General features: G+C 43.1%; 1 protein-coding gene and 1 pseudogene across 1 annotated transcript; both read left to right on the plus strand.

The window, feature by feature from the left end:
- Nucleotides 1-14253: 14253 nt before the first annotated feature.
- LOC126101443 (lysosome membrane protein 2-like) lies at nucleotides 14254-239658 on the plus strand. The gene is made up of 10 exons (XM_049912098.1): nucleotides 14254-14424; nucleotides 131935-132026; nucleotides 150175-150338; nucleotides 173650-173794; nucleotides 191186-191380; nucleotides 208448-208696; nucleotides 217047-217197; nucleotides 217370-217488; nucleotides 224071-224199; nucleotides 238622-239658. Exons 1-10 carry the CDS (start codon nucleotides 14328-14330, stop codon nucleotides 238805-238807), a joined length of 1527 nt encoding a protein of 508 aa, XP_049768055.1. The 5' UTR covers nucleotides 14254-14327; the 3' UTR covers nucleotides 238808-239658.
- Nucleotides 115553-115670, plus strand: LOC126102455 (5S ribosomal RNA; annotated as a pseudogene).
- Nucleotides 239659-288358: the final 48700 nt, after the last annotated feature.

Below are 288358 nucleotides of genomic sequence, written 5' to 3' on the forward strand. Positions count from 1 at the left end.
ATTATCTTGTTGTGTAACATAATGCCCATGCCCAGAACTGGAGCAACCCAGGCGACTCATTTTTCTGTCTCGCTCTTGAAAGTATCCATTGTGTTTCCGTCTGTTACGCTTGTTTCCTGGAGGGCAAGTATCATTATCTTTTATTCATTGGACTCTAATGTTAAAAAGCACTCCGTCTTCAGGCCACAAGTAGCCCATCAGGACCATCCGACCGCTGTGTCATCCCCAATGAGGATGCAGATAGGAGGGGCGTGTGTTCAGCTCACCGCTCTCCCGGTCGTTATGATGGTTGTCTTTGACCGTAGCCGCTACTATTCGGTCGAGTAGCTCCTCAATTGGCAGCACGAGGCTCAGTTCACCCCGAAAAATGGCAACAGTGCATGGCGGCCTGGATGGTCACCCATCCAAGTGCCGACCACGCCCGACAGCGCATAACTTCGGTGATCTCACGGGAACCGGTGTATCCACTGAAGCAAGGCCGTTGCCCAACTGTAATGTTAGGTTGCGCATTTTTCCTGGTTGTATCAGTGTGTTTATGATGAAGGTTCCAAGAAATGTAAGAATTTTATGTGTAAGATTGCCAGAGATTTCCGAATTTCTCCTTGTTCGTGTAAGTCCAGGTTTCCCAGAACCGAATTCCTAGTTGCCATTTATTGACAAGTGGACTGGTTGCCACCCAGGGAATTGTTGTTAGTCCTCACACGACTTATGGTTGCTTGTAATCCTGTTAGACCAGTGCTTCCATTGGAAAATTAGAAACAGGGGTTGTTAGTTCTTGAAGCATTATTTTGCAGCCGCACCGCTGGGTAGACAGACGGACGCTGCCTAGGAAGCCTCCCGCTCTGGATCCCGTCGGGCCTGGTTTTGCTGTGCTAATTTTTGCTCCGAGAATTTTATTTCCTCGGTATCCTTCATATCTGATGAGCGTTCCCCTACCAGCCGCCCCCCTGTGGAAGGCGTGGAGGGAGACAGGGGGGAAGGTGGACGCCCAGAATAGGAATAGCAGCCCAAGTTATAAACATAACAACATTCACTGCTAACCGATCAGTCATTACATTGGTATACAATAACCATCGTCGCTGATGGTTCCTCAAGGCAGTTAGGCAGGCTGAATCTTTTGTTACATGTCAATTTGCGCTTGAGAAAGGCCACAAAGGTGAAATCGTGGTTGTGTGACATAAATTAATACACTCATGCTCATAAAATAAGAATAATTTGCAGAATTTGGTGCCACACAAAGTGGCACTACACAAAACTGGCGCTAATAGCATAGGCACATAGGAAACACACGCGACACAGATCTGTAAGTCCACAGTAGTGGTGATAGGTTGAGAAAACCGTGCCGAAACACATGTGCTACAAAACGCCACTGTTTTCTGCGCATGTACCCCGATATCAGTATCAGATATGATCACCATATACACGTACACAGGCCGCACAACGGGTTGGCATACTCTGGATCAGATGGTCGAGCAGCTGCTGGGGTATACCCTCCCATTATTGCACCAGTGCCTGTCGGAGCTCCTGAAGTGTCCTAGGAGTTTGAAGACGTGATACGTCGACCGAGAGCATCCCAGACGTGCTCGATCGGGTGTAGGTCTGGAGAACAGGCAGGCCACTCCATTCGCCTGATATCTTCTGTTTCAAGGTACTCCTCCACGATGGCAGCTCGGTGGGGCCGTGCATTATTATCGATCAGGAGGAAGGTGGCCCACTGAATCCCTGGTGCAAAATGACGTCCCGATACACCTGACCTGTTACAGTTCCTCTGTCAAAGACATGCAGGGGTGTACGTGCACCAATCATAGTCCCACCGCACACCATCAAACCATGACCTCCATACAGGGCTCTTTCAAAAACATGAAGGGGTTGGTATGTGGTTCCTGGTTCATCCAGATGAAAAGCCGGCCAGGGTGGCCGAGCGGTTCTAGGCGCTACAGTCTGGAACCGCGCGACCGCTACGGTCGCAGGTTCGAATCCTGCCTTGGGCATGGATGTGTGTGATGTCCTTAGGTTAGTTAGGTTTAAGTAGTTCTAAGTTATAGGGGACTGATGACCTCAGCAGTTGAGTCCCATAGTGCTCAGAGCCATTTCAACCATTTTGAACCAGATGAAAACCCGACGAAAATCACTGTTCAGATTATAGCTGGACTCGTCCTTGAACATAACCTGGGACCACTGTTCCAATGTACATGTACTGTGTTCTTGACACCTGGCTTTACGGGCTCTCCGGTGACCAGGGGTCAGTGGAATGCACCTTGCAGGTCTCTGGGCGAATAAACCATATCTGTTCAGTCGTCTGTAAACTGTGTGTCTGGAGAAAACTGTCCCAGTGGCTGCGGTAAGGTCCTGAGCAAGGCTACCAGCAGTACTCCGTGGCCGTGTGGGGACACTGATGGTGAGATAGCTGTCTTCTTGTGGTGTTGTACACTGTGGACGTCCCATACTGTAGTGCCTGGACACGTTTCCTGTCTGCTGGAATCGTTGCCATAATCTTGAGATTGCACTTTGTGGCACACGGAGGGCCCATGCTACAGCCTTCTGTGTTTGACTAGCCTCCAGTCGCCGTGGTATTCTACCTCTCATAAGGTCATCGATATGTGTTCCTTGAGCCATTTTCAACACACAGTCACCATTAGCACGTCTGAAAACGTCTGCTGATTACTCCCTGCACTGTACTCTGACATGCACCAACACACCTCTGCGTATGTGGACTGCTGCCAGCGCCATCGTGCGACGACCCCGAGGTGATTTAAACCCCCAATCCGCCCACCAGAGCGTTGTTTCACCATGTATCAGCATTATGCTTAATTTATGAGCATGAGTGTGGTAATTTACAGTCTAACGGCGGAAATGTCATTCAAAACGTTTTGTGTATGTAGAGGGAAAGCTGGGCATCCGTAGTTATACATGCGCACTTGTGTGCTCGCTCTTCGTTCTGAGCTAGTTAAGGTCCATTTGTACCCGACAACATACCGAAGTGACAAGTGGGCAGAGCCGGAGACTCCCGAGTCGAGCTTTCAGGCACACGGAGACGGCGAGTTTGTAGATGACGTCACAGGACTCGCTGGCGAGTTTAAAGTGAGAGAGCGGCGCTCATTTCTTATGTCTAGTATAAATGTCGTACTTGTGCGTGTCTGGCGCCCCTCTGACCTTGGCACTCCAACCGGCTGCTTGTGTCGCGAATGCCTTTAACTGTCGCTGTCTTGGTCAAAGTCACCGGATCTCCCCATTCACAGCCCCTATCGTCGCTTGACAGATTTCCCATTTGTCTCAGTCCCGCTTATACAGAGTGTAAACGATAACTGTTTACCACTTGTGGTCTGTCATACCGGCAAACAACCTCAAACTGGCCTACAAAAACTTTGTAAGACGTTGTGGTCTCCTGACCTTCATTGCTTACATATTCCGCCCTCACAATCATTTTCTGCACATCAAGACGCTTCATTCGAAACCAAACTCGATTAGATAAAGTCAATGTTGTATGAATTCATGTAAATGATATGCAAATAACTAGTAAATCGCAAATGCGCTCCAAGATTGAAATACTCGAGGCTGGCGTACACACATACATTCCAGACACGACGGTCACAGGAACTTTTAATTCAGGAGAGCAACCGCACGCCAGGAGGCCAATCCCAACCTGTCTATGTCGGCTGGCGACCGCCCGTAGAGCAGACAGCGTTTGCCCGACTGAAAGGACGACCCCGTGTTTGGCTTGAAAGCAAATTCCGCTACATTGTGTGGGAGCGCCCAGCCTATGCATTCTTTACAAACAGAGCACGCAGTTTCAGAGATTTTCACAGGGAGACAGCAAACGCCAAACGCCGATACTACAGATTTCCGGACTGGTCGCCTTAAACGAAACGTCATTCTCCCGTTTTAGAAGAGCAATGCTGATTGACAGACAATATTTCTGATGCCTTTAGCTGAAGGAGTAATGGGAGAGACCGAAAGATATACCCCTGCACGTCTGGCGTGGAGAGGGGCCGTTCCACTGTCGCTCTTGGAGCGGGAACACGTAACGAGAGCGTGCGCGCTCGTACATGTGCTCAAAGAGCGAGGAACAAGTCTCTCCTCAGTACTTCACTGGGAGAACACCCTCTGTCGAGAGTGAATCGGAGTGCAACTCTATCCTGAGTCCTTGCGATTAAGCGTTGTTCACTGTGTTGGCTGCCACACTTATTGTGCGGTGTGAATGGACAGAGTTATAGTTAAACGCCTGCGAGCGAATTTTTGAGTGGCATCACGGTGAACTGGTTATCTGACCGGTGTACCACGCCAATAGTTAGACTAGGGGCGAATAGGAGTCCTTGACTTCATCAAGGTGTAGGGAGAGTTTGATTGGCAAAGGTCAATCCAGATAGAACGAGAGTTATCTTATTTGTCAGCAGCGAGCGGTGCAGACAGCAGTCATCACAGCTTACTGTATTGTGCGCTACAGCTATTGTGAGCCCCATATTTCCTCCACAACAGTACACTTCACTGCATTTCACACCCAACAGCCTCGACCATACCTAGCAACATTCTAAAGGATAATTATTCAAGTTGAGTAGGCGCCCCTCTAAGCCATTCTGCCAAGCCAATGACAAACTTTGTATAGAAATTTCATTAGCGAATCCTATCCTTGAGAGGTAACTTCACATTCCGAAAGAACCAGAATATAACTTGTTCAATTCACAACTAAAAGTGCCATTGTGATTTCTCAGAATTTTTGCAAAATAAATAATAATTTTCGTTAGTTTCATGTTTTTCTTACACTAACTAGCACTACCCCAGTACCCAAGTATCCCACTAGTTACGTGACAGATAGTGTAAATTTTTGTGTCATTTCCTTACAGCGGACGACTCCAGAAGATATCTATTGCTGAAAGTTTTTCAGGCATTTCTCTTTAGAACGTTAGGAGCGTCTGTCTGACTTCTGTAGTAGTATGGGGGTGGAAATTGCATCTTGCAGGAGCCACAGGATAAAGGGTACATCTCAGATTAATCCGTTGCGCAGAATGACAGGATAGATAGCAACCCCACACGCTCACAATTTAAGCTCCAGCACATGCCCGCCGAGCGTTGTTGTGAAAGTCCATTCGCCCTATTGTACCACTTGTTTTCGTTAATATTAAGAGGACTTCAGTGCACCAAATTATTCCCCACTCTTCTGGCTAAAAATCCTTATTTTTCAACATAATCTCCGTTCAGTTCGATGGCAATAGGCCACCTTACTGGAAGGGATTGTATGCCTGCGTAGTACCACTCTATTGGTCGACGTCGGAGCGAAAGTCACGCTGCATCAAAAACCTCCCCGTCATCTACGTACAACTTCCTGCGGAGTGCTTCCTTCATTGGGAGATGGACGTTGGAAGGTGAGAGATTGGGGCTGTAGGTGATGAGGAAGATCAGTCAAATAAACTCTTGTGAGCTTTTCTCAGGTGCGCAGGATTGTTTGAGGCCTTACGTTGTCGGTAAGAAGGAGAAATTCGATTGCATTTCTGTGGCGACGAACACGCTGAAATCATATTACCTGAGGGTAGCACTGAGCCGTGGTAGAAATTGCTGTTTTGAAGGGCGCGCTGCAACACGTAGTGTGAAGCAGTCGCCCTCCGTTTCTGGCGGTGGCGCCGCTGTGGCAATCGCAGCTTTGGTGTCTCTCTCTGGTGGGAAAGGGAAAAGGTTGCCTGTTCACGTGCATTTAAGGGGCGCTATGAGCTCGCGAGTCGAGGAGTCTGGGTGAGTATCTCGTCCCCAGCTTGGTAGTCTGTCTCTTGTCTGCAGTTGTGAGGTAGTTAGTGTCAGTCTGTCGTCCGGAGTGCTAATATGTCTTTCGTTCGGATCAACCTTTAAAGCCGGCAAAATAAGAGTTTTTCCACTCCGCCAGTAAGAGAACTCAACGAGTGGTCGGTCGGACGGGGCTTAGTTTCTGCATCTGACTCTGCGCGCTAGGCCGCCAGTCTGCGAGTTTGCTTAGGCGGTTGGATCGATCGGTCGGTCGGTCGAGCACTGAGACACAAGATGACTTATCCGTCTTGAGCGTCGGCGCATGTGAGGTCGCCACGTGAGTCCAGTGGGCCGCGCCGTATAGTGAGGGGACAGTGGCTTCGCGGTCGACACGAGAGCAGCAGGAGTCAACCCACGACATCGGGCTGGCCGGCGCGAGCAGCGACGCCGTGAGACGGGAGATCGGCGCGCCTTGCTGCGTCCGTTGAAGCGGCTGGCAGCGGACGGTTCGGGAGAGCGATTTGGGGGTGCTGCGCCAGGTCTTCTCGAGAAATCGCACTTTATTAGAAGTTAAGTGATTGGTGATATGTTGTTTCTTTTACTCGTTATATTCTACTTGTTTTCTTGGTGAGGTCACCAGCCGTTTTGTTTTGGGGTCGTCCCACCATTCTTCTCCGTTTACCCACCCGCGGGAAGCTGGTTGTTTATGAATTGGGTGGTCCGTTTGTCCTTGAGGAGTAGGGGCGGGTTAGCGCAAAAAAAAAAGAGGGTCAAATAGCTCTGAGCACTATGGGACTTAATTTCTGAGGTCATCAGTCCCGTAGAACTTAGAACTACTTAAACCTAACTAACCTAAGGACATCACACACATCCATGCCCGAGGCAGGATTCGAACCTGCGACCGTAGCGGTCGCTCGGCTCCAGACTGTAGGGCCTAGAACCGCTCGGCCACTTCGGCCGGCGGGTTAGAGCAACCTGCGGTTCTGCTTGTTCGGTAATCTCCCCATCAATCTACCGTACGTTAGTAGCTGCCTCTGTCATGTTTGTCGGATTTGGTGTGTTAACGAATTTATTGCTTGGAGTGTAACGGCCTAATTCCTGAAATATGTTTTGATCTTGCCTATCATTTTGAGAGGCGGTATCTGTGTACTGTAGAGCATGTTAACTTGTTTGGCCAACCTTGTATAATTTTATATATGATTGCATTTCAGGGGCTTTTATTTAAATGGCCATTTTAGTATATAAAGTTGCCACACTTTGACCGTAAGACTTTGCTTAGAAGTTAAAATCAAGTTGCACCTTCGGTGGCAAAGTTAATATTTTAATTTTAGTGTTTTGCACCATTTCCATCCTTCCTACAGGGTGCATAGTTTGTGTGCTTGTGTGAATTGTTAAAACTTTTAGTTTAAAGTAATCTGGTGTGTTGCAGATTTGCACCAGTGTAGTCTTTCAGAGGTGGTTGTGAGCGGTCGTAACTATGGCCGTGTCAAAAGCGAGCGGCAAGGTTCTGAGCCCGAAAGCTTATACACTCAAAAATTTGTTTCTTGCTGCCTCTGAATAAATTGTAACTTGATATTTAGAGGGTGCTTTCCGATTATAATTTTAAATCTCTTTCTTTTAAAAAAGGCTTTAGGCACCATTAAAGTGAATAAATTACCATTTGTTAAAAAGGAATTTGCTTATGGTTTCATCAGTTACTCCCTGGCAACTTCTTCCATTCTTACATAGTGTGATTAAATGTGTTAATGTTCTTGATGAATCGCTAGTAAATAAAATAAATTCTTACGAATATTCTTTGAAAATAAATCACGGTTCAAGCACAATACACTTCAGAGTGAACTGTTGCACCATGAGGGAGGACATAAGTGAGAATGACCGTTTCACAGTCTCCGAAGACCGTCGCTTTGACTTTACCGGCTGAAGGCGTAGCTTTCAACCTTTTCTTGAAAGAAGAATTGGTGTAGCGCCACTCCATGAATTACAGTTTTGTTTCCGTTGCGAAGAGCTGAAGTTATGTTTCATCGTCTGTGACGATGTCAGACAAAAAATTGTCACGATCAGGCTCGTAATGCTCAAGCAATTTAGCACAGATGATCCGCCGTTGCTCTTTATGGTCTTCTCTTAGGCAGCGAGGAACCCAGCGGGCAGACACTTTTGAGTAGCCTAAATGGTGGACGAGTTTGTCAACACTATCGACAGCGACGTCCATTTGAGTAGCGAGGTGTTTGATTGTGACCCGTCGATCACCTCGGATAAGAGAGTCCGCACCGTCCAGCATCGCAGGTGTCACAGGTGTATGACGCCGGCCGTCACGCGGGAGGTAGGACCGGTTGGTACGAACTTCTTGCAGTGTTGACAGACGCCTCGGGCAACGGCTCACCGTGCTTTTGTTCACTGCCAGCTTTCCGCAGACATTCTGCGACCGCCTATCTGCGATGCTTTGACTTTCCACCAAAAGAAAATAAACGACAGCTATCTGCTTGGAGTGCACCTCCGTTACAGACGCCATTTTGAAGGGTACGTGTTGCGCCGTCACTTACCGGAACTTCATGAAGCTATAGGGGCTGAAGCGAGAATATTTCACGATATCCCACAACAAATTCGGCATTTTCTCTACCGAAATTGGCCGAGAAAAATAATGTGTTACGTTGCGTACTGAACGCCCCTCGTAGCAGGCTAACCTTTTCTGTAAGGTAAACTAAACGTAAAGACTTTTGAACAAGTAAAATTAACCTTTACAAGCACAGTTGTCTCGTGTAAGAAGGACAGAGAAGCAAAACGCTTTAACTGTTAATTTTACGCTTTTAAAGTGCACAAAACTGCTAAGTAAAATTTATATAGGCGTCAGTTTTAGATTATGTATGTACAAGATCTAGAAGTGTTTAAATATTCAAGGACAGTTTTAATCAAAATCTCACGTGGAGCTTCAGTGGCTTTTATAGGTAAGTTTGAGGCTCCTTCTCGGCTTGGTAGACCACAAGTGCCCTACATGAAACTGTTTGTCTTGACTTTACCTGGCCGGCCGCTGTGACCGAGCGGTTCTAGGCGCTTCCGTCCGGAATCGCGCTGCTGCTGCGGTCGCAGGTTCGAATCCTGCCTCCGGCATGGATATGTGTGATGTCCTTAGTTTAATTAGGTTTAAGTAGTTCTAAGTCTAGGGGACTGATGACCTCAGATGTTAAGTCCCATAGTGATTAGAGCCAATTGAACCATTGACTTTACCTACACCGCTGTCTTACGTTGTAAACAGTAACTCTTTGCTACCCTGCATAATTTTCGTAGTGCGTACGTGACCGAAACGCCAACAGGCAGCATTCCATCTTGCATTAGGTAGTGGTCATACTGATTGGACACTTTGCGAAATTATGCAGTTGGCAACTGAAAAGGTTCCTATGGAAGAAGAAGGAAGGTTTCACTACCAGAACACTCCCCACAGGTTAGATCACCTACTCATCCGCGCCTGCGACAAGATAGCTCGGGTAAAACTGTACTGCTGATCGCTATGAGGAAGGCGTACTTTTATTTATTTCTGTATTGTATGTTTAAAGGCCTGTTACCTCCTGTTTTAAAACAGGTCATACATATTACAGTTTTCGTTGATACCTTTGTTGTAGTTTTTTGTTTTGTTTTCCTCTACCAAGAACTGATACGGATTAATTCATTTTTAAAATAACAATATTCTGAGGCTGAAATATAATTAAAATTTTGTTTGTTTAAGAAGAGTGTAAAAAGATGATAGGCTAGAGGAGAGATTTCTTAGTGCCATCACTGATTGAGGCTGGTGGTGAATGAATCACTCGGGATGGTCTCTTCGAGCTCAGTCACAACAAAATAGTTCACAGTTAGGAGCAGAGAGATGGTATTGCTAACCCTATGCATTAACATTAGGTATTCATCTACGTACAATATTGGGTACTTTCTCGGTTAACTTGCCAGCATCTTACACTACATTTACTCTAGTATTCGCTATCCTCGACTATTATTTTTTTGATATGTGCATTCTGTCAGTGTATTTTGGCGTGTTATGTCCCCAATGTTATTCAATTTGTATATTAAGCAAGCAGTAAAGGAAACAAAAGAAAAATTTGGAGTAGGTATTAAAATCCATGGAGCAGAAATAAAAACTTCGAGGTTCGCCGATGACATTGTAATTCTGTCAGAGACAGCAAAGGACCTGGAAGAGCAGCTGAATGGAATGGACAGTGTCTTGAAAGGAGGATATAAGATGAACAACAAAAAAAGCAAAACGAGGAAAATGGAATGTAGTCGAATTAAGTCGGGCGATGCTGAGGGAATTAGATTAGGAAATGAAACGAAGTAGTAAATAAGTTTTGCTATTTGAGGAGCAAAATAACTGATGATGGTCGAAGTAGAGAGGATATATAATGTAGACTGGCAATGGCAAGGAAAGCGTTTCTGAAGAAGAGAAATTTGTTAACATCGAGTATAGATTTAAGTGTCAGGAAGTCGTTTCTGAAAGTATTTGTATGGAGTGTAGCCATGCACGGAAGTGAAACATGGACGATAAATAGTTTGGACAAGAAGAGAGTAGAAGCTTTCGAAATGTGGTGCTACAGAAGAATGCTGAAGATTAGTTATCTAATTCTTAGTTATCTAATTCTTAGTTATCTAATGAGGAGGTATTGAATAGAATTGGGAAGAAGAGGAGTTTGTGGCACAACTTGACTAGAAGAAGGGATCGGTTGGTAGGACATGTTCTCAGGCATCAAGGGATCACCAATTTAGCATTGTAGGGCAGCGTGGAGGGTAAAAATCGTAGAGGAAGACCTAGAGATGAATACACTAATCAGATTCAGAAGGACGTAGGCTGCAGTACGTACTGGGAGATGAAGCAGCTTGCACAGGATAGACTAGCATGGAGAACTGCATCAAACCAGTCTCAGCACTGAAGACCACAACATCAACAACGTCTCATTCATAATTGTAGGTGTCTTATTCATCTCATCTTCCTTCTGCACCTGTTCCTCTTCTGTGTCATTGTTGTCGCTGTCATTGTGAGTGTCGCTGTCCACCCTCCAGAGATTATTGTTATGTTGCAAACAGGCGTGTATGTTACGTCTTGTCAGCAAGTACTCTTCATGTGTTGTTTTTGAAATACTATCTGTTAAACGTTTAATTGTGCCCACTGTGCTGGTTTTTTACTGGTGTTTACATATGTATGTCTGTCTCTGTGCAATCAAAGTGTAGTGTCTGTCTGTTGCTAGCGTACTGCCCGCAGAAGAAGATATTGTGATCTGGGGAACATTCTTGCCCGCACTTGCGTGTATAGGATGGCGCACGATATGTGATACCAATTGTTTCTTTCACAATTTACGACGCACATTAGATATCCCACTGGAATCTCTGCAGCAGTACCAGCAGAGCTTGCAAAAACAAATAAGTTACGAAATGACGTGTAATTCACGGTTTCTCTGCCTCGTGATGACTGGGTGTTGTGTGCTGTCCTTAGGTTAGTTAGGTTTAAGTAGTTCTAAGTTCTAGGGGACTGATGACCATAGATGTTAAATCCCATAGTGCTCAGAGCCATTTGAACCATTTGTAATTCACGGTACTGCCGCTAGGAGACTAGTAAGCAGCAATGGCTGACAATGGAAGACTGACGACACAGCAACGATAGGCAGTTGTGTTCCTTTTTCATGAAACGAAAAGCCTTGTTGTGACTCAGAGGCGTTTTCGACAACAGTGTAACACACGATGGGTCCCTTGCAAGAAGACCATCCACAGGTTGTATGATAAATTTGAACAGGAAAGAACAGTATTGGAAGCGAAGCAACCTCGGCCTAAACCTGTTTGTTCGCCAGAGAATATTGAAGCGGTACTAGTTGCTGTACAGAGAAGTCCCAGGAAATCGTGTAGAAAGGGAGCAGTACAACTGGGAATATCCAGACGCTCCGTTTATCGCATTATTAAAAGTGACCTCCATATGTACCCATACAAGATGACCTGTGCACAGAAGCTCACTGAAGAACACAAGCAGCAGAGACTATTATTTGCTCAGTGGGCGGAGGATAGGGAAGAAACTCTCAACAACGTTTGGTTTTCAGACGAGGCGCATTTTCATTTAGACGGTGTGGTTAACAAACAATATGTACGCTTTTGGGCCACTGAAAACCCGCAAATGCTTCATGAACGACAACATTATGCTGCGCAGATTACAGCGTGGGCAGCAATTTCCAGTCATGGACTTACTGGACTCTTTCTCTTTGAAGAAACTGTGAACAGCGAGCGTTATTTGAGAACGTTTCGCAATTGCTTCATTCCACAGCTTCTTGCTACAGCCTTGCCCTTCAACACGCAGTGGTTCGTGCAAGATGGAGCAAGGCCACATACTGCAAACACTGTGTTGGGGTTTTTACACGAGCATTTCGACATGCGGATCATTTTACTCAGGTTTCCAGGTCGCTTCTATGACGGACAAAATTGGCCCCCCATTAGTCAAGACCTCAATCCATGTGGCTTTTTTCTTTGGGGGCACCTAAAGGTAAAAATTTTCCCGAAACGTCCACGTGATTTAATGGAGCTCAGAAGACTTATTCTTCAAGCTTGCAGTGAAATTACGGAAGACATGTGCCGTAGGCTGATTACTAACTTCATTGATCGTTTGAAGGAAGTTAGGAAAGGAAATGGTGGACATATTGAGCATGTGCTGAGTTAGAACAAATCTCCAAGGACGGCTCTTCATTGTACACTACTGGCCAATAAAATCGCTACACCAAGAGGAAATGCAAATAATAAACAGATATTCATTGGACAAATATATTATACTAGAACTGACATGTGATTACATTTTCACGCAATTTGGATGCATAGATCCTGAGAAATCAGCAGCCAGAACAACCACCTTTGGCCGTAATAACGGTCTTTATCCGCCTGGGCATTGAGTCAAACAGAGCTTCGATGGCGTGTACAGGTAGAGCTGCCCATGCCGCTTCAACACGATACCACAGTTCATCAAGAGTAGTGACTGGCGTATTGTGACGAGCCAGTTGCTCGGCCACCATTGACCAGACGTTTTCGATTGGTGAGAGATGTGGAGAATGTGCTGGCCAGGGCAGCAGTCGAACTTTTTCTGTATTCAGAAAGGCCCGTACAGTACCTTCAACATGCGGTCGTGCATTATCCTGCTGAAATGTAGGGTTTCGCAGGGATCTAATGAAGGGTAGAGCCACGGGTGGTAACACATCTGAAATGTAACGTCCACTGTTCAAAGTGCCGTCAATGCGAACAAGAGGTGACCGAGACGTGTAACCAATGGCACCCCATACCATCACGCCGGGTGATACGCCAGTATGGCGATGACGAATACACGCTTCCAATGTGCGTTCACTGCGATGACACCAAACACGGATGCGCCCATCATGCAGCCCAAACAGAACCTGGATTCATCCGAAAAAATGACGTTTTGCCATTCGTGCACCCAGGTTCGTCGTCCAGTGCACCATCGCTGGCGCTCCTGACTGTGATGCAGCGTCATGGGTGACCGCAGCCATGGTCTCCGAGCTGGTAGTCCATGCTGCTGCAAACGTTGTCGAACTGTTCATGCAGATGGTTGTTGTCTTGCAAACGCCCCTATCTGTTGACTCAGGGATCGAGACGTGGCTGCACGATCCGTTACAGCCATGCGGATAAGATGCCTGTCATCTCGACTGCTTGTGATAGGAGGCCGTTGGGATCGAGCACGGCGTTCCGTATTACCCTCCTGAACCCACCGATTCCATATTCTGCTAACAGTCACTGGATCTCGACGGAAGCGAGTAGGAATGTCGCGATACGATAAACCGCAATCGCGACAGGCGACAATCCGACCTTTATCAAAGTCGTAAACGTGATGGTACGCATTTCTCCCCCATACACAAGGCATCACAACAACGTTTCACCAGGCAACGCCGTTCAACTGCTGTTTGTGTAAGAGAAATCGGTTGGAAACTTTCATGTCAGCACGTTGTAGGTGTCGCCACCGGCGCCAACCTTGTGTGAATGCTCTGAAAAGCTAATCATTTGCAAATCACAGCATCTTCATCCTTTCGATTAAATTTCGCGTCTGTAGCACGTCATGTTCGTGGTGTAGCAATTTTAATGGCCAGTAGTATAGTATATGTTCTTTTCAGATTGTATTGACAATAGTGTTTATATTCAAAAACAAAATAGTAACACATTTCGTGCGCTACCCCGTAGGTATCTCGAACTCGCGCGGTTTTTGCGCGTGAGGTTAGGTCCGTGTACGCCATGAACAACAATTCGCCAGTGTTGAAGGCACCGCTGCGAACCAATCCGTGTCAAGGCCGAGCGCACGGCGCGACCTCTAGCACCCGCGATCCGCGGAGACCTGAAGGTTAGGGGCGCGCTGCAGAAATAGTGAGGTCCGGGGGTGGCGACCGAGTTGCCGGACGCCGCCGAATGGCAATAACAGGAGCGATAAACGGACGCTGCGGCAGCCAATAGTTCGACAACGATGTGGCGTGTTGGCGGCGGGAGGCGCGATAACCCCGGGACCGATACGCGAGGCGGGCGGAGCGGCGCGGAGCTGCGCCGAGTCTTCCCCCGGACGGAACGCACAGCGGCCGACTGCTCTGCTCCGCTGCGTTACCCGAGACATGTCGGCAGCGAGAGCCGACTCCGCCACTGCGGCTGCCAACTACTCCCACAGCCGCGTGCGCAAGAGGGCTCCTCCGGGCCGACCCCTCGTCTGCCGTGAGTACCGCAGCCTTCATACTCACCTGTACTCCCCAAAGCGAGTGGTCTGACAGCGGCGTGTAACTTGTGACCTACGTATGGACTCCTCGGTGCACGGCGTGCTCGCTGCATTTTCTATAATACTATACAGGGTGTTACAAAAAGGTACGGCCAAACTTTCAGGAAACATTCCTCACACACAAATAAAGAAAAGATGTTATGTGGACATGTGTCCGGAAACGCTTAATTTCCATGTTAGATCTCATTTTAGTTTCGTCAGTATGTACTGTACTTGCTCGATTCACCGCCAGTTGGCCCAATTGAAAGAAGGTAACGTTGACCACGTCACTGTATGGAGAGTGTTACGGGAGAACCAGTTGCTTCCGTACCATGTACAGCGTGTGCAGGCACTATCAGCAGCTGATTGTCCTCCACGGGTACACTTCTGCGAATGGTTCATCCAACAATGTGTGAATCCTCATTTCAGTGCAAATGTTCTCTTTACGGATGAGGCTTCATTCCAACGTGATCAAATTGTAAATTTTCACAATCAACATGTGTGGGCTGACGAGAATCCGCATGCAATTGTGCAATCACGTCATAAACACCGATTTTCTGTGAACGTTTGGGCACGCATTGTTGGTGATGTCTTGATTGGGCCCCACCTACGCTCAATGGAGCACGTTATCATGATTTCGTACGGGATACTCTACCTGTGCTGCTAGAACATGTGCCTTTACAAGTACGACACAACATGTGGTTCATGCACGATGGAGCTACTGCACATTTCAGTCGAAGTGTTCGTACACTTCTCAACAACAGATTCGGTGACCGGTGGATTCGTAGAGGCGGACCAATTCCATGGCCTCCACGCGCTCCTGACCTCAACCCTCTTGACTTTCATTTATGGGAGCATTTGAAAACTCTTGTCTACGCAACCCCGATACCAAATGTAGAGACTCTTCGTGCTCGTATTGTGGACGGCTGTGATACAATACGCCATTCTCCAGGGCTGCATCAGCGCATCAGGGATTCCATGCGACAGAGGGTGGATGCATGTATCCTCGCTAACGGAGGACATTTTGAACATTTCCTGTAACAAAGTGTTTGAAGTCACGCTGGTACGTTCTGTTGCTGTGTGTTTCCATTCCATGATTAATGTGATTTGAAGAGACGTAATAAAATGAGCTCTAACATGAAAAGTAAGCGTTTCCGGACATACGTCCACATAACATATTTTCTGTTTTTGTGTGCGAGGTATGTTTCCTGAAAGTTTAGCCGTACCTTTTTGTAACACCCTGTATACCAGTGTTGTTGACAGTAAGGTATCAAGATGGCGCCGACCGCCGTGACTTTACGCAGCGTCGCAGTTTCTCACGTCGAAGGTCACATGTCCGAATCTCACTTGGAGAATATTGAAGGAGGAGGAGGAGAGGAGTTTCACTGTGAATGTGATGTTTTTTCTGTATCCTGCAAATATACAGAATGCGAAATTAGTCAAAGCAAAGCAATAATTAAAATAAACAATACAATAGATGGTGAGTGTATTCAAAGATGACTCGATTATAAATCTGGAGTACCTGCCGTAAAGGCTTAGGAGTCAAACACCACATTAAATAGTAATCTAATATATAAAAATGATTTTGTTTCTTCGTCTTCTATGTGTCCCTGTACTATTCACCAGGTTACGATGAAACTGAGGTGAGTTGTTGCGCTCACGCCTGCGAAGGTTTCTGTGGGAGTAAGAATCACTTACCGCCCATAAAGGTGCGTGTCAAAAGGTGGTGGACTAGAAGCTTAACTAGGGCACTTCTGGGGCAATTTCAGTCAAATTTTGTGTGTAAATGATTCGTTATGTGTATAATTATTTATAAGAAACCATTGTGGCGGTAATATGCCACAGGGGAGTGTTATGGGACCATTGCTTTTCACCTGTAGATAGTGTCGGAGGTTCCATGCGGCTTTTCGCGGATGATGCTGTAGTATACAGAGGAGTTGCAGCATTAGAAAATTGCAGCGAAATGCAGGAAGCTCTGCAGCGGAGAGGAACTTGGTGCAGGGAGTGGCAACTGACCCTTAACATAGACAAATGTAACGTATTGCGAATACATAGGAAGAAGGATCCTTTATTGTATGATTATATGATAGCGGAACAAACACTGGTAGCAGTTACTTCTGTAAAATATCTGGGAGTATGCGTGCGGAACGATTTGAAGTGGAATGATCATATAAAATTAATTGTTGGTAAGGCGGATGCCAGGTTGAGATTCGTTAGGAGAGTCCATTATCAAAGGAGGTGGCTTACAAAACGCTCGTTCGATCTATACTTAAGTATTACTCATCAGTGTGGGATCCGTACCAGGTCGGGTTGACAGAGGAGATAGAGAAGATCCAAAGAAGAGCGGCCCGTTTCGTCACGGGGTTATTTGGTAAGCGTGATAGAGTTACAGAGATGTTTAGGAAACTCAAGTGGCAGACTCTGCAAGAGAGGCGCTCCGCATCGCGGTGTAGCTTGCTGTCCAGGTTTCGAGAGGGTGCGTTTCTGGATGAGGTATCGAATATATTGCTTCCCCCTACTTATACCTCCTGAGGAGATCACGAATGTAAAATATGGAGATTCGAGCGCGCACAGAGGCTTTCCGGCAGTCGTTCTTCCCGCGAACCATACGCCACTAGAACAGGAAAGGGAGGTAATGACAGTGGCACGTAAAGTGCCCTCCACTACACACCGTTGGGTGGCTTGCGGAGTATAAATGTAGATGTAGATGTAGTCACTCCTGAAGATGGGAGTGAGTGTGAGAAGACGTGACATGTAAAAGTATTCGATATCGACCGATATTAGTGTGAAGTCCATAGTTTCCTGTTTCGCTAGTCTTATCAGTGACAGTCTTGACGAATTTCCACCCCTAGAGTTGCAGATACAAAAAAAAAATGGCTCTGAGCACTACGGGACTTAACATCTATGGTCATCAGTCCCCTAGAACTTAGAACTACTTAAACCTAACTAATCTAAGGACATCACACACAACAACCAGTCATCACGAGGCAGAGAAAATCCGTGTCCCCGCCGGGAATCGAACCCGGGAACCCGGGCGCGGGAAGCGAGAACGAGTTGCAGGTAGAGCGGTTGCAAAGACAGGGAGCTACCGACATAGCCTATATCTGTAACTCCTGAAAGAATGTCTACCAGAATTGGCATACATACCAGTTGCTGTCGAAAAAAAGTATATTTCACTTCCATTAAACGTTTGTGTCATGGTTTCATCGGTAGAAGAATTAGTTAAGAAACTTTCCCCATAAATTGTCGCCAAGTACAGAAATCACGTACGGCTTTTCCAACGTACCATTTTGGAAACAATAAATACCAACGTCAATGCAACCAGTTGCGAAATCAAGAAAGAAATTGTGGGCGAGTCTGTCACCTAAAAACGATTGACAGCCCCACGAATGCCGATGAAATTTTAAATTATTCAGCTGAGCTCCACCAGCTTGTCACTGGAGATCGGCACACCAGTATTTCTTTTGCGCAACATTAATCCACCACAGCTGTGCAATGGAACCAGGCTCCCTTTCAAAAAACTGATATCAAACGTCATTGAAGCGACACTTCTGAATGGCGAGTCGAAAGCAGAAAATGTGCTGCTTCCCTATATCCACAGCATTTCCACCGACATGCCATTTGATTTCAAACGACTGCATTTCCCCGTTTCCTTTAGTTCTCAATTACCATAAAAAAGGCGCAAGGTCAATCCCTCCAAGTGTCTGCATTAAATCTTGAATATCCATGCATTTTTCATATCCGGTAAATTGATTCTTTTACGTTGCTTCGAAAAAAGAAATGGTCAAATGAGCTACGGAACGTGTTGCTAATTAACTAACTTGATTCATTATATGTTCCATTTTCACTAGAGCGAGAGCCGAAAAAATCGTTTTTGCAGAAGATGGAAAACTCAAAAATATTGTATATTCCAAAGCACTTGAATAATATTTTTCAGAGTTAATTAAATGCACAAAATATCACTTTCTTTCATTTATTTTGTACATGTAAATGTGTTTGCTTTGTAAATGTGTGCCTACACAGAAAGAAAAAGAAGCCCTGCTATGCATGCCGGGCTCAGATAGAAATAATCGTAATGATAACTATAAAACAAACTGGCTGCTGCCAGTCTCAGTTTCAGACAAGACCAGAGTTGATGATATTGGTTCAATACAGTCGGAACTTGACATTGGAAATTTGTTTTGGGAATGGTCTAGTTGCCTGTGGAAACAAGGTGTGAAGGTACAGCAGAGTTTCCAACATACCTTTGTGGATGTCAGAATGATCTACATCGCTTGGAATGGCCAACATATCGCTCGGGCTTACATACATTTAATAACAAAGATGTCACACAACGGAGAAGCAACAGGACAGCGGTGACACTAGCAAACATGAGACATGGGTGTTGTATTTCACAAAGGATAACAAACAGAGTGATCATCTAATTACGAAATGAATTAATCCCTGTTTATTATAATGTTCGCTGATGACACAAATGAATTACAGATTATTAAAGGACATGTTACATCACCAGAAATGGAGACAATAAGAAAATTGACAACCGTTGACATGGGATAGTGCTAATCTAGCACTTGAATATTCCGGTAAAGATGGATAGTTTAGGTGAATCAGACAAGACCTAATCTACGCATATATCATGGGTAGATAAATCTGTGTTGGGCAGGTAGTGATCACAAGAGTCCTCCAGAAGAATGAAAAAAACTACAAGCTATCAACATTTCTGACTGAGCCTTGAACGAGCCTTCATTCACTCGAGAAAAGTATTAAATTCGTGAAATGTGGTAACCCTAACAATACAGTTACAAATGCACGGCATTTCTCATACCCTGCTCGCTAAGATGCGTTTTCTCAACGACATTCAGCACTCAGCCGTATGAAGCGTAGCGAGTACGGTGACCTGTCACAGATGCGATACATCAACTCTCTATCAGGTCAGCGGACGATATTCCCTTCAAGGTCCTCAGGCAAAGTCTCCTCCACCGCATCCCAAACAGAAGTACCATCTCCTCCCTTCAAGTCGGAGAATCCCGTGTGCCAATAACAAAGGCTCTGCAGGGTGCGATTCTAGGCGCTACAGTCTGGAACCGCGCGACCGCTACGGTCGCAGGTTCGAATCCTGCCTCGGGCATGGATGTGTGTGATGTACTTAGTTAGGTTTAAGTAGTTCTAAGTTCTAGGGGACTGATGACCTCAGACGTTAAGTCCCATAGTGCTCAGAGACATTTGAACGATTTTCGGGGTGCTGGACAATGAAACTTTTGTGACAATTCTTTGCCCCCCTAGTAAAGATTTCACAATACTGACCAATCGTTACTCACCCATACATGCAGTTCTTAACCAGTTCTGTGTTTCTCTCCCACTCCTCAACTAAGTTTACTACTCGAGCCAATACAATCTCTGGTGGCCTGAACTGCTACTTTTCAGTTTATATATATTAACGAATGCTCTTCCAAGTCCTTTGCTGTCTCTGACAGAATTACAATGTCATCGGCGAACCTCAAAGTTTTTATTTCTTCTCCATGGATTGAATGGTATGGACAGTGTCTTGAAAGGAGGATATAAGATGAACATCAACAAAAGCAAAACGAGGATAATGGAATGTAGTCGAATTAAGTCGGGTGATGCTGAGCGAATTAGATTAGGAAATGAGACACTTAAAGTAGTAAACGAGTTTTGCTATTTGGGGAGCAAAATAACTGATGATGGTCGAAGTAGAGAGGATATAAAATGTAGACTGGCAATGGCAAGGAAAGCATTTCTGAAGAAGAGAAATTTGTTAACATCAAGTATAGATTTAAGTGTCAGGAAGTCATTTCTGAAAGTATTTGTATGGAGTGTAGCCATGTATGGAAGTGAAACATGGACGATAAATAGTTTGGACAAGAAGAGAATAGAAGCTTTCGAAATGTGATGCTACAGAAGAATGCTGAAGATTAGATGGGTAGATCACATAACTAATGAGGAAGTATTGAGTAGGGTTGGGGAGAAGAGAAGTTTGTGGCACAACTTGACCAGAAGAAGGGATCGGTTGGTAGGACATATTCTGAGGCATCAAGGGATCACTAATTTAGTATTGGAGGGCAGCGTGGAGGGTAAAAATCGTAGAGGGAGACCAAGAGATGAATACACTGAGCAGATTCAGAAGAATGTAGGGTGCAGTAGGTACTGGGAGATGAAGAAGCTTGCACAGGAGAGTAGATGGAGAGCTGCATCAAACCAGTCTCAGGACTGAAGACCATAACAACAACAACATTAACGAATGAGGAGCCTTCTTACAACTCTTCAGGCCAGGGGTTATTCAACCCATGGAAAACGGCGCCGAGAAATCGGCCCATCGCATTACAAAGAGAAAGGAATCGCTGTCTACAATGAAGGTCTCTCGCTTCTCACGGAATGCGATCTTTATCTAACTTCCCAGAAGACGACTTATCAGCGAAAAAAACAAGGGATCTTTGGAGTATGTTTTTTGCGTATGGCACAGCTTGTATACTGTCTAGTCTCATTAATGTGACCACCTGTGTCATACGTTGTATTGTGCTGCTGCTAAAAGGCTGAATAACCACCTGGTGCAGTGCGAGACGTGCGGGAAGGAAGGTACCGACACGAATGTGGAGCCGTGCCAACTCCTGTGCAGAGGCGAACTGCGCCAGGTCTCTCGGCTGAGAATCGATAACCTGAAAAGCCCGATCGAGGTGGTCCCACAGAGTCTAAATTGGGTTTGAATACGGAAAATTTGGTGGCCATGGGAGTACAGTAAACTCATTCTGGTGCTATTCGAACCATGCTCGAACAATGTGAAGTGTGTGACAAGCTGCACTTTCCTGCTGGAAAATGCCATTGTGCCGAGGAAAAACAAAACCACATGTGGGTGTGGTAATAGTCCCAAAGGACACGTGCATACTGTCGTTGATCCGTTGCACCTTCCAGAATGGCGAGATCTTCGAGGCAATGCCACAAAACGTTCCACGCAGTATTACGCTCCCTTCTGGTAGCAGGGTGTATTAAAATACACTATTATATACATTCTCTAATTAATAGTGTATTTTAATACGACAGTGTGCCATCTTAGGCAATTTATAACACTTGTAAGTAAGCATTGCAAATAGGGATTCTTATACGGTTATATCACTCGTTATGTATTTCACTGTTATTGTCTAAACTGCTTTCAGAAAACCCTTGATAATGCCACTTTGAAGCCGAAATCATGATTGTGTAAGTGTAAATGTAACGCTTTAAATAAACAATAGTCTAATGGTGGTACTGACTTTAAAGAAATATATTATGACTGTTGCCCCGCAGTATGCAAAAATCTTCCTCCACTGTACGTATTACACAATACTGTAATTCTGTTTCATATCCTACCCCACTTAGTGTTTCCTGAAGCCCAGTAAGGGTATCATCCGGCACCGTCGAAAAGCATCTACACCTCCTTACTTCTTGTATGCCACTACACATGATGGAATGTAACATTGTCCAGACGTTCGCCTAACCCAAACCATTCTATCGGATTTCCACATGGTATAGCGTTATTCATTACTCCAAATCACTCGCTTGCAGTCATCCACTGTCCAGGAGCGTTGCTCTTTTCACCAAATCGAGCGTCCCTTAGCATTGGCTGCATAAATGTATGGTTTATGAGCAGACGCTGGACAGCTGTACCCCATTCTTTTAACTACCTACGCGCAGTCGTTGTTCAACCTGGAATGCTGGTAGTACTTCGGAAATCATGCGTGGTTGCTTCCACTGATGTCATGCAATTTTTTGTAGAACCACCCTCCGCGATGCTCGACTGTCCCCGTCCGTCAACACATGCGATCTGCCTGGTCTTGGGGTAACTTTGGTTTTTCTTCGAGTTTCCACCTCACAGTCACAGCACCAACAATTGACTTGGGCATCCTTAGAAGGGCTGAAATGTTTTTGATGGATATGCTACTCAGGTGACGTCCAATGACCAGTATACGTCAATAAGCTGTCTTGACCGACGTATTCTGCTGTACTCTACTGAGAACACAATTCTCTCGCCTCATTTTATACTGGCGGGTCCGTCTCTGGTGACATCTAGTGGTCAATCCCGCAGTACATAGGGGTGCCCGGATACTTCTGATCAGATATTTTATTAATGTTTTTACCTTAGAACAGCCTCTATGCAGCTAATTAAGGACACTATTTGTTTTGCTAAACACGGCTCTCCTCCTTTAAGGCAGCACTACTGTCTGAGGGCGCTGATATCGCTCTGGTTCACAAGCAGTACAACAAAAACACATACAGAGCAATATCATCACATTCAGCCACTGAAGATATCTTAATAAATTGCCGCGAAACGCGTCTGAAAAAACAAATATTGTGATAATTTAGCTGTATACAGGCAGTCTTAACCTAAAAGCATTCATACAATCTTTTCTAAGCAACTTCATCAATACTTTGACCTCTGTTCCATCTGGGAACCGACCGGATAAATGTGAGATAATCTTGGCTTAAAAGAGTGTTAAATGGAGAAGCCAAAGACGTAATATTTTGCAAAGTAAATGAACGTGGGAAGGCTTAGTGGCAAGTAAATGATAAATTCACCAACTGCTTCGACCTCCAACCTGGAGGACCACTAAATTTTTTTTCAGTGGTTTCTTCCTTTAGAAGTAGTTCAAACCTGAAACTGCATGGTAGTAAATGTTAGTTTTGGTCTGCCTCAGATGTTTTATTTCCCCAGTACTCCCCGTATAACGGGGGATGTTCCCCTATCTGTCATCTGAGTTTGGCTCCAGATGGGAGACTAACAACGGGAGTTTATTTAATGGAATTCTCCGCTATTAGCACATTCGAACTGATGCTATATGTAGAATATTTAAAACAATAGTTAAGAGCACTAATACATATGGTTCAGAGTTTGTATGATGACATGGTAACCAAACTCAAAATTAGTAGCTACAAATATGGGTTTGTGCAGACAATCATCAGTGATAGAAGGAAAAGAAGAAAGAAACGTTGAAGTAATCAGAGACTAAATGAATGTCGAAAATTAGGTTATTGATTTCATGTCAACGGATCGTAGGAAGAAAAGCTGCCAAAGTGTGTAATGGACTGGATTCCAAATAGAAGTAGAAAAAGGGTCGACCGCCTAATAGTTGCGTCAAGGGGATTTTGTCATTAATATTGGAGAAGAATATTTCTGCACAGCTATAGGGGAATACAGAAGAACCGAGAAAAAAATTAGACACAATCTATATAGGGTGTTAGAAAAAATATTCCGTGTTTTGCAGGACCAAAACGAGGTAAAAAAGTCCAGCAAACAAAGGCCCTAAAATGTGTACCTTAATAAATATAAGTACCGTTATTTTAAATTAATGGATGGGCAGGAATAATTGGCGACAGACTAATAGAACCTTACATATTACCAAACAGGCTGACTGGTGCCTAGTAACCATCTTGCCTGTCCTGCTAGAGAAGGCGTCGTTCCGGCAACGGCTGGAGATTTCATTCACACACGATGGAGCACCATCCCAATTTCCCAGACATATGAGAGAACAAATTACACAGACATTAAATCGGCCATGAATTAATTTGTCGGTGATCTCCAGGATGTTGGCCATCTCGTTCCCCGATCTTAATCCCTTGGATTTTTCATTCTGGGGATACTTGGAATTTTGGGTGTAACCAAGTCCGTTTAATGAGCTACAAGAAAGTATCATCAAGGCCTTCCAGTACAGTAGCGAACAGCTCTTAAGGTATGCATTTTAGAGCCCATTTTTACTGGACATTTTTTTCATGTATTCGTGCGTGCTGTCACCTCTTAAAATATGGATTTTTTTTAATTACTCTGTATAGGTGTAAACGTTGTTAAATCAGAAATAATGTTTTTAAATTTCTCTTTTTGGGTGTTTATCACGTAACCTGTTGCTTAATGTCACTCACAAAATTGTGGGCAACATCACCTGTAGACAAAAGTAGGCACATTCATATCTTAAATCGTACTCACACTCAAAGTTCACTTCTTCATTTGTTTCATTACTTCAATACGTCGATAATTGTTTCAGCCGTTAAGGGCCCTAACATGACAAATTATCAGACGAAAAGACAGACATCGCCCACGTCATATCTCCAGGGTTCGTGCCGTATTGTTCAGACTGAAGAAGCTGATAAAACGTTTGCAGCGTCAAATTAAACTGTTCGAGCCTAGGAAAAACAAGGAAGGGGAAAAAGTACGAGCTGACAGTATATTTGTAAACAAGGAATGTTAATTAGTGCAGCGACATGAAAAACATGTTTTTATACATGGAACAGAATAAAGTAGATGGCTTCTCCACTACCTCCAAGGAGTAATCTTTCCTGTCGGTTTCTCAAAACAAACAACAGTACTGATCAATAGTATTTGGCTTGATCGTCCAAGAGGAAGCAAACGTCGTCAGTTAGGGCTTTCAAGATTTCAAATAACAAAACGTGATTTTTTCCCTGATCACTTTGAAGAGAAACTATGGTTCATAGGCTTTCATTAGGAGAAAAGGAAAATTCGGTACGATCGCACCGGCTTGCTAGCTGCATACCCTGTACCTTAATGTCGTGTATTTTCTAGCCGTTGAAACCTTAGAATTTTTTTTACGTACTCTTTTCTCACAATGTGACCTTGTTGCAAACTGCAAAATTAATTAAAGACATGGAATTAGAATGAATACTAATCTAAATTATGAGTGTGAACAAAGGTATTAATCTAGCACGTTATTGCACTGGAATTACGTGTCCATTCGGTTATATCTCTTTTTGTCTAGATGAAGAGACTAACAGTAGTCTCGCATCATATTTGTATTCCAGCGGCTCTGGTACCGCATTTCCATCATTTTGATAACTTAATGAAAGCTTTCGCCTTGTTCTCCACTAACACTGTCCAAATTTTTAAGAAAAATACGTGGTGAATGTTCAGAAATTCAATCTTACGCTCATCAAAAAACCTCACAGCTTGAACATTCAAGAATGTTGCTTACAACAGAAGTAAAGTATGGGACTTTTTGCTGCCTAAAAACTTACTACGACCTCCTTGAATAGTTCGTAAGCCTACCTGAAACTCACGATCATTTCCATTTCAAATTTGGCATTTTTCAGAGGTCCAACAGCCACGACTTCAATTTCATTTCTGACACTTGAAGAAACTTCTTACACAGATATTTCAAACATTCTCAAAAAATGATTAAGGCTTTCACAAAGTGTTTCATTAGGCCCATCTTGTACGTAAAGGGGCTAATATAATTTTTTGTACTAGTTATCCTGGAAGAAACGGTACTAAGTGATGCGTGACTGCTTTTCATGGTGAATCTTGCCCACTGTATTGTGTCTTTCGAAAGTAATAGATTGGAAACAAATATGAGATTGAACTTAATTTTCTGGACAATCTGCGAAATATTCACAGGCTTACGATTTCGTCTTCGTTGCCATCAACATACACTGCAGATATAACATTTAGTGCAGCCTTTTCCTGGCAAAAGATTGATAACAGCTCCAGTTAAATGGTAGAATTTTCCTCGAATGTTTTTTGGAGATACAGAGCCACCAAGTTGCACGTTGCAATGATGAGAAGGCCACACCACTCTTTATGACTCTGCGTATTGGATCATTCCGCAGGACGCCCGAGCCTCTTGTACACAGACTATCGGAATGCCACGAAATTGTGACGACAGACGCGTGTTAACATTCGCGAGAGTTTCATGGGCTTTCCATCATGAGAAATACGTCGAAAAGTTCTACACTGAAGTGCCGAAGAAACTGGTATAGGCAGAGATATGTAAACAGGCAGAATACCGCGCTGCGATCGGCAACGCTCATATAAGACAACAGTTGTTAGACCGGTTACTGCTGCTGCAATGGCAGGTTATGAAAAGTTAAGTGAGTTTGAACCTGGTGTTACAGTCGACGCACAAGCGATGGAACACAGCATGTCCATAGTAGCTTTGGAGTGATTTTCCGGTACGACCGTTTCAAGATTGTGCCGTGAATATCAGGAATCCGGTAAAACATCAAATCTCCAACATCACTGCGACAGGAACAAGATCCTGCAAGAACGGGACCAACGACAACTGAAGAGAATCGTTCAGCGTGACAGAAATGCAACCCTTCCGCAAATTGCTGCAGATTTCAAGGCTGAGCCGTCAAAACAAGTGTCAGCATGCGAAACATTCAACGAAACATCATCGATACGGGCTTTCGGAGCCGTAGGCCCACTCGTGTACCCTTGATGACTGCACGAGACAGAGCTTTACACCTCGCCTGGGTCCGTTAACACCACCATTGTACTGATGATGACTGGAAACATGTTAGCTGATCGGACGAGTTTCGTTTCAAATTGTATCGAGCGGATGGAGATGTACGGGCATGGAGACAACCTAATGAATCCATGGACCCTACATGTCAGCAGGGGAATGATCAACCTGGTAGAGGCTCTGTAATGGTGTGGGGTGCATGCAGTTAAAGTGATAAGGGACCCCTGATACGTCTAGATACGACTCTGTAAGGTGACACGTACGTAAGCATCCTGTCTGATCACCTGCATCCATTCATGTCCATTATGCATTACGGCGGACTTGGGCAATTCCAGCAGGACAATGCGACACCCCACAAGTCCACAACTGCTACAGAGTGGCTCCAGGAAAACTCTTTTGAGTTTAAACACTCCGCTGGACACATTATTGATTATTGAGCATATCTGGGATGCCTTGCGACTTGCTGTTTAGAAGAGAACTCCACCCCCTCGAAGTTTTACTGATTTATGGACAGCCCTGCAGGATTCATGGAGTCAATTCCCTTCAGCACTACTTCAGGCGTTAGTCGAATCCAAGCCAAGTCGTGTTGCTACACTTATTCGTGCTCGCGGGGCCCTACACGATATTAGGCAGGTGTACCAATTTCTTTGGTTCTTCAGAGTAATTTCCCATCCCTACCTTAGTGCCGACACGGAAACGCTGCATGAGCCGGCATTATGCAGGGGTCCTGATGTGGACAATAGAAGAGCCAGTGACGTGCCATGCTGCGAAAACCGTAGCGTGTGCAAGTAGCCAAAGGTGTGGGTATCTCCACTACATAAATCGATCGCAAAGTTGACAACTCTGCATCCTGAAAACCAGAATAATTCTCCTGTGACACACTGGTGAAGGAACGAGGTCAGATACGCGGCAGGGCTTGTCATGTCGAGTGCATTTAGTAAAAACCAAGTGCAATTATCGAAACAGAACAAACACGCCGCCTTGTGCTTGTGTATACTGCCTCCTAAGGTACATTCCGCGTTTTCGAACTGTGACCCTGCTATGTTTGTACTGGATAATTAAAGTGCAGCAGCTACTCATGGAGTCCCAGTGTGGGTTATAATTATTATGTCGTAGCGAAACTTGGTAGACATGCTAAAGCGAAAATGCGGAACCGATTTACGCTGGAAAAAATTAGTTGTAATTTTGGACACCAGTTGCAAATCTGGCACAGACAGCATCTTGTTGACGTCTCTGATGCTCGTATTAAACAAACTATGTAAAGGGCGGTTAATAATAGAATCAACATTACGCCTTTCTCCCTTGTCTGACTTTTTCTGCCCACGTCTCATTCTAACCCATTACGTATGGAAACATTTCTATACGTGTTTCTTGCTGTCACAACCAAAATCGGAACTAATTTTTTCCTGCGTAAATTTGTTTTGCATCAACGCATTAGAATATGTACCCCAAGCTTCGCTACCATACGACAATTACTGGACCTCTGTGACTAGCTGCACTTTGCTTATAACCACCATTATAACCATCCGGTACATCAAAGTTTTGAAGCGAAGCCCCTTCTGCGTCCATTGCTTCAGGTTGTCTGGTTCTGGGTGAAGTGTTACTTGTGTGGGAAGCTGTGGTGTGGGACCTCCCGAACTGCAGCGAGTGCGGAGTCAACAGTGGTTACTCAGCAGTAACATTCTGTATTACCTGGTGCCTTCAATGCTAGTGGCCCAAAAGCTGGTTGTGTCTAGTAGGTAGCCTGTGACATCCCCTGCTGAGACAGCGGTGGCTGGTGCCGGAAGTGGCCTTGTTGACACAAGTCATCTCTTCATCTACATCCACATCTACATCTCGCTGCCATAAGCCCAAGTCAGGTGACGGAATACCGCTGGCGTCGGTGATTCTGACGGAAAGTGTGCAGCACCCACCCCACTCCTCCCCCCCTTCCCGTCGAATCTAGGACTATCAGAGACTGACTGGAACTCAGATGCACTCACTGGGCAACTTCGCCTCGGCAGATCCAATTTGAAGCTCGGAACCATCAGAGCTATCTGACAGCTTATAAACCACGAGCTTCGCCTAGTTGTTGACGCTATTCTATGAGGCTGGAATAGCTTAGTCTCAAATCACGTCTATGAATAGTATGGTATCATTGACATCCTTTCACCTTGAATTTTAATTCCATTCGTGAATCTTTCTTTTATTTCCATCGTTGCCCTTTTCTACCTTGTGTACGTGGTACTACCGCCATCTTTACATGTGTTTATCTTTGTCACCTCAGTGTATATCAGACGATAACTGAGTGAGACGAAAGCCGGTTACTAACTTACGAGAGTTAAGTCAATTATTATCCGCAATTTAGATATATTTTTATTTATTTTGGTAGTACTGTCGTTTTATGTTCATGACGCATGCTTTGTTTATTTGTTGTTATATCTTTGCGATTTTCAAGCTGCTAGGTTAGTTTCGTTATCGCTGTCGTGCTGTTAATCATGGTTGCTCCGCTGTCTATTTGCACCAAAGAAGAGCAACGTTCAGTGATCCGTTTTTTGTGGTCAGAAGGTGTCTCAGAAGCTGAAATTCATAGACGACTTTCGGTACAGTACGAGAACACTGTTTAGCCACAACGGAGTTTCTACGAATGGATTGAAACATCCGAAATGGTCACACAAGTGTTACACGCGATGTAGGAGCCGGACGATCGTTTACCGCCACAAATGAAGAAACCATTGGGCGTTCACGTGAAATGATTCTCTTAGACAGACGATTTGGGTTTTATAAAGTTTGTGCAAGATGGGTTCCAAAACAATTCACTGAGTTGCATAAACAAACGTGCTTGGACATCTGCAAAAAACATTTGTATCGCTATGGTAACGAAGGGAAAAACTTCTTAGACAGGATCATTACTCGTAACGGAACATGCATCCATAATTACGAGCCGGAGAGTAAACGGCGGAGTATGGAATGGAAACATCCAAATTCGTCGCGCAAGAAAAAGTTCAAGACCCACCCGTCGGCAGGAAAACTGATGCATACGGTTTTTTGGGACGCACAATGTCCAGTACTGGAACATTATAGGGAAAGGGCCACAACAATAAACAGTGTACGTTACAGCGAAAGGTGTAGTGTTGTTGCACGACAATGCCCGTCCGCATACTGCTGCCCACACTGCTGAAACGCTCCAGAAAACTCAAATTTGAAGTACTGGATCATCCTTCATATAGTCCCGATCTTGCTTCTTCTGACTGTCACTTGTTAGGTCCACTCAAACAGGCATTAAGGGGCCGTCGATTTGGATCGGACGAAGCAGTGAAAGAAGCGGTGCATTCCTGGCTCGCAGCTCAACTGAGAACCTTCTTTTATGAGGGCATCAGGAAGCTTGTACAACAATGGACCAAGTGCGTTGAAACGCAAGGAGACTATGTCGAAAAATGAAGTTCTTGTAGTTTCCTATTTGATTATAACAAAATTTTATAGCTACTTTGCGGATAATAATTGACTTACCCTCGTACATCAGTAGAGTGTAACATTCGCATTTCGTTTTTCTTAAACACGAAATTTTTTCTACCCGAAAGACCGGCCGGAGTGGCCGAGCGGTTCTAGGCGCTACAGTCTGGAACCGCGCTATCGCTACGGTCGCAGGTTCGAACCCTGCCTCGGGAATGGATGTGTGTGATGTCCTTTGGTTAGTTACGTTTAAGTACTTCTAAGTTCTAGGGGACTGATGACCTCAGAAGTTAAGTCCCATAGTGCTCAGAGCCATTTTTTTTCTACCCGAAACAGTGGGAAATAATTTACGTTTGATGGTATCTGGTCAAACCGTTGCAAGTGTCAGATACACAGGAGTAGTACAAAAATATAGAAACAATGCGAGAAATACATGATGAATCATAAATGCAATAAAACGTGCATGGTGAGTTGTTGTATCAGAGCCGGCCGGGATGGCCGTGCGGTTCTAGGCGCTACAGTCTGGAACCGCGAGACCGCTACGGTCGCAGGTCCGAATCCTGCCTCGGGCATGGATGTGTGTGATGTCCTTAGGTTAGTTATGTTTAAGTAGTTCTAAGTTCTAGGGGACTGATGACCTTAGAAGTTAAGTCCCATAGTGTTCAGAGCCATTTTGTTGTATCAGACAACAAACGGCGCCTCTATAATGCCCTTGAAAAATTGTTAGTCGCGGTCATAACGGTGTTTCTGTATAGCTGTGCGACCATTATTTGGAACCAAGTGAATTCCAACGTGGACTAATTGTTTGTGTTCGTATGGTGGATGCTTCCGTAATCCAGGCAGTCAAAATGTTTGTGATTTAAGAGGAACCGTACCAAAGATTTATACCACGTACAGGGAAAACGGAGAAATATCATCCGCTAAGACACAACGCGGCGAAAATTTGTGCAGTGATCGTGACAGACGGGCATTGAGAAAGACTGTGACGAAACATAAGAGGGCAACAGTTGCAAAGATCATTGCAGACGTGAATGCCGTATTCGCAAACCCTCTCGGCAGCAAAACAACTCAAAAAGGGCTCCATAAGCAGGGAATCGCAGGCGAGATGGAATTCCAAAACTACACATCAGTGGTGTAAAAGCCTGAAACAGGAAAACGAAGCCGTAAAACCAAGACTATGCAGCAATGGAAGAAAATCATTTTGTGGGTGAGTCTTGGGTCTTGTTTCGTACTGTTTCCAACTTAAGGTCGAGTTTCCTTTCCAAAAGTGAAAAATGTCGTGGTTTCGGTGGCAATTTGGGCAGCCATATCGTGGTATTCCATGGGTCCCACGGTTACTCCGCAATGTTGCATTACGGCTGAGGTATACGTGACCATTTTGGCTGATCAGGCCCATCACTTGGAACGATGCTATGGTGGCGCTGTGTTCTAAGACGACAGGACGGCTGTACATGAAGTCTTCACGGGTTGTCAGCCGAGTACCGTCGTCGTCTCGTAGCAACGTTTCGATAGAATGCGTCTCCATCATCTTCAGGCGAAGACAACCCGTAAAGACTTTATATATGGAATTCGCCGAGAAAGCCTGCACTCACACCACTTCGCCTGAAGATGAAAGAGACGCATTCCATCGAAACGTTGCTACGAGACGACGACGCTACTCGGCTGACATCCCGTGAAGACTTCATATATGAAATTCGCCGAGAAAGCCTGCACTCACATATGACAGGACGGCTGCTCACACAGCTGGCTTTGTGACCATCACATCTCCCGCAACTGCCACAGTCGTCACATCTCAATATCATTGAGCTTTTATGGTCTACTTCGGAGAGAAGAGTCCGTAACCTCTGTCCACCTTCGTCAGCGTTACCTAAACTTACCACCCTTTTGCAGGGAAGGTGTTATAAGATTCCCTTGAAAACGGTAAAGGATCTGTATTTGTCCATTTCGATATGACTGGAAGTTGTTTTGAATCCCAAATGTTTTTCTGCACTTTATTTTTCTCCACTTCCTGTTCACCAATGTAACTAAGTAACTTTCCTTAAAATTAACTGGTAGTCAAGAAGACTACACTCTGCATATGCCTCATACTTATTTTAAGTAAATAACTAATAAAGTAATGTTGCCAAAGTTTTGTTTCGTTCAGTACAAAACCGGATCACTTATAAACAAATGAAGTTACAAGAAATAAAAATGTTCAAATGTGTGTGAAATCTCATGGGACTTATTTGCGAAGGTCATCAGTCCCTAAGCGTACATACTACTTAACCTAAATTATCCTAAGGACAAACACACACACCCATGCCCAAGGGAGGACTCGAACCTCCGCCGGGACCAGCCGACAATAAATAAAAATATCTCCTCTAATTGCGCTTACGACACCTTGTGTTCTTACGGTCAGTGCATACTGTGAGGCCACGCCTTGATAAGGTTTTCATTCGCCTCTCGCTGACTTCTAATTGGCGTCTTCTAAAAATTTTTGTGAACGTCTCGTAGGACATGTAACTAACATTTTGTTTATCTTAGTGCGCTGGCTTAGGACACGAGCTGAAGATTACGACAGCAAAAACAACTAACTTACATAACACATACACAGATAACCTCACTGCTTACAAATTGCATAATGCCCATTATTATATCAGATACAGCCATCTGTTTACAACAGCAAGTTACCCATTTCCCAGGAACAAGAGCAGACTGTGTGCTTAATAATTAAGACTTGCGATGCTTACGTATTCGAGAGGAACCCAGTTTTGCCATGTAAGATGTTTCATGCGAAAGACAGGCTCGAATACTTACAACATTTGTGACACATTTATTATATTTTTCATAACCCATTAGTAAAGGCAAACCATTGTACTTACTTGGGAGAAATATGCATATTACGAGTACTTCATTACTTCGAATTCTAAGGCTATTACTTTTCTTATTCTTGTTTATTAATTATTCAATTGAAGTCATCATCTTAGAGCGATTCAGCACTCTGGTTCCTTTCTCTATCACTGGTACTACAGTTTTCACGGTAACAAACACTCCTCAACAGAGTCTTCCCAAAGCATGTGCGAATGTTCGTAATGAATTTGGAAGGTAGGAGATGAAGTACTGACGGCACAAAAGCTGTGAGGGCGGGTAGTGGTTCGTGGTTGGATAACGCAGTCGTAATTGGCGCGGTAGCTCATCGTGTTCGGTTAGGGACTGGACACACTTTGTAATAAACTGAAGTTTGCACCGATGGATTCTGAGAGGTGTCGTGTGACATCCGCACAGAACTGCTGACGAAAAACGACGAAGAACTACGTAGTTACAACTAAAACAAAAGCCAGTAGAGCTGTTGCGCACGAAAGGTAGATGACCCATGTTCGAATCCCGGTCTGGCACACGGTTTCAATGCGCCAGGAGGTTCTAATATATCTAATATAATTCCTTAGTTGCTTTCCTCGATTTTCGTTTTTTTCCCTTGCAGCCTGACTTCCAACACGTCTTGAACAAGCCCTCTCGCCAGTGTATGTCCAGTCCAGGGGAGTCAGCTACATTTTAATTCCTTCACAGGCACTGGTTCTTCGTCTGAAATTGATATTCAGTTTATTAAGGCAACATGAGTAGTTGAAACAAATATACATTTCATTTGTATGCAGTGCTATTAATTTACATATTCTGCTACTGTATATGTAGAGGCTCTGACCTGGGCACCTTATGTTCAGTGTGTGTGTGTGTGTGTGTGTGTGTGTGTGTGTGTGTGTGTGTGTTGCTAACGACGTACACTTCAATAGTATTAACTTGTTTAGTGCTATGTAGTGTTGCCTACAGCGAGATGTATCTTGTGATATCTATACTTCAGTGTGTGTGTGTGTGTGTTGTCCGGCCATGATTATTAGTGAGTTTTTGTTTATATGCATCTGGTCATTTATCCATGATTCAAATGGCTCTGAGCACTATGGGACTTAACTTCTGAGGTCATCAGTCCCCTAGAACTTAGAACTACTTAAACCTAACCAACCTAAGAACATCACACACAGCCATGCCCGGGGCAGGATTCGAACCTGCGACCGTAGCGTTCGCGCGGTTCCAGACTGTAGCGCCTAGAACCGCTCGGCTACCCCGGCCGGTAGGTCATTTATCAGTCTTTGTTCTCTGTTAGGGCTTTTTGAATGTGACAGTTTTCTTGTATGGGGACAGGAATTTACTGTGGTTATTTATTCTGATAATTCTCAGGCGCTGCAGTCATGGACTGTGCGGCTGGTCCCGGCGGAGGTTCGAGTCCTCCCTCGTGCATGGGCGTGTGTGTTTGTCCTTAATATAATTCAGGTTAAGTAGTGTGTAAGCTTAGGGACTGATGACCTTAGCAGTTAAGTCCCATAAGATTTCACACACATTAGAACATTCAATTCTTAGGCCTTCCTCCGTATTAACAAGGCGATGGCAGTATTACTTTAAATATTCTGCAAATGTGTAGTGCTTAGTATAATTATTCTAATAACTAATATGGTATTTATATCTTGTGCTAATATTTCCGCTTGTCATCCCATGCATTGCAGCTTTGACATTTGAGTTGGTAGCCGGCCGAAGTGGCCGTGCGGTTCTAGGCGCTACAGTCTGGAGCCGAGCGGGCGCTACGGTCGCAGGTTCGAATCCTGCGTCGGGCATGGATGTGTGTGATGTCCTTAGGTTAGTTAGGTTTAATTAGTTCTAAGTTCTAGGCCACTGATGAACTCAGACGTTAAGTCGCATAGTGCTCAGAGCCATTTGAACCATTTTTTTTAGTTGGTATGTGCCTAACTCTTGGATCTGTTTCTCTTGTTGAAAGGAATGGAAAAGTTATGTACCCTTTTTAAGCAAATCAGTATTCACGAATTCTATCGTGACTGTACTGCAGCTCTCAAATGAGAAGTTGGAAGAACACGAAAGAAACCATTTCATACGTAAAATGACAAATTAAAGAGATATTACGCAGCTGCTACGACTAAAAGGTGCACGTTGTCGCGAAAGACGCGAAAGGTTGTAGTAATGGACCAAAAGATATATCGTCGTAATTTTGGAAACGCTGTTCTTCCTCCGGGATTGGACAGCGGAGGCTATTTGGAGAATGTCATCGAGCGAGTGTGGCCCGCTTCGCCTTGAACGTCTACACCGCTTACTGTCAACACAAAAAAAATCTTACACGCATGGCTGCCTGTTCCAGACGATAGGCGATATCCGTAACCCATTTCTATAAACACAAAAAATGATAGTAATTATTGACTACACTATTGGAACTGCCTTGTAAATTTCCGTCTCACATTTGTATGCACTTGCAACAGGTGAAATTTCAGTACTCATCCAAAAGTCACCATGTAAACAAGTCCAGTAAACCAATAATAATTTCAGCAAAATATTTTCCTCTCTCAATTTTATTGTGTTCGTACAACATTACTTTCTCCGCTCATGGACGTACCGTGATTTTCTGTTGACAGTGCCAATCGTTTGTTATTACTCGGTTAAGATGTTAACCACATGTTTCCCCTTCTAATGGTCCCCGGAAATCGATTTCTCATGTCTGTATGTGATTTTTGCAGCTACTATCACTCACAACATTGCTGTATCATTCACATTTTTCAGAAAGTATGTTTATTCCTTATAGCAGCTTATTCAGTGCGACAAAAAACTACTTACCAATCTCGATGCTACGTCTTCAAATTTCAGAGCACACATTTTCTTGTCTCCCACCTCCACAGACCAATCTCCGTCTCATTATATGCCATCCGTGTAAACGCTGCAAGAAGAATTCTGAAAACTAACCATAATGAGCTCCCTTACGACTTCAAAGTCAGACTACCCGACTGCGATCCTACAGACTACACATTAGCAATGAGTGTAATTTCCTTGTTTTGCCAACCGCACGTCATCATAAACGTAAATATAGAGTGAAAATACACTCCTGGAAATGGAAAAAAGAACACATTGACACCGGTGTGTCAGACCCACCATACTTGCTCCGGACACTGCGAGAGGGCTGTACAAGCAATGATCACACGCACGGCACAGCAGACACACCAGGAACCGCGGTGTTGGCCGTCGAATGGCGCTAGCTGCGCAGCATTTGTGCACCGCCGCCGTCAGTGTCAGCCAGTTTGCCGTGGCATACGGAGCTCCATCGCAGTCTTTAACACTGGTAGCATGCCACGACAGCGTGGACGTGAACCGTATGTGCAGTTGACGGACTTTGAGCGAGGGCGTATAGTGGGCATGCGGGAGGCCGGGTGGACGTACTGCCGAATTGCTCAACACGTGGGGCGTGAGGTCTCCACAGTACATCGATGTTGTCGCCAGTGGTCGGCGGAAGGTGCACGTGCCCGTCGACCTGGGACCGGACCGCAGCGACGCACGGATGCACGCCAAGACCGTAGGATCCTACGCAGTGCCGTAGGGGACCGCACCACCACTTCCCAGCAAATTAGGGACACTGTTGCTCCCGGGGTATCGGCGAGGACCATTCGCAACCGTCTCCATGAAGCTGGGCTACGGTCCCGCACACCGTTAGGCCGTCTTCCGCTCACGCCCCAACATCGTGCAGCCCGCCTTCAATGGTGTCGCGACAGGCGTGAATGGAGGGACGAATGGAGACGTGTCGCCTTCAGCGATGAGAGTCGCTTCTGCCTTGGTGCCAATGATGGTCGTATGCGTGTTTGGCGCCGTGCAGGTGAGCGCCACAATCAGGACTGCATACGACCGAGGCACACAGGGCCAACACCCGGCATCATGGTGAGGGGAGCGATCTCCTACACTGGCCGTACACCACTGGTGATCGTCGAGGGGACACTGAATAGTGCACGGTACATCCAAACCGTCATCGAACCCATCGTTCTACCATTCCTAGACCGGCAAGGGAACTTGCTGTTCCAACAAGACAATGCACGTCCGCATGTATCCCGTGCCACCCAACGTGCTCTAGAAGGTGTAAGTCAACTACCCTGGCCAGCAAGATCTCCGGATCTGTCCCCCATTGAGCATGTTTGGGACTGGATGAAGCGTCGTCTCACGCGGTCTGCACGTCCAGCACGAACGCTGGTCCAACTGAGGCGCCAGGTGGAAATGGCATGGCAAGCCGTTCCACAGGACTACATCCAGCATCTCTACGATCGTCTCCATGGGAGAATAGCAGCCTGCATTGCTGCGAAAGGTGAATATACACTGTACTAGTGCCGACATTGTGCATGCTCTGTTGCCTGTGTCTATGTGCCTGTGGTTCTGTCAGTGTGATCATGTGATGTATGTGACCCCAGGAATGTGTCAATAAAGTTTCCCCTTCCTTGGACAATGAATTCACGGTGTTCTTATTTCAATTTCCAGGAGTGTAGTTCAAATGGCTCTAAGCACCATGGGACTTCTGAGGTCATCAGTCCCCTAGACTTAGAACTACGTAAACCTAACTAACCTAAGGACATCACACACATACATGCCCGAGGCAGGATTCAAACCTGCGACCGTAGCAATCGCGTGGTTCCGGACTGAAGCTCCTAGAACTGCTCGCCCTTAATATAGAGTCACAAAGTACTTACACTTATAGTCAGTACAGCATGCGAGTAGTTTAGATCGGTTTACTCTTAAATTCCAGGACCTTACGAGAAGATGATTTAATTGTTCATAGAGCTGCTGTTTGAGTTTCAATAACAATTCTGCAAGCAAATACATATATAGGGAAAATTTCATGTTAATAACCAGTTAACGTAATCTAGAGTTACAAAATCGTTAACACTTTACATCAGTTTTTTAGCTGATACGTAGTGGATGGAAAAATTGATGTCATCACGAAATATATCAAAATTTTGTCTAATGACCAGTCTTCATATGGTGCACTAACAACGCATTCGGTGGCTTGCACTTGCAGTGTCCAGATGAACATTGAGAGGTTGATACAGGTCAAATGTTTGGATTCTCAATGTTCCAGTCGATTTCTTCCAGTGGGGCCACTAGAAGCACGCAACCGAAACCACCAGAGGCGTTCCATAAATAATACAACACATTTTTTCTGAAAGCAGGATGACTTCATTCATGATTCCAGTACATCATATTATTCCCCACTCTTTTGGCTAAAAGAATTGTTTTTCAACATAAACTCTCTTCAATGCGATTCAGTACGACAGCCTTAAACCACTTTCCTATGAAGGCCTGTATGCTCCATTGGTCGACGTCGGAGCCAATGTCTTGCTGCACCAATAACCTTCCCATCATCCACTTGGGGTGCATCCTTCATTGGGCGCAACAGATGGAAGTATCGACTTACTCCTTTCTGTGGAATGCATCCTTCATTGGGCGCAACAGATGGAAGACGGGAGGTACGAAATCCGGGCTGTAGGATGGATGAGCAAGGACAGAATCTTCGGCAACTCCTCTCGGGTACGCAGACTTATGCGAGGCCTTGCGTTATCAAGTTGTAGAAGAAGTTCGTTTGCATTTTTGTGGTGACGAGCAAGCTGAAGTCGTTTCTTCAAGTTCCTGAGGGTAGCACAACACACTTCAGCGTTGATTGTTGCACCATGAAGGAGGATACCAAACAGAATAACTCCTTCAGAGACCCAGAAGACCGTCGCATGACTTGAACGGCTGAGGGTGCGATTTTTAACTTTTTCTTCAGAGAAGAGGTGGTGGAGCGCCACTCAATGGATTACTGTTTTGTTTCCGTTGCGAAGTACTGAACCAGTGTTTCATCGTCTGTGTCTCTAAGTTGGTTGTAGGTTGTGTTCCAAAAATGAACAGCATAGAGACAGAAGTGATGACACTATCTGCAGGACCTGACCATCATTTTGCAGGACAATGCTCAAGCACGTACAGTGCAAGCTGTTACTGATTTGTTTGACCGTTGGGGCTGCTAAGTGCTGCACCACCTACTGCACTCCCCTAACTTAAGCCCTCGTGAGTTCAACCCGAATTCTAAACTGAAGGAAACACTTCATGGCATTCGCTTCAGAAGTGCTACAATAGACCGCGCCGCTCTATCAACACAACTGGCACTGCTAAGAGTATCCTACAACTTCCACATCTCTGGCAACTGGTTATACACAATCCTCGTCACTACTTTGAAGGTCAGTAAAACTTTGTAACACGTATATATTTTGTACGAGCTGTAAATAAATAGTTGCCACTATTAAAGTTCCAAAACTCGTGTAATCTCCGTTCAATGCGACGAACTTACGCCATCTTACTGGAAGGGCCTGTATGACTGCATGATACCACTCTACCTATCGCCGTCAGAGCCAATGTCTTGATGCATCAATAACCTCGCCATCACACGGATCCTTCATTGAGCCACACAGATGTAAGCCTTCTGTTAAGTGGCCAGGAACCAAGCAGGCACACGTCTCTGAGTACCTCGAATAGTGGAAGACTGTATCAGAACAATCAACAGAGACATTAAGTTGAGCAGCGAGGTATGTGACTGTGATCCGTAGATCACCTCGAGTAACAGTGTCCGCAAGCTCCAACATTTGCAGGAGTCAGCTGTGTGCGGCCTGCCAGCAAGCGAGAGATCGGACACGTCCGCGGGACATTGTTGCGTTGATGACCTGGCTTTTGTTCGCTGCAAGATTTCCGTAGGCATTCCGCAACCGCCTGTGAATATCTGCGATGTTCCGGTTTTCCGCCAAAAGAAACTCAATGACAGTCGTCTGTCTGGAACGCATCTTCGTTACGGACGCCATTTTGAGGGCTGTGTACAGCGTCGCCACCTGTCGGAACATCATGAAACTATAGGGGCTGAGGCGAAAATATTCCGCGACGTCCCACAGCAAATTCCGCATTTGTTCAGACGAAATTGGCCGAGAAAAAAATGTGTTGACCGCCCCTCGTTCTTATCTTTATTTACAGTAAACTCGAAAACATTCCTCACAGTAATCCACAGCTTACTGACACTTGACGTTTACTGACAAATCTGAGGAGGCAAAGGGCGAACCACCTCCGCAATAAACTTCTACAATTGTACAGAATTCCGCACGTCTCCTGCGTTCAGTACTCGACTTACGGTGACGGTTGTCATTCGTGACAACGATGCAGGCGGTGTGACAGCGAGATGAGTGAGTCGTTAGTTAGCGACACAAATTGCAAGGCAAGTGTCGGGAATCAGAGCACATCGAGAGGCGACCCGTGTCCGGTGTTTTCTCATAAGCTTCCCGCCCTTATCGCCCAGTAATAACACTGCAGATAAGCGCTCTGGACCCTGAGCTCTAGCCTGCAGTTTCGGGCCTGGCAGGTCGGAAGGATACTGTAGCGCCGGGGGTTCGCGGCTCGAGGCCCAGATTACATTTTAGAGCAGGTCTCAGCGCGTCGGTGTAAACGGATAGGCATTGCCAGAAGTAAAGGTAGCATCAGATGCAGCTCGAGGTAGCGTGATTGCATATCTGCTGTTCACTACACGCAAAGTATAGATGACGTGGAGTCGCAATGGACTCACATTCAGGATCCCCATCGTGCCATCTCTATGCGGATTTACAGTCACTCCCCTAAATCGCTTAAGGCCCATGCCATGCCAATACGTACCTTTGTAAATGGCCTGGGTGGCTTCTTTCCGCCATCCTACCCCTGTCCGAGCTTTGACAAAGGGCATGACTTGCGGTGACCAACTTATTACTCATGGCTGGCTGCGTAACATACATTGACCTTAACATGTAGATGTTATCAGCTATACACAGCAGCCGCACCGCGCTACAGTATACAATATGCCACAGCATATGGGGGGGTCTGAGGTGGGGGGGTCTCCCCCCCATGGATACTACACATTGATCTTGCCAAAAGCCAACAGGCTTAGTCTAATATATTATGGTACATATTAAGTCCCCATTAAGAGCAAGAGCTAAAACGACAAAATCATGCCACCCTTATATATATGTTTGAAGCATGAATTACTTCATCGTTTGTCAAGAATTAGACATTGATCTTGCCAGAAGCCGAGCAGAGCTCTGTCACGACCTCATCATAGCCGGGGCGTTACGAGAGCCGCCTTTCAAATTTTAACAAAAACAATGAAAGAAAAATTGTTTGGTACAAATGATTTTCTAGTTTCTCAAGTTACACTGTGTTATCAAAAGTATCCAGACACCGCCAAAAACATAAGTTTTTCATATTTGGTGCGTTGTGCTGCCACATACTACCAGGTACTCCACATCAGCGACCTCAGTAGTCATTATACATCGTGAGAGAGCAGAATGGTGCTCCACGGAACTCACGACCTTCGAACGTGGTCAGGTGATTGGGGGTCAATGGTGTCATACGTCTGTACGCGAGATTCACATACTCCTAAACATCCCTAGGTCCACTGTTTCCGATATTATAGTGAAGCGGAAACGTGAAGGGAAACGTAGAGGCCGGCATCGTCTGCTGACTGACAGAGACTGCCGACAGTTGAAGAGGGTCGTAATGTGTAGTAGGCAGTCATATATCCAGACCATCACACAGGGATTCCAAACTGCATCAGGATCCACTGCAAGTACTATGACAGTTGGGCGGGAGGTGAGAAAATTTCCATTCCATGGTCGAGCGCCTGTAAATGCCAAACGATGCCTCGCTTGGTGTAAGGGGCGTAAACACTGGACGATTGAACAGCGGAAAAATGATGTGGAGTGACGAATCACGGTACACATTGTGGCGATCCGATGTAAGGGTGTGGGTATGGCGAATGCCCAGTGAACGATATCTGTCAGCGTGTGTAGTGCCAACAGTAAAATTCGGAGGCGGTGGTGTATCACAGCACAGGCCTACATTGATGTTTTAAGCACCTTCCTGCTTCCCATTGTTGAAGAGCAATTCTGGGATGGCGATTGCATCGTTCAACACGATCGAGCACCTGTTCATAATGCATGGCCTGTGGCGGAGTGGTTACACGACAATAACATCCCTGTAATGGATTGGCCTGCACAGAGTTCTGACCTGAATCGTATAGAACACCTTTGTGATGTTTTGGAAGGTCGACTTTGTGTCAGGCCTCACCGACCGACATCGATACCTCTCTCACTGCAGCACTCCGTGAAGAATGGGCTGCCATTCCCCAAGAAACCTTCCAGTACCTCATTGAGCGTATGCCTGCGAGAGTGGAAGATGTCATCAAGGCTAAGGGTGGGCCAACATCATATTGAATTCCAGCATTACCGATGGAGGGCGCCACGAACTTGTAAGTCATTTTCAGCCAGGTGTCCGGATACTTTTGGTGTGTATTAAACATTAAAATTTAAATTTCCGAGCCCCCGAAGCACCTCTGAGACCATTTCCCGCATTCTAATAAGGGTAGCCCAAACAAATACTTTCGAAGAGATTCTACAGCTACTTTATCTACATGATTACTCCGCAGTGCGCAATTAAATGGCTGGCAGAGGGTTCATCGAACCACCTTCAAGCTGTTTTTTCACTGTTCCGCTCTCGAACAGCGCGCGGAACAACGGACTCTTAAATCTTTCTGTGCGAGCTCTAATTCCTCTTATTTTATAATGATAATCATTTCTCCCTATGCAGATGAGCGCCTACAAAATATTTTCGTATTTGAAGGAGAAAGTGGTGATTGAAATTTCATGAAGGGATCATGCTGCAACGAAAAACACCTTTGTTCTAATGATTCTCATCCCAATTCAAGTATCATATCCGTAGCATTCTCTCCCGTATTTCGAGATAATACAAAACGAGCTGCCCTTCTTTGAACTTTTTCGATGTCCTCCGTCAATCCTATCAGATGCGAATCTGGCGCGGACAAGCGTAGTGTAGGTAGTCTGTTTAGTAGATCTGTTGCATTTACTAAGTACTCTGCCAATAAATAACAGTCTTTGGTTCGCTTTCCCCACAACATTATCTATGTGATCGTTCCAATTTAAGTCATTCATAATTGTAATCCCTAAATACTTTGTTGAAATCACACCCTTTACATTTGTGTAATTTATCTTGTAACCACAATTTAGCGGATTCCTTTTTAATATAATGTTGTCGCAGTGAAGACTGACATGACCTTTTGGTTGTTTTTTTCTGTTTTCGTCGATTACTTGCGTCAGACAAATGTCTCTATGGCAAGGGTTGTTAGACCTACATATGTAAATTGTGTTAAGCAGCTCAGGTAAAGGAGAATACTTGTTCATAGGAACAAGAACTGCTCTCACAGACTTTCAGAGGCCACTATCACATTCGTCCCAGCTGGCAGTCTCACCAAAGACACCCTGTTAGCACAATCTGGTTGGAATTTGATTTCAGTATTTGTAAGTACAGGTGGAAGATGCAGTCTATTTGATATTTGGACGTCATTATGTCCTTACTTACGTGTGTGTATGTGTGTGTGTGTGTGTGTGTGTGTGTGTGTGTAAGTTGAGTGGGGGAGGGAGAAGGGCGAAATATCTTCTTTTTCTCCTATTTGACCTTGTTTCGACCTTACCGGAGATGTGTAGTTTAGACAAGCCATGAATGCTGATTTCGAATTTATCATCGACGTCTGCCGACCGATTTGGCCGAGTGATTCTAGGCGCTTCAGTTTGGAACCGCGCGACCGCTTCGGTAGCAGGTTCGAATCCTGCCTCGGGCATGGATGTGTGTGATGTCCTTAGGTTGGTTCTAAGTTCTAGGGACTGATGACCTCAGATGTTAAGTCCCATAGTGCTCAGAGCCATCTGAACCATTTTTATCATCGACGTCTAAATATCGATAGACGATAGCAATGGACCAGAAAACGCTGCTGTTTTTAAAGCCGATGTCAAAAGATGAATACATATAATGGCATAAAAACTAACATAGCTGATCGATGGATCTAGTATTTTTATTAATCAATAAATGAGAGTGTTTAACCAATATCAAAGATGTTATGAAGAGAAGGATGAACTTTGCGTTACGTCATGAGGCTGGAGGAAAATACGTTGACCAGGAATATATGGGTCGAAGCTTGCTTAACATGAAATAACTACTTGAAAGAAGTCAAGGGAAAGTTGGAGAAGAATTAAAATAAGAGAAAAAATAATTATTTGCCTCAGAGGGGGATAGCTCCAAAAATAGGAGTGATGTAGGTCACAGTTGGACTAATAGCAGAATCAAAATTAAAATTACGAAAGCAGAGAGAACCAGGAGAAACGAGAAACTGAAGAGGTTTGGGGAAGAAAGTAGATGTACTGAACAAATCACCCTTGATTCTAAAGCGCCGAAGGAACCAAGTAAATAAATAAATACAGCAATAATTATACATATCCCGCAATGTTTTTTCTGCAGACCGTAAAAACAAAATTTTTGAGAGAATTCCGCTTTCAGTCCATTACGTTGTTGACAGAGAACATATCCAGCTTTTAAGAATCGCTGTTCAGAAGCTCACAAAGTTCCCCTACAGCTGAAATATTTAAGCGAAATTTTTTGTAGCTTTGCGTAGGTTGCACCGATGATGTCATTTCTTATTTCTCATAGATCTTGTTTAAGACCTACAAGCTAATCTTTCAAATAATAACTGAACTGTGATAATAGGTCTGCTTCTATTCCGGTTTTCAAATTGTTATTCTATTCTGCTATTTTATAATGTTCACTGCTAGCAATGTACTTTTCTGCGCAAATTTCACGAGCAGTTAATCTTATAAACCCCAGGATGTCACAAAAATCTCCCATATCTACAATATCTCCGGCTGCTAGCACGGGTGGTTCACTAGAATGGCAAATAATAGCTTTTCGAATAATTGGCTGCAGCTTGATATAGAACGTTGAATTACATCTAGTGGGTACTGCTTGATTTACCTTACAGCCTAGAGTCTGTTAAGCAAGATTGTGGTCGGGTTAATCAGTAAAAAATGTATTTCACAGTAAACTAAAACATATACGTATATCATATAAGAAGAAAACAAAAATGCATTTACAATTAAGAATACGTCAAGTCACCCGCAGCGTCGATAATTGCTTGGTATTTCCGGGGCATGCTTGAAACCCAGCTTTCCGCGTACTCACATGGAGGAGGATTCCAAAAGCGTCGAATTTGCGTTGACAGCTGTTTAAAAGTGGATTTTGCTTCTGCTTGACGCAGTGTTAAGAATAAGTTTCCCAAAAAAAGTTTAGTAATCAATTTTTTCGACTTTTGGAGTTACTTTACTGATTCTTCAAAGGCATCCACATTTTTAACCAATTTATAGCGTGTTACCCACTTTTGCACAGATTACTTTGGTTTCCCCTTATATCTAGACGGCGCGGCATGACTCATTTTCGTACCTTTGGGGTGTCTACAAAGAAAAATAGCCTCAAAACGCGGTACAAGCTGCACTCATGTCTCCTTTAGTGGATCTCAATCAGGAACTCAAAGTAAATTAATGGTATGGACAAGGACAAAAGTTCCCTCTCATGACTGTGAAAGAACTAAGGCGATATATTTTTCCATCTTTGTGTAATGCCGACCACTCTTTTACTTAACAGACTGTAGTTCTTTTCGTAGCTCACCACTTTCTACTTTACAGACCACATTACAATCCTTTTCACATAGTCAACTTATTCAGTGAGACAGTCCTTTCTGTAGATTTTTTTGCTACCAAATTGAGCATTTGGGAAAAATATGATTCATGACTTTTTCTTCCATTTGTTATCTGCACTCCTTCAACCATACTTGCTCCTGCATCAATCATCACTACCAGTGTTTTGCTGATATTTATTACCCGTTCGTTACAAGTCTGCAACACACATGCTCGAAATACACTGCCTACCAAAAACGTTTAGCTGCGCTGTGGAGCCGCGCGATCTCAGACGCCTTGCCACGGTTCGCGCGGCTGCCCCCGTCGGAGGTTCGAGTCCTCCCTCGGGCGTGGGTGTGTGTGTTGTCCTTGGCGTAAGTTAGTTTAAGTTAGATTAAGTAGTGTGTAATCATAGGGACCGGTGACCTCAGCATTTTGGTCCCATAGGAACTTACCATAAAATTCCAAATTTTCCAAAAATGTCCGGCCGGGGTGGCCGAGCGGTTCTAGGCGCTACAGTCTGGAGCCGCGCAACCGCTACGGTCGCAGGTTTGAATCCTGCCTCGGGCATGGATGTGTGTGATATCCTTAGGTTAGTTAGGTTTAAGTAGGTCTAAGTTCTAGGGGACTGATGACCTCAGCAGTTAAGTCCCATAGTGCTCAGAGCCATTTGAACCATTTTTTTCCCAAAAATGTTAAAAGCACCCAGAAAACATGGCTGAATGACAACGTAACATCGTACACGTTCACAGCATCGCCGCCTGTACAAATTCTCAGACTTGTAATTCTCTGTGACAGGCAGAATGGCTACGGCTGCGTTGTTCTGTTTTGTCTTGTTACCGGGCTGGGTAGGACATATAAGAAGCGCGAGCAGCGTCAGATATTGCGTGATCGCTGTGAAGAACACGGAGATACTGCGTACCCGGGTGAGACAACGGTACCTGACTGTTTGAAAGCCTCGTTTTGAGCCTCCATTTGACCACCTGATCGAATCCTGAATATCCGGATTTGTGGACTTTCGGATGTGGCAGTGGCTCGACGGTGAACTGCGTGGGAGCCTAAGGGCAGGTAGAAATCTTCATCAGGGTTCCAATCGACCACGTGTGACCACCACAAGGGACGATCACCGTATTGTGCACAAAGCACATTATAGGCCCGTTTATGTCTACGCCTTCCTCCATAAACATTCTGTGTCATCGCGCACCATTGGTCGAAAAATGTTGTAATAGCAGACGTATTAAGGAATTGCCGTCCTGTGCATAGCCTGCTGTTAACACCGCCACACAAATGGCTGCGTTTGGAATGGTCCTCTCACCGGGAAGTATGAACTGCTGCAGAATGGCGTCGCGGGGGTGACCAAGCGAGTGGTTCCATTCTTCCAATATTCTGGAGGTACACAGCGATGCTACTTCACATCACGGCTTGTAGTGACTGAAGGGACTCTGACTATACAACGGTACGTCACGGACATTCCCCGTCCACAGTATCTTGGTGCCATTTTTCAACAGGGTAATGTTCGCGCACAAAGCGCACTTGTCTCTATGAACTGTCTATGTGATGCCTGAGGTGCGCCTGTTGCTAGCAATATCATCTGATCTGTCTCGACAAAACATGTGTGGACCACCTGGGACTTCATCTCTGTCCCGGTACAATTATTGAGAATACCGAGGAACAGTTACAACAGCTGTGGGCCAGCTTGCCTCAGAAGAGGATACAACGGCTTTATAACAGCCTTCCTGAAGGAATTTGTGCCTGCATCCAGGCCAGAGACGGGGCAACGTAATACTGATGAGTAGGTTCATACTGCTAATTGTTTTGTCTGATTAGTGAAGTAACATCACATACCCTCTCAACACGTGAAGTTTCATTTCGTTTCCTTTTCTTTTTTTTTTCTTTTTTTTTCCAGGCAGTGTATAGTCCCCTGCGTGACATCGTTTAAATGACTAAAACATTATTACCAATAGTAACAACATCGACACCTCTACATCTGACATACTATATAAATATCATAATTACAGCACATATTCAGAAAATATTCACCTGTTTCGACATACTTACATACATTCTCCGCATCTACGATATATCCACATACATCATAATCCTTAATGTTGTACTTACGCGTAAGCCACCATAGAGGTTTCTTTTTGCACCTCATTTCCATTTCTCCACCACACCCTCTGCGATAATAGAGTTCGACAATAATTTGAAGACCCTGACGTCGGCTATCCACAGAAATGTTGGGATCCTTTGACGTCCCCTGTGGATTCCAGGTTCAGCAACTGACGACGTAGGATGTTCCTTTTGTGTCTTGTCGGTGACAAGAAAGAAGAATGTAGTGAATTTTACGGACTATAAGGCATTACGGGGAATAAGACACGCCTTAATTTTAAGCAATTTTTTTAAAAAATTACATTTTTTCTATTTCTATTATCAGATTGCAAAGCCGACTACACAGAGGAGTTCTTAGGTTATAAAACCGAACTGACCTCTAAAATCCCTGAAACTCCTCATGTGAACTTTCTTCCTCTTCTACGTCCTGTTCCTCGACATTGTTTGTCCTCTTCATGTATCAGATGACCTACACTGACATCGAGAGCGTTTCTTATGCCGCGCTTCTTGAAAGCTTTAACAATAACGTCTCCCCCAATTCTAGACCACGACTGTTTTATTCACTGACACACTTGTTTGATTGTAGGTTGTTTTAAAGGTCTCTCCAGTGTTAATTCATGCTGGGTTTCATCCAACTTCCATTTGCTCCATTCTTCTCTCATATACACGTTAAATTGTTAATTTGTCGATACATCAAGAGATTGTAATTGGGAAGTAAGTCCTCCCGAATTAACAGCAAGCTCTGTATTTCTTTGTCTCAATTTCTCTTTGACACAATTTTTCAAATGACTACTAAACTGATGTAGCACGTGAAGAGAACTCTTCTTGAATAAAGCCCCTTTCCTTCTCTGCCATACCCTGTTAATCCATAATTATACCAATCTAGTCGATGCAGCCCTTTATGTGCGTCAACAACAAAGCCTGGTGGTATTTTAGAAGGATTTGGCATTGTTTTGTGCTTGAAAATGATCACTGGATTGAGTTTCGTACTATCAGTTCAGCTTGAAAGGGCAACAGTGCAGTGAATTTTTTCGTGTCCACTTGTTTTTATAGTTACAGTTTTATCACTTTTCATGGCAACATTTCTGTTACTCGGCACATCAGATGTCAGAGCAGTTTCATCCATACATCTACATCTACATTTATACTCCGCAAGCCACCCAACGGTGTGTGGCGGAGGGCACTTTACGTGCCACTGTCATTACCTCCCTTTCCTGTTCCAGTCGCGTATGGTTCGCGGGAAGAATGACTGTCTGAAAGCCTCTGTGCGCGCTCTAATCTCTCTAATTTTACATTCGTGATCTCCTCGGGAGGTATAAGTAGGGGGAAGCAATATATTCGATACCTCATCCAGAAACGCACCCTCTCGAAACCTGGCGAGCAAGCTACACCGCGATGCAGAGCGCCTCTCTTGCAGAGTCTGCCACTTGAGTTTGTTAAACATCTCCGTAACGCTATCACGGTTGCCAACTAACCCTGTGACGAAACGCGCGGCTCTTCTTTGGATCTTCTCTATCTCCTCCGTCAACCCGATCTGGTGCGGATCCCACACTGATGAGCAATACTCAAGTATAGGTCGAACGAGTGTTTTGTAAGCCACCTCCTTTGTTGATGGACTACATTTTCTAAGGACTCTCCCAATGAATCTCAACCTGGTACCCGCCTTACCAACAATTAATTTTATATGATCATTCCACTTCAAATCGTTCCGCACGCATACTCCCAGATATTTTACAGAAGTAACTGCTACCAGTGTTTGTTCCGCTATCATATAATCATACAATAAAGGATCCTTCTTTCTATGTATTCGCAATACATTACATTTGTCTATGTTAAGGGTCAGTTGCCACTCCTTGCACCAAGTGCCTATCCGCTGCAGATCTTCCTGCATTTCGCTACAATTTTCTAATGCTGCAACTTCTCTGTATACTACAGCATCATCCGCGAAAAGCCGCATGGAACTTCCGACACTATCTACTAGGTCATTTATATATATTGTGAAAAGCAATGGTCCCATAACACTCCCCTGTGGCACGCCAGAGGTTACTTTAACGTCTGTAGACGTCTCTCCGTTGAGAACAACATGCTGTGTTCTGTTTGCTAAAAACTCTTCAATCCAGCCACACAGCTGGTCTGATATTCCGTAGGCTCTTACTTTGTTTATCAGGCGACAGTGCGGAACTGTATCGAACGCCTTCCGGAAGTCAAGAAAAATAGCATCTACCTGGGAGCCTGTATCTAATATTTTCTGGGTCTCATGAACAAATAGAGCGAGTTGGGTCTCACACGATCACTGTTTCCGGAATCCATGTTGATTCCTACATAGTAGATTCTGAGTTTCCAAAAACGACATGATACTAGAGCAAAAAACATGTTCTAAAATTCTACAACAGATCGACGTCAGAGATATAGGTCTATAGTTTTGCGCATCTGCTCGACGACCCTTCTTGAAGACTGGGACTACCTGTGCTCTTTTCCAAACATTTGGAACCTTTCGTTCCTCTAGAGACTTGCGGTACACGGCTGTTAGAAGGGGGGCAAGTTCTTTCGCGTACTCTGTGTAGAATCGAATTGGTATCCCGTCAGGTCCAGTGGACTTTCATCTGTTGAGTGATTCCAGTTGCTTTTCTATTCCTTGGACACTTATTTCGATGTCAGCCATTTTTTCGTTTGTGCGAGGATTTAGAGAAGGAACTGCAGTGCGGTCTTCCTCTGTGAAACAGCTTTGGAAAAAGGTGTTTAGTATTTCAGCTTTACGCTTGTCATCCTCTGTTTCAATGCCATCATCATCCCGGAGTGTCTGGACATGCTGTTTCGAGCCACTTACTGATTTAACGTAAGACCAGAACTTCCTAGGATTTTCTGTCAAGTCGGTACCTAGTATTTTACTTTCGAATTCACTAAACGCTTCACGCATAGCCCTCCTTACGCTAACTTTGACATCGTTTAGCTTCTGTTTGTCTGAGAGGTTTTGGCTGCGTTTAAATTTGGAGTGAAGCTCTCTTTGCTTTCGCAGTAATTTCCTAACTTTGTTGTTGTACCACGGTGGGTTTTTCCCGTCCCTCACAGTTTTACTCGGCACGTACCTGCCTAAAACGCATTTTACGATTGCCTTGAACTTCTTCCATAAACACTCAGCATTGTCAGTGTCGGAACAGAAATTTTCGTTTTGATCTGTTAGGTAGCCTGAAATCTGCCTTCTATTACTCTTGCTAAACAGATAAACCTTCCTCCCTTTTTTTATATTCCTATTAACTTCCATATTCAGGGATGCTGCAACGGCCTTATGATCACTGATTCCCTGTTCTGCGCTAACAGAGTCGAAAAGTTCGGGTCTGTTTGTTATCAGTAGGTCCAAGATGTTATCTCCACGAGTCGGTTCTCTGTTTAATTGCTCGAGGTAATTTTCGGGTAGTGCACTCAGTATAATGTCACTCGATGCTCTGTCCCTACCACCCGTCCTAAACATCTGAGTGTCCCAGTCTATATCTGGTAAATTGAAATCTCCACCTAAGACTATAACATGCTGAGAAAAATTTATGTGAAGTGTATTCCAAATTTTCTCTCAGCTGTTCTGCCACTAATGCTGCTGAGTCGGGGGGTCGGTAAAAGGAACCAATTATTAACCTAGCTCGTTTGTTGAGTGTAACCTCCACCCATAATAATTCACAGGAACTATCCACTTCTACTTCACTAAAGGATAAACTACTACTAACAGCAACGAACACTCCACCACCGGTTGCATGCAATCTATCCTTTCTAAACACCGTCTGTACGTTTGTAAAAATTTCGGCAGAATTTATCTCTGGCTTCAGCCAGCTTTCTGTACCTATAACGATTTCAGCTTCGGTGCTTTCTATCAGCGCTTGAAGTTCCGGTACTTTACCAACGCAGCTTCGACAGTTTACAATTACAATACCGATTGCTGCTTGGTCCCCGCATGTCCTGACTTTGCCCCGCACCCGTTGAGGCTGTTGCCCTTTCTGTACTTGCCCGAGGCCATCTAACCTAAAAAACCGCCCAGCCCACGCCACACAACCCCTGCCACCCGTGTAGCCGCTTGTTGCGTGTAGTGGACTCCTGACCTATCCAGCGGAACCCGAAACCCCACCACCCTATGGCGCAAGTCGAGGAATCTGCAGCCCACACGGTCGCAGAACCGTCTCAGCCTCTGATTCAGACCCTCCACTCGGCTCTGTACCAAAGGCCCACAGTCAGTCCTGTCGACGATGCTGCAGATGGTGAGCTCTGCTTTCATCCCGCTAGCGAGACTGGCAGTCTTCACCAAATCAGATAGCCGCTGGAAGCCAGAGAGGATTTCCTCCGATCCATAGCGACACACATCATTGGTGCCGACATGAGCGACCACCTGCAGATGGGTGCACCCTGTACCCTTCATGGCATCCGGAAGGACCCTTTCCACATCTGGAATGACTCCCCCCGGTATGCACACGGAGTGCACTTTGGTTTTCTTCCCCTCAAATGGCTCTGAGCACTATGGGACTCAACATCTTAGGTCATAAGTCCCCTAGAACTTAGAACTACTTAAACCTAACTAACCTAAGGACATCACACACACCCATGCCCGAGGCAGGATTCGAACCTGCGACCGTAGCAGTCCCGCGGTTCCGGACTGCAGCGCCAGAACCGCTAGACCACCGCGGCCGGCTTTCTTCCCCTCCCTTGCTGCCATATCCCTAAGGGGCCCCATTACGCGCCTGACGTAGGAGCTCCCAACTACCAGTAAGCCCACCCTCTGCGACCGCCCGGATCTTGCAGACTGAGGGGCAACCTCTGGAACAGGACAAGCAGCCATGTCAGGCCGAAGATCAGCATCAGCCTGAGACAGAGCCTGAAACCGGTTCGTCAGACAAACTGGAGAGGCCTTCCGCTCAGCCCTCCAGAATGTCTTTCGCCCCCTGCCACACCTTGAGACGACCTCCCACTCTACCACAGGTGAGGGATCAGCCTCAATGCGGGCAGTATCCCGGGCAACCACAGTCGTAGTCCGATCGGGGGATGCGTGGGACGAGCTGGCTGTCCCCGACAAACCCCCATCCGGACCCCCACAGTGATGACCATTGGCAACAGCCTCAAGCTGTGTGACCGAAGCCAACACTGCCTGAAGCTGGGAGCGAAGGGATGCCAACTCAGCCTGCATCCGAACACAGCAGTTGCAGTCCCTATCCACGCTAAAAACTGTTGTGCAAAGAACGTCTGAACTAATCTACAGAGAGCGCAAACAAATCGACACAAAATTTAAACGGTTATTAAAATACAAGATTGCCTAGTAAATGCAGTAATGCTGCCACTTGTGCACTGCTGACACACTGCTCGGCGGCGGAAGAAGACTACGCGATTTTACACTATTCAGGTACTAAAACGCGATGCTACAACTCTCAAATACTATAATACGCCCGAAATTTATGAATTAAACAATGCAAGTACCAAAAACACGCAAAGAAATTAAGAATTAAACTATGTATCAAATGAGTGAGCTAGGAGTATACGACTTGCTGCTGCAGCTGCTTATCCAACGGCGGCAGGGAGCACACTGACTGACCAACCGACACTGGCCGTTCAAAACAAAAACAGAAGACAGACGACTACGCGATTTTACACTATTCAGGTACTAAAACGCGATGCTACAACTCTCAAATACTATAATACGCCCGAAATTTATGATTTAAACAATGCAAGTACCAAAAACACGCAAAGAAATTAAGAATTAAACTATGTAATAAATGAGTGAGCTAGGAGTATACGACTTGCTGCTGCAGCTGCTTATCCAACGGCGGCAGGGAGCACACTGACTGACCAACCGACACTGGCCGTTCAAAACAAAAACAGAAGACAGACGACTACGGCTGTTTACTTTAGTTCCACAATGGTTTACTTTCCATATCGAATAACAAAGCAATGGAAAGATAATACAGGGTGGTCCATTGATCGTGACCGGGCCAAATATCTCACGAAATAAGAGTCAAACGAAAAAATTACAAAGAACGAAACTTGTCTAGCTTGAAGGGGGAAACCAGATAGCGCTATGGTTGGCCCGCTAGATGGCGCTGCCATATGTCAAACGGATATCAACTCTATTTTTTAAAACTAGGAACCCCCATTTTTATTACATATTCATGTAGTACGTAAAGAAATATGAATGTTTTAGTTGGACCACTTTTTTCGCTTTGTGATATTTGGCCCGGTCACGATCAATGGACCACCCTGTATATTCCCTTCATACACTCGTGGCATTTTCTGAGATAATTTTGTTTTAGTTCACGTGCTAAGTCCAGGACGCCACCTACAAATCCTTAATCCGTCCCATCATCTGTTATGCCAGTCCTGCCTGGATATCTGCCCCCCCCCCCCCAAATTCTATAAGTCCCTCCAAATCCTTGAGCGTCATGCACTCCGCCTCACCTTCCGTATACGCCTACCGTCCCCCATGCGGATCCTCTATGATCTCATTCCTTTCCCCCATCTGCTCCTATTCCTCGAACATATCCGCATCCTCTACACCTCCCGCCGTCTTGAACCCCTTCACCCCCTGGTAGCTCCTCTCCTCTCCCATCCCCGCCCCCTGCCACGTCTTCACCGTTGTGTCCCCCCTACCCTCCATCTCTACACCCTACATCTCCTTTCCCAAGGTGGCTTCCATCAACTCCCCCTCCCGGATGATGCCCTCTCTCCCTCCATTTATCCCTCCTATCAACTCTGATCCTCACTCCCCCTCCTTTCCTCTATCCTTTTCCCAGGCTCCCTCGCCCCCCCCTTCCATCCTCTTTCTTCCCCACCTCCCCTCTCTTTGCCCCCTTCTCTCCCCAGCATCCTTTTACATTTCCCTCCTCTGCCTCCTCTCATTCCCTCTCGCGTCTGCCCTTCTCCCCCTTTATTAGTCCTCTCCCTCCTTGGTTTCCCCTCCCCTTTCGTTTTTTCCTCTCCTCCCTCCTTATTTTTCCCCCTACTCCAGGTCCCCCCCCCCCCATCTGCCTTGGGTCGGGAGTGCCATCTTTGTGCCGCCTTTTTCATGCAGTGTTTTACAGTGTGTTTTTCCAGTGCGTGCTCCGTGTTGTGTCTTTTGGGACGTGTAGCGAACAGCCGTCATACTGTCGCTGGGTGTGCTTTTATTACTTGCGAACAGAAACCAGACTGTCGCCATGTTTTTTTTAACTGTTTGTCTACTGTGTTACTTGTCTGATTCCTGTGTCTTTTATCTACATTGCCACCCCCTTTGCTTTCTGTTTTAACTTTCCGCAATTTTACGCCATTTTTCACTTTAAATCGCCATTTTATCGCCTGTTTTTTCTTGTTTCTTTCTCCTTCCTTTATTTCAAAAAAGTCTGTAGGCTGTAGAGCAGCGTAGTAAGCTGCTGCCGGCCCGCCCCCTTCGGGGGGAATTGAAAATCAATAAAGAAAAAAAAATCCAGGACGCTTCATAAACCTGCAGCACCAATCAGATCCACCCTTAAAGTCTGTTAAGTTCCACTGTAGTGGTAACTTACGACCGTGTATTTGAATCTTTTTTGTATTAATTCCATTGCCATTTTGACAGTGTCCTTGAATCCATTTCAATACGTCTTTTCTAGTTTTGGCCATTTTGCGTTTAGTCCTCTATTAGCACGTTTAGTCTTCCTTATTTTTTTCAGTTCTTCTTTACTAGCCCTCCAATCGCGAATGGTTTTTCCTGTTGGTGGAGGACCGAAATGCCGCTCAGCTGCTCTGTTTCCATGTTCTTTTGCATGTGCCAATACTTTCATTCCATTACGAAACTAGCTACTAACAAAAATATTGTACTGTTATCGATAACACAAGTGACTTTCGATTCAAGTCACTGGCACAGTAGAATGCAATGACGGATCATAGACCAGACGGCGTTCTACGTTTCTGATGGCGGGGCTGGATGCAGACAGTGTTAGCAAGCTAGTGAATCCCCGCAACTCATGTTCGTCGCATGGCTGCACTGCTGCTGCCAGTTGAATCCATTGTTGTCAGCTAGAGATAGGTTTCCCGCGGCATCGAATATATGGCAGTTTTTAAGACTTGTGGGAATTTTAAATCAAACGCTGGATATTTTTCCATTAATTTCGAGTATAAGACACATATGAATTTTAGCAGCAATTTTTCGAAGAAAAAAGTGTGTCTTACAATCCGCAAAAGGTGGTATAAGTTCCTTGTTCTCTGTACTCACAGCCCGCATCTCGTGGTCGTGCGGTAGAGTTCTCGCTTCCCACGCCCGGGTTCCCGGGTTCGATTCCCGGCGGGGTCAGGGATTTTCTCTGCCTCGTGATGGCTGGGTGTTGTGTGCTGTCCTTAGGTTAGTTAGGTTTAAGTAGTTCTAAGTTCTAGGGGACTGATGACCAAAGATGTTAAGTCCCATAGTGCTCAGAGCCATTTGAACCATTTGAATCTGTACTCACAAAACGGTGAATCTACCTTCAGAATTCAGTGCGGATGTTGTTTAAAACGGTCATGATGTAATTTTGAGTGTGTTATTGTTACGTAATATCTTCGTGGTGCTGACAGCATACCAACTTCTCCTTTAGAGGTAATGCTGCCATATGGGTACGACGTGAGAGGTCCGTTAGTTCTCTTGAGGCCTGGCCAGATAAATAACATCTGCCGCTGGCCGCCGGCCAGTATTGCTAACATCAGCGTCATTTGGCAGGCGGATAAACCACAGAGGAAAACTGCGTGTGGCCGAGCGGTTCTAGGCGCTTCAGTCTGGAACCGCGTGACCGCCACGGTCGCAGGTTCGAATCCTGCTTCGGGCATGGATGTGTGTGGTGTCCTTAGGATAGTTAGGTTTAAGTAGTTCTAAGTTCTAGGGAACTGATGACCTCAGAAGTTAAGTCCCATAGTGCTCAGAGCCATTTGAACCATTTTGAAAACTGCGTCTCCAATCGCGACACAGCATGGATCACTAGTAAACAGCAGTACTGAATTCCCAGTATCAGCAAGACACAACGCTTCCCTGCTTCTCCCTAACGGCCTTGATTACAGCACGATAGCAGGAATTTTCCTGCACACTGTTGTCGTGACCTAAAATTAAATGGAGCAGTGTGGTAATTCCCATCTCTGACATAGTAGTCAACATCATGCCATGCACCGTTTAACTAAGAACAAACAGGACAATAATTACGACAGTCGGACTTTTTTTTTTTTACTTGCTCCTAATCACATACAGCGCCCGATCCTATCACATGCTTCTATATCGCGCCCTGCCCTCAAGTAAAGTATTTCGAGTTGTCTTCCTTTATTTTTCACACCACTGTTTTCTATATGATATAAATTAGTCTGCAGTTAAAGTCGCTAACATTCATATAGTGCAAATGACTGAGTTGTACACAAAAGTTTCACTCATTTCCAGAGCTACAAACTTCTGCTGTTATGTTACGAGTTTCTTGAATTCTGAAAAGCCTTCGATACAGTTCTACTCCATCTCATAGGAAAAAATCAGTCATCACAGTTTTCTGCTGTACTGGTTTACATCTGTATTCGTATTTCTCCTTTAGACGACAGTTTTTGACGCAACAATTTGATTGGTTTTGTGAGCTTGGTTTTTAGAGAATTCGTATGTCTTAATTCATACCGAAAGGCCGGGCGCGGTGGCCGAGCGGTTCTAGGCACGTCAGTCCAGAACCGCGTGACTGCTACGGTCGCAGGTTCGAATCCTGCCTCGGGCATGGATGTGTGTGATGTCCTTAGGTTAGTTAGGTTTAATTAGTTCTAAGTTCTAGGGGACTGATGACCTCAGATGTTGAGTCCCATAGTGATCAGAGCCATTTCATACCGAAAATGTTATGGTTTTGTTTTAACCACACTTTCGGCATGAGAGATTTTAATATGAGACACCGTGGGCCCAAACAAACATTTCCTCATCAATCAAACACAATCCAAACAGGTACGCAGTTGGCGTGAATACTTCCTACTAAGAGAAAATGAAAATTTTTACGAAGGGGAAGACATCGTCATTAACGAAAGTAGCATCAGAGTGATCTTCTGCCGCCTCCCTAGGACGCATGATGGGACCATCGCTGTGTGAGTTATATACAAATGAGCCCTCAAATCATTTTTCACCTGTATAAGACTATTCGAAGACGATTTAACTGCGCGCAAGGAGGTCAACTACCATCGACAACACAGGCGAAGTGTTATACAAAAAAAAAAAAAAAAAAAGGTTCAAATGGCTCTGAGCAGTATGGGACTTAACATTTAAGGTCATCAGTCCCCTAGAACTTAGAACTACTTACACCTAATTAACCTAAGGACATCACACACATCCATGCCCGAGGCAGGATTCGAACCTGCGACCGTAGCGGTCGCGCGGCTCCGGACTGAAGCGCCTAGAACCGCTCGGCCACACGAAGTGTTATACAGGATGAGTCACTATTGCAACCAAGAATAACTCCGAAAGTATGATAGGAGCTGGAAAGTTTGTGGGACAAATGTTGCATGGGAAACGGGGGCCATAATATGACGTTGGTTTTTTATTTGTAAGTGGTGTCGCTTCAGAGATATGAAGATCAAATTTGTTTTTAAAATGGGATGCTATTGTTTGGTACTTATTTTGTGACAGCGATTATAGCGACGAATCCGGTGATGTGTAACAGTAAGGTCTTTGAAGGTCAACGAAGGTCACAAAGGTGGCATGAACGTCCATTTACAGAAGATGTTCGAAGTGATGACCATTGGTATCAATGCAGTACTGCAATCTTCTTATCATGGATTGAGTGGTGTTCCTTACCACTTCGGCACTTATCGAAGCACATTCTCTGACAATTCTCTCTCGTATATCGTGCAAATATCCATCTCACGTGCCAGTGTCATGTAAACACAATTCGACGTGTTCGCAGTACAGCACTAATAGGAACGGTAAGACTAGTATCGTCGAATCAAGCGAATGTGAATGATGTATTCCTTCGAAAAACAAGTCGATATGCTTCTCATTTACGCAGAATGCTAACGATGTTCAGTGAGAGCTAGAGACTTATATGCTGAAAGATATCCTCAACGTATTCACCCTGCACGTCGTACATTTAAATATCTGTATGATAAACTGAGAACAACTGTATCTTTAAGGCATCGGAAACATATCCGGCAAAGGAAAGTTACTAACGAGGAAACGGAAATTGATACTCTTGCCACTGTGGTCCGAGATCCTTCTGTTAGTTCGCGTCAAATCGCAAGGGAATCTGGCATGAGCCAGAGTAGTGTTGTTCGTGTTCTGCATCGCCATATTATCCTTAGCATATCAGTCTCCACCAAGAATTCGCTGGTACGGATTGTATGCGTCGCTTTGAATTCTGCCGATGGGCTCAACTTCAGATACAGTGGGGTGACACCTTTATTAATTTGATTTTATTTACTGACGAGGCTACACTGATGAACCACGGAAATGTTAATACGCATGACATGCATCACTGGAGAACTGAAAACCCATGTTGGCTGCCGCAAGTTGCACACCAAAAACCGTGGTCAGTGAATGAATGGTGTGGGATTCTGGAGGACAGAATTATAGTCCCCCATTTCATCGAAGGAAATCTTAATGGTAGGAAGTACACCACATTCGTGCAAGAAACATTAGGTCTGTTATTGGAAGAAATACCTTTAGGAACAAGGAACAGAATGTGGTACCATCACAATGGGTGTCCGGCATATTTTTCGCTGATGGCTAGAAATGAGTTGCAAGTCGTTGGATTGGATGCGGAGGAGCCGTGTCGTGGTCGGCTAGATCGCCAGACTTGACGCCTCTGGATTTTTTCTTGTGGGGATTCTTAAAAGACATTGTTTATGAAGTCGTTCCAACAACACTTGAAGATATTTTAAAAACAAATTTGATCTTCATATATCCGACGCGACACCACCTAGCAACAAAGAACCAACGTCATCTTACGGTCCCCGTTGTCCCAAGCAACATTTGTCCCACAAACTTTTCAGCTACTATCGTACTTTCGGAGTAGAAACCTTTGTAAATGGATGGAGGAACATCTGTGAATCGGGGCTGCTCGACATCTCCGAATATATTACCAATGCGTTGGCAAGGAATGGATACTCGTCCACTAAAAAAGAGCGTTAGGAGAGCCACGAAAATATCACAGCAGTGTAAGAGCTTCTGCAAAATCCAAGTTGTTCCTGCCGTTCATAAAAGACGTTACTAACTGAATAGGAAATATATTGACGAAACGGAATACCACTGTAATCTACAAATCCACCCGGAAGGTGTAGGAAAACCTTAAATCGGCCAAGGATGCTCGCAAACCGCTGGAACAAGCAGGAATGGACAGCATACCGTGTAGTCGTGCAGACGTGTACGTGGGTGCTACTAAACTAACCGCCGGAAAACGACTTGAAGACCACAAGGACATCTTTAGAATGGAGGAAACTGCAGCCAGGACAACGCCGGACTCTCTTTGATAAGGCTCAGGCACAAGCGGGTACTATGAAAAGCTAAACAGAGAGACCAAAGAAGTTAGTGAACGCCCCAACAACTGTGATCGGAAGGAGTTGCTGAAGAAGATGTGTACCAGTCTTATACCACGGAATGTTTAACGATAGCCGACGACAGCAACTGATATCAGCTACCTGCGCTGAAGTTTTCAAAGCATGTGACGTCGTGGCTGTGCACGGGAGTGCGTGGAAACAGAATTTTGCTTCAGCCTGTAGCTAGTCAGGTTCTACATCGGACCTTCGAAAGAGCTGCAACCGACCCTGAAGATGTCCCTTGCAGATGGGGATGATTCGTTGGGTTTCAACAACAAATTCATCCGACCCCGACATAATAGCCAGAAATATTTCAGTAAATGTAACTTTTTCGTCATGGAAGTTTACATTTCGCTGTCAGTAAACTGCCACGAAGTGCAGGAAGATCTGAGGATTATCAGCGCTTGGTGCTAAGACATCTTGGACTGTAATGGTAAGGCTATAATTGTGAGGAACAATACTGGAGGATCTATCGAACGAGGGTTTTGTAAGCTCCCTTCTTTACGTCAGGTCTTCACTTCGTCATGATTCTTCCACTGCATCTCAGTATGACACCTGTCTTTCCTACAGTTGGTTTTAAGTGGTCGTTAGACTGTAAGCCGCATAGTACTCGCGTATGTTGCATTTTGTGGCTGTTTACACTGATTGTCAAATAGTAATGGGTCTTATCTCCTGTTTGTGCGCACGAAAGCTAATGACAAGAACGATTTTTGCGAGACGGGAATTAATTGGTGAAATTCTCAGCAAATATAGTCCAGGATCGAAGGATCTAGCCTACTAAACGCCCCCCTTCCATCGATATTTGAGTATGACTCCTCAGTGTGGGACCTTTAACACGTAATACAGAACTTGGTTCCAAAGAACAGTTACGCGTTTCGATTAATAACTGGCAAAGCGTGACGGACACTTCCATCCATGTCTAGTGGCGGAGACACGTCGTCAATCATGGAGAAGTTTACTACTAAAATTCCGAGAGCATGCGCTCCTAGGAGGCCCAACCAGCACGTTGCTTTCTCCTACATATATATCTCGCGGAAAGACCATTGTGACAATATTAGAGAGACTCGAAGTCATACGAAGGCTCCCCAACAGCCATTATGCCGGTGCACCATTCGCGGCTGGAACAGGAAAGAGGGAGGTGACGTTCGCATAGAAAATACCACACACAGCTTAGGGCGAGTTGTGAAGTATGCCCGTAGATATAAATGCTGTATACTCGACAACCCGCGATGTCATTTTACTCGAAAGCGGAAATCACTCACTAAAATAATTGACAACCATCGCCTATCAGAATCTACCATGAAATACCTAACGACCTCGGGAATCCAGCCGTGTAGAATGCAAATGTCAACCTGAAAATTTTGGATGAGTTCCAAGGACGTATGATATCACCTACGCAGGAGTTCATTTATCGCGCCCCCTACTGACCAGTTCTTGAATATTGTTCCACGGGCTAGGACCCTTGCTAAGTACGACTAACAAAAGAGAGAGAGAGAGAGAGACAAAAGATTCTAAGAAGGGCTGCACGATTCTCGTAGGTTCATTTACCCAACAAGAGCGCGTTACAGACGTGCTGAATACACACCATTCAGACTTAGTACAAGTAAGGCATTGTGCATCGAGTAAAGCCGGTTAAAATACGAAGAGCTCACATTCAAAATCGCTACGTGACCAAAAATATCCGGATACCTATTGTGGACATTAATAAGGGGTGTCCACCCCGATAGCTGAGTGGTCGGCGTGACGGATTGCCGTCCTACGGGCCCGGGTTCGAGTCCCGGCTGGCTCGGGGATTTTCTCCGCTCAGAAACTGGGTGTTGTGCTGTGTTCATCATCATTTCATCCCCATCCGGCGCGCAGGTCGCCCAATGTGGCGTCGAATGTAATAAGACCTGCACCAAGGCGGCCGGATCTGCCCCGCAAGGGGCCTCCGGGCCAATGACGACAAACGCTCATTTCATTTCCGTAAGGAGTGAGTACCCATCGCCTTTATGACTGCTTGATATCTGCTTGGGACATTTTCAGTGAGCTGTCTGAATTACTTTCGAGGAATGGCAGCCCATTCTTCCTGAAGAGCCGGAAGAACAGACACCGTGGTGTATCGTGACAGCGGTGAAAAATGAAATTTCAATGAATTACACACATCAGCTGTGTATGAGACGTTGATAGAACCCAGGATCTCCTGCTTACTACGCAGGGGCTCTAATCCCTAAGCCACCGAGCGCATAACAATTAGTGTGGCTGCACGGACTTATCCCAAGCACGCCCCCAGCACATCCACATCACCCATTCTCAACTGACTCCACACACTACGAAAGTAGCGCTCCCTGCAAATTAATCTTAATGGTCGTGGCAAGTACTATTCCCGCATGAGTTCGAGCGTATGTGCGCATTCCCCCAGAAATGATTCTTGGCTTGTGATCGGTGTAATTATTTGTGTACGGTGTCTGTTCTTTTGAACATGTCCGAAAGAACAGACACCATCGTGGGTCGTGATAACGTGAAGAATGAAATTTCAATGAATTACAAACATCAGCTGTGTATGAGACGTTGATAGAAATCAACGGAGAGCGCCCTAATTCCTGTGTCCTTGGTGGCTTAGGGGTTAGAGCGCATGCCTAGAAAGCAGGGGATCCCGATGGCACACACGTTTTCAACTCTCCCCGTTGATTTCTATCAACGTCCCGTACACAGCTGACGTTCGTAATTCACTGAAATTTCCTAGTTCATTAGCCTTAGGACGTAATTCTGGACAGGGCAGTCCATTTCTGTCTCACAGATGGTACTTTGTTACACTTACTCCTCTGTAGTTTGAGCATACTTCCTGTCGTACTTTTTAAGGATTTTGGATATGTACGATGTCATGCGTCCCTCTGGTAATTCGCCCCCCCCCCCTCCCTTAAGAAAAGTAAATGAAAACATAAGCCGTTAAGAGCTTACCTGCTTCACTTTTCAAGAATTCGATTAGCAATCCATGTGGATCTGAAGCTTGTACATTATTCGTACTCGCAAGCACTTTTTTGACTTCTGCAGGCATAATAATTTCGTTCTCTTAATGAGATGCAACCGAGAAGAAACTTTTTTTTTAAGAACATATCAAATGCTCTTTTCATGCTGCACCTCTCTCTGCAGGAAGAATCCCATAAAATTTCTCTCTTTTGGCCCCCAAATAACTGAGAACACAGCACTGTCCTCTTATTGCGCTCCAAACTTCCTTAAAAGCGTAGCACGCTCTGTATTACAAACCTACACTACTGGCCATTAAAATTGCTACACCACGAAGATGATGAGGAGCTACAGACGCGAAATTTAACCGACAGGAAGAAGATGCTGTGATATGGAAATGATTAGTTTTTCAGAGCATTCACACAAGGTTGGCGCCGGTGGCGACACCTACAACGTGCTGACATGAGGAAAGTTTCCAACCGATTTCTCATATACAGACAGCAGTTGACCGGCGTTGCCTGGTGAAACGTTGTTGTGATGCCTCGTGTAAGGAGGAGAAATGCGTACCATCACGTTTCCGACTTTGATAAAGGTCGGATTGTAGCCTATAGCGATTGCGGTTTATCGTATCGCGACATTGCTGCTCGCGTTGGTCTACATCCAATGACTGTTAGCAGAATATGGAGTCGATGGGTTCTGGAGGGTCATACGGAACGCCGTGCTGGATCCCAGCGGCCTCGTATCACTAACAGTCGAGATGACTGGCATCTTATCCGCATGGCTGTAACGGAATGTGCAACCACGTCTCGATCCCTGAGTCAACAGATGGGGACGTTTGCAAGACAGCAACCATCTGCACGAACAGTTCGACGACGTTTGCAGCAGCATGGACTATCAGCTCTGAGACCGTGGCTGCGATTACCCTTGACACTGCATCACAGACAGGAGCGCTTGCGATGGTGTACTCAACGACGAACCTGGGTGCTCGAATGGCAAAACGTCATTTTTCAGATGAACCCAGGTTCTGTTTACAGCATCATGATGGTCACATCCGTGTTTGGCGACATCGCGGTGAACGCACATTGGAAGCGTGTATTCGTCATCACCATACTGGCGTATCAACCGGCGTGTTGATATGGGGTGCCATTGGTTACACGTGTCGGTCACCTTTTGTTCGCATTGACGGCACTTTTAACAGTGGACGTTACATTTACGATGTGTTACGACCCGCGGCTCTACCCTTCATTCGATCCCTGCGAAACCCTACATTTCAGCAGGATAATGCACGACCGCATGTTTCAGGAGCTGTACGGTCCTTTGTGGATACAGAAAATGTTCGACTGCTACCCTGGCCAGCACATTCTCCAGATCTTTCACCAATTGAAAACGTCTGGTCAATGTTATCCGAGCAACTGGCTCGTCACAATTTGCCAGTCACTAGTCTTGATGAACTGTGGTATCGTGTTGAAGCGGTATGGACATCCGTACCTGTACACGCCATCCAAGCTCTGTTTGACTCAATGCCTAGGCGTATCAAGGCCGTTATTGCGGCCATAGGTGGTTGTTCTGGGTACTGATTTCTCAGGATGTATACACCCAAATTGCGTGAAAATATAATCACATGTCAGTTCTAGTATAATATATTTGTCCAATGAATACCCGTTTATCATCTGAATTTCTTCTTGGTGTAGCAATTTTAATGGCTAGTAGTGTATAAAAATTGTTCATGCTGCACCTCTCTCTGCAGGAAGAATCCCATAAAATTTCTCTCTTTTGGCCTCCAAAAGGCATAACTGAGAACACAGCACTGTGGTCTTATTTCGCTCCAAACTTCCTTAAATGCGTAGCACGTTCTGTATTACAAACCTAAGAAGGTGGTCGCCATGGCCATACTTCAGCCAATCTTAAACTGTGCAAGGCCGCAAGCATAGTGCATACACAAACCTCTACTTGAACTGCAGATCGCCCACCGTCTTGTTATAGTATCAGAAATTTGCTTTCCTCGTCATGCAGGTGGCCCCACGCGTCATCACCGTGCGACATCTGCTAAGTTGCGTTCCGGCAGCACCGAGCAGCTGCGAAACGTCCGGTTTGCCCGCCGCTGACCCGTCTGGCCGCGATAACCCGGGGCACAGGCAGGCGCCTGCTGCCAACGTGTCTCGAGGCCGCGTCCGTCCATGTCATAACAGGACAGTACCGTTACGACTCACCGCACAGTCTGGCGACACTCCTCGCTCACCACTTTGACTCCGATGAACCAAAACGTTATGAGCATGTGCGTAACAGCGTCCACCTTTGTAACTCAAAACAGCAGAGATTCTGCGTGGCATGGACTCGACAAGTCCTTGGTAGTTTTCTGGTGGTATGTGACACCAGATGTCTACAAACGGCTTAAGTCTTCCCGTAAATTAAGGGCCGACGGTCTGTAGGAGCTGAGCTGGCCAACTATCTCGTCAAAGGTGTGTACCATCGGCCCCGGTCAGGCGAATTTGGTGGCCAAGAGACCATCGTGAGTACAGTATCACGGTTCTCAAATGACTATAGCATGGTTTTGGACTTGTGACAAGGCCATTATCCTGCTGGAAGATGCCGTCGCCACCAGGGAATAAACGGATGCAGCTGTTTCGCAATAATGTTCACGTAGTTCGTAGCTGTCATGGTGCTTCTATTACCACCACAGGTCCCATTGATACACTGGTGAATTCTCCATAGCAAAACGCTGCTCGTACCGGTCTGCGTCTGTGGCGCGGTGCATGCCTCCAGCAGCCATTCGTCTGGATAATGTATTCCAGGCACGACCGTTGACCTACTGTAAAAAGAAACTTGAATCTACCGACCTGGTGACACGTTTCCTTTGATTCACTGTCCAGTATCGATGATCCCGTTTTTACTGCATTCGTAATTGACGGTATCGCTGGGTCAATAGGGAAACAAGTAAGGAATCACCTGCTGGGAGGCCTAACTTTCAATGGGCGCTGAACGGTGTGCTCCGAAACAATTGCGCCTTCACCAGTACTGTAGCCTGTGGTCGGATATGCCACAGCTCGCCGCCTATTCTGCTCTACAGGGCGGGCAAGCCTCCGACCTCCACGTTCTCTGATGAAAAGGGCACGTCCAACAGCCTGCCGCCTACCCGTGATTTAACAATCCTTCGACACTTCGCACGGATGTTCACAACAGTAACACGCGTACAGGCCACCAGCTGAACCGCATGCGAGATAGTCGTTGCCAGTACCGGGCCACAACAACCTGCCATTTGTCAAAGTCGCTTACGTCAGTGAAATCCCCTTCGGGACTCGTACTGTCGCTAGAATATGTCCCCGTTCCTCTCTGCTCTGCTTATTAACTATCCTTACCGCCATGCCCAGCGGTTCATATTTTGCCTGAGTGGGTAGCTGCTAAAAATGGGACCCCACCACCGTCCTTAGAAATTGCAAATAGAAAAAATTCATATAAAGGAGACTTTTTATTGATAAAAATTGCAGAAAAATTCGAAATTACTCCTTATACATTATTTATTTAATTAAATGCTATTCATTATAAAAAAAAATATTTTGTACGATGCAAAAACTGAGGCGCGCCTTGCGTTTAGCGAAATAAATGTATTTCGCAATCGTATAAATCTAGTTTATTGATAATGTCGCAGGAAATATACAAAATAGCGATACGAATGAGTTGTTTCCAATCGACATAAGAAATAAAACCTTCATTCATTAGAATATATCCGGGAATCGTAATAGCGAGCGAACATAGCGCTAAACTCTGGAATTAGTCCTCTTGACCATTCATATTTTTAAAAACCCCACAACTTCCCTCAAGTTCTTTGTTTGCTCATTTTGTCTCTTTAAAAGTAGCAAAAATATACTTATCAATCTCTCTCCATCAAAAACCTGTTTTTGTAATATTTTGCCCGCATCTCGTGGTCGTGCGGTAGCGTTCTCGCTTCCCACGCCCGGGTTCCCGGGTTCGATTCCCGGCGGGGTCAGGGATTTTCTCTGCCTCGTGATGGCTGGGTGTTGTGTGGTGTCCTTAGGTTAGTTAGGTTTAAGTAGTTCTAAGTTCTAGGGGACTGATGACCATAGCTGTTAAGTCCCATAGTGCTCAGAGCCATTTGAACCATTTTTTTTTGTAATATTTTACAATTTCGTCGATGTCTATAGGTTGGCCAAGACTACATTTTAACAGCGATTTAAAAAAAATTCGCAGAATCTAATTTTTTTTATATATGTTATTCATTTTTAGCCCCATTTGCTCTTTTTTTACAGTATGGCTATTATCGATCTCTCTAAATCATAATGCAATATACGTAGTAGCATCAGCAATCTGTCGTGACTGTATGGGAACTACATGTCAAAATTTTGGTGCAACAGAAAATCGACTAGCCGGGCATAGAGACAAACACTGCTTGACGAAAGTTAGTGACACAAATTCTTTTTGTATTGTACAAATGGTGCACGACGTGTCGGTTAGTTTGAAAAATGGTTGTTACAACTCGTCTATAATAAGCGCTTGGAATAAGTATCCTATTGCCTTGAAATTTAAAAAAAAATACAAAAATAAAGTATATATAGCACTTCTCTGTGCCACCAACACTCGTTCCTACCTTTAGACTGGTTACCTTGTACATATCTAGGCAGCATCCAGTCTCGCGGTGGGTAGCTGTCACAATGATTCGCCTCATCGGCATATATCTGCACTTACATGCCATCGGTTACTAAGATGTGAACTACTGGAAGTACGTTTAATTTCGCAATTACGTGACAGATTAAAGATAGTATGAAAGTGTAAATACATGTTTGCCCAATTTTCTCTGTACCCATACAATGGCCTCCTTCTTTTTCCAAAATGTGTGTGTGTCATCTCTACAACCTATATGACGAATTCCACATGATTTCCGAAAGCCTTAAAGCCTTCTCACACGGAGCAAGATTCGCTGAAGTTTCTTCGCTGGCTCACGCGGCGGCTACCTTGCGGGCTCCGTCGTCTGCTAGCGGGCTACCTTGCTGGGAACCTTGTAAGATTTCCAGGATAGGTCCGGTGCTATTTTTCTTGCAAGTTTCCCTGCGTGCTACCTGCGTTGGCCAATCATGAGGCGTTTCGTTTGTGACGTCAGACGCGGAAAGCTTGGGCGGGGAGCCTTTGTTGATAGTCGCTTTTCTGCTGTTGTGAGGTGCGGTAGGAAGTTCTTATAATTATTAAATAATGGCACCGAAGTGGCCCAAGGAAGCGATTGAAGCATTGATATGTACTTACAGGGAATAACAGTGTCTGTACGTCGTGAAAAGCGCAAACTATTATAATAATAGTGCAGAGGGACTCGAAAGAGTTGCAAATACCAATACATCCATTCGTATAAAATTTGCGAAGAATTTACGATCTTCTATCCTATACAATAAAGTACCATATAACAGTCAGTATTGGTATATTTATAAAATCAAACAGAAATGAAATGGTGATACTTTTCAAACAAAAGTAGGTGTTATGCGAATTAACCTCAACTCTTCATGAAGCATGAAGAGCACACCTTTTCCAGCGTTTCTCCTTTTAATCCACTTTTTCGTCCATTCTTTCTTTCTTCTTCTCTCATTAGCATGCATTTCTGCATCCTTTAGCACCAAAACAGCTAATAACGCCAGTTTCCTCTGAACATCTGTACCTGAAGCAGCCATCTTCGTTCGATACAACATGCAGCCGATCACAACACAACTAGCTGCCGATCTTGCACCGTGGGAGAGCTGCGGCATGGAAGATAGCCGGCTCCTTTCCCTGCAAGCCGGCAGGCATGCACACGATCTCGCGAACTTGCGGCGAACCTTGCTCCGTGTGAGACGGGCTTTACTCTTGTTAAACGTAGCTTTCTATGTTCGGTCACAAGATACAGAAATGAGTAGGTGGGGGTACTCAGGCTGATGCCTCGCATATTGGGCTCATGCCTGTGAAATTTCCGAACAGATGTGCGACTGAATTGAATACTTCCTAGCGAACAGATCTGTATTTCGCTCTTAATGGAGTGCCGTCATCAGAGACAATGGTTGCTTCTGACGTTACGGCGTGTGAACAAATGGGAGGTCTAACACGATGGAGGTACGGGCACAACCTCTAAAATATGAGTATGGAATGGCTGATTTGGGAGACAGCTGTCTGCTGGATATTTGCAAGGAAGCCTTATCAGACGTGCCGGTCATGTTCTGCATTTAAAATGAAGCTCTTGTTTTGACCACAAAATCCTTATTTTACTTTTTCCTTACGCTTTTCAACATTTCACCATTGTCAGAGGAACAGACCTCTGTTGATCAAGCTATACTTTGTATGAACAATGGTCTGTTCCTCTGACAACGGCGAAATGTTGAAACACGTAAGGTAGAAATAAAGTAACTTCAAACGGTTCAAATGGCTCTGAGCACTATGGGACTTAACTTTTGAGGTCATCAGTCCCCTAGAACTCAGAACTACTTAAACCTAACTAACCTAAGGACATCACACACATCCATGCCCGAGGCAGGATTCGAACCTGCGACCGTAGCGGTCGCGCGGTTCCAGACTGTAGCGCCTAGAACCGCTCGGCCAAATAAAGTAACTCTTTTGCGGTCAAGGCGAGAGTGTCATTATAAGTACAGTTGTCTATGTCCGATAACAGCATCAAAATCAGGGGATTAACTGCATAGACAAGTACAACCAATAAGACATGGGACATGGAAGCTTACAACAGTGACTACTGACAGCCGCGCGGGATTAGACGAGCGGTCTGAGGCGTTGCAAATGGTTCAAATGGTTCAAATGGCTCTGAGCACTGTGGGACTTAACATCTATGGTCATCAGTCCCCTAGAACTTAGAACTACTTAAACCTAACTAACCTAAGGACATCACACAACACCCAGTCATCACTGAGGCGTTGCAGTCATGGACTGTGCGGCTGGTCCCGGCGGAGGTTCTAGTCCTCTCTCGGGCATGGGTGTGTGTGTTTGTCTTTATGTTAAGTAGTGTGTAAGCTTAGGGACTGATGACCTTAGCAGTTAAGTCCCACAAGATTTCACACACATTTGAACATTTTTTGACTACTGACCGTTCCTCACACTTGCAAAACGACCATTACCTCAATAACTGTTTGCTTGTGTACGCAGGTTCATAGGATATTTTTTTTCTAGTTTTTATCTGTGCCGTATGTTCTGTAAGAATATGGGACACATTTTTTGAATCCCTTGTTATACTCTCAGTCACACCTCATGCGCTGACTTACGGAATATTTGAGTAGAACCAGATATGGATTAGCGAGCTTTCCGCCGCCATGAAACAGATGGATCACTAACCTTATTAGGTACTTCCCACCATTGCGGAAGTCAAGATTTATTCCGTGATGTAGGTGCGTATTCTGGGTATCCGGAACTTTTTACGCTTACCTTCTGCTCTATTTTCTTCCCTGACGAGAGATGGAACCAGGACTCGGAACAGGAAATCACAGCGCCAGCAGAAAGCGAACGTTACGTTTTTTAAACTGTGTTCAAATGTCGTTGTAGGAACTGAGTGAGATTGTTTATGGGATTCTGTTTGCCGTAAGCCCACCCATAATGATACGAGTATATACACGTAGATTCCCAAGTGTGACAAGCTGACTCTGAGTATCTGTAGAGACCACGTTGTGTCTGACGCTTCCGGCCTCCAAGATGTAGAAACCGTGCTCTGATGGAAAGGGATATTCTTTTTATGGGCCTACATGACATCACTAGAGCAGAAATACTGTTTTCATAATGAATTTTCACTCCGCACCCAGTGTGTGCAGATTTGAAACCTCTTGGCTGTTTAAAACTGTGTGCAGGACCAGGACTCTAAGCTGAGACTTGTATTTCACAGACAACAGCTCGCCGAATAAGCTGTGTTCAAACACGACTCACGACCAGCCCTCGCAGCTTCATTTCCTCGATTACCTCGTATCCTAGTTTCCTAACTTTACTTCATTTCTCCTACATACTTTGCGGATCTAATAATCCTTGAAGAAAGAATTATGCCACGACCTAGCGCTAATGGAAAAAAAACGTCGTCAGAGGGAGAAAGGTGTCAGATGTCGCCATTAGGGTGACCACGCGCTATGAAGTAAGAAGACATATGGAGACTACAAGAGTACTCATTCAGTATGCCAACGCTGTGAAATACTGTCGCAACCACTCCTAAAAAGCGAAGTTTTGACGGCTTTCAGCTACGGCAGGGCGTCCAGAGCAGTTTACCAGACGAGAAAAACAAGCCGAGTGAAGTCTCTAGTGTTTCACGGTAGTAAGTGAGGTTTTGGTTTCCAGGTTAAATCAGTCACGAGAGAAAACGCTATTGGCCTGGTTCACATAAATACGTAGTAGGCCTACTTGAATCAGACCATCTCCAACAATGTACTAGGATGTTCTCGATGTTCTCAGACAGTGTCCTGGTGTGTACATGATGCTAAGCTACGTTGCCAGTGCCATCCTTGACGAAGCTCGTTTGCAGTACGTGGCGATGCCATCAGTCACTTCTCTGGACTTACGTTCCAGAAAATCAAGCTTGAGTGACAGATTGTGTGCGGACTACCTGGCGTCACCACCTACTGTGTGACTACCTCCTGAGGGTATCCATCTCCCTTGTGAAACGCGTGTTCAAATCTGGACTGGTTCCTGGCTACCCTGTCGCTGCACACTGGTCTTTCAGGACCAGCTTATTGCTGGTCGTCACGCCGAGTGGTCACACGTCTTCGACGTCGATTATACTGGGGACTACGGTCCTGCTCCGCGAAATATTTCGCGGCCCAAGGTCAGAAACAGCCTGGGTCTGGCTGCCATTCGTCGTCCTCGACCGCTAGATTCACCTCGGTCACACTTCTCCGTGATTTTACCGTGACGTCTACAAGCCCAGTTTCGGCTGCCAGGGATGTCTGTCGACTCTGAGATCGTATCGAATTCTGAGAAGTGAAAGAAGCCGCTCTAAATTTCGTCACTTAGTATTTTATACGTTTTAAATCACTACATATGTCCTATGAATATATGCTGCTTCATATACAGGGTGTTACAAAAAGGTACGGCCAAACTTTCAGGAAACATTCCCCACACACAAATAAAGAAAAGATGTTATGTGGACATGTGTCCGGAAACGCTTAATTTCCATGTTAGAGCTCATTTTAGTTTCGTCCACCTACGCTCAATGGAGCACGTTATCATGATTTTATACGGGATCCTCTACCTGTGCTGCTAGAACATGTGCCTATACAAGTACGACACAATATGTGGTTCATACACGATGGAGCTCCTGCACATTTCAGTCAAAGTGTTCGTGCGCTTCTCAACAACAGATTCGGTGACCGATGGATTGGTAGAGGCGGACCAATTCCGTGGCCTCCACGCTCTCCTGACCTCAACCCTCTTGACTTTCATTTGTGGGGGCATTTGAAAGCTCTTGTCTACGCAACCCCGGTACCAAATGTAGAGTCTCTTCGTGCTCGTATTGTGGACGGCTGTGATACGCCATTCTCCAGGGCAGCATCAGCGCATCAGGGACTCCATGCGACGGGGTGTGGATGCATGTATCCTCGCTAACGGAGGACATTTTGAACATTTCCTGTAACAAAGTGTTTGAAGTCCCGCTGGTACGTCCTATTGCTGTGTGTTTCCATTCCATGATTAATGTGATTTGAAGAGAAGTAATAAAATGAGCTCTAACATGGAAAGTAAGCGTTTCCGGACACATGTCCACATAACATATTTTCTTTCTTTGTGTGTGAGGAATGTTTCCTGAAAATTTGGCCGAACCTTTTTGTAACTCCCTGTATTAACTATCCCTCTAAAAATCGTCGTCATTTGTACGATTTGTTATAATTAAATATAAGGTAAAAACATATCAGCTGTTAAAATCTTTAGGAGGTGTAAGACAAAAACAGTCACATACTGTTAGTCACCACAATAGCGTGGTAGCTAAACATGTTGTATTGAGAAATAGAGTGTAATTTGTTTGCTGGTTCGAGTCGTGCTCATTTCTTACCTTCTCTTTCTAAAAAATTGTGGGACCTTCTCACTACTTTAACAGAAGTATCTTATGCAATGTTCGATGTCATGTATATATAGGAACGCTCTTTCCCAGGAGTGAGTTGTCACTGACAATAGCTTTCAAATCAAGAATGGAACACACAAATGTCAGTAAATATTCGAAACACATTGACCATCTGGTAAAACAAACTCTTCAGAATAAAAGGCATAGAAAATATGTAAGTTGACAGTGCTGCTGACGACGGTTCACTAAGATTCTGCGGTTTACTACGTCATCCAGGGACCAACGACCTGCACCTTCAGCTTACGTGTAATGTATCAAAGCTGCAGATATCCGAAAGAACAAACACCTCGGATTCTTACAAATAAGCATAGAAAATACATACATTTGAAAATTAATTAAAAGGTAACGTTGTTTCCGCCGACTTTAAAGTAATTATTTTAGGAGACTTGTTTTCCAGACAAGAAGACCTTCAATCGCAGTACATGCGCAGACGAAATATACGATTCTGGGCTACGGTCGCAGGTTCGAATCCTGCCTCGGGCATGAATGTGTGTGATGTCCTTAGGTTAGCTGGAAATTTTTATACACCACAAAAAGCAAGGAGAAAAAATTCTCTGTGGCAAACTAATTACAAAAACAAACTGTGCAAGTGCTGATTTGCGTTTATGTGATATTCTGTGCGACGGAGGAGCCACAATGCTTGCAAGTAGAAAACAAAAATATTGTCTCTAACATTATCACATAAAAAATTCTAGGATTTTTCCAGAATGAGATTTTCACTCTGCAGCGGAGTGTGCGCTGATTAATCTTCCAGGAAGTTTCATTCTAGGATTTATTCCTCCGATTTTTCCATTACAGCATAACCCCAGAAATACAAATGAGAGGCAGAAAATGACACATGCAACGTCACAGAAAATATTTATGTAAACAATCCAAGGGTTAGTCCCTCAGCCGTTAGGGGTAAAACCCAATGGGACTCGGGGCAAGTAAGGCTAGCAACCTGCTTCCCTGGTACTTTAAATATGATGCTGGCAACAATCAGAGCAAAATGCCTCGGACCTTTGGAGGTGACGGAGTCCCACCTCTAACTGACAAAAGATACGACTTGGCAAACAAATGGTAATGAGATGAGGAGCTATTGATATCAATGGGGGCTACTCTGGGAAGAAGGTAGAGCTGGCAGAGGCTGCAAGTAAGATGGGGCTGGACGTTTTAGCTGTTAGTGACGTTCGGGTAAGGGGTGAGAAAGAAGAGGAAGTGGGAGAATACAAGGTCTACCTGTCAGGAGTCAAAGCAGGAATAGCACAATGGGGTGTAGGGCTTTACATCAGGAAAGAAATGGAACCCAGCATAGTTGCAATAAGGTATGTAAACGAACGACTGATGTGGATAGATTTGACAGTGTCTAGCAAGAAAATTAGGATTGTGTCAGTATATTCGCATTGTGAAGGAACAGATCAAGATAAGATGGATAGTTTTTATGAGGCACTCAGTGATGTAGTTGTTAGAGTAAAGGACAAGGACAGTGTTCTGCTCATGGGTGATTTTAACGCCAGGATTGGAAATCGAAGAGAAGGGTATGAAAAGGTTATGGGTAAATTTGGAAAGGATATGGAGGCCAACAGGAACGGGAAACAACTCTTGGATTTCTGTGCCAGTATGGGCTTAGTAATCACAAACTCCTTTTTTAAACATAAGAACATTCACCGGTATGCTTGGGAAGGCAGGGGAACCAGATCTGTCATTGACTATATAATAACAGATCAGGAATTCAGGAAGGCTGTGAGGGACACGCGCGTATTCAGGGGATTCTTTGATGACACTCACCAGTTAGTTGAATGTAGTCAATTACAGTCATTGGAAAAGGAATGGACAAGGTACAGGGACACAGTACTAGAAGTGGCTAAAGAATGTCTTGGAACAGTAGTGTGTAAAAGTAGGATGAAGCAAACAGCTTGGTGGAATGATACAGTCAAGGCAGCCTGTAAAAGGAAAAAGAAGGCGTATCAAAAATGGCTACACACCAGAACCCAGGTAGACAGAGAAAGTTATGTTGAAGAAAGAAACAAAGCCAAACAGATAATTGCAGCATCCAAGAAGAAATCATGGGAAGACTTTGGAAACAGGTTGGAGACTTCGGGTCAAGCTGCTGGAAAACCATTCTGGAGTGTAATTAGCAGTCTTCGAAATGGAGGTAAGAAGGAAATGACAAGTATTTTGGACAGGTCAGGAAAACTGCTGGTGAATCCTGTGGATGCCTTGGGCAGATGGAGGGAATATTTTGAAGAGTTGCTCAATGTAGGTGAAAATGCGATCAGTAATGTTTCAGATTTCGAGGTAGAATGGGATAGGAATGATGATGGAAATAGGATCACATTTGAGGAAGTGGAAAAAATGGTCAATAGATTGCAGTGCAATAAAGCGGCTGGGGTGGATGAAATTAAGTCGGAACTCATCAAATACAGTGGAATGTCAGGTCTTAAATGGCTACACAGGATAATTGAAATGGCCTGGGAGTTGGGACAGGTTCCATCAGACTGGACAAAAGCAGTAATCACACCAATCTTTAAACATGGAAACAGAAAAGATTGTAACAACTACAGAGGTATCTCTTTAATCAGCGTTGTGGGTAAAATCTTCTCAGGTATTGTTGAAAGGAAAGTGCGAGTATTAGTTGAGGACCAATTGGATGAAAATCAGTGTGGGTTTAGGCCTCTTAGAGGTTGTCAGGACCAGATCTTTAGCTTACGGCTAATAATGGAGAAGTGTTATGAGTGGAACAGGGAATTGTATCTATGCTTTATAGATCTAGAAAAAGCATATGACTGGGTTCCTAGGAGGAAGTTATTGTCTGTTCTACAAGATTATGGATTAGGAGGCAAACTTTTGCAAGCAATTAAAGGTCTTTACATGGATAGTCAGGCAGCAGTTAGAGTTGACGGTAAATTGAGCATGGTTCAGAGTAGTTTCAGGGGTAAGACAAGGCTGCAACCTGTCTCCACTGATGTTCATATTATTTATGGGTCATATGTTGAAAACAATAGACTGGCTGGGTGAGATTAAGATATGTGAACACAAAATAAGCAGTCTTGCATATGCGGATGACTTAGTTGTGATGGCAGATTCCATTGAAAGTTTGCAAAGTAATATTTCAGAGCTAGATCAGAAATGTAAGGACTATGGTATGAAGATTAGCATCTCCAAAACGAAAGTAATGTCAATGGGAAAGAAATATAAACGGATTGAGTGCCAAATAGGAGGAACAAAGTTAGAACAGGTGGACGGTTTCAAGTACTTAGGATGCATATTCTCACAGGATGGCAACGTAGTGAAAGAACTGGAAGCGAGGTGTAGCAAAGCTAATGCAGTGAGCGCTCAGCTACGATCTACTCTCTTCTGCAAGAAGGAAGTCAGTACCAAGACTAAGTTATCTGTGCACCGTTCAATCTTTCGACCAACTTTGTTGTATGGGAGCGAAAGCTGGGTGGATTCAGGTTACCTTATCAACAAGGTTGAGGTTACGGATATGAAAGTAGCTAGGGTGATTGCAGGTACTAGTAGATGGGAACAATGGCAGGAGGGTGTCCACAATGAGGAAATCAAAGAAAAACTGGGAATGAACTCTATACATGTAGCAGTCAGGGCGAACAGGCTTAGATGGTGGGGTCATGTTACACGCATGGGAGAAGCAAGGATACCCAAGAGACTTATGGATTCAGCAGTAGAGGGTAGGAGGAGTCGGGGCAGACCGAGGAGAAGGTACCTGGATTCGGTTAAGAATGATTTTGAAGTAATAGGTTTAACATCAGAAGAGGCACCAATGTTAGCACTGAATAGGGGATCATGGAGGAACTGTATAAGGGGGGCTATGCTCCAGACTGAACGCTGAAAGGCATAATCAGTCTTAAATGATGATGATGATGATGATGATGATGATGATGATGATGATGATGATGATGATGACAAATGGACTTGAAAGCATGAATAAATTCTGGAAATTCGTTGGGCTACAGTGAAAAAATAAGTAACTGTTGCAGTTTTTCATTATTTACATCATCAATATCAATAAAGTGAAACCCGAGGAATTCTGTAATCTTTCACATCATAAAGTAGACTGAAGCGCCGAAGACACTGGTATAGGCATGCCTATCCAAATACAAATGTATGTAAACAGGCAGAATACGGCGCTACGTTCGGCAACGCCTACATAAAACAAGTGTCTGGCACAGTTCTTAGATCGATTACTGCTGCTACAATGGCTCGTTATCAAGATTTAAGTGAGTTTGAACGTGGTGTTACAGTCGGCCACGAGCGATGGGACACAGCCTCTCCGAGGTAGCCATGAAGTGGGGATTTTCCGTTACGACCATTTCACGAGTGTACCGTGAATATCAGGAATCTGATAAAACATCAAATCTCCAACATCACTGCGGCCGGAAAAAGGTCGTGCAAGAACGGGACCAACGACGACTGAAGAGAATCGTTCAACGTGACAGAAGTGCAACCCTTCCGCAAATTGCTGCAGACTTCATTGCTGGGCCATCAACAAGTGTCAGCGTGCGAATCATTCAAGGAAACATCATCGATGCGAGATTTCGAAGCCGAAGGCTTGCTCATGTACCATTGATGACTGCACGACACAAAGCTTTACACCTTACCTGGGCCCGTCAACGCCGACAGTGGATTGTTGATGTCCGGTAACATGTTGCCTGGTTGGACCAGTCTCGTTTCAGATTGTACTGCGCGGATGGGCGTGTAGGGATATGGAGACAACCTCATGAATCCATGGACTCTACCTGTCAGCAAGGACTGTTCAAGGTGGTGGAGGCTCTGTAATGGTGTGGGGACTGTGCAGTAGGAGTGATATGGGACTTCTGATACGTCAAGGTGTGACTCTGGAAGGTGACACGTAAGTAAGTATCCTGTCTGATCACCTGCATGCATTCATGTCCATTATGCGTTCTGACGGACCTGAGCAATTCCAGATGATCAATGCGACACTCCATACGTCTAGAATTGCTAGATAGTGGATCCAGGAACACTCTTCTGAGTTTAAACACTTCCGCTGGCCACCAAACTGCCCACATATGAACATTATTGAGCATATCATGGATGCCATGCAACATGCTATTCTGAAGACCTCCACCTCTCTCGTACTCTTACGGATTTATGGACAGCCTTGCAAGTTTCATGGTGTCAGTTCCCTCCAGCACTACTTTAGACGTTAGTCGAGTCCATGCCACGTCTTGTTGCGGCAGTTCTGCGTGCTCGGGAGGGCCCTACACGATATTAGGCAGGTGTACCAGTTTTTTTGGCTCGTCAGCGTACATTCTAGCTGCATGATTTCAAGATTAAAATTATATGAATATAATTATTAGTTTTCCTTCTAGGTAGCCTGGCAATGTAGGGTGTCATCATCATCATCATCATCAGCCAATTCAATCATTAGATGATGTGGCCTCTTCGAGTCGTGGATTCAGGTAGGATTTCAGAAGTCTTCTCCAAGTGGGACGGTCTTGGGCAGTTCTCTGCCAGGTGTTACCAGCGATCTTCTTGATGTCTTTGTCCCATCTGACTGGTGGTCTTCCTCTAGGCCTCCGGTGCTCTCTCGGACTCCACTCCAGTACTAGCTTCGTCCATCTGTTGTCTTTTCTTCTTGCGACGTGGCCAGCCCACTGCCATTTCAAGGAACCTACTCTCTCTAAGATGTCATTAACCTTCGTCACAGACCGGATGTCATCTGCCCTTTTCCTGTCCTTTCTTGTATAGCCCAGCATTGATCTCTCCATAGCTTTCTGTGCTGTCCTAAGTTTCCCTTTTGTGAATGAGTTCAGTGTCCATGTCTCGCATCCGTACGTCATCACAGGAAGAATGCATTGATCAAATACTGCTTTCTTCAGATTTACTGGCATTTTTGATCTGAATACTTTTGAATTCTTCCCAAATGCTTGCCAACCAAGCTTGATGCGTCGATAGATTTCTGGTCTTATGTCTCCCTTCATATTTATAATCTGGCCAAGGTAGACATATTCGCTGACCTCTTCTAGTAGACTGTCCTTGACTTTCACATCTCCAGCTGGGACCCATTTGTTGGATATTACTTTTGTTTTGGAAAGGTTCATGTTCAAGCCAACCAGCTGACATTCCGATGCAAGATCTGTAACTAAGTTTTGGAGCTCTGCGAAGTCTTTGGCCAGTATGGCAATATCATCAGCAAATCTCAAGTTGGTAAGCCTTCTTCCATTAATATAGGGAGTATCATTTGCTTTACTAGTTATTGAACCACAGTGTTGACTCAATATCTAATCTATTTTTTTTTCTTGTATAATACACTCCGAAAACGCAAAAACTACCCTTTTACGTGAAATTTAGGTGAAACTATCATTCTGTGGGAGGTATGCTGTGATGAAACTTCTAATAGATTAAAGTTGTGTGACTGGTAAAGATTCTAACCCTTATCTTTGCTTCTCTTCAGTAATGTCCTACCAGTGAGAATCACGTCCGTGGAGTATGTTAGCCACTGCATGCTCTTTCTATCTTCTTTTCTTTTATTTTAGTTTGGTCTTTCGATAACCTGTTAGCCAGATCGATCTTAGAAATCTTACGTCCAAAGTTTATTTATTGACTCATTTGTCGTGAATACTTGACCTTCACTATCTTTCCTACTTCACCTTTCTGATCTTCGGGACTGTCGTAATGTCGCTCATAAGCTGCGTTTTTTTCAAACGGTATCTTTGTGTGTCACCACTTAGGGTGACACTTACTGCGAATGTCGTTCTTCTTGTTATTCCGAATGACTACAGGCCATCTTCAAAGGTAACTTATCTGAACTATTATAATTCTTGCACAAGCTTAAGTAAACGTTTTGAATACTAATATTCACGCAACCTATTCAGGGACAACCTTTCCCAGGTGAACAGAATTCGTGGTATCTTCTATTTGTCTTTCGTTGTAAACTTAATACAATCTTCATTACTCACGTAACCATTACATGATTTCCATAGTAAACTGGTTCGGACATTTTTTACACAAAATTCTTTGAGAACTCTCTTTGAAATGTGTATCAGTAGACTGAGCGTCTTTCTTAAATTCACATTGTGCACTGTTCGTTTTAGGTCTTTTCGTTGCTTTATGTGTTCCTCCCAAATCTATTCAGTACCTAATCGAAATTTTCAGGAACCTTCTTGATATTTCTGTACTCCTCAAGTAGAGCTGTTGTTCAGGTCTAGTTCGCAGTGGTTCCAACAGAATTTTGTGTGAGTTTGTGATGAGTGATGTACTCTATACTTCGTCGCCCAAGTTGTTTCCTTTTTAGGGCTCGGAACCTTAATCGGTAAAAAATCCCTTATAGGATCGCTTAGTTGTCGTCTGTTTCTCTGTCCGATTGGCAAACACCCTTTTCCTCAGGAACATACTAAGGACTTGGCGCTGTAAGAAATTTAAGGTCCTAAGTCAATACATCTACATTTATACTCCACAAGCCACCCAACGGTGTGTGGCGGAGGGTACTTCACGTGCCACTGCATTACCTCCCTTTCCTGTTCCAGTCGCGTATGGTTCGCGGGAAGAACGACTGGCGGAAAGCCTCCGTTCGCGCTCTAATCTCTCTAATTTTACATTCGTGATCTCCTCGGGAGGTATAAATAGGGAGAAGCAGTATATTCGATACCTCATCCAGAAACGCACCCTCTCGACATCTGGACAGCAAGCTACACCGCGATGCAGAGCGCCTCTCTTGCAGAGTCTGCCACTTGAGTTTGCTAAACATCTCTGTAACGCTGTCACGCTTACCAAATAACCCTGTGACGAAACGCGCCGCTCTTCTTTGGATCTTCTCTACCTCCTCTGTCAACCCGACCTCGTACGGATCCCACACTGATGAGCAATACTTAAGTACCTGATTTTGGGATCCCTGCCTGACCATGATGTAATGTAACTGAAATCTCCCTCATCCTGCCTTTTCCAAGTATACCTCATCCTCTTGTGATTCCTGGGCAGAGTATTCGCTATTACTAGCTGAAGTTTATTACAGAACTCAATGTTTCTCCTTTCTCATTCCTTGTCTAAAGCCCATGTTCTCCTGTAAAATTTTCTTCTATTCCTCCCCCTACAACTGCATTTCAATCCCCCATGACTGTCAGATTTTCATCTCGATTTACATACTGTATTACCCTTTCAATATCCTCATACACTCTCTCTGTCTATTCATTTTCAGCTTGCGACGTCGGCATGTATACTTGAACTATCGTTGTCGGTGTTTGTTCGCTGTCGATTCTGATAAGAATAACCCTCTCACTGAACTGTTCACAGTAACACACTCTCTGCCCTCCCAATCTATTCATAACGAATCCTACTCTCGTTACACTATTTTCTGCCTATACTCATCTGACTAGTAATTCTTGTCTTCTTTCCACTTCACTGACCCCTACTATATATATATTGGGCCTTCGCATTTCCCTTTTCAGATTTTCTAGTTTCGCTACCACGTTCAAGCTTCTGCCATTCCACGCCCCGACTCGTAGAATGTTATTATTTCGTTGATTACTCAATCTTTTTCTCATGGTAACCTCTCCCTTGGCAGTCCGCTCCCGGAGATCCGCAAGGGGGACTATTCCGGAATCTTTTGCTAAAGGTCAGATCATCATGACACTTGTTCAATTACAGGCCACATGTCCTGTGGATATACGTTACGTGTCTTTAATGCAGTGGTTTCCATTGCATTCTGCATCCTCATGCCGTTGATCTTTGTTGATTCTTCTGCCTTTAGGGGCAGTTTCCAGTCCTAGGACAAGAAAGTGCCCTGAACTTCTGTCCGCACCTCCGCCCTCTTTGACAAGGCCTTTGGCAGAATGTGGGTGATTTCTTATGCCGGAAGTCTACGGCCGCTAATGCTGATTATTAATCAGAATTTAAGCAGCGGTGGGAATCGAACTCAGGACCGAAAACGTTTTGATTATGAGTCAAAGACGCTACCCCAAGATCACGGATGCATATCTATATACATAACTAAGTTCATACTCCACCTCGCACTTTACATATTCTGCATATGAAATATGTATAGACGTTGGTTACCATAAAATCTTGTGGAACGAATTCCCGAAGGCACTGAACGTATGTTACCTTTCATCATGAACTGTTTTGCTATGTCTGCACATTCCCCCATGTGTTTTGCATTTTTTTAGTAGAAAGGGATCCCTTCGACCTTACTGTTTTATGACTTCCTATAGTAACTCGATCCTTACATGTTATTAACTTTCTCTTCATTGCTGTCGATGTTTATGTAAATATCTTGCCCCATTTTCTTCTTCCTCCTATTCTTCTTTTTCTTTTTCTCGTTACGCGTACGTGGTCTTCATTCTTAGGTCACTCACCAGTCCTCGTTGTTAATCCACGAGGCGGATTCGATCGTGAATAGGTTCCCCACCCCTTATCCAGAAAGCGGCGCTTCAACGCGCTCAAATATTCCGACGGGTCATCTTGTAAAACGTTTAACGTGTACACCTAATTCAGTTTCCGCAACTTCCGCGTGTAAATAGTGCTTTGACACTGGTAACATGCTTTGTTCATTGTGCCAAAGTGCTAGATTTCTAACTGCAGCTGGTTCCAGCTATCTCCTTGCTTCGAACATATTTATGTTGCGACTCAAAAATGCAGTGTAAATGAATGAAATGAATTGGAGTGTCATTAAGGAAGTAGTGTAGCTCCATTTAGTTTTTAACGTTGCCGTTGTGCGTTATTTTCTGTGGATTTTAAAGATGTCACTGTTAAAATGAAGAACGTCTGCAGGACGGGACGTGACTGGTATGATTAATTTGTAAATTGAAAGTGAGGTGTATATATAACTGCACAGTACCAGTACGAGAATACCGTTAAAGTAATATTGAAAGTATATGTGCGTGAAGTTGACATATTATGTACTCATGTCACTTGCTATTTTTCACGTAGAATAACGTGTGTTCTCGAAGAAGATTTCACTCCGCTGTAGAGGACTTGGCGCTCGGTGTGCTGCAGTGTGGTGGTGGGGGGTGACAAACCAGAGGCGTACAAATTCTCCTTGTAGCCTGCCTGCCTCTATCTCCGCCGCAGCCATTTAAGCAGGGCATGTGGTGTACTGAAGGACAGTGGTTAAAGCAGGCCTACTTCGGTTTCCCCTAGGCTGGCGAGCTTCATGGGACTTGTTAAGCCTGCTGCATCTGACATCAGATTGCGCTATCAGCCCAACGAAATTAGACAGGTGTATGTTTGCGTAGATAGTTTCAGTGCAGTTCATTCATTATAACGGTGGAAGCAGCAAAATAAGCAAACCAAACTTAAAGAAGATTAAAGAAAAATTAACAGCTGGGGAGTACATACCAGCCACGAAACAGGGCGCAATTCCTGCAGGGGAAACGCTGTCGCGCATTGCATTTATGACGCCCTTCAAATAAATCGGTAGGTGTCCCGCAATCCAAATTGTGCAAAAAGTTACTAAACACATGTTCTGGAACCTCGAGTGTATTACGACGTGTTTGTAAATTTGACCCGCAATTTTCTCACTCCATAAATAATTTGAAAGAGGAAAAAGACTTAATGGGCGACAAGTGTGTGTAAATGTGTGCTACGAACTTGGGGCCATTTAGCAGTAGAAGGTGTGTAAAAAATCGTAACTATTATGTTATTTGAGATATGTTCGTGACCAACGTACTGTTGGAAAGAGCGAACTCTAGAGTTTCACATGGCTCCCGCTAGGTAACATCAGTGTGCGCCCACTTCATTTCTAGTAAAAGTAGTGTCGAGGCAACAGAAAGCATTTTGTGTTCTACGTTTTGCCCAGTGCGGGTCAGTAATAACTGTTCAGTGCGACTTTCAGCATGGTGTGGATCCTCCTACAGCACAGAGCATTAGACGATGGCATGAACAATTCCGACAAACAGATTGTTTTTGTGAAGGCATAATCGCCGGGCCGTCCCGGAGTGTCTGACACAGACGTCGAACGCATTCGCCATAGTTTCAAATGGAGTCCGCAGAAATCCGTTCTCTGGGCAGCTCGACAGCTCAACATGTCCCCGATTCCTGTCTACCGTGTGTTGCGTCGACGTTTAGACATGCAACCATACAAAATTCAGTTACTGTAAGCTCTTCGTGAAGGAGACAAACAACAACGTGTGAAGTTCTGTAATTTCGTTCTTGGTAAGATGGAAGATGACAGTTTCCTTCCACGCTTAGTGTTTAGTGACGGGGCAACATTCCATTTAAATGGAAAGGTGAACCGTCATAATGTGAGAATATGGGGTACGGAACAACCACATGAAGTTGTACAACATGGAGGGACTCTCAAAAATTTAATGCGTTTTGTACAGTTTCACGGGAAAAGGTGTATGGTTTATTTTTCTTTGCCGAGAACACTGTTTCAAGAAGCACATATCTCGATATGCTTGAGAACTTTCTTTTCCCATAGTTTGAGACTGACTCGAACGACTTCATTTACCAACAGATTGGGGCACCGCCACACTGGCATCTGGAAGTGCGGGAAATTTCAAGTCAAATGATTACTGAACGATAGATAGGTCGCATTGGACCAAGCGATTGAGCCTTACATTACTGGCCTCCAAGGTCACCGGACCTGACTGTGTGTGATTATTTCTTGTGGGCCTTTATAAAAGACTCTCTTTATGAGCCTCCAATACCAACAACAATGAATGGACTGAGACATCCCATAACAGCAGCTGTGGAAGCTGTAACTCAAGACATGCTCGCTGCAGTGTGAAAACAATTTCAATACTGCCTTGACACGGGTATATTGAACACCTATAAAAAGGTATGAAAAAGCTTTTTTAGTTTCCCGCTCCTCAAAAAACAAAATTCGTTGCATGTGTTTATTAGTTTCAGAAATAGAGACGTCGAAACCCGGATGATTGTTTTTGATACATCCTGTATACGGGTTTTCTGAATGTAGGGCAAACAATGATAGAAACGGCAAAAATATGGCTCAGGGGATATTAGAAACTGCGTTCTGGTGATACGTAAAGTAGAGCGAAGTGAGCTTAGTACGAAAGAAAAGCTTCTTCATTCAGACATGAACATTTTAAGTTAACATAGTACGAAAAATGAACTTCTTGTCTGCTAAAATTCGTTTGCGGTAATTTGGAATGAACTGTTTTGGTCACTTAAATAGAATGAAATCAGCGAACTTGCTATACTCACCCTTGTAAAAGTCATTAAAAGTGATGTAACTGGGGTCCTATTTCGCTGGAACACTCTAAGGCTAAAGAAAATAGACTTCCACAGTCTTACTTTAATTGTTGTTGCAGTACAATAGATATGTTCAGGTGCTTGGATGCAAAGAATCTCGACTTTCAGAAATGGTTCTGTAACGTTCCCTGGCAACACACACACTATTAATAAACTAAAATATAATTGTACTATATACGCCGCTATGAAGCAATTTGTATATACTGTAATTATTTAACAAAAAAATATTATTTAATTTTGTGTAAAGGACATTCGTTATTATTGTAATATTTTCTGTAGTAATATTCTCGATGTATTTATGATTGGAATATTTCTATACTCATAATGTAATTACGAAATGTGTCAATATCTGCGATAACAAAAATGTAAAATACAGCCGCAGATTGCAAAGAGACATTAACGGTTGAGAGTGGTATAAATAGGAATACATAGTGTGCATTCTTTGTCGTCTTCCTCGAGAGCTGAGAGAGAGAGGAACCTGTGACGTAGCATTTTATGAATGGGTAGACTTCATTTGTCTGTATCTAGATTTAGCCGCCATTAGAGGAGAAATTACAAACTAATGTAAGTTCAATTATTGTTGTGGTCTAAATACATTATAATTTATCATAAGTGTTTATTACTAATGTAAATTAGCTTGCCCATGTCATCTATAATATTTCTTTAAAGAATTTTCAGCATTTTTAGCAATTATCGCTGGTGTTGCTGGGCTGTGCCGCGACCGAACGATTTGCAGCGGTGGCACATTTAACAAAATTGTTCCGCTAAGAAAAATTAACCAAACCCGTAAATCGGGAGCAGATAAAAATTAGCAGTGAATTAAGAGAATGTTTTTCCTTTACAGCGATCCTGAGACTGACGGAATTTATTACTAGTTTCACATTTGTGCATTCATAGGCGGATAGTTAACGTTGAAATTTAACAATTTGTTGGTTCTTTCAAATAACTTAAATGTATAGTGAAGTGTGTTTTATCAATGATAATTAAACGTCGGCTTGGCAATATTTGACCATTTTCTGCTAATAGAGACAGTCTTGTGTTCCATAGCTAACGCCGGGAAAGAATTCAGTATCTATTAAAAAAAAAAACACTGCATTTAGAAAATGTGTGCCAAGGCCGAATTATGTAAAAGATTTAATTCTCAACTAAATGTTCTTAATCAGTTAATATGAATTTATCAGCATGAGAGGGTTGACTAAGTTCACGTAATTTTAAATGTACTTAATTCTGTCTAAATGGATTTTTATTACCACACGTAAATAAGAGGTTCTATAACAAAGTCCGTACTGAAAGAAAGAAAGAGCAAATAACAAAAACAATTTAAAAAAGTAACATTTACAATCGCCCCCCGTACATTAGAAATCAAAATCATTTCATTTTATATATATATATATATATATATATATATATATATATATATATATATATATATATATATATATATTTTTAATTTCATTAAAGTTCTCATTACTGCAGAGCACACGTATTAGAGGTGGTCTGATGAGGTTTGGAATTAAAATAGCCAGTACTAGTCGAAGGAGGGTGAAACTGCAGAGAAAACCATTCATTCCGAAATAAATAAATCAGCCATAAATACACCGAAAAGGAAAAAAAAAATACAAATAGAATCCACCGTTTTCTGGTCTACAATGAACCAAAATGTACATGTATATTTAATTGAGCCTCCTCTTGTGACACTCGGGTATTTTCATCAACTTCTGAGCCCTACTCAAAACATTAGACTGCTATGCTGGGCATAGTTTGATTTAGATGGGAGTAAAACAGCCGGCCCGTTCTGCTGATAACGCGCGGCAGCATGCCTCCCCGCCAACAGGTAGACATCGGCAGATTGAAAGCGAAATGCGTGCACCTTGTTTGACACAATTGGTGCGCGCGAAGATTAAAAGCTGCTCTTTCAGAAGGTCATAACTGCGTACTATCAGAATTATGACGTAAATTTTCGCGCGGAATCGATTGTTGGAGCGGACATCTTGCAGATATTCTATCTCCTTAAAGTACGAGGTCGAGTCCGTGATGTTTCCTTGTAGGTCAAGTCCTTGTCACGAACTGTGAGTTAGCTCTTGCGGTGCTTGGGCTTTGTAGTGAAGAGAATAATTGCTTGGCTGCTGTTACGACTGATTTCCAGCTTCCAGACAGTGCACTATTGAGTGATTTTGTCCAGATGTCTCTAGACGTGCCTAGCAATGAAGATGAGGTTGTGGCGTACCGGTGTTATCGACGAACCTGTCGATTTCCACTTTTGCCTGCTCAGGAACATCCTTCCTTTGTATGGACAGAGTACAGCACAGGACACAGAAACGAACACTGCGATACCTCAGCTAGCACCCGTTTTATGCTACTGCGATAACTGCCGTTTGGAACGTGACAGACCAGCTTAGGTAGGAAACTGAAAGATTCGATACTCAACCCTTAATTCATTTAGGACATGTAATCCCCAAGATTACAACTGACGGTGTAATTATAATGTAAATAAAATGGCATTATCAGTAATTCCTATCTTTTGATTGTTATGTGATGTATACAGTACGATCTTGAAACAGCAATGTGCTACATCTACAGAGCTCGGTCAGTTTGTAGGAACATCTGAAATTGGCGCTTTCAGTAGTAATTAGCAGATCGTGAACACGTGTTTTAACGAGATGCTCATTTTCAGTTGTCAGACAGATTTCCTTGACAGTAACATATCCTGTGTACAGCTACTGTTCATTTGTGTCATCTACATATGTAACGATATTCACTAATTTTCGGAATAATTATGGACATTCATGAGTTACTGTCAATTAGATACTATAAACAAACGATTAAAACCTACTTTCGGTTTAAATGTCAGAACTTCTGATAATATTGATAAAAGGTCTGTTCAATCAAGCTTCTAAAATATTGTAGGAATCCTGTACTTAATTTATTTATTATGTAATTAACAAAACGGTAAAAAGCGTTGTTTGTGTTGCATATTTTATGTAAATTCCTGTGCTAACTTCTTTTCCGGACTGAATTGTGTATATTGATCGAATGATAGCAATTTTAACATTTCCAACTGTATGTTAGATTAACAAGATGTGGTGATTTTTAACTGTAACTCGTAAAATTAACGCTATCAACAATGTTCCATTTGTAATGAAATGTATGTAAGCGGGTGAGGCTCTCTCTTGTTCCGACTTGCGCGGCGTAAGATCTGTGTCGCACTGTGAAATAAAATGTTATAAAATGTTTCTCGGCGTGTCCTGAGCTTATCTCACATTACACACTGTATAAACCTAAAATGTGAATCTAGCTCTCGGGCAAGATCTCAAGGAGTAGGAGCAGATCTGAAGCTAAATATTATCTGTTACTGAGTTACATCACCAACATTGTTTTATTTAATCGAGCACGTTACTTTGCAAAGTGTATGGAATATTTAAGTGCCTTCCAAAATCAAATAGAAATGTAACACGTTCCTAAAAGAGAATTTTAGTCTCGTTTAGAAGCGAATCAATCATCTTGGGCATATTTCCCGGACAACCTATGAAGTCGTCAGCACAAACGCGTTCAAATTCCTTTTCTGTGTCAAGGGAAAACGCCCACTGCTACGTGCTTGACTCTTTGCTGTAAAGAGGTACTCGACGAAGCGCGGAGCCTGATGGATTCTGGAGTGCTCGGTGCGGAAGCCAAACTCTTCTGGGCTATTCCCCATTCTTCTCTCCTCCTCTTGTACTGTGTGTTAACTAACATGTGAGTAGCCTTTTGGGTATGTATAGAGGACTTACAGAGAAGCTAAAAAGTTTTTCAGCTACATACTCTTTTTTGTGGTTACATGTTTGCTTCGTTTCTGTCTTTTTTTTTCAGATTTCCAGCTTGATTCTACTGGAACTTTTTTTTTAAGTTTTGCCTTGTGACGGCTAAATTAAATGTTCAAAATGCCTGTCATTAGCTCTAACACAAGCTGCTAAACGCCACATCATGGACTCGATGTCATAATGCAGGTGGCAGCTGTATCTGTTGAAATTCTTCTTGAACACTCTGGCGGAGGACGTCAACAATCGCAATAGGTCTTGAATACACTATGTCCTTAGAATACCTCCGAAAATAAAAAAAATCTAATGGACTGAGACCAGGAGATCGAGCAGGCCAACACGTTACTGTCTGACCACTTACCCATTTATTTGGGAAACACTTATTTAAAACTATTCTCGTTTCAAGAGCATAATTAGGTGCTGCTCCATCGTGCATGAAACACATGTTCTGACGTAAGTGTAGTGGAACGTCTGCCAGCAAAACACTTACATGTTCCATCAAAAAACTGAATGGTCCAATTGATCTATCTCCAGTTATGCCAGTCAATACACTAACGTTAAACTGCTGTTGACGTCTTGTCTTCAAAACTGTTAACGGCTACCCATCCGCCCACACATGAGTGTTGTGAAAATTCTGTAATACATCCTGGTAAACATTGCTACTTTAGTGAATAGCATGGTAGACAAAAAGCATTCTTCTTGAGTACACATCCCCAGCAACCAAGTACAAAAAATTTCTTTGAATTGAAAATCTGTTTCAAAAAGGCCTTGAAGTTTCTGAAAATGGTATGTTTTAATAAGCTGCTCTCAAAACACTTTCCACACAGTTACAAGACTCACATTCTCAGTTTTTGATATTTCTGGGGTACTGGTGCAATTACTGTTCTCAGTATGAGGAAGTACTTGATCTTCTAAAGTAGATGTCGTAACACTGTTTGGTATTGCACAATGAAATACCTTTTCTCAAAAGCGACTGTCTCCACAAGACACTCACACATTCTTTGAAAGGTGTGGTTAGTCCGTAAATGTCCGCTATGAACTCTTCCAGCAAACAAATGTCAAGCTTCAGGAGCTTCAGCATTACAAAAAATGGTTCAAATGGCTCTGAGCACTATGGGACTTAACATCTTAGGTCATCAGTCGCCTAGAACTTAGAACTACTTAAACCTAACTAACCTAAGGACATCACACACATCCATGCCCGAGGCAGGATTCGAACCTGCGACCGTAGCAGATCGCGGTTCCGGACTGGAGCGCCTAGAACCGCACGGCCACCGTGGACGGCTCAGCATTGCAGTTCGCATGTTCGTACATAAGGTGCATGCGTTCCTTGCGCTGAATAGAATACAGTTAAACCGTAAAATGCAACACACAGTAGTCCAGTAAGGATATGGCCGAAAAGGCATCACACCCATGACTCGAACTCAGACACAACACGTCCTCCGCAACTGAGATCGCTATGGTAACGCACGCTTCTTCGGTAGCCCCCCCCCCCCCCCTGTCGGAAACAGGCGATTCGGTTTCTGGTGGGAAAATAATGCTCAGTACACACAAAATCCTAGTCTAATAAGAAATGCAAAGTAAACTTCTACTGCTGGTAGTGCTCTTAAACTAAAAGAATTTCTTTATTTATTAGCAACTAAGATAAAAAGAAGGCTTTAACATAACATTTCCCAAAACAAGCAACATTTGAAAAGAAAAAAAAATACTTGTAGAACCAAGCTGTAAATATGAAAACAAAAAGACATGAAGAAACAAACACGCAAAACAAAAAAACGGACTGTAACCAAGAAAATACGAAGAACTTGACAATATGTATATACAACTTCTTTGCTTCCTTTTACGTCCTCTATGCATTCCCCAGACGTTCCCCACATACTAGTTAACGCCGTGTATACTTTCCTTACCACGTCACGTGCACGCAACGCCATTATTATCGCGATGGATAAGGGTCACACAACGGTAGCCACCTGCAATACTCAGTACATGATGCCTTCCTGGTCCTGGTTTAGCTGGTGACACTCTCCATAAACAGAATCCTAATCTCACCGAAAAACTTTCAAAATGCATCTACATTTCCATACACATTCGGCAAGCACCATACACCGCGTGTCTGAGATTTCCTTGTATTACTACTGGTCATTTCCTTTCCTGTTACACTCGCAAATAGAGTGAGGGAAAAAGGACTGTCTACATGCCTCCGTATGAGTCCTAATTTCTCGTATGTTATCTTCATGGTCCAAGCGTGAGACATATGTTGGCGGCAGTAGAATCGTTCTGGAGTCAGATTCAAATGCCGGTTCTCTAAATTTTCTCAACAGTGTGCCTCGAAAGGAGCATCACCTTTCCCTCCAGGAATTCCCATTTGAGTTCTCCGAGCATCTCCGTAACACTTGCGTGATGTTCGAACCTACCAGCAAGTATTCCACCAGCCCGCCCCTGAAGTGTTTCAATGTCTTCCTTTACCCCGACCTGGTGGGGATCCTAAACACTCGAGGGGTACTCAAGAATAGGTCGCAATAGCGTCCATTTCACATCGCTTTGCAACGTTACGCCTGGAGACTAGAAATCTACTCAGTAGGAATCAGCAAGGGTTTCGAAAGACGATCGTGTGAAACCCAACTTGCCTATTCGTCCACGAGACATAGAAGACGATAGACACGGGTTCCCAGGTAGATGCCGTGTTTCTTGACTTCCGCAAGGCGTTTGATACAGTTCCCCACAGTCGTTTAATGAACAAAGTAAGAGCATATGGACTATCAGACCAATTGAAGAGTTCCTAGATAACAGAACGCAGCATGTCATTCTCAATGGAGAGAAGTCTTCCGAAGTAAGAGTGATTTCAGGTGTGCCGCAGGGGAGTGTCGTAGGATCGTTGCTATTCACAGTATATATAAATGACCTTGTGGATAACGTCGGAAGCTCACTGAGGCTTTTTGCGAGTGATGCTGTAGTATATCGAGTGGTTGTAACAATGGAATATTCTTCTGAAATGCAGGAGGATCTGCCACGAATTGACGCATGATGCAGGGAATGGCAATTGAATCTCAATGTAGACAATCGCAATGTACTGCGAATACATAGAAAGAAAGATCCTTTATCATTTAGCTACAATATAGCAGGTCAGCAACTGGAAGCAGTTAATTCCATAAATTATCTGGGAGTAGGCATTAGGAGTTATTTAAAATGGGATGACCATATAAAATTAATCGTCGGTAAAGCAGATGCTAGACTCAGATTCATTGGAAGAACCCTAAGGAAATGCAGTCCGAAAACAAAGGAAGTAGGTTACAGTACACTTGTTCGCCCACTGCTTGAATACTGCTCACCGGTGCCGACTCCATATAAGATAGTGTTGATAGAAGAGATAGAGAAGATCCAATGGAGAACAGCGCGCTTCGTTACAGGATCATTTAGTAATCGCGAAAGCGTCACGGAGATGATAGATAAAATCCAGTGGAAGACTCTGCAAGAGAGACGCTCAGTAGTTCGGTACGGGCTTTTGTTGAAGTTTCGACAACATACCTTCACCGAGGAGTCAAGCAGTATATTGCTCCCTCCTACGAATATCTCGCGAAGAGACCGTGAGGATAAAATCAGAGAGATTAGAGCCCACACAGAACCATACCGACGATGTTTCTTTCCACGAACAATACGAGACTGGAATAGAAGGGAGAACCGTTAGAGGTACTCAAAGTACCCTCCGCCACACACCGTCAGGTGGCTTGCGGAGTATGGATGTAGATGTAGATGTAGATATTTAAACGAGGTGACTGTGTCATGCAGGACATTACTAACGCTGGGATCCGAACATTATGGGTTTGTTTTTCCTACTCACCCGCATTCACTTAGATGTTTCTACATTTAGAGGTCATCACACCAATTAGAGACCTCGTCTGAGTCACCTTGTGTCCTTGTGTCACTCAATGACGACCTCTTAGCGTACAGCACAGCATCATCAGCAAACAACAGCAGATTGATTCCCACCCTGTCTGCCAGGTTATTCGTGCACTCGTATACAGAAAGTAAAAGCCGTCCTATCACACTACCGTTACCTTATAACCTTGTCTCTGATGAACACTGGCCGTCGAGGACAACGTACTGGGTCTATTATTTACGAAGTCTTCGAGCCACTCACATATCTGGGAATCTACAAGTATTCCATATGCTCTTTTGTTCGTTAACAGACTACAGTGGATATAATATTTAAACTTCCGCTGTTTTAGAGTTCTTCCATGAATATAGGGGAGGTAAAGGTTCCACCTTGGTACAACAGACATATTAGGAAGCTACTGAGAAAGCAGAGAATTTGGTACAATCGTTTTAAAAGTAGTCACTGCCCCGCTGATAAGCAGAAATTATGCGAAATGAAAGCAGCTGTGAAAAGGTCAATGAGAGATTCTTTTAACGAATTTGAAAGCAATATTTTATCTGCAGATTATAAAAATAACCCCAAAAAATTTTGGTCGTACCTAAAACCTATGAACGCTACAAATAATTCGGCACCTTCTCTTGCTGACAGTACAGGTAATGTAACTGATGATGATAAGCAGAAGGCCGAAATTCTAAACCTAACTTTCAAAAACTCGTTTAAGGTAGAGGACTGCAGCACCATTTCCCTTTCTGTTACTGAACAAACGCAAGGATGGCTGACATAGTGTTTAGTGTATCTGGGATTGTAAAACAGTTAAGATCCTTAGACGCAAGGAAGGCATCTGGCCCAGACGGAATCCCCGTAAGATCATAAGTTGACTATGCTACAAATATAGCACCACTCTTATCCATCATCTGTCAGAGGTCGTTGGAACAGCGGAAACTTCCACGGGATTAGAAGAAGGCCCAGGTCATCGCAATCTATAAAAAGGGTAGAAAATCGGACACACATAATTATCGGCCAATTTCACTGACATCGATTTGTTGTAGAATCACGGAACATACTTTGTGTTCAGACATAATGACCTTTCTAGACTCTGAGAAGCTCATCTGCAGAAACCAGCACGGTTTTCGGAAACAGCGGTCATGCGTGACACAGCTGGCCCTCTTTGTACATGTTATACAACAGGGTCTAGATACCGGCTCCCAGGTTGATGCCATATTTATCGACTTTCGAAAGGCGTTCGACTCAGTTCCGCACTGTAGCTTGCTCCAAAAAGCGCGCGCTTACGGCCTACCCGATGACATATGCGGTTTTCTAACAGACGGGGAGCAGTATGTCGTCCTGAACGGGGTGACTTCAACAGAAACAAGCGTAACTTCAGGTGTGCCCCAGGACACCGTAATAGGTCCTCTGCTTTTTACGATTTACATAAACGATCTGGTTGCTAATGACAGCGGCATTAGACTGCTTGCCGATGATGCTGTAGTATACAGGAAAGTTGTATAAGACGAAAGTTTTGAGCAAATCAATGAGGATTTGCAGAAAATAAATGCGTGGTGTAATGACTGGCAGTTATCTCTCAATATTAGTAAGTGTAACCTACTGCGTATAACAAGGCGAAAATCCCCATTAATGTACGAGTACAAAATAAATACCCAGTCTTTGGAAGCGGTAACATCCGTCAAGTATCTGGATGTGACTATTCGAAATTATCTCAAATGGAATGATCAGATTACACAAGTAGCGGGCAAGGCGAACTCTAGTTTGCGGTTTATTGGTAGAATCCTGAAGCAAAGCAGTCCTTCAACAAAGGAAATAGCTTACAATACGTTAGTTCGTCCAGTCTTATAGAGTATTGTTCGTCTGTAAGGGACCCTTACCAGTTGGGTCTGATTCTAGAGATTGAGAAAGTCCAAAGAAGAGCGGTAAAATTCGTGACTGGTACATTTAGCCATCGCGAGAGCTTTACAAATCCCATAGAAAGTTTGAAGTGGAACACACTTGCTAAGCGGAAGGGGCAGCTCACTAAATTCCGAAAACCGATCTTCGCCGAGGATGTAGAGCATATATTATTACCACCAACTTTCAAATCGTCCAATGATCACCATTCAAATATAAGGGAAATTAGAGCTCCTACTGTGGCGTTCAGACAGTCGTTTTTCCCTCGCGCGATCTGCGAGTGGAACAGACGGAGGGAAATATGACTTTGGCGCGAATTGTGCCCTCCGTCACACACCGCTTGGTGGCTAGCGGAGTATATATATAGATGTAGATGTAGAAAAATGAGAGATCGTAAGACAATGAAACTTTGTGGAAGTATATGTAAGGGCATTCGGAAGAGAAATAACAAATAAACCATTGACAGAAACATATTTTAACTTCCACATGAGGGGGTAACATGCGTTAATTGTGTACCATTTTAACATCACATGTTACAAACGTTGTTCAGTGTGACGACCATCTGCATCCACGAGAACCTAGGATCGCTCTAGAGATCGTTCTACAACCGTCCGAAACAACAATGTTGAGTGTTTATGGGAAAAGTTCAAGGCAATCGTAAAATGCGTTTTAGACAGGTACGTGCCGAGTAAAACTGTGAGGGACGGGAAAAACCCACCGTGGTACAACAACAAAGTTAGGAAACTACTGCGAAAGCAAAGAGAGCTTCACTCCAAGTTTAAACGCAGCCAAAACCTCTCAGAAAAACAGAAGCTAAACGATGTCAAAGTTAGCGTAAAGAGGGCTATGCGTAGAAGCGTTCAGTGAATTCGAAAGTAAAATACTAGGTACCGACTTGACAGAAAATCCTAGGAAGTTCTGGTCTTACGTTAAATCAGTAAGTGGCTCGAAACAGCATGTCCAGACACTCCGGGATGATGATGGCATGGAAACAGAGGATGACAAGCGTAAAGCTGAAATACTAAACACCTTTTTCCAAAGCTGTTTCACAGAGGAAGACCGCACTGCAGTTCCTTCTCTAAATCCTCGCACAAACGAAAAAATGGCTGACATCGAAATAAGTGTCCAAGGAATAGAAAAGCAACTGGAATCACTCAACAGAGGAAAGTCCACTGGACCTGACGGGATACCAATTCGATTCTACACAGAAAGAACTTGCCCCCCTTCTAACAGCCGTGTACCGCAAGTCTCTAGAGGAACGGAAGGTTCCAAATTATTGGAAAAGATCACAGGTAGTCCCAGTCTTCAAGAAGGGTCGTCGAGCAGATGCGCAAAACTATAGACCTATATCTCTGACGTCGATCTGTTGTAGAATTTTAGAACATGTTTTTTGCTCGAGTATCATGTCGTTTTTGGAAACTCAGAATCTACTATGTAGGAATCAACATGGATTCCGGAAACAGCGATCGTGTGAGACCCAACTCGCTTTATTTGTTCATGAGACCCAGAAAATATTAGATACAGGCTCCCAGGTAGATGCTATTTTTCTTGACTTCCGGAAGGCGTTCGATACAGTTCAGCACTGTCGCCTGATAAACAAAGTAAGAGCCTACGGAATATCAGACCAGCTGTGTGGTTGGATTGAAGAGTTTTTAGCAAACAGAACACAGCATGTTGTTATCAATGGAGAGACGTCTACAGAAGTTAAAGTAACCTCTGGCGTGCCACAGGGGAGTGTTATGGGACCATTGCTTTTCACAATATATATAAATGACCTAGTAGGTAGTGTCGGAAGTTCCATGCGGCTTTTCGCGGATGATGCTGTAGTATACACAGAAGTTGCAGCATTAGAAAATTGTAGCGAAATGCAGGAAGATCTGCAGCGGATAGGCACTTGGTGCAGGGAGTGGCAACTGACCCTTAACATAGACAAATGTAATGTATTGCGAATACATAGAAAGAAGGATCCTTTATTGTATGATTATATGATAGCGGAACAAACACTGGTAGCAGTTACTTCTGTAAAATATCTGGGAGTATGCGTGCGGAACGATTTGAAGTGGAATGATCATATAAAATTAATTTTTGGTAAGGCGGGTACCAGGTTGAGATTCATTGGGAGAGTCCTTAGAAAATGTAGTCCATCAACAAAGGAGGTGGCATACAAAACACTCGTTCGACCTATACTTGAGTATTGCTCATCAGTGTGGGATCTGTACCAGATCGGATTGACGGAGGAGACAGAGAAGATCCAAAGAAGAGCGACGCGTTTCGTCACAGGGTTATTTGGTAACCGTGATAGCGTTACGGAGTTGTTTAACAAACTCAAGTAGCAGACTCTGCAAGAGAGGCGCTCTGCATCGCGGTGTAGTTTGCTCGCCAGGTTTCGAGAGGGTGCGTTTCTGGATGAGGTTCGAATATATTGCTTCCCCTTACTTATACCTCCCGAGGAGATCACGAATGTAAAATCAGAGAGATTAGAGCGCGCACGGAGGCTTTCAGACAGTCGTTCTTCCCGCGAACCATACGCGACTGGAACAGGAAAGGGAGGTAATGACAGTGGCACGTAAAGTGCCCTCCGCCACACACCGTTGGGTGGCTTGCGGAGTATAAAATAAAAATAAAAAATTAAAAAATTTCAGATAGGATTCTGGCTACCTCTCTCGCTGTGATGATCTTCAGCCTCCAGTGTGTGTTAGTGTTCCGTTGATAAACCGTGTCCTTCAGGTACGCCAACAGCAAGAAAACAGAGTTCGAATCCGGTGATCTTCGTGGCCACGAAGTTTGGAGCGATCGGTAATTCGAAATTCCGAATCATGTTCTTCAACCCCAGTGCGCAAAGAATATGTCTCCGTATTCTTTTAACGCGTAGACATTCTCGAAGAGGAGCATCACTATTGCTGTTCTATTGATAAGGCTGCTGTACGAGTAAAGCCCAGCACACCTTGTCCATGTTGACCGTCCGCAAGTACAATGCACATCGATGCTTCTGTTCCAACTCTACGACGCCACACTCGCACGGGAGCCTAACGGCAAGTCATGACACTAACACTACTGAAAAACGCAAATCCTGCAGGGCACAGTCTGAACATCATTCCTATAAGGTTGCGTCCCCATACACTAAAAACTTTCCCGTTTACACTTGTTCAAGTAACGCAAGTTTAATTATAACCACCTTACAGTATCACAACATGGATAGAAAATTCTATGTCCGTACCTTTCTTGACAATCGAAGAATCGAGCGTTATAGACTGCATAGTTTCGCTGCTCACTATCTTATGTGTTCAAATTCCCGTTGTTTATATACCAACTGACTGGAGAAAATCGCAACAAAAAAACTTAATGTACAGCAATGAACGTTCATGAATACATTTGTCTAAGTAACATATTTAAGTGATTGGCATTGCTTTTGATAGGCTAATGTAAGTGCGAGATAAGCCATTGTAAATGTGAAATGCTGGTAAATTAGCAACCGATGTAATCGTGAGAATAGTAATTGCAAGCATGCAGACGTGCATGCATGTGTTGTATAGGTGTCGGTTGTCAGTTCGTGGGATGGGGTTCCATGTCTGTTGCACTTGCTCGGTAAATGCAGAGATGGACAATGCTGTTTGTCGATGACGATGGAGATGTTGTCTGATGATGTCCCATATGTGCTCCTCTGCGGCCTGATCTGGTGCATACATCTGGGTGCATACATCCTGAGAAATCAGTACCCAGAACAACCACCTCTGGCCATAATAAAGGCCTTGATACGCCTGGACATTCAGTCAGAGCTTGGATGCCGTGTACAGGTACAGCTGCCCATGCAGCTTCAACACAATACCATAGTTCATCAAGAGTAGTGACTGGCGTATTGTGACGAGCCAGTTGCTCGGCCACCAAAAACCAGACGTTTTCAATTGGTGAAAGATCTGGAGAATGTGCTGACCAGGTCATCAGTCGAACATTTTCTGTATCCAGAAAGGCCCGTACGGCACCTGCAACATGCGGTCGTGCATTATCCTGCTGAAATGTAGGGTTTCGCAGGGATCGAATGACTAGAACCACGGGTCGTAACACATCTGATATGTAACGTCTACTGTTCAAAGTGCCGTCAGTGCGAACAAGAGGTGACCGAGACGTGTAACCAGTGGCACCCCATACCATCACGCCGGGTGATACGCCAGTATGGCGATGACGAATACACGCTTCCAATGTGCGTTCACCACGATGTCGCCAAACACGGATGCGAAAATCATGATGGTGTAAACAGAACCTGGATTCATCCGAAAAAATGACGTTTTGCCATTCGTGCACCCAGGTTCGACGTTGAGTACACCATCACAGGTGCTCCTCTCTGTGATGCAGCGTCAAGGGTAACCGCAGCCATGGTCTCTGAGCTGATAGCCCATGCTGCTGCAAACGCCGTCGAACTGTTCGTGCAGATGGTTGTTGTCTTGCAAACGTCCCCATCTGTTGACTCAAGGATCGAGACGTTGCTGCACGATCCGTTACAGCCATGCGGATAAGATGCCTGTCATCTCGACTGCTAGTGAGACGCGGCCGTTGGGATCCAGCACGGCGTTTCGTATTACCCTCCTCAACCCACCGATTCCATATTCTGCTAACAGTCATTGGATCTCGACCAACGCGAGCAGCAATGTCGAGATACGATAAACCGCAATCGCGATAGTCTACAATCCTACCTTTATCAGAGTCGGAAACGTGATGGTACGCATTTCTCCTCCTTACACGAGGCAGCACAACAACATTTCACCAGGCAACGCCGGTCAACTGCTGTCTGTGTATGAGAAATCGGTTGGGAACTTTCCTCATTTCAGCACGTTGTAGGTGTCTCCACTGGCGCCAACCTTGTGTGAATGCTCTGAAAAGCTAATCATTTCCATATCACAGCATCTTCTTCCTGTCAATTAAATGTCGCGTCTGTAGCACGTCATCTTCGTGGTGTAGCAATTTTAATGTCCAGTAGTGTACATCTAAATGGATACTCTGCAAATCACATTTAAATGCCTGGCAGAGGGTTCATCGAACCACCTTCACAGTTCTCTATTATTCCAATCTCATATAGCGTGCGGAAAGAACGAATACCTATATCTTTCCGTACGAGCTCTGATTTCTTTTATTTGATCTTGGTGATCGTTTCTCCCTATGTAGATCGGTTCAACAAAGTATTTTCGCATTTGGAGGAGAAATTTGGTGATTGGAATTTCGTGAGAAGTTTCCGTCGTAACGAAAAACACCTTTCTTTTAATCATGTCCAGCTCAAATCCTGTATAATTTCTGTGACACTCTCTCCCATATTTCGCGATAATACAAAACGTGCTCCCCTTCTTTGAACTTTTTCGATGTACTCCGTCAGTCCTATCTGGTAAGGATCCCACACCGTGCAGCAGTATTCTAAAAGAGGACGGACAAGCGTAGTGTCCTTAGTAGATCTGTTACATTTTCTAAGTGTCCTGCCAATAAAACGCAGTCTTTGGTTAGCCTTCCGCACAACATTTTCAATGTGTTCCTTCCAACTTAAGTTGTTCGTAACTGTAATACATAGGTATTTAGTTGAATTTATGACTTTTAGATTACACTGATTTATCGTGTAACCGAAGTTTAACGAATTCCTTTTAGCACTCATATGGATGACCTCACACTTTTCGTTATTTAGGGTCAACTGTCAATTTTGGCACCATTCAGATATCTTTTCTAAATCGTTTTGCAATTTGTTTTGATCTCCTGACGACTTTTCTAGTCAATAAACGACAGCGTCATCTGCAAACGACCTAAGACGGCTGCTCAGATTGTCTCCAAAATCGTTTATATAGATAAGGAACAGCAAAGGGCCTATAACAGCACGGTTCTAGGCGATTCAGTACGGATCCGCGCTGCTGCTACGGTCGCAGGTTCGAATCCTGCCTCGGGTATGGATGTGTGTGATGTCCTTAGGTTAGTTACGTTTAAGTAGTTCTAAGTCTAGGGGACTGATGACCTAAGATGTTAAGTCCCATAGTGCTTAGAACGATTTCAACCGTATAACACCGCCTTGTGGAACGCCAGAAATCACTTCTGTTTTACTCGATGACTTTCCGTCAGTTACTACGAACTGTGACTTCTCTGACAGGAAATCACAAACCCCGTCACATAATTGAGACGATATTCCATAAGCATGCAATTTTACTATAAGCAGCTTGCGTGGTAAAGTGTCAAAAGCCTTCCGGAAATACAGAAATACGGAATCGATCTGAAATCCCTTGTCAATAGCACTCAACACTTCACGTGAATAAAGAGCTAGTTGTGTTTCACAGGAACGATGTTTTCTAAACCCATGTTGACTGTGAGGCAATAGACCGTTTTCTTCGAGGTAATTCATAATGTTCGAACACAACATATGTTCCAAAATCCTGCTGCATATCGATGTTAACGATACGGGTCTGTAATTAAGTGGATTACTCCTACTACCTTTATTGAATATTGGTGTGACCTGTGCAACTTTCCAGTCTTTGGGACGGATCTTTCGCCGATCGAACGGTTGTATATGATTGCTAAGTATGGAGCTAATGCATCAGCATACTCCGAAAGGAACCTATTTAGTATACAGTCTGAATCAGAAGACTCGCTTTTATTAAGTGATTTAAGTTGCTTCACTACTCCGAGGATATTTACGTCTACGTCAGCCGGCCGGAGTGGCCGAGTGGTTCTAGGCGCTTCAGTCTGGAACCGCGTGACCGCTACGGTCGCTGGTTCGAATCCTGCCTCGGGCATGGATGCGTGTAATGTCCTTCAGTTAGTTAGGTTTAAGTAGTTCTTAAGTTCTAGGGGACTGATGACCTAAGATGTTAAGTCCCATAGTGCTCAGAGCCATTTGAACCATTTTTTGTCCTCGTCCCTACCGACACACGGCCATCACTGACACTGAGGCAGAACCAGCTTTCACCAGAAGTCACAACAGACCTCCACCCTACCCTCCAATGAGCTCTCGCTTGACACCACTGTAGCCGCATCTACATCTACATCTACATCTACATCTACATCCATACTCCGCAAGCCACCTGACGGTGTGTGGCGGAGGGTACCTTCAGTACCTCTATCGGTTCTCCCTTCTATTCCAGTCTCGTATTGTTCGTGGAAAGAAGGATTGTCGGTATGCCTCTGTGTGGGCTCTAATCTCTCTGATTTTATCCTCATGGTCTCTTCGCGAGATATACGTAGCAGGGAGCAATATACTGCTTGACTCCTCGGTGAAGGTACGTTCTCGAAAGTTCAACAAAAGCCCGTACCGAGCTACTGAGCGTCTCTCCTGCAGAGTCTTCCACTGGAGTTTATCTATCATCTCCGTAACGCTTTCGCGATAACTAAATGATCCTGTAACGAAGCGCGCTGCTCTCCGTTGGATCTTCTCTATGTCTTGTATCAACCCTATCTGGTACGGATCCCACACTGCTGAGCAGTATTCAAGCAGTGGGCGAACAAGCGTACTGTATCCTACTTCCTTTGTTTTCGGATTGCATTTCCTTAGGATTCTTCCAATGAATCTCAGTCTGGTATCTGCTTTACCGACGATCAACATTATATGATCATTCCAAATGGTTCAAATGGCTCTGAGCACTATGGGACTCAACTGCTGAGGTCATTAGTCCCCTAGAACTTAGAACTAGTTAAACCTAATTAACCTAAGGACATCACAAACATCCATGCCCGAGGCAGGATTCGAACCTGTGACCGTAGAGGACTTGCGGCTCCAGACTGGAGCGCCTTTAACCGCACGGCCACTTCGGCCGGCTGATCATTCCATTTTTAAATCACTCCTAATGCGTACTCCCAGATAATTTATGGTGTTAACTGCTTCCAGTTGCTGACCTGCTATTTTGTAGCTAAATGATAAAGGATCTATCTTTCTGTGTATTCGCAGCACATTACACTTGTCTACATTGAGATTCAATTGCCATTCCCTGCACCATGCGTCAATTCGCTGCAGATCCTCCTGCATTTCAGTACAATTTTCCATTGTTACAACCTCTTGATACACCACAGCATCATCCGCAAAAAGCCTCAGTGAACTTCCGATGTCATGCACCAGGTCATTTATGTATATTGTGAATAGCAACGGTCCTATGACACTCCCCTGCGGCACACCTGAAATCACTCTTACTTCGGAAGACTTCTCTCCATTGAGAATAACATTCTGCGTCCTGTTATCTAGGAACTCCTCAATCCAATCACACAATTGGTCTGATAGTCCATATGTTCTTACTTGCAAATGCCGGTCGTTTGGGGCCAGTGGAATGCACGCTGCAGAGTGTCTGGCTCGGAGCTGTCACAGTTTGTTGTGTCACTGTGGTCCCAACTGCTGCTCATATTGCTGCTGCAGATGAAGTACGATGCGCCAGCACCGTACGCCGAACACGTTGGTCTCCCCTCTGGGTATGTATGCTACGTGGCACTCTGGAGCCCGGTCTACTTGCGACAGCACATTCTCCTGACCACTGTCGCCAGAAATCGTGTACAGTGGCTACAATCCTGTCAAGTATTTCTGCAGTATCGCAGAAGGCACATCCAGCTTCTCGTACCTCTATTACACGACCTTCCTCAAACTTAGTGAGGTGTTGATAATGACGCCTTTGCCGCCTCAAAGGCTACAAGCGCCATTCTTATGTCACTGGCAACAGTTTTTAATAGACAACAGTTTTCGGAAGTAGAAACTGGCCTACCAGCTTCTGTTTATCTCGCACAACCCCTTATTGGTGTCCCGATTTTTTACTTCAATTTGTGACGGAAGCGGACAGCGTGCGAAAAGCACAGGTTGATTTTTACTCTTCCATGGATCTCGTAAACCATTCTATCTCTTCCCAGTACCCAAGTGGGCCATCTACTAACTCTCTTCCTTTTTTCCTTAAAAGGAGGTCATTTTCTTTCTTCTCGGTGCAAACCGTAAGCTCCTATCTACAAAGATGTGCACATAGGAATTTTTGTAACTGACGAAACCCTATTTGCGAAGTATGCGAGATGCTAGAAAAATTTCTAATCTCGGTGTTGTCGGTCTGAAGGATCTCGATCTTGGCATAACCTCTTTATTTGAACTACCTTACATAAAGACTCCCGATCAAAATCGATACAAGGTAAACTACAATGGTATGTTCAAAATCGGAAACAAACACGAATAACTCAAAAGCTATTGCACCGAGCAAACATCGGCACTAACCTCATGAACATAATATCTAACGAGGTCCTCATATCATATTTGGTATTCGTAGTTTTAATCCCGAGCTGATATCAATTTCAGTCAAATTGCGATAAAAGGCTAGTCACTATTGCTCACAAGGGCGAGAAACTCCGGCTCCTGAGATGTTTAGACATGCTGAACACAACCCGTAATCAAAATAATAGGTCGTCATAGGACGCAAAATAAAAAAATTAAAAAAAAAGTCGCATGACTTGGGCCTCCCGTCGGGTAGACCGTTCGCCGGGTGCAAGTCTTTCGATAGGACGCCGCTTCGGCGACTTGCGTGTCGATGGGGATGAAATGATGATGATGATTAGGACAACACCCAGTCCCTGAGCGGAGAAAATCTCCGACCCAGCCGGGAATCGAACCCGGGCCCTAAGGATTGACATTCTGTCGCGCTGACCACTCAGCTACCGGGGGCGGACATAGGACGCAATACGAATAGTTTCTTCAAGCGTGATCTCAGTAAGCGAAAAATATTTTAACACTGGTCTCATGAGTAACGGCTCGCTGCCCAGTTCATACTAATGGAGAGAGAAACCGGGCATCACCACAAACTAAGTCTGCTTTTGTACGACAGACAGATTTCATTTCTTTTCCTACGCGATATAAGATTGGAATAAGGAAGTAACAAGAGAATGCTAGGTAACAGGCTGGATGAGTCAGCGAAAGAAGGTCGCTGACAGTTGCAATGGGTTGGTCACAGCGGCTTCACGGGCCTATCTCAACCAGTAACGTAACGCGATTTTGTGAACCACTCTATAGTAACGCCTCAGTGTTGACACGGCTCTATATGCGGCTGTTGTTTTCGCCTGCAGCCGTTATCGCTTCACGCTTCAAAGTTGGCAACACCGTCTAGACTGTTGTCTAAGGTAACCGAGTGTCCATAGAGCGAGCATATTGAAGGAGTGACAGCTGGGCGTGAAAATGAATTTATTTTGTTTTAAATTAGGACTACTGCTGTGCTAAGAGCAGCCTCAAGAGATGAAAGTCTGTGCCAGCTTGCGAAACAGAAGAAACGGTGCATCATTATCACAGACGCGTGAAAGAGCGTGGTCTAGATTTGCGTATCCCGGTACAACGAACAACAAACAGGCGACTTCTAAGAACTGTAGCCATTCAGCAGCCGTGGACTTGAGAAGTACGTGATTAATGGCGCGGCGTTATCACCGCAGGCGATTAGTAAATAGCCATGCCAGCGACTTTTGTATCTCCGCCTCTCGCTGTAGATTCGTTTTAATTAATTAACGTCTAATGACTTGTTCTGGCAACGTTGTGATATAAGCACCCACGTGGAGCAATATGGCTGGATCTGGAAGTAGAAACCTACTGCTACACGAGGCTGTCAATGTGACGATCTGAGACACTGTGGGCGACCACGCTATTACTGTGTGAGCCAAGACAAGGCACCAAGGAAGCAGTTGGTACAAGCAGTCTTCCGCACTGTAGTGAATCGACAGCTAGTAAATGTTCGCGTGTTGTCCGCGTACTCCTCTGTCTGCATTAAAATGCGATATTCTGCCGTTTTCTCATTACGCCATTTGTAGGCACACACAAGAGGAGAACGACGTTTTTCTCAAGCGAAGCTGAACTTGAAACAGTTCAAAAGGTTCAAATGGCTCTGAGCACTATGGGACTTAACTTCTGATGTCATCAATCCCCTAGAACTTAGAACTACTTAAACCTAACTAACCTAAGGACATCACACACATCCATGCCCGAGGCAGGATTCGATCCTGCGACCGTAGCGGTCGCGCGATTCCAGACTGTAACGCCTAGAACCGCTCGGCCACCCCGGCCGGCGAACTTGAATCATTTGTGAAGACTACAGTGACAGATACGCCTACCAGCACAGTCAGTCAATAGACTCCCGAATTCGGTGGTCAATTTTCGTGGCGTTCGTGCGACTATAGTTTTTTCCTGCTGCTTTTCAGGTGTACTTTCTTCAGTTAGGAAATTGAAATTAAGTCTTTATTATTATACATGGTGTTCGGAAATTGCCGCTACACTTTCCTAGGACTTTTTAATAAGAACCCACGATTGGAAACGTACCGTTCCGTTCTACGACGGTTCAGTTCAGGTGTTTAACTCCTCCGATTCTGACTGGGAAATTGAATTAGCCGTGAATCAGTACAATCATTAGGTTGTTGTTGTTGTTGTTGTGGTCTTCAGTCCTGAGACTGGTTTGATGCAGCTCTCCATGCTACTCTATCCTGTGCAAGCTTCTTCATCTCCCAGTACCTACTGCAGCCTACATCCTTCTGAATCTGCTTAGTGTATTCATCTCTTGGTCTCCCTCTACGATTTTTACCCTCCACCCTGCTCTGCAGTACCAAATTGGTGATCCCTTGATGCCTCAGAACATGTCCTACCAACCGATCCCTTCTTCTTGTCAAGTTGTGCCACAAACTCTTCTCCCCAATTGTGTTCAATACCTCTATGCAATGGAATCTACTGTTGTCGCTGATAACACACGTTGTTGACGTACCTACCTTACCTCCAAGCAAATAGACTCGCCCGTCCTACGTCACCGGCGTGCGCACAATCGAGGGAAATACAGTCACTTGTGAGCGAGAGGTCTAACGTAACGCTGTGACTATGTTTTCGAAACAGGAACAACGGAATTGGATCAAGATTGAATTTGCCAGAGGTCGTGCAGCACGACAGTGTCATCAAGGTCTTCAAGAGGCGTGCGGGGAATCGGCATTGCCGTACAGAACAGTGGCACGTTGGGTACAACCCTTCAACGAAGGTCGGCAAACTGTGGCAGACATGCATCGGGCAGGTCGTCCTAGCGTTCCTGAAGAAGATGTGCATGCTGTTGCCGCGTTAGTGGACGGTGATCGACGGCATACTATTCGTGAGCTCTACCAACAAACGCATGCGACATTGCTTCCCATCCTGAAGGAACGTCTGAGCATGCGAAAAATTGCATCACGATGGGTTCTGTATGATTTGACGGAAATGCAGAAATGGATGCGTTACGATGCTACTCAGATGAACTTGGAGCGCTACGAGCGCGAAGGAGAGGCTTTCTTACGCCGTATCGTAACACTGGATGAGACATGGGCCACATCGTACGATCCAAAATCGAAACGGCAATCCAACGAATGGCGTCATTATGTGTCGCCCCGAAAGTCAAAGTGCGTCAGAGCCCCAGTATGGTGAAAGTTCTGATGATGATTCTCGTGTACGACTGTGATGGTGTTATCCTAACGCATTACGATCCTCCACGGCAGACCGTCAATGCACAGTGTTGCTGTTCGTTTTTGGAGCGTCACCTGCGACCAGCTTTGCGAAAGAAGCGGCGACACTTTCTGCTCTACCCACCCATCATTTTGCACGACAATGCGCGGGCGCATACAGCGCAAGCTGTGACTGCTCTGTTCGGTTGATGGGACTGGGAACTACCGTACCATCCACCATACTCCCTTGTGACTTTGATTTGATTCCGAAGATGAAGGAACCACTTCGTGGCATTCGCTTCAGAACTGTTCCAGAGATTCGACAGGCAACAGAGTGACCGATCCATTCGCACCATCAACAGAACAGGCTCTGCTAACGGTATACAATGCCTTTCACATCGCTGGCAACGGATTCTATTCATCGCTGGTGACTACTTAGAAAGACAGTAACAGATGCAAACACTCTTTTGTGTCGGTTGTGTTGTGTGATGTCCTTAGGTTAGTTAGGTTTAAGTAGTTCTAAGTTCTAGGGGACTGATGACCGTAGATGTTAAGTCCCATAGTGCTCAGAGTCATTTGAACCATTTTTGTATCGGTTGTGTATATACAATTGTCACTATTTATCTTCCAACCCTCATATATTACGTGTTTACACTATTCCAAAACAAAAAAGAACCCAGCACACTGTACGTTCAGAACTGTACCGATACACTACAACAGCGGCTCGATGTGGCGACCATCGACGTTGTTACAACATTGTACGTACGATACATGTTCTGGTACACGCTCTTCACCCCACTGGTGTCTTCAATTTCTAGTGAAACGGCCAGAACTCGTGCCAGCAGATCTTCCTCTGTCTCTACTGAAGTCTCGCAAATTAAACTTTGCATTTGTTGAGTGACGTCAGGTGACCGTCTGACGTAGTACACGTCATGTATATTGCATACCAGGACAAGCAATTAGACTTTTCTATTTCTCTCAGCAGATATGGACAAGTTACACATCTGAACTGAAACCGTCATAGAACGGAAACAATACGTTTTCGGACATCGGTTCCTTTTCAAAACATGTAATCCCTACCATCTACAAGTGTTCGAAGTTTGTAACAGGAATTTCCGAACACCCCGTAATTTCATAATGCTCGCAGAATGAATGTTAATGAATGTTAACAAAAGATTAACGAGAAAAGACATAATATCTGGCCAAAAACAAGAAAATCAGAAGTGATGCACCTTTGGCTGTACATGGATTCACTTTGAAGACAGTTGACCGCTTCAGGTACCTGTTGTTGTTGTTGTTGTTGTTGTTGTTGTTGTGGTCTTCAGTCCTGAGACTGGTTTGATTCAGCTCTCCATGCTACTCTATCCTGTGCAAGCTTCTTCATCTCCCAGTACCTACTGCATCCTACATCCTTCTGAATCTGCTTAGTGTATTCATATCTTGGTCTCCCCCTACGATTTTTACCCTCCACGCTGCCCTCCAATACTAAATTGCTGATACCTTGATGCCTCAGAACATGTCCTACCAACCGATCCCTTCTTCTGGTCAAGTTGTGCCACAAACTTCTCTTCTCCCCAATCCTATTCAATACTTCTTCATTAGTTACGTGATCTACCCATCTAATCTTCAGCATTCTTCTGTAGCACTACATTTCGAAAGCTTCTATTCTCTTCTTGTACAAACTATTTATCGTCCATGTTTCGCTTCCATACATGGCTACACTCCATACAAATACTTTCAGAAATGACTTCCTGACACTTAAATCTATACTCGATGTTAACAAATTTCTCTTCTTCAGAAACGATTTCCTTGCCATTGCCAGTCTACATTTTATATCCTCTCTACTTCGACCATCATCAGTTATTTTGCTCCCCAAATAGCAAAACTCCTTTACTACTTTAAGTGTCTCATTTCCTAATCTAATACCCTCAACATCACCCGACTTAACTCGACTACATTCCATTATCCTCGTTTTGCTTTTGTTGATGTTCATCTTATATCCTCCTTTCAAGACACTGTCCATTCCGTTCAACTGCTCTTCCAAGTCCTTTGCTGTCTCTGACAGAATTACAATGTCATCGGCGAACCTCAAAGTTTTTATTTCTTCTCCATGGATTTTAATACCTACTCCGAATTTTTCTTTTGTTTCCTTTACTGCTTGCTCAATATACAGATTGAATAACATCGGGGAGAGGCTACAACCCTGTCTTACTCCCTTCCCAACCACTGCTTCCCTTTCATGTCCCTCGACTCTTATAACTGCCATCTGGTTTCTGTACAAATTGTGAATAACCTTTCGCTCCCTGTATTTTACCCCTGCCACCTTTAGAATTTGAAAGAGAGTATTCCAGTCAACATTGTCAAAAGCTTTCTCTAAGTCTACAAATGCTAGAAACGTAGGTTTGCCTTTCCTTAATCTTTCTTCTAAGATAAGTTGTAAGGTCAGTATTGCCTCACGTGTTCCAGTATTTCTACGGAATCCAAACTGATCTTCCCCGAGGTCGGCTTCTACTAGTTTTTCCATTCGTCTGTAAAGAATTCGTGTTAGTATTTTGCAGCTGTGGCTTATTAAACTGATTGTTCGGTAATTTTCACATGTCAACACCTGCTTTCTTTGGGATTGGAATTATTATATTCTTCTTGAAGTCTGAGGGTATTTCGCCTGTTTCATACATCTTGCTCACCAGATGGTAGAGTTTTGTCAGGACTGGCTCTCCCAAGGCTGTCAGTAGTTCCAATGGAATGTTGTCTACTCCAGGGGCCTTGTTTCGACTCAGGTCTTTCAGTGCTCTGTCAAACTCTTCACGCAGTATCGTATCTCCCATTTCATCTTCATCTACATCCTCTTCCATTTCCATAATATTGTCCTCAAGTACATCGCCCTTGTATAGACCCTCTATATACTCCTTCCACCTTTCTGCCTTCCCTTCTTTGCTTAGAACTGGGTTTCCATCTGAGCTCTTGATGTTCATACAAGTGGTTCTCTTATCTCCAAAGGTCTCTTTAATTTTCCTGTAGGCAGTATCTATCTTACCCCTATTGATTTAAGCCTCTACATCCTTACATTTGTCCTCTAGCCATCCCTGCTTAGCCATTTTGCACTTCCTGTCGACCTCATTTTTGAGACGTTTGTAATCATTTTTGCCTGCTTCATTTACTGCATTTTTATATTTTCTCCTTTCATCAATTAAATTCAATATTTCTTCTGTTACCCAAGGATTTCTACTAGCCCTCGTCTTTTTACGTACTTGATCCTCTGCTGCCTTCACTACGTCATCCCTCAAAGCTACCCATTCTTCTTCTACTGTATTCCTTTCCCCCATTCTTGTCAATTGTTCCCTTATGCTCTCCCTGAAACTCTGTACAACCTCTGGTTCTTTCAGTTTATCCAGGTCCCATCTCCTTAAATTCCCACCTTTTTGCAGTTTCTTCAGTTTTAATCTACAGGTCATAACCAATAGATTGTGGTCAGAGTCCACATCTGCCCCTGGAAATGTCTTACAATTTAAAACCTGGTTCCTAAATCTCTGTCTTACCATTATATAATCTATCTGATACCTTTTAGTATCTCCAGGGTTCTTCCATGTATACAACCTTCTATCATGATTCTTAAACCAAGTGTTAGCTATGATTAAGTTGTGCTCTGTGCAAAATTCTACCAGGCGGCTTCCTCTTTCATTTCTTAGCCCCAATCCATATTCACCTAGTACGTTTCCTTCTCTCCCTTTTCCTACACTCGAATTCCAGTCACCCATGACTATTAAATTTTCGTCTCCCTTCACTATCTGAATAATTCCTTTTATTTCATCATACATTTCTTCAATTTCTTCGTCATCTGCAGAGCTAGTTGGCATATAAACTTGTACTACTGTAGTAGATGTGGGCTGCGTATCTATCTTGGCCACAATTATGCGTTCACTATGCTGTTTGTAGTAGCTTACCCGCATTCCTATTTTCCTATTCATTATTAAACCTACTCCTGCATTACCCCTATTTGACTTTGTGTTTATAACCCTGTAGTCACCTGACCAGAAGTCTTGTTCCTCCTGCCACCGAACTTCACTAATTCCCACTATATCTAACTTTAACCTATCCATTTCCCTTTTTAAATTTTCTAACCTGCCTGCCCGATTAAGTGATCTGACATTCCACGCTCCGATCCGTAGAACGCCAGTTTTCTTTCTCCTGATAACGACGTCCTCTTGAGTAGTCCCCGCCCGGAGATCCGAATGGGGGACTATTTTACCCAAGAGGACGCCATCATCATTTATTCATACAGTAAAGCTGCATGCCCTCGGGAAAAATTACGGCCGTAGTTTCCCCTTGCTTTCAGCCGTTCGCAGTACCAGCACAGCAAGGCCGTTTTGGTTATTGTTAAAAGGCCAGATCAGTCAATCATCCAGACTGTTGCCCTTGCAACTACTGAAAAGGCTGCTGCCCCTCTTCAGGAACCACACGTTTGTCTGGCCTCTCAACAGATACCCCTCCGTTGTGGTTGTACCTACGGTACGGCTATCTGTATCGCTGAGGCACGCAAGCCTCCCCACCAACGGCAAGGTCCATGGTTCATGGGGGGGGGGGGGGGGGGGGCTTCAGGTACCTAGGGAGTCTTTTTAGCAAGAGCAGTAGAGCGTATATAGAAACAGATGCTCGTCAAGCAACAGCGAACAAAACACTTTCCAGTTTTATTAAAATCTTAAAGAAAATGTAAACTTCAAAAACCGCTTGTATCAATCGATTGTTATACCCATAACATTATACGTATGTGAAGCATTAATAATTGTCCGGCACCGCGGGACTGCTACGGTCGCAGGTTCGAATCCTGCCTCGGGCATGGGTGTGTGTGGTGTCCTTAGGTTAGTTAGGTTTAAGTAGTTCTAAGTTCTAGGGGACTTATGACCTAAGATGTTGAGTCCCATAGTGCTCAGAGCCATTAATAATTAAAAAGAATGATGAAGAAAAACTGTTAATATTCGAAAGAAAAATACTAAGCCAATTTTTGGGCCAGTATTTCACGTAAATAGCATGGAATGTATGATAAGAAAAAATGAAGAATTAAGAGAGCTGTACAAACACCGTAATGTAATCGAAGTGTTAAAGAAGAGAAGGTAGAACTGTGCAGGCCATGTAGCAAGAATTACGGGAAACACATTACCTTAAACAGCATTCAAAAGAGAAGAACAGAAGACCCAGAATCATGTGGACAGATAACGTCCTGGAGGACATAGGTAGGGTGGACATATACATCGAATGGACAAACAATGCACTCGACAGAACAAATGGAAGGGGCTCGTAGAGCAGTCGTATCGTAGATAAGACCTTTGCCACTTCTGGAGTAGAGTAAAGTAAGTGGTCGGAAAATTCGAACAGTCTTTCACCTCTAGTGTTTTTGTTCCCCAACACAAATTTACTAGTCCGTATCGGATTTTGGTGGTTTCTTACGAATGCGTTAGACTCTCCTATTATCGTGATTTGACATTATTTTTTTCATACCATCAACTTCCTATGTTTGCTCGTAAATGTCTTCAGTATCCTCATCATAGCTATTTATAAATGGCAATAAAATAAGCTCGTATTATACAACATTCTGTTGGAGGAACTTCTACATAAATTATCAGCAGACCATCTGCGGCTCGTAGCCTGGTTGTTATGGTCACTGTTTCTAGATAGCGCGGTCCTGGATTCGATTCTCTGCCGGGTCGGAGATTTTATTCGTTCGGGGACTGGGGCTCTGTTGTTCCAATCATTTTATTTCGTCTTCATCGTAAGTCGCCCAAATGGCGCCAGATAGAAAGAGTTTCATTAGTTGGCCGAACAAACCGAGCCAATAATGCCGTCATTCGCAGACCATCGTTATTCTTCCATTTGTCCCCTCCAGCTACTACTACATCACTTGGATCCATTTTTCTTTTCCGACAAATTAATTCTGGAGTCTTCAGACGTGAAACGTCTAATGCCAGACCACCTTGTCTCCCCTAACCCTAAAACATATAATTCAGTGTTTTTCATTATTTATTTTAAATCTTCTAATACGCTAACCTTAAGTAACGGTCAAATTTTACACCATAGCTACGAGCTCGCAATTATTTAGTGTTGCTTTGCAAGAATTTTCCGAATGACGACCTGAGAAGCTTTGCTGTAATATCCTGACCACCAGTCCTCATGATCAGTGACCTAACTGATTTCCTTCCTTCCTTCATTTCCACCCAACTGGCTACTAAGCTTCAGGTATGTCTTCAGGACCTTTAATCTAGTAGCTCATTCTCTCCTTCCACACGCTCCCGCCATTCATCATCAATAAGATTACTTCTCCTCCAGTGCCAGTTGGTTAGTCACAGAGTAACAGTCATAAGCGACTAGACCACTTATGCCACCGTCAGTCGGCCTCAGTGTTGGCGGATGGCCTTGCCATGGTGACGCGCAAGTCGGAGATGCAACTTGATCACAAATGAAGGCCATCGGACAAAAAATTTATCGCACCCTGGAGATATCTCACTGATATACTTTAATCAAATGAAATTCCAGACACCTTTTCAAGTCTCATACAACTATGATGCATTCATGCAGACTGAGATGGCGAATAAAAGTTTGTATCAAGTCGGAATTCGAACAAAGGTCTCCTTCTCACTTTTTTTTATTCGCCAAATCATTAACTAAAATGACTAGCTTACCATTACATTACGTAAGTAAGGCGACAGCTAATTGCAGTCACCAATTAAAGCATTGTCCGCCCCGATAGCTGAGTGGTCAGCGTGACGAATTGCCGTCCTACGGGCCCCGGTTCGATTCCCGGCTGGTTCGGGGATTTTCTCAGCTCAGGGACTGGGTGTTGTGCTGTATTCATCATCATTTCATCCCCATCCCGCGCAGGTCGCCCAATGTGTCGTCGAATGTAATAAGACCTGCACCAAGGCGGCCGGACCTGCCCCGCAAGGGGCCTCCTGGCCAATGACGCCAAACGCTCATTTCCATTTCCAATAAAGCATTCATAGAATGAGGAACGGTATTCAGTCCTTAAACGTAGCATAAATTTAGCAACGTCCTCCATTTGAGAGACATCTTCGCTGTCACCTTCAACTGATGGCAGTTCAGCATGCAGATTTTCTTCTTCTGCAGCCTGAAGTTCATCAATTCAAGACCCCACTTCATCACTCATCCTTGCTCTATGCTAAGTCTCCTCCAGGGTAAATTATGTGGACAGATGAGCAGTCCTGAACAGAAACATCCCTTCTTTGTGCTAAAATTGCTTTTGCTATAATGCTTCTCGATTTTAAAAGCTTTTTGCTAAGGTAGCAAAAAAAACTCCCTAATTTGCTTTAGCTTAAAACTTATTTTTTGTATACTGATCGGCGATTCTACAGTTTCAGGTCTGTCAAGGTCGTGTAGTTTTCCTGTAATGCATTCTGGATTGTTACACATTATGCTCAATGATCGTTTGGCATACACCGCCATCGCTTTGGACTTGATGTCTGTTAGTCCAATTCCACCATTACTGTCTTCATAGGCACTCGAAACAACTCCCCTCTCCATAAGAACTTTGCTAAGGTGGACATAATCGTCTTCGCCACCAATTATGGGATGGGGAGAAACTGTGCTATGTAGTGGGCCTTGGGTAAAATGTACGTGTTGATAAACTGTGTTATCTAGAACTGGTCTATGGTCGTTGACAATTTTCAGTCAAATCTCCCTTGATTTTCCTTGGCAGCTCCCACCAATTCATTGGCATCATTTTGAAAAGGGAAGTTGTCAATGCTATTCTAAGAGCCTTGTGTTCACTAACTTGGTTCGCCCACTCAATGCGCAAATTAGCAAGCCCCTTTATATTCAGAAATTTACTTTTGTTTTCATTTACCTCTCATCTGACGGAGAAAAGTATTTTGCAGGTACCATCTCTAGTTGTAACATGTATGCGTGGTCTCTGATGATTACGCCTACATCGTCTGGGTAGGCACCTACCACTTCCTTTATCGGTAACGCCTGTCAGTCTATGCTGTCTCAGGAAAGGTTCCAGCGATATAACAAACAGAAGCATTGATAAGTGGCTTCCTTGGGTAACACCCATTTTTATTTCAATTTGTTTTGTCAGTTGACAATTAACGGAGATTTGTGCCATACCACCCATTTCCACATTCTTGATGATGTCGATGGTTTTTAGTAGGAAGCCCATCAGGCGCATTGCTACTATAAGATATTTGTGATTAATTTTATCAAATGCCTTGTGAAAGTCTATGAAAAGCGGTCCACATTTTATTTTACTTGTCTGTGTTAGCGCGCCTACGGTGTCGCCGCAGTAGTAACACCGGTTCCCGTCAGATCACCGAAGTTAAGCGCTGTTGGGCTGGGCTAGCACCTGGATGGGTGACCATCCGGTCTGCCGAGCGCTGTTGGCAAGGGGGGTGCACTCAGCACTTGTGCGGCAAACTGAGGAGTTACTTGATTGAGAAGTAGCGGCTCCGGTCTCGGAAACTGGCATATGGCCGGGAGAGCGATGTGCTGACCTCATGCCCCTCCATATCCGCATCCAGACACGCCTATGAGCTGAGGATGACACGGCGGCCGGTCGTACCATTGGGCTTTCAGGGCTTGTTCGGGAGGAGTTTAGTTTCGTAGTCTATGTTAGCGCAATGACATCGCGGTACAAAGACGCAGCTTGTAAAATTGTCCTTCTAAAAGTTGTAGGCTCGTGATGTCAGTGGTGCATGATATAAAGCGCTTGTAAGTTACTTGAGCTATAATTAAAAGCGAGATCAACCGTAGGTGCCGGCCAGGGTGGCCGTGCGGTTCTAGGCGCTACAGTCTGGAACTGCGCGACCGCTACGGTCGCATGTTCGAATCCTGCCTCAGGCATGGATGTGTGTGATGTCCTTAGGTTAGTTAGGTTACGTAGTTCTTTCTAGGGACTGATGACCTCAGCAGTTAAGTCTCATAGCGCTCAGAGCCATTTGAACCATCAACCGTAGGTTATTTACTTTTCTGCTGCCTCTGTTCGGAATCAACACAGTTTTGCATTTATTGAACTCTGCAGGCACTGGCTTTCCCGTAAAACTTCATTGACAATTAAGGCAATTTTCTCTCCTACTAGCGTCCAAAATCGTCAAAAATTCAATGGGCAGTCCATCAGGTCCTGGAGATTTACTAGCGGGAGAGCTGCTTACGATTTCCAATGCATCTTCCTTGGAGATATCCGAAGAAATGTTCTATCGTTGTCTCGCAGCATTCTTCAAAGATGTGTACCAAAGAGTGCATCATATTCTTCTTCGTTTGTTCCCCGCGATGCATATACAGGATGTTACAAAAAGGTACGGCCAAACTTTCAGGAAACATTCCTCAAACACAAAGAAAGAAAATATGTTACGTGGACATGTGTCCGGAAACGCTTACTTTCCATGTTAGAGCTCATTTTATTACTTCTCTTCAAATCACATTAATCATGGAATGGAAACACACAGCAACAGAACGTACCAGCGTGCCTTCAAACACTTTCTTACAGGAAATGTTCAAAATGTCCTCCGTTAGCGAGGATACATGCATCCACTCTCCGTTGCATGGAATCCCTGATGCGCTGATGCAGCCCTGAAGAATGGCGTATTGTATCACAGCCGTCCACAATACGAGCACGAAGAGTCTCTACATTTGGTACCGGGGTTGCGTAGACAAGAGCTTTCAAATGCCCCCATAAATGAAAATCAAGAGGGCTGAGGTCAGGAGAGCGTGGAGGCCATGGAATTGGTCCGCCTGTACCAATCCATCGGTCACCGAATCTGTTGTTGAGAAGCGTACGAACACTTCGACTGAAATGTGCAGGAGCTCCATCGTGCATGAACGACATTTTGTGTCGTACTTGTAAAGGCACATGTTCTAGCAGCACAGGTAGAGTATCCCGTATGAAATCATGATAACGTGCTCCATTGAGCGTAGGTGGAAGAACATACTGACGAAACTAAAATGAGCTCTAACATGGAAATTAAGCGTTTCCGGACACATGTCCACATAACATCTTTTCTTTATTTGTGTGTGAGGAATGTTTCCTGAAAGTTTGGCCGTACCTTTTTGTAACGACCTGTATGCGTTCATGGTACGTGGAGATTTCTTTAATCATTACCTTCTGGGTGGTGATTATGGTGCCATCATCGATTTGCAGTTCATCCATGAAAATTCTTCTTCTGTTCTTGGAATGTCTGACAAGATGGTACAACGCAGCAGTCAATGACTGACTTTGCTTTGGATTTTATCTTAAGTCCCTCCAGTTCCTTACGTTTCAAACTTATTAACTTTGATTTTATTTGTTTGATGTCTTTTAACCTTGTAGAAATTGCAGCTGTCTGATCGCAGAGGTCCCTTAGCACACTACGGTAGAATTCTAGTCTGTTTCCCTCCTCTAGCCTTATCTATATTAAAAGATACAAAACTTTCCTTAGCTTCGGTTTCGCCCGTCGGATCCACCATTCTAGCACATCTGGAAAGTTGTTCAGTGAACGTGTGGAACAACAACAGACTGATGTTGTTCCCTGGTGGACACACATGCCAAAAGCTAGAACATTTTATTTTACCTTTGACTTGAGCATAGCTGTCCCAAATTCTGGCCACTGATTTTTAACAATGTAATTTTACGATTTAGCAACATTTCATTCTGATGAAAATACCCATAGTAAGTGTCGAAATCTAGGTCAATGTACCTACCATTTATGTGCAACCGATTTACTGTTTAATCGAAAGCTTTCATTAGTTTGTCTTTCACTGATCACTTTCGAGCGCTGTAGACGGAGTGTAAATGGTATCAGACCACTGACGCAAGCCATAGGGGTGAAGTGGTGTACATGTGGCAGTCAGTAACACAGTGTGTCCAAAGAGTAATGGTCAGTATTCAGGGATATGGTAGGAAAGATTATTCGAAGCAAAAAAAGTTAAGTAAACTCTTAAATCCAAGCGTTAAGAGCCATGAGCACTTCTTCATCGTTGATACTTTGAAAAGAAATCTATGTTTTCCATATTTTGGAAAGAGGTAGCGTGGTCCAAAACAAGAAGAAAATTTCTAGTAATCATGGCTCCGAACTACGTACCTTCAGAGCTGAGCAACTGATCAGCAGAAGAGATTTCTTTCATTTTGTCGAAGATGAGGAAGTATTCACAGGTCTTAAGGTACACATTCTAGAGCCCATGTTTACTATACTTCTTTGCTTCGAATGATCGTTCCTGTCATATCCATGAATATTGGCCATTCTTCCTGGGAGACACTGCATGCAATAAGCGCCGTAAAATAAGTCGACACGCAGGCAGAATGGCAGTAAGAAGATATTGTTTCCGGACGTTCCCATGAACACACCATGAAGGAGGATATTAGTGTTTAACGTTCCGTCGACAACGAGGTCATTGGAGACGGAGCGCAAGCTCGGGTGAGGGAAGGATGGGGAAGGAAATCGGCCGTGCCCTTTCAAAGGAACCATCCCGGTGTTTGCCTGAAGCGATTTAGGGAAATCACGGAAAACCTAAATCAGGATGGCCGGAGACGGGATTGAACCGTCGTCCTCCCGAATGCGAGTCCAGTGTGCTAACCACTGCGCCACCTCGCTCGGTACTTGAACACACCATGAATGGAGTTATCCGAAGAGTACTTAGCGGCCAGAAAAAAAGCACAGGGGATTCCCAGGGGCTGTAGGACAGATGCACATAATTATATACCTATATCGTTGACGTTAATTTGTTGTAAAATTTCGGAACACATTTATGCTCAAGAATTAAGAAGATTTTGGAGAACGAAAATCTCCCCTAAAAAAATCAACATGTTTTCCGGAAACAGTGACTTGCGATACTCAGCTTGCCCTATTCCTCTATGAGATTCATAACGCTGTAGACAGCGGCGGTCTGGTTGATGCCGTGTTCCTTGACTTCAGAAAGGCATTTGACGCCGTCCTCCACTGCCATTTAGTGAAAAAAATGCGAACTTACCGAGTATCGGACCATATTTGCTACTGGATTCAAGACTCCCTTGCATTTGGAACTGAACACATCGCTCCTAACGCAATAAAATCGACAGACGTGAAGGTAATTTCCGTAGTATCTCAATAAAGTGTGGTAGCGTCGTTATTCTCTACAGCGCATATATATATGATTTAGTACAAAGCGTTGGGTGTTCTTTAAGACTGTTAGCGGATGATACGATTGTTCATAACGAAGTAGAATTGCCAGAGCACAGTATCGATTTGCAGAACGACCTGCAGAGGATTGATGAATTCTGCTGGCTCTGGCAGTTGACCCTGAACGTAAATAAATGTAATATACTACACACACTTAAGAAATGGAAGCCCCTACTGTACAACTACGCTATTGATGACAATTTTCTGGAAACGGTGTCCACCGTAAAATAGCTTAGAGTAACTATACAGAGTGACTTTAAGTAGAATCACTACATAAAACAAGTAGTACAAAGAGTAAGAAAAGCAAATGCTAGACTGATATTCTTGTTGTTGTGCTCTTCAGTCCTGAGACTGGTTTGATGCAGCTCTCCATGCTACTCTATCCTGTGCAAGCTTCTTCATCTCCCAGTACCTACTGCAACCTACATCCTTCTGTATCTGTTTAGTGTATTCATCTCTTGGTCTCCCTCTACGATTTTTACCCTCCACGCTGCCCTCCAATTCTAAATTTGTGATCCCTTGATACCTCAGAACATGTCCTACCAACCGGTCCCTTCTTTTTGTCAAGTTGTGCCACAAACTCCTCTTCTCCACAATTCTATTCAATACCTCCTCATTAGTTATGTGATCTACCCATCTAATCTTCAGCATTCTTCTGTAGCATCACATTTCAAAAGCTTCTATTCTCTTGTGATTCTTGAAGTTTTCCCGGCGTATTGAATGATCAATTAGGTTTCGGGATTGCAGCAGGATCATGTAGACTTCTTGCCACGATATTTCGGCTGGCAATCGGACACTCACCTGAAGATGGCTGGACGATTGCCAGCCGAAATATCGTGGCAAGAAGTCTACATGATACAGCTGCAATCCCGAAATCTCATCTATCGTTCTATTCTCTTCTTGTCCAAACTATTTATCGTCCATGTTTCACTTCCATACATGGCTACACTCCATACAAATACTTTCAGAAACGACTTCCTGACACTTAAATCTATACTCAATGTTAACAAATTTCTCTTCTTCAGAAACGATTTCCTTGCTATTGCCAGTCTACATTTTATATCTTCTCTACTTCGACCATCATCAGTTATTTCGCTCCCCAAATACCAAAACTTCTTTACTACTTTAAGTGTCTCATTTCCTAATCTAATTCCCTCAGCATCACCCGACTTAATTCGACTACATTCCATTATCCTCGTTTTGCTTTTGTTGATGTTCATCTTATATTCTCGTTTCAAGACACTGTCCATTCCGTTCAACTGCTCTTCCAAGTCCTTTGTTGTCTCAGAGACAGCAAATGATATTCATAATAAGAATATTAAGGAAATGTAAATCATCCATGAAGGAAGTGGCTTACAAGGCTCTTTTCCGATCGATTCTTGAGTATTTTTCATCGATCTGGGTTCCCTACCAGGCAGGGCTGACAGAAGAGATAGAGACAATCCAACAAAGAGCGGCGCATTTCCTCACGAGACTTTTTAGCTGGTGCGAGAACGTTACTAAGATGCTCAAAAAACCCTAGTGGCAGACGCTACAAGAGAGGCACCACGAAGAGGTTTATTATCGACATTTCGAAAGAACACTTTCAGGGAAGAGTCGTGCAACATATTACTTTCTTCCACATACTTCTTGCAGAATGACCGAGACAAGAAAATCTGAAAAGTTAGAGCTAATACTGGAGCTTACAGACTATCATTCTTCCCACGAGCCATTCGCGAGTGGAACAGGGGAGGTGGGACCAGTTAGTGGTCCCAGAAGCACCCACCGCCACACACCGTTAGGTGGCTTGAGGCGTATGATATAAATGTAGATGTAAATTTGTTGGTGTATCAACCTGAGCTGCTCAAAGTTATGGTGCCCCACTCTCAAACCAAGTGACACAGCATATGATCATAATTGACAGTGATTGGAACGCCACATCTTGTCAATGACAGTCGGTTTCAAACGCAAGAGAAATTGCTCCTGTCGATGAATGAAAGTCCATCTCAACCAATCTCCGAGCGAACTTCTTGCAATAGACATCTGAAGTCGGCTATATGGCAAAAGTCCATTACTCACAGCAGTACTTAAGGGAAGGTTTGGTAGAGAGGCGCGAAAAATGAGTGAAGTTTAGAATTTCCTTTCATACAAGGACTTCTTTATTAAAATGGTGGTTTTACCACTTTATTATACATGCATCCGTGTATGGAAATAGTTTTTATCTCATAACAGATTAAAAACTGCGTCTGCAGCCCCTATCAAAGTATGCACCTGGTTTGCGCGAAGATTCGTGGCTATTTCTGAGACACATAAAACACAAAAACACGGTGCAGTTTTGAAACATACGTGGAAACAAAAAAATGGCAGCAATCTGAAAAGCAAGTCAATTTCTTCGCGTTTTCTCAAGTTCAAATGTTTTTAAAAAAATATACTTAAAATTCGAATACAAAAAGGCTCTCGCTAAGGCGTCTTAAATTTAATTATCTTTCATTTTCTTTATATCAAATGAATCGATTTATCTGTCAGGGCTCCAGAGCGCTTCGCGCCCTGAAAAATGATGTTTCGAGAAAACAGGTTTAATACTTGGAGTAACAAAAAACCGTTGTTCCAAAACTTAACAGATAATATGGGATGCGAAGACCATAGATGTATTCTTCCTCTTCCTCAGACAAGCTCTGGTGCTGAATCTGGTACTTCATTTTCTTAATCCGGGCTCATTTGACAAATTGAGACATTCCTTGCAACGGGGCGGCCAGGCATTTCCTATCAGATAACTCCACGAAGTTTTTGCTTTTCGTCCCTGTGACGATTCCTAATATGTTCATGGTCTTCAGAATTGATGAATAATATTTCATGAATGTACCAGTAGCTATATATCCTTCTATTTCAGTAGTTTTTGCCTCACAATGAAGATGTTTCGTTACCAGTTTCCAAAGGTACGCGTTTATGCCCTCTTTGTCATTTTGCGTATTGGTAATGCTGCATTTTTAAGCAAAACTTCATTGGACAGAATTTCATATAGTGGTGGAATATTTTCGCGAACTAATGCATAGAGGGCTTATATTTCGGTTGGCGCACTGTTCCATTCAACATGCTGTAACTTCTAAAATGGTTTCACAACCAAAACCTCCTTTTCCAGACATAATCAATCTACATCAGGGATGCAAATTATGAAAAGAAATCCATGTTTTCATCGATCTCTACCAGAACCTTCCCTTAAGCCTGTGCGTCTTTCAGCGGAATAAACAACACACAAACTGACTGGGACGTGTCGCCCGTTGCCATATGATGCAAAGTGTCCAGTGTACCGAAAACCCAATGAGGCTTTCATCTCGCAGTATGTGGAGCGTGTAGTTCATGCTGCAGATGGTTCTGTTATGTTTCAGAGTGTTTTTCTACCATGACTTCCGCCCACTCGTTCGGGATGCCATGAACTGGAACCAGGGTGTTGATTTCTCAACATTCTCAGTGGCCAACTGTTATCTCTTCTTCTACAGTTTCAAAATGAATTCTGTATTGCGTCATTCCCGTCTTTCCAAGAGGAAAACAGCCGTATTCGAGGGGCTGTACGTCTGCCTTCATAGTTTTATGATCGCTGAGGCACTCAATTGCACCTCGACTCGTCAGCTAAATCAAATGTCTGTAATATGGGACTGTTTTGGAACAGAGGGTGAAACGTTGCAGTCAATTACGCGTAGATTACTAGCTCATCGACTGCCTTCAACTGGATATGGCATACATGAAGAAACTTAAGGGGTCTCTGCCACGATATGTGCGGGCTTTATCAAGATTAGAGGCAGTGCTATACTGCTCCTGAGTGCGTAAGTAATATTTTGTCTGGCGTGATTATATCCCTGACGGCTTCTACTTCATAACGATCCAAAACAGACAATGTGCGTTTCCCACTAATTTAATATACTTACAGCAATGTTCGCAGACAGCAGGTGCATACCAAATGTGGACGCACAGTAGTTCATGCTTAATCATAGTGGAGCGGGAGGGAAACAACATTTCCAACGGTGATCGCGCAATGATTGATCGACAGGACAAACACGCCGCTTATCGCTTGTTTTACCTGTCGCTCGGCTTAGCCGAGCTCCAGATAGACACAACGTATTAACTGCATGGATATGACGTCAACAACGCGTTCTAGCCGATGCGGAGTCATACCGGAAATACAAAACTGGAGACCTAGCACAGAGCAAAGTAACTACACGAAGAGTGATCACCGTATTGACAATAATGTTAAATTCGCGGTAACCAATTATGCCTTTCGTGGCCGGCCGGGGTGGCCGAGCGGTTCTAGGCGCTACAGTCTGTAACCGCGGGACCGCTACGGTCGCAGGTTCGGATCCTGTCTCGGGAACGGATGTGTGTGATGTCCCTAGGTTAGCCGGCCGCGGTGGTCTAGCGGTTCTAGGCGCTCAGTCCGGAACCGCGGGACTGCTACGGTCGCAGGTTCGAATCCTGCCTCGGGCATGGATGTGTGTGATGTCCTTAGGTTAGCTGGGTTTAATTAGTTCTAAGTTCTAGGCGACTGATGACCTCAGAAGTTAAGTTGCATAGTGCTCAGAGCCATTTGAACCATTTTTTTGCCCTTAGGTTAGTTAGGTTTAAGTAGTTCTAAGTTCTAGGGGACTGATGATCTCAGAAGTTAAATCCCATAGTGTTCAGAGCCATTTGAACCATTTTTTTGCCTTTCGTGGAACATCGTAAAACAATTCAGTAGGTGATATGATCAGAGAGAAATGAGGGTTGCAAGAAAATTGCTATATTTACCTTGATATATGATAATTACAATTAACAAATCAGAGATTATTATCACTGTGAATATTTTGTGACTTAGCTAACGATTTTGACTGTGTTAAACTTTATATCTTGATACGAAAATTAAAATACTGTGCGATAGCAGACACAGTTGTTCCATTGGTTTTAACTGACCTGTACAACAGAAAGCAAAGTGTGTCAGTTCCACGCCGACTACACAGCAATAACGCTCAGAATTTGTAGCAGTCAGTTACGTTTTACCACAGGATTCCAATTTAGATCCTTCTTCCATTTGCATGGTCAAGAAATGAAAATGTTGTCCTACTCTGCATTTGACTCAAGCACAAGAGCACAGAGTAATACCAGTCCTGTTACTGAAAAGGGGGCTAACGAAATATTTCTAGGTAAATTATTTTTTGACAAAACTTAGTGCATACTATTCATTAATTCTCATGGAACTAGAAAAGCTTTAAAAAATTGTCTGCTCAGACAACACAAGAAATAGACTACAGGTGGGTCACAACTCCAAAACCCACACTCTACAACCAATGAAACGCCTTAGTTTGGTTACGTTCATATTACGCATGATTTTTACAAATTATGATTGAAGAAACTAGTTTATTCTGCGAATTCCCACTCACTAATGACTTATGGAATCATTGTTTCGGCAAACTGAAGTTGTAGGAATAGAATTTTTCGAAAACAAAATGCTTGTTAGGAAAATTATATCAGGTGTTAGTTCTATAAAACCTACTGAGACCGTCTTAAAAAAGTTGCATGCAAGTATATACAGTGTGAACTGGAACTCCAACAACAAATTTTCAGACGTGGTAGTATGGACCACAACAATAAAGCCATGTCCACTCAACATAGGCTCTAAAATGTATACACTGAGAGCTATCAGCACTTGTTCGTCTTCGATAAAGTGAAACACATCTCTTCTACTGGAAGCTCCTATTTTACCACATTTCGTGAGGACATACTACGAACCAAAACAAGAAAATAAATGTTCAGTAAGCGTCGGCTCTGAAGTGCATACCTTAAAAGCTATGAGCACTTGTTCAGTGGAAGAGATGTTTTTCATAGTAGCGAAGCTCAAAGTATATCGACTCAGTTCTGGTTCATCCTGTATATAAGCTTCATCATAATTAACAACAAAAACTGACTCGGGCGAAACTTCCCATTAAACATGGTTTCGCAAACAAGCCGTCTGTGAGGTAACTGCGAGTGTGCGGTTAAGAGTCGCCATGAGTTCAGCATCAAATATTGTCCCAGTTAATACAAATGTATTGGAAATATATTTTCATTGAGTCCCCATCTAATAGACTTCAATTTTCACTCAAGACGTATCTTGACAAAAAGCATGATACTACTTCTGTACATACATGTTACTATTTGTGGTACACTGTTATACACTACTGGCCATTAAAATTGCTACACCACGAATATGACGTGCTACAGACGCGAAATTTAACCGACAGGAAGAAGACGCTGTGATATGCAAATGATTAGCTTTTCAGAGCATTCACACAAGGCTGGCGCCGGTGGCGACACCTACAACGTGCCGACACGAGGAAAGTTTCCAACTCATTTCTCATACACAAACAACAGTTGACCGGCGTTGCCTGGTGAAACGTTGTTGTGATGCCTCGTGTAAGGAGGAGAAATAGGTACCAACATGTTTCCGACTTTGATAAAGGTCGGATTGTAGCCTATCGCGATTGCTGTCTATCATATCGCGACATTGCTGACCGCGTTGGTCGACATCCAATGACTGTTAACAGAATATGGAATCAGTGGGTTCAGGAGGGTAATACGGAACGCCGCGCTGGATCCCCACGGCCTCGTATCACTAGCAGTCGAGATGACAGGCATCTTATCCGCATGGCTGTAGCGGATCGTGCAGCCACGTCTCGATCCTTGAGTCAACAGATGGCGACGTTTGCAAAACAACAACCATCTGTACGAACAGTTCGACAACGTTTACAGCAGTATGGACTATCAGCTCGGAGACCATGTCTGCTGTTACCCTTGACGCTGCATCACAGACAGGAGCGCCTGCGATGGTGTACTCAACGACGAACCTGGCTGCACGAATGGCAAAACGTCATTTTTTCGGATGAATCCAGGTTCTGTTTACAGCATCGTGATGGTCGCATCCGTGTTTGGCGACATCGCGGTGAACGCACATTGGAAACGTGTATTCGTCATCACCATACCCGGCGTGATGGTACGGGTTGCCATTGGTTACACGTCTCGGTCACCTCTTGTTCGCATTGACGGCACTTTGCAGTGGACGTTACATTTCAGATGTGTTACGACCCGTGGCTCTACCCTTCATTCGATCCCTGCGAAACCGTACATTTCTGCAGGATAATGCACGACCGCATGTTGCAGGTCCTGTAAGGGCCTTTATTCATACAGAAAATGTTCAACTGCTGCCCTGGCCAGCACATTCTGAAGATCTCCCACCAATTGAAAACGTCTGGTCAATGGTGGGCGAGCAACTGGCTCGTCGCAATATGCCAGTCACTACTCTTAATGAACTGTGGTATCGTGTTGAAGCTGTATGGGCAGCTGTACCTGTACACGCCATCCAAGCTCTGTTTGACTCAATGCCCATGCTTATCAAGGCCGTTGGCCAGAGGCGGTTGGTTGTTCTGGGTACTGATTTCTCATGATCTACGCACTCTAATTGCGTGAAAATGTAGTCAGTTCTAGTATAATATATTTGTCCAATGAATACCCGTTTATCATCTGCATTTCTTCTTGGTGTAGGAATTTTAATGGCCAGTAGTGCATGTTAAAGATGTTCCACGCATCGCCATCTCATGGGGATGCAATACAACACTCCTCTCTACAGTGTGTTCCGTATCATTTCCCAAAGTTTGATAAGACTGTACAATTCGCAGTTCTTCAGCTTTGTCGGCTGGAGTGCTGTGCACTTTTGAGACGACCCCGGATAGAAAATTCCAGGGACTGAGGTAAGGCAATATTGGTGGCCAAACTGTGAGTTTTCACGGATAATTTTAATACTTTTATCGTTACCAACATTTTCCTGTTCTGAAAACTCAGCGTAAAGCGTGTTTGTGACCGAAAAAGTCTGGATGTTTGGTTCATTCGTGATGGAGCAGCAGCCCACTTATTCCGAAATATCCGCGAACACCTCAAGCAGACGTTTAATGGACAGGGAAGTCCATTACGTTGGTCAGCTCATTCCACCAATATTAAGCCCTTGGTTTTTTGATAGATGGAACGCTTGAAATCTTTACTGTATGATATGCAAACAGTAGAGGAACGCTTCATCACTGCCTGCCATCGCACCCATGACCAACCTGAAGTTTTTCAGAGAGTTCGTGATTCCCTAATACGTCGCATTGCTACGAACGGACACTGTATCCAGCACCTCCTAAGCGATGGCTCACAAGAGTAAGTCGTGTGTAATAACAAGCAAATTACGTTACGAGCTCTGTTGTTTCACAGCAACAGAATAATTTGTTTCCCTTCGTTAACCCATTTGTTTAGGTCGTTCGTAACAGAAAAGAGCTTGCAGTAGAAGAGACAAGTTTGACAGTAGCGAACAAGTGCTCCTAGCACTTAAGGTATGAATTTTGGAGCCCGTGTTTATTGGAAAGTTTTCTCTTGTTTTGATCCCTATTACGACCTCTCGAAATCTGGAATACTTTGACACCATGTACAAGCTATATGATACCTTCCATTGTCTTCACGTCCCTTCCACATATACAACCACATTTCATGATTCTTAAACCAAGTTCACGAAGTATTTACAGACAAATAATAACTGTGTTGAAATCCGCGGCTCGTGATCTTGCGGTAGCGTTCTCGCTTTCCGCGCACGGGGTCCCGGGTTCGATTCCCGGTGGGGTCAAGGATTTTCTCTGCCTCTGGATGACTGGGTGTTGTGTGTCTTTCATCATCATTTCACCCTCATTCACTCGCAAGTCGCCGTTGTGGCCGAACCGCCCCGCGAGGGGTCTCCCGGCCACCAATGCCACACGCTCATTATTCATTATTATTATTAACTGTGTTGAATAATTTTTGACGTGTGTGTTGGGTTGAATGTAATCTCTAGTTCACTGTTTCTAGTGTAACTACAATGTCAGGAGCCATTAGCATTGCATACTTCACACTCTTGAACATATGTAGCGTTTATCTGGAATCCCACTAAACACAATCATTCCTGTAGCTCACTGTAGTTTTCGAGTCACAACCATCAGTAATGAGTCACATTAATGAAACACTTTTCAATAACAGTGCATCAGTCACTGAATAAAGCCGCTTACATGGAAACTCATCACTCTGTGCTGCACTGTAGTAACATATAAATAAGTAAAGCGATCGTCAGTACAAGGGTTGGCTTCAACACACACATGGAACGATCCTACTGCAACGAATACGTGCAGTAGGTACAGGGTGTTTCAAAAATGACCGGTATATTTGAAACGGCAATAAAAACTAAACGAGTAGCGATAGAAACACACCGTTTGTTGCAATATGCTTGGGACAACAGTACATTTTCAGGCGGACAAACTTTCGAAATTACAGTAGTTACAATTTTCAACAACAGATGGCGCTGCAAGTGATGTGAAAGATATAGAAGACAACGCAGTCTGTGGGTGCGCCATTCTGTACGTCGTCTTTCTGCTGTAAGCGTGTGCTGTTCACAACGTGCAAGTGTGCTGTAGACAACATGGTTTATTCCTTAGAACAGAGGATTTTTCTGGTGTTGGAATTCCACCGCCTAGAACACAGTGTTGTTGCAACAAGACGAAGTTTTCAACTGAGGTTTAATGTAACCAAAGGACCGAAAAGCGATACAATAAAGGATCTGTTTGAAAAATTTCAACGGACTGGGAACGTGACGGATGAACATGCTGGAAAGGTAGGGCGACCGCATATGGCAACCACAGAGGGCAACGCGCAGCTAGTGCAGCAGGTGATCCAACAGCGGCCTCGGGTTTCCGTTCGCCGTGTTGCAGCTGCGGTCCAAATGACGCCAACGTCCACATATCGTCTCATGCGCCAGAGTTTACACCTCTATCCATACAAAATTCAAACGCGGCAACCCCTCAGCGCCGCTATCATTGCTGCACGAGAGACATTCACTAACGATATAGTGCACAGGATTGGTGACGGCGATATGCATGTGGGCAGCATTTGGTTTACTGACGAAGCTTATTTTTACCTGGACGGCTTCGTCAATAAACAGAACTGGCGCATATGGGGAACCGAAAAGCCCCATGTTGCAGTCCCATCGTCCCTGCATCCTCAAAAAATACTGGTCTGGACCGCCATTTCTTCCAAAGGAATCATTGGTCCATTTTTCAGATCCGAAACGAATACTGCATCACGCTATCTGGACATTCTTCGTGAATTTGTGGCGGTACAAACTGCCTTAGACGACACTGCGAACACCTCGTGGTTTATGCAAGATGGTGCCCGGCCACATCGCACGGCCGACGTCTTTAATTTCCTGAATGAATATTTCGATGATCGTGTGATTGCTTTGGGCTATCCGAAACATACAGGAGGCGGCGTGGATTGGCCTCCCTATTCGCCAGACATGAACCCCTGTGACTTCTTTCTGTGGGGACACTTGAAAGACCAGGTGTACCGCCAGAATCCAGAAACAATTGAACACCTGAAGCAGTACATCTCATCTGCATGTGAAGCCATTCCGCCAGACACGTTGTCAAAGGGTTCGGGTAATTTCATTCAGAGACTACGCCATATTATTGCTACGCATGGTGGATATGTGGAAAATATCGTACTATAGAGTTTCCCAGACAGCAGCGCCATCTGTTGTTGAAAATTGTAACTACTGTAATTTCGAAAGTTTGTCTGCCTGAAAATGTACTGTTGTCCCAAGCATATTGCAACAAACGGTGTATTTCTATCGCTGCTCATTTAGTTTTTATTGCCGTTTCAAATATACCGGTCATTTTTGAAACACCCTGTATGATTTACGCGGGACCCTAAAGTGAGGAGTGGGGAGTTAGACAAGAAGCATCTCCGACTGCTCGGAGTACGTAAAATCTCTGGACGTATTTCATGTTATGTGAGTGGGAGAATGTTGGTGTTGCGATCGATATTTGCTGGTGTAAGGACTGTAGAGTACGAAGACTGAAGATGTTGTGGCGTAGTCTATAGGATATACACAACAGGTCATTAAAATTGCTACACCAAGAAGAAATGCAGATGATAAACGGGTATTCATTGGACAAATATATTATACTAGAACTCACATGTGATTACATTTTCAAGCAAATTGGGTGCATAGATTCTGAGAAATCAGTACCCAGAACAACCACCTCTGGCTGTAATAATGGCCTTGATACGCCTGGGCATTGACTCAAAAAGAGCTTAGATGGCGTGTACAGGTACATCTGCCCATGCAGCTTCAACACGATACCACAGTTCATCAAGAGTAGTGACTGGCGTGTTGTGACGAGCCAGTTGCTCGGTCACATTTGACTAGACGTTTTCAATTGGTGAGAGATCTGGAGAATGTGCTGGCCAGGGCAGCAGTCGAACATTTTCTGTATCCAGAAAGGCCCTTACAGGACTTGCACTATGCGGTCGTACATTATCCTGCTGAAATGTAGGGTTTCGCAGGGATCGAATGAAGAGTAGAGCCACGGGTCGTAACACATCTGAAATGTAACATCCACTGTTCAGAGTGCCGTCAATGCGAACAAGAGGTAACCGAGACGTGTAACCAATGGCACCCCATACCCTCAAGCCGGGTGATACGCCAGTATGGCGATGACGAATACACGCTTCCAGTGTGCGTTCACTGCGATGTCGCCAAACACGGATGTGACCGTCATGGTGCTGTAAACAGGGTCTGGATTCATCTGAAAAAATTACGTTTTGCCATTCGTGCACCCAGGTTCGTCGTTGAGTACACCAGCGCAGGCGCTCCTGTCTGTGATGGAGCGTCAAGGGTAGCCGCAGCCATGGTCTCCGAGCTGATTGTCCATGCTGCTGCAAACGTCGTCGAACTGTTCGTGCAAATGGTTGTTGTCTTGCAGATGTCCCCATCTGTTGACTCAGGGATCGAGACGTGGCTGCACGATTCGTTAGAGCCATGCGGATAAGATGCCTGTCATCTTGACTGCTAGTGATACGAGGCCGTTGGGATCCAGCACGGCGTTCCGTATTACCCTCCTGAACCCACCGATTCCATATTCTGCTAACAGTCATTGGATCTCGACCAACGCGAGCAGCAATGTCGCGATACGATAAACCGTAATCGCGATAGGCTACAATCGGAAACGTGATGGTACGCATTTCTCCTCCTTACACGAGGCTTCGTAACAACGTTTCACCAAGCAATGCCGGTCAACTGCTGTTTGTGTATGAGAAATCGGTTGGAAACTTTCCTCATGTCAAGCACGTTGTAGGTGTCGCCACCAGCGCCCTGAAATGCTAATATTTGCATATCACAGCATGTTCTTCCTGTCGGTTAAATTTCGCGGCTGCAGCACGTCATCTTCGTGGTGTAGCAATTTTAATGGCCAATAGTGTATATAGGACTGATAGGTAATGTTTACTTCGTGGGACTCTAACACTGAGAGACATTCTGCATAGGTCCCACGTCAAAGTTAATTTTGTTGCTTAATATACCGAGTAACATAGTGAACCAAAACGTTGGACTTTTCTTCAGGTGTATATCTTTTTTAGATTTTCAACGCTAACTGCAAATCTTAGTACTGAGCGTTTAAGCAAGACAGTTTCTTTGCTTTCACAGGCACGCTGCTCCTTAGTATTCTGCTGGCGGCCAGCCTGGGTGGTTCCGTCTTCATGTGGGCCCACGACGTCTACAAGAGGACTCTTCAGGACGTGAGTACTGCCCAAAGAACTACGTAGTGGTAGCTCATTGCTCTTTTCGACGTAAAGAATACGCAGACTACTTCCTCTTGTTGTTACTAGATTGAGTTCTTGAAGCAGAGTAGAATTTGACGCTATAGGCATCAGTACTACACTAAAAACTTACACCATCTTCAACATGAATCAACAACAGCTGCACGATTTCACAATGTAGTTCCAGTCCCGTACTTCAGCGCGCTTCTACCATGTGTGAAGCCGGACTCCGGAACTTTCTCCATCTCCTATCCAAACGAAACTCCAGCAGTCCACCACCCGACAACGGTATCCTCCCGTCAGAGACGGTTTGAGGCCCAAGCGACACAAGCCATCGCTTCTGACACCGAGTTGTAAGGAGCGCCAGAGGCGCCACAGCTGTATAAGATTTCTGTACAGGACGTATCACTATCATTACCGGCCGCTTCGGGCGCCAAGTTGAGAGGGACGCCGGAGTGCAAGATACGTATACATTGCGTAGCAGGGGAAACAGACACGGGTGAAAGTGGAGGAGGGGGAGGAGGGGGTGCCAAATGATAAGCTGCTTAGGAGGAAAAATGTTCTCGAACCGCTCTGCCGTCCTGATAACTATGTATTCCATAAGATAAAAACACTGTCCGTTTTTCGCACTGTGGGGCTCCTTTGTTTGGTTCGAGACAATATGTTTCGGCCGAATGCATGACAACAGGTGGCCAAAATTAATTTGAAGAAGGAAGAGAAGACAGCCACTTGGAATATGGAACGCAGTAGTTATCTGTGAGGCAACGGCGTCCAGAGATCTTCAGGAAGGAGATTGGCGGGACAGAAAGACGTGCAAAATGGGAACCGGGAACCAGCGGCAGCCGTAAATAACAAAAATGGTTCAAATGGCTCTAAGCACTATGGGACTTAACATCTGAGGTCATCAGTCCCCTAGACGTAGAACTACTTAAACCTAACATCACACACATACATGCCCGAGGCAGGATTCGAACCTGCGACCGTAGCAGCAGCGCAGTTCCGGACTGAAGCGCCTAGAACCGCTCGGTCACAACGGCCGGCCATAAATACCACTCGCCTTGTTATTGTGAGAAGACAGTACAGTATGAATTTATTCCTTGTTCCCCAATTAACCAGTATTACTATCCTTCAAGTTAGGTCCTAAAATGATTCCGCGAGGTACTGGATAGGAACAGCCTGCACTGTGATTATCACAATTCACAAACGCTTGGTGTTTGCACTAGTGTCAGATTTTATGCCTGTCTGCATATTTCTATTTGAGATTCGTAACTGCTGTTAACCAAAAATTTCTGGAATTTTGAATAGAACAAATGCTTCTTTTTGTGAACCACTGTATTCCATTCGTGTGCTGTATTTTCCCAGTACAACCCGAAATTTCTTTGTCAGGTACGAACCTAACGTATCGCTGAATTAGTTTAGCAGTCCCACTGTTGTTATTTACATCTCCTAGCTTACAATATACAGTGTAATATCAGTTGTGTATATAGATACAACAAAAATCTAATATTACTTATTGTATAAAAAACATTACCTAACAAAGAAAGCTCGTCCACAAAAAAAATCACTAGCAACAGATAACTTGTTGTCACTCCGAAACGCTCTCTTGTTTTGATTCAGAATCACGTAAGTAGGCCTGCTCCTCAGTAGTTCACACTGCAGTGGCAGAACGGATGCTGCTACTAGCGCCAAATGTCTTAAACAGCTCTTTGTCCGGCACAATCCGCAACTCGATACTACCTGACTTTCTCCCACACAAGTTGCACGTGCGTAACAAACTGTAATGTTACAATGTGCATTGCATCTACATCTACACACATACTCTGCAAGCCACCGTACGGTGCATGGTGGCTGTTATTCTATACAACTATTAGTCATTTCCTCACCTCTTCCATTCGCAAATAGAGCGAGGAAAAAACTACTGTTTTTATGCCTCCGTATGGGCCCTAATTTCTCATGTCGTATCTTCGTGGTCCTTAGGCGAAATGTGCGTTGTCGGCAGTAGCATCGTTTTGCAGTTAGCTTCAAATGCCAGTTCTCTAAATTTTCTCAGTAGTGTTCCTCGAAAAGAACATCACCTTTCCTACAGGGATTCCCATTTGAGTTGCCGAAGCATCTCCGTAATGCTCGCTTGTTGTTCGAACATGCCGGTAACAAATCTAGGAGTCAGCGTTTGAATGGCTTCGATGTCTTCCTTTAATCCGACCTGGTGGTGATCCCAGACACTCGAGTAATACTCTAGATTAGGTCGCACTAGCGTCCTATTTGCGGCCTCCTTTACAGATGACCAACACTTTCCTAAAATTCTCCCAATAAACCGAAGTCGACCATTCGCCTTTCCTACCAGAATCCTCACATGCTCTATCCATTTCATATTTCTTTGTAACGTTGATCCCAGATATTTAAACAACGTGACTGCATCAAGCAGGTCTCTACAGTCCTTGAAGAATCTTGCCCTGCTGCATCACCTACCTCCATTCTTCTCTGTCCATCGCCTTCCTTCTCTAATTTCTTACTCCCATCGCCTTTATATCTTCTTCCATATCGTCCAGCCACCTTTTCCTGGGCCTACCTCTTCTCCTTCTCCCGTCACGTTTCTCCGTGAAAACTGTCTTGACGCTCCGAGTTTCTGGCATACTCTGTACATGCCCTGCCCATCTTATTCTTCCCTGCTTAATTTTAACATCTGTCCGAAAAGTGTTTGTAGTTCTACATTTGTCCTTACTCTCCTGCCATTTTCCTCTCTCATTGCTCCAAAAATTCATCTCAGTATCTTTCTTTCCCATCTCAATAACCAGTTCTCCTCCTTTAATGTCAATACCCAGCCTTCTGATCCGTATACTACTATAGGTCTCAATATGGTCGTGTATATTTTGATTTTTGTATTCCTACTAACATTCCTGGAATTAAATACATTCTGCAAGGCAAAACAGCAACGATTTCCACCCGCTATCCTTTATTGAATTTCTACTAGTACTTTATTGTCCTCCGTTATTACTAATATTTAAACGTTTTCACTCTTTCATATTTTTTGCCGTTCATTACTACTGAATTCTTTTGTCCGTTTATATTGGGCTCCCCCATCACCATATACTTTGTTTTGTTTATGTTTACCTCTAAACCAACTTCTCTTGCTGCTTCCTCTAACGCATCGAAGTTCCCCTTTAGTGCCCTTACATTCTTTGCCATTAATGCTACATCATCCGCATATGCTACCATTTGAACTTGTCGATTAAGTATTGTTCCTCCTGGGTTTATCGGCATTTGCCGCATCACCTTTTCTTAAACTACATTAAATAGCATTGTGGAGATCACATCTCCCTGTCGTAACCCCCTCCATACTTAGAATTCACCAGACAGTTCTTGCTTTATTCTTACTTTACACACTGTTGTTTTCATAGGACGCTACTAATGCTGTATTCAAACATTACGGTTTTTGTGTACTCATCCGCATTAACTTACATTTTTCTATGTTTAAAGCTGGCTACCATTCGTCACACTAACTACCAATTTTGTCTAAATAATCTTGTATCCTCCTACAGTCACTCAACTTCGACACCTTACTGTTAACCACAGCATCATCAGTAAACAACCGCATATTGCTCCCCACCCTCTCTGCCAGATCATTTATGTATATTGAAAATAGCAACCGTCCTGTCACACTTCCCTGGGTTACTCCAGACAATACCCTTATTCCTGATGAACACTCGCCGCCGAAGACAACATACAGGGTTCTGTTACTTAAGAAGTCTTCGAGCCACTCACATATCTATAAACCTATTCCATATACTCGTACCTTCGTTAAGTCTGCAGTGGGGCAACGTGTCAAATGCTTCTCGTAAATCTAGAAGTGTGGAATCTGCCTGTTCGCAGTATATCATGTGAGCAAAGGGCAAGCTGAATTACGCGCAACCCATACTTTCTGAAACTGTGCTTATTCGTTGACATAAGCTTTTCGGTCTCTAGGAAATTAATTATAGTCGAACTCAAAATAAGTTCAAAAATTCTGCAGCATAGCGATGTTTAGGATATTGGTCTGTAATTTTGCGGGTCTGTTGTTTTACCCATCTTGTATACAGGAGTCACTTGCGCTTTTTCCCAGACTTTGCACTGGCCGAGAGATTCGCGATAAATGCAAGCTAAGTAAGGGGCCAATGCCGTAGAGTACTCTTTGAAAAACCGAATTGGGATTCCATCCGGACCTGGTGACTTATTTGTTTTCAATTCTCCGTTGTTCGTCTACGCCAGGGATGCTTATTACAGCATCGGGTATGTTTGCACGCTTCTCCAGCGTGGACAATTTCTTAAACGCAAAATTTAAAAGTTTGACTTTCATTTTGCTATATTCTACTGCCACACTTGACTGGTCAGCAAGTTACTCGCTGGAATTACATTGGAAAAGTTTAATAGTAACTAACCCTTATTATTTAGAAGGCTATAAGAAAGTCCTGTGGAGTTATGGAATGAAAACTGCCGCGTATGTCTCATAGGATGCATAGCAAACACATTGAACTATCAAGTTGACAGACGATGATTATGGTTTGTAGACGTGGATTCATACCTGTTTTCATCATCGATTTAGAAAAATATTAGTTCCTCCACGTTCGGAGGTTGGTGCTATTCGTCGGATGCATTCATTTAATGAAACGCCGCTTCAGTTGCTAACAGGTACGTTGTTAAGTCCACGATCGGTTTCGGCCATTACAGTCAGACCATTTTCAAGTGGGTCTGTAAACTGTGATGTTAAGAAGCAACGTCAAATTCTTAATAAAGTATTTATTAGCAACTGATGTGGCTTTCATTAATTTAGGTGAGTATTTTGGTGGTTGCCTCTCTCTTACTCAAGTTATCGGTACATAAACTCTCAACATGAAACATTGTTGGAACATATACTGCACAGCTTATGGTTTGATGAAACATGATCGTGTCTTTACTTCTCGCTGTAAGGGTACAGCAGTCTTGTAGTAAACGAGGAGGAGTGTGAAGCAATTCTCAAGTGGGAACGTTTCATCAACTCCGAACGGAACAGATGCCACAGAAAATAAATACGCGAGTGAACTGGCTACGTAATCTTTGGCGACGGGGCAGTTGAATAAATAGTTCCCCGTTAACTTGCCATGTGATATTTGGAATAGAATCCAAAGCTTTCGATGACTTCCTCCATCATCGTAGTCAGGGCCTAGGTCTGACTGTTGCGAAACTGACAAAGCTGCTACTTTTATGCCCAGAGGACGGTATTCGATTGGCTGGATTGCGACTTGATGACATCACGGAGATTCCGCATGTTGAGTTGGTGCCCTCTATGTCCGTAAACTGCGTTTGCAATTTCTGTCCAGCGTCGCTTGTGCTTGGGTATCGCAGGAACCACGCAAGAACTTTCGGGGATGATTATTCCAAGGAACGCTTGGATAAGGTTTAATAGAATAAGAACAGGCCGTGCTAGATGCACTTCCATGAGGCATAGGTGAAGTATACCGATATCTGCGTCTTCTGTGAGGAACGTGGACAAGCTGAAGACCTATTAGTGCAAGAGTGGAAAGAAACATCAAGGAGCTATGAGAAATCTGCAGTCGATCCTATCATTACCTGGATGACTACACTGATCATAAAAATTTAATATAAAATTGCATTACTTCCAGAGATAGTGTTTGAAAATGTGTCAAATATCCCTACAGGAGCTAGTATTGGTTAAAACTAGAATAAAAGTTCGTATAATGTTATGTCCGGGAACCAATATCTGTCGAGATACGGACAATTTCACTTGTGATGAGTGATGTGTAGGCTGTCTTACTGTTGCAGTTCATAGCTCATGTCTGAATGGATATAATTTCCTGGACACAGGCGTTGATACCAGTCATAGCAGCGCAACGATCTGCTACGTAAGACAGTTGAGGTTGTGCAGCCCGCACAATATGTTACCAGAACAAGAGCAGTGATTCCGCGCAGTGTGAACAAACTTTACTGTAAACAGGACAATGGGAGCCTACTATTCCACGAGGGAAATGGCAGACAGGACATTCTGTTAGGGCTTAGTCAATGGCAGAAACCGCTAGACTCGTGAACTGTATGCCGAACGATATCCACAACGCGCCATCCCATCTGCTAGAGTGTTCAATGGGCTGTTCCGGTGACCTGTAGACAACGATTTGCAACCGGATCAGCGGACTGCGACAGGGCTCACTCAGTTTGCACGCCAAAAATGGAGGAGCAGGTGTTGCGACATGTAGAAGATGGCAGTGCAACAGGTGTGCGAGGAACTCGAGTTCTGCAGGCAGCAATCATCTTCTTGCGTGGTAGTTCTATACGAACAGTTGCTTCCTCCCTTTAACATGCAACACGTGCAAGCTGTTCGTCACCAGACCACCCTGCCCGCTTACAGTTCCGCCATTAGCATCTACAACAGATTGCTGAAGATCCGCAGTTCACTGCCTGCATTTTATTTATAATGAGGCAGGATTCACAATAGATGACACAGTAAAGTACCACAACACGCACGAGTGCGCACATGAAAATCCTCGACGGGTCACTAAGGCGAGGTGTCAAGATCGCTTCAGTATGTATGGGCGCAAATTATCGGTGACAGACTCTTAGGACTACACACTTTATCAAACATTAGCAGGTGCTGCGTATCGCCGATTTCTGCGCGGTGAAAATGGTTCAAATGGCTCTGAGCACTATGGGACTGAACATCTGATCTGAGGTCATCAGTCCCCTAGAACTTAGAACTACTTAAACCTAACTAACCTAAGGACATGCCGGCCGCGGTGGTCTAACGGTTCAGGCGCTCAGTCCGGAACTGCGCGACTGCTACGGTCGCAGGTTCGAATCCTGCCTCGGGCATGGATGTGTGTGATGTCCTTAGGTTAGATAGGTTTAAGTAGTTCTAAGTTCTAGGGGACTGATGACCACAGATGTTAAGTCCCATAGTGCTCAGAGCCTAAGGACATCACACACATCCATACCCGAGGCAGGATTCGAACCTGCGACCGTAGCGGTCGCGCGGTCCCAGACTGAAGCGCCTAGAACCGCTCGGCCACAACGGCCGGCTCTGCGCGGTGAATTGGCGGCCCTGTTCGGGAGCGTTACCCTTGCAAGAAGATAATGGCTGACCCCGAACTGATTCGGAAACAGGCTTCTTGATTCCCATTAGCTGTTACCGCATTTATACGCCAAGGGGCCCGGGTTCGATTCCCGGCTGGGTCGGAGATTTTCTCCGCTCAGGGACAGGGTGTTGTGTTGTCTTCATTATCATTTCATCATCATCAGTGGAAGGCAACGGGAAACCACCACTGGAATCACTTCCCTAGACGCTCATGCGGGGGACCTTTCTGACGAGGCTTCCCCCATGACAAGACCTGCCGTAAAGCAGAACACAAAGGATTTACATGCAGTAGTAATGGTTAAAAATGTTTGATATTCGCATAATGTAAGTACCAGCAAATTTGCAATTTCCAAGCATAATTAATAAAATTATAGTGGTAGGAAAAACTTATAGCAGATGTTTTGAAGATATTCATACTGGATAATGGTTAAATTAGACAGTTTTCTGTTTGTTCTTTCCCGCATTTTTTTGGGAGTAGTTTTCTCCTCACTTCTCATTGTAACGTAAGTTTCAGTTTCAGCAACGTTTAATGTCTCTAACAGATGGAAAATGTTGGGATGGGAAGAGTAAAATTGAGCGCTCAGTTTATAATGGAATGCCTCACAGCAGTTAATAGTCCGTTCAGGACTTCGAGGGTTGCCCAGAAAGTAATGCATCGCATTTTTTTCTTCAACAATTCTTTATTGAACGTAATGAGAATTACACACACGAAGGAATGGTGTTTTATCTGTACATCATATTTTTTCACATAATCTCCATCCCTTTCTATGACCTTCTTCCAGCGCGAAACAAGGACGTGTATGCCCTGTCGGTACCAATCCTTGTCCTGGTGGCGGATCCAGTGCTTCGCTGTGTCAATCAACTCCTCATTGTCCTCAAAATGTCTTCCACGAATGGCATCCTTTAACGACCATAACAAGTGGAAGCTTGTTGCAACATGTGAGGTGTGACAGCTGTGGATGGTCTCCTCGAGCGCTGCAAATTGTGGAGCACCGCCGAACCGTCTTCTGATAACATCACCCTCCGTGCCCAGCAACTAACTGTACATTGGTCGACAGCAGATGCTCCATAGACTTTGCACAAGCATTTGTAAATGTTCCCCACAGTTTCTTTCTCTGCAGTGAGAAATCCAATGACGGCACGTTGCTTGTAACGTACATCCCCTACAGACGCCATTTTGAAACTGTCCTGCAGCTACGCTATCTGTCGGAAGTGACGGAAACTTGGCGCGCTCACTCAGGAGGCTTCAAATAATACATCACGTTTCACATTCGTAGCATTGTTTCCAGCTGAGGAAGAAAAAAAGCGGTGCATTACTTTCTGGGCAACCTTCGTACTACTAAAGTCGGCCCCCATAATCTGGGGGGAGGTCGCTGTCTGGAAGAATATCATCCAGATGTTGATTATTATGTTTGGGGGACGTTAGGTCTTCAACGAAGCAACTTCAATTTTTCTCGAGGACAGGAGGGGCAGTTCAATCAAAGTTTTCAGAAATCTTCCAATTTCAGATTCCTTTGAATTAAAATCATTTGGCAATCCCATTGACTGGATCTTTCTCCACCATGTCTGCCCAAGATGAAATCTGCAGCCCTGTATATTCGTTTGGGGTCAAATACAAGTAATTTCCTGGTGAACTGCCGTCTCAAAATAAATATATACAGGGTGTCCCAGCTATCTTGTCCACCCAAAATATCTCTGGAACAATAACAGCTATTGGAAAACGACTTTCACCGGTATCAATGTAGGGCTGGGGCCCATGAATGTACATATTTGGAAACATTCTAAAACGAAAGCATATGTGTTTTTAACACAAATTTATGTTTTTTTAAATGGACCTCCTGTATTTTTTCTTCAGCAATCCATAGCATGACAAAGCACATACACAATGACGTTTATTGCATCGCAATATTCCCATTACATCCCGAGATATTGAGACACGAAGTTGACGCTTGAAACACCCGACATTCGCTGCTAGCGCACGTTCTGAGGCTCAGGCGTGAACCCCATGCTGCCCGTAATCGCGATGGTCCGAAACGAATAATACGGTCTGCTGCCATCCTCTTGATAAGTATGGAGGTGTGATTACACATGTCAATCACATCGCGGTTACGGGCAGCATGGAGTTCACGCCTGAGCCTCAGGACGTGCGCTAGCAGCGCATGTCGGGTGTTTCAAGCGTCAACTTCGCGTCTCAATATCTCGGGATGTAATGGGAATATTGCGATGCAATCAACGCCATTGTGTATGTGCTTTGTCATGCTATGGATTGCTGAAGAAAAAATATAGGAGGTCCATTTAAAAAAAACATAAGTTGTGTTAAAAAACACATATGCTTTCGTTTTAGAATGTTTCCAAATATGTACATTCATGGGCCCCAGCCCTACATTGATACCGGTGAAAGTCGTTTTCCAATAGCTGTTATTGTTCCAGAGATATTTTGGGTGGACAAGATAGCTGGGACACCCTGTATAATGTGCGGGTTGGTGTTATATGCAATCAAGGATTCAAATGGTTCAAATGGCTCTGAGCACTATGGGACTTAACATCTGAGGTCATCAGTCCCCTAGAACTTAGAACTACTTAAACCTAACTAACCTAAGGACATCACACACATCCATGCCCGAGGCAGGATTCGAACCTGCGACCGTAGCGGTCGCGCGGTTCCAGACTGAAGCGCCTTTAACCACGTGGCCACACTGGCCGGCTGCAATCAAGGACAAGGCTTCCTTGCAAGTTTCATTTTTTAGGTTTCAAAGCAAAAAAAATACAAATGAGAAATAGTTTTTTTTTCATTTACCCTGTGAATTACAAATATTTGGTGGAACAGCTTAGGGCAACTCCTGAAGGTCCCATCTATAAATAAGTTCTCAACACTTTCAAAAAGTCCAAACTGCTTTGGCATGAGAAACCCACAATACTCTTTCCAGGGTCATTCACGGTAAGTTGTTGGGCAACTTTGAAAGATTGCGTAATCGAGTACCATTAATATTTTTCCTTATTCGAAACAAATCCTGAGTTGTGAGAGTGTCAGTATCACCGTTAGAGCTAACGCAAGGTGTATGTTTGGAGGGGCCTTCACACAAATTTTCTTCAGCCTCTTCTCTTCACAGAATTACTAACTCTCTGCCGGTTTAATATACAAGAGTCATGCTCTTCATGATTGTGGTCCAACTGAAAACCGACGATACAGCTTAAATAATTTAATTTTGCAAAACACTTACATGTTCTCCTCGTACACTTTATCTACCAACGTCATCGACGAGACACTTGTGGAAACAGAATTTATGACCGTCTGCCACCAGTACTTGCTATTATATCAAGCTCGCCGCTCACACACAGTGCACTGACTATGCACAGGCATGAGTGACCTGTCTGCGCGGCCGTGGAATGGAGTAGCGAAGCGCCGCCAACTGAAAATGAATGTTACTGTTCGGCGAACTTATCGAAAGCGGGAAACAGGTCTTTTACTATTCGACCGCAGGGGCCTCAATACGGCAGCAGCGAAGGCAACTTCCGTGGCTTCTGCAAGACGGGTCGCCACCCCATTTTCTACTGATCGAGCAACTGGATCATTCCATGTCAATTCAACTAATTTGAGACAATGTTCCAGCTGATAGTCTCAGATTTGGCTGAAATTTAGCACACCAATGCTACCAAGTGTGGAACACTCATGTACAAAATTTTAAGTTCCTCTGCCAATTAGTTTCAGAATTATGGCTTGTAAAAGAAGGTGGCGTGGCCCGAAAATTGTAACCCGCATCTGGCAATCTATCTTCAGACCTAATTTCAGGTCTTAATAGCTTTGGAACTACACTCCTGGAAATGGAAAAAAAAACACATTGACACCGGTGTGTCAGACCCACCATACTTGCTCCGGACACTGCGAGAGGGCTGTACAAGCAATGATCACACGCACGGCACAGCGGACACACCAGGAACCGCGGTGTTGGCCGTCGAATGGCGCTAGCTGCGCAGCATTTGTGCACCGCCGCCGTCAGTGTCAGCCAGTTTGCCGTGGCATACGGAGCTCCATCGCAGTCTTTAACACTGGTAGCATGCCGCGACAGCGTGGACGTGAACCGTATGTGCAGTTGACGGACTTTGAGCGAGGGCGTATAGTGGGCATGCGGGAGGCCGGGTGGACGTACCGCCGAATTGCTCAACACGTGGGGCGTGAGGTCTCCACAGTACATCGATGTTGTCGCCAGTGGTCGGCGGAAGGTGCACGTGCCCGTCGACCTGGGACCGGACCGCAGCGACGCACGGATGCACGCCAAGACCGTAGGATCCTACGCAATGCCGTAGGGGACCGCACCGCCACTTCCCAGAAAATTAGGGACACTGTTGCTCCTGGGGTATCGGCGAGGACCATTCGCAACCGTCTCCATGAAGCTGGGCTACGGTCCCGCACACCGTTAGGCCGTCTTCCGCTCACGCCCCAACATCGTGCAGCCCGCCTCCAGTGGTGTCGCGACAGGCGTGAATGGAGGGACGAATGGAGACGTGTCGTCTTCAGCGATGAGAGTCGCTTCTGCCTTGGTGCCAATGATGGTCGTATGCGTGTTTGGCGCCGTGCAGGTGAGCGCCACAATCAGGACTGCATACGACCGAGGCACACAGGGCCAACACCCGGCATCATGGTGTGGGGAGCGATCTCCTACACTGGCCGTACACCACTGGTGATCGTGGAGGGGACACTGAATAGTGCACGGTACATCCAAACCGTCATCGAACCCATCGTTCTACCATTCCTAGACCGGCAAGGGAACTTGCTGTTCCAACAGGACAATGCACGTCCGCATGTATCCCGTGCCACCCAACGTGCTCTAGAAGGTGTAAGTCAACTACCCTGGCCAGCAAGATCTCCGGATCTGTCCCCCATTGAGCATGTTTGGGACTGGATGAAGCGTCGTCTCACGCTGTCTGCACGTCCAGCACGAACGCTGGTCCAACTGAGGCGCCAGGTGGAAATGGCATGGCAAGCCGTTCCACAGGACTACATCCAGCATCTCTACGATCGTCTCCATGGGAGAATAGCAGCCTGCATTGCTGCGAAAGGTGGATATACACTGTACTAGTGCCGACATTGTGCATGCTCTGTTGCCTGTGTCTATGTTCCTGTGGTTCTGTCAGTGTGATCATGTGATGTATCTGACCCCAGGAATGCGTCAATAAAGTTTCCCCTTCCTGGGACAATGAATTCACGGTGTTCTTATTTCAATTTCCAGGAGTGTATTTCGCACAGTCCAGTGAAATTCTTACAATCCAGTAACATCCACTTAGAGAAAACACTCTATGAATCAAAACACCAACAACATATTTCTGAGCGAAAATAAAAAATTCCAAAATGTGATTAAAATATGTAATACGTTAAAAGGTACATATTGTAGGTCCCCTCTATGCCAAATATAATTCACTCAAAAAGGGTACAATTTTTAGTGGTAAACTAAATGTGGCTAAGGTGAAACCGTGGTCTAGGGGTAGCGTTTTTGATTCATAATCAAAACGTCTTCGGTCCTGGGTTAGATCCCCGCCACTGCCTAAATTTTGATAAATAATCAGCATTGGCGGCCGAAGACTTCCGGCCTTGTCAAAGAGGGCGGAGGAGCCCATAGAGGTTCAGGGCACTCTCTTGTCCTAGGGGTGGGAAATTGCCCCCAAAGGCGGAAGAATCAGCAATGATCAACGACATGAGGATGCAGAAGGCAATGGAAACCACTGCACTTAAGACACGTAACGTGTATCCACAGGACATGTGGCCTGTATTTGAAGAAGTGTCATGATGATCTCTCCATTGGCAAAAGATTCCGGAATAGTCCCCTATTCGGACCTCCGGGAGGGGACTGCCAAGGGGGAGGTTACCATGTGAAAAAGATTAAATAATCAACGAAAGGATAACGTTCTACGAGTCGGGACGTGGAATGTCAGAAGCTTGAACGTGGTAGGGAAACTAGAAAATCTGAAAAGGGAAATGCAAAGGCTCAATCTACATATAGTAGGGGTCAGTGAAGTGAAGTGGAAGGAAGACAAGGATTTCTGGTCAGATGAGTATCGGGTAATATCAACAGCAGCAGAAAATGGTATAACAGGTGTAGGATTCGTTATGAATAGGAAGGTAGGGCAGAGGGTGTGTTACTGTGAACAGTTCAGTGACCAGGTTGTTCTAATGAGAATCGACAGCAGACCAACGCCGAAAACAATAATTCAGGTATACATGCCGACGTCGCAAGCTGAAGATGAACAGATAGAGAAAGTGTATGAGGATGTTGGAAGGGTAATGCAGTATGTAAAGGGGGACGAAAATCTAATAGCCATGGGCGACTGGAATGCAGTTGTAGGGGAAGGAATAGAAGAAAAGGTTACAACAGAGTATGGGCTTGGGACAAGGAATGAAAGAGGAGAAAGACTAATTGAGTTCTGTAACAAGTTTCAGCTAGTAATAGCGAATACCCTGTTCAATAATCACAAGAGAAGGAGGTATACTTGGAAAAGGCCGGGAGATACGGGAAGATTTCAATTAGATTACATCATGGTCAGACACAGATTCCGAAATCAGATACTGGATTGTAAGGGGTACCCAGGAGCAGATATAGACTCAGATCAGAATATAGTAGTGATGAAGAGTAGGCTGAAGTTCAATACATTAGTCAGGAAGAATCAATACGCAAAGAAGTGGGATACGGAGGTACTAAGGAATGACGAGATACGTTTGAAGTTCTCTAACGCTATAGATACAGCAATAAGGAATAGCGCATTAGGCAGTACAGTTGAAGAGGAATGGACATCTCTAAAAAGGGCCATCACAGAAGTTGGGAAGGAAAACATAGGTACAAATAAGGTAGCTGCGAAGAAACCATGGGTAACAGAAGAAATACTTCAGCTGATTGATGAAAGGAGGAAGTACAAACATGTTTCGGGAAAATCAGGAATACAGAAATACAAGTCGCTGAGGAATGAAATAAAGAGGAAGTGCAGGGAAGCTAAGACGAAATGGCTGCAGGAAAAATGTGAAGACATCGAAAAAGATATGATTGTCGGAAGGACAGTCTCAGCATACAGGAAAGTCAAAACAACCTTTGGTGACATTAAAAGCAACGGTGGTAGCATTAAGAGTGCAACGGGAATTCCACTGTTAAATGCAGAGGAGAGAGCAGATAGGTGGAAAGAATACATTGAAAGCCTCTATGAGGGTGAAGATTTGTCTGATGTGATAGAAGAAGAAACAGGAGTCGATTTAGAAGAGATAGGGGATCCAGTATTAGAATCGGAATTTAAAAGAGCTTTGGAGGACTTACGGTCAAATAAGGCAGAAGGGATAGATAACATTCCATCAGAATTTCTAAAATCATTGGGGAAAGTGGCAACAAAACGACTATTTACGTTGGTGTGTAGAATATATGAGTCTAGCGATATACCATCTGACTTTCGGAAAAGCATCATCCACACAATTCCGAAGACGGAAAGAGCTGAAAAGTGCGAGAATTATCGCACAATCAGCTTAACAGCTCATGCATCGAAGCTGCTTACAAGCATAATATATAGAAGAATGGAAAAGAAAATTGAGAATGCGCTAGGTGACGATCAGTTTGGCTTTAGGAAAAGTAAAGGGACGAGAGAGGCAATTCTGACGTTACGGCTAATAATGGAAGCAAGGCTAAAGAAAAATCAAGACACTTTCATAGGATTTGTCGATCTGGAAAAAGCGTTCGACAATATAAAATGGTGCAAGCTGTTAGAGATTCTGAAAAAAGTAGGGGTAAGCTATAGGGAGAGACGGGTCATATTCAATATGTACAATAACCAAGAGGGAATAATAAGAGTGGACGATCAAGAACGAAGTGCTCGTATTAAGAAGGGTGTAAGACAAGGCTGTAGCCTTTCGCCCCTACTCTTCAATCTGTACATCGAGGAAGCAATGATGGAAATAAAAGAAATGTTCAGGAGTGGAATTAAAATACAAGGTGAAAGGATATCAATGATACGATTCGCTGATGACATTGCTATCCTGAGTGAAAGTGAAGATGAATTAAATGATCTGCTGAACGGAATGAACAGTCTAATGATTACACAGTATGGGTTGAGAGTAAATCGGAGAAAGACGAAGGTAATGAGAAGTAGTAGAAACGAGAACAGCGAGAAACTTAATATCAGGATTGATGGTCACGAAGTCAATGAAGTTAAGGAATTCTGCTACCTAGGCAGTAAAATAACCAATGACTGACGGAGCAAGGAGGACATCAAAAGCAGACTCGCTATGGCAGAAAATGCATTTCTGGCCAAGAGAAGTCTACTAATATCAAATACCGGCCTTAATTTGAGAAATAAATTTCTGAGGATGTACGTCTGGAGTACAGCATTGTATGGTAGTGAAACATGGACTGTGGGAAAAACCGGAATGGAGGGGAATCGAAGCATTTGAGATGTGGTGCTATAGACTAATGTTGAAAATTAGGTGGACTGGTAAGGTAAGGAATGAGGAGGTTCTACGCAGAATCGGAGATGAAAGGAATATGTGGAAAACACTGATAAGGAGAAGGGACAGGATGATAGGACATCTGCTAAGACATGAGGGAATGACTTCCATGGTACTAGAGGGAGCTGTAGAGGGCAAAAACTGTAGGGGAAGACAGAGATTGGAATACGTCAAGCAAATAATTGAGGACGTAGGTTGCAAGCGCTACTCTGAGATGAAGAGGTTAGCACAGGAAAGGAATTCGTGGCGGGCCGCATCAAACCAGTCAGTAGACTGCTGACCAAAAGAAAAAAAAAATGTGGCGTGAACACACACAGAACTCGTCTTGTCCGTATCAGTCATACAAACAGAGTTACATGCACACGAAAATACAAAAATTTGATAAATTATCTGAAAAACATGGATTTTCTAAGTGTGGTAGCACAAAAGGGACAAGTGATATCCAAGCCAAATTTCAAACACTGCATACGTAGACCGTAATATGATATGTGGCAAAATTTCAACTTGTTATTGCAAGGCATTTGTGTACAATAAAAGTTGACAGAGATGTATTTGGTTACGTTTCTTTTAATACGATTTAGCAAGTAATAGTGATGATACAGACAGCTTGTTTCAGATAAAGCTGCAGCAATTGTCAGGAACCATTAGGCTACAGAAAGTTAAACAATGGTAGTTTTCAGGGACAGAATGAGCCAATGTTAGGCAGTAACAACAAAGGAAACAAGCAACAATTACAGGTTACTCATGTTTTTAAGATTCTAGTTCAGACTGGTCAGTACTGTGCTCCATCGCAACGTTTCGTGGTCGATGGATTGGCCGAAGAGGTCCGGCAGCATGGTCTCCTCGGCTACCGGAGCCGAGTCCGTCGGATTTCTGGCTGTGGTAATTTTTAAAGGCATTAGCGCACGCCCAACCCATCGACGATATGCAGACGTTACAGGAGCGTTTTACCAATGTTTGTTTATTTATTTTGATCCAACATCTTCTGATTACAAAAAAGGTTTTTTTTGTTCCAGTCTTCTGGATAAGTCGGAGCCTTCTTACTAGGGCTACACATTGTTGGCTGGCGCTTTTATCTACACAACTTTTTCTAAATTTAGTTGAGAGAACACAATTACATATATGGACTATACATAAAAAAATTTGTTATTGCCATACTTAGATTAAGGAATCTACAGTTTGTGACACAGTATTCATATCTTACATTCAAGTATTTACAGTTTGTGAGACAGTCTGACATTGCATATATTTTTAGATAGATGGTCTTCCATCATACGAGTGTACTAAATCTAGAAACTCATCTATTGAATATACAGGATTGTTTAGGAGCCATAATTTTAATTTCGTTTTTAGTTTTGTAATGGGCAGTTTGGAGATATTAGGTTGCAAGCAATTCAGTAGTTTTATGCCTGCATAGTGAGGGCTTTTCTCATAAAGTGTTGTTCTATGGGAGATGATGTGGGGTCTCTCTCTACCTCTAGTGTTGTGATTGTGTATTTCTTTATTATGTGTTTTGTTACTGTTTACTGCCATAATGATTATCTTCAGCACATACAGTTAGTATTTTAAAGTCTTTAAACAAATTTCTGCAGGACTCCCTGGCACATTTCTTTCCCATAATTCTGAGTGCCTTCTTTCGTAAGATAAGTACACTTTTCATATTACCTTTACTGCTGGATCCCCATACCTCTATCCCATAGCTTATATGGGATTCAAATAGTGCAAAATATATTTGCCTCAGAGTGGTGATGTTACAAAAAGGTGTCAGTTTTCTTAGGACATATATGATAGTACATATATTTTTGCAAATATCATTCACATGATCAGACCAGTTTAACTCTGCATCAAGTGTCAGGCCAAGAAATTTGGTCGAGTATTGTTTTTTAATGTATTCATCACCCATTAAGATTTGGTTTTCAAGAGTTTTTTGCCTTCCAAGATCAAATTCAATATAGACAGATTTATTTGTGTTTAATTTTAGTTTGTTTTCATTAAAATATTGCAGAATTAAGCCTGCTGCAGTATTGGATTCCACTTCGAGGTGCGAATAGCTTGGATTGTAGCATATTAACGTGGTATCATCTGCATATAAGATAGCTGTTGTATGGTTTGTTATGGATTGAATATCATTAACATAAATAATCAATGTCTGAAGCACTGCTCGAATGGAGCCAGGTGTGTTTGAAAGAACTAGTGATTCACTGCGAATAAAGGCTGAAGGATGTTTCAGGATGCGTAAGTAACCACACGCAGTACTGCCTACAGTATGTAGTTTTACTTAACAGGCAGATGGGGATGAGAAGACACATTAGTCTATATCCAACAGGTAGTGATTTCCGGACACATCATTGTATGAAATTTTTATCTTGTTTTGACCGATAGTACCTCCTATAGAAAAATGAAACGCTATCTTAAAAGAACCTATGTTTATGTTATACAATTTTATATTTGCATGTTTTCAGGCTATGTGCACTGGCGTACGATAAATAAATTTGCGGCAGATGGTTGGGGATGACTCACGATTAAATCTTTGTGCGTGGTACGCACTGTTACAGAGCGTGGTGCTGGAAAACAACACGCAGGCGTTCATGTGGTGGCAGAAGCCGCCGGTGCAGCCGCTCATGAAGATCTACGTCTTAAACTACAGCAACCCCCAGCGGCTGTATGAGGGCAAGGACTTGAGGCCGCGTGTCAACGAGGTCGGGCCCTACACATACAGGTGAGGCGGTTACCACGTCAGTCTGACACATTTCCGTGCTGGCCTAAGGGATACTCGTTTCTCTTCAGTAAACTTTTTAATGCGATTCTGTCTGTTTTAATTATTCGGGAGTTGACCGTCTGGTTTTAATCTTTCGTTACTTTTTGCGTTTAATTTCATTGGGAAACCTTTGAGATTGAACTTAACATATACATGGATGGACATGAGAAATGAAAGACTGCAATAAATTTTTCATCTGTGATTATTACTTTACGTATGAAATATTCTGTTGCAGATTAATAAAAATGAATTTCTTTGAATATTCAAAAATAATGATTCAAATTTTACTTTTATTCAAGTACTATAGCTGTTTGTGCAAGAATAAAAATATTATTGTCCATCGAACTTAGCAAACACTTTCACGTTGCACTGGCTTTTTGTTTAACTGGATATACCACGACTGTCTTTGGAGTATAAGACTACCTTTACTATATGAAGCCGGCCGTGGTGGCCGAGCGGTCCTAAGCGCTTCAGTCTGGAACCGTGCGACCGCTACGGTCGCAGGTTCGAATCCTGCCTGGGGCATGGATGTGTGTATTCTCCTTAGGTTAGTTAGGTTTAAGTAGTTCTAAGTTCTAGGGCACTGATGACCTCAGCTGTTAAGTTATATATATATATATATATATATATATATATATATATATATTGCTAAGCTCTCATGAAAATTATCCACTTTTAAATACACTTTACGATATGTTCAGAATATATCACTTTTTTTGAATGAAAATTTACAGAAGCTGCATTTTGCTTCCACCCGTGAATGCACAAGATAAAATCCACTTCCATTCAGTCCGTGCAGAAGACAGGCGATTCTATTATAATATATTGCCTATTTATATCTTAACTAATTCTTGTAAGTCTTTGTCATTTTTAATTACATATCGTTTCTTCTGTGACGGTTTTCACATCCTCCGCCACAGATAGTATTTCACACTCTTTGAATAATCAATTATAATTGCAAAATTCATAATTATCGTATTCCTCACAAAATTAAGTGTCCTTTTGATATTCAATTAACAGAAATACATATGAATTATATGTTACAGTGAGCATTATACATCGAAATGTTCTTTTAACTTTCACTTTGGATGCGTGCTGCCAGAGAACGTTACAACTTTATTTTTAGACTGTCGGTGAGTGGCTCGTGGGGGAACGGAGAATTCGCTAGTCATTCCGTTACTTCCTTATCCTGTCATCGTATGGTATGGTTCACCATTATTAAGTTCCTAATGTATTAAAATTGCTTGCTGAACTGGGACAACTCAAGCCCGACACAGTGAACACACAATTATCTGCGTCAATACAAAAGAAGTATGGTGCTACATTGGACATAAAGTAGCAAACGTACTAAGAACTACAGCCAATGCAACAACTCTGGGTAAACTACTCAATCCTGGTGAAGTCCTATTCCCAAACGCTAAAAGAAATCCACTTAACTGGATAATGGGACAGACGGTGTTCTACATATTAACAAAAGAAAAAAAGCAAAGAAGATTTTTTCATACTCTTGACTGCACAACATCACCAGCTTGAACAGATAAAAAACTATCGACTGAAACATGCGACTTTTTCAAAGAGAATTTCGATGTAGACTTGAATGTTTCAAAGTCATTGTCTGAATTTAGAGTTTTATTCTCATTTATCTCTGCATTACATTTAAAATGTTATTTGAAGTTTTAAAGAAAACAAATGGTTTAGTTTACTGCATTGATAAACACTTAAGGGTTTGTGAGTTGACGTAGGCGAACTATGGCACTGTATCTCCAGATCTTCAGTTGTGTTGATTTTATTTGTATTTATTAGAAGCAGATTAATTAGTTACGAGGAGGGAAAATAATGAGACACTGGAACATGGAACCATTTTTGGTGTTGTTTGTAAATATATACGACAGAAGACGCCAGTTAATTTAATAGCTTTTCGTTATACAGAAAGAAGTTTACAGTAAAGTAGATCAGAAGTGCTTAGTGACTATGATATTATCAGACTTTCAGTTGTATTCATTTTGAGCCATATAACACAGCAGAAGACGTTTGTTACAGGGAAAGAAGAAAATATATGGAATAAAAACAGCCACCAGTTGCAGAAGGAAGAAGTCAAAAGCTCTGGAACTAAGTTTCAACCCATATAAAATGTCCTTCTTCAGAAGTCTTATCACGTTTTACATGCATGCCAATAGGTTTAGTCATAAAGAAAACTGACAATAGTAAAAACAGCCGTCTACCTTTGTTCAAAATGATTCAAATGGCTCTGAGCACTATGGGACTTAACATCTGAGGTCATCAGTCCCCACGAACTTAGAACTACTTAAACCTAACTAACCTAAGGACATCACACACATCCATGCCCGAGGCAGGATTCGAACCTGCGACCGTAGTGGTCGTGCGGTTCCAGACTGAAGCGCCTAGAACCGCTTGGCCGGCGTCATACATAAAATAACACACCTATTAGACGTGGCGTGTGTAACCAGGAACAGATAAATATGCAAATGCACATCAGATGTGGAGTGTGTGACCAGTAACGGATAAACATGCAACTGCAAGAGTTCTGAAGAAGGCTATTTATATGAGTTGAAATCTAGGTCCGGAGCTTTTGACTTCTACGTTCCGCAACTGGTGGCTGCTGCTGCAGCCATGCTTAAGATTCTAAAAAGGAAGAAAAATGTTTTGGTAGGGGAACACGTTGTACGTAGATGACAGTTTACCCAGGAGCACACTATGTTTCTTTGTCGTGCCTTGTCTAGTGACCGGTTTTAGAATCGCAAGAAGGAATACGCAGCAGAGACTGCCGTATACAGTTCCCGCCAATTTCTACAGTTTTGTTGTTGTTGTTAGACATACGGTTCTGTTTTGCGTAGCATCAGTAAATATTTCGCGTTCTCCTCATGTAAGTACCGTATGATATATGAAAGTTATTTGAAATATGTAGTTAATTCTTCAGGCACACAATTTTACGGTAAGTAAAATGCTATATATTTTTTATAATTATTTATGTAACATGTGGACAGTTAAACCATATTTGATCGGCCGTGTATCATCTTGTGGCTTGAAACAGAAGAAGATCTTCTGCTATGGAATGTGTGATACTTGCAGAGGAGCTGAGTTTGTTTAACGTCTTAACAATTTTACCTGTCTTGAAGGCAGTAATTTGTGTTAGTTTTCAACAGCTTCTATTTCAAGATGCGTTTAACTACTAAATTGTTTCTAACAATACTTACATTAAATTTGCTTTCACTTACTGATTATTGGTGTGTAGTAGAGTAATAATGTAACAGACAGAGAAATACATATTGACGAGATTTTGTGGGTTCCAAAGCTATTAAATTTCGATCTAATATTGGTACTAAGAACATGTCCACGTTGCACCTTGGAAAATGTTTTCACGTTTGGAAAAACCTTAGTTTTTCCAAAATAATTTTTGTAATTTTAGAAAAAGACTGTGGAACATAAAAGATGAATGCCATCTTTTAAAAATGGAATAGCAAAATATATTAAATTTCTATTACAGAGCTGGCTAGAAACGAAAGTCTAAAAAATATACCAAGGTACAACAGTCCGCCTTCAGAAGACTTTAGTGAATTTAGTAGCCGCTTCTTTTAGCAAATGGCAACTATCTACAGGAAAAGAGGGATGATATTCATTCTGGGCAAATCGCATTTTCTAATGGAGAACTGAAATTTAAAGGCAGTGAAGCCAGGCGAAGAAGGCAAGTCATGGAAGGAGAAAGTAAAAACGGTTGTGAGTTCAATCCCCACCTGAGGCATAGTTCTGCTTCACATCAGCCGGCCCTGGAAGTATCGTGGTTATAAAACTAACAAAAATAATTGCTCTGAACTTCACCCGTGAAAGGCAAGTTCCCATGTTCAAGTCACGGTCTAACACATAGCCTTCATTCACCACTCCACTGTGGAGTGTAAAATTCATTCTGGTCACATTAAGTTGGTAAAACTGAGCTATAGACGTCGAGCTATATCTCTTGGAGCTTTTACGGTTATCTGAAAATCTCACCGGAAAACCGAAAATTTTTTGGAGAGGTCGTCCACTAGTTCTCACGAAAGATTACTTACTGCTTGAACAACTATTCAATAAATGAAAAAGACTTGCCAGTACGTTCCAGGGATATCAGATTTCTATACCACTCAAAAAACTCCAAGTTTGAATATGTGTGTTCAACGGAATATCCCACTGAAATTCAGAAGTTATCTGGAATGAAATACAAGGAGCGAAAGCCTGTTTACATCTCGTAAAGAAAACAGACAGCAGTCACATGTCTCAAAGGACTTGAAAGGAAAGTCATAACTGATTAAGGATTGAGACAAGGTTGTAGCTACCATCCTTACTATTCAGTCTGTAAATACACTACTGGCCATTAAAATTGCTACACCAAGAAGAAATGTAGATGATAAACGGGTATTCATTGGACAAATATATTATACTAGAACTGACATGTCATTACATTTTCACGCAATTTGGGTGCATAGATCCTGAGAAATAAGTACACAGAACAACCACCTCTGGCCGTAATAACGGCCTTGATACGCCTGGGCATTGAGTCAACAGAACTCGGATGGCGTGTACAGATACAGCAGCCCATGCAACTTCAACACGATACCACAGTTCATCAAGAGTAGTGACTGGCGTATTGAGACGAGCCAGTTGCTCGGCCACCATTGACCAGACGTTTTCAATTGGTGAGAAATCTGGGTAATGTGCTGGCCAGGGCAGCAGTCGAACATTTTCTGTATCCAGAAAGGCCCGTACAGGACCTGCAACATGCGGTAGTGGATTATCCTGCTGAAATGTAGGGTTTCGCAGGGATCGAATGAAGGGTAGAGCCACTGGTCGTAACACATCTGAAATGTAACATCCACCGTTCAAAGTTCCGTCAATGCGAACAAGAGGTGACCGAGACGTGTAACCAATGGCACCCCATACCATCACGCCGGGTGATACGCCAGTATGGCGATGACTAATACTCGCTTACAACGTGCGTTCACCGCGATGTCGCCAAACACGGGTGCGACCATCATGATGCTGCAAACAGAACTTGGAGTCATCCGAAAAAATGACGTTTTGCCATTCGTGCACCCAGGTTCGTCGTTGAGTACACCATCGCAGGCGCTCCTGCCTGTGATGCAGCATCAAGTGTAACCGCAGCCATGGTCTCCGAGCCGATAGTCCATGCTGCTGCTCGTCCAGATGGTTGTTGTCTTGCAAACGTCCCCATCTGTTGACTCAGGGATCGAGACGTGGCTGCACGATCCGTTACAGCCATGCGGATAAGATGCCTGTCATCTCGACTGCTAGTGATACGAGGCCGTTGGGATCCAGCACGGCGTTCCGTATTACCCTGCTGAACCCACCGATTCCATATTCTGCTAACAGTCATTAGATCACGACCAACGCGAGCAGCAATGTCGCGATACGATAAACCGCCATCGCGATAGACTACAATCCGACCTTTATCAAAGTCGGAAACGTGATGGTACGCATTTCTCCTCCTTACACGAGGCATCACAACAACGTTTCACTAGGCAACGCCGGTCAGCTGCTGTTTGTGTATGGGAAATCGGTTTGAGACTTTCCTCATGTCAGCACATTGTAGGTGTCGCCACCGGCGCCAACCGTGTGTGAATGCTCTGTAAAGCTAATCATTAGCATACCACAGCATCTTCTTCCTGTCGATTAAATTTCGCCAGTAGTGTACTATGAGGTGTCAGAAGTTATGGGATACCTACAAATGTCGTGTCGGACCTCCTTTTACCCGGGGTAGTGTCTCAACAGGACGTGACATGGACTCAGCGAATCGTTGGAAGTCTCTTGCAGAATTATTGAGGCACGCTGCCTCTATATCCGTCCATAACCGCGAAAATGTTCTCGGTGAGTTTTTTGTGCATTAACTGACTTCCAGAATACGTTGCATAAATGTTCGATGGGGTTCATAATGAGCGATCCGGATGGACAAAGCTTTCGCCCGAATTGTCCAGTGTTTTCTTCAAAACAACCACGAACAAGTGAGGTCCGGTGACATGGCACACTATCATAGATAAAAATCCCATTGTTGTTTGGGAACATGAAGTCCATGAATGGCCGCAAATAGTGTGCACATAGCCGAAGATAACCATCTCCAGTCAATGATCAGTTCAGCTAGACATGTAAACATAGCCCACATTGTAACACACCAGCTTGCACCAGCTTCCACAGTGCCTTCTTGACAAATTAGGTCCATGGCTTTGTGAGGTCTCTACCACACTCGAAGCCTACCATCAGCTCTTACTAACTAGAATCGGGACTCAACTGACCAGGTCACAGTTTTCCAGTCGTCAAAAGTCCAGGAGAGGTGCCGCAGGCGATGTCGTGCTGTTCGCAATGGCACTCGCGTCGGTCGTCTGCTGCCACAGCCCGTTAACACCAAATTTCGCCGCACTGTACCAACGGGTACGTTGGTCGTACGTCCCACATTCATTTCTGCGATCATTTGACCAAATGTTGACTACACAAACTTCAGCAGCAATGACGACTCTATGCAAGCCTGCCGCCGTGGCCGAGCGGTTCTAGGCGCTTCAGTCCGGAATCGCGCGACTTCTACGGTCGCAGGTTCAAATCCTGCCTCGGGCATGGATGTGTGTGATGTCCTTAGGTTAGTTAGTTTTAAGTTCAAATGGCTCTGAGCACTATGGGACTTAACATCTGAGGTCATCAGTCCCCTAGACTTAGAACTACTTAAACCTAACTAATGTAAGGACATCACACACATCCATGCCCGAGGCAGGATTCGAACCTGCGACCGTAGCAGTAGCGCAGTTCCGGACTGAAGCGCCTAGATTTAAGTAGTTCTAAGTTCTAGGGGACTGATGACCTCATATGTTAAGTCCCATAGTGCTCAGAGCCATTTGATCCATTTTGAACTCTATTCAAACGGCGCTGCTCTCGGTCATTAAGTGAAAGTCGAAGACGTTGTCCGTGGTGAGAGGTAGTACCTGGAATGTGGTACTCTCGACACACTCTTGACACTGTGAATCGAGGAATACTGAATTCCCTAACGATTTCCGAATTGAAAAGTTTCATACGTCTAGCTCCGACTACCGTTCCGCGTTCAGAGCATGTTAATTCCTGTCGTACGGCCGTAATCGTGTCGGAAACCTTTTCACATGAATCACCTGAGTACAAATGACAGGTCCGCCAACGCATTGCTCTTTTGCACCCTGCGTGCACGATACTACCGTCATCCATATAAGAGTGTGTGCATATCGCTGTCCCATAATTTTCGTCACATCATTGTATAGCATACAGTAAAAGAAACCGAGGTGAAGTCTGGAAAGACAATTAAAGTTCATGGAGAAGAAATAAGAACTTTAAGCTTTGCGGATGACATGGTAAATCTGTCGGAGAAGCAGGTAAGCGGAGTGGATAGGTCTTGAAAAGAGTTCATAAAATGAACAAGTAAGACAAGGATAATGGAATTAGGAAAACCTGGTGTTCTACGGAAAGGAGAGTGTATTTTTATACCCTCAATTACACAGGAAAGTGAGAGAATTAAAAAAAGCGGATAGGTTAAAGCTACATATAATGGGATTTAGATCATTGGGGCGGCAGAAAGAAGAGGACTGTTAGCCAGGTAAGCATAGAGATGAAACAGGGATAATGAACAGGAGTGTGAATAACTCTTGGATACATCGTGGGAGCAAAATGGCTCTGAGCACTATGCGACTTAAGAACTTAGATCTAATTAAACCTAACTAACCTAAGGACATCACACACATCCATGCCCGAGGCAGGATTCGAACCTGCGGCCAGAGCGATCGCTCGGCTCCAGACTGTAGCGCCTAGAACCGCACGGCCACTCCGGCCGGCTCGTGGGGGCAGACAGTGATCAATGTAATTACTAATATTACTAATAGTTACTATTAAAATCTGTCAAATACAAAGTCTGATCAGAGGGGTACATACATTAAAGAAAATTATATAAAACTACAAATTTATAAAACGATGAATTATCAAAATGCTGTATGAGCAGGAGCCTCCTTCTGGTGGTAAATCACTGCTAGATAGAGCAGTGCAAGTCTTACTTATATACTGGAGGCTCCGCCCAGTTTTTACAGAATGATGTCATCGCTAACCAATGAGTTAAAAGTCAAATAACAACGTAAAATTTCGTAATTAAAGAACAATGACAAGAATGAAAAATAAAAAACATGGAACTTAGCTGGTTCAACAGCTATTGTCAGATAAAATATGTAAAAATATTAAAAATATGAGATAAATAAAAATCGTTTCGACAGTCCATGGGTTGCCTTCTCTGAGCCTGTCGGAGGACCATTTAGAAGCTACTAGTTACCATGGTAAGTATTGACGCCATTCCAAAGATGTGGCAGCAGGCAACTCTCCAGCGAAGGTGTTGTAATATCGATAGGCAAACACTGTCACGTCAGACGACGTACCATGAACAGCAGCATGTTGTTATGGAAATGATAGACGCTCTGCTAGGGCGCTTTCCATTAAGGAGACTGCAAACCGTTGACTGACGTGTTGCAGTAAATGCTGCACAGATACAAGTGCAAGGTGTAACAAGAGACATCCATTTGTATAGATTATTCGAGAGATAATAATTAGTTCTTGGAAATGAAAACTGAGGAAGAAAGTAATCGAGAGGGCACAGTACTTGTGCATAAAAATACTGCCTATGACGCTCCTATATATATATTGCAAATTTTACACGTGCCAGTATTAAACGGCACTGCTGTGTTTTATTTTACATGCCAGTCTTATAAACAAGAATATAGTTAAAGTATAACAAATAGTACTAGAAGACTAAGAATAAAACAATGATAGTGTAAGGTACGGAATTAACAGGTACCTGTGACTAACACTGAAGCAGGTGATATGCATTATTGCCCACTAAAATATATGCACAACATTATAATAACAGTTTATATTAACTTTTGTTTCTTAGTAAAATGTAAAGGAAAAGGAAAAACTGAAGAGTGGCTAAAACTTATGAGACAGGCTATGTTATTATAGAATATCACTTGCACATAAGTATATAAAAATGTTTATGAAACAAATATAGAAACATAAATCGTGTATATACCATTAGTCATAAAGTAGAGGGAATTTAAAATACAATGTTACAAGCCGTAATATCAGAATATTAAACGGATTAGAATTTGCACTACACAGTCTTAAAGGGAGACAGAGTAAACATTCTAAAAACAGATTGTCAGTAATAAAGTAATATGTGGTAAAATAATAAAGGTTAGAAAGTATAAAAAGTTTTATAGAGGTTTGAATAATTTTTAACAAATGAGAGACAGAAGAGTGAGCAACCAACTGCACGAACAGTTCGACGACGTTTGCAACAGCATGGATTATCATCTCGGAGACCATGGCTGCAGTTACCCTTGACGCTGCATCACAGACAGGAGCGCCTGCGATGGTGTACTCAAAGACAAACCTGGGTGCACGAATGGCAAAACTTTTTTTCGGATGAATCCAGGTTTTGCTTACAGCATCAAGATTTTTGTATCCGTGTTTGGCGACATCGCGGTCAGCGCACATTGGAAGCGTGTATACGTCATCGCCATACTGGCGTATCACCCGGCGTGATGGTATGGGGTGACATTGGTTACACGTCTCGGTCACCTCTTGTTCGCATTGACGGCACTTTGAACAGTGGACATTACATTTCAGATGTGTTACGACCCGTGGCTCTAACCTTCATGAGATCGCTGCGAAACCCTACATTTGAGCAGGATAATGCACGACTGCATGTTGCAGGTCCTGTAAGGGCTTTTCTGGATACAGAAAATGTTCGACTGCTGCCCTGGCCAGCACACTTTCAAGATCTCTCACCAATTGAAAACGTCTGGTCAATGGTGGCCGAGCAACTGGCTCGTCACAATACGCCAGTCACTACTCTTGACGAACTGTGGTATCGTGTTGAAGGTGCATGGGCAGCTGTACCTGTACACCCCATCCAAGCTCTGTTTGACTCAATGCCCAGGCGTATCGAGGCCGTTATTGCGGTCAGAGGCGGTTGTTCTGGGTACTGAATTCTCAGGATCTATGCACCCAAATTACGTGAAAATGTAATCACATGTCAGTTCTAGTATAATATATTTGTCCAATGAATAACCGTTTATCATCTGCATTTCTTCGTGGTGTAGCAATTTTAATGGCCAGTAGTGTAACAGCGCCGCGGCACTAACAACAGTTCATAGACTCCTTGGAGTCCAACAAACCGGTACGGATAATAATAACAAGATGTGGTCGATCGTCGTGGAATCAACAAATTGGCTGTACACCCGAAAGCACGACGTTCATCAGTGACGTCGATTAAACCTGAGAGATCACACCAAGTCATTGTGACCGAACTACATCCTTCCGCAACCAGTAGTGTGGGGAATAAATTATTTCACAGAGGCAGAGGTTGAAGCTTCCACTTATCACTGGTTAAAGCATGGATGGCGCCATCGAGTTGTGACACGCGGTCAGCTGAGTAACGACGTCAGCGCCAAGAGGACAGTCTCTGTGTTTTGCGTCACGATGGCTGCCTGGTGGTATTCACGTTGACGCAGCGATGACACGCTTCCAGATGTTGGCTGACCTACGTAAGCGACTTTCGTGCGCCTCCTTATCAAGGAAGAGAATTTCATCACAGCGACTCCAACGCTGCAGTTTCTTTCGCCGGCGAACTGAAGTCCATACTCGTGTCCGAGTGCGAGAATAAAGTGCATGAGGTATCGTCACGCTTGCGCGTGCGCTGTAGAAAACGTATGAAGATGTGTAAGAGACAAAACTCTGAGGGATTCCGAGAACTACAACTACACAACCACAACGGACAAAAAAATCTTCATCCCTCCATAACAGTCGAGGTGCATTACGAAGCCTGTGAATTCATCAGTCAGGAACGTATGCATGCAGCCTTGTAAACACAAACGTCGTCATCTTGCAGCACAGGAGCGTCAATAGCATACTCATAACAAAGTAGCAGAAAGAGCAGCTGCTCGTCATGAAACAAAAAAGCACCACCAAAATATGACAGAACTATCCACAGCCAGAACTACACCCTCCCCACACTGAGGTTAGAGACCTTATAGGGACGTTGTTGCACTTGAATCCTTAAATCATTTGAAGAGGCAAAATTGTCACGCGTGGGGCCACACGCCTGCAGCCAGCTGCTGGTCAGTTTCCCCGTTGTTTATCACGTTGAAGACTTGCAGCCTTTGGTTTCGATGCAGGTATCTTGATAAAATATAGATATATCCATATTCTTTCCCAAAAATATCGACATATATCGGTGACATTCTTCCCACTGATACATCAATATCGAAATAGCAATATCGAGTGCCATATTTTTATTTTATAATACATTTTTCACAATTTTCGGTAAGTATTTGAATTGTTCTTTTCTAATTGTAGTAGAACGTAATTTTACTTTATGAAGGAGTCTTACTAGCTTTTGAGCTTTCGTCACGTATAAGTAGCACAAACAAGTAGTCCGATAGCATTGTCGGGAGTCGGTGTGAATAGAATAAAAAGATTTCCGATGTAAAGAAATAGCACACCAGTTGCATTAAAAACCAATTTTTAACGCAACTAGTGTGCTATTTGTTCACACCGGCATTCTTCAAAAACAGTTGCTGAAAATGATGAACAAAAATCTAAATGACGAGACCAATCTTTGCGGTGTGCCGAGACGTGTGAGGGCAAATACTGACGTAGTGGGCACTAAGCGCTAACAACAGAAACTGCAACGTTTAATTTCACCGCGAAAATTTTGTCACTACAGCTGCAAGATCGCTGGCATCGGCAGAAATGAAAAAAAAGAAGAAAACACAGGAAAGTCGACATGAAGCGTTCCTGACAAATCCGCTATGTGACGAAACCGAATGACGGACCCGTCGGACACCTTTTACTGTGCCACTTACATGCAATTACCATTGTTGGCAAAGTGGTTATCACCAAGCGTGAACGCGCTCTAAGGAAGACGATGCGGCTGCTAGCTTGTTGGCGTACAGAATATCTAAATCAGTACTTAAATATACGACTCTAAAACCGTCCGTATATTTACAATTTACAGCTGACATTTTTATGGGCCGGAACGTCAATATTTTTTCCACCGATTTTTCGCCCTTCTTCGATATAAAGAGAACCAATAATGATACTTTTTTAAATATCGATATATCAGATTCCCGATATATTTAAAAATATCAACAGTCCTATCTTAGTGTAATCAATTCTCTTTTGCGAGGTACCAGACTGCACTTGTTCATTGCATGCAATGTTCACTCGGAAACTGGTTGAGATGAATCTTCATTCACTGATAGCAACAACTGTCACTGACAAGGTGTGACACTCATAGCAAATAGAGAGTCTAAAAAGAACCGGACAAGTGCGAGTAGGACTCGGACGTGTACAATAATAATAAAAATAATAGTAATAATAATTTCGTCTGTCCCAATCGCCGGCTGCAAGTCTTTCTATTGAATGTCACTTCGACGACTTGCGTGACCGTAACCTACCCCCAATTACCCAACCGGGAAAAGGAAAGATACAGGGAATCCGAACCACGTGTTTGTTTTTGGTGACTCCTCAAAAAGATGAGAGGCGACGGCTACGTGGAAACAAAGACTGAAAAATCCGTAATCCGAATGAAATTCGATCACCCGACCTCGCAGTTTCCAGGCATGCACTTTACCGCTAGATGAGCAGGCTTGACATGTGTATCCACAGTTCGTCTGTTATCTTTCGGTGAGCGAGTTTGCTAGAATCAAAATATTTAACACTTTTCTGAATATTTTGACTGAATTGACTTAGAAGCTTGAATGTTTTACACCGCCAAGGGACCGTTGACGTTAGTATTTGACACACATTTTAACTTGATACTTCTATTCGTTAATGAGAAAAAGGGTCTTAAGAGACAAACAGACAGAAAGACAAACGGCCGAGAAATGGCAAAATTATATTTTTATATGATATAATTACAAATTAACAATTTTCGTATTTCTTACAGGGTTATTACAAATGATTGAAGAGATTTCACAGCTCTACAATAACTTTATTATTTGAGATATTTTCACAATGCTTTGCACACACATACAAAAACTCAAAAAGTTTTTTTAGGCATTCACAAATGTTCGATATGTGCCCCTTTAGTGATTCGGCAGACATCAAGCCGATAATCAAGTTCCTCCCACACTCGGCGCAGCATGTCCCCATCAATGAGTTCGAAAGCATTGTTGATGCGAGCTCGCAGTTCTGGCACGTTTCTTGGTAGAGGAGGTTTAAACACTGAATCTTTCACATAACCTCACAGAAAGAAATCGCATGGGGTTAAGTCGGGAGAGCATGGAGGCCATAACATGAATTGCTGATCATGATCTCCACCACGACCGATCCATCGGTTTTCCAATCTCCTGTTTAAGAAATGCCGAACATCATGATGGAAGTGCGGTGGAACACCATCCTGTTGAAAGATGAAGTCGGCGCTGTCGGTCTTCAACATGTCCAGATACACGTGTCCTGTAACGTTTTTTTCGCAGAAGAAAAAAGGGCCGTAAACTTTAAACCGTGAGATTGCACAAAACACGTTAACTTTTGGTGAAATGCGAATTTGCTGCACGAATGCGTGAGGATTCTCTACTGCCCAGATTCGCACATTGTGTCTGTTCACTTCACCATTAAGAAAAAATGCTGCTTCATCACTGAAAACAAGTTTCGCACTGAACGCATCCTCTTCCATGAGCTGTTGCAACCGCGCCGAAAATTCAAAGCGTTTGACTTTGTCATCGGGTGTCAGGGCTTGTAGCAATTGTAAACGGTAAGGCTTCTGCTTTAGCCTATTCCGTAAGATTTTCCAAACCGTCGGCTGTGGTACGTTTAGCTCCCTGCTTGCTGTATTCGTCGACTTCCGCGGGCTACGCGTGAAACTTGCCCGCACGCGTTCAACCGTTTCTTCGCTCACTGCAGGCCGATCCGTTGATTTCCCCTTACAGAGGCATCCAGAAGCTTTAAACTACGCATACCATCGCCGAATGGAGTTAGCAGTTGGTGGATCTTTGTTGAACTTCGTCAGTTAGCAGTTGGTGGATCTTTGTTGAACTTCGTCCTGAAGTGTCGTTGCATTTCAAGCACGACATACACTTTCTCGGCTCCTGTCGCCATTTTGTCTCACTGCGCTCTCGAGCGCTCTGGCGGCAGAAACCTGAAGTGCGGCTTCAGCCGAACAAATCTTTATGAGTTTTTCTACCTATCTGTAGTGTGTCGTGACCATATGTCAATGAATGGAGCTACAGTGAATTTATGAAATCGCTTCAATCATTTGTAATAGCCCTGTACTTTACTTGTACTGTGAAACCTTATTTCTTGGCCTACAGAGTCCGCCAGAAAAATATACACCACTTTAAGGAACGGAAAGTATTACTTGTGTGTTTATTTTACATTTAATAATTGGCCACACATGTTGTACAACCTCCAGTTTAGCACGTGGTTACTTTAAATGTTCAAAATGTTCACCGTTGGCGGCCTTACACATAACAGACCGACGAGCGGTCGCAGCAACTACGTCAGTCAATGTTACAGTGGAGATCGCTGCACAGCTCGCTGTTATCTTCTGGCGAGATTCCTCCAGCGTGCGTGGCCTACGTCGATAGTCGCTATCTTGCACAGTTCACCACAAGTAAAACTCCATAGGTGTTACATCTGGTGACCGTGGAGGGAACTTTATGCGCCCGCTTCGTCTAATCCAATGCCCCAGAAAATTTTCATCCAGGAAAGGATGGTGGTAGTGTGGTGGCGCCCTGCCCTGTTGGTACAAGATCTCTTAATCAGCTCCATAAAGTGCAGGTATACCTGGCAAAATTTATGTGCGTAACATTTCCAGGTACACTTCTCCAGTGACAGTAGCATCAAGGAAACAGGGTTTTACTAAGCACCTAGATGATAGTTCACACCATACATGAACCCCTGGTAGAGCGACCGCTTTATCCACATAAAAATGTGGATTTTCCGGTGGCCAGTACACACTGTTATGCCGATTCATGGTTCCATTAAGTTTAAATTGTGCCTCGTCACTCCACACTACCTTCGACACAAATTGTTCGCCATCAGATACCATTTGCTGATACCATTCGCAAAATTGCATTCGGCGATCAGGATCGTCATTAATCGCTCGCAGCTTTCAGAAGTCTTCGTACGCTTGTACTGCTAACCCCCACTTCAAGTACACATTGCGTAGCAGACTTCTCTGGAGAAATAATAAACGTTTCCAACACGAGAGCCGACGAAGCAGGACTTTAGCTGTACGTTATCTTCCTGATCTTCCTCTATGAATATCACAAGTTGTCCCATGCAATTCCAACTGGTCAATGATGCGTTTAATTGTTAGGTTGGTTGGCGGTTCTGTTTAAAACTCCCGCCTCCACTGACGTTGCACTTCAACGGCATTATCAAACTTGAAAAACCACTTCACAATACATTTTCGTTGCTCGAATGACAAGCGTGCTCCAGCCACCTTGTTTTCTCAATATCGAGATGAAAGTACTAACATATGTTGAGCCAAATACCATACTACAACATGTCTGGGTAAATATAAAAATAAATTAATTGTGTTTGCATAAGGCACCTGTGTGTCACCTTCTGTGGCTCAGTTTTTATTTCTGTAAAGTACAATACAAAATTTGTAATAATATATCTATTTTAGGCCTAAGAATTGTAATATGTGCATTTTGCTTTGTTTTGTTAGACGCTCACCTTATAACTACATCGCTAAATGAAGCGCATTCTTAAATATCGGTTTTTGTGCCCTTTTTCGTCTTTTTTTTCAGCATGTCATCTGCAACCTAGTTTGCAGGTCATCTGCAACCTAGTCTGCAGATGATATGCTAAATTGTTATAAATTTGGTATTGTACTTTACAGAAATAAAAACTGATTCACAGAAGATGACACGTAGATGTCGAAACATGTCTGAGTAAATATAAAAATAAAAAATTAATTAATTAGTTAACTGTGTTTGCATAAGGCTGATTTTCAAAACAAACCAGTCTCCTCATCTGTTTATAACTACGACAACTTATAGTTATTTGAACCCGCTTACTGAATTCAAACTTTGATCTTCTTCTACAATTTTTACCCTCCATTCCTCACACTTTTTCATGTTTTTTCCATTAATGAATTGACGGTTCAGACTGTGTTCTATCAACCGACCCCTTCATTTAGTCAAAAAGTGCCATAAATTTCTTACTTCCCTCATTCGATTCAGTACCTCCTTATTTGTTGTTCGACCTACCAATCCAATCTTCAACATTCCTCTGTATTACAACATTTCGAAAACTTCTGTCTTCTTTTCGTCAGAACTGCCAATCGGCCACGTTTCACTTTCGTACAAGGCTATACTCCAGACGTATACCTTCAGAAAAGACTTGCTAACACACCTGGGTGTTCTGCGAGTTTTACTGTTGTGTGTAATCTCTGCCTGCTCTCCGACCAACCAACCAACAGTCTGGTTGGAGTCCACACAGCGAGTACACAGAAAAGCAAAACTCGCAGCACCTGAAGACGATGGCTGGGCCTACAGTGCAGAAAATGGAAACAATAGCTCGGCAGAACAGCCAGAAGCTCACCATTAATCAACAATGCCGAGAAAATCTGAGAGACACCTTCAGTTTATACTAGATGCTAACAAAGTTGTCTTTTTCAGTTATGTTTTTCTTCTTATTGCCTGTCTCCAGTGTTTCCAACCCTGGCCATCATCAGTTATTTTGCTACCCAAACAACAAAATTTATGTACTACTTTTAGTATGCCACTGTGCTGAGTGCGGAACACGTGGAACTACGATACTGTTTCTCTTCTGAATTTCTACAAAAGTGAAGTGAAACTAAGAACTGAGTTTAAAAGGGCGCAAAATTGTCAAAAGTGAATGTGCAAACAAAATTTTTTTTTCGACTTTTACTTATGCTAAAAAATGAAAAAGCGATGGTTTGCGGAATATGTAAACAAGACGCAAAAATACCAATGAATAAAAGCTAAATGCGTCTAGTAAATTATTCTTTAATTATAGTAAGTCTAAGACGGAAGAGTTAAGAGCAATTCATTGCAACAGTTGCTGTGGAAGAGGGCAACACTAACAAACCTGTTATGCGTTCATTTTTCCAACGCTTTATTCAAAAGTGGAACGCTTGAGACATATTCTGAAATTGGTTCCTGAACCCTCTGCCAGACAGTGAATTGTGATGTACGGAGTAATCATGTAACTTACATGTCGACGCAGATATATATTTATGACGATCAATATTTTCTTTATGAGCATTCTTGTTAAGACATTAAGAACGCATTATTCCCACAGCGCACATTTTTTAAATGCCTTTATTTCGCATTATTTGTCATTTTTGTTAGGAGATGAAGACCAACCAGACGAACGGTTCTAATTATCATCTATCCTAGTTCAGACTCAAGAGGTGTTCTTTTAGGAAAGGTTTAATATCGTTTCTAAAATTTGAATTTCAAAATACGATGTTGTTGTTGTTGTGGTCTTCAGTCCTGAGACTGGTTTGATGCAGCTCTCCATGCTACTCTATCCTGTGCAAGCTTCTTCATCTCCCAGTACCTACTGCAACCTACATCCTTCTGAATCTGCTTAGTGTATTCATCTCTTGGTCTCCCCCTACGATTTTTACCCTCCACGCTGCCCTCCAATACTAAATTGGTGATCCCTTGATGCCTCAGAACATGTCCTACCAACCGATCCCTTCTTCTGGTCAAGTTGTGCCACAAACTTCTCTTCTCCCCAATCCTATTCAATACTTCCTCATTAGTTACGATAAACACAGTAAAATAGTAGATAAAAGAGCTGAAGTTAATTCCGTGTCTGTTGATTCCCGTAAAACTTGTAATACAGTTCTGCACGGTCACGTTGTAAACAAAATACGTACATACGGATTACGCCAACAGATACGCAGTTCGAGCGAAGAACCATTATTTTAATCTAATTGTAGACATGATGAAAAGCGAAGGTACTGGCGTACTTCACGGTACTGCAGTAGTACAAGTCGTGTTCATATGACCTGGTGATAGTGTTGGCAGTTGCGGACAGCGAAGTGAAAGCTGTAGAAATTTGTTACGAAATGCAAAGAGACCCGTAGTTGCTGAGTATATAGTGAAAATTTTGACAGTTGACTCTAAATAGATGTAAATGTAACGTAGCGTGTGTAAATACACTATGTGATCAAAAGTATCCGGGCACCGGGCAGAAAGTGACTTGACAAGTTCGTGGCGTCCTGCATCGGTAATGCTGGAATTCAATATGTTGTTGGCCCACCCTTAGCCTTGATGACAGCTTCCACTCTCGCAGGCATACGTTCAATCAGGTGCTGGAAGATTTCTTGGGGAATGGCAGCCCATTCTTCACGCAGTGCTGCACTGACGAGAAGTATCAATGTCGGTCGGTGAGGCCTGGCACGAAGTCGGCGTTCCAAAACATCCCAAAGGTGTTCTATAGGATTCAGGTCAGGACTCTGTGCAGGTCAGTCCAATACAGGGATATTATTGTCGTGTAGCCACTCCGCCACAGGCTGTGCCTTATAAATAGGTGTTCGATCGTTTTGAAAGATACAATCGCCATCCCCGAATTGCTCTTCTACAATGGGAAGCAGGAAGGTGCTTAAAATATCACATTAGACCTGTGCTGTGATAGTGCCATCCAAACCAACAAGGGACGCAAGCCCCCTCCATGAAAAACACGACCACACCATAACACCACCGCCTCCGAATTTTACTGTTGGCACTACACACACTAGCAGATGACGTTCACCTGGCATTCGCCATACCCTCACCACGTATCGGAACCCCACATTGTGTACCGTGATTCGTCACTCCACACAACGTTTTTCCACTGTTCAATCGTCCAATGTGAAAGCTCTTTACACCAAGCGAGGCGTCTTTTGGCATTTACCGGTGTGATGTGTAGCTTGCGAACAGCCTGTCGACCATGAAATCCAAGTTTTCTCACCTCCCGCCTAACTTTCATAGTACTTGCAGTGGATCCTGATGCAGTTGGGAATTCCTGTGTGATGGTCTGGATAGATGTCTGCATATTACACATTACGACCCTCTTCAACTGTCGGCAGTCTCTGTCAGTCAACAGACGAGGTCGGCCTGTACGCTTTTGTGCTGTACGTGTCCCTTCACGTTTCCACTTCACTATCCTATCGGAAACAGTGGACGAAGAGAGGTTTAGGAGTGTGGAAATCTCGCGTACAGACGTATGACACAAGTGACACCCAATCGCCTGACCACGTTCGAAGTCCGTGAGTTCCGCACAGCGCCCCATTCTGCTCTATCACCATGTCTAATGACTACTGATGTCACTGATATGGAGTACCTGGCAGTAGGTGGCAGCACAACGCACTTAATACGAAAAACTATGTTTTTGGGGTGTCCGGATACTTTTGATCACATAGTGTGCACCTCATGCAGGGAAAGCGCCAGAACGTCACACAGTAAGTCAAAATGCGGACGAAGTTGAGTGTTGAGTGATCGTGACGGACTGTTACTGAGGAGAACTGTCATGAAAAATAAGAGGGCGACAGCTGTAAAAATCACTGCAGAACTGAACGTCGCACTCGCGAACCCTGTCAGCACCAAAACAAGACGAAGGGAACTCCGTAAGTTGTGAATTGTTGGGCGACCTGGAATTCTAAAACCACTTATCAGTGACCGAAATGCCTGAAACAGGAAAACGTGGTGCCGAACCCATAAAACCTCGACTGTGGAGCAAAGGAGAAAGTAATTTGGTTCAAAAATGGTTCAAATGGCTCTGAGCACTATGGGACTTAACAGCTGTGGTCATCAGTCCCCTAGAACTTAGAACTACTTAAACCTAACTAACCTAAGGACATCACACACATCCATGCCCGAGGCAGGATTCGAACCTGCGACCGTAGCAGTCGCGCGGTTCCGGACTGCGCGCCTAGAACCGCGAGACCACCGCGGCCGGCTAAAAGTAATTTGGTCTAATGAGTCTTGTTGCACACAGTTTCCAACTTCTGACCCAGTTTACTTCCCAAAAGTGAAACATGGTAGGGGTTCGGTGGTGGCCTGCGCAGACATATCGTGGTGTTCCTTGAGCCCCATGACTTCTCTGGAAGCTCGCATTACTGCGAAGGATTATATGACCCTTTTGGCAGATCAGGTCTAGCTAACTCAACAGTGTCTGTGCTCCTCTGTCGAAGTGTTCGAAGACGACAGGGCCCTGTCCACACAGCCTGTGTCATCCAGGACGGTTTTGTGAGCACGTGGATAAATTATTTCCTGGCCACCACAGTCAGCAGATCTCAATATTATTGAACCTGTGCGGTCTACTGTGGATAGGCAGTCGAATTAAAGCGAGACTAATGGAAAAAGTTAGTAAACTGTCTATTATTTAAAAAATAATCGCCATAACCTTAAGCACATTTCTCCCCCCTGTCACACAAGACGGTCAGCGCCTTCATGGAAAAATATTTGCGTTTGACTGCGGAACCATAATCGTATCCAGGTGTGCACCTCTTCATCCGAAGCAAATAGACGGCCACAGATTTCTTCAAGGTTCTAAAAATTTGGAAACTGCATGAGGCAGACCAGAACTGCACGGTGGATATGTAAAGGCTTCTCAGAAAAACTTCCGCAGCTTAGCCGAAACAATGGGAAAGTAATGATGATCTTTTCCTCTGGCTACAAGGGACCGTTGCTCACCGACTTTGTGGAACACGGCGCCACAGTTTAAGAAAAGCGGGATGTGACGCTTTGCCAGGTCCAAACACCCTGGAATGTTGACGGACCAGATCAGTCTGTTGCAGGATAACGCTCGCCCACTTCTTGCCAAAGTTTTTTCGACTACGCTACACAGTTTTTTGCCGGGAAGCCATTACACGGCCTCCGAACAGCCTTGATTTCTCCCCAGGCGATTTCGACATTTTTTCATCCCTGAAGAAAGACTTTCGTGGCTGTCTTTTTGCTTTGGACGAACAGGTGCACACATGGATATAATCATTCTTCCGTAGGCAACCCGAAAACATTTTTCCATGAAGGCATTGGTCACCTTGTCTCGCAGTGGGATTACTAGCAGTTTACTTACTTTTTTTCATCTGTGTTGTCATTTGACTGGCCCTCATTAATTCCTGGTCGTTTAAGGGGACCTGGACGTGAATGGGCTGCATTTTTATACCTCGCTCTCAGTGCACATTACTCTTGATCTACAATGCGGAGGAAGTTGTGGTTCTTTACCAATAATGAATGATATTAACTGAAGCTGTAAACGGAAATTTATTGAAATAGCTGTTATATTTTACGAATTACAGTATTTTGCCTAATAGATGGTTTATAATACAGGTTCGCATTCTGGTACCATTTTCTGATCCATCATCAGTCTAATAGCATTCAAACTGTCGCAGGGTGCTGTCAACATTCATAGGAACACTTTATTCCTCTCGTTTTGTAGTTTGGAGTATATCTGAGGAAATAGAAAAACCCTTGTTATACCACATTACTATTTTATCTAAAAAATGCCGCTAAAATTATATACACAATGACAAACATAGATCATTTCTGCGATGTATTAGGCATAATACTAAGATACTATCCCATTATCCACTTGAGAGAAATTTGGTGAACATGGATAAAACCACTGTGAAGTTACATGGACCTAATGTTCTGAAAATGTAGTTTCGAGAAAATGAGAAAAGAATGTTCAGTGTTTGCCTCTTTCAGAGCATTCCAGCAGCATAATCTTGCTGGCCAGCTGCTTCTTTATCCTCTGTGGACTTCTTCAGGAGCCTTTTCCTCACTCTGGACTCTTCAGTGGCGGCTTCCACAGCCCTTTCAGCTTCAGCTAGTCGCTGACGATCTATGGCAGTCAGAGCAGCTATCATATTACTTCCTGGCTGGATGCCTAATTTGTCCATTACTTTTGTCCTACTGATTACACCATCATTGAAACAGATGACAGCATCCATCACACCCATTTTGAGTACTGTCCATCCAACAAACACTGTTTTTGGTACTCGTTGCCACGCGCAGCTGTTGAAACTCTGCCCGCCTGTGTGGCCGTGCGGTTCTAGGCGCTTCAGTCTGGAACCGCGTGACAGCTACGGTCGCAGGTTCGAATCCTGCCTCGGGCATTGATGTGTGTGATGTCCTTAGGTTAGTAAGGTTTAAGTAGTTCTAAGTTCTAGGGGATTGATGACCTCAGACGTTAATTCCCATAGTGCTCAGAGCTATTTGAACCATTTTTTAAACCACGTGAGCGCCAACTTTAGCATTTCGTTGTTTAGTACTCCAAATTTCTGAAGTGAAATGTATTTGGCATCACATGATTTTCTCGCCGTCTGATACATTGCATTATCTAACTGTGTGGTGTTCTCACCAACTTCTGAACTATTTTACAGCATCAGAAAGTGAAGGACTTTCCGCTTCATTTCCAACAGTACTCTCAAAGACAGCAGCTACAATTAAAAAATGCCAGACAAGTGCGAATAGGTTTTGATGAGTGAGTTAACGAGTATCAAAAAATGTGAAATAAATGGCCACATCTCTTGACTGCACTGACTTAGAAGCTTAAGTTTTTTACACCACCAAGGAACCATAAACCTTAGTATTTGACATAAATTTCAACTTGATACCTCTGTGCCCGTGCCTTAGCAAAAGGAGTCTTAACAGACGAACAGACAGACAAATACAAAGTGACCGACTGAGGTATGGAACCCTAAAAAAAGGATCGTTAAATGAGTGATGTATCCCTTCAGAAAATGTTAAGTGCTATGACAGAAAGTCCCCAATATTAAACATCTAAACATTTCACGTACCTGTGAAAGATAATACTGGTTTTCTTCCAGAATTTATTTGTGCAATTAAACATTGTATAACTCTTCACCATTTGCTTCTCCTACTCTAGAATTTATACACAGCACAGTTACGACTAACAAATACTACACATATGCACGGATAAACACATAATATTCGGTCTGTGTCGTTAAAAATCACTGTAAACATCTTCTTAACAGACTCTTACCACCGTAATGACGTCCAGCCGAATGCTCAAAATATCCCACGACTGCAGCGCCCTCGGGAAGTCTAATCATTTTTACAAGGCCTTTGCAAACTATATTGTTTTACAGTTTTCAAGTTTCGTAAAAGGATGTGAGAGATGACGTATGGAGATATAATAGACCTTGGTTTATCGATAATGCGATAAAATAGTGTTGGTCGGCACAGACGAGTGAGTGTCTTGTGTTTGGCAGGATGCAGCTGGAACGGGTCAACGTCCGACTGCACCCGGACAACACGGTGAGCTACCAGGAGAAGCGCAGCTTCGATTTCGCGCCGGAGCTCTCCGTTGGCAACCCTGACTTGGACAAGGTGGTCGTGCCCAACATCATCCTCATCGTGAGTAGCCTATTCAGGTGGCAACACTGAGTGTCCGTTTGGCGTGCTCTGTGACTCTTGTCAGCCAGACATATCCTACCTTTCCTTCAATACTCTCACACCACACCCGCCATTTCTTCTTATTTTGAATGTAGAAAAATATCTAATGTTTTAATAATTAATATTTTGTTCTTGATGAAACAAATTCTCTGATATGCAAAGCTTAAGGGGACATTGTATGTCCTATGCCGCCAGTGTTAAATTATCGAATTTTGTAGCCCATTATCGTGGAAAATTTTTAAGACACCAACTTACTATTTTCTATAATTATTGAATCCATCTTTCTAGATACACTGAACTTGAATTATTACATAAATTTTGTTGTGGGGCATGTTATTTTTTTCAAACACTGAATTTTTGACAGAATTTTGTAAGTAAATGAACATAAAAACAAAATAACTCTGGATATTTTAATTATTCTAGTTCCATATGTATTGAATCTTCCACTTGGCACGGTGTGAAAATTTCATGTCTCTACCATCAATACTTTTATATAAAGTGGGACATTTATTGCGAAAAATGAGTTCAGAGATATTGAGGTTTAAAAATTTTGTTATTACAAATTCTTATACAGACTTTCATTTCTGCGTCATTTATGCACTAGAATTGCCCTGGCCTATAGTCTATGTCTTCTTCACTGTCACAACAGCCCAGTGCTTGCCGCCTCCTTTTCTTTCTTGCTTCTTTAGTCATTTGCTGAGCAGCTAACTCTGCTTCACGTACACGAAGCTCATCCAGTTCCTGCAGTCCTTTAGCGTTGTTCTGTCCAAAACTTACCCCTAACTTCTCCAGAACCTTAATTCTTTCATAGTTCCCACCATTAAAGTTATTACAGCATCAGACACTGCTAACTTTAGAGTCATAAGGCCAACAAATACATTTTTAGGCACACGGCACCACACAATATTATTGAAGGACTCATTCACATTCTGGGTCTTCCCATGTAAACACTTCTTTAGTAGCTCAGGATTTGCCAAATCTCTGTAAATAAGTTTGATTGCCTCCATTACTGCCAAAGCAAGAGAACTTTTATGTGTAAATTTATGCACGGTGCCAGAAAATTCAACTTGCCTATATTTACACCAAGTGTTTGATGGAAGTGGTCACAAAGCATACCATGGTTTGCTTCACTGCTAGCAAACGTGTTTTCAAGTACTTCAGAAGAAAATGCAGATCTCACATATCTGTTAACCGCAAATTTGCGTTTCTTGAAGTTACTTTTACGCTTAGTCATTTTATTTAAGTATAAAAAGCAATAGAAGTTAGCTTACTACAAAAATAGCCGATAATCACACTACTTTCAACGAAAACTAGTATCAGAAACAAAAGACTGATTTGTTTATTCGTAATGCCAACTTCTGAGACGTAGCAGTAGGCACAAAAGTAATTCAGAGCCTTCTAGACTGTGTAGTTCCCAAGGTATGACTGCTCAACTGTGACGGTATATGCGTAGCCGCGAAATTTGACAGTCACATGCCAACATTCAAAATATTATTTGAAGGTCTCACAATTGTCTGATTTTAATGTATTATACACTAAAATGTTCGGGAAAGTCCAAAGTACATTATGCACTATAAAACAGAAAATGTCAAATTCCAACGAATTTCACGTACAATATCCGCTTAAGATGATGTGTCACTGCCAAGTAACTTAGCTCGAGAAACTTGGATCACACATAGAACTGTTGCAGAGTAGTGCAAAAGGTACCTGGAAGCAATACACAATGAGGCATAAAGAAATTACGCTTGCAATTAAGAGACAATAATTACACTGAACTCACGGCAATTCATGATGGTGCACTGTGAACCGTGAATTTACTTTCAATTTTTTTTTATTTTAGAATTTACTTTATTTCCTGGCGATTCATCAAGAACATTGACATCTTTAATTACACTAGGTGAGCGTGGAAGTAGTTGCCAGGGAGTAACTGATGTAAAATTACTGTTAACAAACGTGAATTTATTCCTAAAAGCCTTTTCAAAACAGATTTAAAATTATAAGCAGAAAAGCACATTCGAAATCCCAAGTCACAATTTAACAAATGTGAATTTTATTCCTAAAAGCCTTTTCTATACAGATTTAAAATTATAAGCAGAAAAGCACCCTCGAAATATCAAGTTACAGTTTTATTTAGAGGCAAAGAACAATATTAACAGTAGGAGCCTTCAGGCTGAGAAGCTTAACACGGCCGTAATCATGACCGCTCACAACAACCTCTGAAAGACTACACTGGTGCCAATCTGCAACACACCAGATTACTTTAAACAAAAAATTTTTAACAATTCACACAAACATGTACTATGCACCCCGTAAGAGGAATGGAAATGGTACAACCCTCAAATTATTTGCCACCGAAAGTGCAATTTGTCTTTTTTTTTTTAGGACTCTTACGGTGGGTGGCAAGCTTATAACCTATAATAACTATTTAAATAAAACCCATAAAATGCAGACTTACATAAAATGTACAACATTCTCTACATTATATATATACCACCTCGCAAGATGGTAAGCAAGATAGAAACATATTTCAAGAATTCGGCCTTTAAGCAATAAATTCGTCAACACCTATTCCGACAAACATGACAGAGGCAGCTATTAACATACGGCAGACCGACAGACAGACAGACCGACACTAACTGCCTAACAAATGCGGAGGAGAGATAAACGAGGAAGCTGGGGACGAGAGGCTGACCAAGAACACAAGTAGAATTTAACAAATAACTAAAACAACATATCGCAATTCACTTAACTTCTAATAACTTCGATTTCTGGTGAAGACCTGGTGCAGCATCTCCAAAACGCTCTCCCGAACCATCTGCTGCCAGCCACTTCAACGGACGCAGGAAGGCGCGCCCATCTCCCGCCTCACGGCGTCGCACCTCACACCGGGCAGGCCGATATCGTAGGTTGGCTCCTGCTGCTCTCATGTCGGCCGCAAAGCCACTACCCCTCGCCATACGGCGTGGCCCACTGGACTCACGTGGCGACCTCACATGCGCTGACGCTCCAGGCGGACAAGTCATCTTGTGTCCCAGTGCGCGACTGACCAACCGATCGATCCAACCACCAATGCCCACTTCCTGAGCAAACTCGAGCAGACTGGCGGCCTAACACATACTAGCACCCCAGACGACCGACAGACACTAAACGCCTCACCAATGCGAACGAGAGACAGATCCAGACTAACTTGGCTGACCAACTGACCAGACTCATCCAGACTGACAGACTGCCCTGGCTGACCAACTGCCTCCGACTAACCAACTGAATGTACGGCAGACCGACAGACAGACAGACACTGACTGCCCGACACTGAGCCGGCTGACCAACTGTCTAGACTCAGAATGACAGACTGACCCCTTGTGGAGTTTTTTTTTTCCTTTATTGTGATTTCATTCCCCTGCCCCATATGGGCAGAGGAGGGCTGTCAGCGGCACAATCCGCCGCTCTTCAGCAGAGTGACATGAAATTAAAATAAGAATAAAATGGTACATACATAAGGCGATAAAGGGGAACTTAAAACAGAATAATGGGAGAAAATGAAGGTAAAAAATATAGACTAACACGGAGACGTTCATGGAGGACAGTTAAAAAAAAGTCACCAGAAAGTTAAAAAAAAAACACAGTTGGCGATTCTTCGAAACTCATAGAAGACACTGACTGGACATGCACATGTTAAACGTCGGCCACAGTAGTAAAAACACTATGGCCGGCCGCGGTGGTCTAGCGGTTCTGGCGCTGCAGTCCGGAACCGCGGGACTGCTACGGTCGCAGGTTCGAATCCTGCCTCGGGCATGGGTGTGTGTGATGTCCTTAGGTTAGTTAGGTTTAAGTAGTTCTAAGTTCTAGGGGACTTATGACCTAAGATGTTGAGTCCCATAGTGCTCAGAGCCGAGCCAAAAACACTATGGAACAACACACTGAAAACCCACTTGCAGCACACACGACGAAGAATAAAACTGCCAGGCGAGACCTGCCGCCCTTGTGGAGTTCATAGCACCGCTTAAATGCACGTGAACAGGCAACTTTTCCCCTTTTCCACCAGAGGGAGACACCATAGCTGCGATTGTCACAGCGGCGCCACCGCCAGAAACGGAAAGCGACTGCTTTACAGTATGCACTGCGGCGCGCTCTTAAAAACAGCAAATTTTACTACAGCTCACCCTGGACATTAGAAATGGTGGCACACCGTTCTTAATGGGATGCATGCTCTGCAACGTGCCCACATGCTGTCCACAAAGTTGGTAAGGCGTACTGTGGTAATGCGTAACATTCCTCCACCACTGTGGTTGGCAAGTGCTAGATGGTCATTATGCTGTAGTATGTCTCTCTACCGCATCCACTCGTGCCCTATGGGATTTAAGTAGGGTCACAGACAGGCCTGTCCATACACCAGATATTCCCTCGTTCCAAGGGCGGAGCTCGATGGGGAAGACCATTGTCATCCATTAAAATAAAGTGAGATCCAAATGCACCCCTGTAAAGACCTACAACGGGAAAGAGTACAGTGTCACAATAAAGTTGACCCATGAGAGTCCTGTGTTCGAAGTTCTTGAGGCGAGGAAGTCCCTGCAAAATTATGCCTCCCCGCAACAAAACACCTGGACCACCAAACAGCTGATGTTCGACAGTGTTCCTGGGTGCCTTACATGTGCCAACCTCTCGCCATACAAGGGTATGTCCAGCCCGTTCGCCTGACTTAAATCCCATCAGACTGATGTGGGATGTGGTGAGGGGACTTCTGTCGCACAGCCACAGGCACAAATGAGCATCCAGCAATTGCCAACCACGCTGCTCGAGAAATGGAACGCCCTAAGGTAATAACTCCTTACCAACGTTGCAGAGTGTCCACTGTCGTTAGTGGTACTGACATACCCTATTAACAACCATGTTCCGCCAATCTAATGTCCAGGGAACCACTATGACTCACGGTGACTTAAGTGTAATTATTGTCTTTGAATAAAAGTGTCATTTCTGTTTGTCTCACTGTGTATCTCTTTCAGTTACCTCCTATACTGTACTATACTATACTCTAGCAGTTGTTTGTGTGTATGGCTCAAGTTTCATAGACCTTTCCTACTTGGCAGTGAATGATTGTGCGAATGTTACTTTCGTCCTTACGTTTACCACACCTGTATATAACAGGATTGGAACTTTAATAGTGGCAACCATTTATTGACTGCTCGTACAAAATAGATATGTGTTTCAAAGTTTTACTGACCTTCAAAGTAGTCACCAGTATTGTGTATAACCCGTTGCCAGCGATTTGGAAGTCGTAGAATACTCATAGCAGTGCCAGTTGTGTTGACAGTTCGAGCGGTGCAGTCTATTGCCCGACGAATTTGTAGCAGTTTGGAAGCGAATGCCATGAATGTTTCGTTCAGTTTAGAAATCGAGTTGAACTCAGGAGGGCATAAGTTGGGGGAGTGCAGTAAGTGTTATTGCACTTAGCAGCCCTATCAGTCAGACAAATCACTAACAGCTTGCACTGTACATGCTTGAGCATTGTTCTGGAAAATGATGGTCAGGTCCTGCAAAAAGTGTCATCACTTCTGTCTCTATGTTGTTCATTTTGGAACACAACCTACGACCAGCTTAGAGACAGAAGTGATGACACTTCCTGAAGGACCTGAGCATCATTTTGCAGGACATTGTTCAAGCATGTCTCTCTTTCTTTCTTACTCTTGCGCCTTAGTCCCGCAATGTTTTCAGGGTCGGCGTGGTTAAAATGGATGTGGCAAGATTAATTTAAAGGGGTAGCCGAATGCCCTTCCTACCGCCACCCCATACAGCCCAGGATGGAATCAGTGTACCCCAGTTGTCTGTGTCTAGTGTAAATCATGAAATAGTGCAGAAGTGTTACAAATGTCTGCGTGTCGTGTAACTGAGGCGGGATGTGGGGACCAGCCCGGTATTCACCTAGCGGGCTGTGGGAAACCGCCTAAAAACCACATCCAGGCTGGCCAACACACAGTCCCACGTCGTTAATCCGCCAGGCAGATTCGATCTGGGGCCTACCCGAGTCCAGGAAGCAGTGCATTAGTGCTCTCAGCTAACCTGGCAGGTGACAATGCTCAAGCATGTACAGTTACAGATTTGTTTGACTGATGGGGCTTCTAAGTGCTATACCACCTGCTGCACTCCCGTAACTTAAGCCCTCGTGAGTTCAACTCGATTTCTAAACCATTCAAAGATAAGGGAAATTAGAGCTCGTACTGAGGCGTTCAGACAGTCGCGATCCGCGAGTGGAAAGGAAGGGGGGGGGGGGGGGAATATGACTTTGGCGCGAATTGTGCCCTCCGCCAAACACTGCTTGGTGGCTAGCAGAGTATATATGTAGCTGTAGATGTAAATTGAAGGGAACACTTCACGGCATTCGCTTCAGAACTGCTACAAATTCGTCAGGCAACAGACTGCGCCGCTCGAACTTTCAACACAACTGGCTCGGCTAAAAGTATCCTACACCATCCAAATCGCTGGCAACGGGTTATACACAATGCTGGCGACTACTTTGAAGGTCAGTAAAACTTTGAAACACGTATGTATTTTGTATGAGCTGTAAATAAATAGTTGCCACTATTAAAATTCCAACCCTCGTACTACAGTCATTCACTGCGCCAAATACTCAGCCAGTGTTCCTCTAGCTGTTTTCCTAGTTTTCATTTCTTCCGTTTTTTTAACAATGATCTATGGAGCTTTTCAGACACAAAGATATGACTAAACGTTTTATCAGCTTGATATCTCGTAAACACGGAACTAGTTTCCTTTTGATTACAGTTTTAATCTCTGTTCTTCTAGAGTGAGGTGGTGTAGGCGCCCCGGTGGTCCCAGTCGCCTATGATGGATGGAGGCCGAGCGGTGACCTCTCCAGTTGTCAGGATGCTAGGAAATGACTGTGGACACATCAGAAACGCCAAAGAAACATTATTAATTCATGACACCTTTATTCCTGCTGAGTACCATGTGGCCCGTGTAACACAGGCTGCCTGAGCTTGGTGATATCAACGATCTTCCCCGAGTCCTCGCTGACTTGGAGCGATGACACCAGCTCCGGGCCGCACAGTCTTGCTAGCGCAGTGCCGCCGGCTCGGCAGTGGACAGCAGGCCACTGCACGTAGGAGGCTCTGGGTTGGAGTCCCGGCACTGTCGGCATGAGAAGCATTCTCATAGTGCGGAGTGTACTCTATCCCACCCCGTCTTCTTCCCTGCTCCTCCTGGTGGCTCGTCCGCGGTGGACGGGCGGAACGGGCTGCAGTCCCCCAGCGTCGTCAGCTCACCCGGTTGTGACGGCGGATGCACAGGGCCTAGGCCGCGCACGCTCTCGACGACGGCTCAATGATGTGGTCATCATTGGCGGCGGGCGAGTCTGCCACGATGTCTGCTAATCCTGGGTTGATGATTGACAGCGGCAGCAGAGAGGACCAGCATGGTACTGTCCCCTCATGTCTGCTGCTGGATGGGCCGCTCTTACTGCAACATCTCCTTAATAAGGATTAACATGTCGATCACCGATCTGAGCGCTACATAGCGACCCAGTACACATCTTACTGCGAGTGCCTTGTTGCTGTCAAAGCTGGCGTATTTAAAGGAAGCACGAGCGACGTCCTGACGTCATTCTAGTTTGTAATGAACGCATTCGTTCCACTTATACTGCTGATTTATCTGTCGTACTCGCCCCTTAGGTGTTCTTGTGACAGAGTTACGTGTTGTTATGGCAGACTTACGCGAAGTTATGAAATGCAGTACAGCTGACTATACCTCTGTCTTACACTCTATGAAAGTCTCCGTCTAACACAAATCCGCGTGCTAAGCAATTCTCTCTCGCCTGTTGTGTGTAACCAGGTGACTGCCCTGCGTGACGACACATTCCGATACATGTGCAATCCTCTTACCTCTTGGCTAACCTACTGCCTCTGGCTCTCGGCATAGGCAACGAAACATTGACAATATTCCACGTTTCCAACTCTTTACTATTCCGCGACACTACAGTGGAACTACAGGAGTAAAACTGCTCAATGAGAACTATATGGCTGCAGGGTGTTCCAACGATACAGGCTGCGCGGCGAAGCCTGAGTTGGCACCCAGCTACGCCTTCCAAGGGCCGTCCGAGGCTTGGGCGCTGGCTGTGGCCGCCTAACGAACTTGGGGCCTCAACCCTGCTTGCCGCTCGAACGTTCAGTGCGCGCCAAATTACATACAAGTCAGAATTGACCATTTGAAAATTTTAAGCGACCGCCGGAGAGCTAGACTGGGCAGTGGCTTGGGTACCTTCACCCTATCCGAAGGATAGAGGAAGGTGTACCGTCCGGTATCCAGTCATTCCGTGCTGGGCCGTGATGGGAAAAAGACATGTCCTAGCATGTAGTGCCGGGCCGAGCTGGGAAAACGACGTGTTCTGGTAGCACAAGTGGGTAATGTATGTGTTTGGTGGTGAGAGGTAGAGCAGGAAAGTTATATTAACTGTGGATGACCGTATGCGTAACTGGATCTAGTGCAGCGATGCTTCCTAAACTTAGAACCGTAGATATAAGATCTGTAATCTTATTGTTATCTTCTTTCATGTTAAGAAGCAACTAACAGTCGGCTACTTCGGTCTGCAGAATAAACTACTGATTACAAGAATGCATTTCATTTATAATTATATCGTTAGGCCTAACCTTATCAAAGGTGTCTGTCGCCTTTTAAAAACGAAATCTTGTGGCGACCTGCTACGTTATATGCTAATCTGTTTTGTTTCTCACTTTATCATGGTGTGATCCAGTGCTTAAAATCAGAGGCCAAAGAAGAGAGATGCAGGCAACGCATGATGGAGCATGAGGTGCCAGCCCTATAGCCAACAACAACCGTTACAATATAGGCTGCACTATTGTACGGAAGGATAACAGTAATTGCGAAAAGAGTGAAACGGGGATGTAGTCAGTCCTCGACGTTATTGAGCCTGTACTTTCAGCAAGTTGCGAGGAGAACCATGCATAAGTTTAGAAAAGGAATTAAAGTTCAGTGTGGAGATCTAGATTTTTGAGGGTTGTCAGTGGCTTTTGCAATTGTCAGAGACGACAAACGACTTGGAAGAGCAGTTGAAAAGAATGGATAGTGTCTTGAAAATAGGTTATAAGATGAATGTTAGCAAAAATCAGACAACGGTAATGGAGTGTAATAGAATTAAATCAGGTCATTCTGAGCGATTTGGATAAGGAAATGATACACTAAAAGTAGGAGATGAGTTTTGCTATTTGGGCAGAAAAATAACTGATGATGTCCGAAGCAGAGAAGTTACATTCTAAGATTTAAAAAAAAGAAAAAAAAAGAAAAAATACGCACCACGAAGGAATTATCCGAATGCGACGAAAGTCGGTAGATGTTGTGCATATTTACGGACTAGCAAATGATGACCCCAGCCAGCAAGGTCGCAAAATCTCTAGGCAGTTGAGAAAGCTTGAAGCATTATCGGCTGGGGTCTCCAACTCGCTCGAGATTTTGACGATCTAACGCGCCAGTCGGACAGAATTTGGCACGAGATTCCTCATGAGGCCATCCAATAACTCTGTCAATCAACACCAAGCCGATGCTGTTTGCATAAGGGCCAGAGGTGGACCAATGAATTACTGATTTGCTCCATTTCTGGATATTTTTCTCTTGAATAAATCATCCACTTCTTCTGAAATTGTAATCATTTATTTATCTGTACAAGTAATCACATATACTGATTTCGGTCCCACTCTAAACATTCCTTCACAGTACACCGCGGTTCTTTTTTTTTGTCTATCTTTATTTCTCAAAGTGTTTTAAATATACTGACAAGGAAAGAATTTCTAAAAAAAACTATTTGTTAACATCTAATATTAACTGAAGTGTTAGGAAGTACTTCCTGAATATATTTATTGGAGAGTAGCCTTGTGCAGGGGTGAAACGAGACGATACACAGACACACAGAGAATACAAGCTTTTCAAATCTGGTTTACAGATGAATGCTGAAGATTGATAGGTATATGGACTAACTAATGAGGAGGTACCAAATCGAATTGCACAACTTGACTAACAGAAGGAATCCGCTGACAGGCCACATTCTGAGTCATGAAGGAGTCATCAGTTTGATAATGAAAGGAATTGTGGGGATAAAAATTATAGAGGAAGATCGAGACTTAAATACAGAAAGCAGAATGAAGTGGATGTACGTTGCGGTACTTATGAAGTGACGAACAGTCTTGCACAGTAGATATATGTGTAGTCAACACAGCTGACTACCATGCAGAGAACTCTGGTTCGATTCCTGGTAATGCCAGGGACTTTTCGGTGGGAAGAGAACTAAAACGGGGTGCATTCAGCCTCATAATGCGAACTGAGGATTTATTTGACGGAGTAGCAGCGGCCTCAGGTCACTAAAACTGACAACTGCCGAGACAGCTGACCCTATGACCGTCCACACCGCACTAAATGACGCCATTAGGAGAGGACAACAAGGTAGTCGGTAGGTACCGTTGTGCCCGCCGAGCCTTGTGGTCGGAGTCAGCGTTTTCAGTTAGGCTTGTTTACGTTGAGGGTCAACCACAAGTCCTCGTCCCAAACGTCGATTCTACCGCAGGACAGCCTACGTTCCCCTGCAGTTTTCCAGCGTGGCGACTTCTTTATGTATAACAGCATCATCAGTGACTGGCGTTTGAATGCAGGGTTAGGCTACAGACAATGGTTCATCAAAGGACTCTGAGAATAAGTTATGAATTATTTCAGTGAAACATAATGATCTGCTGTGTGAGGGCAACTCGTACTAACCACTGCACACAATTAAGAAAGTTAAGAATTATGTTCACGTAATTCCTAAGAACAACCGGGCGAAACCAAAATGGATAAATGTGTGTAAGCGTATCAACACGTGTTCCGTTGCAAATACACTCCTGGAAATGGAAAAAAGAACACATTGACACCGGTGTGTCAGACCCACCATACTTGCTCCGGACACTGCGAGAGGGCTGTACAAGCAATGATCACACGCACGGCACAGCGGACACACCAGGAACCGCGGTGTTGGCCGTCGAATGGCGCTAGCTGCGCAGCATTTGTGCACCGCCGCCGTCAGTGTCAGCCAGTTTGCCGTGGCATACGGAGCTCCATCGCAGTCTTTAACACTGGTAGCATGCCGCGACAGCGTGGACGTGAACCGTATGTGCAGTTGACGGACTTTGAGCGAGGGCGTATAGTGGGCATGTGGGAGGCCGGGTGGACGTACCGCCGAATTGCTCAACACGTGGGGCGTGAGGTCTCCACAGTACATCGATGTTGTCGCCAGTGGTCGGCGGAAGGTGCACGTGCCCGTCGACCTGGGACCGGACCGCAGCGACGCACGGATGCACGCCAAGACCGTAGCATCCTACGCAGTGCCGTAGGGGACCGCACCGCCACTTCCCAGCAAATTAGGGACACTGTTGCTCCTGGGGTATCGGCGAGGACCATTCGCAACCGTCTCCATGAAGCTGGGCTACGGTCCCGCACACCGTTAGGCCGTCTTCTGCTCACGCCCCAACATCGTGCAGCCCGCCTCCAGTGGTGTCGCGACAGGCGTGAATGGAGGGACGAATGGAGACGTGTCGTCTTCAGCGATGAGAGTCGCTTCTGCCTTGGTGCCAATGATGGTCGTATGCGTGTTTGGCGCCGTGCAGGTGAGCGCCACAATCAGGACTGCATACGACCGAGGCACACAGGGCCAACACCCGGCATCATGGTGTGGGGAGCGATCTCCTACACTGGCCGTACACCACTGGTGATCGTCGAGGGGACACTGAATAGTGCACGGTACATCCAAACCGTCATCGAACCCATCGTTCTACCATTCCTAGACCGGCAAGGGAACTTGCTGTTCCAACAGGACAATGCACGTCCGCATGTATCCCGTGCCACCCAACGTGCTCTAGAAGGTGTAAGTCAACTACCCTGGCCAGCAAGATCTCCGGATCTGTCCCCCATCGAGCATGTTTGGTACTGGATGAAGCGTCGTCTCACGCGGTCTGCACGTCCAGCACGAACGCTGGTCCAACTGAGGCGCCAGGTGGAAATGGCATGGCAAGCCGTTCCACAGGACTACATCCAGCATCTCTACGATCGTCTCCATGGGAGAATAGCAGCCTGCATTGCTGCGAAAGGTGGATATACACTGTACTAGTGCCGACATTGTGCATGCTCTGTTGCCTGTGTCTATGTGCCTGTGGTTCTGTCAGTGTGATCATGTGATGTATCTGACCCCAGGAATGTGTCAATAAAGTTTCCCCTTCCTGAGACAATGAATTCACGGTGTTCTTATTTCAATTTCCAGGAGTGTACTTGCGTGTCTTCTGTATATGTTATTGTCCGCCCCGACAGCTGAGTGGTGCCGGCACGGTAGCTCAGCATGTGCGGTCAGAGGGCTGCTCGCCCTCTGTAATAAAAAAACTGACTCAAGAAATCAACGATCAACTTGAACGGATGCCTTGTGACGTCCGCCGAGACCAAACGCAACGAACTATATCGAAAAAAAAAAAAAAAATGGTCAGCATGACGGATTGCCGTCCTACGGGCCCGGGTTCGTTTCCCGGCTGGGTCAGGGATTTTCTCCGCTCAGGGACTGGGTGTTGTGTTGTCTTCATCATCATTTCATCCCCATCCGGCGCCCAGGTCGCCCAATGTGGCGTCAAATGTAATAAGACCTGCACCAAGGCGGCGAGACCTGCCCAGTAAACGCTCATTTCCATTTTGTATATTTTATTGATGGGGATTATGAAAGGCATTTAAAAAATGTGCTTTTGAATCTTTCTCTGAAACAAAATTTGAAGCCTAATGTTTTGCCAGTTCTGTACCTGCTGTCTGCAGAATTGATTCAGGGGCAGCTACGAACCTAAGAATGAGAAATACTATTGCACGTAAACGAACATGCCGTAAAGAAGGAGAGAGATTTTACAGGTAAATTTATTACCATCTAATCGAGAGGACATTAACTATGAAAATAAAAAATGCTGTAAACGCTCCAATGTACGTTTGTGCCAACAATTGGAAATTGTGGAAAGTGAAAGAAAATAAGCTAGGCAAGAGAAAGCAGATTTAGAGGAGCGTCTCTCTCGGCGTATTCTGGTATACTTAAAATAAGACAGTTTTCCAGAACGCGGTTCAGGATTTTTCTTTTTCTGCTGTCAACAACAAATGGTTACCCTTTGATCATCTGAAGCTGTTGCAAGGGCTGCGTCTTTAGACTGTATGTCTTATAAAGCCTTATGTTTTTAAACGAAGGCAAATTTATTTATCTACCTAATGCAAAATTTAATAATAATAATAGGAACACTCTATAACATGGAAGAACCCCAATTGTATTTGCAACTGCATATGAGTGAAACGTGTGCACGTCGTGTTTATAAGCTTCTATAAGGTAGCTAGAGGCGAGAGGGTGAAAGCGACGAAATAATCGCTCGTAACACATCTGCGCGTGACTCCTATCGTGTCTTCTTACAGCAACTGTGGGATGGGCTAGCGTCGAGAGATGCATCAAACAGGCCGGCCGCGGTGGTCTCGCGGTTCCAGGCGCGCAGTCTGGAACCGCGTGACCGCTACGGTCGCAGGTTCGAATCCTGCTTCGGGCATGGATGTGTGTGATGTCCTTAGGTTAGTTAGGTTTAAGTAGTTCTAAGTTCTAGGGGACTGATGACCACAGCTGTTAAGTCCCATAGTGCTCAGAGCCATTTGAACCATGCATCAAACAAATCTTCAGACTGAAACCTAAAACAAAATACAACAAAACCAGCAGTATGAGTTGACTGATTCCAGTGGTGAGTCACTGAGCTTTTAGTCGTAGGCTACTAGCTACGTTGCTTCCGTTTAGCGTAGTGCGCAATTTACATATCTCTAGATTTAAAGGAAGTTGCAATACTTTGAAATCTTATCAAAATGTTGCTGAATATTTGCACAGCTTTATAATACTTTGAAATATTATCAAACTGTGGCTGTATATCTGTACAGCTTTTTTCAGGTAGTTCTACATCATAGATAACTGCATCATATATGAAAAGTCTTAAGTTACTATTACCATTGTGTGCAAGGTCACTTATATACTGGGTGTAGGGGTTTAGGTACAGAGGTGTGTGTCTGTGTCTAAGAACCTTCCAACAAACGCAACGTATAATTTACTACCTCATATTTTTCCTGAGTCGTAACTGCACTGCGAAATGGACCACGTCTGTCAGTACAGGCGATCCGTTTTGCGTCCGGGCTTCAGTACCTGACCTGCTGCCTAGGAAAAAATAAACATTAGTGGCTTATTTGTGCCGTGCGTATTGGGAGGGGAGGGGGGTTGACTGGTTTGATGTTTGACGCTGCCAGCCACAAATTCCTCTCTTGTGCCAACCTTTTCATCTCCGAGTAGCACTTGCAACCTACGACCTCAATTACGTGCTGGATGTATTACAATCTCTGCCTTTCCCTAAAGTTTTCACTCACTACAGCTCCCTCTAAAACCATGGAAACTATACCCTGATGTCCTGTCATCCTTCTCTCTTCTTCTTGTCAGTCATTTCCGTATGTTGTAAATATTAGTCCGCAAACGAAATAAGTACTGACGCAGTGCTGTACAGTACACTGTCCTCAGTCAATAGTAAAAATGTAAGCACTTCTAAACCTAACACCCCAATAACGAGCGATCAAAAAGTTTCCGTTCGAAGCTCGTACAGTCTAGAATCGGTATGTCAATCACGCAAACTCGCCATGAGCGTTGAGGTAATCACGCCACCGACGCACCAAGTTTATCCGTTTGGTACTACACCGTGTCCTGCTGTGTGAACCTTGACTACTGCACATTCTCGTCCGATAGGTATCGCCGACCCTTCAGGGCTATTTTTAAGAGACCGAAAGCGTGATAATCGCATGGGGGGAAACCAGAACTATAGGGCGGCTGTTCCAGTGTCTTCCATTTGAGCTGGCGTAGCTTCTGCGTTACGACATTTGCGATGTCGTGACGTGCATTATCACGAATCAGCGGCTCCCCTTGTCGTAGTTTTCCACAACGGTGGCTTCTGACTGCCGTGCTGTCCCATACTCCTCCTTAACTTTCCAATGGATATCTATCGGTTTTTCGGTAGTCGAGAAAAGAAATAATACGTTGATCCCGTTTGGACGGATTTGGTAATAACGTCGTCATAGTTCACGTTTCCGAGTTCACCACACGCACGTCGGAAAGACATGAATGTTACACTAATCCAATGCCTACATTTTGGTGCTTATAGAGGGTGGTCTATTGATAGTGATCGGGCCAAATATCTCACGAATTAAGCATCAAACGAAAAAACTACAAAGAACGAAACTTGTCTAGCTTGAAGGGGGAAACCAGATGGCGCTAAGGTTGGCGCGCTAGATGGCGCTGCCGTAGGCCAAACGGATATCAAGTACGTATTTTTAAATAGGACCCCCATTTTTTATTATATATTCATGTAGTACGTAAAGAAACATGAATGTTTTAGTTCGACCACTTTTTTTCCCTTAGTGATGGATGGCGCTGTAATAGTCACAAACGTATAAGTACGTGGTATCAGGTAACATTCCGCCAGTGCGGACGGTATATGCTTCGCGATACATTACCCATGTTAAAATGGACAGTTTACGAATTGCGGGAAAGGTCGATATCGTGTTGATGTATGGTTATTGTGATCAAAATGCCCAACAGGCGTATGCAATGTATGCTGCTCGGTATCCTGGACAACATCATCCAGTGGTTCGGACCGTTCGCCAGATAGTTACGTTATTTAAGGAAACAGGAAGTGTTCAGCCACCTGTGAAACGTCAACCACTAACTGCAACAAATGATGATGCTCAAGTAGATGTTTTAGTTGCTGTGGCTGCTAATCCGCACATCAGCAGCAGACAAATTGCGCGAGAATCGGTAATCTCAAAAACGTCGGTGTTGAGAATGCTACATCAACATCGATTGCACCCGTACCATATTTCTATGCACCAGGAATTTCATGACGACGACTATGAATGTCGTGTACAGTTCTGCCACTGGGCACAAGAAAAATTACGGGACGATGACACATTTTTTGCACGCGTTCTATATAGCGACGAAGCGTCATTCACCAACAACGGTAACGTAAACCGGCATAATATGCACTATTGAGCAACGGAAAATCCACGATGGCTGCGACAAGTGGAATATCAGCAACCTTGGCGGGTTAATGTATGGTGCGGCATTATGGGAGGAAAGATAATTGGGCCCTATTTTATCGATGGCAATCTAAATGGTGCAATGTATGCTGGTTTCCTACGTAATGTTCTACCGATGTTACTACAAAATGTTTCACTACATGATAGAATGGCGATGTACTTCCAACATGGTGGATGTCCGGCACATAGCTCGCGTGCGGTGGAAGCGGTATTGAATAGCATATTTCATGACAGGTGGATTGGTCGTCGAAGCACCATAGCGTGGCCCGCACGTTCAACAAATGTAACGCGCCCGGGTTTCTTTCTGTGGGGAAAGTTGAAGGATATTTGCTATCGTGATCCACCGACAACGCCTGACAACATGCGTCAGCGCATTGTCAATTAATGTGCGAACATTACGTAAGGCGAACTACTCGCTGTTGAGAGGAATGTCGTTACACGTATTGCCAACTGCATTGAGGTTGATGGACGTCATTTTGAGCATTTATTGCATTAATTTGGTATTTACAGGTAATCGCGCTGTAACAGCATGCGTTCTCAGAAATGATAAGTTCACAATGGTACATGTATCACATTGGAACAACCGAAATGAAATGTTCAAGTGTACCTACGTTCTGTATTTTAATTTAAAAAACCTACCTGTTACGAACTGTTCGTCTAAAATTGTGAGCCATATGTTTGTGACTATTACAGCGCCATCTATCACAAAGGGAAAAAAGTGGTCCAACTAAAACATTCATATTTCTTTACGTACTACACGAATATGTAATTAAAAATGGGAGTTCCTATTTAAAAATACGCAGTTGATATCCGTTTGGCCTATGGCAGCGCCATTCAGCTGGCCAACCATAGCGCCACCTGGTTTCCCCCTTAAAGCTATACTAGTTTCGCTCTTTGTAGTTTTTTCGTTTGACGCTTCTTTCGTGAGATATTTGGCCCAGTCACTATCAATGGACCACCCTGTATACCCGCATTGGAACTTTTTGATCGCCCCATGTACTATATGAACAGTAAATGTTCCAACACGCTTCCCTGGGGTACGCTGTAAGCTGTTTCGATACCTGTCGACGACTCACCACCCAAGAGAACATGCTGTGTCTTTCCTACCAAGGAATCCTCAATCCAGCCACAAATTCCGCTCGGTAGCCTGTTCGAACGTACCTAAGGTGACAATGTGTCTATCGGCAGACGGCGGTGAACGAGCTGCGCGAGCTGTTCTTCGTGTACCAGGTGGCCATGGACACGGCCTTCCGCAGCTTCGGCACCAAGCCCTTCGTGCAGGTGCCCGTGTCCAACCTGCTGTGGGGCTACTCGGACCCGCTGTTCGACCTCGCCAAGCTGCGCCACCCCATGCCCATCGACAAATTCGGCCTCCTCGCCACGGTGAGTACCAACTTTCACACACTGCTCATCTCATCGTTGTAACACGGTCCAGTGCATCCCTGAACTGCTTCAAAAACTCGCAACTGCTGTCGATGTCTGCATCAGGGTGTATCGCTGCCTCCCAGCACACGCCTCATATCTTTTTCTCTTTCTTTCTTATGCTACCGCTTTTATCCCGCATCGTGCGCAGTGTCGGCAGGTTTAAGTAAGGATTTGGCATGGTTAATTGTAAGGGGTGGCCGGATGCCCTTCCTGCCGCCACCCCATACCCCCCGGGACGTAATTAGTGTACCCCAGCTGTCTGCGTCTAGTGTAAATCGTGAAATAGTGTGAAGGTGTTTCAAATGTCTGCGAGTCGTGTAACTGAGGCGGGACGCTGGGACCAGCCCAGTATTCACCTAGTAGGACGTGGAAAACCACGTAAAAACCACATCCAGGCTGGCCGGCACACCGGCCGTCGTCGTTCATCCGCCAGGCGGATTCGATCCGGGGCCAGCGCGCCTACCCGAGTCCAGGAAGCAGTGCGTTAGCGCTCTCGACTACCCTGACGGGTATATCTTTTTCTCTTTCCTTTAACGTTATTTCACTCTCCTCGTCCCAAGGAGGGGGGGGGGGAGGTGGAGGATGAATTGTCAACTAAAAACGCTGAATTAAAAGGTAAGATTAGAATGAGACTTTCACTCTACAGCGGAGTGTGCGCTGATATGAAACTTCCTGGCAGATTAAAACTGTGTGCCGGACCGAGACTCGAACTCGGGACCTTTGCCTTTCGCGGGCAAGTGCTCTACCAACTGAGCTACCCAAGCACGACTCACGCCCCGTCCTCAGAGCCTTAATTCCGCCAGTACCTCGCCTCCTTCCTTCCAAACTTCACAGAAGCTCTCCTGCGAACGTTGCAGAACTAGCACTCCTGGAAGAAAGGATATTGCGGAGACATGGCTTAGCCACAGCCTGGGGGTTGTTTCTAGAATGAAACTTGCACTCTACAGCGAAGTGCGCGCTGATATGAAACTTCCTGGCAGATTAAAACTGTGTGCCGGACCGAGACTCGAACTCGGGACCTTTGCCTTTCGCGGGCAAGTGCTCTACCAACTGAGCTACCCAAGCACGACTCACGCCCCGTCCTCACAGCCTTAATTCCGCCAGTACCTCGCCTCCTTCCTTCCAAACTTCACAGAAGCTCTCCTGCGAACGTTGCAGAACTAGCACTCCTGGAAGAAAGGATATTGCGGAGCCATGGCTTAGCCACAGCCTGGGGGTTGTTTCTAGAATGAAACTTCCACTCTACAGCGAAGTGTGCGCTGATATGAAGCTTCCTGGCAGATTAAAACTGTGTGCCGGACCGAGACTCGAACTCGGGATCTTATGTTAGTTAAGTTTAAGTAGTTCTAAGTTCCAGGGACTGATGACCTCAGATGTTAAGTCTCATAGTGCTCAGAGCCATTTGAACCATTTTTTTTAAGACATCAAAACAAAAAGGTAAAATAAAAACAAGAAGAATATATGGAAATAACGATTTAAAAATGAAGCAATGCACTGTCACCACATATTGGAAGACCCGCCCAAGAAAAAATGGAAAGATTACGTGCCCAATAGGGTAGGAAGTGTTAATTATAGATGGCTGATAAATGGTATCGATGGGGACAAAGTGGATGTTGAACAGACAGGAAGGGAGTAGTAGCTGGGAGACAAGGTAAGGCCGTCATCTGAAGGAGGAGAAAGGGTAGGAAAAGATGGGGATGGACAGGAAAAAGGAGCCCTGAAGTGATGAGATGGGTGGAGTGGAACTATATGCGGTAGGATGAGAACTTGTCTGGACGGATTTCATTGTCCGGGAAAAGTGGGCGGTTGAAATATCGTTCGGAGAGGATGTACAGAGTGTGAAGGTGTATGGCTGGTGGAATTTGTCGGTATAGGCGTGTTGGTGTACTAGGAATGTAAATTAGAGAAGAAACAATGGCGTTATTGTAGTCTAGTTTACGAATGGTGTAGGTTGTTCTAAGGTGTCCAGTGCGAGCAAGGCAGAGGGCTAGGCAACCGGTATAATCAACATACTGAAGCAGATCTCCGCCAGGGTACAGGAGATAAAGAAGAGGAAGGAAAGCCTCGTATATGGAGTGAGGCTGTAAAGATAGACCACCCTAGATTCATGGTGTGCGATCTAGAGGAAACGCAAACAAATTCTTATAACGAAACAATTCGACATTTTATGTTGTTGGGTAAATACGTAATCCATAGAGCCACTCTCCAAGATGTGATCCTCACCACATTGTAGACAGTGTTGAGCCGTATGACACATGCAAACCGTGCCAACAGACGTTCTCCAGATAGTCGATATCTGGACGCCGTAACGAAAGGTGTAGGGTCTAGTGCGTGCTATAGTTAGCACAGTTAAAATCTGTATCGCATGTTCAGCGGCATGCAAAAAGAGAATGGAACGTGGAACTTCCGACACATAAATCCTTTTATCAGTCGGACAGAGCTCTTCGATAAACAGGAAGTTTGATTTGAAATGTTGGAAAACATCCTCAAACGATTGTGAATGAAGAAACCATGGAACGTGTATGCAAAGTATTCGCTAGAAGGCCACATAAATGCGTTAGACAAAGTGGTAGGGAACTAAACACCCCCCATTCGACTGTGCACGACACTGCGTACACATGTCTCTGTTGCGTGCATAATCACCGCAGTGGATGTGATTTTGCTATTAAAATGCTGCATTGAATAGACAGAAGTGACGACTACCTCATTGCAGTGCTGTTCAGTGAATGTACCTTCCATATCTGTGGCAAAGTTAAAGGGCATAAATGTTGAACTGGAGAAGTGAGACTCCAGGAGAAGTGACTGACTACGAAAGGGACTCACGAAAAGTTAATGTGTGCTTGGAATTGCATAAACATGGTCCATTTTTCATGGAGTTTACAGTGACGAGACACGCCATGTCAACATGTTGGCCAAGAATGCAGTTTCACAAATTCCCCCGACATCAATTTCTAAGGTGCACCCGCCACAACCCCCTCACCCTGCCCCATACACTCCACTACCCACTCCCCTTCCCACCCTCCACTACCCACTCCCCTTCCCACCCTCCACTACCCACTCCCCCTGCCCCTAACCTCCACTACCCCCTCCCCTTGCTCCCTACCCACCACTACCCCCTCCCCCTCCCCCCTATTCTCCACTACCCCCTTCCCCCACTACCCTCCACTAGCTGCTCCCCCTACCCTCCACTATCCCCTCCCCCTCCCCCCTACCCACTACTACCCCCTGCCCCCTACCCTCCACTACCTGCTCTCCCCTATCCTCCACTACCCCCTCCCCCCCACCCTCCACTAGCTGCTCCCCCCTACCCTCCACTACCCCCTCCTCCTGCCCCCTACCCTCCACTACCCCCTCCTCCTGCCCCCTACCCTCCACTACACCCTACCCTCTCCCTACCCTCCACTACCCCTCCCCCTACCCTCCACTACCTCCTCCCACTACCCTCCACTACCCCCTCCCCCTGCCCTATACCCTCCACTACCCTCCCTCCCTCTACCCTCCACTGCTCCTCCCCTCCTGCCTACCCTCCACTACACCCGCATCTCGTGGTCGTGCGGTAGCGTTCTCGCTTCCCACGCCCGGGTTTCTGGGTTTGATTCCCGGCAGGGTCAGGGATTTTCTCTGCCTCGTGATGGCTGGGTGTTGTGTGCTGTCCTTAGGTTAGTTAGGTTTAAGTAGTTCTAAGTTCTAGGGGACTGATGACCATAGATGTAAGTCCCATAGTGCTCAGAGCCATTTGAACCATTCTACCCTCCACTACCCCCTCCCCCTATCCTCCATTACCCCCTTCCCCCTACACTAGCCCTTCCCCCCTACCCTCCACTACCCCCTCCCCCCTACCCTCCACTAGCCACTCCCCCCTATCCTCCACTACCCCCTCCCCTACCCTCCACTACCCCCTCCCCCTGCCCCCTACACTCCACTACCCCCTCGCCCCCCACACACACTACAGGTCAACAATCTGCATTCTCCTTCTCACCATCCTGTCACTCGAATATTTACTTTCTAATAGATGTATTATTTTTTAATGTTTTACTTGAATGTAATTATACTCTCCTGGAAATGGAAAAAAGAACACATTGACACCGGTGTGTCAGACCCACCATACTTGCTCCGGACACTGCGAGAGGGCTGTACAAGCAATGATCACACGCACGGCACAGCGGACACACCAGGAACCGCGGTGTTGGCCGTCGAATGGCGCTAGCTGCGCAGCATTTGTGCACCGCCGCCGTCAGTGTCAGCCAGTTTGCCGTGGCATACGGAGCTCCATCGCAGTCTTTAACACTGGTAGCATGCCGCGACAGCGTGGACGTGAACCGTATGTGCAGTTGACGGACTTTGAGCGAGGGCGTATAGTGGGCATGTGGGAGGCCGGGTGGACGTACCGCCGAATTGCTCAACACGTGGGGCGTGAGGTCTCCACAGTACATCGATGTTGTCGCCAGTGGTCGGCGGAAGGTGCACGTGCCCGTCGACCTGGGACCGGACCGCAGCGACGCACGGATGCACGCCAAGACCGTAGCATCCTACGCAGTGCCGTAGGGGACCGCACCGCCACTTCCCAGCAAATTAGGGACACTGTTGCTCCTGGGGTATCGGCGAGGACCATTCGCAACCGTCTCCATGAAGCTGGGCTACGGTCCCGCACACCGTTAGGCCGTCTTCTGCTCACGCCCCAACATCGTGCAGCCCGCCTCCAGTGGTGTCGCGACAGGCGTGAATGGAGGGACGAATGGAGACGTGTCGTCTTCAGCGATGAGAGTCGCTTCTGCCTTGGTGCCAATGATGGTCGTATGCGTGTTTGGCGCCGTGCAGGTGAGCGCCACAATCAGGACTGCATACGACCGAGGCACACAGGGCCAACACCCGGCATCATGGTGTGGGGAGCGATCTCCTACACTGGCCGTACACCACTGGTGATCGTCGAGGGGACACTGAATAGTGCACGGTACATCCAAACCGTCATCGAACCCATCGTTCTACCATTCCTAGACCGGCAAGGGAACTTGCTGTTCCAACAGGACAATGCACGTCCGCATGTATCCCGTGCCACCCAACGTGCTCTAGAAGGTGTAAGTCAACTACCCTGGCCAGCAAGATCTCCTGATCTGTCCCCCATTGGGCATGTTTGGGACTGGATGAAGCGTCGTCTCACGCGGTCTGCACGTCCAGCACGAACGCTGGTCCAACTGAGGCGCCAGGTGGAAATGGCATGGCAAGCCGTTCCACAGGACTATATCCAGCATCTCTACGATCGTCTCCATGGGAGAATAGCAGCCTGCATTGCTGCGAAAGGTGGATATACACTGTACTAGTGCCGACATTGTGCATGCTCTGTTGCCTGTGTCTATGTGCCTGTGGTTCTGTCAGTGTGATCATGTGATGTATCTGACCCCAGGAATGTGTCAATAAAGTTTCCCCTTCCTGGGACGATGAATTCACGGTGTTCTTATTTCAATTTCCAGGAGTGTATTTAATATTAATGTGACCAACACCTATGTTCGACGTCAACGTACAATAACCACTCATAGACGGCACGGGGCAGAGGGTATATAAAGGGTATTGCGGAAAACAGTACCGTCGTTATCGTAATGCGGAAACGGAGTAATCTATCTAACGTCCAAAAGGCGACAATCATTGGATTTCAGATCAAGATTGAAAGCGTTTCCTAAACCGCTAAGTTTGTGAACAGTTCACCTGCCACCGTGGTTAAAGTATATTGTGGATGTCAAAATGGCACCATCCGAAATCGGTGTTGAGGCAACAGTTGTGCACCACGGACCATTGATGACAGGGATGAACGATAGCTGCGGAGATGTGTACGGGCGAATAGACGGGCAGCTGTTGAGCGACTGACTGCGCAGATGAATCAAGGGATTACCAGCAGTGTCTCCTCAACGACCGTTCGGCGAACGCTGCTGCATGGGGCCTCCGCCACAGGCGCCTGCGGCCGGCCGGTGTGGCCCAGCGGTTCTAGGCGCTTCAGCCTGGAACCGCGCGACCGCTACTGTCGCAGGATCGAATCCTGCCTCGGGCATGGATGTGTGTGATGCCCTGAGGTTAGTTAGGTTTAAGTGGTTCTAAGTTCTAGAGGACCGATGACCTCAGATGTTGAGTCCCATAGTGCTCAGAGCCATTTGAACCATTTTGAACAGGCGCCTGGTTCTCCACCCATGCTGACTGCTGTTCGTCGGCCACGAAGGCTGTACCGAAACTCGACGTCCACTAAGACAGATGGCCTTTTGAGATTAATCACGTTTTACGTTGCATCGAACGTATGGCCGTTGGCGTGTACGGGATGAAACGTCTGAAAGCAAACACCTTGCAACAATTGTCTGAAGGGTCCAGGCCAGAGGAGGACACCTTATGGTTTGGGGAATGTTTTTGTTGTCTGGGTGACCTCATCTTCCTGGAAGGCACAATAGATCTACATAAGTATGCACCCTACACGCAGTGTGCTTTTCCTCGGCTTGATGGCACCTGCGAGCAGGGGAATGTAACGTGTCAAGCAGCAGTGTATGTGCAGCGTTAAAAGAAAGCCACGATGAGTTTATTGTACTCCCCTGGCCATCAAATTTTTCAGATTTAAACCCAACCGAAAATCTGTGGAACCACCTCAGTAAGGCTGTTCGCGCCGTGATCCTCAACCGAAAAAACCTTACAGCTTGCCACGGCACAGAAGTCAGTATGGTTCCATACCCTGACAGTACCTTCCAGAACCTCGCTGACTCTTCCTGCACGTGTCGCAGTGGTGCACGATGCAAAAACTAATTATCCAGGATGTTCACAGGTTGTCACTTGAATGTGAATGTACAGTGTATGATGAATCAAACAATAAAGGAAACAAATACTTACATAGACTCCCTAGAGCTATACTTTTTGCAACTTTAACTACTACTGCAGTACGTAAGAGCAAAAGGAACGACGCTATTTCAAACTGTACACACTCTGGAAATGCAATCCCACGACATTAAGCTTGCAACTACAACTGCCGCTGTAGAAGATTCTTTTCGTTGCCTGCAGTAGATTTATAACTGATCTGAAAATATTATTTTCAAGACCAATCGTCAAATAACAGCACTGAATGTCATCGTTGTCACACTATCTCGAAATCCTGCAACGGGGTGAAGCTCATCAAAGCAGCGATTTTGAAAAAGCCTACAGTTTCATACCCACGGTTGTAAAAGTAATATAGTTCCTGATTTATCTTTAAACTAAAATGTTTTTTCTGGTCGTAATATTGTAATTTGTCGATCTACGTCAACATTTTCATTGCAACGGTACCAGCATGTTGAGTAGTGTAGTGTTTGCCCCACATCCCTTCCTACAATTTTCTACTTTTTAGTAAAACAAGTCAAACCTGCTCCTGTTCGTTCAGCGCATTAGCCGGCCGCTGTGGCCGAGCCGTTCTAGGTGCTTCAGTCCGGAACCGCCCTGCTAGTGCGGTCGCAGGTTCGAATCCTGCGTCGGGCATGGATGTGTGTGATGTCCTTAGGTTAGTTAGGTTTAAGTAGTCTAGGGGACTGATGTTAAGTCCCATAGTGCTCAGAGCCATTTGAACCATTTTCAGCACATTTTCCGGTGTCCACAGTTTCTGATTTCTCACATAATAAATAAATAACTTTGTGACCCAAACAGATTTTCAGTCCACCTTTATACGGTACGAAACTGTCGTAATTGTGTTTTGCTCTGATTGGTGGAGAACTGCAGCCTACACAGTATTCGGATTTGACAGCTGGTATACACGTATTTGTGGCTAGTTTTCTGCAATATTATGCAAGTTGCGTAATTTCACACGTCAGTTTATTTCGAGTAACTGGATGCATATTTATTATTCAGTAACATTTGTACTATATATTTGTGACAATCATATTTAATAACAGAGTTTTTTATGTTATTGGTCCTGGTTTTGCATGTTTGAATGAAGGTACGGTGCTGGACGAGTGTATGAGAGCAGTTTTATTGATTTTGAGTTGCATAGTCAATTTAATTTTATTTTCTTGACTCGAATGCAGCACGTGGAGCTAATCACTGTAACATAACGAGATTCTTTTCTTTTTTAAAAAAAATCTTATGGGACTTAACTGCTAAGGCCATCAGTCCTTAAGCTTACACATTACTTAACCTAAATTATCCTAAGGACAAACACACACACCCATACCCGAGGGAGGACTCGAACCTCCGCCGGGACCAGCCCCATAGTCCATGACTGCAGCGCCATAGACCGCTCGGCTAATCCCATAACGAGATTACATCACTACTTGATTTAGGTTTCTGTGCAAGTTGGATTCTTATTACGTGAGTTAGATATTGTCACGGTCTAAACTATCTGATCGAACGTATCAGGTAGTGGTAAGCTCCTATGGTACCAAACTGCTGACGTCCCTAGACTTACATACTAATTAATCTAACTTAAACTAACTTACGCTATGGACAACACACACACACACACACACACACACACACACACACACACACACACACACACACACGCCCAAGGAAGGACTCGAACCTCCGCATGAACGTATCTGGACAATTATTAGCGGAGCATTGATAAGAGGCATGTCAACCCTTTAGCCCTGACGGCATAAACTCAATGGCAACACTTCCAGTAAGGTGTCCTAATACCTGTGGGTCATCAGCGAACTATTCTTTCTCAAGAGCCCAAACCAGAGAAGGTAGTGATGTCAGACGCTGGGGTCTGGAGCGAAGTCAACGTTCTAATTCATCCCAAGGATGATTGACTGCCCACAAGCCGGAACTTTGGGCAAGCTTGTCCCTTTCAGTAATGTTATTGCTCTCAAACCATTGCCTCATAGATACTGCTTTGACAGGGCACACTATCATGCTAATGCAAACAGTGATCGCCTCTGAACAGTTTCTCTGCTATATGCAGAACACAATGTTGTGATGTTGTGGTTTGTGGGGGGCTCAACTGCGCACCATCAGCGCCCGTACAAAGTCCCACTTTCTATTACACAATCCAATCTGGCCACTGTCATGAATAATGATGATAATGAAATGATGAGTAAAACACAGACATCCAGTCCCTGAGTGGAGAAGATCCCCAGCCCGGGCGGGAATCGAACCCGGGACCTCGTGATCCACAGGTAGCGGCGCTAGCCACTAGACCACGAGCTGCGGACTACACAATGTTGTGAAATGTGTTCCTATCCTTCCGCATTTGAAAACGGAAACTGAACTCCGTCCCAACAGGCCTTGGCAGGCCCAGCGGTACCGACCGGTCGCCGTGTCATCCTCAGTCCACAGCGTCACTGGATGCGGATATGGAGGGGCATGTGATCAGCACACTGCTCTCCCGGCCGTACGTTAGTTTACGAGACCGGAGCCGCTACTTCTCAATCAAGTAGCTCCTCTGTTTGCCTCACAAGGCCTCAGTGCACCCCGCTTGCCAACAGCACTCGACAGACCGGATAGTCACCCATCCAAGTGCCAGCCCAGCCCGACAGCTCTTAACTTCGGTGATCTGACAGGAACAGCTCTTACCACTGCGGCAAGGCCGTTGGCATTCCTTCCGCATTTAGCGTTTTTTTAAGTTCAATACGAGGGCTACACCCTAACCACGAAAAACACTAACATACCTTACTATCACCTCCTCCGTACTTAAGTAGTGGCACTAAACACGATGGCAGATAGCTTAACGTTCTCCAGGCATTCACCACGCCCAAACAAACCTATCAGATTGCCACATCGTATAGAGTGATTCATCACTCCAAATCACTTGTTTCCAGTCATCCACTGTCCAGTGGGCGCGACTCTTTACAATAATGTCTCTAGCTTCACATAGCACTGACTTCAGAAATGTGTGCTTTGTGAGGAGCTCCTCTACCACTCTACCCCATTCTTTTTCATTCCCTACACACACCATTCTTCTAAACAGACTGCTCGAACTCAGTACGTCTGCATCTGCACTGAAGTGACTCTTCATGGCCCCACGTTGGGCACCAAATATGCTATATGGTAGAGGAGTATATTTGTTTATTTTTTTGTATTTTTTCTCATCTGTTTGGAGTCTAAAAGCAAGGGTGAATGTAATTGTGTGATCCAATATGCAAAATTTGTTAAATGATTTTTACTTGAAATCTGTCATTCAAAGAGATTTAAATAACACTATGATTTTTGACTTTTGAGTTATTTAACTATTTTAGAAAATTATTGCAAAATTGGTTTTACTTTTACATAACTCACAACTGAGCAGTAAAATCATCAAACATAATGGACTGACTTACTTCCTAGAATATTACTTGAGAATGAACATATAACAGTATTATAATTAGCCTCGGCTTATTTGTATTTTAAGAGCATGGACTCAAATATTGTAATTATTGTGGACCCACACAACACTCGAAGAACACTCCTCTTACCATCATATTTAGACTGTGGTAGTCAAATCATGGGACCGGGCGTAAGCTGAAAAGTAAAATCTTAAAACTACTGTGGCTCTTCTCTGAGGCTCATTGCTGTGAAAAAAATGTTTGTTAAATTTGTAAATAATAGATTTCAGCTATTAGTAGTCATTTTTAATTATTTTTTTGGCAGATCTATATTTCAGCTAGAAAATAGCCATTCTCAATGTACTATTATTTTTGATTAATGCATGTAATGCCTGTTGGTCATGCTTCATCCACAGTTCATTGAATGACCAACAGGCATTACATGCATTGATCAAAAATGATTGTGCATTGAGAATGGCTAGTTTCTAGCTGAAATCTAGATCTGCCAATAAAATTTCAAAAGGACAACTGATAGCTGAAATCTATTATTTACAAGTCAATATAACAGTCGCTGAGTGCAACAGTATTCTGAATGGAAGGTAACCTGATGTTTGTTAAATGTTAAAGCGGGCGATCTATGGGCTTTCGTTATGATTTCCCTCAGGTCGACGCGTAATGGCATCCGTTGAAGCAGCGGCCACTAAAATTGTGGAGCTGTAAACGTCTTGAGAAAAATTAATTCAATGCAAGGAACATGACAGAGGGCTCACTATACATCGAAATAACTCACATATAAACTTTAACGTACTATGTTAACAAGGTTAACAGCATAAATGCTTACATTACTTTCGTGGTACAAGATGTCTGCTTCATGTTACTAGAAACAAGTGAAGAGAGAGTAAGAGAAGACCACTCTGAGATATTTTTTTCCCTTTATTGCATTTCGATCTCCCCCCCAGAGGAAGGGTGCGGGCTGGCAGCAGCGTAATATGCTGCTCTATAGCCTACAGAAAAGTTAAAAAACATAATAAGAATAAAAAGAAGAAGAACAGGTGATAAAACAGTGACATTGTAAAAAAACTGTTAAATGGCAGAAAGCTGTGAAATTTAAAATATAAAAACACGGTGGTTACGATGCAGATGAATACACACAATAAGCAGACAGGCACAATTATAGAACACTGCAACAGTCTGGTTTCTGTTCGGGCGAGATAAAAAAACACAACTAGCGACAGTATGGTGGCTATTCACAACACTGACAGGGGACACACAACACTGAACACTCACTTAAAGCATAAAGCAGCACTAGACAGGCGACACGGCAGCAGTTGGGGGGGGGGGGGGGGGTGAGGACCCGGACTGATGAGGGGGAAAGAGAGGGGGAGGAGAGGAAAGGAAGAAAAGGAGGAGCCGATGGAGGGAGGGGACATAGAAAAAGGGGGGACTGGGCGGCCACGGGAAGGAGTGGGAAAGGCAGTGTAGGAGGGACCAAAAAGGACTTGGGGGAGAGAAGGGAGGCAGAGAGGGTAGGTGGGGAAAGAACAGGATGGAAGGCGGGGAGAGGAAGCCCAGGAGAAGGACAGAGGAAGGGATGGGGAGGTGAGGATCAGAGTTGACAGAAGGGATAAATGGAGGGAGAGAAGGCATCGTCTGGGAGGGGGAGTCGACGGAAGCCACCTTGCGAAAGGAGATGAAGGGTGTAGAGGTGGAGGGTAGGGGGGACACAACGGTGAAGGTGTGGCAGAGGGTGGGGATTGGAGAGGAGAGGAGCAACCATGGGCTGAGGGGGATCAAGGTGGCGGGAGGTGTAGAGTACTCAGATATGTTTGAGGAAAAGGAGCAGATGGGGGAAAGGAATCAGGTTGTAGAGGATCCGCACAGGGGACGGGCGGCTTATACGAGGTGAGGCTGAGTGCATGGTCCTCGAAATCTAGAAATCTAGGAGCGTTCTTCTCCCTTATTAATAGCATAGAAGTTATTACATTTAAAGAGCTTACTCCTTGATACTAGGATTAAAATTAAATTTAATATTTACTACAAAACAGGAATGTTTTATGCCGCCTATGTGCAGTGAAACACATAAGGTTCGTGTACACTTATTTCATCTCGAGATACACTTCTTGTTCCAAGTTTTTTTTTTTTGTGTGTGTGTGTGTGTGTGTGTGTGTGTGTGTTGCTTCACAACTCCACAGTCGACCTGGGGGGAGCTTTCGGGGGGCTGAAATGCCCCTGATGGATTTGTTACTCAGGTAACTTCCAATGACTCATCCACATTCGGAGTCACATAGCTCTCCTGAACGACCTGTTTTGCTGTTACCGCTTTTCTTCTGACACAACCTCCATTTATAATAGCGTATCCGCCTCTCGTGACATTCTCTCTCCCCGCCCCCCCTTTTGCTTTCACCAGCCTTTATTTCCTCATCCGTCCGGGTTCTCTCCCCCCCCCCCCCCCCCCCAACTGCTTTAGGCTGTGTGTGTTATCTTCGTCTCTAATCTCTGGTGCAGTGTTTGAGTGTTCAGTGTTGTTTGAGTGTTCAGTGTTGCGAACAGAAACCATACTTCGCCATGTTTTTTAATTGTGCCCGTGTACTTACTGTATGTCTTCATTAGCACAGACAACCCCGTGTTTTTTCTATTTTAGCTTCCGAAACTTTCTGCCATTTTACTGTTTTTAACAAAGTCACCGTTTTATTGCCTTTACATATTTGTTTTCATCTTTTCATTATGTTTTTTTAAACTCTTCTATCGGCTGTAGAGTGGCGTATTAAGCTGGTGTCAGACCCTCCCCCACCCCCCCACCCCCACCCCTCTGGGAAATTCTATAAAGGAAAAAAACTCTCGTGACATTAGTTTCACCTTCGATAGGGGTATCCTATTTTCTTAATCAGGTTGTGTATATTATAGAGAGTAATATCACCTGTAAAATAAAAAATAAAAACACACACACAACCCTCCAAAAGTAAAGTTCATGCACCGAAACATTCACTAGAAACAGATAACCTGCTGCCATCCTGAAACACACCGTCGCTTTGATTCAAAATCGCGTGAGTGGTCTTGCTCCTTCAAAGCTTACATTGCAGTGCCACGACAGCTGTTGCCATTAGCGCTAGTTTAGAAACAGCTGCACTAGTGTGCAAACTTAAGGACAAAAGTATCTTCCACACAATGTGTCTCTGCCCAGTATTGTAGCTCGATGGAGCTTAAAACATACATAGAAAGAACTGCTACAGTATTATACAGGAGGTAAATGAACGAAATAGGCAATCAGAGGAACAGAAGTGTTACGCAATGAAACAAGCAGAGGTGACACATTAAACCAGTGAGAAAAATTACACTGGAGACTCTGTAATTCGTGATGATTCCATGGACATTACAGAAAGTTGGGCATGGTTCTTAATATGGTTTGTAATGCTCTGCAACATACTCCCATGCTGGCGACAAGGTTGGAGTGGAGTTCTCATGGTAGTCAGGGTGCACCATTCCTCCACCAGCATGGTTTACTGCTGACAATGAATGTTGATGCATATGGAGGTGCTCCTGAACGGATCCCACACGTGATGTATGGAATTTATGTTGGGGGAACAGGCAGGACAGTCAATTTGTCGAATACTCTCTCATTTCAGGAGCTCCTTCACCTGCACTCTTCGACATATCACACTTTGTCAGCCATCAAAATGAAGTCATGGACGAATGCACCCCTGAAAACATACACATGGGGAAGGAGCACAGTGTCATAATAACACTGACAAATGATTGTGCTATGTTCAAAGATTTGGAGGTCAGGGTGCCCAAGCAACATTGTGCCTTTCCATAACACCCGGGTCACCAAGCGATCATGTTCCTTTATGTAGTAGTAGTAGTAGTAGTAGTAGTAGCTTTATTTATCCATAGATCTCTTTTTACAAGGATATGTCAAAGTATTTACAGATTTAGATCAATCTAAAATAAGCTAATTCGTACACACATATATTTACAGACTTACAGTTAGAGACAATCATTAGATTTACTCCTGGTAAACAATAATTGTTTTTTACAAATAATGTATTAAATAATGTAATGCCACATTGTTCACTCATATCTCATTATCAGTCACTGCACACACTATACACACATTGTTTCATAACACTTCACTCACTACACACACACACACACACACACACACACACACACACACACACAAACTGGTGATCTCTGGGCCATTTTCTGGACTGAAACTTCCCATTTTCTATCCTGAAAAACTGAGTCAGCGTCCCTCCATAATGAGTGAGACATTGAGCTCAGAAAGAGGAAGATGTGTTAGTATTGTGCTATATATAGCTTGGAGGTAAGTATTTCTAGAAAGGAAAAAAGAAGGAAAAAAACATAAAGTGAAGGTGTTATGTGGAATGTTGGATATTTTATAATCATTATTATTATTATTTATTTGTATAACTTTTTTTAACAAACCCTTACTCTGTTTTAGCTAATTACTCCTTCAATGTATAAAATGTACTTTTTAGCTGCCTTTTTAACTAAGTGTATTTTGGTAATTTCTTTAATCTCTTTTGGTAATTTATTGTACTGTTTTATTCCTTGGTAGAAAATGCTGTTTTCATTTTTATGTTTATTTTTTCTTGGTAAATGTAACTTGAGTCTATCTCTTGTTTCATGGTCATGGATAGAGCTGTTTGTGCAGTAATTACCAATGTTATTCCTGGTGTGTACAACTGACTGGTAAATGTATTCACATGGAGCAGTGTTTTGAACAGATCTTTACAATGAGCTCGACTAGTATTTTTGGTTACAATTCTTATGGCTCTTTTCCGGAGTTTGAAAATTGTGTTCATATTTTGTGCATTTGTTCCCCAAAAATGAATTGCATAGCTAATAATTGAGTGTACATATGAATAATATGTAACTAAAAGACACTGCCTGTTACACATTGATGATAGGATTCTAAGGGCATAACATGCTGATGACATTCTGTTTGCAGGTACCTTTGTGTGTTCACACCACTTCAACTGAGAATCAATATTCATTCCATGAAATTTTGCATTTGTTACACAGTCTGTAGAGGTGCCATCTACATTTAATTTAAGATTGTCATTTTTCCTCTTCAAACTGAAATTCATGGCATTAGTTTTCTTTATGTTCAATGTCACTTTATTACTTATTGACAAATCATAAACTTCCTTGAGAGTTTCATTTGCTTTCTCAGCAAGTTCTCTTGTTTTCTCAGTGACTATAATATTGATGTCGTCAGCGAAGAGGATTTTTTCACCATGAGTAACACTACTGGGAAAGTCATTGATGTATATCAGGAACAGTATTGGTCCTAATATGCTACCTTGCAGAACCCCTATATTAATGTATTTTGGTTCTGATAAGTGTACTAAGCACTCTCATATGGCGAGAGGTGGAAACTTGTAATGCACCCAGGAACATGATCGTTTTGGTGGTCTAGGTCTCATGCTGTGCGGAAGCATAATGTTGCATACATGTACTGACCTCCAAATCTTTGAATATGGTACACTCACTGGGCAACATTATATGACACTGTACTATTTCCCCATGTGTGCTTTTCAGTGGTACGTTTGGCGCTGACTTCATTTAGTGTTCCACACGTTAATCAGTAAAAACGGAACTCTTATAGGATCACTTTGTTGTCCACCTTTGAGACTGACAAATACTATTTTTCTCAGTACCGGGTAGCTGTATCAGGTTCAAATTTATTCACATACTAAGGTCTATGGTCTATTGCGGAGTAAAAACTTCAAGCTTCTAAGTCAATGTAATTTAAAGATATGGCCATTTAATTCACTTATTTTACACTCACAAAGTCACTCATCAAAACTGGTAGAATACTTCCCGTTGACTTACAATCATAATATTCGGCAAGAACCAAGGTTTCACAGTACAAGCAAAGAAAAAAATCACAAAATGTCTAATCTGTTATTACATTACATGACAAAGATTTTTTGTGTTATTTGTTACCCGACTATCTCTTATTTTTCTGTTAGAACTCCTCATTTCTCTGGAATGGGTAACAGGCAAAAACCATCAAGATTCTTGATTGCGGGGTGGATGAACTATCTACATAAATAACTAAGTTTGTACAGAACCCTCGGTGTGCGAACCTACCCAACTTATCCAGATTTTTATGGATGACAATTCACGACCACATCGAACCGAGAAGATGGAGGAGCTCTTTGAACGAGAGGATATTTGATGAAAGGACTGGCCTTCCAATCCGATTAAGAACATGAGGGATTCGTTGGGGAGATGCATGGCAGTACGTCCACATGTACCAAAGACTACTAAATAGTTGGCAGCTGTGTTGGCAGCGGAGTGGAATTCTCTACCATGAAAACTCCTTACCAACCATTTGACCGGCATGGGAGCACGTCGGTACGTTGCAGAGCATGCGTTGCCTTCGGTAGTGATCACAAACCCTATTAAGAACCATGTCCCATCTTTCGTAATGTCCGGGAACCATCATGAATTCCAGCGACTTCAATGTACTGTCTTTGAGTAAAAGTCTCATTACTGTGTGCCACATTGCCTGTTTCTTTCAGTTACCTCCTGTGCCAAACTAGCAGTTCTTTTTGTGCATCGTCCAAGTTTTGTCGAATGTATTTTCTGATACAATCTGATCTTCAATACTTCCTGACTTTCCCCTACAGTGAAGACTGGGAGCAGTTGTTGCGACTTGAGGTGTGGAGGGCAGACACTGCCTGCTGTAAAGAACCGCTACATCCAGATACATGGGCTCCTGCCGACCTTTCAACATAGCTTCATCGTGTTACAGAAGAACGGCGTGGATCAGCGACGGCTGCGCATCGGCACGGGTGCCGGGGACCCGAACAAACTTGGCGTCTTCACCAGCATTGATGGGCACTCCTCACTGGGCAAGTGGAGCACGGCAGATTGCAACAGCATACAGGGCACCGACGGCTCCATCTTCCCACCCTCTGCTGTGTCAACACGTGCCACGCTGCACCTCTTCCAACACGCCCTCTGCAGGCGCATCCCGCTCGAGTTCAGGCACCATTCGCAGGTACTCAGACCTCTTCTTCAGTACACTCTGCTGTCAAAATTCTTGTTCCAACATCATCCAAAAAGCTTTTCCCATGTTTTCTGAGCTCTTCCCACTTCTCTACATCCTTTACTAGGTGTATTTTTTGGTACTCATGCCAACGATGAAAGTAGAAAATATGAAAAGTAGCACATGAAGTAGACAAAAGGTAATACAAATTGAGTTAAGAGAAATTGGAAAATTACTAAGCAGGAATGGCTAGAGCATAAATGTAAGACTTTGGAAGCACACATAAAGAGGTGCAAGAAACATGCCAAAAAAAAAAGAGAAGCATCTATATGAATATCAAGAGCACAGATGACAAGCCAGTAAGGGAGAGTGTTGTCCCTGAGGAATAATGCACTAGGAACACACTGTATTTCGTGGCCAGTGCTTCAATATAGTGATCGATTTTAGAATCACATGAAAGAATACACACTAGAGCCGACCATAAACAATTCCCAGTATTTTCTAATGTTTTTATTGTTATGTTTTATGCAGCGTTCATAAATGCTGTGGGATCTAAATTTTTAATTGTTGATGAGTACACTGAAGAGCCAAAGAAACTGGTCTATCTGCCTAATATCGCGTAGGGCCCCTTGAACATGCAGAGATGCTGCAACATGACATAGCATGGACTCAACTAATGTCTGAAGTAGTGCTGGAGGGAACTTACACCCTGAATGCTGCAGGGCTGTCCATAAATTCGTAAGACTACAATGGGGCGGAGAACTCTTATGAACAGCAGTTGGCAAGGCATCCCAGATATGCTCAATAATGTGCATGTCTGGGGTGTTTGATAGCCAGCAAAAGTGTTTAAACTCAGAAGAGTGTTTCTGAAGCCACTCTGTAGGGATTCTGGACGTGTAGGGAGTTGCATTGTCCTGCTGCAATTGCCCAAGTCTGTCAGAATATACAATTGTCATGGATGGATGATCAGACAGGATGCTTATGTGTGTGTCACCTGTCAGTGTTGTATCTACACATATCAGGAGTCCCCTGTCATTCCAACCGCACATTACCCACGCCATTACAGAGCCTCCACCAGCTTAAATGATCCTCTCCTGACATGCACGGTCTATGACTTCATGAGGTTGTCTCCATACTCATATGCGTCCATCCACTCGATACAATTTGAAACGAAACTCTTCCGACAGGGCAATATGTTTCCAGTCATCAACAGCTCAGTGTCAGTGTTGATGAGCCCAGACAAGATGTAAAGCTTTGTGTTGTGCAGTCATCAAGGGTACATGAGTGGGCCTCCGGCTCTGAAAGCCCATATCAGTGCTGTTCTCTTGAATGGTTCACACGCTGACACTTGTTAATGGCCCAGCACTGAAATCTGATGCAATTTTCGGAAGGTTTGCATTTCTGGCAGATTGAACGATTCTCTTCAGTCGACTTTGGTCCCTACTTGCAGGATCTTTTCGTAGCCACAGTGATGTTCGAGATTTGATGTGTTGTCGGATTCCTGATATTACATACTCATGATATTGTCATATTGGAAAATCCCCATTTCATCGCTATATCAGAGATGCTGTGTCCAATCGCCCATACACTAACTTTAACATCACATTCAAACTCAAAATCTTAAATACACTCCTGGAAATTGAAATAAGAACACTGTGAATTCATTGTCCCAGGAAGGGGAAACTTTATTGACACATTCCTGGGGTCAGATACATCACATGATCACACTGACAGAACCACAGGCACATAGACACAGGCAACAGAGCATGCACAATGTCGGCACTAGTACAGTGTATATCCACCTTTCGCAGCAATGCAGGCTGCTATTCTCCCATGGAGACGATCGTAGAGATGCTGGATGTAGTCCTGTGGAACAGCTTGCCATGCCATTTCCACCTGGCGCCTCAGTTGGACCAGCGTTCGTGCTGGACGTGCAGACCGCGTGAGACGACGCTTCATCCAGTCCCAAACATGCTCAATGGGGGACAGATCTGGAGATCTTGCTGGCCAGGGTAGTTGACTTACACCTTCTAGAGCATGTTGGGTGGCACAGGATACATGCGGACATACATTGTCCTGTTGGAACAGCAAGTTCCCTTGCCGGTCTAGGAATGGTAGAACGATGGGTTCGATGATGGTTTGGATGTACCATGCACTATTCAGTGTCCCCTCGATGATCACCAGTGGTGTACGGCCAGTGTAGGAGATCGTTCCCCACACCATGATGCCGGGTGTTGGCCCTGTGTGCCTCGGTCGTATGCAGTCCTGATTGTGGCGCTCACCTGCACGGCGCCAAACATGCATACGACCATCATTGGCACCAAGGCAGAAGCGATTCTCATCGCTGAAGATGACACGTCTCCATTCGTCCCTCCATTCACGCCTGTCGCAACACCACTGGAGGCGGGCTGCACGATGTTGGGGCGTGAGCGGAAGACGGCCTAACGGTGTGCGGGACCATAGCCCAGCTTCATGGAGACGGTTGCGAATGGTCCTCGCCGATACCCCTCGCCGATACCCCAGGAGCAACAGTGTCCCTAATTTGCTGGGAAGTGGCGGTGTGGTCCCCTACGGCACTGCGTAGGATCCTACGGTCTTGGCGTGCATCCGTGCGTCGCTGCGGTCCGGTCCCAGGTCGACGGGCACGTGCACCTTCCGCCGACCACTGGCGACAACATCGATGTACTGTGGAGACCTCACGCCCCACGTGTTGAGCAATTCGGCGGTACGTCCACCCGGCCTCCCGCATGCCCACTATACGCCCTCGCTCAAAGTCCGTCAACTGCACATACGGTTCACGTCCACACTGTCGCGGCATGCTACCAGTGTTAAAGACTGCGATGGAGCTCCGTATGCCACGGCAAACTGGCTGACACTGACGGCGGCGGTGCACAAATGCTGCGCAGCTAGCGCCATTCGAAGGCCAACACCGTGGTTCCTGGTGTGTCCGCTGTGCCGTGCGTGTGATCATTGCTTGTACAGCCCTCTCGCAGTGTCCGGAGCAAGTATGGTGGGTCTGACACACCGGTGTCAATGTGTTCTTTTTTCCATTTCCAGGAGTGTATTTGCCATTGTAGCAGCAGTAACCGATCTAACTGCTGCTCCAGACACTTGCTGTCTTATGTTGGTGTTGCCAATCGCAGTGTCGTATTCTGCCTGTTTACATATGTCTGTATTTCAAGACACATGCCTATACAAGTTTCTTTGGCACTTCAGTGTGTATAACAGCTATTTTGAGGATATTGTTAATTCTTCAGTTGCAGAGTTTTAGGGTGCGTAGAATTCTGTGTATCTTTAAAATTAGTTATGTAACATGTGAGCAATTAAGCCACCTTAAACATTGTCTTATACACTGAAACGCCAAAGAAACGTACAGGCCTGCGTATTCAAGTACAGAGCTATGCCAACATGCAGAATACGGCACTGTAGTCGGCACACCTATATAAGACAACAAGTGACTAGCGCAGCTGTTAAATTGGTTACTGCTGCTACAATGGCAGGTTATTAAGATTTAAGTGAGTTTGACTGTGGTGTTATAGTTGGCACACGAATGATGGGACACAGTACCTCCAAGGTAGTGACGAAGTGAGGATTTTCCCATATGACCTATTCACGAGTGTACCTTAAATATCAAGATTCTGGTAAAACATCAAATTTCTGACATTGCTGCGGCTGCAGAAAGATCCTGCAAGAATGGAATCAATGACGACTGAAGAGAATCATTCTACATGACAGAAGTACAAATTGCCACAGATTTGAATGCTGGGCCATCAAAAAGTGTCAGTTTGTGACCATTCAATGAAACGTTAGCGATATGGGCTTTTGGAGTTGAAAGCACAATCGTGTACCCTTTATGCCTCGCCTGGGCCTGTCAATGCCGACATTGGACTGTTGTTGACTGGAGGCATGTTGCCTGGTTGGACGAGTCTCGATTCAAATTATATTGAAATGATGGACATGTATGGGTATGGAGACAACCTCATGAATTCATGTCAGCAGGATACTGTTCAAGCTGTTCGAGTCTGTGTAATAGTGTTGGGCATGTGCAGTTGGAGTGATATGAGACCTCTGATATGTGTAGAAACAATGCTGATAGGTGACACACACCTAAGCATCCTGTCTGATCACTTGCATCCAACTATGTCCATTGTGCATTCTGACAGACTTGGGCAACTGTAGCAGGACAATGCGACTTCCCACAAATCCAGAATTGCTACAGAGTGGCTCCAGAACACTGTTCTGAGTTTAAACATTTCCGCTGCCCACCAAACTCCCCAGACATAAACATTCTTGATCATATCTGGGATGCCTTGCAATGTACTGTTCAGAGGAGATCTCCACCCCTCATACTCTTACAGATTTATGGTCAGCCCTCCAGGATTCATGGTGTCAGTTTCGTCCAGCTCTACTTCAAACATTAGTTGAGTTCATGCCATGTCATGTTATGGCACTTCCGCATGCTTGTGGGGGCTGTACATGATATTGGGCAGATGTACCAGTTTCTTTGGCTCTTCAATGTACATTGAGCAGAAGTTATCCTTACCACTGAACACATGATATTTGCAAATGATCTGCGTTCCTTCATGTCCAAATAATTTTTCCTGCCTTGGAAATGGAAATTGGCATCAATTGCAAATAACTTCTATTTCAAAATGTTTTTAACTTGTAACTGGTTTTTGATAACCCATGTTTTTAAAATGACTTATTGCAGCAGAGTGATAACATAACACATGGATTATTATACACAGTACTGACATGATTTTATTGATTGCAATGCCTCTGAATTTGAATAGCACACTTGTTTCTAGATGTACGACCATTTTTTTTACTTTTGAACAGTTTTTCACATTTGAAAATACATTACTTCTCTTGAGCAGTTTTTGTAATTTCAGAAATATGCTGTAGAACACACATAAAGTGGATGCTATCATTTGAAAATGGATAAGAAAATATACTGAACTTCTATTACATGTATATTAGAGGCAGAAGTCTGAAAAGTGCTGCATTGGTTATTCAAAGCAAGCAAATTAGATAGCTGAATTTGTCCCTGAGTCTCCCAAATTGCTAGCACTGCTTTAAAATTTATTATATGCCACTTCTAATTAACAAAAAGAGCTTTACTTAGACATGCTGCAGCTGTTAAATTTCCTCACTCACTGAGGGGAAAGTGGCTACAATGTTTTCTGACAGAATAGCATAGCACCCTATTTCTCTTTGGAAACTTAAAGTGTACTTAATAAATGGTGTCCTCAATGGTAGGCTGGTGCAATAGGGCCAGTTTCATTGTTCATGAAGATAAATGTTATATAGAGACTAACTGTAATTATAAATATATTTGCCTTATGTCTTAAAGTTTTTTGATAGCAGGAGATGTACATTTTCTATAATTAAATTTATGTTTCAATACAGTCATTCATTGCTGAATGTAGTCAATCCATTAACTGCAGATAATTACTGGGCTGAAACCCATGTTTCAAATTTCATGTAGATCAGGTTTTTTTTTCTTTTTTGACAAGTCATATCTAACATCAGAGTAAAAATTTCTTGTGGTTATTCACTTCTTAAACTGTTCACATCACTTTCCATAGTTGAATTGCACATACTGCTTTCCATATGAGAGCCTTCACCATTCAGGTCAGTCAACTAGTCACTATTTTACACCAACAAGTCCTATCAAAACTCAAAACTCTTGATGTCAAGTCAGAGACATCTTTTATATAAAAAGAAAATACAATACAAGGATTTATTTGAGTTAATATAAAATAAAGCCTGTTGCTTTTAAGATTTTTGTGCATTTGTTACAATAACAGGAAATTAAGAAAATTAATTTTGTAAATGAAATAACTATTGTTAAATCTCCCCATTCTGTAATGTAATTGAAAAGGTAAATAACAACTTTACCAATCATTGGTTTTTTAATGTGACAGGACAGGATCATACACATAATTCATTATTTATTGATAACAATATATATAATAATTATAGTTGATAATTTATTCCAAAATTAAATCTGCAATGATTTATTTGAATTTTTACACACAAAAATGAGAAATGAAACTTATTGATTTCACGCCACAACATTAAATGAAGAGACCAATATGTGATGAAATGAATCCTCATACCTTAAATATATTGCAAAGTTCAATTCTTATGTGATTGCTATTACCATACAAAAATGGTAGTTTATGATTTAAATTACTTGCATAAATGAGTGGTGAAAGTTCTTGCTATGGTCATACAAATACAAAACTGCAAAATGTGGACAGAAACACAACAACTTTTTGAAGTTTATTACCTCGCAAACAGTGTCCATGTTGAAATCTGATAGCAAAAGTTATGATATTCTCTACACGTTCTTCAAAAGTATTCACAAAAATAAACATAAACAATAATAAGTTATTACTGCACTAAATATCATGATTTTTCTAGAGAAACCCTTTAGATGTATTTAGGCAATGTAAGCAGTGAATCTTCTAGATTGTGGATGTGCTAGAAGAACTCAGTTTTCAGGTGCCTTTAGATGCAGACATAATGCAACTCATGCCTCATGACAGAGTAACAGGGCTATTGCTTTTCACACTACTCATTAACAGCTTAACAGAACATTGTAGTGACTCCCTGAAGTACTTCCTACATGAACAGATTGTCAAACAAGACATGCTGCCTCAATTAAACTAGTCAGAAACCCAGAGAAATCAGTGAAGTTTGTTATAACCAAAAGTATTAGAATACTCTAAAATTTCCATTGTTCCTTGGGTAAAAATTTATTTACCAATGAACAAAGGCAGAAATGATCATAAAATATTTATATGTAATCACCTAACCTGAATTTCATGTGTTTCAAACAATACCTCAGAATAATACTGAAAGTGTTTCCAAATGGATTGGTTGGTTGGTTGGTTGTTTTGGGGAAGGAGACCAGACAGCGAGGTCATCGGTCTCATCGGATTAGGGAAGGAGGGGGAAGGAAGTTGGCCGTGCCCTTTGATAGGAACCATCCCGGCATTTGCCTGGAGCGATTTAGGGAAATCACGGAAAACCTAAATCAGGATGGGCGGGCGAAGGATTGAACCGTCGTCCTCCCGAATGCGAGTCCAGTGTCTAACCACTGCGCCACCTCGCTCAGTTTTTCCAAATGGATATGCAAAATTCCTATCTTCTTAAACCAAGAGTTAAAGTTTTGAAAACAAACTTATTATTCAACTAAAAATGTGTTTCTTAGAGGCATGCTGTTTCCTCATTTTGAAAATCTAAAGAACATGTTTAGTGCCTTCTCCCAACCTCCTGCAGACTGAAAATAAGAAAGCATTGGATACTTGACAATGTACAATAGTATTACCTGCAGCCATAGTTAAGGGACAAAATACAGGAAAATCCTCAGCAGAAAGGGTTATTAATAACTTTCATATTATTTTTAAAACTAATACTTGCCTCTTCACTTAGTCTATGTTATTCTTCAGTTTCTAATAATTTTCCCCCCAATTTTAGCTGTTTCACATAAATCAAATAACTATGAACACAAAATGTTTTAAAAGGCAAATGGGTGCTATAATTTATGAGAAATGGTGAAAGAGATTGTTTAAGAGCAGCAAAAAAGAAAGATGTCTTGTGATTAGCTGCAAAAAGCAGCCATGGAGTTAATAGACTTAAGGCAGCCTAATATTTTGTGGCACTGTCTGATTTCTTTGTGCCCCTCCTTCTTCAGGTATTATAGTCAGTGGCAATGTTAGTGGCCTCTGCCTGTGCAGCTCACAAGCAATTCTGCATTATAAACCTGGTGGAAAGTACATAGACAGAAACTGCATTACATTCCTGCTCCTTCACATCGTTGTTGACCGGCTTGCCTGATTTTACTTCATGTTTGAAAAATGAATATACTTTAAAAATAAGGTTCATGTTTTTTAAACATTTGATGCCTTCTAAGTGCTTCAGCCATTATGAGAACACTCACAGAACACACCAAATATTACAGAAATGAGTCAGCTGTAGTTTTGCACGCATAAAATATGACAGGATGCTCAAAGATGATGGACGTTCACACAGTATGGAACATGGAAATATGCTGAGCACTGATTGGCAAGCTGCATTGCTGTCTACTGTGCATCCCTAGCCAAGGGGTCGTGAATGCTGTTGCAGACTGTAGTAGCCTACTACATGCAAAACTTACATCAATTAAGTTTTGACTTCCTAGCTTCATAAAAGAAATGAAACTTACAGAATAAACTGTTTGAACTCTAGCACCACGGAAATAACCTGGGTATTAATACTACACGGAACTGAGACTCCAAAGTTTTATCTTTATTTTATTTTATTTTTTAGAATTCTCCATTTAAAAAATATTCTTTTTTATATTTGTTGCAAGGTGGCTGGTAACATTCCAACACTCCGCTTCCAATTTCCAAGAAATGTCTTTGATTCAGCATATCAAAATCCAGAGAATGCTTGCTTCTGTCATCCAGATGCTGATTTTTGTCCTCCATCAGGAGTATTTAATACTTCAGGATGTACTTTTGGTAAGAACATTACACTACATTTTTTGCAGTAAGCTTCAGAGCAAATCACCCTTTCATAATAAGTGTTTAATTTAAAGCTTGACAATGAGAAATTATACCAGTATTTATTACTAGATGCATTATGTGAAATGAAGAGTAAACTATAAATCAACATTAATTGAAAATGTTTCAGGTGCACCTATCTTCTTATCATTCCCCCACTTTTACCTAGGGGATCCAAGCCTAATAAATGCCGTGGATGGTCTAACACCTAATGAGACACTGCACGACTCATATGTTGATATATATCCAGTAAGTTTTAATATTTTATAAGCTTCAAAATTTAAAGAACTCTAGTATTTTAAATAGAACTGAGCATTTTCCATTCAAAAATTATTTGTTCCTAAATAGAAAGGTGGTCTAAATGTAAATACAATATCATGCTTGTACACTGTCAACACAGGTATTAAGTTCAGTAGTAATATATTACATTTTTAATGCTGATTATATGCATCATGCTTATGTGTCAGCATCCTCTCCACTTTAGACAAAATTCACACATTTGGAATCACTTATGTAATCACTATGATGCCAAACTAAGTTGTTATATAACATAATTGGATAGATAAAAATATCTACTCACCAAAGAGTGCCAGGAGAAAGCACATATAAAAATGCAAGCTTTTGGAGCCTGTGACTCCTTCTTATGACAGAAGGGTTGAAAGGAAACAAAGAGGAATAAAAGAAAAGGACTGTCAAGGTTTAGGAAATGGGGAGCGTTATGGAAAAGTAACCCAGAATCTGGGCCAGGGGAGACACTGGATGTGATAAGATCCAATCCAGTAAGCCTCCTCTGACACAGGTTCCCAACAAAATAATAATAATATATATCCCATGTGGAATGTTTCCCTCTATCTCATATAATTTATTATCTTTGTTGACTTATAAGTCTTTAGAGTTGTTTTTATGTACAATTTTTAGCATTTTTCTTGTTTCATTTCTGTTTTTCTACTTCAGCATTTAATAATGACCTTCCTCAGTTCATGATTGCTGCTTTAATCTATTAGTACACAACTTGAATCACTACACATCCTTCATTATGCAGTTTTAATAACACAGTGTTTGAATACATGTATGAGTAGTCTATAAGAAACTACCATTAACTATTGCCCACTTGGAATCAGAAGAAATATTTGCTCATCTTTCCTGTACAAGAAACATACAAATCCCCTCATTGTAATCAAGATATTCTTCATCTACTCTTCTTCTTCTAATTCTTCTTCTTACTGATATGTTTGGTCTTTCCATCTTTTCTTTGTCAGCCTAATAGTCTTCATCCCTTTGACTATTATGAACATACCCATCTGAAGATGCAAGTGCCATTTATATGTATTTAGATCTATTGTCCTGTATATGATCTCAGTAACAGCAAGACATAACATTTCTCTGTCTCTCATCTTACTTTATTTTTTAAATTCTGGTAAAGTGTTCTGTTAATATAACTGAATCTTCTCAATTCATTCCTAATGTTGTTTTCTTGTTGGAAAGAGAAAATTTACTGTAGGAAGTTGAAACAATTTGCCATTTCCTTTTTGTACACCTAACAGATTGTGGTCCATTAAAATTAAAGAACTTAACCTTCCTGATCTAAATACTCCAGTTGTACTCCACACCATCACATTGAGTTCATGACTGGGTCTTTATTATCTTTATTATCTGATCACCATTGAATAAAACAGTCATTAACTTATCCCATTTAGTATTTCACACCCTGTGATTATAGTTCATAATAAAGGTTTCTCAAATATATTTAAATTAATTAACATCCTTGAGCACTGAACAAGAGTGCATGAATTTCCTTAAATGAATTTTTATCTACAAGTAAAGTTACATACAGGGCTAGGACTCAAAATGTTCCCCCTGGCATTTGGAAACAGCACTGCGGCTTCTTAACTACTGTCTTTCTGTTACCCTGTCAAACTCAACATGGGCTATATTTCTAGTCGTCACCACATAGCTCTAATGGGGAACAGAATTAGACATATATTGGCTTGACTGCACCCCAGTGTGCATCCCAAAATTAAATCTTTATCCAACAGTAAACTTTGAACTCAAAAGATCTTACATGGAACATTAAAACTAACTGTGAACAACACGTTTGGTGAGTCACCTCATGTCATCTGTATCTGCATTTTGTCAAGGTAAGGACTTATTGTAAGGCAACATTTCAAAGAGATGCTTATTTCCTGCTTTGAGCTAAACAACTTATGGATAGCCTCCTGCCACACCAAATTGTTGTACACAGTTGAATGTTATAATGTCTTTTGCCTCAGATGCTAGTCTGAGAAATAATTAAGGGAATACAGTAGTATGGAATTCAGCTAAGTGCAAATAACAAATGAGAAAATGGCACTGTAAGATTTGTCATCATTTCTGTGATTACTTGCTGAGGGAATGTTGGAATAAATTTGCTGTTAAATTGCAGAATGATGTGATCCTATCATTTAAGGAGGACAACATAACAACAGCTGTTAAATCCTTATGTGTAATAGATCTACATTTTATGTCAATTTTGAGTTTGATATGTTATGCTGAGACATATCCAGTGATGTCATGCAAACGAATCATAAATTTTTACGTATAAATTTCTACAGCTGTTTCTAGAAATCAATTTGCCTCTTGCAATAAGTGCTAAATTGCATTGTATTCTTCATTTGAGCTTTTTTGCATTCTTCTTCAGTTTTGCACTTGACCCTGTTTCAGAGGAATCTAGAGGCTTTCTATTCTTATAGTTCCATAGTTTTGCTAACAGGTATCCTCATCTATTTTTCACAAGTGTCCTGGTCCACGTCTGAGAAACTAAAGGCCATGATATCCTGGGCAAGTATATGATGAAATACTTCCATTTCTTGAATTTCCATCACATCTTGTTTATAAAATATAATGATTTCTCGGTCACTAAAATCTATGTGGTATAATCCTTCTCCTTCACATATGCTTGGAAGAACTGGCACAAAATATTTCAGTCACAAAATTCCACTATTCTCAAACAATTAACTGAGATTTTTACATTATCTCAAGTGTTGTGAAGCGAGAAATGTTGATGCAGCTGATGATCATTGACAATTTTTCATCCTGCTTTGCAGCAAAAGACATGGATTTTTCATCCTTTAATTACATATCTGATGTGGAAGAGGTTCAATATTTTTTTCAGATAAATTTTGACATCCATGTATGTACAGCAATAAAGTCTATATCAACAAAGTAAGTAACCTAAAGGAGGTTAACGTAAACTGTATAGATTCAATCACTCACTACACACCAGTAATCACACATTTATTTCCTAGCTTTGATCACCAAGAAAAACAGCAGACTGAATACTTAATCTGATCATCACACTTTCACATACACAAATTGATCATCACTAACTTATGGTATATCAATCAGCCTACTTCTCCTCTCTGAAACTGCAGCAATATCTGTAAAATTCTATTATTTATTTTCTTTTATGATAATTGTTCATATGGCATGCATGAAACTGTGAGTATCATCAGAGTGCAACGATGAACTGCTCTGTAGACATTTGGTTGTGGTGGAATTGAGTGACCAGGAACTTCAAGTATTATGACAGTTAGGTGCGAGGTGAGAAAACTTGGATTTCATGGTCAAGTGGCTGCTCATAAGCCACACATCTCACCAGTAAATGCCAAACAATGCCTCGTTTGGTGTAAGGATCGTAAGCACTGGACGATTGAACAGTGGAAAAACATGTGGCGATCCGATGGTAGAGTGGGGTATAGTGAATGCCTGGTGAATGTCATCTGCCTGCATGTGTAGTGCCAACAGTAAAATTCGGAGGTTATGGTGTTATGGTGTGGTCATATTTTTCATAGAGGGGGCTTGTGCCCCTTGTTGTTTTGCATGGCACTATCACAGCAAAGGCCTACATTGATGGTTTGAGCACCTTCTTGCTTGAAGAGCAGTTCAGTGATGGAAATTGCATCTTTCAACATGATTGAGCACCAGTTTATAATACATTGCCTGTGGCGGAGTCGTTACATGGCAATAACATCCCTGTAATGGACTGGCCTGCACAGAGTCCTGACATGAATCCTGTAGAACACCTTTGGGATGTTTTGGCACACCAGCTTCATGCCAGGCCTCACCAACCAACATTTATTCCTCTCCTCAGTGCAGCACTCTGTGAATAATGGGCTGCCATTCCCCAGATAAACTTCCAGCAACTGATTGAACATATGCCTGTGAGAGTGGAAGCTGTCATCAAGGCTAAGGGTGGGCCAACACCATATTGAATTCCAGCATTATAGATGGAGGGTGCCACAAACTTGTAAGTCATTTTCAGCCAGGTGTCCAGATACTTTTGATCAGATAGTGTATATAAAGAGTGGAAAAGAGTAGGACACATTAACCAATTATATCACAGCAATAAATCAAATTTTGAATTAGGAAATATTAAATATGGAGTATGGAGTCTCAAAACGTCCAGTACCTGGCTCATTTCTGTTCTTTACCTAAAAAAAAAAAAAAAAAAAACAAAAGGTTCAGATGGCTCTGAGCACTATGGGACTTATCTTCTGAGGTCATCAGCATCAGTCCCCTAGAACTTAGAACTACTTACACCTAACTAACCTAAGGACATCACACATATCCAATCCCCAGGCAGGATTCAAACCTGTGACCATAGTAAGGATTCTTCAAAAACAGTTTTGTTTGCAGATGATATAAATACATTAGTAAAGGGCTCAAGTAAAAGAATACCACACACAACAAAGATAATAGTGGAGCAGGCCTGCCATTAGCTCACAGTTTGTAAATTAAATCTTGATCTTACAAAATCGAATGTTTTGCAGTTACAAACAAATAAAATTGGCTTACAGGTATTAGAAACAGAAATAAGTATGCCCTAAATGAAACACTGTGCATCAACTTTCTAGGCTTCAGTTTTATCTTCTTTGCACTTAACAATGTCTCTCATTGTGTTAACATGTGGACAGAATGCTATCACAGTTTGCATATATTCACCCAACACTGCCCTATGGCAGGATCCTCTGGGTAAATGCAGTTAAGGTAAAAAAAATTATTCTGCAGTAGTGTGCAGTATGAATATATACCAGTCATTGCTGTACTGCTTATTAACATTTCCAGTATATGTGTAACATTTCTACCTTTTCTCCATTGGTGTAAGTTGTATTTACATAAACATTCCACTGAAGATGACTGACTAAATGATCAATGCACATTTGTCTTGTGTTCCTGTTTGTTTACTGTTAACTCCAGCAGTTGGATGGGTTACCTTACCCTGGATACATCCACAGTGTGCTAGTACAAGAGAGTCAAAGTCAATTTCATGTTACAAAACTTTCTGACATATTAAAACTGTGTCCCAAATTAGGACTTGAACCTGAGACCTTCACCTATCAAGACAAGTGTTCCATTGATTGAGCTATCTAAGCATGATTCATGATCCACCATCATAGCTTAACTTGAACCAGTATCTTTCTACCTCATCTCCTACCTTCCACACTTCATCACTCCTGCATACCTTACAGGACTAATACTCGTGAAAGAAAGAATATTGTGGAGACATTGCTTAGCCTCAGCCTGGGAAATTGGTTCCTGAACAAATTTTCACTCTGCATTTTTAAATCAGTACACACTCCACTGCAAAGTGAAAATTCATTCTGGAAACAAACCCAAGGCTGTTGGTTAACCATGTCTCTGCAGTATTCTTTCTTCCGGGGGGGGGGGGGGGGGGGGGAGGGGGGGGGGGCTAGTCCCTAAAGTATGCACGAGAACTCCTCTGGAGTTTGAGAGATAAGAGGTGAGGTACTGACCACCCAGTTATCAGTCAGGATGAATGGGCATAGGCAGAGGGTGTATACTTTCAACACACAATATCCTGTTGCAGAGCATGCTCTACAACATGACAGTCATGACCTCAGTGCCTGTTCTACCACAAGCGCAATCTACATTCTTCCCCCAGACAACACTTTCTCAGAACTTCGCAGGTGGGAACTAGAACTACAACATGTCCTTATTGCTCGCCACCTACCTGGCCTTAATTTACATCAATTCCTTCTGTCTCAGCACTTATTCACTGTAACTACTCCTTTCTTCATTCCATTTTAGTTTTTACCGTTTTCCATTTTCTGACTTGTCTATTTTTCGCGGTCCCTCCTGCCACCTCTGGTACATACAATGCACTTAGCTTTTCACTCATATTAACTCATACATGATGTTTTAGTAGTAATCTCTGTCTTCCACCTTTAAGCTCTCAGGTTTTCAAATCTCATTGAGTGCAGTCCCCAACAATCAGTCTTTCCTTCTCATCCTGTCTGGTAAGTCTCCCCTGACCTGGGGTTCTGTGTGACTTTTCTAAACTGTACCCCTTTTCCTAAACCTTTCCAGTCCTTTTCCTTCACTTCTTTTCCTTCCCCTTCAACTCTTCTACCAGAAGAAGAAGAAGCCACTGGCTCTGAAAGCTTGTAAAAGTTATATCCTTTTGTATGTGTGTTCCCCTGCCACCACTTGGTGAGTAGATTCTTTTATCTGTCCATTTACATTATAATACCAATAACTGATTGTTTTTGTAGCTTTATTATATTTGTCTGAGTGGTATGTTGCATGTGTGTGTGCGTGTTGAAGTGATCTAGAAAAAATTCTCATACTCATCAATATAAGTAGGTAACACTGGACGTAACTGGTTATTAGTATACTTTACAATAATGCCAACTGTGACTGCCTCCATCAGTTTCTCATTCCCGAACTTTCTCCTCCGTAACAGTATTTATGGAAAATTGTATGTCAATTAATTAATTAATTAATTAATTAAAAGGGAATAAAAATTATCAATGCTGTTCAAAATTTGTGCAGAAGCTGGGTGTGCCTCTTGCTGGCTGGTCACGAATTCAGATCAACATCATGGTGAGGACCACACCCTATATGCAGACTGTCAAATGTTTCAAAGATAGGACAATTTTACCTATTGCTTGGATTGAAATGGTAAGTAAAATTTGTACCTGTTCAGTAGGTATGTTAACAATATCGTATTATGTTATTCATATGTTTTTGTTTAAAACAGCTACTTTGCTAAAACTAGTAATTATATATTATGTGCAACTTTTCTCTGGCATCAGTTTTGTTCATGTGTGCCATTTGTCCTCTTCATCTGTAGAAAAACAGTTAACTTCTCCTACATTAATCACTGTATAGTACTACCTTTAACTGCAACATTTTCTGTACTCTTCCAAATTGCAGTTCACTAGCACTGAAATAACTACTGTTGTTATTACTAGTACTTCCATCACAGTTGTATTCAGGGTAACTTACTAATACTTTCACTTTTACTATAACTGGACAATAATTAGCTTTTAGCAAATGTGAATGCACAACAGAATCCAGATCATATGGAGAAGTGTCTATTTCACTAATACTCCTGGTATAGTGACTGACTGATCTTTTTGCCTTATGCATTAACAGCTTCCTTTTCTTAAATACTGGACCAAGTAGCCATTTGGCTGAATTGGTTCTCTCTTGTTCCCATTCTTTATTGTCCTTCCTTGTCTTGTGATGAAATGTTTGTAGTGGTGTGCTGCTTGACACACTCCCTTCAATTAAATCTCAGTATGTAACATGGCAGACAAATAGACAATGGAACAAGCACATAAGGGTAATACCATAAAAGACAAATGGTTGACTTCAATTTACTGGGAAAGTTCTAGGAAAGTGTTGCTCATATATGAAGAAGACTATGTATGGAACACAGGTGCAACCCATTCTTGAGCATAATTTGAGTGTTTGGAACCCCAATGGATCAGATCAAAGGAAGACATCGAAACCATTCAGAGGGATGCTGCTAGATTTGTTTTTGGTATGTTCAGTCAACTTGTAAATGTTGTAGAAATGCTCAGTGAACTCAAATGAGAATTCATGGAGGAAAATGACATTCTTTTTGTGAAACACAATTGAGCAAAATTTAGATAACTAGCATTTGTAGCTAAAAGCAGACCAATTCTATTGCCACCAGTACACACCTTGTGTAAGGACTGCGAAGAGAAGATAAGAGAAATTGGGGCTAATACAGAAGCACATAGAAAGTTGTTTTTCCCTTTCTCCATTCACAAGCAGAACAGAAAAGGGAATGGCTAGTAGTGACAAAAGGTACCCTCTAACATGTATTGTGTGGTGACTTATGTACATGTGTAACTGTAGACATAGGTGCTTGTTGCACTTATAATCCAAAATGAACATCATCATACCATTACAATGACAGAGTTCTCTTTAAACCTCATTATGTTGCAGATATTTTAACTCCTTAGATAATACCTGCAGTAACTGTAAGGAACATGTGTAGAGTGCAGTGTCATGATCATATTGTTCACGATAATGAGGGAGAGAAATGAGACAGTGAATCTGCAATGCCTACTCCTCTTATACAGTAGCAATAGACCACTGAACTGGACATTCACAGCAAATAAATGGCTCACCATCTAGAGTATTACATGCATTGTTTCCTTGACATTGTGTTTCCTTAAGACATTTGTTCTTAAAATGTCCACATAATTAACATTTATGTTCAATTTACAAATGTTTGAATAAAATTATGCAAAACCTTACTTGGAATTTGTTACTACAAGAATCATCTTAAAATGATGTGCATATCTTAAAAACATAAAGAACAAAAGCTTTTTCCCAAAAACATGCCTAATATATACATCTATTACATAACATTGAATTGTGATAAAACTGAAACAGATAGACAGAATCACATCCATATATCAAATACATGATACCTCACTTATCAATAACTATAAATGAACTGTTCAATAACTATAAATGAACTGTTCAATACCAATGACTGTATTATTTGCAACTAGTCTGTATTAATCAAGGAAATACTCATTTCAGTATGTTGCAAAACAGAATAGTTCAATGTAGTGAAGTAACACATAAATGCTGAGGCTCTAAAACATGGCAGAGAAATTCTCACCACTGGCTTGGTCAAATCAAACTTGAGCTTTTGGTAGTAAAGAAGACCCAGTGAAAATAACTAAACATTTGAGGTCCAATTAACTCAAAATCCCTTTCTGTACCAATACAGTTTTTTACATCAATTTTAAATCTCTCAGAGATAATTTTAATAAATTGCAGTACTGTCTGCTGTGTAGGACTGTCTGATGTGAAGTGCCTTAGTTCCAGTCAGCAACTGAGTATATCACTCTTCTGTAGTTTGTTTCACAGCTGGTTGTCATAGCTATTGCTGCTTGTAACAGTGCTGCAGAACTCATGTCCCTTCCTGTTGCTGGCAGTGGCAGTGGCTCTTGGTTCATGTGATTTTGGATATTTCTTACCTCAGTATCCACAGTGGCCAAAACTGCATCTTGGAGCTCAATAATGGTGCAAGTTACCCAGTGGGTATGGCATACGGAGCAGCAGACAACTGGATTTTTAGGTTGGAAATAATGCTGGGCAGTCAGTGATAGTTGCTGGTTGTCTTGCTGAAGTAAGCCAAGCACTGTCTATGGTTGGGCACGGTTGGCACCCGTGGAGTGACTTGGCCTGACTCTTCACCTCCTTGGGTGTCGTATGATAGATTCTTAACATCAGATGAATATCTCAATGCAGAACTGAGCAAAACATATTATCTTCTTTGTTCATTAAAATCATGCTGTAGTGAGAAAACAGTATTGAATGCATATCATGCATACTTTCATTCTCATCTTAGATATGGGGTCACCTTCTGGGGAAACTCTAAAATTGCTAATAGCACTTTTAAACTACAAAAAAGGGCCATTAGAATCTTGTTTGGGTGCAAGCCTAGAGACTCTTGTAAACCCCTGTTTAAGAAATCTGGTATTCCCCCATTACTGTGTGTATACATTATGGAAACCCTTTTGTTCTTTAAATTAAATGTAATAGGCAAGGACCAGAGACTACAAAAAACTGTGATGTACATGAGCACTTTACCAGACAAAACAGAAATTTACATATGACTCAAATCAGCACAGCTCTGTGCCAAAAAGGTACTTTTCACATGGGAGTTAAGCTTTATAACAAACTTCCTGAAAACATAAAAGCTATCACTGAGGTCAATACATTTGGAAAATCTCTAAAGTCATCTTTACAGCATCACTGCTTTTACTCCATTGAAGAATATTTAAATTTATGAAATGTGTTATATAAATACTTACGTGTAAAGTGTATTATTGTAAGGTTAAATATGTATGCCTTGAAATTACTTTTAGCCTGTATATTTATAACTTGACTTGTCCAATGTCTTATGCATAAGCTGCTATGTAGACAATAGGACCAATAAAATACAATCTACAATATAAAATCCACTGTTGTACAATAGGCTTCCCACACCATGTGGACCTTTTTTGTCTTTATAGTCTATGTCTTTAAAGTCTGTATCTTCAGATATAGTTGAAACATCTTTATAAACAATGTACTTTATGAATCCATACAAGAAAAAAATCCAGAGGCACCAAGTCTGGTGAACAAGCCTAGTCTTACCATTCCTATTAGTGTTGTATTGCAAAACCATCGAATGGTGTTTACATGTCAATGGCACATTAGATGACTATGCTGTATTCGGCAAATATTTACTATTTGCACAATATATGAAAGAGAATTGTCAGAGCATGTGCTTCGATAAGTGCCAAAGTGATGAGGTATACCACTCAATCCATGATAAGAAGATTTCAGCACTGCACTGATACCAATGGTCATCGTGTCAAACACCTTCTGTGAACGGATGTCCATGCCAGCTTTGTGACCTATTTTGACCTTCAAAGGCCTTACTGTTACACATCATTGGATTCATCTTGATAGCCGCTATCAGAAAATAAGTACCAAACTATAGCATCCCATTTTAAAAAAAATTGACTTTCTTATCTCTGAAGCGACCCCACCTAGTAACAGTAAAATATTATGGCCCGGAATGAGATTTTCACTCTGCAGCAGAGTGTGCACTGATATGAAACTTCCTGGCAGATTAAAACTGTGTGCCAGACCGAGACTCGAACTCAGGACCTTTGCCTTTCGTGGGCAAGTGCTCTATTATTATGTCCCCCATTGTCCCTTGCAACATTTGTCTCACAAACTTTTCAGTTACTATCAAGCTTTAAGAGTTATTCTAGGTGGCAATAGTTAGTGATTCACACTGTATGTGTCAATGCCTGCAGTGGAGAATATTCAGACAGCATTTGGTTAGTGTGACTTTGCATTTGTTGTTACCACCCATATACACCACTGGAATGACCCTGTAAAGTCCACTTCCAGGCATTCTCCAGGATACTGTGTTGATGACTACAACTGAAACTGTCGATGGGGTGATGACTGTGATGAAATGTGAGTCTTGCCATGTGTGATCGTCCTGACAGTGTACTTGTTCATACTGTGCCAATACACATAACAGCAATTGTACAGATTTGGTTCTGATGATTCCCCAGGCCCAATTGGAGGGCCTGTGAATTTTCTGTGTGCTTACTGCACTGCACTGCACTGCAGAGAGGAGGAGAACTCTTTGACATACACAAAAATGACAGCATCTAAGGGGAGCAGGCGTTTGGTGTCCAGTTATTTTCATTGGAGTCCTGCAGACCAGATTTGTTGTAGAAGTTTATCTTCAGCTGTTGCTTCCACTACTTACGAATATTTCAGTCAGTTTTCTGTGGAGACTGTTGGTGATTTGCACTCAGTATGACAACAGATTGTGGAGAAGAGTCAAAGGCTTCATTTGGTCCCACTAGGAATCACAACAGATAGGCTGCATTGGTATGGTGTGCTGTGGATTGAAATGAAATTTTACATTGATAGTTACTGAGAAAGATATTCCAGTGCACAGCAAAATGCCTTAGTTAAGGGCAAAGATTGTGAGAAGAGTTTTATGATCAGTAACTAATTTAAATGAAGTGCCAGACTCATATTCACGGAGCTTTTTAAAGCTGAAAATTCTAGAGAGGACATCCTTCTCTATCTGTGATTATTTAGTCTGAATCATTGATGGAGTTTTTCATACATAAATAATTTGGCACTCTGGTCTATCTAATGCACAATGAGATAGTGGCAAGCCAAACCCATTCTGAGACACATAAGTTGCAAGAACAGGAGTGATTAGGATTAGGCAAGATGCTTAGATCAAACAACATCTCAGAGCAGAAAAAGTGCACTACCTCCTTTAAATAACTGTGTGAATAACAGAATGACATACATCAATATAAATGACCAAGAGAGGAGGGAAGCATTCCTAATGACTGCAAAAAAGCACTGACCATTCCCATTTTCAAGAAGGGTTATCTGATAGATGCACAAAATTGTAGACCTATATCTTGACGTCAGTTTGTTGCTCAATTTTCAAATATGTTCCACTCATTCATTATGAAATTTCTGAAGACTGAAAATCTCCTGTGTAGGAATCATTGTTGGTTCCAGAAATGATAGTAATGTAAAACCCATCCCATTCTCTTTATCCATATGCCCATAAAGCAGTAGATGCTGTGTTCCTTGACCTCCAGAAGGCATTTGACAGTTCTATACTGCTACCTAATGAAGAAAATATGAGAATACAAAATATCAGACTAACTGTGTGACTGGACTGAAGAACTTTTAGCAAACAGAGCACAGCCATCATTCTGAAAAGAGATAGATCTTCAGAAATTAAAGTAACTTTGAGTGTGCCCCCAAGACCATGTAATGAGACCATTACTTTTCAAGATATATGTAAATGACTTAGTAGATAACATCAGAAGTTCCATGAGGCTTTTCGTGGATGATGCTGTTGTACACAGAGAAATTGAAATGCTATAAAATTATTGTGAAATGCAGCAAAACCTGCAAAGGATTGACACTTACTGCAGTGAATTGCACTTGAGTCTCTACATAAACAAATGTAATGTATTAGAAACATATAGACAGAAAGCCCCTTTACTGTATGATAACAAGACTGCAGAACAAACATTGGAAGCAATAATTCCAAGAAAAATCTAGGAGTATGCACATGGTGTGATATGAAGTGGAGCAGCAATACGAAAATTAATTTTGGGTAAAGTAAATACCAAACTGGGAATCATCGGTGAATGTAACTCGTCAACAAAGGAAGTAGCATGCAAAGCATTCATTCAAGCAATCTTGAATACTCCTCATCATTCTGAGATATGCATCAGATAGGACAGATAGAGGAAATAGAGAAAATCTCAAGTAGAGCAGCACATTTCATTACAGGCTCATTTAGTTAGTGCAAAAATACCTTGGAGATGCTCAATCAACTCTAATGGCGCACACAACAAGAGAGGCATTTGGCATCATGATAGGGTCTACTGTTAAAATTCCAAGAATACACATTCCTAGAAGAGTCAACCAATGTGTTGCTTTCTCCTACATATGCCTCACAAAAAGTCTGTGAAGATAAAATTAAAAAGATTTGATGTCACATGGAGTTCTTTCCATGAACCACACACAACTGGAACAGGAAAAGGGGGAAATGACAGTGGTACACAAAGTATCCCTGATATACACCATAAAGTGACTTCCAGAGTATAGATGTAGATTTACATGTAAAAAGCATGTTCAGATTCTGAAGTACATTCAAAAAGATTGCCAATTTGGCAGAACTCACTTGTGGTGTTGGAAACTACACTGAGGTGACAAAAGTCATGGGATACCTCTTAATATGGTGTCGTATCGTGTTTTTCTCAGTGTAGTGCAGCACCTTGACACAGCATGGACTCAACAAGCCACTGGAGCTCTGCTGCAGAAATATTGAGCCACGCTGCCTCTATAGTAGTACATAATTGTGAAAGTGTAACTGGTGCAGGATTTGGGCATGAACTGACCTCTTGATTATGTCCCATAAATGTATGGTTGTATGCATGTTGAGAAAATCATTCACTTGAATTCTCCAGAGTGTTCTTCAAACCAATCATGAACAATTTTGGTCTGGTGACATGACGCATTGTCACCCACAAAAATTCCATTGGTGTTTGGGAAAATGAAGTCAATGAATGGCTGCAAATGGCCTCTAAGTAGCCAGATATAACCATTTACAATGAATGATAAGTTCAGTTTATGACAGGACCTAGTCCATTCCATGTAAACACAGCTTGCACTGTTATGGAGCCCTCACCAGCATGCAAATGCCTTTTTCACCCCTTGGGTTTGTACCACACTCGAACCCTACCATCAGGTCTTACCAACTGAAATCAGGACTCATCTGACCAGGTCACAGTTTTCCAGTTATCCAGATTCCAACCAATATGGTCATGAGCCTAAGATAGGTGCTATAGGCAATGTGCTGTTAGCAAAGGCACTCGCATCAGTCATCTGCTGCCATAGCCCATTAACTCCAAATTTCAGTGTATTCTCCTAATGGATATGTTTGTCATACATCCCATATTGATTTCTGAGGTTGTTTCACAAATTGCTGTTTGTTTGTTAGCACTGACACATCTACACAAATGCCACTGCTCTCAATAATTATGTGAAGGCTATCGGCCACTGCTCTGTCCATAATGAGAGGTGGCACCTGAAATGTGGTATTCTAGGCATACTGTTGACACTGTGGTTCACAGAATATTAAATTTTCTAATGATTTCCAAAATGGAATGTCCCAAGTGTTTAACTCCAATTAACATTCTGCATTCAAAGTCTGTTAATTCCTGTCATGCAGCCACAATGACATTGGGAACCTTTCCACATGAATCACCTGAGTACAAATGACAGCTCTGTCAATGTACTGCCTTTTCATATCTTGTGTACATGATATTACTGACATCTGTATACATGCATATCAGACTCTATGGTGTGGTAAGGTTGTGAATAACTTGAGTGTGCGTCTCTGCTGCCCACACACTGTCCTTGCCCATGAAATACCATACATAGTCATCTTCATGTCAGAAAAATGTGCTCTTCTGTGAATTGCAACACAGACCCAACTGTTGTATCTGAGTGAGCACTCAGCAGAGATTGCATAAATAGTTCTCTTGGTCTGTTTCTGTAACAAATAGATCATCCAAATAATTTAAACAATTTTGCAATATTATATAAAGGTAGAAAATAGCTAGCACAGATATATTTTTTTTTAAATCTATGATACCATTACTAGAAGACTGGCAATGGGGCAGTCAGATGCATTAAAGAGCATGACAAAGATATTAAGGCCATTGTGTTGATGGACTACCAAGACCCATAGATGAAGTGTGACAGCTTTGTATGCGGCTAAAGCATACCACACACCAACAACTGGAACTGCTCATCTGTATTCTACCAATGAAATGGTACAAGGTAGGAGAGGGCTGGAGCTTAGTTGTTTATAGGTCTCCCTGTGATTATTGTGACAACTGATATGTATGTGCACCCATATCCACCCACCAAGAGCCCATCTTGTGTCATCTAGATGACATCAACTTGCACCAGTTATGGAGAACTTTCTACTGCTGGTGCTGAAGCACACAGGTTAGATACCTGGCCATTCACAAGTTGTAAAAGATGCCCAGTATTGGATGAAAGCTTTGTGGTCATGGTGGTAGAAACGTGCAGGGTAGGGCAGGAAGGAAACTCTTGATGATGCTTGTGCGTTGGGCTGGCCTGTGGTGCCTAGTGAGCATGAGGGCCTGATGTTGTAAAGGCATAGTTTGCAGATGACAGGGTCAACAACCAAGCTCACTTTGTCATTTTGAAAGCTTGCACAATGACTGGCACTGCTCCCCACTGAGACTGATAATTTGAGGATGTCAGCTTGGATTTACTGAATGGAGGTGTCCTGAACCAGCCTGTCTCAGATGAGGATATGTTTATACAGTTTGTCACAGATACCCACCACATAAGTTAATTTTCAATACTGACTGATGTCCTGCAATTTGGTGGCCCATGGTAAGTATGACAGTACAGGTTGTTCAGTAATCTTGATCTCTACCAATACATTGTTGTTGTTTTTTTTTTTTTTTTTTTTTTTAATAACATCAAGCCCCAGTAGATTGTCATATCCACAATTCTTGTGGATTTTTTTATGCTCCATAGCTGAGTAGTCAGCACAACTGACTGCCCTGTGGAGGACTTGGTTCAATTCCTGATACTGCCAGGTGGGAAGATTGGTACATGGTGCACTCAACTTTAAAAAACCAACTGAGGATTTACTCAAACAATTAGTAGTAGTCCCAAGGTCAAGAAACCCATCAGCAACCAGGAGAGTGCTGTGTTGATCACATTCCTCTCAATACTGCGTCCAAGGATGCCACTGGCAGAGAATGACATGGTTGTCAGTCAGGCCAGAAAACGGAACCTGGCCTTTTGGGCAGTGGTTTGTCAAAGGTTGCATGACCATGTTGTCACATAAAGTTTAAGCAGATTTTAAGTGACTGAAAAACAAACAAGAACTTCCCATATTATTTGTTCATTATCATTCAGCACCAATAAAGACATGCAGGATGAGCCAAGTAATAATAAAACTAAACTCCATCTGAACAGGCCATGAAGGCCCAATGGTACTGACCAGACACTGTGTATCCTCAGCCCACAGGCATCACCAGATGTGGATTTGTTTTGTTTGCTGATGATACGAACATTGCAATAAATAGCAAATCAAGTGTAGTCTTAGAAAGATTGGCTAGTAAAATATTTGTGGACATTAATCACTGGTTCCCAGCCAATTCTTTGTCACTAAACTTTGAAAAAACATGCTAAATGCAGTTCAGAACTTCTAAGCAGTGTCCCACGAGTACATGCCTAACATATGATGACAAGCAAATAGAAGAAGTGGACAGTGTTAAATTCTTGGGATTACAGCTTGATAATAAATTCAACTGGGAGGAGCACACCACAGAACTGCTGAACTGTCTTCACAAATCTCTATTTGCAATGCGAATTGTGTCAGACATAGGGGATATAAAAATGAGAAAGCTGGCATACTATGTTTACTTTCATTCCATAATGTCATATGCTCTTCAAATTACTGATGGGATTTTATGATACATAATGGCACATGTTCTGTGACTTTACATACCCTGACGGGCTGAATCGAGACTCATCTGACGAAATGAAAGACTAGCTGTCAAAAAGTCGTGGTGTCACTTCAATCAGAAACCACCAGCAGAACTCAGCAGGCAAAAGTTCTTCTGGATGCATTAAGTCATGCACAACAAAATATTCTACCATCAGTTCACCTGTTCATTAACAGGGATCAGTTCCTGATCAGTCCTACAAATATTTCCTGTGTCACTTTTATTTGGCCCAACCTTTATTAGTCCACTTCCGCCAGGTTAGTCAGTGTTACCATCATATGATTTAATAGAATTAAATCATCGGAATCAGTGTGCTACTAACCATCCTAACAAACTGAACAGTCTCTAGAACTGTCCGTAACTGGGCACATTAATCTATAGTGGCTTAATACAATGGCTCATGACATCATTCCTATGGCATCAAATAAGCCATGTATCATAATTACAAAATATCTAAAAAATCAAATGTATCTTTCTACAATTTCCAATGTCACTTAAGGCAATTTTTGGTATGATTCAGTGGATCAAAATAGTATTTTGGACCCATCACAAATCGTTGGTTTTACTTGAATGCAAATTCTGTTTATAATATTTTGAGTGGATTGTGTTGAATGGATATAAAAAGGCTGAAAATATTAATCTTTTAATTAATGCTTTATCAATATCATTTAGGACACTGTCACATGTATGAAACAAACTACGTGTATTAAAATGTTTCAAACTTGTTCATTTACTGTAATACTTCAGAATGCTTTCAAATAAGCTGTTTAAAAGTAACTCAAGCAGTGCTCTCATATCATGCTTTACAGGATTAATTCATGGAAGCCAATTTTTTCATGTGATTTGGCAGATACTTGCAATTTTGCTTTTTCATTATGTAGCTGGACTCAGCCCAAACAGTTACTGCTCATACCAGCTTTCATAGGACACCCAGTGGCAACAGAAAGCATCAGTTTGTTTCCCACTGCAAACAAAATTATTTTTAAATCAGTGTTTTATGCGTCCATTCAATAGAGCAGTCTAGTCCAGTATTCATCTTATTGATATGTATTAAGAGAGAGAGTAAAACACTAAGAATAAACAGTACTCCAGCACCAACTGAGCAGTGCTACATGCTTGGTGGTAGCCATCAGTGCTGGCCAGGACATTGCTGTCACTGCTGGAGTGCTGGTTATTCTTTGAGTTATAGAGTCCCTGTTAATACACATTGATAAAACAACTATCACACTAGACTAATCTGGAACTGCTCTATCAAACGGGCACATAAAATTATGCTTCAATAAGCATTTTGTTTGTAACACTAAAGAAACTGATACTTTCCATCAATACTAGTTGTCTCATGAAAGGTGTGTTGAGCACTATTCATTTGGGCTGAGTTCAGCTACAGATTGCAAAATCAAAATTCCAGATATCTGCTGAAACACTTGAGAAAATCCACCTGATATATGTAAAAAATAAAATACACACATGTACTTAACCAATCACCTGCATCCCCCCACCCCCTTCCCCCACTACTGTTGTTGTTTGAGGGCCAGTTAGTGATATTAAAGAGTAAGTGATATTTCCTGCCCCAAGTTAATGGCAAAGACATACTATGTATGAACTCCAGTCCTCAAGGTTTTAATCAGATATTGAGAGGCGTAAGTGTGGGCTGGAATGAGGTGGGTGGGGCTAACTTTGGACAAGTCAACTGCTACTATTCATGCAGGTGTTGAAATAACTGCTGTAGTTTCAAATTTTATGCCACTGCATACCATAGACTTACTTTCTGCAAAAAGGGTTCTCAAATCCTCTTCACCAATTTGCTGTGACCTAATGCAATTGATAAACATCCATCCAGGGACAATTAGCTTATTTTATACTAGATATATATATGCATATAAAAACGGATCCTTCTATCAAGAAAATGTGAGCACTATGACCTTGCTGTTTAGTGCCATCAGCCATAAATCATCATCGTCATTATCATCAAGAAAACACCACATTATGTATTAAATAATACAGTAGTTCTAGACATTAAATATTCTGGGGGGTGTTCAGGCAACTATTTAAATCCATCGCCAGTCATTAGTAACACTGTGGGAGAGGAGTTAGTCTGTCAGGCAAGTATACTTCTTATGAGCCCTGGCAATGCTTCCAAATTAATCACCTGCTGGTGAGTGCTGTGGGTGGAGTCAAAGCCCATGAGATGCAAGAGGGTGAAACAGCAGTGCTGAAGTTTGAGGTAGACACTGCAATGATGATAGCAGATTCCAGTGGTCCACTTTGGAAGGTTCCATGATGTGCACTATCTTTGTTCCACTCTTGGCCAGTCTTACTGTCCTTCCATAGTTTGCTTTGGGGCAGTTAGAATGATTGGCCTTAGTGATATGCTCTTACCTTTGCACATGGTAGAGCTGTGGAACCACACTGTACATGTCATACATATCTATAGTTGTCAGAAATGTAGGAGTATTAATAGGATGAAGAGTGGATGGAAGAGAGGGACAACAAGTTGCAGTTAGAGAAAGTAACTATTCAACCTTGATGTTTCTCCTTCCATGTGAATGTGGGGATATTGACGTTAATTATAACTAGTTGTTAGTATAGTGCACAGAAGTTATCTGCAGTGGTTGCTTATGCCTGTTAATGTATAACTTGACTTCTTCCACATCTGTGAAGGATCTCCTATCTGGTGTGTTTTACGGAGTACAGTCTGTGAATAAATTAAACTTAAATAGCAAACAGTAGCTTTGACATGTCTCTGTGTAGGAGATTGTATTCTAATGCTTGACTTTTCACTTGAGCCAAATGATTAACTAATATGTGGTATCTGTAGCATATACAATTTCTGTATTCAACCTTTAATGAAGAAATTGTCTAATGAACATTTGAATGTGTCAAAGTATGTGACACAAGTAGCTGAGTGGACTCATTTTGTTTGAAGCACTAGATACAGCCATATTTAAATTCTTTCTATGATTATATACACTTGAATTCCTTCCATATTTAAATTCTTTCTAGGATTGTATGCACTTGTACTCCATGCATGCTGTTTCAGCAGTCTTCTGTCTTCATCATCACTCACAGTATTGATCTCATTCCCTTAGCAACAGCTAAAGAAGTCAAACCAGGGGCATCAAAATTTTTGTTACTCTTCTGGCAGCAAATTTTTCAATTTTTCCACTGGTAATATTCACAATGAAAAATAAAATAAGATGAAGTAACTGATGAGTACAGCACCCTGATGGTTTCCAGGTTAAATGAGATCTTGAAAATTTCACAAATAATATTACATTGCTTATTTGCCCGTGGGACGGCTGAAAAAATGTAGATACAATTATGTTAAATTTATCTTTCTCACTTCATTAACTGAAGTGGTATGATTTACATTCTTACCATTGCATGCCAGAAGGCTGGAAACGAGTGCAGAGTCTGAAATATGTCTTGTTCTGTAAAGTAAATAAATATGTTGCATTGGAGATCTAAGAATGATATTCAATAACTACCACAGCAAGTAATAAGGTTAGAACCGGAAGTTGTGAAATTATATTTATTTGCATAATCATGTGGATGAAGTGTCCTGCTCAAAGCAGAGTAACTTTCCAGTCACAACCACTGGCAGTAACTGCAGAGTCAGGAATAAAGGACATGTTGGAATAATTTGTAGTTGGTCAACAAATGAGAAGAGTTCACAGAAAGACTTACTGTTTAGTAGAAATCATAACAGTGAGCTTTTATTGAAAATAAAAATTTGTTAGGGCAGTTACAATTTAATTCTTTTGGCAATGGAGCTTAATGGTACATTACTAAATTGTGTTGCCAGGGAATGACATGCATGTTGGCCCAGCAGCCTTCTTTGTTTTATTAGCAGTATTATGCCAAGGCATTAAATAAATTAGAACCATCAGAAAAGGGGGGAACGTAAAAGTGAGATTTAATGTGCCTCATCAATATCAAACGTGCAATATCAGAAAGTAAGTAATTTTAAATGGAGCAGAATTGTGGGTCCTGAAGAATGGGGTTTGTCATACTGCTGCATTTTGGTTTAGACAGGATGTAATGTTATGATAGTGATGTTTGTGCAGTTCCAGTGGATACAATACAGCTGTATGCAACAAAAAGCAGGTGCTAGAGATTACAATGTAGCCACAACATAGACTGGCCTCATCTTGGCCCATAGCCATAATAGTAGTTTTGGCAGCACTTACAGACACACACACACACACACACACACACACACACACACACACACACACACATACTTTTATTATATATATTGCTTACTGTCATGGAATGTCCCTTATTGCAGTAATAATTAAATTTTCATTCATTTTATATTTATTATACATTGACATGAATGAATCTACAGTTAGTATTTCACTTTCTTCATACTACAATTTACTATCAAGCATATGTTACATAATAATCATCACTGTTGTTCACAGGGCCTGGATGATTTACCCAGTGACTTCCAAAGTTTGTTTGTACATGTGACGTATAGTGCTCGTGTGCTTCAACTCATTCTGCTGTATGGACTGCCCACTTTAAGTCTGGTCTTCTTGTACCTGTTATGGCGACAACTGAGGTTGTGTAGGGGTAGTCAAATACTAGTGCCAACCAGCAGTGCATAATTTATTATGTCAGTATGTGAAACTCATTACTTTTAATCAAAGAGGACTGTTAACATAATGACAAAAAACTGGTTTATGTAAAGTTTAAATTATGATACAGGTATATATTAGCAGTCATTCTGAAGATGCTTGCAGATTATGGATTGTGAGCTACAAACTTGTACTCTGCATCTTGTTTCTTATGACACTGTCTCAAACTATTCGTGAACTGTTGTTTGCTTTATTTCAGTATTTTTCATGACATTGCATTTTTTGAAAATATTTTTGTCATTCTGTAAGTTACTTATAGGCAGTTAGTTTGTAGTCATAACATACATGTCATTTAGATTCAAGTTCAGATAATTGCTCAATACATTTTTGTGTTGTAATATATATTTTTGAAATGTACAAACTATACTTTGTTTTTGTATTATATAAATCATTTGTTGTGTCTTGTTATTGCTAAATGTATTTTTTTTGTGTTATTGCTGTGATTTGTACAAAGACTTCCATTGTTGTTTGTGTATGTCTCATGTTTCTTGTTACGTTTCACTTCCCATTTAAGATGCCAAAAGCTGATGGCAGACTTATAATGACAATACTGTGTTTAAACCAAGCTTGAAACATATAGGTGCCTTTTTACAGTCTGTTCTTGTACAATAGATATAAGTTTTACAAATTTTAAGCACTTAATACATCAGAAAATAAGGTTTTTACATACAAACTGAGATGTTTACATGTCAGATAATTCTTTTAGGGCAAATGGAAAATATTCCATAAGACAACTATTTAGCTTTGTGATAAATCTACTGTGTTACTCTGGCTGGGCATCTTGTTGGTGACTGAAGAATAAAATGGCCCAAACACATTAACTTTTGTGAATTTCATTTGATCTCTTTCAATAGCAGATCCTGCCACATTTTACAGTACATTCACATTTTTATTGTGCACTTACTAATCAGAAACCAAATGTATAGACATTAGATTTACTTTTGCCAAGATTACATAAACCACAGACCGACGTTAGTTTTAAAAATATGGCCTCTAATGATATTACAGAATTCATTATGGGACTAAAAAGTGTCAATTCCTCTGGTGCAATGGCTATGATTCTAGCAGAGCATTCAAACATTGTGCTAACTTGTTTGAGCAAATGTGCACTTGTGATAGTGAGTTGAAAATAGAACAAAAAACTCTAAAAAGAATTTTGTTTTGTAAGCAAGCGAATCAAGAAGAAATAATCAAGAAATAATAGTTCCTAGCCAACATTATGAAATGAAATGGAATACAGGAAAATGGTTGAAGCACAGAAAATTAGACTTACACAGTTGTTAGTTAAATGAATAAACATGCATTTAATTTGTAACAACACATAGCTGTTACCACTGTAACAAATGAAAATTGCATTCTTAACCTTCACGATTGGAAGACGAGCTTAGTTGTAGTCTAATGATTTCACTGTTTAGAGGGAGATAAACTGATGTTTCAGTGACCATCTTAAGCACACTAGTGTATATATATAAAATCAGCCAGTTCTATCACTTAATGATGAGGCCTCTTTGAGTCATTGTGTAACAAATCATCACAGCAAAATCTTCCATTTCTTCCGATCCTGAACTTCTCGTTGCCAATTGAATCTCACTGTCTTCCTTATATCTCTGTCCCATCTGTCTGGTGGTCTTCCTCTAGGTTTTTTTTTAGTAAATATCTCAATGTGTTATTATTATTATTGATGGGAATATGGAAACACCACACATCCATTATCATTAGGGAAACAGTGTTATTATTATTATTATTATCAATGGGAATATGAAAACATCACATTCATTACCATTAGGGAAATACTGTAATTCTAAAATGAACATTTCACAATTAGCAGTGTTGGGATGAATCATGCAAAACAACAGTTGTAAGAAAGGTCGTGAGTGTTAAGTGCAACAGCCTGCTGTGACTAATTATGTGCTTACGCTGTATGTGCTGTTCACCGGGAAGAAACTAGTCACTAGTGGAGTAATGTGCCCATAAAGGCTCCACGTACATTTGTATACATATTGTATTTTCTTCTTGTGTTATTCTAAAACTGTATGGCAGACATATGCTTCTGCTCCTTATTGCAGATTATAACTGGGCTGGTGTTGCCACTCATAAATATACTGCTAGATATTCTGGTCAACATCATCCAGATGAAAATATGTTTAGTTGTCTGGAACTTCATCTTTGGGAAACAGGTTCTCTCCTTCCACCGTCATGTGACAGAGGTCAACCACAGATTCAGTATACTCCAGTTACTGAGGAAGCATACAGTGAAGTACACATAGTGTAGCAAGGCAGCTGTGTGTCTCACATTGCACAGCCATTAGCATGCTGCATGAGCATGTGCTGCATTCCTGTCATTATTGTTTAATGCAACACCTTCATCCTTCAGACCACTATCTGTGAAAGCAGTTCTGTAAATGGTTCCAACAACAACAGGAAACCAATGATGATTAGCTAAACACTGTAATATGGTTGGTTGAAGCAGCAGTCACTCTTGATGGTGATTTCAACAAGCAAAATGCCTATCATTGGAGTGACATTAACAGACACATCATCTGCAACCATGGATATCGAGTTTGCTTTGGCATGAATGTCTGGGCCACAATATTGGGAGACAGGAGTTTGGGTCCCAACTTGTTGCCTGACCAGCTGACTGCATGAAGGTATCATGCATTCCTCTCAAGATATCTGGCTGAGGCACAGGAAGATGTTCCTCCTCATAGTTCGATAGAGGTTATGGTTCCAACATTATGGTGCAACTCCACACTTTGGAAATAATATGTAATGACATTTAGACCCAACATTTTCAAGGAAATGGCTTGGATGAGGAGGTCCAGTTGTATGGCCTCCTCATTCACTGACCTAAATCTTCTGGATTTCTTTGTGTGTGGACATTTGAAGGAGCACATGTATTCTACTCCACCAATACATGTGGAAGAACTGATAGCAAATGGTCCTGCTGCTCTTGTATCTATGAATGCAGCCATGTTCTGAAGAGTCCAGAGCTGTATTATCCAACAGGTAGCAATGTCTGGATTTGCAGGCAGGTTGCTTTGAGCATCTGCTCTTAGGACAATGCATTCTTTTGTAAGCATCATACGGTCATTAATATGGAAATTATTATTGTCACTGGTTGCTAATTGTTACATTTGGGCATACATATGGCATGTAGGACAAATGACTAGTAGGTGCTGAGTTATTTAACTGTGCAGTCACCTTTAGCATCTCAAAATTGATAATGTTTTTGTAGTTTTTCTGTCCTATGGTAGGTCATTTATTTCAACTGTCTATTTATAAATTGTTTGACCATGTTTTTGTTATGTTCACCATTACAAAACCCTGTACTATGTAAAAGTTGCATATGTGTGGCTTAATAAATGGTGTACACTACAGTGTTATATGGCAGAATGAAGCTGGGAAATAAAAATAAATATGAATCGAACAATCGACTTCCTTTCTGCTAACACAAAATGCTATTCACTGCATCAACTGTGTAGAACTACACCTATGTGATCACAGTGTTCCCATATTGCCAATATTTAACATCCATTTACTGCCAGAAATATGCACAGGATGAAATTTTGTGACAGACATTTTTGTAGTTCTAGTATGTGAGGAATCACACTGTGAAGTCTGAGTGCAGGACAAATGTCACATAATTTGTGTGGTTATTCCACATGTGAAACTAAACCAGAAAAGTCCTTTGAACATGTGTACAATTTTTGATCATTACGGAATTGGAGTGGGTTGAAAAATACACATCCATGAATGAATATGAAAGCAAATGTGATTATTACTTAATGAAATGCTGCGTAGGCACCGTGGCAGACAGAATAATGGTGGGACAGATAACTGTTGCATCCTAAGTGAGGTGTGGGTGTTTTCCAACAGATGGCAGCACTGTGAAGTTGCACTGAGGCAACAGCTGCAAACATACCCAGTGTGCAATTGTGGGCTGGATGAGTGAGCAGTTGTGAGGAAATGTGGATGTTGTACTTGATTGTTCTTTAACTGATCAAGCCCACTGTGTCTGTGAATACCAACATGCTGCATATGTTCACCCAAGAAAACTACGCAGACATGTTGTTTGTGACAAAATACCAGGGACATTTCCCTGATCAACGAACCCCTGTGCCAGGGTACTTCCCTGGGTTTTTCAAACATTATGTGAATCCGCAACACTACCCAGTGTGAGGCTATACAGTCAGTTGAGAAAAGGGAAGACATTATTGCCTTGGTACAATGGAGTCCCACCACCAGTACATGATGCATTAGCCCTTAGCTTGATATTCAACAAATGCAAGTGTGGTGTACACTACATTCTGTGGGCTTGTAGCCATTCCGTGTGCATCATCTGCATCCAGGTGACTCAGTAAACAGACAACTATTTTGTGAATAGTTGGCTGTACTTAGAGATGTCATCCAGTGCACTTTATTTACAAATGAGGCTATGTGTACACAACATGGTGTCATGAACACCCTCAGTTCCCATACATGGGTGATGGAGAGTCCTCAAGACCCATGGGAAACAAGAATCCAAGTTAGGTTCTCAGTGAATGCCTGATGTGGTATGACTGATGATGGGGCCTGTGTTCCTGCTAAATCACATGACAGCCACACCATACACACATTTCCTGATAGACGACTTACCTGCACTTTTGGAGGACATGACATTAGAGCAACAATGGAAGATGTACTTGCAACATTATGGATCACTGATTCACTGTACCAGGCAAGTAACCCAGTATCTGAATAACACAGTTCCTCAATGGTGGATCGGCCATGGCAGACCAATTAACTGGCCTGCCAGATCACTTAACCCAACCCAATTAGACTTCTGTTTATGGAGCTGGTTAAAGTGGGATGTGTTTGCTACCAAGATGGATACACATGAAGAACTTGTTGTTCACATCACCAATGCTGTTGCATACATTAAAGCCTGCCAAGATGATGATCGATGTGCAGCAAAAAATATCCTCCAATGCATTGACAAGTGCATTGAGATGGGTGAGGGACTTTTTGAACACCTCTTGTAGGAAGAATCAGTCATCTGTTCATTACCATTCTGCCCCCCCCCCTCCCCCTTCAACGCCTACACAGCATTTTGTTAAGTAATATTCACACTTGGCTTCCTAATCATTCATGGACGTGTGTAGTCTTCAACCTGCTCCTGTTCCATAACAATCAAAAACTGGACAGAATGTTCACAGGACTTTTTTGGTTTATTTTCACATGCAGAATCACTACACAAATTATGACAGTCCTCCAGAACCACCTTGTATGTGTAAGCTGACTTCTTCTTCTTCTTTCTCTTTCTCTCTCTCTCTCTCTCTCTCTCTCTCTCTCTCTTTCTCTCTCTCTCTCTCTCTCTGTGTGTGTGTGTGTGTGTGTGTGTGTGTGTGTGTGTGTGTGTGTACACAAACAGTACCATACGAGTCACATAAATTACCTTCAGTGTTTTGCGTCATTCCACCATCACCACTCAGTGATTGTATTAAAGCTTGTATGTGCCATTATGAACTTCATGTTTTAATGTATTTATGAGTAACACACAAAGTCATATTATAGAGTCAGTGGCCAGCTAAATGTGTGGTTTCTTCAAATTTTTCAATAGCATATTTGCTCAGAAACTCATAAAAACTAATTTCAGTATATGTCTACATCATAAAACAAATATTTTGAGACCTTCAGGTGGCTTACAATTTTTGCAGATTATGAATTTCACAGTAGATTGACAATTGTGAGCTACAGTTGTTTATCTTTGGGCAGCAATATCTTGTTTGGAAAACTGTTTTCTCATTGTTGCATTAGCTACTGAATGTGATTAGAGCTATCACCATCATAAGTTGTGCTCATTGCTGAGCATAATGATCCCATGAACCAAGCATCTCTGTCATGGATGTTTGCCAGCTTCCCTTAGTGCCTGCTCCATAGGTAGAGTGGAGATATTTTTGATTTGATCTATCCATCTTCTCACTGCTCTTCCTTTTGGTCTCATGCCATCAATGTTTCCTTTAAAGATTATTTTCTCTAGATTTTCTCTATCTCTTCTCGCAATATGGCCAAAGAACAAGAATTTTTTCAGTGACTCAAAGAAAAAGGCATCTGGAGCTATCGAGTTGTTCACTAATGGACACATTTGTTCTTCTTTTGGTCCATTTTATGCAAAGCATCCTACACCAGCACCAAAGCTCAAACACATCAATGCACTGTTTGTCTCTGGCCTTGAGTGTTCATGTTTTGCAACCATAAAGGAAGACAGAAAACATGAGTGTTTCAACTAGCTGGATCTTTGTGCTATTTGTTATTGCTCTGCTCTGCCAAATCTTGGTGAACTTGTAATGGTCGCCTGGTCGTAGATATTGCTAATTGCTATAATCGCACTATTTCACTCCCATTTACGGAGCTTGTTAGCACTTGATGTTAGGTTGGCGACATTACAATGCATTGTAGTAATCACTGCTGGATCGCTGCTGTGTCTCGATGTTGATGCTGGCTCTCAATCTGGTTGTCTAGGGTTAAAAACATGAGGTCCCGTGTTTTTTATGTGCTTTTGAGGATAAAGAATGAACGAAACCAACAAATATGTAAACTTCAAATATTTCTTTCTCTGGTGGCCATCTTAATTCCACTGCCCACCAAAGACTATGACACAACACAACTTCCTTTACATGTTCTTTGCATTGTTTATCCACCTCAAACAATAACACACAAACGCACTGTACCAAAGTGACATTCCGACTGCCTCTCGACCCTTCTTGCTGCTCGTATTTATAACATTGTCAAAGAACTACTAAAAAGAGATATAGTTTACAAGTCACATGTACATCTGTTATCATAATTTGTGCTGAAAAGTTATTAATTTGCATCGAGTGACATAATTTAACATGTTATTAAAATGACAGACAGATTTGTTGACTTGACAGAATAATTCTTTGTTACAAAAAGTCCGATTTTTAGAAGTTTGTCAATTGACTTCTCTAATTTGCATAAATAAGTAATTAACATGAATTATTAAGAAATACATTGGTTTTCGTCTAAAACTGGATTGATTTCATGAATACTAAGTGAAACCGCTCCTAGTGAACAAATAGGTTTCACTGGGTGATTTTTATTTAAGGAGATCCAAAATACCTAAGTTGTACACTATTTTTCGTACTTCATATTAATTATTTAAGATGAACTCAGTGTTTTTACATGATGACATTTGCTGTATCAGTGATCAAGTGATATTAACTTTTGTGTGGGTTAGTTATTCAGTATAATTTAATGGGTTGACTGTTTATGGAGACATGTTACGCAATCATTGTTAACATACACAATAACTTTTCTATAATCATAAATACTCGTTAAACTGGTTGAATTTGGAGGGTATCGCATACTTCGGTACAGTAAAGCCTTTAATATGTTCCGTTACAAAATTCTTCATAGCCATTCGCCCGAATGTGATCCGTCTTCTTATCTCATCTTCACAACTTCCCATGCTGCAGATGGTTGACCAAAGATAGATGAAGGAATGCATGACTTCCAGTTCCTTTAATTGACCTGTGAGCTGGATCTGTTCTTCTCAGCATGAGTATGGACTTGTCCTTTAATCTTGTTAATAGCTTAGCAAGTTCATCTTGGCTAAAAGCACAGTGTCATCAGCAAGACAGAGGTTGTTGATAGTTCTCCTACCAATTGAGATGCCTTTGGTCAAATCATCAAGAGCTTCCCTAATGACATGTTCTGCATAGATTTTGTATGGTTGTGGAGATAAGACACAACCCTGTCTCACACCTTTTGATACTCTGAAGGAATCAGACGTGCCAGCACTTACAACTGCAACTTACAACTGCAAAGTGATTATTGAGTAGACTTTTGATCAATGCTGTCAAGTGAGGTAGGACACTGAACTCTGCAAGCACCTGCCACAACTTTTACCAGACAATACAGTCAAAGGCTTTCCTATAATCAAGGAAGCAGATGAAAACAGAAATACAGAAGTCTCGCAATTTTTCTATTATTTGTCTTATGCTGAGGATTTGTTCATGAGTTCCTTTCCCTTCAATGAAACCTGCTTGTTCTATGGATACGTGAGGCTGAATGTATGGCTTCAAATGTTGGTTCAGGATGTAGAGCAAAATTTTACTTGTGTGAGACATGAGGACAATAGTTCAGTACTTGGAGCAGTTCCTGATAGACCCTTCCTTGTGTAAGGGGACAAAGAGAGACTTTGGCCAGTCATCTAGCCACTCCCCAGTTTCCCATGTTCTTTTATACAATAAATTCAACACATCAACACCTTCCTCTCCCATTTCTTTGATAATTTCCCCAGGTATACCATCTACACCAGGAGCCTTATAATTCTTCAGATGTTGAATCGCATTCTCTATTTCACTGCATAAAATTTTAGGTTCTAAAGTAAGTTTCTCAACCACTTGATTGTCCGTACTGTTGTTAATTCCAGAGTACAGCTTTTCACAGTACTGTTTCCACCTCGCAGCAATGTTTTCCTTGTTTCTGACAGGGCTATCCTTCTCGTCATCTACCACCAGCGCCGGCTTTAGGGTGGGGCGACTCGGGCAGTCGCCCCGGGCGCCGGGGCCCAAGGGGCGCCACGTACTAAACGCATGTAAAAAAAAAAAAAAAATTACAATTTACAATCACCCATTTCGCGTAGCTAAAATATTATTCAGTCTCATTCAACATACGTCGCTAATCTCACGAATGCGCGATGAATTCGGGGTAGCAGAAGAGAAATCATGCTGAATGCAATCTTCGTATTGTCTGCAACCATCCATGTTTGACGCGGGCTAGCGCGGGCTCTACCAAAGCGCCTCTCTTATTTGTTTCAAGAACTGCAACAAGGAAGAGCCCATGCAGCCGCACCATCTCTCGTTTACAACAGAAACTACCGGTCGCTCCAAATAAAAGAAAATACAGACTGTGAAATATACATTACATTATGATTTAATTAATACGAATGTATTTATATCGAATATTTGTGACTTAATGACTCATGTACATTAATTAATAGATCATGCAATGCGTGCACTGCATTCATAGAGAATTCTCCCCTAACTTACTGAAATAATACAGCGCCACACAATGTTTGTTAGACTGCATATGTTGGCAGCGCTACGATTTGCACCCGCATGTCAGTAATTGTCAGTAAGAGTCGGTGGCAGCGGTCATCTTTTCGTGGCTGAATAATTGTGAGTGAAACGAGTGTCGTGACTGTGTCAACATTTTAATTCTCTGGTAGGTGCGAAAAACATTTTTATCTTTCAGTTCAGGTTTTTTCTAGTTATGTCTACTGATAGGGGAATTTCTTTATTTGTTATAGATCGAATATTGTGGTCGCGAAATAGAGCAGTGTCCAAGCAATAATTTGTCAAATTATTAAATCATGCCAGAAGAGAAGGAAATGATTAAAAAAAGCTTTCTGGTTCAGAAAATCGGAAAAGAAAAGCTGAAAAAGAAAAAGTTCTTGAAGAAACTAAAAAGCACATGAATATTTATAAGTACCTTAAAGGAAATTGTAAGGCAAATACTTCAGATATTGAATCAAAAGTCCATGTATCAGCAAATATTTCTTCAGACTGTGAACAATTATACACAAAAAATATACAATCACGTATTGAAGGTGATCAAATTGACCAGTGCAGTACATCTTTGCATGAATCCTCTGATATTTCTCCAAGTCAAAATCAACACATGACATCTGTGGTCGATGAAAGTATCAACGTTCTTGCAATAAAAGAATACAATGTTTCTGATGTAGGTACGTGGCCAAAAGTACTTAATGCTAGAGATATAGATCGCATTATAATATGTGGACCCTCACAAGTATGTCTAAATAACTTTCCAAAAGATGAAAATGGGCGTCATTTCTCTTCAACTCATTACACAAGAAAACTATCAAACAAAGAAACTATCAGACGACGGTGGCTAGTTTATTCTGTATCAAACGACAGTGTCTTTTGCTTTTGTTGTCGACTGTTTGATTTAAAGTCAACTACTAATTTCAGAAATTGGAAACATTTAAGTGAAGCTCTGAAACTGCATGAAAATAGTCCTAACCACAAAAAAGCATTTACTCAATGGACTGAAGCTGAAATCAGGTTTAAAGCTGGATTAACTATTGACAAGGAAGAACAAAAGCTAATTTCTAAAGAAAGTTTACGATGGAGCAATGTGCTTCAAAGATTGATGCACATTACTTTGTATTTGGCTGAAAATAATATGGCATTCAGAGGGTTATCAGATAAATTATTTACCCCTAATAATGGAAAATTCTTAGGTCTTGTACAGTTATTGGCAAAGTTTGATCCAATCATGGAAGAGCACGTCAGACTGGCATTGAATGGTGATTTGGCTGACCATTATTGCGGCAAAAATATACAAAATGAATTAATAGAACTCATGGCATCACACGTTATGTCTACAATCATATCCCGCATAAAGGGTTCAAAGTATTATGCAATCATAGCTGATTGTACTCCAGATATAAGCCACAAAGAACAAATTTCGATAACTTTAAGATGCGCCGACATAACAGAGGATGGCGTAAGTGTAAAAGAACATTTCATCTCATTTCTGCAAATAGATGATACAACCGGTGAAGGCCTCACAGAAAGCATTTTAAAAACATTGAGTGATCTTGACCTTAACATTAATGACTGCAGAGGACAGGGCTACGATAACGGCGCGAACATGAAGGGGAAAAATAAAGGTGTCCAGAACAGAATTAAGAAGTTAAATCCACTAGCTTTTTTTGTGCCATGTGGATGCCATAGTTATAATTTGGTATTGTGTGATGCGGCAAAATCATCAGTAAAATCCGTGACACTGTTCGGAACGTTACAAAAAATGTTTAATCTATTTGCTGGATCGGTAAATAGATGGAAAATTTTGACCGACCATTTGAAGATATACACCCTGAAAAATGTAAGTGACACACGCTGGGAAACTCGAATTGATAGCGTCAAAGCAGTTCGTTATCAATTATGCGAAATGCATAACGCTTTGGTTTCCTTGGCCGATGCTACTGAACAAAGCGATGCTCCGGTGTCACACGAAGCGACAACACTAGGAGGACAATTAAAAGATTTCAGCTTCATTGTTTCTCTCGTGACATGGTATGATGTTCTGTTTCAAATTAACGTTGTGAGTAAAGCAAGTCAGTCACCCACTATCAACTTTGTCGAGTTTATGGGAATCCTTGACAAATGTTGCTCTTATTTGGAAACATATAGACAAACAGGTTTCGAACAAGCTATTGTAACAGCAACTGAACTGGCTTCGGATCTTGATATGCAGCCATTATTTAAACCACAAATGCGATTAAGACGTATTAAACGCAGGCTGGGTGAAGAGGCTGTTGATGATCAAATAACTGACCCAAAAAAGAAGTTTAAAGTAGAGTTTTTCAATGCACTGTTGGACACCTTGCACATATCCATGAAAGAAAGATTTGAACAGATGCAAGAATTTTCTGCGACGTGGAGTTTCTTGTTTGACATTAAAAAAAATCAAAATAAAGAAGATCTAATACAATGCTGTTCTAAATTACAAGAAAAGTTAACTGTCAACATGAAGTCAGATATTGATGGAAATTTGCTGTGCGACGAAATTTTAGGCCTGCAACACTATCTCGAAGACAGCCAGGCAACGCCTATTGAAGCCTTAAACTTCATAAAAAAGCATAATCTTCAAGAGTTATATCCCAACATCTGGATAACGTTACGTATTTTGCTAACAATACCAGTGACTGTCGCAAGCGGCGAACGCAGTTTTTCCAAACTGAAGTTGATAAAAACGTACTTGCAGTCTACAATGTCTCAAACAAGACTAACCAGTTTGGCCTCACTGTCCATTGAAAATGAAGTTGCAGAAAACCTGGACTTTGCTAATCTGATCAGAGACTTTGCCGACAGAAAAGCGAGAAAAGTAAAATTTTAGTCGTTTATAATTGTTTTTCATTAGGCGTAATATGTTTTGTGTTCAGATGACTGACAGAAAATATAGGTTTATGGCTTACAGTTATATTAAATTCAATAAAAATATGGTACCCAATTCAAAATTAGTGTTTTTTCGTTATACATATTACCTCCTATATATAAAAATCAATTGTTGTGTGTTAGTCTCACCAAAACAAAGAAATGGCTTGACCAATTTGAATAATTTTTGTTTTGTTTTGTTCACTTTAGCACAGGGGTGCTTCAGAAAAGAAAAGAAATATTTGGGATATACGAGCCTGTTTCAACCACATTTTACGCATCTTTTCTTTGTTTGGAACACGCAAAAACAATTTTCTGGAGTTGTTGTAGATGTACAGTGCAGTACTACGCAATATTTTTAGACAATTTCCCAAAACGTGAATGCCCAAACAATATATCACTGCTATACTGACTGTTACGGCAGCGACAGCAGCATGCTGGATTGATGTCACAGGCTACACAAGACTCACATGGAGCGTCTTAGCGGGCTTTCAGATTATTTGGATTTCATTTCCACTTAAAAAAATAAAATACTCAAATTTACGATGGAAAAAACCATGTTATGATCATAAGACGACGCCATTAACCACTTAAGACGATTTCTAGAAAACAGTCAAATACCGTGTTGCAAAGCACTGCCAGGTTCGCTATTTATACAATAAAGGGCGCCAACTGGACGACTCGCCCATGGCACCTGGATGGCTAAGGCCGGCCCTGTCTACCACCCACGTACGAGAATTAAAGTCACCTGTGATGCTGCTGATTTTCTTGAAGAGATCATGTATCTTACTGTGATTATGATGCTGTTCTATTTCGTTACAGATACCATTAATGAAATGTGCTTTGTGCTTCCTACAATTCCGTTGTATTAATGTGCACAGGTTCTTGTATCCGTCTTGATCCTGGCTAGTGTGGATATCAGTTTCCTCCAGATGGCTTCTCTCTTCAATCAGCTGTAGTGTGGACTGTGATATGCAGGGATGTCTTCCACTCTGTGATTGTTCTGCTGTCAGAAGTGATGAGGAAACAACATTCTTAATTTGGTCCCATACTTTTGATGGTGGTGCTTCCTCATCAAAACTGATATTGTGGAGTTTTGCTCTCACAAGTTCACCAAATTTGTGAATAGATTCCTTGTTAGTAAGTCTTAGCTGTCTTTCTTCACTCTTCTTGGTAGATTTAAGCTTAATGCACATTTTCATGGATAGCAGAATGTGATCACTACCACAGTCAGCTCCAGGAAAGGTTTTACAATCTAAGACTGAAGTCTTCTAATGTCTTCGCACTAGGATGAAGTCAATTTGGTTTCTAAATCTATCACCAGGTGATATCCAAGTGTACAGTCATCTTGGGTGGTGTTGGAACATTGTGTTACACATGGACATGTCATTACTCACACAGAAATCCAGTAAGTTCCTGCCTCGTTCATTTCTCTCACCAAGACCATAAAGTCAATGACGGATCGTAAGTGCGAGTCTTGGGTAGTATCTCCAACTTTAGCATTGAAGTCGCCTTGGATTACTGTCTCTTCTTTGGTAGGGATCTTACAAAGGACTTGCTACAGTTGGTCATAGAACTTCTCCATCTCCTCATCTGACACTGTTGCTGTAGAAGCATGGATCTGAATTATGTTTAGTCTGCATGGGGAAGCAATCAGTTTGATAGAGATGATCCTGTCATTAAAGGGTTCATAACCTACAACACAGTTGGTCAGAGTTCTAGTAACAACTATTGCAACACTGTTCTTGCTTTGGTCACTAGTCCCTGAAAAGTACACAGTGTTCCTTCCTCGAGTCATGAAATGGTCACTTCCTCTCCAGTGAGTCTCACTAAGTCCAAGAATATCCAGGCCATGCAGGTCCATTTCTCTTTCTACTATGCCAAGTTTTTCTGCCTAAATTAGACCACGCACATTCCATGTTGTGATCTTTCTTACAATGCACAGAGATAATTTGCGCTGTGATATTGGTCTAGTGACTTCTCTCAATCCTGCCCCCCCCACCCCCCTGCCCCCACGGCTTGAAGCTCCAGATAATATAGAACTGAGCAAAGCCATGGGGTTCTCATGGGAAAAGTATCAATGGTGGTTTCCCATTGCCTTCCAAAGACCTCCATTTCCTGTCTGCTCACCGACTCTGTTTCCTGCTGGGGTTGGTTGCCCAACCTTCCTCTGAGTTTCTCGGCATCACATATTGGTAGGAAGTTGGAGAATTTGCAGAGGTTCTGCCTGCTTTATTTATTTCTTCGTTTGTTGTACTCGGTGTCGACGTATTGTGTTGCTACACTGGCTGAAAAATGGGTTGTGGAAGTACAACATAGACTAATTTAAATGATGTAGCCAACAGAGACACAGTTGTGTTTCACTGTATTTTACATACACTTTTCAAAATCCCCAATATTACACAGTTACATGGCCAGTGCACTATTGTTTAACTTTCAATAAGCCTCATTAGTAGTTAGCAGGGTAACCATCCACACACTGTTACAATAGTTTACGGCTGAACATCTATGAGCAGTAAAAGCCTAACCACAAAGTTCACAGTCCTTGACGAATAATGAGGTACATATTGAGCAGATACTGTCACTGTTTTAACACACGGCCTAATTGTGTAACACTTATTACACTGTTAAGTTGATGCATTGTTGTTGTTCTAACCAACACAGGTTCCTCATCTGAAACTCAGCTGTGGACTGACTGTCTCATGACCAAAAATTGGGCCCTTATATATCATCACAATAATAGGTGCTGAAACTACACATTGTTTGAAGCTAAATTTACATAAATTAAAATTAAAACTTAACTCATTAAATTAACTGAATACATCAAAAAATTGGTTCTTTTGAACAGTTTTGTCTAGTATGAGGTTTAAGCTGCATCATTTGTTTAAATGATGAAATTAACAGATATTGTTATGCAAACAATAGTTTTGACAAAACTGTTAATTACCTGGGAATTAATTAAGGGCTGGCTTTGCTACCATATTTTCAAAGAGAGCCAAATAAATACTTTAAGATTACTAGTATTTTGTATTCCAAATGTTTATAATTATTACAGAATTTATATTTGTTTATATGTCAATAATAGAATTTATGTTATGAAAGAATTACTGATTTCATCCTATAACAAAAGATACTAACTAGGAATTGTTAAAATAAATAAAAAATTAATTACATACATAGAACTAAGCACAAAATTAGATCTGGGGTTATATTCTATAAAACCAATTGCCAATCTTTCTTTTTTATGAAAATGCAGATTATATTTATGTATGATAATGACAAATAGTTAAAAGTAACAAAACAAATTTAAGGAGGCAGATGGCAAAACAAGAGGGGAATTAAAATTATTCCAGCTTGCTTCGTTACATCACCCCCTCATTGGATTGACCAGATAGATATTACTAATAGCTACTGAGCAATTCAATGACCACAAGTGATGCCATAAATTGGGTTTATAATCTACACACAAACAAATATTATGTAAGAAATCGTATCAAAAGTACAGTACATATGTAGATATGAAGATCCCCGTACAAAATATTTACATACAGTGCATTGTATGATGTTGCAAAAGTTTCATAATTTATACTTTTAACAAAATTTTGCACCTTCATCATAAGTGATGTCCTTTTTGGGTAAGCAAAGATTACAATTAAACATACATATCATTTTAGGCAAGTCCTTTCTTGCTTATCAAAATAAATCCTCTTGGGTAGCAAGGAAGTTAAATTACACTGCACATTGCAGTTCATGTTTAGACAAAATATTTCACTTGCTCAATGTTTAGTACCCTTAACACTTTTAATGAGCTTTTACACATTTTCTCACCAAGTTGTCCATGCCTTCAACAGGTTCAAGCAGCAGTTAGCAAGGAAATGCACCATAATTATTTCCCTTGGAGGTTATACTCCTCCACCACAGTACATGAAAAAATGAGACGAAATACACTACTTTAATACACTTACTTTTACTTTTAACTTAATTGTAAGAAAAAGAATGACTAACACTAATGGCAAATGAGTCGTTACTTCATAAATAAATACATTACATAGTTATCATAACATCACAATACTTAGCACTAAAACTGAGTACAGCACAAAAGGTGTGGACTAGAAAAAATTTTAAATCAAGTGCAGATTACACTACAAAACATAACTTTAAGTCATAACTGTCTGAAACTGGTAAAACCTAAAAGATTTGGATTTCTTTTCCAACTGCAAACTAGCAAAAACTCAAGAAGTGCAGTAGCATAAATTTACTAATCATTATGATATTGAAAAAAGAATAGAGTTGCCATCACATAACTTAATTACTATTCAACTCAAAATTAACGGGATGGAAGTTGTACCAAATCATTGCTCTATTTCTCTACTCTGAGTACTGCTCTCATTCAAGCATAAAATTAAAACACCACAAAATGTTACCAAGTAGTTTACCTGTCAAAATATTCACATCAGACTAGTACCACAGTTATCAGTGAATCAACAAAATTATTGTTCTTTGTCCCAGTGTTACCACTTCAAGTTCATAATTCCTCAGAACACAAATAGAAGTTTTCAGATAACCTAATTGCACAATATACCCAGTACCCAATGTTAAACCACATTTGTTTGTATACAGTTACCTTTTTCATTAATCACGTCTGTCAGCTCCATTATTTTACTTACCTTTCTTACCTTGTCAGCTAATGGAGTGCATTCTCAAAAAATATCCCTACTGCAGCAACAGTCTCCCTAACCATTAAGTCCTGAACATGATTTCATTATTTTATTATTTCCTTATTGCTTCATTAACTAATAAATAAATACCTTCTCTGCTTATCCAATGCAAAATCGACTCTACTGAAAAACACTCCACAGTAATAGATCCTTATGCTAAGGCAAACTTAACTCTCATTAGTGATCAGACATAATTATCACTTAGAAAAACTATTATTTAACTGTAGTCCATCAAATTGCTTGATATTCTAGCCTGAAGGCTAATATACATACAAACCATGCTTATTCTTCCCACATACATAACTCCTGGCAGCTATGTTTAAAGTTGTAGTTCCTTAATGTTAAACAATGCTGTACCATGACACACTTCTATTGGTAGATAGTTCTCAACATACTGATGGCATTGAACAGAAATGCTTCTATTATACCACAATTAATATTAAGACCTAGTATCCAAGATGGTTCTCACTGTATATTGCCTCTGCTGCAGCACTAAAATAAACTAACTTCACAATGAGCTGATTACTTCAGATGTTGACTATCCTCCAAATATGGTGACACCTTTCGCTTTTCTATTTATCTTATCTCTTTGTGTGACAAACTCTTTAACTATTGTACCACTTTACTTTCTTCCATCCTCTTATGATTCCCTTACTTACACCTAACACAACATAATATACATACACACACAGATAACACTAGAGAAACTTTTTTTATAACATTTCTTTACTTAAGTATCCTACTGCACAAAATTACATGAAAGTTGAATATAGAATAGCTTTGAATCACTTATAAACTACAGATAGGATAAGAGAAGAGTTTGAATGTCTCAGGAAACATGAAAAATGAGCCACACAGCTGGGGTAAGCATTATCACCACATAATGAATCCAACACAGAATGCTGAGCCCCCTACTTGTCAATTGCACAAGTAATTAGTCACAAATATTACATCCCTGCTGAGATTTTGAATCACTAAGAAATTGCCTTCTAACAGCTGTCCTACTAATTCCACAGTTAATAGTACCTCTTGTTTCACATTCTTTGATAGCTTACCAGTAGCACCAATAACTCTTATTCCAGAAATATGCATTACTACTATACCCTCAGTGTTCTTAATAGATTCAGAAAATGACTGTGAAATGCCATTCAGGTCACTACCACTGTCTGTATACACTTAACATGTATCCCTTGTACCCTTGCTGTTATTACATTATTACATAGAGCCACACTTGGTGTTTACTTGCCACATGATTATCTTCATACAACAAATCCTCATTAATCCTTTCCCTGGAAAAACTATCATCCTGCTTATTAATATGATTATCAGACACAGTCAAATGACAGATAGCATGTTCCTCTTCCTTATGAGCACTATCAAACTCTAAATTTTCATTAGGCCTAATATTATCCTCCTTTATTCTTTCTTTACTTACCACAAGGCCATCATTATCAATTATAAATGACATCTACTGTCAGAATCAGACCCACTGTCACTTTCACTGTCCTCAAATACTTGGCTAATTAGTTGACCCTTGTCTCCAGTATTAGACCACAAAGCAACACACCTGAATTCCTTACATTCCCTGCCTGTGGTGGATGTTCCTCCAGATACTATGCCAGTGGTAACCGATTTATTTTTGTTCTATGATGTTCTTGTTATGAAATTTCATTAAGTTCTGGTAAACTTTTTTGATTTTGATGACATCTTTCTGTGTTTGTCCCATTCTAATGTAGTTATACTGTACGAATAAATGTTTCAGATAGTAAAGTTCATTTGCGATGTAGTGAGCATCAATTGGAGCATCCATGCTGGCCAGCACTATTTCATTTAACAGAAATGCTGCAATGCTATTAGCTAACCACTTCCACAGTTTAAATGTTTTACAGGTGTACAATGCTTGTACATTATTGTATATGTCTGTAAGATTCAAAGCACCATTGTCAGTGAGTAAAGTCAACGTTTGGCATTTGGCTTTGAACATCTGGCAGCAGCTGACGAAGTGGCCCAAGGCTGCTGAAATCATGTTTACACTTCTCTCGGCATTGGCAGGGGTTGTGCCATGTAATTTATTTTGGATGATAAATAGATGTTCACGAGAACTACTCTTTGTATTTCATCAAGAGTATGGAGGTGGTGCTGACGTATTCAGGCACGGATGGTGATGAGGATTCTCCTGTAGTTCACTGTGACTGTGTACCAGTTACTCCTCATAAATTCCACCCTAAGACATTTCATGGTGACAGTTTCCTTTATTGGTCCTTGAATGGGAACTCCTAAACCACTTTCAGTATTCATTAAGCCACACTTATTTCTGTTCAGTTTTGCACCAGATAATAGTTCATATTTGTTTATTATGTCTAGTGCTTTCTCTGTCTCGCCGTTGTCTTTAACAATAAATACAACATCATCGGCATACACCCAGTAGACAATCTTACAGCCAGGTATAGTGAGTCCTTGGAGGTTGTGGCTCAAGCCAAAAAGTAATGGCTCAACGGCCATTGCGAAGAGTGACATAAACATTGGGCACTCTTATCGCACCCAACTTTTCATTGCAATGACCTGCTGGACTGACGGTTTACCATAATTGTGGATGTTGAATTCTGGAGAAAGTTCTTAATAATGTCGATAAAATAATGGGGAAAGTTCATGGCACGCATGGTGTGGAAAAGATAAGCATGATGGACTCTATCAAACGCTTTCCCAAAGTCCAATGATATGATGGTGCACTTTATTTTACAGGCTGCAGCAACTGAAATAATATCTCTGTAGTCGCACAGTGTGTGGTAGATGGATCTGTCTTTTCCTAAGCTCAATTTATCTGGTCCAGTGACTGTGTTCAGTGCTGTTTTTAATCTTTCATCTATGATGCGGACAAATATTTTATAATCAGAGTTAAAGAGAGTGATAGGTCTTAAATTTGTTACTGATTGTCCTGCAGAATGCTTCGGGATTAGGACTATTGTCCCTTCAAGGAAGTCGTTTGGGACGCTGTTGGCAGGATTCATGAGTTCGTTACAGATACACGTTAATTTGGAAATCAGCTGCCTTCTGAACATTTGATAAAATTCCTCCAGAATGCCCTCAGGCCCAGGAGACTTCTTTTTCGGGCTTCGTGTTATAGCGACTACGACTTCCTCTTCTTTAATTTCAGTTAACAGGCTGTTTGCTTCCACCGGGTCGAGCATGCATGTTAATCACGTTGTGAGGCCGTTTTGCACCGTGATATCCGTTTTAGTATTGCCTAATAACTTTACGACGTATTTATGAATTTCGTTCTTGACATCACTTTGCTGTGTCAGTAATCTGCCGTCAGAAGATCTTAGTTCGGTTATTATTTTCTGCGATGTCCCTTCCTTTGATTTATCACATGATATACAGGGCTATTACAAATGATTGAAGCGATTTCATAAATTCACTGTAGCTCCATTCATTGACATATGGTCACGACACACTACAGATACATAGAAAAACTCATAAAGTTTTGTTCGGCTGAAGCCGCACTTCAGGTTTCTGCCGCCAGAGCGCTCGAGAGCGCAGTGAGACAAAATGGCGACAGGAGCCGAGAATGCGTATGTCGTGCTTGAAATGCACTACATCAGTCAGTCATAACAGTGCAACGACACTTCAGGACGAAGTTCAACAAAGATCCACCAACTGCTAACTCCATTCGGCGATGGTATGCGCAGTTTAAAGCTTCTGGATGCCTCTGTAAGGGTCGGCCTGCAGTGAGCGAAGAAACAGTTGAACGCGTCATGGCCTCCATGCTCTCCCGACTTAACCCCATGCGATTTCTTTCTGTGGGGTTATGTGAAAGATTCAGTGTTTAAACCTCCCCTACCAATAAACGTGCCAGAACTGCGAGCTCGCATCAACGATGCTTTCGAACTCATTGATGGGGACATACTGCGCCAAGTGTGGGAGGAACTTGATTATCGGCTTGATGTCTGCCGAATCACTAAAGGGCCACATATCGAACATTTGTGAATGCCTTAAAAAACTTTTTGAGTTTTTGTATGTGTGTGCAAAGCATTGTGAAAATATCTCAAATAATAAAGTTATTGTAGAGCTGTGAAATCGCTTCAATCATTTGTAATAACCCTGTATATGTAGATGTTTGTGCTCCTTGTACGGCATCTTTAAGTCTTGCTCTTGCTTGATGACCTTCAGTCTGTTTCCGTTACAGTCCGAGAAGTGTTGCTTGAATTCGTTTGATTTCCGCATAGTTAGCAATTACTGACACATTAGATTGGTACAGGACACGAAGGACTTGGAAGTAATATTCTACTGTCCGTTTTTGCCAAAAGTTTTTCTCGCGGGAGTAATTCATCAGCAATTTTCGGATCGCAGGTTTGACAAATTTCTTCCACTACGTCAGTGCCGAGGTATATGAAGCGAATTTCTTTCTCGCATTCTTTCCATATGGTACTGAAGATTTCATGGCATTCAGGGTCTTTCAGGTGATCTATGTTCAACTTCCACAAACCACATCCCCTGTACTTCTTTTTTAAGTTCATTGTACATGTATGCAGTGTGATCCGAAAACATAGTGGATCATAACTCAATTTGCAAGACGTGCGTTTTCACGTCTACTGTTAGCCTACATAGATCCTGTCAACGCGACTCGCGGAATGATTCGTGTTGAGAGTGAAGCCCGGCAGTGCCCTCTCAGGTGTCAACCACATGGAATTATTTAATTCCCGCTTCGTGTTCTGCACAGTTATTAAAATTTGGCGTTTAATCTTTTGCAGACAGCACACAGTTATAGTCACTCCCAAAAATTATATGCTCGTAGCGTCCACCAAAAAGAGGGAATATGTCATATTTATAAAATTCAGTTCTTCACCTCCTATTCCCGGCGTCAGATGGTGCATGGATATTTATAAATCGCGTATTATGAACGGTGGCTGCTGAACACCTGGCGTTTGCCAGTTTCGCAACATCTCTGACAATGATTCCTTCTTTGGTGCGTATCGCTATTCCGAGGTCACGGTCGTGACCTGGATTTAAGATTGCGTTGTAACCTGTTATTGCGTCTAGCCTAATATTTATTACTTCCTGTAACGTAATAATCGATACCGGCGGCATAGAGCATATTTTTCAAGTTCTGAAGGTTTAATTCGCTACGGATCTTGTATATATTTAACGTCCCAATTCTATAGGCTTGTAATGAAGTCTACAAATCGTTATAGTCCGTTGTCGACGAAGCCTAACGTTCCTCATGCAGTGGACATGACGAAGTCTCGTGCCTCATTTCCTCGTCTTTGTTTGCTGAAATCATATCTCATTTTATTATAGGTTTGACATTTCCTTCAGTCCCTCATCTGCAGAGAATTCCTCAGTTTTATCAGCCCAGTTTCTTGCATCACTGCCGGCCTCCTGTGGCCGAACGGTTCTAGGCGCTTCAGTCCGGAACCGCGCTGCTGCTACGGTCGCAGGTTCGAGTCCTGCCTCGGACATGGATGTGTGTAATGTCCTTAGGTTAGTTAGGTTTAAGTAGTTCTATGTCTAGGGTATTGATGACCTCAGCTGTTAAGTCGCATAGTGCTTAGAGCCATGTGAACCATTTTTTCTCTTCCTCTGGCCCACGTTGAGATGGAGCCGTGTTTTTTAATTCCTTCCTCGTTGGCCGTTTCGCCTCGCTATCCTGTTGCGTCTGTGTTTCTACTTTTCGGAAGTCGTCTTTGGCCGCTGTGGTTGGGGTCTGTGGATCCCCAACCAAATTTATAGATGTTGCACCAATGATTTTGCGACCTATTTGTTGTGCATTTTCAAGCACTGATTGTACCTTTTGGGTAGCATTAGGGCTGGGAGGGGGTTATCCACCTTTCTTTATGCTTCTTGGGAGATGGCTCTCATTTGACTCCCTTTATTCTCGAAAGCCGTGCTGGGTCTTGTGCAGCAGCTTCGTCCTCGTCTCACCTTGCATTTTGTCCAATTTTTCCGTCACCTTTGGAACCACATCCTTCTTCTGTGATAGGCGTCGTTTCAGGCGACGAAACGACAGTCGTTGCTTCAGTAAATCATAAGCTTTGGTCATCGTCTTTTCTGTCGCCACTTCTCACCACTGTGAAAATCGATGTCGTAGCAGCGTGGCCACGGTGGACGTCAGCAAACATCGCTGGCAAGGTCGTCATCGTCACGGGAGTAACTGCTTTCCCTGCCGGTAGCTGGGCCACTCTCCGCTGTACACATTCGGAACGAACATGTCAAATCCGCCCGCAGACAGATAAACATACGATGGGATGTGCTTCGGAAGATCTATTTTTATTTGCTTGACACCATTTAAAACTGGAAACGTTTTAAAGGACGTCCGCTTCTCCGCAATGTTACTAATCTGTTCCATAATTATTTCAAACGGAAGATCGGAGATCCGAACCGTTCCAATCCCGAAACCTGCATGATCGCCAACATTTCCATCACAACAATTAAATTTAATACACTACTGGCCATTAAAATTGCTACATCACGAAGATGACATGCTACAGACGCGAAATTTAACCGACAGGAAGAAGATGCTGTGATATGCAAATGTTTAGCTTTTCAGAGCATTCACACAAGGTTGGCTACGGTGGCGACACCTACAACGTGCTGACATGAGGAAAGTTTCCAACCGATTTCTCATACATAAAAAGCAGTTGACCGGCGTTGCCTGGTGAAACGCTGTTCTGATGCCTCGTGTAAGGAGGAGAAATGCGTACCATCACGTTTCCGACTTTGATAAAGGTCGGATTGTAGACTATCGCGATTGCGGTTTATCGTATCGCGACATTGCTGGTCGCGTTGGTCGAGATACAATAAGTGTTAGCAGAATATGGAATCGGTGGGTTCAGGAGGGTAATACGGAACGCCGTGCTGGACCCCAGCGGCCTCGTATCACTAGCAGTCGAGATGACAGGCATCTTATCCGCACGGCTGTAACGGATCGTGCAGCCACGTCTCGGTCCCTGAGTCAACAGATGGGGACGTTTGCAAGACAACAATCATCTGCACGAACAGTTCGACGACGTTTGCAGCAGCATGGACTATCAGCTCGGAGACCATGGTTGCGGGTACCCTTAACGCTGCATCACAGACAGGAGCGCCTGCGATAGTGTACTCAGCGACGAACCTGGGTGCACGAATGGCAAAACGTCATTTTTTTCGGATGAATCCAGGTTCTGTTTACAGCATCATGATGGTCGCATCTTTGTTTGGCGACATCGCAGTGAACGCACATTGGAAGCGTGTATTCGTCATCGCCATACTGGCGTATCACCCAGCGTGATGGTATGGGGTACCATTGGTTACACGTCTCGGTCACCTCTTGTTCGCATTGACGGCACTTTGAACAGTAGACGTTACATTTCAGATGTGTTACGACCCGTGGCTCTACCCTTCATTCGATCCCTGCTAAACCCTACATTTCAGCAGGACAATGCACGACGGCATGCTGCAGGTCCTGTACGGGCCTTTCTGGATACAGAAAATGTTCGACTGCTGCCCTGGCCAGCACATTCTCCAGATCTCTCACCAATTGAAAACGTCTGGTCAATGGTGGCCGAGCAACTGGCTCGTCACAATACGCCAGTCACTACTCTCGATGAACTGTGGTATCGTGTTGAAGCTGCATGGGCAGCTGTACCTGTACACGCCATCCAAGCTCTGTTTGACTCAATGCCTAGGCGTATCAAGGCCGTTCTTACGGCCAGAGGTGGTTGTTTTGGGTACTGATTTCTCAGGATCTATGTACCCAAATTGTGTGAAAATGTAATCACATGTTAGTTCTAGCATAATATATTTGTCCAATGAATACCTGTTTATCATCTGCATTTCTTCTTGGTGTAGGTATTTTAATGGCCAGTATGTAGATCCGCCACACGTTCAGTGACCTTATCACAGCATTCAGCATGCACCATTTTTACGTAAAATGTCCTACTCACAATCGATGAATGGATCCCAGCTATATCAGTAAAACTGAAGATTCCTATATCACGCAAGAGCTGATCTACGTCGATAGGTCTAGGTCATCATCAAACGCGAACTTCAAAGTGTCTTTTCTAAATGGATGCGTCATATTTATGTACGATTCATCTTTAAATAGGCACTTAGCTTAAACGCCACAAGAGCGTCCAACTTTCCACATACATGTCAGCACGTGGCCAGCTGCGAGTACGTGAACAACGTGCGTCCGTACAGATCGGGCGCCGAAGCAAGATACCGACTGAGCCACCCAAGCACGACTCACGACCGGTCCTCACAGCACTACTTCCGCCAGTATCTCGTCTGATACCTTACAAACTTCACAGAAGCTCTCCTGTGAACTTGCAGAACTACCACTCCTGCAAGAAAGGATACTGCAGAGGCAGGTCTTAGCCAGAGCCTGGGGGACGTTTCCAGAATGAAATTTTCACTTTCCAGCCTCGGTCCGGCACACAGTTTCATTCTGCCGGGAAGTTTCATATTAGCGCACACTCCGGTGCAGAGTGAAAATTTCATTCTGGAAAACATCCCCCAGGCTGTGGCTAAGCCATGTCTCCGCAATATCCTTTCTTCCAGGAGTGCTAGTTATGCATTGTTTGCAGGAAAGCTTCTGTGAAGTTTGGAAGGTAGGAGACGAGATCCTGGCGGAAGTAAAGCTGTGAGGACGGATGATGAGTCGTGCTTAGGTAGCTCAGTCGGTACCGGCACGGTTGCTTAGCGTGTTCGGCCAGAGGGTTGAGTGCTCTCTGTAATAAAACGGATCAATGATGAACGTGAACTAGTGTCATGGGACGTCCACCCCGAACAAATGCAACGAACAGTAACGAACAAAATGAGAACAAAAACAAAAAAAAGTCGGTAGAGCACTTGCCTATGAAAGGCAAAGGTCCCGAGTTCGACTCTCGGTACGGCACACAGTTTTAATATGTCAGGAAGTTTCATATCAGCCCATACTCCGCTGCAGAGTGAAAATTTGATTTTGGACTACATACTTTTTATACCCTTTCTAATCTCAGCCCTTCGTTCTTCGCCTTCCATTTTTTCCCTTTTTGATTCCTGTATATATGCCACTCCCTAAAATTTATACCTATTTTCCGGAGAAATTCGAACATCTTGCTCCATTGTGCGTTATCCTACACTTTTTCTGGGTCGAAAAATCCTATGAATATATCTTTATTTTCCTTAAGTGTTGGTTCCATTATCAAGAGCATGTTTAGAACTGCCTCTCTCGTGCATTTACCTTTCCTAAAGCCAAATTGATCCACAATTTACTTTTCTGTTCTTCTGTATACTATTACTGTCAGCAACTTGGATGCATGAACCCTTAAATTTATTGTGCGATAGTTCTTTCACTTGTATGTACTCACTATCTTTGGGATTGCGTGGGATGACATTTTTCCGGAAGTCTGATAGTATGTGAAACTTCCTGGCAGATTAAAACTGTGTGCTGGGCCGAGAATCGAACTCGGGATCTTTGCCTTCACAGGTGGAGTTCGAGTCTCGGCCCGGCACACAGTTTTAATCTGCCAGGAAGTTTCATATCAGCGCACACCCCGCTGCAGAGTGAAAATCTCATTCTGATAATATGTCTCCAGACTCACAGATTCTACAAAACTAACGAATATTAACTATCCCTTCGGCTTAATTTGATCGGCAGTTTCCCAACGGTCTGTTAAACATTGACACTGTGTATCCTGAATCTTTCATATCTACCCCCAGTTCTTTTTACATCTCGTCGTTAGACAGTTATTCCCCGCCGTTGCTAGAGGTCTTCAATGCATTTTTCCCTCCTACCCACTCTCTGCTCTGCACTCTTCTTTAATTCAATCGAAAAGATAAGGTCGTTTTGATACAAGGACGTGTAAGACCACCTTCTTCTTCAAGCTGGTTCTCCGTTAGCTGCGCAAGACAATTTCGGGACCTTAGGTTTAGTACAGTACCATACGAATCCCTGTCTGAATCACGTGAGTCCCGCTGTCCCGCAGCTTATAGCTGGTAAGTTGAAAGCATATGTCGTAGGCATCTTACCCAAGGGGAAGTTTTTTATTGTGATGTCACTTCGACAGTGGTTTTGGTGTCACTTTCGCTGTTTGTTCACTGAACTACTTATTTGGTCTGACAAGAGAGAGTGGACTCGTTTCTAGACTTTCTCACCACAGAAAAGTCACGAGTGGTCATCAGGAATCGAACACAGGATCTCCGTTTCAGTAGGCAGCTAAGCTACCCTTTTGACCGCAGAGGCGACAACAGACTCCCGCTGTCAGCATAACATTAGTGGGAAATTAGTGCGATGTTCTTCGAATTAAAGTTCTGTCCATTTATTTATTAAAATAACAGAATTTACCAATAGTAATAAACAAAAATGTAAGCTCTTACTGAACTGACGTTTCCAAGTTGCAAGTTTCATCGGAAAGTGCCGGTTATGTGAGGCAAATTAACAATAACCTGAAAGCATTTCGGAATGTAACTAACTACTCACTGCAAAGATCAGTTCAAAATATTCAGAATTTTCACTTCACATTGTGAGCACATTTATCAATCAATTATGCACATAAAAAGTCTTGATAATCCCTCCACAAATAGCTCTGTCCATGATCATAGAACTGAATCTAGATCCAACTTAATTTTACTAAAAAAGAAGGAATATAAAATTCAAAACAGCATTTTGTACCATGAAATAGAACTGTACGATAAATTACCTAAGGAGATTACTGTCATTACTAAAACAAACTTATTTAAAAAGGCAGTTGTAAATGTTGAACAATACATTCCATGAAGTGACGGTGGACTTAAGTAAATCGATTATGAGTTTGGTGACGATTTAACGAAACTGCACCAGTACATAAAGACAAATCATTTCCGAACTTTATGATGTCTTTTTTAACTGGAAAACGTCGCACCCAAGTTTTACACTGGGTACTACAACCAAATTATCATTATGGAGAGGTGATGACGCAGTTCCTCAAACAAGTAAACTGTAAGTTGTGATGAACCAAATGGAAAGCAACATTCTCTTCAGAGTTCTTACGTCAGTTGATAGTGCGTGTACTGTGTCTAGTGTATGCAATGACAGATGTTAAGAAATGAATGAACAGTACAACCCTGGTTTTTCTATATCGTATAATAATCTCTTTACAAGAACGTTTAAACAAAAGAGTATTGTATACTAGAGATAACCAGAAAGATTGGACTTGTATTCGGCTCTCATCCCCATCCAGACACTGAGATTTAGGCAAATGCCTGTACGAGGTGCATTCAAGTTCTAAGACCTCCGATTTTTTTTCTCCGGACTAGAAAGAGATAGAAACATGCGCATTGTTTTAAAATGAGGCCGCGTTCATTGTCAATACGTCCCAGAGATGGCAGCACCGTAAGGCAGATGGAATTTTACCGCCAGCAGCGAGAATGAGAACTGTTTTAAATACTTAAAATGGCGACGTTTTCCTTATTTGAACAGCGTGCAATCATTCGTTTTCTGAATTTGCGTGGTGTGAAACCAATTGACATTCATCGACAGTTGAAGGAGACATGTGGTGATGGAGTTATGGATGTGTCGAAAGTGCATTCGTGGGTGCGACAGTTTAATGAAGGCAGAACATCATGTGACAACAAACCGAAACAACCTCGGGCTTGCACAAGCTGGTCTGACGACATGATCGAGAAAGTGGAGAGAATTGTTTTGGGGGATCGCCGAATGACTGTTGAACAGATCGCCTCCAGAGTTAGCATTTCTGTGGTTTCTGTGCACACAATCCTGCATGACGACCTGAAAATGCGAAAAGTGTCATCCAGGTGGGTGCCACGAATGCTGACGGACGACCACATGGCTGCCCGTGTGGCATGTTGCCAAGCAATGTTGACGCACAATGACAGCATGAATGGGACTTTCTTTTCGTCGGTTGTGACAATGGATGAGACGTGGCTGCCATTTTTCAATCCAGAAACAAAGCGCCAGTCAGCTCAATGGAAGCACACAGTTTCACCCCCACCAAAAAAATTTCGGGTAACCGCCAGTGCTGAAAAAATGATGGTGTCCATGTTCTGGGACAGCGAAGGCGTAATCCTTACCCATTGCGTTCCAAAGGGCACTACGGTAACAGGTGCATCCTACGAAAATGTTTTGAAGAACAAATTCCTTCCTGCACTGCAACAAAAACGTCTGGGAAGGGCTGCGCGTGTGCTGTTTCACCAAGACAACGCACCCGCACATTGAGCTAACATTACGCAACAGTTTCTTCGTGATAACAACTTTGAAGTGATCCCTCATGCTCCCTACTCACCTGACCTGGCTCCTAGTGACTTTTGGCTTTTTCCAACAATGATAGACACTCTCCGTGGCCGCACACTCACCAGCCGTGCTGCTATTGCCTCAGCGATTTTCCGGTGGTCAAAACAGACTCCAAAAGAAGCTGCCATGGAATCATGGCATCAGCGTTGTGAAAAATGTGTACGTCTGCAGGGCGATTACGTCGAGAAGTAACGCCAGTTTCATCGATTTCGGGTGAGTAGTTAATTAGAAAAAAAAATCAGAGGCCTTAGAACTTGAATGCACCTCGTATACATATGAAGCATTCATTGTTATTAAACTCTAATATCATGATATGGGCATATCCGTGTGAATATGAGGCTCAGATGGGTAGAACTACTACTGGAATTACTACTACTACAACAACAACAACAACTACTACTACTACTACTACTGTCGTGGCTGCATTAGATTATTTGCGTCACCAAAGTTCTCACGATACAAAGCGACTAACAGCTTCATCCACCTTCAACCCAAAATCTGGCGTCACGAGTTTTCCTCCATGAAGGGTTTCCAGGGCTGGATCTTCGTTTCTCAGGGTGTTGCGCACCCAACGTTCTACATAGAAAGATTATTAGAGCCAATAATAAATGTTTGGAGTGGTACTACAGGGAAACTATGGTCCAAGAAATTATAAAGGAAGAACTAAAGACAACCTTAAAACCAGTCAAAATGTGGAAAAGCAGCTAGACCAGACTAAGAGATTCTTGAGTTTCTCCCGGCGTATTTGATAATCAAAATATCCACGGGTGTGCTGCCGGTCTATAGTGTCCAACGGGCACAATATTTCGGCGATCATACATGTCGCCATCATCAGGTGAACTGACGGACTTGGGAACCAGCGCTTGGGTTAATCAAGAGTAAATCGAGCAAACGTATAGTTGTGACGACCACGGCGGACAGAGCCATCACTCCGACGTCATCTCAGACGCCGTCGCAATCTGTTCCACCGCGCGACCGTGGCGCGGGGCGCGGACGGCGGAGGGAGCGCGCCGCGGGCGGAGGGTATTTAAATCGGCCGCCGCCGCGACCGAACCCAGTTCCCTCTGAGCAGCCATAGCGTACGGATCTCCGTGCCGGCACGTTCACAGGAGCTCAGTCAGTCAGTTCACCTGATGATGGCGACATGTATGATCGCCGAAATATTGTGCCCGTTGGACACTATAGACCGGCAGCACACCCGTGGATATTTTGATTACAGACTAAGAGAGTTCAGAGAGTATCAACTTTATATACACAGACATTCTCATCTTCCTGAAGTTGCTCAACTATATTTCTACACCTGTCTGATATCTGAAATCATAAAACTGAAAAGATACTTTAATGCTGAACTGCACACTAGTTACAAATTCGTCATCCTAATGAACTGTACTGTGAAAGTGTTAGAATACTGTGCAGCCGGTTACAAAGAAGTATAGAGGCAAATATCAGTCAAACACATTTGGTTTTACGAGGAGTATCGAAGCAAAAGATTCCATATTTTCTTCCCAGATGTCAGCAAAAAAAGTCTGGTCCAACAAGTAGATGTATTAGTTACTTTACAGATTATAAAAAGGTATATGTCAATGTTAAACCCCACATCCTTATTGATCTGGTTAAACTCCTGGACACAATAGGAAACACATCAGCACAACCGAAAAACTCTGCGTAAGAAAATGCATTATATTAAGATTGGGGATCAAGTTTCAAATGCCATCAGAATTCTTAAAACTGGCACACAAAGATACTTCCAGTATTTTTCAGCTTATATTCAGAAGCTTCTTTTCGTTTCGAAAAGCGTTGAATGACGTGAACAGTGGAACCAAGGTCAGTTGTACTCATTTAAATTATATCTGTTACGCACGTGAAGTTGTAGTTCCCACTGGTAACTTGAAGATCTTTAGCTCTTTATAGACAGAATCATCATCAATAGTAAAGAAATTGGATATGATATCGGTTAAAAAAAAACGATAATTATGGTCATGAGAAGAGAAAATATTATGTGTTTATCAATTTCGGTGAGAACATATTTGCGATAGTCAGTAAAATCAAAAACGTGGTATGTTGGCTGACAGAGAAACGTCGTTATGATAAAGAGACAGAAGCTAGAATTGACTATGGGCGAGCAACGTTTGAAACATCTTACGTGGTAGTGAATTATAAAGTATTCTGCGTTACCTGCACTGCTGTATGGCTTAGAACACCTGAAACCTTATCCAAAGACAGGCTGAACGCTTCTGAAATGTGCTGTACCGCTGCAGGGTAACCTACAACCGCCACCAAGCGCAGGAAACTAGCTCCTTGCAACTCATCGCGGTAGAAAATTGTGAACCTCGATGGGATGTAGGTTCGTGGTTGCAGAAACTCCGAGATTGATTACATTCCAGATATAGCCACACGGATTAGAACAGCTAAGGACAGGGAATAATGCTCCGTAACAGTCATCGATGTTCTACGAGGGGGGGCCCAAAAGAAACCGGACTGTTGTCATAAAAAATTTATTGATGAACCTTTTTACGAAATTACTTTAGCCACCTTCAAAATACTCTCCACTACACGCGATGCACTTGTCAAGTCTCTTTTCCCACTGTTGGAAGCATGTTTGGAACTCTTCAAGTTTGATATTGTCCAGTGTCCTTTGCGAAGCTGTTTTTACCGCCTCCACATTGTCATAACGCTCCCCTTTTAGCGTTTTTTTCATTCATGGAAATAGGAGAAAGTCGCACGGGGCTAGGTCCGGTGAATACGGAGCGTGGGGAACGACAGAAAACGTCTGAGATGCCAAATAGTGGGTCACTCATAAGACCGTGTGTGCTGGAGCGTTGTCGTGGTGCAGAAACCAGTCACCTCATCGCCAAAGTTCCGAGCGTTTCCTGCTCATATCCTCTCGCATACGCCTTAAAACATCCAAGTAAAAGTGCTGGTTAACAGTCTGGCCAGGGGGTACCAATTCCCGATGCACAATTCCACGAACATCAAAAAAGACAATGATCATCGTCTTCACATTTGACCTCACTTGCCTTGCTTTTTTTGGTCTGGGAGAGTTGGGAGTCCTCCACTGGCTTGACGCTTGGTTTCTGGGTCATACCTGTAACACAAACTCTCATCCCCTGTAATGACTTTGTTCAAGAAGTTTGGATCACGTGCAATCTCTGTTTTCAAGTCCTGACACATTCATACGGATGGTTTTTTGCTCCTGTGTGAGAAGGCGCGGAACAAATTTAGCAGCAACATGTCTCATGTGCAAATCCTCACTCAAAATCTGCTGGCACGAGCTCCAACTGATTCCTGTCTCTGCTGAAATTTGGTCGATCGTCTGGCGACGATCCTCGTTGATCTTTTGGTGGACGTTTTCAATTCTCCTCATTTCGCGATGTTGAACGCGTCCAGAACGAGCTTGGTCTTCAACACACATCTCACCACGTTTAAAGCGCCCAAACCACTCAAAAACCTGTGTGCGGCTCATAGCGTCCTCCTGCAAAGCTTCCTGGAGCATGTGGTGTGTCTCCGTTGCAGTTTTTTTAAGCAGGAAACAAAATTTCACACACACTCTTTGTTCTTTTAAAGTTGCCATAACGACTTCGCAGAGGTAACCCGCCAACAGTCAGAGAAACACAACACCACACTTGCACGTTCTGCTCTACCAAAGTAAAAAATACGTCCACTACACTGACGCCGTCTGCACGGCTGTTTCATGAAGGTCTCTACTAACACCATCTAGCGTGAGAACCATGCACTACGTCTACGAGTGGCAGCGCCCTCGGAGTCCGGTTTCTTTTGGGTCGCCCCTCGTATAAGATGACGATCAAAGAAAGGACTTGTAACAACTCTACACTCGTCACATGTTGTCTGTTAACTCACTCAGAGATCATACTGGCACCGAAAAGTAAAATAACAGACAGAAGGCTGAAATACTGTACTCGGTATATCGAAATTATTTCGCTGTGGAAGATCGTAACACAGTCCTTCCTTTCAATCAACGTACGAACGTCGAAATAGTAAATACTGAGATAAGAGATTACAATCGCTTAGTAGTGGAAACCAGATGAGACACCTGTAAGATACTACAAAGATTATCCGAAAGAACTCGCTCCCCTAGTACCAGAAGTTAACCGTAGGTCGCTGGAGCAACGAAAGGTACCCAATGTCTGGAAGAAAGCTCAGGTCATTCCCTTTGTCAAGAAGGTCCGCAGGAGAGATGCACTCGATTACAGACCTATATCTTTGACGTCAATCTATTGTAGAATTACGGAACATGGTTTATGCTCAAGAATTATGTCGTTTTAGGACTACAAAAATCTCCTCTATAAATATCAAAATGAATTTCGCAGATATCCTGTGAAACTCAGCTAACTCTGTTCATCCATGACATCCATAGCCCTGTAGACAACGGCGCTCATGCTGATGTCCTGTTAATTGACTTCTGGAAGACATTTGGCGCTAGCCCGCACTGTCGGTTATTGAAAAAGATACGTCCATACCGAGTGGAGGACCAGATCTGCGACTGGATTCAAGAATTCCTTGCGGATAGAACACAACAAGTCGCTGTTAAAGGAACAAAATCTAAAGATGTACAGGTGATTTCTCGGGTACGCCAAGGAAGTCTATATAAATCATCTAGTAGAGAGCGTCAGGTGCTTCTTAAGATCGTTCGCAGATGATGTGATCTGCAATAAAAAGACAACGTTAGAAGACGATATCGATTTGCTAAATGACCCGCAAGGATTGATGAATGTTGCAGGCTCCGTCAGTTGATATTGAGTAAATAAATGTGACATATTGGGCATAAATAGAAAAAGAAAGCCACCTTTGCACAACTACACTACTGATGAGAAACTGCTGTAAACAGTATCTACCGTAAAATATTTAGGAGTAACTATTCAGAGAGACCCTAAGTGGAATGACCACATAAATCAAATATTAGGATAAGCAGACACCAGACTGGGACTCATAGGAAGGATCTTAAAAAAAGTTACTCATCTACTATGTAAGTGGCTTATAAGGCGCTTGTTCGACCCGTTCTTTAGTATTGTTCACAAATCTTGGACACATATCAGGTAGATCTGATAGAGATAGAGAAGATTCAATGAACAGCGGCCTGTTGTATCACGAGGTCGCTTAGTCAGTGCGAGTACATTACCGAAATGTTCAACAAACTCCAATGGCAGACGTTGTGCATCACGGAGAGGGTTTGCTATTGAAATTTCGAGAGAGTACTTACGAGGAAGAGCCAGACAAAATTTTACTCTCTCCCACATACATCTCGCGTAATGAACCACGAAGACAAAATTCGAGAAACTACAGCCAATACAGAGGCTTACCGACATTCATTCTCTTTGCGTGACTGTAAAGCGAATACGGAATGTATGGGTTCTAGAAAATCACTCACAAAACTTCGAAGAATTTCAGCGGCCCCACGCGACTGGCGCCCGAGGGGGATACAGACTGTTCACTCAGCTTTGCAGGATCATACAGCCAATCACATCATCCACCTTGAGCGACAAAATGCGTTCGTGTGCAGTAAGTCAGGTACATTATGTGATCAAAAGTGTCCGGACACCCCAGAAACATACGTTTTTCATATTAGGTGCATTGCGTTGCCACCTATTGCCAGGTACTTCATATCAGCGACCTCAGTGGTCATTATACATAGTGAGAGAGCAGAACGGGACGCTACGAGGAACTCATGGACTTCGAACGTGGTCAGGCGAGTGGGTGTCACTTGTGATTGGGTGTCACATCTGTACGCGAGATTTCCACACTCCTAAACATCCCTAGGTCCACTGTTTCCGATGTGATAGTGAAGTGGAAACGTGAAGTGACACATACAGCACAAAAGCGTACAGGCCGACCTCGTCTGTTGACTGACAGAGACCGCCGACAGTTGAAGAGGGTCGTAATGTGTAATAGGCAGACATCTGTCCAGACCATCACACAGGAATTCCAGACTGCATCAGGATCCACTGCAAGTAGTATGACAGTTAGGCAGAAGCTGAGAAAACTTGGGTTTCATGGTCGATAGCGTGCTCATAAGCCACACATCACTTCGGTGAATGCCAAACGACGCCTCGCATGGTGTAAGGAGCGTAAACATTGAACGATTGAACGGTGGAAAAACGTTGTGTGGAGTGACGAATCACGGTACACAACGTGGCGATCCGATGACAGGGTGTCGGTATAGCGAATGCCCGGTGAACGTCATCTGCCAGCGTGTGTAGTGCAACAGTAAATTTCGGAGGAGCTGGTCTTATGGTGTAGTCGTGTTTTTCATGGAGGGGGCTTGCACCCCTTGTTGTTTAGCGTGCCACTATCACAGCACAAGCCTAGATTAATGTTTTAAGCACCTTCTTACTTGAAGAGCAGTTCGGAGATGGTGACTGCATCTTTCAACATGATCGAGCACCTGTTCATAATACACAGCCTATGACGGAGTGGTTACACTGGCCTGCACAGAGACCTGACCTGAATCCTATAGAACACCTTTGGGATGTTTTGGAACGCCAACTTCGTGCCATGCCTCACCGACTGACAGCGATACCTCTCCTCGGTGAAGCACTCCGGGAAGAATGGGCTGCCATTCCCCAAGAAACCTTCCAGCAACTGATTGAGCGTATGCCTGCGAGAGTGGATTTAGATCTTGGAGCCACTACCTCCCAATCGGGTAGCATCACGAGGCTGAGTGCACCCCAGTCCAGTCATCCCACCAAGGAAAAATCCTCGGCAGTACCGGGAATCAAACCCGGGTTCTCCGCATGGCAGCCGTCTACACTGACCACACGGCTATGGAGGCAAGTAATTTGGGTAGCAGACATTAGATTTCTAAGACTGGAGGCTGCGTCCTATCTTCGACGTCTTAGTGACGTTATCTTTCGACAAGATAATGCAAGACCAGCCGTTGCGCATTCTGCCCTGACCTTTCTCTGTTTTTCGACTTTTGCCCTAGTCAGCACGTTCTGATCTCCAACAAATTTAACTTCCGCTCATGGCTTTCCAAGAGAGTGGCACACCACCATATACCAGTCACTATGATTAATAATCTCAGACAAAACAGGAGCAGAGTGGAACAACACATCCAATTCTGTCATCTCATTTCGATTCGGTTACCAGTCAGGTTAAAGCCATTTTTTACCTCCGAGTCACCTACAAATTTGATAAAGTATTCATCCTACTATACTGAACATGCACAATAAGCGGTGTTTCAGTTTTGGTAGGCAGGAGCGCACTTAACACCTGGTAGTAATTATTTCGTTAAATTTTGTGACCGAATTAGCTCAAGCTATAAAGGCTGGGCGTCCACTAGAGCGCCGCGCGGGGTAGCCGAGCGGTCTAGGGCGTCTTGTCACGGTCTGCGCGGCTTTCCCCGTGGGAGGTTCGAATCCTCCCTCAGGCATGGGTGCGTGTGTCGTCCTTAGCTTAAGTTGGTTTAAGTTAGATTAAGCAGTGTGTAAGCTTAGCGACCACAAATTTCCATTTTGCACTGGAGCGGTATTCGTCCGACTAGTTGGACAGCCGTATACGGCTGCACGTGGGAGCTAATCCCGAGACATGTGACGCCTTTGGCACGGGTCCACTGCACACGCTCAAGTCAGCAGCATACGGCTGGCTAAGGCTGCGATCACAGTGGCTCCGGTATCGGTGGATTCCGCAGACGACCGACATCGGCGGGTGACGGCCGATCTTTTCAAATCAGTACGCTACTACGTGCGGGTGAGGTCACACTATAGCCTATCCTATCTCCCGAACGTACAGACTTCGGAAAACAGCTGAAATTCAGATCAGTTTATTTTCTTCGGTCAAATCGACCGACGCTCTCGCACACGAAATACGGAGCGTGAGAAACTGATACGTTTAGTCCAAGAAAGAGTGAGTCTGTGGCATCCAGGGGATGAAAATATCACAATCTGGATATAGTTCGGAATCTATGGACTGAAATCGCAGGTTTATTCGAAACCTCAAACAGGTAAAACCTTTCTTCGAAATTTTGGGTATATACACTCCTGGAAATTGAAATAAGAACACCGTGAATTCATTGTCCCAGGAAGGGGAAACTTTATTGACACATTCCTGGGGTCAGATACATCACATGATCACACTGACAGAACCACAGGCACATAGACACAGGCAACAGAGCATGCACAATGTCGGCACTAGTACAGTGTATATCCACCTTTCGCAGCAATGCAGGCTGCTATTCTCCCATGGAGACGATCGTAGAGATGCTGGATGTAGTCCTGTGGAACGGCTTGCCATGCCATTTCCACCTGGCGCCTCAGTTGGACCAGCGTTCGTGCTGGACGTGCAGACCGCGTGAGACGACGCTTCATCCAGTCCCAAACATGCTCAATGGGGGACAGATCCGGAGATCTTGCTGGCCAGGGTAGTTGACTTACACCTTCTAGAGCACGTTGGGTGGCACGGGATACATGCGGACGTGCATTGTCCTGTTGGAACAGCAAGTTCCCTTGCCGGTCTAGGAATGGTAGAACGATGGGTTCGATGACAGTTTGGATGTACCGTGCACTATTCAGTGTCCCCTCGACGATCACCAGTGGTGTACGGCCAGTGTAGGAGATCGCTCCCCACACCATGATGCCGGGTGTTGGCCCTGTGTGCCTCGGTCTTATGCAGTCCTGATTGTGGCGCTCACCTGCACGGCGCCAAACACGCATACGACCATCATTGGCACCAAGGCAGAAGCGACTCTCATCGCTGAAGACGACACGTCTCCATTCGTCCCTCCATTCACGAATGTCGCGACACCACTGGAGGCGGGCTGCACGGTGTTGGGGCGTGAGCGGAAGACGGCCTAACGGTGTGCGGGACCGTAGCCCAGCTTCATGGAGACGGTTGCGAATGGTCCTCGCCGATACCCCAGGAGCAACAGTGTCCCTAATTTGCTGGGAAGTGGCGGTGCGGTCCCCTACGGCACTGCGTAGGATCCTACGGTCTTGGCGTGCATCCGTGCGTCGCTGCGGTCCGGTCCCAGGTCGACGGGCACGTGCACCTTCCGCCGACCACTGGCGACAACATCGATGTACTGTGGAGACCTCACGCCCCACGTGTTGAGCAATTCGGCGGTACGTCCACCCGGCCTCCCGCATGCCCACTATACGCTCTCGCTCAAAGTCCGTCAACTGCACATATGTTTCACGTCCACGCTGTCGCGGCATGCTACCAGTGTTAAAGACTGCGATGGAGCTCCGTATGTCACGGCAAACTGGCTGACACTGACGGCGGCGGTGCACAAATGCTGCGCAGCTAGCGCCATTCGAAGGCCAACACCGCGGTTCCTGGTGTGTCCGCTGTGCCGTGCGTGTGATCATTGCTTGTACAGCCCTCTCGCAGTGTCCGGAGCAAGTATGGTGGGTCTGACACACCGGTGTCAATGTGTTCTTTTTTCCATTTCCAGGAGTGTATAACCTCTAAAGTTAATTTGTTTAAGTGAAGAGGGTGGCGTATCTTATACGCTTATAGCTTCTGTACTGGATCTTTTTTGTGGTAGGTTGTCATTAGTTGCCTGTAAATTATTATTACTGATTACTGGCGTTTTATGCCAGCAGGGTAATGATATTGCTAATATGAAGCGATTTGCAAATGTGCTGTATATCTCACAAGCTGCGACATCGCCGCGAAAAAACACAGTGACCCGTATATGTAATAAGTTTCCTTTAATTTACGTCTATGGTCACAATGTTTTTGTATAGCAGATTACCGGTTTCGGTCATTAATGACCATCATCAGATCTGCAGCAAAAATGGGAAAAATATAAATACACTCGCAAACTGTATACAGCTTAAGAACAATACATAGACCATACTGAAAAGTAGTACTGACAAAATTTACATTTGTGCGCTTTAAATAAGAAGAGGCATTACTGTTTCATAAAAACAAAGTCCTAATGTACTGCAGCCATAGTGGCATGGTCAAATGTTAAATGCGGAATCAGCACCAGTATCGTCAAATACATATAAATCACATCACATGCACGAGTCATGTTGTCAGTAGCACTACTGTTTAAAACACGTGTGCTAAATGACAGTCACTGAAGGTTATTTGACGTCAACTAAACTTCAGTGACTGTCATTTAGCACACTTGTTTTAAACAGTAGTGCTACTGACAACTCCTTTTCAAGATCACCTCGAATTATGGTTCAAATGGCTCTGAACATTATGGGACTTAACATCTTAGGTCATCAGTCCCCTAGAACTTAGAACTACTTAAACCTAACTGACCTAAGGACATCACACACATCCATGCCCGGGGCAGGATTCGAACCTGCGACCGTAGCGGTCGAGCGGTTCCAGACTGAAGCGCCTAGACCCGCTCGGCCACCCCAGCCGGCACCACGAATTATCTCGAGTTCGCAAGAGAACGTTTCTCCCGTCATCTCATATATTCGTAAAACTTGGCTGGTTATTTCGATGACTGAGGAAAAATGGTTCAAATGGCTCTGAGCACTATGGGACTTAACTTCTAAGGTCATCAGTCCCCTAGAACTTGTTGTTGTTGTTGTTGTGGTCTTCAGTCCTGAGACTGGTTTGATGCAGCTCTCCATGCTACTCTATCCTGTGCAAGCTTCTTCATCTCCCAGTACCTACTGCAACCTACATCCTTCTGAATCTGCTTAGTGTATTCATCTCTTGGTCTCCCCCTACGATTTTTACCCTCCACACTGCCCTCCAATGCTAAATTTGTGATCCCTTGATGCCTCAAAACATGTCCTACCAACCGATCCCTTCTTCTAGTCAAGTTGTGCCACAAACTTCGCTTCTCCCCAATCCTATTCAATACCTCCTCATTAGTTACATGATCTACCCACCTTATCTTCAGCATTCTTCTGTAGCACCACATTTCGAAAGCTTCTATTCTCTTTTTGTCCAAACTAGTTATCGTCCATGTTTCACTTCCATACATGGCTACACTCCATACAAATACTTTCAGAAACGACTTCCTGACACTTAAATCTATACTCGATGTTAACAAATTTCTCTTCTTCAGAAACACTTTCCTTGCCATTGCCAATCTACATTTTATATCCTCTCTACTTCGACCATCATCGGTTATTTTACTCCCTAAATAGCAAAACTCCTTTACTACTTTAAGTTTCTCATTTCCTAATCTAATTCCCTCAGCATCACCCGACTTAATTTGACTACATTCCATTATCCTCGTTTTGCTTTTGTTGATGTTCATCTTATATCCTCCTTTCAAGACACTGTCCATTCCGTTCAACTGCTCTTCCAAGTCCTTTGCTGTCTCTGACAGAATTACAATGTCATCGGCAAACCTCAAAGTTTTTACTTCTTCTCCAGGAATTTTAATACCTACTCCGAATTTTTCTTTTGTTTCCTTTACTGCTTGCTCAATATACAGATTGAATAACATCGGGGAGAGGCTACAACCCTGTCTTACTCCCTTCCCAACCACTGCTTCCCTTTCATGCCCCTCGATTCTTATAACTGCCATCTGGTTTCTGTACAAACTGTAAATAGCCTTTCGCTCCCTGTATTTTACCCCTGCCACCTTCAGAATTTGAAAGAGAGTATTCCAGTTAACATTGTCAAAAGCTTTCTCTAAGTCTACAAATGCTAGAAACGTAGGTTTGCCTTTCCTTAATCTTTCTTCTAAGATAAGTCGTGAGGTCAGTATTGCCTCACGTGTTCCAACATTTCTACGGAATCCAAACTGATCTTCCCCGAGGTCGGCTTCTACCAGTTTTTCCATTCGTCTGTAAAGAATTCGCGTTAGTATTTTGCAGCTGTGACTTATTAAACTGATAGTTCGGTAATTTTCACATCTGTCAACACCTGCTTTCTTTGGGATTGGAATTATTATATTCTTCTTGAAGTCTGAGGGTATTTCGCCTGTCTCATATATCTTGCTCGCCAGATGGTAGTTTTTTCAGGACTGGCTCTCCCAAGGCCGTCAGTAGTTCTAATGTAATGTTGTCTACTCCCGGGGCTTTGTTTCGACTCAGGTCTTTCAGTGCTCTGTCAAACTCTTCACGCAGTGTCGTATCTCCCATTTCATCTTCATCTACATCCTCTTCCATTTCCATAATATTGTCCTCAAGTACATTGCCCTTGTATAGGCCCTCTATATACTCCCTCCACCTTTCTGCTTTTCCTAGTCTGATTAGTACTGGGTTTCCATCTGAGCTCTTGATATTCATACAGGTGGTTCTCTTTTCCCCAAAGGTCTCTTTAATTTTCCTGTAGGCAGTATCTATCTTACCCCTAGTGAGATAAGCCTCTACATCGTTACAATTGTCCTCTAGCCATCCCTGCTTAGCCATTTTGCACTTCCTGTCGATCTCATTTTTGAGACGTTTGTATTCCTTTTTGCCTGGTTCATTTACTGCATTTTAATATTTTCTCCTTTCATCAATCAAATTCAGTATTTCTTCTGTTACCCAAGGATTTCTACTAGCCCTCGTCTTTTTACCTACTAGGTCCTCTGCTGCCTTCACTACTTCATCTCTCAAAGCTACCCATTCTTCTTCTACTGTATTTCTTTCCCCCATTCCTGTCAATTGTTCCCTTATGCTCTCCCTGAAACTATCTACAACCTCTGGTTCTTTCAGTTTATCCAGGTCCCATCTCCTTAAATTCACACCTTTTTGCAGTTTCTTCAGTTTCAATCTGCAGTTCATAACCAATAGATTGTGGTCAGAATCCACATCTGCCCCAGGAAATGTCTTACAATTTAAAACCTGGTTCCTAAATCTCTGTCTTACCATTATATAATCTATCTGATACCTTTTAGTATCTCCAGGATTCTTCCAGGTATACAACCTTCTTTTATGATTCTTGAACTTAGAACTTAGAACTACTTAAACCTAACTAACCTAAGGACATCACACACATCCATGACCGAGGCAGGATTCGAACCTGCGACCGTAGCAGTCGCGCGGTTCCAGACTGTAGCGCCTTTAATCGCATGGCCACCCCGGCCGGCCGATGACTGAGGACAGAGTGTATTCGCCTATTTCTTTACGAGACAGGAAAGATCATTCACATGCATTCGGATCTCTATAATAGCAGAAATCGCTACGCAACACTCTTATCCGAACACAGAGGCGTTGTGGTATCCACCCCACGCTAAGACGTTAAAATCTATCCTACTTCAAACATAGAATAGATTCTAACCTAGCCTAACCTCCTTGGCCCTGCCACAAATTGACGGAGGAGATCGGGCGCACTATGATCACGCTATCGGCCGATGTTGTCGGGCGACTTCTGGAGAAAAACTGGAAAGAAGACAAACGATACGTTCACGCCATGTAACTACTATTCTTTCATTCGTGCACTTCCAGTGAGGAAATAAAAGTCGTAAATCTATCTGCACTGTCACCACAGTGTTCACCCACAAAAGCGTATATTTTTGTCGATTGTGTTCGTTGACAAGTGAAGGCAGCTGCTAGTTCTTCCCCTTCCTTGTCAATTACAATGTTCTATAAAAAGCACACATATAAGTTAAACTGTAATGTCAACGTTTTCAGGCTTATCAGTTTCAATATTGCTCTGCAGTAATCTTCATTTACTAGTCATTATTTCAAAAGCTCATTCTATGACTTGTCAAGCCTCTGACAGACACTGGTTGAGAGTAGTTCGCATCGGTCCAAGTTTTGACATCGGGAATGATCAGGTAAGTCTTCAGGTGAGTCGCCGGTCGTGCGTCGGTTGTTACTCGAATGATTCGGACGAGCTTAATCGGTCGGCCGTAATCGCACAATCATACGTACGACCCGTTAGTCGGACGAATGCGGACACAGTGGACGTCCAGGCTAAAACTAAGACAGTGGCCGTTATGAAGACCAGTAAAGCATTAAGTACACTACTGGCCATAAAAATTGCTACACCACGAAGATGACGTGCTACGGCCGCGAAATTGAAACGACAGGAAGGAGATGCTGTGATATGCAAATGATCAGCTTTTCAGAGCATTCACACAAGGTTGGCGCCGGTGGCAACACCTACAACGAGCTGACATGAGGACAGTTTCCAACCGATTTCTCATACACAAACAGCAGTTGGCTGGCGTTGCCTGGTGAAACGTTGCTGTCATGCCTCGTTTAAGTAGGAGAAATGCGTACCATCACCTTTCCGACTTTGATAAAGGTCGGATTGCAGCCTATCGCGATTGCAGTTTATCATATCGCGACATTGCTTCTCGCATTTGTCGAGATCCAATGACTGTTAGCAGAATATGGAATCGGTGGGTTCAGGAGGGTAATACGGAACGCCGTGCTGGATCCCAATGGCTTCGTATCACTAGCAGTCGAGATAACAGGCATCTTATCCGCATGGCTGTAATGGATCGTGCAGCCACGAATCGACCCCTGAGTCAACAGATGGGGACGTTTGCAAGACAACAACCATCTGTATGAACAGTTCGACGACGTTTGCAGCAGCATGGACCATCAGCTCGGTGACCATGGCTGCGGTTACCCTTGACGCTGCATCACAGACAGGAGTGCATGCGATGGTGTACTCAATGACGAACCTGGTTGCACGAATGGCAAAACATCATTTTTTCGGATGAATCCAGGTTCCGTTTACAGCATCATGATGGTCGCATCCGTGTTTGGCGACATTGCTGTGAACGCACATTGGAAGCGTGTATTCGTCATCGCCATACTGGCGTATCACCTGGCATGATGGATGGGGTGTCATTGGTTACACGTATCGGTCACCTCTTGTTCGCATTGACGGTACTTTGAACAGTGGACATTACATTTCATATGTGTTACGACCCGTGGCTCTACCCTTCAAAAATGGTTCAAATGGCTCTGAGCACTATGGGACAGCCGTGCGGTTCTAGCGCTGCAGTCCGGAACCGCGAGGCTGCTACGGTCGCAGGTTCGAATCCTGCCTCGGACATGGGTGTGTGTGATGCCCTTAGGTTAGTTCGGTTTAAGTAGTTCTAAGTTCTAGGGGACTTATGACCTAAGATGTTGAGTCCCATAGTGCTCAGAGCCATTTGAACCACTATGGGACTCAACATCTTAGGTCATAAGTCCCCTAGAACGTAGTGCTACTTAAACCTAACTAACCTAAGAACATCACACACACCCATGCCCGAGGCAGGATTCGAACCTGCGACCGTAGCAGTCCCGCCTCTACCCTTCATTCGATCCCTGCGAAACCCTACATTTCAGCAGGATAATGCACCACCGCATGTTGCAGGTCTTGTACGGGCCTTTCTGGATACAGAAAATGTTCGACTGCTGCCCTGGCCACCACATTCTCCAGATCTCTCACCAACTGAAAACGTATGGTCAATGGGGGCCGAGCAACTGGCTCGTTACAATACGCCAGTCACTACTCTCGATGAACTGTGGTATCGTATTGAAGCTGCATGGGCAGCTGTACCTGTACACGCCATCCAAGCTCTGTTTGACTCAATGCTCAGGCGTATCAAGGCCGTTAGTACGGCCAGAGGTGGTTGTTCTGGGTACTGATTTCTCAGGATCTATGCACCCAAATTGCGTGAAAATGTAATGACATGTCAGTTCTAGTATAATATATTTGTCCAATGAATACCTGTTTATCATCTGCATTTCTTCTTGGTGTAGCAATTTTAACTGCCAGTAGTGCAAGTCATCCACTAAGATTATGCTTGGCGCCTGGGAAACGATCTCCAAAAGCACACGACCGAGTCCACGCCACAGCCGTAGAGCGGCAGCAGCTGCAGTTCAAGCGTAGAGCGCGTGCATACAAATTCTGTGTCCACGCGCCTGTGCTAGCGGCTCTGAGAGTTTCCGTTGTGGCGCGTGCGGCTGACACGCAAACGCACTAGCGCATAACGTACACAGCAATGGGCGCCTGCGCATAAGTGATTTCGGGAAACCCATTCAGAACTAGACTCGTTACTGCCACCACCATCATGGGGCCAGTCTGTACGTCGGCTAATAAAATTCAACTTCACTTCCTCACAATCACCTTTTTCACTTCCAGCATTTGGCCGTTTTCTTGTTTTGCCTATTACCGAACCCATTGCTTCCTCGGGGTTCCTTGACTTTTTCTAGCATCTAAGTTAATTTTTTTTCTGGACAGTTAATCTTTCCGCACACATTCTTTCGAGATATTCGTTTGAAAAATGTATCATGAGAAATGGCTGTAAATTTGCTAATCTTTGTGGTTGTACACCTGAACCATGGAGGTGTAATATGGGGAGATGTGTTGTGTGTTCTTCATCATCATTTCATCATCATTGATTCGTAAGTCGCCGAAGTGGTGTCAACTAAAAAAAGTTAACTAAGATGGTATCTGTTCTTCCGGACATGTCCGAAAGAGCAGATACCATCTTAGTAGATATGTAGTTAAGGCTCACCGGCCACTTGACCATCTTCTTCTTCTGTGCGAATGCGCAAACAGTGCCCGAACTCTTACGGGAATCGGCAACACGCCGCGAGTAATGAGTATAGTGGGCGGGGGCACTACGAATGTAGTGCGGGACAATACGTTGAGGATGTGGGTTTCGCGGGAGGCGTGCCAGAGATAAATCCCTGCAGTCGCGGTATCCTCTGTGTCCTCGGTGGCTCAGGTGGATAGAGCGTCTGCCATGTAAGCAGGAGTTCCCGGGTTCGAATACCGGTCGGCGCACACATTTTCATCTGTCCCCGTTGACGTATGTCAACGCCTGTAAGCAGCTAAGGGTGTTCATTTCATTGTAATTTCAAACTAAAAAAAGGACTTACAATACGGCGGTCGAACTTCCCGCATGGGGCCTCCCGGCCAACAATGCCATACGATCATTTCATTTAATTTCATCACAAAGTTGAAGCCGATGTTCGCCATGTTAGTTGCCCCAAAGATTACCTTGTGCTGGAAGTGTCTTGATTTCAAAAATGCCAATTTGCTTCATTTATGGGTGCAGTAATCACTCGCATTATTGTCCAAGTATTAAATGAACCCCATTTCATACACAAGCTATAATTTCTTTTTTGTACATCAACTATAGATTTCCTATAAGTCCAGCTCTAAAAACTTTCTGGGTGGTCGCTGTGAGATGGAATGATTGGAAACTGCACAATCATACAAAATATGTTCTCATCATTTTCGGGAAGAAGACGTAGACCGAACATCAGTGTCGTCCAGCTCTAAAATCTTTTTGGGTGATCGCTTTGAGACGGAATGATTGGAAACCGCCCAATCATACAAAATATGTTCTCATCATTTTCGGGAAGAAGACATAAACCGAGCATCAGTGTCGTCAGTCCGTGTTAAGAAAAGTACTGGATCACGAAAGCAGTCTTTCACATAACACACTTCTCTTCTTTGTTATTTGGGGCACATAACAACGAAATACGTCGTATTACTAGACGATTTATGCATTTGAGACCAGAAAAAGTCTGAAAATGTCTTCCTCGCGCTATATTATTCGCGAAAGCACTGTAATATTTTCTACTTAAACAACTATTTCGAACACACGACAGAAACTAAGAACAATAAGCAATGGTAAATAGTAGTCTGCTAATGGTTTGGGGCATGTAACATGGCAGCGCCGGCTTCAAAGCAACGTACAGCGTAAGTCTGTAGCACTATCTCCTCCATGACCTGAACACACCGATAAAATACAGAGTGAGTCAGGAGGAAAGGTACATGCTTTGATGGGTTATGTTATTAGTTACTCCGAACAAAAAAATCTTCATAAGGACATACGCCCTATTCCCATTGGTTTCTGAGACAGAACAAATGTAATGTAGACTGTTATTTATTTTCTGTATTATTCAAACATTGTCATTGTTTACAATGTACCACAGTAGTGTAGTGGAAGCTGAGACGAACAATTTGATACAGGACACTTGTGATCTATCAAGTCTGGAAACTGACTCAAAGTGGTGCCCTAAATGTATCTAAGCTACAGAGAATGCGCATCGCACGACATTTTCAGTATTCACGCGCTCTCTTCAAGCAAACTATTAGTTCTAGGGAAAAAATGGATAGCACCTTTTTCTGGAATATTTAATCTAATTTAACTGTGTATTGCGACACGTTTTCGTTGGAGCATGCGGTTTCCGAGTTATTCAATAAAAACGTTCAAAAGTGTTATTACATGTGTTCTGTTTCTGAAACCATTTGGAATAGGATATATGTCCATAGGATGTTTACCGTTCAAAGTCTCTCATACTATCGTCCTTCAAAGCAAGCACCTATCACCCTGACTCAACCTGTATACCTTCGGTTACCAGGCGTAATCAGAGATATATATCGTCCATGCGTTCAGATATAGAACCATAAATGTTGCCAAATTTACAGCCATTTCTCATTATACAAGCGCTCACATCTAATACATTAATTCTGATACATATTACCTCACTCCAACTGTACAGGCACACAGGGAAGCGTTTCAATAATCAACTCCGTCCAGCCGTAACCACTCACGAAAGAGACGTAATGTGTCAGTTCCTGTGCATCCCTTTACAGCTCTCAGAAATTTTATCTTTGTTGTTTGTATGCAACTTTCTTGGTATTTATTTACATACTGTGACTCATTTCCGTGAACATCCGAGGAGACTGTCATTGCCTTATAAGAGTTCAATCTTCCTTCCTTTTATTTTTATATACCTGTTTGTTAATACACATATATTCCCAAACTTTCCTAAAATCATCTCCATGTCTTAGTCATGCACACATGGGACCTGTTCTGTTATTCTAATTTTTGACTGTATAGGGTGTTATCCTTTAAAAGACATTGATTTTATCTTCTTTTTTGAAAGAATCAAAGGATATTCTTCACAGAGCTTACCAAATAAACCGATTCCCCTTTGTAGATCATCTTCATTTTCCGCCAGCAATGTGGCGTCGTCCGTGTGTCAAAGACAATTCAGGCGGGCATTTACGTTAAACGTAACTTCCCGTTAAAATGTCCTTACATTTCTGGATTTCACCATCTATATAGATGTTAAAATGTGTGAGTGATATGCTGTACCCTTGACTAACGTCTTTGTTTGGAGTTATACGCCGTGTTAGAGTACCATTTATATATATTACAGTCGTGTGTTCGTACAAACTCTTTAAAACGTTTAGTAGCTGTTTCGGATATCCTCATTTTCTCACAATTCTCCACAGTTACTATAAACATTATCGAATGGTAACAGAACGTTTTTCTATTAAATCAGCTGCTGATAACAGAATTAGATTACGAAATGAGACACTTTGCAGGAGGTACGTTTCGCTATTTGGGGAGCAAAGTGACTGAACATAGTCGAAGCAGAGGGGATATAAAATGCAGACTGGCAGTAGTAAGATAAGGGTTTTTGAAAGAGAAATTTGTTGACACTGAATATACATTTAAAGTGTCAGTAAGCCTCCTCTGAAGGTGTCTGGATAGAGTGTAGTGTGATACCTAAGTGGAAGTGAACGATAAGCAGTTCAGACAAGACGAGGACAGAAGACATGAAATGTGGTGCTGCAGCAGAATGTTGAAAATCAGGCGGTTAGATAGAATAGCTGTGATACTGAATCGAACTTCCAAAAAAAGAAATGTGTATCAATACTTCACTAAGGTAAGTCATCGGTTGATAGGGCATATCCTGAGACGTCAAAGAATCTTCTAATGGTACTGAAGGGAAGTGTGCGGGAGGTAATTGGGGGGGGGGGGGGGGATGGTTGGACATACCTACTATACTACCATACAGGTTTGTCAGAAACAATCTGGATAGCTTGTAAGGGTGTTGCAGTATAGGTTGTGCTGAGTCAATAAGCATTGAAGTTAGCCATTTAACCGTTGAGTGTGCAAATTCAAGCGGCCCGCCAATGATGGTGTCGCCGAACGCGTTTTTCGTTTAGTTTCCCAAAAACCGAATAGCGGAGCAATACAAAAATTTGGCATGGGACGGATGGGACGGTAATTAGGATCGAACCAGAGCCAAAGGCTGAGCACTCTTGCGCGCTGTCATCTACGCTGTGAAAACAACCGACAGAAATTGCATCTGGCGGGTCGTCTGAATTTGCGCGCACAACGTCCTGTTTGTCTAACATCTATGCTAATTAACTCGGAAACGGTGCAACGTTCCGAAATTTTTTTTTGTTGTCACTTATTTTCCACCACAACCTACCCTGCAACACCCTTCAAGCTTTTCAGACTGTTTCTGACCACCTTGGATAAAGACAAGATGTCATTTAACGTGGTTACCAAAAATCTCGAAAAGTTCCCGACGGATATACTTCAATGAATGCTCACAGTCAGGAGCTTGGCGTTGTACAAACGTGTGAAGCCAGCAGGCAACCATGCCACGGACGCGCACTCGTGCTTCCTACAGCTCTCTGAGCGAGTTTTAAAGGGGTCAAATTGTGGCCTTCCGAGTGGTGGGACGGCCTTTCGGAGAACTACCACACAAGTGGGGCGTGCTGCGTCAGTTGTGGAACGACGCTAGTATCAGTGGTCACGTGAACATTCTCACACCAGAATGAGATTTTCACTCTGCAGTGGAGTGTGTGCAGGTGTGGCAGATTAAAACTGTGTGCCGGACCGAGACTCGAATTCGAGACCTTTGCCTTTCGCGGGAAAGTGCTCTACCAACTGAGCTACACAAGCACGACTCACGCCCCGTCCTCACAGCTTTACTTCTGCCAGTAC

The sequence above is a fragment of the Schistocerca cancellata genome, chromosome 9 (assembly GCF_023864275.1).
Source record: "Schistocerca cancellata isolate TAMUIC-IGC-003103 chromosome 9, iqSchCanc2.1, whole genome shotgun sequence".
NCBI classification, from domain to species: domain Eukaryota; kingdom Metazoa; phylum Arthropoda; class Insecta; order Orthoptera; family Acrididae; genus Schistocerca; species Schistocerca cancellata.

Excerpts from the sequence above, each read along its gene's own strand:
- LOC126101443 (XM_049912098.1), top strand. The coding sequence starts at position 14,328 with ATGTCGGCAGCGAGAGCCGACTCCGCCACTGCGGCTGCCAACTACTCC. Across the intron at positions 173,795-191,185 it reads TGCCCAACATCATCCTCATC|ACGGCGGTGAACGAGCTGCG; the intron begins GTGAGTAGCCTA and ends GTCTATCGGCAG. Across the intron at positions 191,381-208,447 it reads AATTCGGCCTCCTCGCCACG|AAGAACGGCGTGGATCAGCG; the intron begins GTGAGTACCAAC and ends ATCGTGTTACAG.